This window comes from Hesperophylax consimilis, chromosome 9, assembly GCF_061612785.1.
Source record: "Hesperophylax consimilis isolate HC1 chromosome 9, BYU_Hcon_1.0, whole genome shotgun sequence".
Classification (NCBI taxonomy): Eukaryota; Metazoa; Arthropoda; class Insecta; order Trichoptera; family Limnephilidae; genus Hesperophylax; species Hesperophylax consimilis.
The window spans coordinates 20,424,221-20,712,578 of NC_142844.1; the positions used below are offsets into that span (position 1 = coordinate 20,424,221).

The window sequence follows — 288,358 nt, forward strand, 5'->3', positions numbered from 1 at the left end:
GCAAAAAAACTCACAATAAATATTATGTGCCCGAAGTAAGGAAATTTTTAACTCACTTCGGGTGAAATTGATCAAACATTTTCGAATTACAAATTTCATAGGCCTGACTGGTGCGGGAGTCAACAGGTAACTTCCATCAACCATAACATAGGGACATCCCTAGAAGAAGAAAAAAAATTGTATTGCATGAAATAAATAAATAAAATTCTAAAATTAAAAAGAAACCATCGACATCAGAACATTAGGTATTTCATAAATAAATCAACTTTAATTATTGAAGACAATTTTAGCAATTCTTATGGCGAAGCTTAACGCCAAATCACTATTTTGATCTTTATAACGAATTGGCGTACATTATGAATACCTAAAAATATGCTTTAGATAAATTGAAGGTTGTCCTATCGCTTTGCTTGAGTAGAATACAAATAAAAAAAAAAATTACTCAATAAAAAATATAAATGCAAACGACAAAATTTTTTTTTCAATAGAAATGTATGAACGCATAAAGGAAACAACTTTTTAAAAATACAGTATTATAGCTAACATTATCTGTGACAGTTTCAGTTGATTAACTTTTTTGCTTTCTTATAAAATTATTTAGAAAATAAATAAAAACCAGTTTTTTGCTTGAAATCGAACGTTTCTAGACTCCGTTTGTCAAGCGATTTTAATGCCTATTACCGACAAATAAGGTTTACCAAGAATACACACATTTTTAGCTTGTAGCTTCCTCTTAAACGAAAAAAACAGAAAAAAACAGGACCCTCGCCTTGTCAAGGCGGAGATTGTTCTGATATTGTCTTCAATAATTAAATATTACAATTTGAGGTTTTACTAGTTAAGTTATTCTATAGGTAAGTAAATTCAACTCTTTGATTCAGATAATCTCTTCCTTCGTTTTTAATTCTTGAATTGAACAGCTAAGAAATCGTGACCTACCTTAGCCCAAGGCGCATTGTCAAATCTATATTTCCGGGTTATTATACTTATAAAAGCTCGTTAGACCTTTTTTCACTTCCATTGACTGGTTGGTGACTTGCCATGAATGTACCAATGTCATCATTACTTAGTTAACACATGTATCTGTGAACAATATAAAATAATACAAAAATGTATAATACAAAAGCTGTCAGAAAAGCGAATAAGGTTACCATTAAAATTATCTTTGAAAATTATTATTATTCGGATGTTACTTGGCATTATCCATAATGCGATTAAAATAGTCATTTAACAAACATAGTCTTAAACCTTATATAATAATTGATGATCTATATACAGGGTGTCCGGAAACTCGTAGTACAAGCGGGAAACTGGTGAATCTACATCACATTTGGAGTCGATTTTGTAGTATATTTTTTTTTATTTGAGCTTTCGTTATCGAGTAAATCGAGTTTGAAGTTGATTTTTTTTTTTTTTTTTTTTAATCAAATTCTTATAAATTATTACTGAAGATCAAAGTACCCAACTAATTAAAACTATTTGAAAGTAAAACAAATGAAGAAACTCGGATTTGAAGCATTATTTTGAAATCACCCTTCATTTAACCCGGTGTAATCATAAAATATTTCTGCTCTGCAGGGTTAAAACATCTGTTATTCAACCCTAAACACCAGAAAAAACTTTAACCCTAAAATAGCCGAAAAATATTTTTTTTTGTTTTTTTTTTTTTTTTGAAAATGCTCAAATCAAAAAACTTTATGTTTTTTTGGGTTCCCCATGTGGTGTAGATTCTCCAGTTTCCCGCTTGTACTACGAGTTTCCGGACACCGTGTACATATGTATGTGAAACCTCACTAAAGTGCAACTGCTCCCCACAATCTTAATCATCATTTTGAACTTAATCAGCCGAGGAATTGAACACACTACGCCTGGGTGGGACTCAAACCCGATGTCAACTCAGCCACCGCTCGGTCTTGCGGCACGTTCCAGAGAATCTTCCACAAATATATAATATATATTTTTTAAATAAGTAAATTGTGAAAAAACATACATTTTTCAAACAAAATTTTCTTTGAACCCGCGACCTCCAGCTTGCTAGTCGAGAGCCTTACTCCTCGACCCCAATATGTACATAAATAAATATAATATGCACTATTTTAAATTAAATAAATAAAATTAAAAAAAAAAAAAACATTTTATTATCACAGAAACCATTCATTTAAATAAATATTATTGCAACATGCGCCAACTTTCAATAATGTTCAAATCGAAGTAAATTGAGGTAGATATTTTCTTGTTATATGAAATGCACCGGACTTCGTTTCAAATACCACATGTGCAATTAACTTCAATCCGTGCAATTCTATACTTGCACAAATTAATGGCAAGTGAAAGGATTGCTCTCAACTTGTTAATAACTGGTTCATTTCAAATCAATTTGCTGGTACAGTAGCAAATCCATACATTAATAATAATCTGCTTAAAATGTATAATGACGACGTGTTGATAATATCCTGTAATACTCATTCAAACTTTAGAAATTTGATCAATTTAATTTGACAGGACCAATCTAATTGTCACAGCTTCCGTGTGACTTCAATCAAAGTCGTAGAAGATACTGGACAAGAGTTTCCTGTATTTCAAATGTTTTCATACATTTTGACTTAGATCATAAATATTTTTATTACTTACCCCATTTGGTGTGTTATAAATCGTTCAACATTTGAAGATAATAGCAAAAAAAAAACATTATGTGGCGTGGCTTATATGTTTTAACGATTACGGAAAAACAGTCTGACGATCTGAGAATTCTATGGATTCTGGGGAATCTGAGGATTCTGAAGATTTATAGGTTTTAGAGCATTCTGAGGATTCCTAGGTTACTGAGGATTTTGTGAATTCTGGTGATTCTGAGGATTCTAAGGATTCTGAGGATTCCGAAGTTTCTAAGAATTATGAGGATTTTAACGATTCCGAGGTTTCTGAGGATTATGTGAATCCTGGCGATCCTGAGGATTCTAACCATTCTGAGGATTCCGAGGTTTCTGAGGGTTTTGAGGATTGTGAGGATTGTGGGGAGTGTGAAGGAGTTGACAACATTATTCGAACAACGTTGTCAACTTTGATCAGTCCAGTAGGTACATCAACCGTCCTCGGCTCCTCATGACCAATTTTTTCCACAGACAAGTTTCTACAAACTTGGTTTGGCGAGCATCTCCAGCGCTCCTTGAAAATCGAAAGTTTACAAATCGCTTACTTCAAGTTTCCATCTTTTCGCATTATTTCAGCACGTTTATAATAAAAACGGAATTAATTGTCAACAGTTTTGCAATGTTTGCATTGTCTTAGTGCATCAGATGCAAGTCACAGTGAATGCAATGATAGCTTGCGCAACCCATTTCCGCATCCGTCCCATTAGCAGACTTCCGCTCAGAAACACTATAGTAATTATTTTTTAGGCAGATAGGTTAACGACCCCAAGGTATCTAAAAATGATTATTTTAAACCAGGAAAATAAGTTTTTCAGGTATAAAGAACTTACCTGATCGATTGTTCGTTAATCGTTTTCATAAAACAATCGAAATGTGAATACAGGAACTCTGAAGAAGGGAATTTTCCACCCACGACGACCGGAAGACGTCAGTTTTGTTTTCTCACGCATTTAAGGTTCTTGTTTTTTCAATGATTTTTATGAATTCATGTTTGCTAGTCTTATTATGCTGTGTTGAACCTGCAAAAATATAATTAAATAATACAGTTTGTATACTTTATGCTGAAGCATTTAAAAAAACCTTGAAACGTGTAATAAATAAGTATAATAATGCCTTGTATCTTGTATATTATATGCTTTGAGTTACTTGTTTCCATATTAATTAATCATCAGACTTATAATTTCACAACCAATAATATTTTATGTACAATTCGAATTCCAAGGTGTGATCAAAGTAATTTATGGTTTAGAGTTGCATTTTTGCTATAATATTGGGGCCATAGCAGTTACATCATAAATATAACCTATGTTTAAAACAAGTACCGTAATCTATCTCGAAATTCCCATAACCGAAGGATAATCGAGCCCTTGCCCGGAATAACGTTGTATCTTGAAATATTATTATTTTTGAGAAAAATGGTAAAAAAGTAATCAGATACGTTTCGTTACATTTTATATTTAAAATTAAATAAATATGCAATTATTAAGGCGAAGCACTACGAAGTAATCTTGTATTTTTTGTTTAAAAATTGATCGCTTGTAAATATTATAGATAATTTAATTAAATACTGCGAGTAGAATACAGTCTTGTTATAATGCCAGAAAAAAATATTAGACCTGTAAACACTTCTTCAAAATGCATAATCTCCTACTTACGAACCCCTTTTCGTTTGTGGTTTTGATGTATAACGTGGAAAATTTAGAAAAAAAATAGTAAAAAATTTAAATATTTGTGCCTGGCCTTCGCAAAATAAAATAAAACACACTTTTTGTTCATATTTTTTTCTTGCACAAGTCAAAACGACGTCATCACAAAGAACTGGTGTAGAATGGGAATTTAAACCTTATCGCCATCTACATAATGAGTGTTATTGTTAGCGTTTCGATTCCAAATATTACACGACGTAGTGCCTTATCGCCTTAAAAGTTTTAAATGAAAAATAGTGAGTAAATACAATTAAATTAGAATTCTATCAATAACTCAAAGTTTCCTTGGATACAACATTGTTCCTGGCATTGTTGTTTTTGATCAATCAATAATGTTAAAATATGAACAGAAGTCTGAATAAAAAATGTACAATAGTCAGCACTTAGTCACTACCTCGTAAGTAAAATCACCTGTTATTTTTGAGGGTTCAATCTTCAAGACCTGTTTTAACAATCAATCATTTTAGGTCAGCTTTGCTCTGGACGTTTCCTAATGCTAGGGTCCGAATGCTTATCTCATATCACGCAGTTGTTGCTTGATTTGTTATTGGTTTACTTGTATAGTGGCTGCGTTCGCCCATTGCTAGTTACTAAATCCACCTTGCGTTTTTTTTAAACTGACACAGGACGGGAAACGGCAAGACGAGCACATTAACAACATTCTTCTGTTTAAATCTTCTTACGTATTCAAGCCGAGAGGATAGAGCAAACATTGCAACTATTTCCACAAAGTACATGGGTTGGTAGTAATTTAACTTATTCTGGGCAATGAGGAGTACATAATATTATAGTAGTTAATCCCACTGCAGAAGTACTGAAAAAAATCCCGACTTCTAATAATCTGGTAATGGTGAAAACTTTTAAGTGTAACGTAAAAGTAACGGAAATGGAATGCATAATTTACAAATGTTCCTAGCCATTTTCAATGCAAGCTAGAACAATGCTTTAAATCACACACCCATGTGAGGGTTCCATAACAAAACAGAACAGTCGAAAAAACAGAACATTCGATGTTCTGTTTTTTCTGTGAAAAAAAATTAAGAAAAATAACTATTAAACTATAAACCCAGCCAAAACTAACCTAACCCAGTCTATTATTTTATCATGTTCCGTTTTGTTACTGTTCTAGTTTATCCGGTTGCCCAATATATAAAACTTCGCTACAGACGTGAAGTGAAGTAGCATTACTTATCTATTAAAAGTTTCATTCTGAAAACACGTTCTCGCAGAAAAAAGTCTTTGTCGGTGAAATGTTTATTTTTAGCCGGTTGAATTGTACATCGTACGCAATATGTAACAAGATCGAAAGTAATCGACCATAATACTATTACATTACGTTCTCATCGAAGCCAAAAAAATCTACAGATCTTTATCAAAAGATCTCCATCGAAACTCAAGTATCGGTTCGACCAAAATTGATAAAAGGTCGATTACATTATTTTCTGAAGTGCGATTGCGAATGATTAAAAAGGCTTTCATTTTTTAATTCAGGTGATCTGTGACCCATAAAAACTACGTGTGAGGACCCAAAAGCTGACAATTCTGGCGTTATGCAATTTGCACTTTTTTAATGGAAGTTTTTAGGTCAACGAAACATTTTCATCTTGCAAAGTTATATCTAAGAAGCTTTTTTAAATTTGTTTATCTAACATTTATTTTTGATTTTTCTAGAATTTTTAATAAGAAATTAGCAAAAAGTTGAATCCGGGAAGTAACTGAAAACTATATCTGCGTCATTTGTGAAGGATATTATTCTGCGTCATTTGTGAAGATAATGCTCTGGAATACTATCCGGAGATCGAGGGTTCGAATCTGATTGATTAAAAAATCGTGTTATTACACAATATTATACATAGTAATTAAAATTATATAGGATTTGGGAAGGTTTACGCTTCGTTGTTTTGACATTCGTAATGGAAAGGCAACCAAAACTAATACCTAATTTGATTGTTACAATAATATAAAACTAATATTTATAGAAAATATAGATAAGTTATGAAATTATTACTAATGTCTGTGTATTTATCTTTATTGCTGAATTCAAGAAGGAAGAAAATTTGAGGAGATGTTTTAAGGCCCCGTATTAAGCGTTCCAAACCAAAGATGGTTTGAAAGGAAGATATGTAAATACGAATGTCAGAGGTAGCGCGTTAAAATAAAAAAAACGAAAATAATTAAGCGAAAATGGTGAAAATATTTAATGAAACACGACTCGTTTGAAATAGAGCAAAATCTCTGGACAAATGCTTTAGTTGCATTTAAAGATACACTGTTATATTTTTCATGCCTATAACATGTTAAATAACTGAACAAAATGTGTTTTTAATAATTTTATGAGCTTACTTTGCGATTTTTTTCTATCGATTTAATTTCATATAATTAACGTTTTGGCATAACAAATGTACAGATATTATTTTCAAAAATCACATATATTTTTTTGAACTTAAAAAAACTAAAAAAGTTAACAAGTAATTTGTTACAAATCGATATAAATTGGGCTTAAGTTGTAAGGTTAATTCATTTTGGGTGATTTTTGGATTTCAAGATAATATTTTTCGTTTGAGAGTCGTTGATTGTCTTCAATGATGAAATATAAATTTTGATGTTTTACTCGTTGAGTAATTCCACTAGAAAAAATCACATTCATTTTCTCATTGAAGACAATATTAACGACTCTCGAACAAAAATTTGAAACATAAAAAAAAAAGATTTGGTCGCATGTAGGAATTGAACCCAGGACCTTAGCCTCGCCGGGGCTTTGCTCTACCACTGAGCTAATTCGGCCCTATTCCCTTCGTATCACACATCATTATTTCTTACTCACTTATTTCTTATAGAATTATAGAAAAAACAAAACAAATCAGATGGTTTTGTCAGTATTACAAATTTAACAAAGCTCGTTAGCGGTTGCTGAAAATGATTTTGTAAGCTGTGACTTCGTAAAACTAGTCTCGTTTTGGGATTTCATAAACTCACAGGCTCTGGTTGCTGGGTCTCAAGTTGCTGTATATAATATATATAGCTCATTGGTGACGCAAAACAATTGCATTTACTAAACAAAGTGAACGATAAACTGATACTATCGGTCAACATCGCTGTAAAGCACGATCCTCGAGCAATCTGCATTATGATTAGTATGTAACTATGGCTTTGTTGTTACATTTCAAAAACCGGTCATAAATTTAAGCGATAACAAAAAAATAGATTGTAACCGAAAGGTGATCCACAGACAGTGCCATTCAGTTGGAGTTTCTTGTCCGACATAACAACAAGAAGCATTGATATAAATATACAAGATAAACAATTAATTTCGAAGTGATAATCGATACAGAGAATCGATTTTTTTCTTAAAATGCGTTCGATTGAATTAGTCATTTGTTTTTCTAAAACATCTCTCAATGAAATTTGCCCTCTGCCATCTAAACAACAATATAATACGTTTTTTGCAGTTACATGGCGAAATTATATATGCGTGAACTTCACCTACCAGCATTCCTGCTAGAATTACACACATGCGTGATTAAATGTGGACGAAATTAAATGCGGAGAGAATTACACCTACTAGATTTACAAAAACATCCCTAAATATGAAATAGGCCCTAAAGAAAATATTTTCCTCAGAGCCAGAAAAAAGGCAATGAGCTAAATTGAAATGAACTGGTTCTTTTATTCTCATCCTTGGTGTTTTTTTTAATTATTCGAGGAACCGGTTCCAAAAGGAACTGGATAAAAAACCAGTATAACAGATCGCATAAATATATATTGCACCGCAAATCGGTTCAACTAAATATTGGAGTTCACGCCATAATCGACCTTACTGCAGTGTTAAATATAGGAAGACGCTAGTCAACTTCGTTACGACAGATTTTTTTTTTACATCGGTTAAACTAAATGGAGTTCACGCCGTAATCGACTTTATGACAATGTGAATTATAGGAAAAAACTTGTCAAATTCAAACGATTTGCATAGCGACAGATTGTTGAAATAACAGAATTAAATTTAATATACAGGGTTTTCCAATAAGAGGTGTTATTTTGATATTCAATCGTAAAAGATCAATGGTTTTGTTGCTTGTGTGGCACGTAGCGCCGTCTTGTTGAAAGTAAACGTTGTCCAGATCAATACCATCCAATTTCGGCAATGAAAAATCATTAATCATCTCTCAATAGCGCAATCCATTCTCCGTAACTGTTGCTCCAGCCTCATTTTCGAAAAAGTAAGGTCCAAAGACTCCGCCGGACCACAAACCGCACCAAACAGTCACACGTTGAGGATAGAGAGGCTTTTCAACAATAACTCTTGGGTTTTCCGAGCCCCAGATGCGACGATTTTGCTTGTTGAGGAAGCCACCGAGGTGGAAATGGGCCTCATCACTCATTTCAATGCGTTGTTGAAGCGTGTATCGTTCCATTTTTATTAATGACGTAGTTTCTACTTGTCAAATGTCAAAAAATGATAGCTTCAAAAGTAACATCTATGAGATAGCGGGCCATTCCAAATAACACCTCTTATTGGAAAACCCTGTACTTATTTCATATTATGCTGTCTCAGTAGAGGTAACGTCACAAGGAGGAAATCCATAATTTTTTATAGGTTTTATTTTGGCTATAAAATACTGTAAACTGTCGATTTTCCGAAAATTAATAAATAAATAAATATGAAGATACATTAATAAAGTTGCACTGCTGACTATTTAGGATAAATTATACGCAAATCTACAATACATATTTTAAATTTGCAATTATATGAGTATGTTCTCTTTAGCTACGATTATATTATACACAGACCAATCTAGTTTTCTTTATTGCACTGGACTTTGTTCAACTTATTGCATAAAGCCTATGTTTGAATAGTACAAGATGTTAACTACTTAATATTAATTTAGATAACAACACTGTAGAAACACAAACATGATGACGGAAATTGTTTTACTTTAAAATGGCAGATATAATAGCAGATTTTCGAATACTTTTTGTGAGAAATTATACGATTTACACATTTTCAGTTATATAATATTCACAGTAAACCAACAGTTTGGGGTTAGACATACATAATACATAATTTAATTGAATAAATAAAACCTACATACCATTGTACCTAATAATTCTTATTTTTAAAAAAATCCGGAAAACTGCAATTCATCTAAATGCACAAAGCTGACAAAAATAATCACATTAAATATTTAAGGGATAACAATAGATCAACACGTTAAATGGAGAGAGACAGGACACAAACTATTAAATATTAGGGTATCAACACGTTAAATGGAAAGGGACAGGACACAAACTGTTACATATTAGGGAATAACAATAGGTCAATGCGTTTATACATTTGGCACATTATGGGAAGTGATCGCCCAAAACGTTTTTGCAAACTTCGCATAGTGTGCCAAGAATCACTCGAGTATAATATTTAATTTAAAAAAAAAACTGCCTGAAAAAATTCGCCCTGAATCTTCACCATAGAGGGTGTATTTAAACAAGCCGAAACTACAGGGTTTTTTCAATAAGAGGTGTTATTTTGATATTTAATCGTAAAAGATCAATGGTTTCGTTGCTTGTGTGGCACGTAGCGCCGTCTGATCAATACCATTCAATTCCGGCCATAAAAAATCATTAATCATCTGTCGATAGCGCAATCCATTCACCGTAACTGTTGCTCCAGCCTCATTTTCGAAAAAGTAAGGTCCAATGACTCCGCCGGACCATAAACCGTACCAAACAGTCACACGTTGAGGATATATAGGCTTTTCAACAATAACTCTTGGGTTTTCCGAGCCCCAGATGCGACAATTTTGCTTGTTGACGAAGCCACCGAGGTGGAAATGGGCCTCATCACTCAAGATGATTTGCATTTGATTCACTCAAGTGAATTTTAATAATTTCAATGCGTTGCTGAAGCGTGTGTTGTTCCATTTTTATTAATGGCGTAGTTTCTACTTGCCGAATGTTAAAAAATGACAGCTTCAAAAGTAACATCTACCGAAATAGCGAGCTATTCAAAATAACACCTCTTATTGGAAAACCCTGTAGTTGGTTTCACTGTTTTCCTATAGTGTAGCATATTTTGATAAAACCTTGAGCGATGGAGATTAATTTTCTGGATTTAGAATCGGCAGCGTTCATTCCAGAATTCATGCATTCGAATAAAAAAATTCGTTATAAACTGCTTACTGTACTTTATAGCCAATGAATCCACATATATTTCACCGTTTATCCCATATTTTAAATTTTATAAAATGTAATATATTAATTTTAAATCATAAAAAATACCTACCTACAGCTATCCAAATTTGGGTAGCAATCGCTCGAGTGATTATAACAAAAATGAATGTAGCGTTACAATAATATTATCTCTCAATATTAATTTAATTAAAAGTTAGTTGATTTAACGATTAATCACACATAATACTTGTAATAATTATAATAATTAATGTAAACCAGTACCTACCAGGAGTAAATCAAAAGAAAACCACTAGCCAACGGTTGATTATATGGGTATAGTAAGCGAATAAAATTTTGGCGATATGAAAACGGTAACGGATATAACAAGATTAACTAGAAAAAAAAGGTTGGGTTAGGTTAGTTTTCTTTATTTGTTATTTTCATTCACCTTTATTCAATGTTCTGTTTTGTAATGGAACTTCATAAAACATTTTCCTGAAAAGTAATGTAACATATCCTATGACATTATTTCATCGCATGTTAATACACGAACCGATAAAACACTTGTATGCAACACCATACAACCCTCGGAAAGTCTCTATGAAATGTCTTCACTCCTGCTAATCTCCGGCTGTATCTTTCCAGTATCTATACCGTTTAGGCCAAGGCTGCCCAACCCCAGGCCCGCGGGCCATAATGTGGCCCGCGAACGAATTATAAGTGGCCCGCGTGAACCATTTTCAAAAAACCCGCCAATCCGCCAATTTGAAAAAGTGTCGCAGGAGTGCGGTAAAACAAACAATGCCGCTTGCGCGCGGTCACCAGTGTTGCCAACGAAGGCGATTTATCGCTATTTGGGCTACTCAGAACGAGAACCAGCGACGAAATATCTAACCTGTTGAACTTACTTTTTAAACAAAAATACACCGGTTCTGATATAGTATTTTTTGCGTCCGAAATGGAATCTTGTAGCCGCACCCCCCCCCCCCCCATGGAATTCGAAAAATTGTTGTGGGGAATCACATATGATGTTTTTGGGTGCGCGGAATTTTTTCTCAGCGAAGTTCCGTAACAACCCCCCCCCCCATGGATTTCGAATATTTGGTGGGGAGCACTCATTTCGAATTTTTTTTGTGAGGAATTATGTTTTATACAAATTCTCTAACAACCCCCCCCCCCATGGAAATAGGAACCGTCAGGTATTCAGTGGCCCGCCAGTGATTCAAAATCGTCAATTTGGCCCAACTGTTAAAAAGGTTGGGCAGCCTTGGTTTAGGCTTTAGTTTTTATTGGGGTTACTCAATACTGAATCAAAAATGCAGTAATACGTACCTACCTTGTAATCAGTGGCGATTTAGAAAAGGGAGAAAATAAAAACCCTTAAATATCCACCGGAGATGAGCACTGAGCAGCCTGCTAACAAAATGCATTTCAGCGATTCATTGTGACTAAAGAATATAATCTAATTTGATGTCGTAGGTTACAAAACATAGTTTTAAATACGAAAATCACTATTTAAGAAATAAAGTCTTATTTTTTATAAAGAATAACACCTTCAGTAATTTTCGTAATTAATTATTCATAACAACAACTTAAAACACGATACTCACAGAAAAAATCTAGAAATTTGGTGTAACAAAATCATATAGGTGCTGCGCACGAAGATAGCTTGTAGATTCCCAAGGTTTGCAGGTTTACCGCTACGGGCGCCGCTAGTATGTTTTGTATCTTGGACCTAAAAAGCCTTGGACGAAGTGATTCGGGAATAATTTGAAGCCGCGGGGTGAGGGGGAAGATGTATGAAAATGCCAATACCTACATGAATTTTTAATGACCTATCCCATCCTTTGTCTATCTACACCAAAAAATCATAAGCCACTATAACTGCGTTAACACAAAAATTAAATAATAATAATGGTTCCCTGTGGTCCAACATTGCATACAAATCTGATAAAAAATAGTCATACAAGATGACTTCCAGACAATTTCCCCCGTTTTGGCACCCTTCATTTGGCTTCAATGATTTATGTTTTGTATGAACTTAAGAAATATGATGGAAGGTTCCATAGGTGCTGATATTCAACGTACATATGGGATTTGACAAATATCATTCGGACTGGAGGAATTAAAAGTGTGGTAAAATTATAATACAATTTTGTCTTATTTTCTTATATTTTTTCACTTTATATTTTAATGCCCAATAGATGTTAGAAGTTTTGACAAAATTGGTTGAACTAAATAAAACGGTGTTACGCTACAATTCTAGTAATAAATTAATAATAGGTAATCAACTGACTGCAAGTAAATTATTGTGGAATAGTCTTTCATATTTGACTAACCGTGTATTAAATTATCTGTAAGTATTAGCATATCGCATCCATGGAAAATCACAAATTATTCACTGAAAGTGAAGACATAAATTCTACCCATGTGAAAATAAAATGTATGTTGGTACATATTTAGAGTTTAGTTGATAGATATGCATTACCAACTATACAGCGTGTTAAGTGTTCTACAGATTTATAACAAGTTCTTTGTTAACTCTTTAAGTTTTTAAATTAAAAAATAATATATTTTATTTTTTAATGAAAAAATTCACAGTGTTTCTTTAAATGCAACTAAAGTATTTGTCGAGAGATATGTGCCCTATTTCAAACGAGTCGTGTTTTATTAAATATTTGACTATTTTCGATTCATTATTATCATTTTTCAATATTAGCGCGCTCCCTCTAACATTCGTATTTACATATCTCCCTTTCGAACTGTCTTTGAACACTTACTACGAGGAATTAAGGGACGTACTTGACTTACTTTAACCAGTGATTCCTGACAGTATTTGTATATCTTGTGTGAGAGTTAAAAAAACTAATATTTCGTCGTGTTTCAAGTACCTACCCGCTAATGTACTACATGATAAAAAATCAATATCTAACTTGATTGTAGATGGAAAAGTAAAAATGAGTTCTAATAAACATAACAAAATGGCTTCATCCGAGCGTAGTGACCAGTTCTGAATAGCCAACCTTTCTCTTTCTCATATCATCCCCCACCCCACTCCCGTTAGCCTAACAGCATTTCCTGAATAAGCAATGATTATATTCCACTGGCTCCGGGCAGTCTGATCTTTTGTGTGGTAATCTCATAAAATACATTTAAAAGGCTATTATTTAAATGGTCAGCATAATATTGAGATTTCGGTCAGCTCAAACATGTTTTCTGTCGGCAAACATAGTCAGTTGAGCAGCCGCTTGTTGTCTTGAAGAAGAACAAGATTGGTCAGCAAATAATGTCAACCCTAACCTAACTTAACCACGCATTGAGCCCGATATTTTGTCACTGCCATCAAAAAAGAGTGTGAACTCGGATCATTGCAAGCCCAGTCTTTTCCCTCGCTTAAATTTAAGCGGGCTAAATTGGTCGCTCAAGCCTTGATAAGTGGCAGAATAGTTTTTTTTTAGACGCCGAGGAGCTAGCAGTCACATGACAAACTTGCCGTTTACCTACTTAAATAATTGCATACTTGAATCTCACAGAAATTTACGTAAATTGCCTAATGTTATCAGTATGCACTATTATATTCATCGAGCAATGAGAAATTTCGATGTTATTAATTGATCAAAAAAGTTTTAAAAAGTTTCAAAAGTTTTAGCATAGGTTTCAACGTCATTGGTCAGGACAGTTTGTTTTCAGTGGTTGGTTAGTTATAATTACAAGAAGAGTGCACTCGCATATAGCACCGTGCTGATTGAATTGAAGAACTTTATCAACAATCAACTTAACATCACATAATCTGCTGTCGTTAACATTTTTAAAGCTCGCGATGGCACTAGAAAGCATAGATATACCGCTCACGTAAGCAGTAGTTTGTGTTTTACAAATGAAAAATTAACACATTCCCTCTAAAAATCATAGACAATACATGTAATATAGGTGATATTTAGGCTTACGGCCTACATAGGATTATGTTCCATGCCGAGCTAAACTTGGCATTCCAACCAAGCCGAGCTTAGAATCAACTGATATACCGGGAGTATATTTACGATTTTGACGGTCTCTCTCGTTCTACACGGCAACACGGAGAAGTCCCTTAACCTACTTAACTAACCTACTTTTTACTTTTGAGTACTACATATTGTTAAATGTGAACACATTCATAGATTGCATGACATTACATATTTTAAAAGTATTTAGTACATTTACACATTTTACATGGATCTTAATAAAATTTATCAGTTAGTAAGCAGCAATTATTATAATTATTAAAGTTCCGGCCAAGGAAAATCACAAATGGGCAATCGGAAGAGCTTATTTTTTCCTGTTATTTATCTAAAGAACCTCGGTCAATGGAGTTTTTTGTTGAAGGCAACGACGTAATGTTTAAATGTGATTACATTCGAGTATTGCCAGGGTTACAGAAGTAACTACTAGGTAAATGTCAGAGCAGATGCATCAAGTTCGTGGGATGTGTCTTCACTGTGGCTAATCTTCGGAAATTATTATTTAATTGTGGTGCAGACTGCAGGTACCTACAAAGTTCAAACATGTGAAATCATTTATAGTCAGTGGCGGTTCGTAGTCCCTTTCACTGGGCGTTCAGAATATCAAGACAAGTTATTGTATTTGTATACCTACCTATTTTTTCAAATTTTATGAATTTCCCTCATGTTTAATTTTAAGCCCTTTTTCACACCAACTCGTATTATTTGTTTTATGTAAACAACACTGTGTTTCGCCATTGTACAATAGTAGGTATCACTAACAAGAATAACTGCGTCAAAATCATTAAATACAACTGCTTTATTGTCGAAAGCTGAAACCAAACTAGAGAAAATGCAACACAATATTGCATTACTAGCTACTTTAGAAAATTAAGACAAACTCTATTTTACTAGTAGATTTACAAATGCCATTAAAAGCAAACGGTTGGAGAAACGCAGGAACAAGAAAAATAAAAAAAAATGTACAAAATTTATTATAATCTTATAAAGAAAAACAACATTTCACTTGCATTTATGTAGTGCAAAGTTCAGCTGATCGAGCGTGGCACCAAACATTGTCCATCGCGGCGCACAACGATCGTCTTGTTTTGGCGTGCGTTATAAAATTTCTCCGCCAGTGGGATTATGTTGTTTTGGTATTTTTGTATGAAGTACTTTGTGCTTATTCTATAACGCACAGCATGGGAATATCGGGTTGCTGTTTAGAAAAGAAACGCACTTTAGAGAAAGCCGCCACTGTTTATAGTAGTAATATAATAAACTTTAAATTGCCCGTAAATATTATAATGTAAGTATAATAATGTTTATGAGGAATATGAATGGAAAGATTTTGCTTTCAGTAAAGGGATGCACTTATCGATCGCTCGTTTTGAACTCATGGAAAATTAATTTCCCTCGTTCAAAATTCCATATTTCAAAGCTCTCCAGCTCGTGATGAAAATAGTTGCCTTGATCTAATAATTTCAGAAAGAAACAGCTGTAAAAATTTGATGACGCTAGAATTAACCGATCAAGTTGCTTCTTACTAGGACTTTCTGTTATACAGTTAAAATGCTATTTTCTGCGTCAACCCTAATATATGATAATAATAAACATACAGCAGAAACACGTGTGAAAACGTTAAACAAAACTTAAGGTAAACGTTTGTTACTTTAACGTTAAAAAAAATGCACAGCGTTATTGTCTGGATTCTTTACTCATAACTAGGGTTGCCATATTCGGCCAGGGTCTCGTCGGGACGTTTCAGGATGGAACAAATAAAAATTTTGTAATACTTAAACAATTTCTTTATTTTATAATAAGTAAGTAAATATGTTTGTTTTATATGTTACTTTAATTGGTACTAGCAGAAGTACTTGGCTGGCCATACTTTTCAGAAGATTTCGCTTTTCTCAACAATTCTGGGTACCTTTTAACATAATTGTAGAACTCTGTACAAGTCATGTTATAATTGACTTGACACTGTAAAATCGACTCCACAGTCTCTGGGCTATGGGACGCACGGAAAATTAAAATTTGCATTGCGTAATTTCAATCGGGACATTTAAGGCTTTTGTCGGGACGTCGGGACAGATAGTTCAATAAAGGTGACAGTCCCGATATATCGGGACGGATGGCAACCCTACTCATAACGCAACTGTTTTCAGCGGTCAATGCTAATTTCAACGTGAGCTACAGAGTTTTGAAAAATCCATTTAACGATGTAACCACTGGAGTGATTTGTGTCATAATACAAGTTAATTAAATACATTTTCCATGTTATTTCATTAATACAATTCCTCAGAATATTAATATGAAAACATATAAAACTGCTTAAAGCCAATGAATCCACCTAGATTTCGCCGTCTATCTTATATTTTTAGTTTCTATAAATATGGCACAATATGACAAACGTTTTTGCAAAATATGTCAAAAAATCACTTCAGTGGTAATTTATTTATTTATTTATTAAACGCCATAAAAGGCTTTTACAATAATGTGATACATGAGATTATAAGTACACAGTGGTACATAGGCGAATATTAGTATTACATTACAATAAAATGAGATTAGTCGTATATAGCTTGATACATACAGCTTCTACCCCTTGTCCAACTCATGTCGGGAACACAACGCGTTTTGGGTTTGTAAATCCCGCACCTCTATCAAACGCAATGAACTTTATTGATTTTTGAGTGGGATTAAACTGTAATGACAACATTTCATAATTTTTTTTATTGATATCAATTATCTTCGATACCATTCTATTATAAAAAAGACATTGAAAAGTTAACGTAGTAAGTCACTTAAGAGAACTTTTCGTATCAATCATCTTAGGTACTAGTAATATTACAAAAACGGAACTGGAAAGGTAACTTATTAAGTATTTTAAGAAGATTTTGAAAAAGAAAATCTAATAAGAAAGTTTGGTGAAAATTAATCCAGTGAGGAATATTTTAGTGGGTTGTTTGAGATTCCATTAGAAAAAAGAAAACATAATTTGAAAAAGAAAGTTTTAGCATTTTTCGGTAGATGAAAATCAAAATAAATTATTAAAAAGAATCGATGCAAACATAACAACGTAGTTTTTGTGGGAAATATGTCTACCTCCTACACACATAATTCTTAGTTTTAAAGATTTTATTTTAATTTTTAAACAATTTTGCTATAAGCACATATTGTAAATAATGTATTTTGAAAACTTTTGTATAAACAAAATACATGAAAAAATAAAAGTAAACAATTTAAACGCTATATATATTTCCCGAAATTGGCAAAAAAAAGCATATTTAATAATATTACATTAGGTACACAACCATAAGCCAGAAAAAATTCAAAGGACTAAATAAAAGTTTAAAAAAACACCCCTTCGAAAAGTTAACTAACGTAATTTTCGCGTCGGTAATAAAGCCGAATTATTCAAACTGGTAGATAAACAAAGTGCACACTTGGATCAAACGGCAGCATTTGCAACACAAAGTTGCACGATCTACATGAATAATAATTATGACACCCCTGCATTTATTTTTTGAAATCGGAGTGGATCAGGCTCCATCGAGAAGCAATGGTCGAACTATATTACTTTTTGGTATAATCTTAATTTTAGAGAGGCTTCTCTGAACAATAAGCGGAGATGGTTCGACCTCCGTCTCGGCTCTCCCGCCAAATCCCCCAGTATTGCCACTAGTATAAAAGTTCCGGCCATTTTTCTGAACAGCATCATTCGCAGTTTAGTCTTTTAACTACGAACATGAAGGTAAATATACTTTCAAAAAATTATGTTCAGATTAAAATTTATATTTATCAGTTTGTTTCTTTTCTTCTATTAAAAGTTATCATAACAATTTCAAAATACGTTGTGAAAAAGTGTTGCTAATCAAAAAAATAAATTTATTCTCAAAATACAAATCATGAACAAAAAATTGGTTAAATTCGGTTTCCTTAAACAATTTGTTAAAACTTAAAAAAAATTTATATTAATATTTAAATTTACCGAAAATAATATTACTTAAATTGCTTAATATTTTTCATAATATCGTTTTCGTTCTCGCTTTGCAGTTTCCAATAATTACAGTTTTGTGATTTTTTTTTGAAAAATAGTGTTTCTAACAAGGATTTTTCTTTTGTAATGCTTATAAGGGTTTAAAGATTTTCTCTCAAATTTTTAGAAATTGTTTCAAAATTAAATCTTCAAATATGTTTAAAACTATTATAAAGTTGTCCTTGCGGAAGAGGGGATAAAAAATTTAAAAATCCATTCATATCATAGCTTTCGTTTTCATATAGAACGGGGTACCCCAGTGAGGTCACATTCTTTTCAAAAATTGTAAAAAAATATTTAAAAAACATATATTTATATAAATAAAAATCGTTGTTAGATTTTGTAAAAATCCGTATTGGTACACATGTCAATCTGTGAAAGAATAGAATGCTATATTATTTCGTTATTGATAATTAATTAAATGTGAATTACAACTAACCACTTACATTTTTTGTTATTGTGTTATTCAACTTCAATGATTTTATTACACACATTATTGTTTCAAGTTCCCACTCCCATTCATCATAGTTTTTATAGGAATCGCATCGCGGTGATTTGTAACTTTTCTTTTATTCGTGAACCATTACGTTTTCATCTCGGAATAAATCTATATAACCTTTCTCCCACAATTCGGTAAAAAGCTTTTATTGCTGCATAACAGATAGTGCCATAATAATGATATATTCGCATACTACATTCATTCTACAGAATACATTTATGCTTCAACTTCATTTTGTTGTATCAAATTAAAGATTATTGGCCTTTGCTTCCCAAGTCTTCAAATTCGATAAAGAATATAATTGCTCGATTATTTCGTGTTAATATAGACTGTAAGCAAAGGTATCTACCTAGATAGGTACTTACCGTCATTGTATTGTTTTTTTTTTATCTCAGGGACACTTCATATTACGCTGTAGGTATCTTAATATTTTATGTGGTAGTGTTTCAATTTGATAAGTTGATTGTAGAATTTTATTTATTTCCTAAATACATTCCATAATAATTCTTGAATATGATTGTAGTGTCTTGGAATTAATAACAGAACTGATTAAAACATTCGTGGGATTTCCCTGTTTTGAGATAGACTGAATCTAATTGGAATCATGTTAAGCCGAGAGTACAACGTAAAATCCTTTATAAAGGGTAGGTCTCTCCCGCATATTTTCCTAAACGACGCGAGGCGTGTAGCAGATTGAAGAAAGGTTACAACGGAAGTCTCAGTGGCAGGACTCATATCTGATCAAATCACTGTCTTTTTACAGGTATTTGTGTGCTTATTGGCCCTGACGGCAGCCGCTAGTGCTGGAGGCTCCGGCTGGTCCGGCGGTAGTGGCGGCGGCGGCTACGGAAGCGGCGGCTTCGGAGGCGGTGGCTTCAAGAGCGGAGGCGGCGGCGGCGGCGGTTTCGGCGGCGGAGGCCATGGGGGCAGCAGCTTCGGCGGCTTCAGCGGGGGCGGCCTCGGAGGGCACGGGGGCGGCGGTGGCGGATACGGAGGCGGCGGGTACGGAGGCGGCGGACACGGAGGCGGCGGATTCGGAGGAGGCAGCCTCGGAGGATTCAGCGGCGGACACGGAGGTGGCAGCCTCGGAGGCGGAAGCTTCGGAGGATTAAGCAGCCTGGGAGGAGGACACGGCGGCGGCGGCGGCGGATACGGAGGTGGCGGTTTCGGAGGCAGCGGCGGCGGCTTTAAGAGCGGCGGAGGATTCGGAGGCGGCAGCCTCGGAGGACACGGAGGCGGCGGATTCGGAGGGTTCAGCAGCGGAGGTGGCCTTGGAGGACACGGAGGAGGCGGATTCGGAGGAAGCGGTGGCGGATTCAAGAGCGGCGGAGGGTTCGGAGGCGGCAGTCTGGGAGGACACGGAGGCGGTGGATTCGGAGGTGGCAGCCTCGGAGGATTCAGCGGCGGACACGGAGGTGGCGGATATGGCGGCGGTGGCGGCGGATATGGCGGTGGCGGCAGCGGTGGATTCGGAGGAGGTTTGTTCATTATTGATTGCATTTTATACTTTGAATCGACACATTTTTAGAAAAAAAGGCATTTTTATAATTGCTTCCAGATCTCTATGTTAATCTGTGATATGATTTCAGGTAAGATCCTGAGGATCGGAGGTGGAGGTGGCGGATGGCAAAAGGGAGGAGGATGGTAAAGACTCCAAAGGTAAGAAATAATACACTACATATTTTCCGCAATAATCACAATATTTTAATTTTAATCCAAACCAACGCCTATTCAATTCATTATACGCCTTAAATGAAAACAACTTTTTTGCCAGCATTCCAAAAAAACGAATTCGCTAGAAAAACTTTTTTTTTGTAAAGTTCAGTTTGAAAAGCCATTGTTCGTGACATTACGCTATCCTCGGTGGCTGTGCTAATGTTCAGGATGTGCCACCATTGTCTAAGATTTGGACGTGTCTAAAGATCTACAGAACTTCCGCCAAATTCAATTTCATCTCGATTACTTCATAGCTAAACCTTACCGTGGCTAACTTAATCATTGTATTAATCTTACGCGATAATTACACCAAAAAATCATAGCTGTGGATAATTACCACGAAATAAACAAACCATGTAAAGAATGCTTTGTTTGCTTACATGTGTTTTATTTTTTAAGAGAGCTTAAGTTTGCTTACACTAGTATTATTTGAGAGCTTACACTCGTATTATTTTTAATTGGATTGAATCACCGATGCAATACGGACAAAACAATTACTATTCATATTTCGTTCGTACATGCGCAAACAAACGATTCATAATTTGCAAAAAGTACTTTTTTCCCCAAAAAATTAAATTAGCGCCCTCTGTGAATTCACAGTTTATGAATAATCTCAAGTCATTAAGAAAAATCTAAAATGAAAAAAAATCATTTTAAACCCATTTTATATTAATAATAGTGATTTTGCTAATTTTTTTTTATTTTCTTTCAGGATGATTTCATCATCTTCAGAACCTTACTTCCACAAAACGACTTGCAGTGCGACCAAAAAAATATCACCATTTATAAAAAATTACAAAGACTAATTCTGTAAATATATCAACTATTGTAATAAAGTGAATGTTTTTGTATATTATTATCTTTCATTTATTTTTTACTATAAACAAGAAACCCTCTATTGTATGCAACATTCAGAGTACAATGGTACCTTTCAGTACTTTGGACTTTCAGCACTTAGTGAGAGATCATTCCAAAAAATATCAAACTTGAAATAGCAGTCGTTAATGGTTTGATCTGATTATAACAAATAAAAATCCTTTCCTCCTACTCTTTTCATATCATTTCAACGACAAAACTTCTATCAGACCCAATTTCTACCGATTTATAACAAGTTTCTCGTTAACTCTTTAAGTTTTAAGTTCCAAAAAAAATGTTATTTTTGAAGATAATAACCATACATTTGTTATGAGAAACTTTAATTATATGAAATTCCCTCGATAGAAAAAAATTGCAAAATAAGCTCTGAAAATTATTAAAAACAAGTTTTGTTCGGCTATTATGTTATAAGGCATGAATAATTCACAGCGTATCTTTAAATCCAACTATAGTATTTGTCGAGAGATTTTTGCTCTATTTCAAACGAGTCATGTTTTATTGAATATTTTCACAATTTTCGCTGAATTATTATCGTTTTTTTAAATTAACACCCTACCTCTGACATTCGTATTTACATATCTCCCTTTCAAACTATCTTTGAACGCTTACCACATGGCCTTAAAACATCTCCTCAAATTTTCTTTCCTTTTTGAATTCAGCAATAAACAAAAATACACAGACATTATTAGTAATTTCATAACTTACCTATATTTTCTATAAATATCAGTTTTGTTTTAAGTGTGTTTGTTCCAAAAATCTTACTCAATCATGTGGCTGCAATACAATAATTGCATCACGTAACAATATCTTCAAAAGTGTACTCCTTCATAACCAAACTAGGGTAATAATCATGGAGGAATAATATGCATTTCCTTCAAGGATATAATATATTCAATGAAAGAAGAAGTGATTAAATAAATAATTTATTGAAATATTACCTTGCCAACATTTTTGTAAGTAGCGGCTATTTAATAGTGTAATAATATAATTGTATGCAGATAACAATGCAGAGGGTATATAGGTATATAATTCAATTTGATTACTAATTACTAAGTATTTATAATATGGCGATTACATTATTAGGTGTATCAAATAATTTATTATCCTACATGCATTATTTGTGGATCAATAAAAGTGGATAAAAATGTATCTAAGCATTGTTCAAATGTTTTTATCCCACATTTGGACGACATATCAATATTATTCAAATACCGACATATAACAGTACTTTGTAATAATTTTTTAATGTTCGAATTTAAATTTAAACTGGTAAACTTTTGCTGACATTTGCTTTTAAAGTTGAAAAATTCAGCAAACATTGGAAATTTCCGTTGCCTATTCAAGCAAAAAATCAAAATATATAATAATTATAGATATGCCTAACAATATTATCACAATTTACCATACATTATGAGTGAAAGCAAAAACTATGTGAGAAGGCAATTTTTTCAGTCTAATAATAAGCATTTTTACAATGAGACATTGATTTTTAAGTTGTGACTATAAATAAAATATAAAAACAACTATCTATTTTGTTCAGGGCCGGCCCTGGGCTAAATGGCGTCTGGCACAAGTAAAAACCTAAAGGGTGCTGTGTTATGTTATCAGCGCCTTGGCTCCTTAACGCCTTGGTAAGTCGGCGCCCGGAGCGGACTGCTCCAATTGCGCTCGCACTGAACCGGCCCTGATTTTGTTACAATGGAATGACTCTTAGTAAATTTGTTTCCACAAATGCAACCATTAACACAATAATTTATAAAGTAAATTAATTATTTTTAGTGGCAATTTTTTCATGGTGTTAATTGCGACTTCTTACTACCTATTATAAAATTTGGGCGACCTTCAAATAATATAATACTTAATAATATTAATTAATTATTACAAAAAAATACATGATGTTGCATTCTTAAGACCTTTGGTTTAACCTATCACTGATTTAAACAAATAATTATTGAAAAATTATAAAAAGATAATCGGCAATTTTAATGTGGTTTATTTATAAAATGATTGAATTTTGAAAATCACATCTCACTTCACAGTAATATAGAGATTATCAACAATAAGAGATTACAAAATATATAAAACATAAGATTCCCATTGACTTTTTTAAGAAAAATTAAATTGGAAAATTAAAACTAACAAGTCCAAATAAATCATATTAGTTTATAAAGGATGGAATTTAACAAGGCGTCCAAAGTTTACATGAAATTTTCTATCATAAATCTTTGCTGAAGTTTCACTTGCATTATTAGTATTATTATTATTTTTATAAATATACAAAAATTAAATGTGTGTAAATTACTGGTTAACTGGTAACACAGGTAATCATGATGAATTTATATTATCAGAAAAAATATTTAATTAAATATCATAGCGCTCCTTAATCGCAACATAAACAAAATAAAAAACTATAAATAAAATATTGGAAAAAAACTTCTTTTTTTTCTGAGAAATAGAATACATGGATTAATAATATTTAACCTCCTGGGCGTTAAGATTATTTAATTGTTCAACCATCATTATTAATGACTATAAAACCACATTATCGGCTTTTAAAGATTTAGTTCTTTTTACAGATTACTTATTATTTATTACTAGCAAGCTCATTATCCGTATAGGTATTCCAATTATTAATAACTTTGTCAATATTCTTGGGGGTTATTATATCACCACCCTCTTGATTGCTTATCCATAGGAAAACGTGTGTTAATAAATAAACAAATAAATATTCGCAATATGTAGAAAACAAGGCTAACTATAACCACTATTTGGTTCGAGTACAGAATAGTAGACTCGCACTTTATAATTAAATACATCGTAAATATACATGCAGGGATCACATGAGGACAGTACAATACTGTCTTGTCCCAGCTCACTAATCATTGCTCAGTTGTTTGGAGGACAGGACAATGAACCAAGACATTGTCGTCCCAGAGATAGACAGGCAAGCCATCTCCGCAGGATTGTGTCTTACCCTTACCACCACGCCCGGCCACGTTTTCCGCATGTAAACGCGTTTTGACAAGACAGTAGGACAATAGCCAGTCGATCCGCACGTACGTATCTCAGCTCTTAGGGTACTCGGCGCTCAAGTCTCTTATTTCAGCATAAAAATATTGCGTAAATGGAACACTACTATACATCTTGGTATAAAAGATCTAATTCACCATTTTCACAGCGTTCCGCGTTTGTCTACAGTAGAATTGTTATATTGTCTCATCGTCCTACCCTGCGCGGTCGAGGCCTTTCACAGATCAGGGACAGGACAATCTTGTATTGTCCTCATGTAATCCCGGCATATGCTATCAAGAGGATGGTGAAATACCCCTTTAATGTAATTTTAATTAACAGATATTTATTTTCAATGTGAAAAACACATTCACATGTTACAATGATGTGATCCCATGAAATGAACTATGAAACCAAAAGGTTACAATAAAAAATACCGGTTGAACAAATTTTTACATGTCTTATAAAATGATTAGAAAGTATAATTAAGTCAACACATTTTCTTATCATTTATATATAAGACAAATAAAGTAAAAACATAATTTAATATAATAGGTACACAGTATATCACAAAACATATATTAGAATTAATATCATACATTCACACTACAGACTAAACAATAGGAGATATAGCTTGTTAATATTATTGATACATTAAGTAGGTGTCTACATAAAAAGTACTAAGTGCTGACTATAAAAAAAAGATACTTTCACTGGTAAAAACAGGAAGAAACAAGATGTATGGCAATAAAAACCGTATTATTTTTTTAAAGATAAATTAATGTTTATAAGGCAAGGTTTTTTTATGCGTGGCACAAATGATAACAAATTATTATAAGCAATAAATGCTATTAATTACTAGCAATAATTATCAAAGGAAAATTCAGCACTAACAAAGCCTCTCCTACAAAAATAAAGTTGGTTGTTTACGGGTGAAAAAAATATAATAAGCAATAATTGTTGATTTAAATACTAGTACATATTGAATCATTTGGCGGTTTGGGAATAAGCTCACGTAGCTTAGTGGTTCAGAGCTCCTGACCGGCAATCAGAAGGTGCGGGTTCAATTCCCATCGGCGGCATTTATTTTTACTCGGGAGATATTTTCAATTTGTATGGATATTTCAGGCGAGTAATTATTGCTTATAATAATTTGTTAATAAAAACCGTGTTGAACTACTAATACATTTTAGATATAGCTTTGTTTCTATTATTTTTTAAAGCAGTTTAAAATCAGGAATGCTTTAAAATTACTTACTTGTCCAACTTAATTTTTTTAAATTTTATTTACGAAACAAACAGTCATTTAACATACAAACATACATTTAGCGTAAACAGTAATTATTCATATGTTCTAGACCAATAAAGTTCCATTAAGTTTAGTTGTTAATTTAGTATTTGTACCTAGAAAATATATTTGAAAATGACAAAGAAATAAATAAACATTATAAGGAATTACAAAATGTTATAAGACAGTTAGTAGTAATACAGTTTTCCCATGATTATACTAAAAACAATAAAATAAACTAAGATGATAGAATTATTTCACAAAAGTTATCAGTTTAGTAAGCTGCATTTTATATGTTTTCAAGTAAGAGTTGAAAATGTGTACATCTCTAGAGGCATTGTGAGTTTTACAGATACAAGAGTTTTGCGCATATTTGGATATCCAGTGTGGTGTTCTAAATGAGTCGTTCGATCTGGTGATGTGTTCAGGGCAACAAAATGCTATCTTTTCTAGCAGATATGATGAATCAACAAGATTGTTCACGATTTTGTATAAGAATAGGGCATCAGAAATTTTTCCGCGTTTACATAAAGCGGTAGGGTCAAATCGATAATCACTAAAGCGATACAATAGGTGTAAATAAATTTGATTGGATATTTTCAAAGCGATCAATTTAGGTTTGATATTGAGGATTCCAAATGACTGAGACAAACTCGAGTTGTGAACTTACATATGACATATATAGCAGAATTAGTGTGTGTGCTACAATGAAAGGCTTTGTAAAGCGTATAATAAAGCCCAATTGTTTTAAAGCCTTTTATATATAAAATATTTTCAATACAGTCCTTAAATAACATTTTAGAATCTAGCAGTATTCCAAGATGTTTGATTGATTCTGCTTGTTGTAGGGGTACATGGTTTAATTTGTAAGTATAATTAATCGGCTTTTTTATGTGTAAAGGTAATAAATAATATTAGACTTGTCTGTATTTAGATAAAGTTGATCGTTATTGCAATATTGCTTAATTTTGCTAATGTCTTCTTGTAACAGGTTGCAGTCATCTGTGGAGTCAATATTTTTTTATAATTTCATGTTATGTTCGTAAAATAGGAAAGAAGAATGACTAATAACACGTTTTATGTCATATATGTATAAAATAAACAAGAGAGGCCCTAAATGGGAGCCTTGAGGTACCCCTGAACCTTTTAAGGTAACATCTTGACTTCTATTTTTAAAATAAGAAGAGAACCATCTCAGAAGATTTCCACATACACCGATTTTCAAGAGCTTGTTTAATAGTATGTCGTGATTTACTTTGTCAAATGCCTTTAAAAAATCTGAGTAAATGGAATCAACCTGTTTCCCACTATCCATAGAGTTGAGAACAAATTCAAAACTGTCCTAGGTTCGATTCAACAGATCTGACTTGAAAAAAACCATGGTGGTGGGGGCTAATAATAGTATTTTTGCATAAGTTAAAAAGTTGGTCTTATTTCTTATATTATGTCATACAAAGAAAAGCGTAGGCAACTAAATAAAAATATTTACTTTTCTAGCTACCTTGAGATACAGTGGAATAGATATGTATAATAAAAAAAAACTTATTGTAAAAATGCGGTATCATTAAATACAAGGAGTCCAGAAAAAGCATTGGTGTGGACTGTGGAGTAAAAAGTTCAAATTTGGAATTGCGGTTTAAAATACAAAGAGTGGGACTTATCTGACCCCTTTGGAAAAGATGCATATTTTCACTGTTCCTGACTTATATAGCTAACTTCACCCCAACCCACAAAACTTTCAAGTTCACTGTTATTCAAAAACAATCAGTATTTGATACTGGAAATATTTTAAAAAGAATTAATTGCAATAAATTGTAAATAAGTACAAAGTGACGAAGATTAAATCAAAATTAAGATATGCAAGTATAGGTAAATCATCTTAAATAGTGCACACTTGAATGTATTTGTGTACACTATTGGTTCAATATAGTTTGGAAACCAGCCACTGCCCCTATCATCTAGCGCAGTTACAATACAATTATACCACTACACAAGCAAGAATCTCATTAAAATGATTCTACTCTACATACATAATATATCGATGGCCCAGTATTGAACGGAAACAAGTCTGAAAAACCATAAATTACGATATGGACATCAAAATATTCACCAAAAGGAGTTCTTTCTTGTTATAAACAGCAACAAAAGCAAAAAATGTTTGATTACAAATATCCAAATATTTAGATGAACATATCCAGTTTTATACAAATCTATTTCAAATATTTTCCATTTAAAACTGACGATTGTGTCCGTCCATTTCATTAAAATGTAGAAATATCAATGAAAACTGTTGAAATTTGATATGTTTTCATATATATTTAGACATGTGCAAAAATAAAATATTGATTATCTCAAAACAACAGATTTAGACTTGTTGCAGTTTAATACTGGGTTGTGTATTGTTAATTTTGTAAAGTAGCAAATTCATGATATTCTGTAGTGAGAAATTCCATAACATGAGATTGAAATTATTTTAACAAAGATATTTTTTTAACATGTCATAAACAAATTGACCACTTTACAGACTATTCAAAGCTTCTGTCAAAGATTTCTCTATTAGTCATAAATCATCATCTAGAAATATGTCTTTCAGTTGACGAGTTAAATAAAACTTGTCATCAGAGTTAGCGGAACAGCGGCCGGAATAATCATCGCTATTTAGGGAGTATATCATGACACCTCCAAACATGGAATCTTTCACATACTTTGCTTTGCCCACAATACTCTCCTTGTTTTCATAAGATACCCACTCGTGATCCTTCTGTAAATACGGGGAGAAGGTCTGATTGTCGTACACCACATTCACATTGGTGTTGTTTTTGAGGAATTCACAGATTTCAGGATAGTCCACGAAACCAAAATTGCCAAGTTTTCCAAACCCACTTGCCGGACTGCCGATTAAGCCATTGTGTTTGTTCACCAGGGTGAATGAGTGCCCGTATGTTGGTAGGCCAACTATAATTTTATTCCTGTCCATTCCCTTGCTGAGCCACATATTGGCTGAATAGTTCATATTCAGGGTTGCTAAGTAGAGAATCTCATCTTTTTGGCTATACAGGGGAGCATTTATGCCAGTGAACGCTGTCAGCTTCGTGTAGAAGTGATAATCATAAGACATTAGATTAACAAAGTCAACATACAGGTTCAACTGGTCCACATCATAGGCCAGGTTGACGATGTGTTCCGGGGCAGCCACGGCCACGGTGAGCAAGTAGTCTCTCTTCTCTCTGATGTATTCCGATCTTATTTCTCTTAGCAACTGACTGAAGTGTTGGCGCTGCCTACCATTGACAGTTTCCTCTCCCATATCAGAATGATTGTTGTACGCTGCGTGAAACACAGGGAATTCCCAGTCCAGATCTACTCCGTCGAGTTGGTACTGCCTGAGCACTGCTTTGAGAGATCTGATGAAGACCTTCCTGGAGGCGTGTGTGAGCACCATTTCCGGAAACCCTTCGTCGTTGGAAGCACCACCCAAAGATAGCAAAATTTTTAATCGAGGATTACAACTCTTCAACTTAACTATTTGCGTAGTGACATTTATCATAAGTTCACTGAGAACGATTGTACAATTACGAATAGTAGCAAAACCAAGATTGATATGTGTACATAAGTTGCAATCAATATTACCTGGCAATAGAGCGTTAGGGTCACTTTCGGAAGAAGGGAAATTATAGTAACATACGATTTTAGACGGTTCATTCGTGTTACTTTCGTAAATCACATTTGGATGAGAATTACATAATTTACAAGGCGTTTGCTTGTTCAAGTATTCATCGAGTGAGTATAATTCTGCTCGATTCGTGAATGCCTCCCGATCATCTGCCTCAAATATATAAATTGCGTAGAAACAATACGTAAATAGCAGGATCAACGGAATCATCAAAATCAAAACCAAAACAATGGATAAACATGTTGACTTTTGAAACCTTTTGTTTTCTGTTGATAAATCTTCAAGCAAATTATACTTCGCGCTTGGGACTGGAATAGTCATTTTCAAGTAGAATAAATGCTATTTTATACGAATTTGTTCGTGGAAACCCATATAATATACAAATAATGCACAACTCACGAAACAAAAACGAAATGTCAAGTAGAAACGTCAAATTAATGTCAAATAGGACAAAGCAGCTCGATATAATATTGGTTGAATTGTTTGATAAACACAGATACGGCAAAATATACTCTATTAAAACGAATAAAAGATAACTTTTGCCGTACGTAAATTAAGAGAGGTGTCGTAAATTATCTGTAAAGTGCCTGCCCACGTAAATATTAAAGAGTGTCTATGGCTTCTATGATATGAAATGGAAACAACACTGGTTGTTTATGATGTAATAATCTGGCTGTCATTATCAAATGTCATGTTACTGTAAATACTGCTTTTATGTTTTTTTATGATTATTTGGTACGTACCTTGGTCATATTGTGCTGTAATATTCATAAAAGTAACATTTTATTAACTTTGTACTTTAATTTGTTTTTAGATTAATGATGGAAATCGATAATACGATGGATCAATATGAGAAACAATTGTATACATTATTTGCTAGTTATGATGCTGCTCACAACGGAAGCCTTAGTCGTGAAGCTCTCGAAGAACTCTGCAATACACTCCAATTAGAAAACCGAGGTCACCAACTTATCGAGTTATTGTTGAATGGCTCCGAAGAATTGTGTGTTACCTTTCCAAAATTTCGTGATGGCCTTTTAACAGTTTTAGGTAGTGAACATAGTGAAACATCAGTGAAAATACTGGATAGAAGTGAATTAAACAGTGGCGAAGATTCTTCTGGAAGAGAAGTGTCTCCGAGGTTCATATTTGGATCTAAAAAGTATGGTCGTCGCTCCAAACCTTCTCGGAGCAGTGATTCTAATGACTACGTGCCGGGGACTATTCACGAAGCTGACGATTCTTCCATAGAAGCCTTCGATTCTGAAGTCAGCTATCCTTCTTTAACATCCCAGGATAAGAACGTAGGGAGTAAGAAACGTAAAGCTAATAATAAACTTAAGAAAAGTCTTTCATTTTCTGGACACAAAAATAGCGACAATGCTGATAACAAATCTGATTTCGTCTTATCTAAGGCGAAAAAGCAATTAACTTTATCTAAAACTGAATATCTTGATTGTATCTCTATAAACGCATCTTTGCCGCGTGAAATCACTATCAGAGAATCTAATAACTCTGAAAATTCATTGAATATATTAGATTGTAATAGTAATAGCCAAATTGATATTTCTCAGCCTGTTTGCTTCGAAGACATTATCAAGAATACAGGTTTAGCTAGCTGTCTGCAATCTATAGCTAACAATGAATTGTTGAGTATACAATCTCAAAGTGAGCACGAGGAATCAGTGAGCTTGGAGACCATTATGGAAGTGTGGGGAGCCGCGGGAATATCTCAGCCGCACCAGCTTCTGAGCCACTTAGGCTTCTCCCAGGGGGAAGCCGTCCTCTCTGATTTGATATTTGTAATGGAAGAAGAAATCCAGGGTGTTATTAACAACCTGCAGGAGAGTTACTCGGCAAGTTCTCTGATTACCTTATTTCAGGCAGTGTTATGCCTTTATCAATATGAAAAGAAGTCGCTCAAGTTATCTCTCAATCAAACTTACGCTGAGCGAGATAAGCTCAGAAGTGACCTGTCTGATGCCAATCACAGAGCGGTTCTTCTAGCTCATGAAGTAGATGATAATCACGCTAAAATGGAAAGTGCAGCCAAGATTACTTTTAAGCAAATAGAACAGAAACATTCCGAAATAATCAAACAACTGTCTGAACAATTAATCTTGGATAAAGAACAATTCGCTTCATCTTTATCTAATTTAGAAAGCAAAATTTCTGCATTGGAAAGCGAAGAATCAAAGTTAAAGTCTCAAATGTCAGAATTAAATTATGAAAATACTAGAATGGATAAGGAACTTAACAGTGCCCAAGAGCAGATATATGAGCTAGTGGAGATAAAGAAGCAGCTTTCTAAAGAAATTAAATCAATAAGCAGAGAAATAAATACCAATATTCAGGATAGCATGGAGAAAGTAAATGACGTTGCTTTGCTTGAAAGTCAAATTAGTAAACTGCAAAATGAGAATATCGTTTTGAAAGATAAGAATGATGAGCTCTGCGCGGAGATGGAGATTATAAAATTGTCCCAACCAACAGACAAGTTGAAATTCAACCGGGAACTTGCCGCTGAAGATAGCTTCTCTGCTGACGCTGATGATGACAGCCCCACACAATCCGATACCCTGATCACTATCGCTTACTGCGGGGTTAACGGAACTAGTCACGGAAGCTCTCCGCACCAAGTGTCTGATGAAGACGAGAGTCCCATCAAAAGTAAAATAGAAATTGAAAGTAAAAATCATTTGACTCCCTCTGAAAAAAATATTCTCAAAAGTGACGATTCGGAAAATAACAGTTTTGATTTCAGTTTTGAATATGATAATAATCAAACCCATGATATGTTAATATGTATAAAACATTTGACACCAGAAAATGTTGAGGAGTTGATCACCATCTTCAAGGTATTTACGCATTGTAATTATATTAGTAATCCACTTTATCTTTAATTCTTGTCAAATTGTACTTATTTTATCATTTTCACAGCACATTACCCTAACCTTCAACTAATCTTTAACACCACACTGTTCCCGTCTCACATTCCTTCTGAACTGAGCTCTATTTCTCTCCCACGAATTATACACTTGACAAAATAAACTTTTTAGTGTTGTTTTGTACAATTTAAAAATAGAACACATTCAGATGCGAAGGAAATATCACTAGAAAATACCAACTGTGTTATGATCAGTCTTTATAATAATTGATTTTTGTTGTTTTTACAAATAATATCTAAGATACTGTCAAACCAAATCTTCTTGGCAGTTGTCCTAATAATAACATTGGCCTACATTATTTTTGACTTATTTTTACAGGCAAATACCAACATTCTGTCTGAGTTCTTTGTTGGAACACAAGTGAAGCATTTCTACTTGGGATTGCATTTACTGCTGAAAAAAGTGATGGAGGATATGAAGAAAATGATTGCCGAGAATAAGAATATTGTACCTAACTCCTTAAAATCAAATATCATAAGTTTACTTCAAAATATAGTGAGTGAATCGTGCAACCTCAACATTGAAGGCCACCAATTATTGCTTTCTTTGAATAGTATTGAAAATCAAAATTTGCATTCCTTGCCAGATAAAATTAATAATGAACATAACAAAAACTGTGATGATAAGTCAACTAAAAATCTTCAGAGTAATTCGGAATTGATGGTCCAACTAACCGATCTTGAACTGAAAGTGAAGCAATTGAACCATCTATTAGAAATGGAACGCCTCGAAGCAAAAGAGCAAAGAATGAAAGATTCAGACAAGTACACCGAGCTTGAATCTAATATGGAGTGCTTAAAAAACGAATATGATAAATGTGAAGATTACTGGGCGTCTAAACTGAACGAAGAAAGGGATATTTTCGATCAAGAACAACGAATTACTGATGATAAATTTGCAGAACTACTCAGTAAACTTTCAGAGTATGAAGAGCAATTTGCCTCGCAAGACGTGAAAAATGATAGATTTGACGGACCCTTGTCTACTATTGAAGAAAAGTACAACTTAGAAAAACAGTTCACTGATCTTGAGGATGAATTCGAAGAGTATAAAGTTAAGGCTGAACAAGAACTGGACATTAAAACTTCGGAAATCAATCAGTTGAAAGAGCAACTCGAACAATTAGAAAAAAATAAGATCACTCCAACCCCCATTGAGAACGGGCATGCGGAAGCTTTAAACGTGATGGTCACAGATGAACTACTTTCTACTTCCAGCTCATGTGAAAAAGAACTTAGTAATGGAACTGCAAATATCTCAAAAGTTTTATTTCCAAATGCTGAACAGCCGGAAGAATCTTTTGTCAGAGAAAGTCTTGAAAAAATCAGTTCGCCAATAGATTACCTGTGGAATCAGAGCGCTATTCCGTCGCCAATATCCAATGTTAGAAACAGCAGCGACATCGCCAGAGATTACCACAATCCTGCTTTTTTCAAAGACCAATTTTCCGAGCAAAATGGTAATTTTTCAATGGATTTGCCTCCAATGAATGTGGCAAGTTCAATAATGCCCATTCAAAAACCCATTTCGTCTATGATAAAGACATCTCAAGTTGCACCTAAGAGTCAGGGAAAGAACTTAAGTGAAAAGAAGATGTTGTTTTGTTCGGAGCTCGAAGCGGAGCTACAGGCAAGAAGGCGGGAAGTTCAGCACTTGGAAGCTACCCGAACTCGACTCGATGCCGAAATACGAAATCTCACTCTCCAACGAGGTAGTCCTCAACAACAAGTGGTAATTATTTACACCGATATCCTTTCAAATGATTTACTGCACTTAGTAAATGGCATGCTTTACGTACGTACTAACATTTTTTTCAATTAAGAATTCAATTTAACATCTAGATTTTAATGCAATCAATTTTTTATCAGGGTGCTGCTAACATGAAAGCTGTGGCTTTAGAGAACTACTGTCGGCAACTTCAAAATGCTCTCAGACAGCAACACGCTTATGCAGAGGCATTAATGCAACGTAAGTTCTTTAATTCATTTTGTTTTTATCATTTATCTTCTGTTCCTCTTGTATATTTTCACATATTCGTATGTGGTATTTTTTTTACAGAATCCATAATATATCATTATTTGAATACATAATGGATGATAATTATTATTGTCGTAATTTGCATCGATATCTCAATAACGTACTATGTTATCAGTTTATAAATCTGATTATAATGCCTTTGAAGTGCATTTGTCACATTAATATGTACCTACTGATAAGAAACGATTGCCGCACATATTTGAACATTGAGTCATCATTTTTAAACGTAAATTAGGTAGGTAGGTGGGCTATTGCAGCGGTTCGCAATTTTTTTTCAGCTATGGAACCTTAAATGATTGACCTTCTTTTCCGACTTCAAATTAATTAGCAATTGTGAACATACAAACCAAATTTATTAGATTTATACCTTATTATTCAACTAATTGATTACCCAGGTGTCGTGTTTGACTTGAAAAGAAAGACTAATTATTTTGAAAATTATGATATTTTTATTTTATAAATTTTAAAAGATTACAATTTTGGTGATTTTCTCATGCCCTCATTATGGTAGTCGTACATGATTTATGTAAGAACAGCAAAATAATATTTTGTAGAACAAATAATAAAACATAAGTTATTGTAAAGCAAAAATTATAAAAAATAGATATTATTATAGAAACCATATTAGTAATAAAAATAAAGTCTAAACTAATTCTTAAAAAGATATTTAAAAGAAAATAGAAATAAAAATATTAAAATACATGCAAAATTATACCAATTATTATTTTTTTCTTAAACACAGGTTAATGGTGGTACGTACTTATCTATAACCTACTTACCCATTTACGGTCACATTGTCACATTTGAAATTGGCGATATAAAAAAAATATATGTGTATTTTATTAACTGCGAAGAATACATTTTCTTACTGTTTTATTAATTTTCTTAAAATTATATTTAATATCTGCAGTTGAATTCACTACTGCGTGTTGCGTGTCGGCGCCGATTACTTGCGCCGCTGGTTGGTACCGATAAGCACCGGTAATCGGCGTCGGCTTTCTGGTTCCTGAACATGCCCAATCCCTAACTTTCAAAACCCCAGTCACCCTTCCATGGAACACCTTTTAGGAACCGCTGGTCTATTAAATGATTGTAATGTTATACAGCTTTGCAGTTATGCTACTTGAATTCAATAAACAAAATATATTGGAGTTCTAAAAAATAAACACGAAAATAACAAATAGATTTCATCATAAATTCTTGCAGTATTTATAGTATTTACACGTAGAGTCATAATAGATATCAAATATTGATCCATTACATAAATTTTTCAAGTCAATTCTTGTTTCTCTTTTTCATGTAATAATCGCACCAGAATGAGGTTGGAATAATGGAATCTTAGGAAATGTTGTGAAGTTGGTAAATGAGAAGGGGAATAGGAAGGTTAAGAAGTACCTGATCACTAAAGATAGCTAAAGCCTTTTCAAGCAATTTTACTTTTACTCTCTTGTCATCTCGTTTATACACTATTGTCAAGTATGTACATAACTGCAATGTTTGCAAGCAGACTGCTATTTGCTGTGAAATTCTTTTATAACCGGCTTAGCCAGCTGTGGAATTGAACACATTACGCCTGGGTGCGACCCTAGCACGATATCAACTCAGCCACCGACCGGTCTATTAAGATATAATATTTCCTTGCCAAGCGAAGAAAATATTTTACAACAAGGGAGTACGTTTTTACATTCAACGGATAAAATTTTGCACTGCCGACAGGCAATTGCAGCACACAAGCGGTTAATGGTTCTTATCATTATAAATATCACATCAATATGCATTCATTTTTCAGAGAACATTGCGGCGCACAGGGGAGAGGTGGGAGCCCTTCGTCAGAGACTGGCTGCTGCAGATCTGCTAGTACGAGATTTATTTGTGGAGAATTGTCAATTAGCCCGGAGCCTAACCACTTCAGTCACCAAATAATACCAAGTAAACCTTACTCACTCCAATCTGAAACATTTTGGAATACCAAATATAGCGTAAACTTTTTATTATTATAATTTATGTAACCTTGCTATTCTAACATATTATTTTTCTAGGGTGAAATGTTAACACAATTAGTTTTAGGAGACATAGTCGTTTTTTTGTTTTTGTAAATCAAACCTTTTGTAAATATGTATTTATTTATTTTTGTGTAAAAAAGATAATATTTTTTTAACGGAATTATATTTTCCATATTTAATGTAATTTTTGTTGTCGTTGTAAGTACACATAACAAGGAATAATGTAACATAAGTGGTTGGATCTGACCATTATAATAATATTTGAATTAAATATTAGTTATGTTTGAAATATGAGGAGACAATCTTGAAGAAATTATTGACGCAAATTTGTAACTACCAGTGGCCTGTATTGTTACCTCCGTATTTTCATGCATTCTTTACTTATCTGTCGACGGCCATCAATTTTATTATGAATCAATTGTGTGGCATTATAAATTTTATTTCATTTTTTTGGATTTTGTTTAGTCATTGTGTTATATGTCTAATATTTATCTTTTGATCTATTTCATTATTATATTTATACCTCAGAAGTCAAAGTTCGGTCGTACACTTTTCTAAGGAAGCTAGGCCATTATTGGACAAGTATAAATACGATTGTCCTAAAAGGAAATTAGGTCATCTATATAAATAAAAATGTAAATGTTCAAAATTTTGACACAACATTGCACTCGAATACGCATATGTTTATGTATACCTATATTATATATATGTATAGATGTCAACTGTGACAGGTAAAAACATGCTTTTTCGAAAAACAGCGTAATCTGTTGGACGTAAAAGCAAAATGCGCTATTGTTTTTCTATCTGCACAGACAGACTGAACCACAGCAACGCGTGGCGGAGTACAGCTAGTCTTACATAAAAAGTCAAATGTCCCCAAACTGTTAAGAAGCCAAATCTGTCGGTTTTCCAGATTCAACCTTTACCTTATAGCAGTGGTTCCCAATTAATGGTTTGCATGCCCCCCCAGGGGTACGTGAGTTTGCTTGAAGGGGTATGCACGTGCAAATATTCAAATCGCCGAAATATATTTTTAGTCAATCAATCTGCGTATGACACTCGCAAAATCTGTCGATAGAATTACGCCACTATTTCAAAGAAATATCCTCGCAATAGAACTGGGTAAACAACCTTTTTCCCAACCATTCAACCGACCATTTCCTCGTCTCTGATCAAGAGGAAGTAATAGACGTCTCATTCACCAGTAGGGTCAGGAGTAGTTTTGCAAAGGAATCACCGTGTAATTTTTGGGCTGACCTATGTAAAATGACCGTAAGGATATTTATCACATTAGCAAAGCAGCATTAAAATTTTTACTACGATTTTGCATGACGAACCTAGGCGAGAGTGAATTTTCGGTCATTGTCACCAACTATCACTCGTAGATGACTTTCGACTGAAGCTCACTAAAAAGTAACTTGATTTTTCAGAGATGTGCAAATTTTTTCCTTTTAACTTAAATACCAATATGTGATTTTCATTATTATTAGAATTATTATGCCATTAATTTGGCTGCCTTTACACTCGTAAGTAAAATTTATGACTTTTTGATAAGTTACTCACAGGAGCTTTATTACATATGCAACCGACTTATGGTAATTAATGCTCACGGAAGTTCAACTTATGTAAGTGCTCATATCGACCGTTACATCTGTAAGTTATTTGTGGTAAGATGACTTCCCGTCAACAATGATTTGGTTCTGTCAAATTTACGCGATTCAATAAAGACGAAATGGCCCAATAAAGATACAATTCTCCACGCGCTTTTGTTCCGTTAACGGCGGATTTACACGAGGAATGGAGTTGTTTATCTGATTGACAGCAAAAGCTTACGCATCTTTTTAAAAGTCTCAAGTGCTCCCGACCGTCTGAAGCCCAATTGGGGTATGTTGTGAAGCTGAAGGTAGTGGGGAGGGGAAAGAGGAAGGTGGAGTAGTACCTGGCCTGGAGGTGTGTTCACCAGCTGCGTGGCGTGCCAGATCGGGAGAGGCTGGTTTGGGAAGACCATTTGACCTCTCCAACTGGTCTCCCAACCCGTCGCCTTGTGCCACAGTGGGAGGGATATATTCATATGTCCGTCACTCCTGGACACACTGATCCCTAGATTCCTACCCAACGCTCATACTTTTAACCTTCTCAGAACTTCCTCTCCTTCCTTTCCTTAAGAAAACCTTCCACACAGCATCCCGAATGATGACATAGGACCTGATGGGAATTATTTTCCCTCTGTGTGGGGTTAATTTTAAACAAAAAAGGGATGATTTTTCATCTCAGACTTTTAATATCTCCCTTTTTTGATTCATCCCTTCTTTCTTTGGCTGCCAGAATTCAATTAAATGAGACAATTATTTTTAAATTTCCTGTCTTCTGAACATTTACAAAATATGACTTCTGAGGTATCTGGGTATCTATTCTCCAGTCTCCGCCGAAAGTACATACACTAGTAGAGTTTGTTATTCTTGAGTCTCACCGAAAGTACATACTACACGCCATACGTCAAAATTCATTCGACTTAAACAACGAGTGGGTCGAAGCAGTAGAGATCGGCAAAACTGTCAAAATCTCATTGCATCCTGGTGAATTGCCTTACACAAAACAAAAAAAAATCGTTTCCCACGCGCTTTTCGAAGTTGGTATCGGATTCGTTTAGTTCTGCAAAGTTGTTTTAACCATTTTTCTGGCATTTCGATATGTATCCACCACCGCCATTCATTTCAGAAAAAGTGCGGTAGCAAATAAAAACGTTGACAGAATGACGCGGCAACGGTTTGTTTTTGACATTTCAAATTAACTCCATAGAATTCTCAAACACATGAGAAACATAGACAATATTCACAGGGTTGCCAACACAGTCATCTCTTCAACCGTGCGACACTCAAGAATGTATAAATATAGAACTTATGACAAAAGTCGTAGAGATTTTCGTTCGTAGATGGCGCATAGCGAGTAATTCGTGGTAGAGACTCTGGAATAGATACCCAGATATAAAATATATATGTTATATTAGTGATATTATGTATTAAAGGCAATCTCACTGTTATTTTTAATGGTGTCATCTCTACAAATATTATATACATCATCTATTATGTTTGTTTCCTTTGCTCACAGAAAAAAAAAAGTCATTTTTGTTTTACATATTAATTTTTAAAGTTTAAAATTTTTTCTTTTTGTTTAATCCATTTTTCAGCTGAACTGCAAGACGAATTTGATCATTGTAATTTTTACTTCATCATGGCTTTAAAAATTGTACCTGACCTGCGTCATGTTGCTTATGATACCAATCATAATATGGTTTCAAGTGATCTTTTTTAACGTTTTTTCCTGTAAAAACTCTTCTAATGGACCCTGACACACATTTCGTACTTATAAATTAGAAAAATAAACCTTTTACATTTGTTTTCATTTACTTAATCAAATCACTATTATAATATAATTATTATTTTTCTCAATTTTTTCACAAATCTTTTGCTCATTCTCAATATAATAAGTGCTTACATATTTTCAATAGTGATATAAAATAATAATTATAGAATTTTCTAGGTAAATATAATCTGTGCTCAGCAATTACATTCTTAACCTGTTGACTGTGGTGACATCCGTGACCTCGAGAAAAAATAACACGCCGAAAAAGCAATATATAGCGCAAGCGATTCTGAACTCATTCTTCATACAGTTCTTCTGTACATAACGGTTAGTCGCTTAAAAAAATTTCATCAATTTTTGTATGGAGGAAACCTGTGTCCCATCCGCAGTCAACAGGTTAATGCACTCTCCATCCAAACCTTACAAACATTTAAATTAATTAGTTAATAATATTAATGACATGTTTCTAAATAAATTAATCTATCTATCTTTAATCTCAAATCAAATACAGGTATTTCTTAGAGGTAATATAAATATACATATTTAACTTCCTAAATATCACTTTTTATAACAAATTAATTCAATTTGTGACAAAATTGTGTGTAGGTAATTGAATATAGCCGAAAAAAAATTTAAAAAATGCCTTAAAGAAATAGTTTTAGTGTACCAACTTGTTCAATCTTACAATTCCATAAAATATGCAGTAACAATGTTATTTTTATAAAATATTTTTTGTTGAATCTTTTTCCAAGTCTAAGGTTGGGGTGTATCAAACACTATAACATTTGATAACTGTCAAATCTATGATCAGCGACATTTTGAATTTTTCACATTTGAACGTCACCCGTTAAATGTCGATTCTTTAGTTTCAAATTGTGATCAGCCGACAAGCTGATTATGGCATTGATGATCGATGTGATGGTCTTCAAGTGTGATGAGATGATGACAACCTAAATATTCTGATTTCATAACGAGGACTTAGGATCACAGGGGCCTAGCTACAAAAACTAATGTTTTGAGTTAAGCTTGGTTTCGGTAATGCCATAATCATATTTATTATTGACACAAAGCTGTATCTTGTACATACAGCCGTTTAAGAGATACAGTTGGGCATATGAGCATTCTAATCTTTACTTTCGTTTATCTCAAAATTATGTTTTTGTAGATAGGCCCCTGTGATCACAAACCCTCGATATTAAGTCAATAATTAACATTATAAATCGTACTGCTTTCACAAATATAATTTATGCAAGCTATAAACAGAATTAACTGATTTGTTGTATTGTCAAATAAAAAAACATACTTTGATTGGATTATACAAAATGGTGTATGTTCTGTTGTAATGTGGCTGGAAATTGAAAAGAGCACACGGTAAGTTTACTCCGAGTCAATGTTTAAGCGAGGAATAAAAAAATTGTAAATAATGTTTTTCGTCAAGAAACTGTCTCTTTGTTTTTAAAGAGATTGTGCCTTTGAATAATTAGGACTGATTTGTGTAAATAATACATTTCTTGTGTAAAATGGAGTATAATAATAACCACAAAGCTATGTGTCAATATTTATTTCCATTTGTTTTGTAGCTTTTGAACAATGGTGTTTTAATTATGGTACAAAACTTTAAGCGAATAATCTGTTTTATGGATACATGTAATATATACTACAGTGTTGTGGTGGTTAATGCACTTGTGTAGTAAATTATGTGTTTGCTTTTTGTGAGACACGGCAGTTGTAGGAGTTCATTTTATTTTTTCAAATTATATTGATTTAATTCATAATTCCATATTAGTTTTCTTGTAGTATAAGATTATTTGATTAGAGAACATTGTAAAATCATCATGAAACATAAAAATATTATAAATTACATCATTCCTATTATTTCTATAAGGATTTACATATTTCTTTTAAGGATTTTTGTAAAGTTTTCACCTTTTACACATATCGTTTTAGTATTCTATGCAAAATGAATCCATATGTGTATGTATAAGCATCTTAATTTAATTGAAAATGCCCTCAGTATGGTTTCTATGCAAAATTTCATAAGGCCGTGAATAAAAATTAAATTAGTTAGCTAAATAATAATTTCTCTACATTAAAACAAAATTGGCATTTATTTATTTTTAGGGAGTCCCTCATTATTATCCCAGCAAAACTTTTGTATTCATTTTATCCTTTGTTAACCTCTTGAACGCCGGCGTATTCTTAAGGAAACATTAAAAAAATCATTTCTCTGAATATGGTAGATTATATACCAGTTTTTTATTTGGTATAATTCACAAAACACATCTTTCGAAAAACAAGTAAGTTATTGCGAAAATAGAATCAGCTGGCGAAAATTTAGCATCGGCCAACAAGAAGTTAATAATTTGTTATAGATTATTTAATTAGTTAAAATTTTAATATTCTCTTACAAACGTTTCATTGTGCGGTTTCTAGAGTAAGTTTAACATTTATAACGCTTGCGGTTTCAACGCAATCTAAACTAAAATATAAGTTTTAGTCATGGATCACATATGTGACATCCGCTAACGGAGCCGATATGGGATATTAGCCGCATATGGGATATTAGCCGTATATGGGATAGCCACGTAGATAAGGTTAACAAAGTAGATCATTTTGTCAAACGTTTACGATTTTGTTAATAAGTTAACTTAACTAGCTAAAACACAATATCAATAAAAACATGCTTTCATGTTATAAGGAATTCATATTTTTGACTCAATGGATCCACAATGTACTCGCTCACGTAAACGTGTGTCTATATTAACCAATAAAAATATTTTTATACATGCTTTAACTTCCTTACAGGAAGATATCCTGTAATGAAATTTATAATTTTGAACATTTCAAATAATATTTTTTTCTTTGTCATTTCAAAAAATTACAATATTATCACTTGTTTTAGCTCCATCTGTGAATTTGGTGTTGAAATTTTCAATACATTAAGTTTCCTTGAATGTAAAACATTTCTTTAAAAAAAACACATACCTTTTCACCGCATTCCTGGAGCATATCGGATAACAGCTGTGTGCAGCACTTTTCATGACATTCATTCACGTATGCGTGTAGTTCTGGGGACACTTATTGGCGTGCAGGTTTATTCACGCATACATTTATGAGGGCAGCGGTGTACAGGTTAATGAACAACTTTAGTTAATGTAACATACAAAGTATGGAATAATTTATTTTGATATAAAATCCCTGATCTTTAACTTTGTCAAACCAAAGTGGTGTTTCCTTGTTCAATGAATATAATTTTACTCTCAATGTAGGTGATTTAATTTTTTGAAAATAAGTTAACTTAATTTTTTGTTCCAAATTTATTATTATGTTCTCAATTTCAATGAAATCCTTGAAAACTACATATTTTTTTCTATTACTCATTTTTACATTCCAAATATCAATATTTTTGCTTGTCTGCGGTAGCTAAATCCTATTTCAATTATGTATTAGCAGTTTCATATAAAAGATAAGGGACTCCCTGTATTAAATTATATTCCCGTGGTTTTATATTTCACCTTGTAATAGATTGATATCACTTTGCACACAACACGCTAACATTACAGTCTAATTGGGTTGATTTTAACTGAATTGTTGAATTTTGGGCCCAATAGTATGGTTTCAGTTTAAAGAGATAATCTGGTTCTTTTTATTGATTTTTTAATGGTTTGCAGCATTGGTGAGATCATAATCAGTGCAGATGTTGATGATTTGTTATCATGAAAGACTTCCCCACCCTCCTCTTCCCCTCCCCAATCCTACAGCCTCACAACACACCCCAATTAAGGAGCTGAGTGCAATAAAATCTTAAACATGCGCAAGCTAATTTTGCTCCCATCGTTTTTTTGGTATCTCCAATCCCTTCTTTATCTGCTATGTAAATATTACTTCTGTAGGTTTTACACATTCGTACCCTGGTTAAAGGTTACAAGTAAATATTATGCATACCAAAAAACTTTTTTTTTAAACAAAACTACAATTTTCATCAGAAGTTGTTATTGCATCCAGCTCCTCAATATTGTGGATGCCATAGTCTCTCTGTTAGAGAGCAGTTGGGACTCTTATGCGCTATTCACATAAAAAATTTAAAAGATTCAAATCTTTCTGAAGCCTTGACTAAAGAAAGACGATACCCAGCGCGACATAACCATATGAGAAGTTAAAAAGCTACCTGATAATGTATTTAAATTTCTATTTGCACCACCCAACTACAAATTGACGTTTTAAAAAAATCCCTCTCTTTGATGCATGAACAATGATTGTAAAATTTAAAAAAAAACTCAAATTAATTATTATTTATATTAAAAAAAAAAACATACAACGACTAGAAAGTGTTTGTCACAAAGTCAAAATATTTATTTGAAATTGATTGTATTATTAACACATTTTGATGATTTAAGGCTTTGTGTATTTTTATAATAAATACCTACTTGAACTCAATACTTTTTACATGGTGCTTTATGATTACAAACAATATTCTATTATATTGACTGCACGATTTTAAATGTAAAAATCATGATTCTTAATAGCCATTAAAAGACATTAAAAATATTTGTACTGTTATTGTTATTGGTATTTTGTAAGTCCACTCAAATATTAATAAAAATATTAATCATATGTTTTTGTTTTATGTTTTCTGAGGAATTTTAATGCCCCCTTAATTATTATTTTTTCTATGGATTTTTTTGTTCACCTTAATCCTTAGGGCCGACAAGAAATTACACTATGTAAAAAGATTTTTTTGTTAAAGCCAACATGTAGACCAGGGGTTCCCAACCGTGAACGATTCGTATGTGCCCGCCACTATTCGACAGTGAAATAATTTTTTCATAAACATTAATTAAAAATGTGAATTATTTTTATTTATTTGTTAGAGTTTTCATTTTTTTTAGTGCCTAGGTTTATTAAATACGTTCGTATGTTTGTGATATTGTATGTATGAGTGATTCCTTTGCTGACAGTACTTGTTGCAACTTGTCTAGCGGCGAGCTAGACTGCACTCTTAACGCTAGCCTGAAACGGGGAGTTCTATTTGCACATCAATCCTTCCTTGTACACGCAGAAAACCCGAAGTGAACGAACGCCAGGAACCGAGCCAATGAACGCCAAGGGCGCCAAAACACATGGCACATGACTGCCAGCTCTGTCTGTCAGTGAAAGCAATAAGCATGGCCCCGACAGCCAAACTGACAGTAGTCACGTGCTCGTACCGTCCCGATCGGTTCGGTGATCATCGGCTCACTTCGAGTTTTCGGCGTGTACAAGGAGTAATGTGCAAATAGCATTCCCCTCCTGGAACCGTGATGTTGTCATTTTGATTGCGATTGCTGCCCCGAGTTTGTCGATTAAAAATAGGTGGTGCCCACCACCCTACTGATATTTTAGAATGTGCTCTAGAGTACAAAAAGGTTGGGAACCCCTGATGTAGACAATACCATGTTTGATAAAGTAATATTTTTGTCTTAAACTAACCTAGTAGAGGTAATATCCTAAGGCAAAATGAATGTGTAAGGACGACACTGCAATTGCAGTGCTTTGTACCGCGCATGGGCACGATTCTTCAACACTGCAAATGCAGTGCTCCGTCCCCTAGGGGTTAAAGTGTTAATTCATAATCAAGATAATTAATATTAATTATATTAATTGCCTATTACGAAACAATTGTATTGCTCTTCATTAGACCTGCCGGGCAAGGTTTTGGCCATCAGTATTGCCGGGTCCCATGAAGATTTCCGTAATGTATAAGACAAATTCACAACACAAAAAAAAGATCTGCAATAATTAATGATAATTTTGAAATTAAGACACGACAATATTGCTCGAAAAAACGCAAATCTTGACGGCAATACCTTGCCATAAAAACTGGCTCATTTGCCAAAGCCTTATTTCTATCTGTATTTATAGGAACTCTGGACGTGTTAATGGGATTTAAGATTTTTCTATGACAAGTCTACTCGTGTCAATGGCGCTCATATGCCTTTTCAGTTTGTGTTTTATTAAGTCTGACTCATACTTGTTATACTGTTTAATTTTTAGCCTAACATCCATTGGCAGCCTGTAAAAACATTACTCAATAAGAAACTCAAGTAACATAAAAAATATATATTTTACTTTAATAATACCAGTATTTATTTTGCAAATATTGATTTCATAGTTAAAATAATTTTCAAAGCTTACATTTTTCAAAGCCCGACCCGTGAGGTAGCATGTAAGTTCTGTCAGAACCCGCCGACCAATCACAGGGCGTTTACATACATTTATTTAAAAGTATATTGGGACTGTGTTAAACATGGGTTTTGGTTCATTGACATTTTTAAATACATCTATTTGGATTTTCAATTTTGTTTTCGTGAATGCAAATCTTGGAAGTGGAAATTAACCCACTTCCCGACATCCATCGAGCTGTAACTCGGCAGATAGACTCGTTGTCAATGACAATGCATTCTATCAACTTTTGGTTGCAACCACGCACACATGTACGGATTTCTCTGAAATTCAATTACATTACAGCAGTCAATATACGAAATAAATGTCGGTCCTACCCAATCGCGATTTAGCTCAGTTGTTAGCACGGTTGACTCCATACCCTGGAGAGGAAGGTTAAATCCTCAGTCAAACCAAAAAAAAAAAAAAACGTTTAAATACACCTACTAATAAAAATAGATGTATGTATTATAGTAAAAACATTGTTTTTACATTATTTTTTTTTGAATGACCTAGAGATAGTACATATTTATTATTTCAAATTAAAAGGGTCGGTTGTAATATTTTAACCATTTATTTATAAAAATCAACAACACTTTCTTTAGTTTTTGTAACACAAATATTTTTTTAATAAAATTCCTCATATTTCCTTTTACAACAAATGCAATACCTACATATTTTAAATAGGGTGTTTTTATTATAATATGAACAAATAATTAGGCCTGAAACAAAACATATTAACAGTAACTCAAGCATTTCTTACACACTGATTACATGCAAAAAGTATGAAGTTAAATAGTGTGAATTATAAGTATACTTTATATAATTACACGCCTAAGACATTTTGATTTCCTAATAATCAAATAGGACTTGCCTCCATCACTCTCGAAAAAATTCACAATACTGGTACGTTTTTTAATACAAACTCTAATTTTTTAATTTCATCGCAAGGTACAGTTGATAAATTATCATGGAAGTCCAGTTCCTGTGAGACACGTTTTGGTAAAATTTGAAATATTGTAATATGTATGTTAAGTAATTTATAATTATAAGTACTTGCAAACATAACCCCGCCAAACGTCAGGCGAGAAATTGCAACACTGAGGGAATACAAGAAGGGGCTGCAAAAAAGCGCAATACCTCTACACGAAGATGTCGTCTCCCACCCGGCATGCCGCTTGAAGTCCCGAAAGCCCTTCTGGGCGGAAGGAGAGAGGCTCCCTCTCACCCCAGAAGATAGGTGGAAACTTGAGTGGCAAACGGCCAACGTGGGAAATGCCCATCTCATACAGGACCCCACCGAGAGACAGCCTGGGTTCTCACTGCCTCGCAAAACCTGGTCCGCCATCAATAGGTTAAGGTGCTCCCATAGCCACTGTGCCCACATGATGCACAGGTGGGGCCTTAAAGAGTCGGCGATGTGTGAATGTGGTGCGGTGCAGACTACCGAACATGTGGTCAACGAATGCCCGCTCCATTCATTCCCCGGCGGGATTGATGAGGTTCACATGGGGACGCCTGAGGCCCTAAAATGGCTCGCAGATCTAGATGTCCCCCTCTGACCCCCCACCATACGAAACAAGATTATAAGTATTACACAACTTGTTTGCTAACATTATTTAACTACAGAACTGTCTAAATGGCTTCAGGGGGCCTACTTTGTATTTTTCGGGTTAACAAACCAGTAAGTTCGTGGTTTAACCTTTCCTTGCCTGTGCTATCAACTGATTGAACATCGTCTCTAATCAATAAAATATCTCTGTAAATATACTAAACACAGGGTTTAAATTTGTTGGTATTCCTACGCAATATTTTCAAGTATTGCATTAAGTAATTGCAATATGTAAATATTTACCGAGTGTATATCACCGGAGGATGTGGAATTTTTTTACACCGTAAGGGAACGGTTAATACGGGTTTGTGACGTGGCTAAACCAGCAGCAAGAAAGTTTCGAAATATACAGAGTAGGCCCCCAGTTCTCTGATAGGCAAATTAAACACAATATATAACGCCGATAAAAATGATATTATGCACACTCCTATTTTAACCTGATTCTTTTAGAATTATTTCAGTACCTACTCAATATTATAGCATTTTTATATTATCATTGGATTTTGGTCTATGTGTCTATGAATGTTAGAAATATTAACACAGCTTTCTGTAAATTCACTTTGGCAGCCCGCAGAACAGAGACTTTAGATGCGGCAACAGTTGCGGGCACAAAAATCCATTACAGTATATGAAGGTGCGCATGTGAATAACGCGGTACTAGGAAGACTTTTTTTGAATTTATAAAAATTTTGGAATAGATTCCGACTGTCGCCGCAGCTAAAGTCTCTCGTCTGTGTGTGGCCTTGGTTAAACCTATAGAGGTATGCGTACACACAACATGAAAACTGTTATATATAGATAATAGTTGCGGGCATAAAAATGAATTACGTTATATGGAGGTGACAGGAGCGACTCAACATTAGGGAGACTTTTTTGAATTTATATTAATTTTGAAATATTTTCCAAATGTCACCGCAACTAAAGTTTCTCGTCTGCAGGCGCCTTTAATCAAACCTATAAAGGTATGCATGCACACAACATCAAAACTGTTTCACAGTAGAAATGCCTTCCATGATGATTTGAATGGAAACAAATATCGTCACTGACTAATACTGTCTTCACAAGGCGTTTTTGACATTGTATGTATGCAGACCTTCAAGAATTTATATTTTTAAACCACATCCCTACCATTGCCATTGTTGGTTATGGTTTCTATATATTTTATAAATATTTTAAGGATATGATAATGTCATTTTAAAAATGTCTGTTCTCTTTACTTCAATAAAACGTATTAAGAATTTTGTATTCTAGAACACAACATATCTTGCACGCTTCAGTCTCATATACACGCTGTATTTCAGTGTGAAAATAATATCATCGGATTGGTGCAGGCTGCAATCATTTGAAAATCCATGAAAATTCTTACTAAGTTATTACTCTCCGATAAGCTAGTTCTGAAATTTGATATCATATTTAATCTATTTTGAATAACTGCTTATATTCAGAAAGTTTACGAGTAACTGTTTGGATTCTGACAGCTGACAAATAACTTCTTTCAACAGCTTATGAAAAATCTTTGTAAATTCTGACAGTTGACAAATAACTTTATTTAACAGCTTATGAACAACTACTTTATTTAACAACTGCTTAGTTTCTGACACGTTTTGAACAACTGCTAAGATTCTGAAATCTTTTGAACTACTTACAGAATATAAAACCGCAACCAAAAGCTTGCAGGTTTGAAACACAGATGTCAGCATACATTTTATTTTGTAACACTTGATTAAAATAATAAAATGTAGTTCGTTATTTCCTGCAATCTCTCAGTGGATGGACTATAGATGTTTTCACTTTATACACAGTACTGTGGCTTATATTCTCACAGAAGCATTATTATCAGTCTGACCAATTATTCTGTTGATACTTTTAATGACCTTCTGTTAGATTAAATAAAATGAACATGAGGCATACAAAATTATAAGTACATTCCATTGACTAGATAATCCGCATCGTGTGCGAAGGGAGACTTTCCTGATCGCCGCATCCGTCTTCTTGCCATTTTTAGGCGGCAGCCTAGAAGGACCACCATTATGCTCGCCATACAAACCCCTGTAATGAGAGGAAGATTCTTTTTAATTAGTCCTCATTTTTAATGTAAGTGTCATTTTATCATTTTCAATATCTGTTGTTCTGGATGTTATGAGGTGTAGGTAACGCAGTGAGAGTTGACTGCAGTAGGTACGCTTCTAACGGTGAGGAACAACCCTAAGCCCTTTGTCTTGTTTACACTAACTTACTGTCACTAGCGGAAGAGGGACAGCAAGTGTATACGATGCATGTAAAAGAATATTGTTAGGAAGCTTACAGCATGTCCTATTCATATCGGTTCCAGTTCGATCGGGTGCACAATATCGCTAGTGAAATAATCTCGGTTTTCATTATCTTAAGTTTGCATTGTTATTGATAGATTTATTTGTAACATTTTTCTGCTACAATTTAGTTATTTTACTGTTCATATAATTTATTAATTGGACTATGTATACTACAAAAAAATATAGGATATGGACAATGGCTGATGTTGATAATAGATATAGATAAGTCTATCAGTTTCGCATTTAAATTAGTATAACCTTCAGTATTTTAATAACAATGAAATAAATCAATATTCAGCATGTCAAAATACATTCTACACATATAACTGACTTCAACATGCTGTATTTAAGTTATGCATCTGTAAATACTATCATGAAGTCAACTAAGGTTCATAGACCTATGCATACATATAAAGCATGACGCTGTTAGCTCTGTAATAACCTCCCTCTTTCTCATAAATGACGCAAGTAATAGAAATAAATGTTAACAGATCTCTCAGAGGAAACAAAAAAGCCCGCTAATCATTTCGCAGACACAGTTGAGCATCAGAACGAGCGGTAAAAACAACTGAAATAACAATGTAAAACAAGCATTTGGAGAGTCTCCTTGCCGTCAAGTTCATTTGAGAACTTTCTATTGAAATATCAAAACAAGAAACACGGTATTCCCACCTAATGTCTATGTTCTAATGTCCAACAAACCCATTAAGATAGGGGAAACTATGAAACACAGTCAAGAATTCTTAACATGCAAATATACTAACCTAATGTGAGTAGTAAGATTGCTCCCGGAGGTCTTTCTGCTGCCCCGTCATGAACGTCATCTTCAAATTGTTTTCCCATTATCATTTGTTCGTGCAGTGCCGCTTTCTTTGCTTTTTCGCTTTCACTTTCTTCTGTTTCAGGTTTCAAATGTTTCTTTTTGGTATTATTAGAGTGTTTCTTTTTGCTTTCTTTCTGTTTTTCTTTAGGGGTGTCGTTGTTTGCTTTGTCATTCTGTTCTTCTTCATTATTTTCTTCAGAGTCATCTTCAGAATCGTCGTTTGCTTCTGGAGCAGGTTCTTTCTTAGGTTTTTCGACAACACGTTCAATAGGCTGACTCTCAGTTTGCTCAATTTTGGGATTAACTACTTCTGGTGGACTTATGATTTTTGGATGAGCAAAAATTTGTTGGTTATCCACCTAAAAAAATAAGTAGGTAGTTATTATAAATAACTTGTGCATATGAAATTTTTATTGAACAATTGAAAAATATGGAACAAACAAAATGGCATCTGTTGTTTGTTGTTTTAGACATTTTATAGATAGCTCTGTAATGGAAACATCTCTGAGAGCTAAAAACACTTAAATATTATATTTATGACAACAGCACAAAAGCTAGCTGCTCGTAGCCAGTGAGATCTGCGAGATGGCATCCTCAATCTTGGGTGTGTTGTGTTGCTGAAGGAAGGATATCAGAAAGAGGAAGGTTTACCTGAACATTTTGCATTTGTGGTACGGCCCACATCTTGTCCCTGTCCTGGAAGATGTTGGGAATGCCCTGCATGGCCATTTTGTCTGTCTGCTGGATCCTCTGGGGAGGAACTTGGTTATTGGGATTCTGCATCCTATGCTGCAGCTGGACGTTCTGCATGGGGACTTGCTGTTTCCAACCGTTCTGGTTATCCATGTCCATGTGGTATATTGGCGAGCCATCATTCACACTTATTTGTTCTGTAAAATGTTTTTTGATTAATATTAATAGACATTTTATTTATTACTTTATATTGAGAGATTGACTTCAAATATCAGTCCGCATTCGCAGCCCGTCAGCGTTTGATCAAAATTTAGTTTGGGTAATTTGACCAGCTGACAAACATATACAAATTTGAACATAAAATCTAAGGTTAAGGATGACTGTTATTTGAAATGAATAATGTAAAAAAAATCAAAATGGCCATTTTTTTAAAATTCTTTATTGCTCTTCGAAGTATTATCCGATTGAACTACAATTAAGCAGTTTTTCAACAGGATGTACGTGTTCAATTACAATGTAAATACAGGGTTTTCCAATAAGAGGTGTTTTTTTGAATAGCTTGCTATTTCGGTAGATGTTACTTTTGAACAGAGATGTGCTTTATTTCAAATAAATCCATTTCAAATGGAAATGCAAAATGCAAAATAGGTATTTTCCATTTTGCATTTTAAATGCTTTTCTAAAAACCATTTTGCATTTTAAATGCTTTTCTCAATGCATTTTCCATTTTAAATGCTTTTTTGCAACATTCTTCCTACTATCTCCACTCATCTTTTTTTCATAAGCCCCAAATATCAGTCGGTCCTCAACCTTGCAATGTGAGATAATTTACATTTGTCAAGTTGCTCCCTGGTAGAAGCCCTGGCAATTGAGTGATACCATTACAAAAAATACTAATTATTATTTTTTTGGTAAACTAATGTTTACGACAAGATTTTTTATGCATAGCACAAAGGGTAACAATTATTTTATAAGCAATAATTATTAGCCTGAAACACTCATCCACATTGAAAAATCTCCTGATAAAAGATACATGACGCCAACCATAATAAAGCCAAACCAAAATAAAGTTGGTTGTTTCAGGTGAAAAAATGTAACAAGCAGTAATTGTTGAATGAAACACTAGTATATATTGAATTATTTCGCGGATAAGAGATAAGCCGCCATAGCTCAGTGGTCAGAGCTGTCGACCGGAAATCGAAAGGACATGGGTTCATGTCCCGTTGGCGTCATGTATCTTTTATCAGGAGATTTTTCAATGTGGATGAGTGTTTCAGGCTAATAATTATTGCTTATAAAATAATTGTTACAAAAAATACTGATTCAAATACTGAACATGGGGCCATGACGCTGTAATATTAAATGTTAGCTAAATAGTAGCTTGTAAATTAAATGTTAAATAGCAGTTTCTATGTTTTTACGTTGGCAACATTAGTCCCGCGCAAATTTTTTGTGGTTTCATAATCCGTATTCGTGGTGTTTTTGGATTTACCATCATGTAATATGTTTGTTCTACATTGATGTCCATTATTAAATGACAAAATTGTTTAAAAATTCTATAATTATTTTGATTGTTTGACCTGAGAAACCATTTTGCATTTTGAAAATAGGTATTTTGCATTTTGCATTTGAAATGCTTTTCTAAAAACCATTTTGAATTTTGCATTTTCAAATGGAAAAATTTTTACCCATTTCCATTTTGCATTTCAAATGGTTTTGGGTACCCATTTTGCACATATCTGCTTTTGAAGTTGTCATTTTTAGACATTTGACAAGTAGAAACTACGCCAGTAATAAAAATGGAACGATACACGCTTCAACAACGCATTGAAATTATTAAAATTCACTTGAGTGAATCAAATGCAAATCATCTTGAGTGATGAGGCCCATTTCCACCTCGGTGGCTTCGTCAGCAAGCAAAATTGTCGCATCTGGGGCTCGGAAAACCCAAGATTTATTGTTGAAAAGTCTCTCTATCCCCAACGTGTGACTGTTTGGTGCGGTTTATGGTCCGGCGGAGTCATTGGACCTTACTTTTTCGAAAATGAGGCTGGAGCAACGGTTACGGTGAATGGATTGCGCTAAAGAGAGATTTTTATTTTATTTTTATTTTTTATTATTTTAATATAGATCATAATTACATTAATACATACATATTTTGCAATATATCATATTTAGGTACATAGTTGGTCATGTATACCTTATCAGAAAAGAGGAGCTCTTGTGCCTGATAAGGGAGCCACGATTCTTACTTAGATTTAATGTTATGTGTAAAATATAAATATAATATATATATATATATATATATACATTTTTTTTTTTAATATAAGTTTTTTTGGAAAAAAAGTTTGATTTTATTTATTTGTTCTTGTTGGTTCGTAATATAGCGCAATTCGGAAGGGAGATTATTGTAGTTTTTTATGGCTTGGTAAATATAATGGTTTTGCATTTGAGTTGTTTTAAAGATTGGCGTAATAAATTGATTTCCATTTCTCATCAGTTTGTAAAATTCTTGATATTCTGTGTTATTTTTTTCTTTACACATTTTTATAATTGAAGTTTGCTTAAATATATCATCAATATTTGGTACTGGAAACAATTTAAAAAGCAATTTTGTTGGGAAAGTAGAGTTTTTTTTAAGTATTACCTTTATAATAATTTTTTGTGAGACTTTTACTTAGTGTAGGTTGTTTTTATAAGATCCTCCCCAACCTATGATGATTAATGATTTTTTATGGCCGGAATTGGATGGTATTGATCTGGACAACGTTTACTTTGAACAAGACGGCGCTACGTGCCACACAAGCAACGAAACCATTGATCTTTTACGATTGAATATCAAAATAACACCTCTTATTGGAAAACCCTGTATATAATATTACCTGTATACAGTATTTAATATTATATTATACATAATATTATAACATTTTAGAACATGCAGATTTTTATTATTGACACAAAAAATCTAAATTCTAATGAATAACAACTATTGGTTGATAGTTATGACTAGTGTAAAGTATCTATACTTAGAAGCCATGTTTTCAGCATATATCTGAATCTAAATCGAAATTCGAAATTTTTTATATGTTTTGGTAACATGTTCAACATTTTGGGCACATTGTAATCTATGGTTCACTGTTCGTATTTATTATTATGCTTTGGAACAAGCATACCTTCATTCTAGCCTAGTGTTATGCCCATGTTCCCCTTTCCTCTCATATTCAGAGTCACATATATGCCGAATCAATATTTTGTCCCATAGTAAGGCCTGCATGGCACAGGCAAACTATTTAATTTTCGATATAACAATGAAATGTTTCGTCTCTGTGAAAAAATATTTTTTGAACTAGTAATTTGAGCGTTAAAGGCCGATTTCATGATAATGTGAAATCTGAAGGGTGTTCAAACAAGGCATAATCCATTATAATTATAATGTTTGTTTTAATTTGTCTTACCTTGTTGAGGCTGTGGCCATTGTCTATGTTGCCAGTTGTTATTTTCTTGGAGAGTGTCGTAAGGAAGACCTTTGTAATCGTATGGGCCTGCGGCAACACTGTAAGAAGATTTTATTTTTAGCAAACTACTAATGACATTACGGATTTATCAGGTACTTCTCAATCATCCCCTTCTTCACCTCACAGTTTTCTCCATTTGGGAGTGCAATAGTCTCAGACAGACAGTGAAACATTTAGAAAAGGTTAGGTATTAATCATAAGTACTTGCCTGTCAGTTTCAGTAACTTGCAATCCACCTTTATGATTGAATATATGGGAACCTCCGGCATTATCTATAACATAATTAATTCAACAAATTTTAATTCACATTAAATATAATGGAATAACAAATATCAAGTAGCTACCTATTGTCTTTTTTCACAGTATTAGTATTTCAAACCTCCATATATTATGATAGAATTTAGTACTGAAAATATTTTTACCCACAATAATACTTGAATGGGTATTTATGTCGTCAATATTTGAATATATTTACCATTATATTGCTTAATTCTTGGCATTTGAATGTTTTGTATGGAGTGATCTAGGTGAATTGGCCACGGTGGTCCTTCTACTGGTCCAACAGGTCTCATGAAGGCCTGCTGGTGCTGATTCTGACTATCCTGAAAATAAAATCTTGTCGTAATATGGCAATAACTTCATGGTGTTATAGTTTTGACTGTTATATTTTTAAATTATTAATCTCTACCTAAAGCCGCGTATACATCTGCAAGCTGTAAAACTGTAACCTGTTACCGCTGTAGACACAGCAACCAGGCTCTCGTGTGTACGCATTGTTCTGTAACTGTAACCGTAATGGCGGGTTCAGACATTTAAATTTTAGTTGATCAACTCTCTATCGAATGACACTTATGAAAGCATATTGACAAGTCTGAACTCTTTTTTTCGAAGTAAGCAAATACTTTGTGGTGTGACATTGTATATTACCTAAATGAAAAAACACACTTTAGGGCTTATCATTAACGGATAATAATAAGACAAACAGTTAATTATTAGCCCTGAAGAAGCTTGGGAAAAACGAAACCCGGTTGGCGATCTTTTGATTCAAAAATAAAAGTGGTGTACTACAAATTGTGTTTTTTTTTTCATTTAATATAGTCTGAACTCTCTTTCAACAAAGTTGAACAACTTTTTCAAACAATTTTTGTCGTTCAGTAAAAATTGATCAACTATAATTGAAACGTCTGAAACCACTTACACCGAGTTAAGGTTTTTAAATTGTAAGTTGATAAAATTTTATTGAATGACAATACAAGATTTCTAACAACAAACTTGATAAACTCTGTTGAAAGAAGGTTCACACTTGTCAATATGCTTTCAAGTGTCGAGTTGATCAACTAAAATCGAAACGTCCGAACCCGCTATATTATGCACTGAAAGAAATGTTTAGGTACGATTTACCAAATTTTCAGTAATTATCTACTAAACAGTTCAGTTGCTGTGGTGACTGCCGAACTTTTAGCTACTGTTTGCTAAACAGCAGTTTATTTATGACAGCTTAACGATTCAGATATTCTAGCTAAACTAATCGGTTGAGACAGCTTTCTGTGTTTAGTTGTGTTACCTAAACTGTATTTATGACAGCTTAACGATTAAGATATTCTAGCTAAACTAATCGGTTGAGACAGCTTTGTGTTTAGTTGTGTTACCTAAACTGTATTTATGACAGCTTAACGATTCAGATATTCTAGCTAAACTAATCGGTTGAGACAGCTTTGTGTTTAGTTGTGTTACCTAAACTGTATTTATGACAGCTTAACGATTCAGGTATTCTAGCTAAACTAATCGGCTGAGACAGCTTTGTGTTTAGTTGTGTTACCTAAACTAAAAATTATATACCTAAACCATTTTGTAGTGTTCGGTTAGAAAAACTGAACTGTTTAGATGTAGTAACCTTATTATTAAGTTAATATTACAAAATGGTTAGGTTGATTAACTAAACTTCGGTTGGAATAGCCCTACCGATATAGGTGTTTTAGCTCTCTAATGCTAGCTAGCTTTAGGTACTGTAGCTTAGCTTTTTGGTTAGATTATCTAAATTAAATAGGAAGTGCAGCTTTGCAGTTTAGCTGAAAACAATACAGGGTGTAAATGTAACCACCATCAACTCGAAGGATTATACCCATAATTCAGAATCATGGGTTAAATACTTTGAGTTGCAGGTAGTTTATTACAACTCTTTTGAGAGATGAAACCTAAATAAATAAATATTATGTTTTGTAAGACTAGAAAGTACTTATTAAAAACCTCATTCATATAAAAGTTATTTTGTTAAGAATCGTCTCTCAAAATATTGTTTCCAGCTACCAGCAAAGCCTCAAAAAAGAAAACACGTTTGATCATACACACATTTATATTATCATTTTTTATTATAATTTTTTTTTAAATATAGTAAAAGATGTTTGTGTCCTGATTTGGCAAATTCTTTTCGGCGCTGCCTGTATGTGTCTAGTAATTTACCTTTAGCAGCAATTTTTTGGGTAGGCCCAAAACACACATATGGGGTGAAATATACAGCTGCGCTTTCTTTATTAAAGACTTTGGTGATTTGAAAAGCAAATTCATAAAATCTCTTGCTTGTAATGGATCTATCTGGATTACCCTGCAATTCCTTACTTATAATAGTACTGCACAGTCTGGCAGAATTGTCCAACAGACCCTTTGACTCAAACTGCATTAAAAGTGCTTGCCGTTCATTGATTGATAGGAGATGATTGCGTAAGTCCTGGAAAACCAAATTAAATGCATATTGATTACATAACTAATAACCACTTCTATAATCATCATAATATCAGTCACAGGATGGCTATTCTACGCTGCCACTACTAAAATACATATATCGGAATGTATAAAACAATTAACCTAAGTTACTTAGGTATCTGAAACTTACTAAAATTATTTAACTTACATTCGAAATTTGCTCTTCAAAAGCTTCTTGCGTTATTCTTTGTGATTTGTTTTTATTTTCCAACAAGGAAATTTCATTTACAAGGAAGTCATCGTGTTGATAATATATGGGCGTTGTTTGTTTGGAAGTTGAAGGTATATCTTCAATCTGAAACAAAAAGCGGGTATGTACACAAAGGGGAAAGAAAGGGTGAAGGGGTCAAGCTTTGTTTTTATCCCTTTGGAATTGCTTGACCCCCCCGGCAGTCGATTTATTCATTAATTACAGGAATTATTATTTTAAATACTATTATTTTTGTATCAAAATCGCGTCCGGTACAACTATTTCCAAATGGTTAGCCAAAAAAGGCCTAGGTAAACAATATGTCATCATTACTGCTTTTAAAAACTTACACTTATGACAGGTGGATTAATAACATCCTTGAGCGCATTAATGTGTGCTGTAGGCAGTGCCCGGTGCCCTACAGTCGGAATCAATTCTTTAATATCATCTTGAGATATTATCAGGAGTATTTTAGAGTCTATGGCTTGAGTCTGAAATAAAGAAAAAAAACGACGAGATAATACAAAAAATTTTCAAAACAAGAAAATAAAAATTTATTTTTCAAAGGAATGAAAATTATTCATTAAAAAAATGTATATTTATACAACAGCAGATACCGAACACCCTGTATCATGAATCAAGCGGAGATAAAATAGTTTTAATAATGAAATTATTTCATTTATATGAAAATTTCAAATGTAAACATTAACAATGGGTGGTCACCCTGTATTTAAAAAATAATATCCCTCCCAAAAAAAACAACAGAATTCAATGTTCAAAATGTTATGTCCGAATTAATAATTTGCAATACACATTTATTAAAATATAATATATACGATTTCAAAGCTAGTTTGGTTGGTTCTAGTTTCTGGCTAGGGTAAAATTGTAACTTAGAAAATACTACAGTTTCAAACAACATTCGTTCAATACAAAATAATACTGGCGGAAACAAACAAAGAAATAAAGGCGCCCTTGAGGTGATTTTGCACAAAAACGGCGCTATACAAGTGATCCAATTATTATTTTTTTATATACCACTCTCTGTAACTTGTGTCATGACTCCTGACACAATCTTGGTTGTAGCGTCAACACGCACTCTTCAAACTAGGTACATAATAAATACAAATCTTCTAAATCTATTGCGTAGGTACTTGAGTCATGGAATAATGAAGGTGCCAGTTTCTAAATCAAATAGAATGGATATTATCATAATATATAATATCATAGTTCCATGATCTAAATTCTAAATCAATAAAAAAATGAAAAAAGAAAACTCACCTTTAAATGTTTCTATGTAAGCCTCCAGATTCCAAGAAATTAAATAATCCTCCACGGTTTTGTCTGCCATTATCACTAGGAACTAGGAACAGCGGTTAACATAAATTCAATTCAATTCAAAAATAAAATCGCAACGCGCGCAACAAACGTCAATTCACGTATGGTGCGAACTGTGGCGATCTGATAACTGCGTCGTAAATGAACACCTGCGCGATAAACAGATCTACCAAAGTTCGGGAGATTTTAACTAAAGTTTTGTTGCACTTTGCCTAAGTTTGTGCAAAGCAACTAATTGTTATGTAAAAATACCAAATTTAGATATTCCAACCTCAGTTTTGCTATATGAACAAAACATTTAACCAAACTAGATGTTTAGTTAAATTTAGCTAATACTTTGGGAAGTAACACATAAACTTAAGTTACTAAAGTGAAATAGGTTTAGTAAATTACTTTAGCTTGATTAACCAAACCGATTATTTTGTTTAGGTAAGTATGCTTTTAGTGTGCTATTATTAAAGTTTAGTTGTAATAGCTCAAGCACATTTTACTAAACAACGACGGTATCTGCACATAAAGTATTTTAGGTAAAGTAGCTGAACTTTAGGCGATGGTTACACAACTTCAATTAGCTTAACACTTTAGCTAACTCATTTTTTTCAGTGTGGCGGCGAGCCGGACGTAGAGCGCCCTTTGATTTGCGGCAAAAACTTGCTTTGCGTGGTTCGCGAACCACGCACACAATATGATGGCTCGCAGATGAGTACGCGACTTAACATCGAAAAATAACAGCAACGGTCCAAATTTCATCAATTTATTTTATTATATATTAAACAATAAATCTATTTAAGAAAACACTTGAAAAATTATTTCGTTTCTTAAGCTCCTGTGCATAGGCAAAATGCATAGCAAACACAGAATGTCTGTGACCAATCCATATATTTTTTAAATATTGTTAAAGGCAACATTATGACTATGATCATCTTTCTTCCAATTAAATTGCATGCTATGCAGTTTATTTAATCGTTGTTTTGAAGAAAGATAAAGGGGTTGAAGGCTGAATGAGATTATTAACCCGCCATAAGATGTGAACCCTAATTAATTAGTACAGGGTTTTCCAATAAGAGGTGTTATTGGTGAATGGATTGCGCTATCGAGAGATGATTAATGATTTTTTATGGCCGGAATTGGATGGTATTGATCTGGACAACGTTTACTTTCAACAAGGCGGCGCTACGTGCCACACAAACAACGAAAATATTGATCTTTTACGGGAAAAGTTTCCGGACCGTGTTATCTCTCGAAGAGGTGATCACAGTTGGCCACCGCGAACTTGTGATTTAACACCTTGCGACTTCTTCCTTTGGGGCCACGTGAAAGAAAAGGTCTACGTCAACAGTTTAGCGTCGATTTAAGACCTCAAAAATGGAATTCGTGAGGCTATCGAGGACATAAGGCAGCCACTTTGTGATTTGGTTATGGAAAATTTCATGAAAAGGGTATGGTCCTGTAGGCGTGGTCGTGGTGGTCATTTGACTGATGTTATTTTTCACTATTAACGGCATACCTTTTTCTTTATAATGAAATAAACATTTGATCATTTATATTAAAAAATGACATTTTTCTTTGAATATCAAAATAACACCTCTTCAATAAGAGGTGTTATTTTGATTTTCAATGAAATTTCCAATGAAAACTCATAATTAACATTAGTGTGCAGCGCATGTCAAAATAATGCTGCAATTATTAATATAACGTGAGTGAGTGAGTCAACGGTACGTATTAATAGGACAACATTTCCGCGAGCCGAACTACGAATTACGGGTATTTGCGGTTGCTTCGTTCCTTTCCCATAATTCGCGGCTCGGCTAGCAGAAATTTTGTCTTGCAACAAAGGCCGCATTATTTACACTGCCATTAACAACAATTTTAATTACTCGCATGAATTTGCAACAACTTCAAATTTTGATAATCTTTTTGTTTGACGTCTGATCAAATAATCCATCATAAATACACGTTCTTGCCGATACAAATAAACTGACTTTCCTGGTGGTAGTTAGGCAGTTGAATATGTGTGCATTCTAACCAAACATTTTCTCCCTTTCTTATAAACGCGGTGTAAATATTACGCAGTGCGTAATGTGGGAATAGTAAAAAACTTGAATTATTACCAAGGTGTAGGCATAGTTAAGCCGGACTGGCTGTCTTAACTATTCCAATTTGAACGAAGTATCTAATAAACACGATGAAGTTATTATTTTAAATAAATCACATACATTACGTTTCATTACCGCCATCTTTTTGACTTTAAACAAACCTTTTTTAATTAAATCCAAATACTCGTAGAAAAAATATTGCTTTGGATATCAACAACAGAGCTTTTTTCCGGGGAAACAAATTACTTTCTAGGGATCTACTTTGAGGCTGAATATTTTACTAGGTTTTCTATCCGGCTGTGCTCGAGTTTCAACGTGCTTGTCAATTATTGAATAACAAAGAAAATAAGCAAAATACAAATAATATTCTTTCATCTTAATTGTTTACAGACAAGTTCCATAGATCGAGATGGACGTTGCTAGTTGCGTTAACACAGGTTCTTCTGCTAGCACTCCATCATTCTACAAGCAAAATTTCCACTTTTAATGATAAATATAGTTTTTTTTTTAAAGTGGAATAACTTAATGAGTAAAACCTCAAAATGTAATATTTAATAATTGAAGACAATATAAACGACTCTCAAACGAAAGATGTGAAACAGAAAATATTCAGTTGCATCTAGGAGTTGAACCCAGGACCTCTTCCTTGCCGGGGAAGTGCTCTATCCACTGAGCTATTTATCCATATAAACTTGCGTCATTTAAACTGTATCATACTTCAACTGACAGCTACAAACGTTATCTTTATTTTCGCATATTTTATTTTAGATAGCAGCCAAAATTAAGCCTTTACAAAATGAAGATAATGTCGGTAGCTACCAGTCTTCATTGATTAGATAAATATTATCTTTGTGTGCGTACCTTCGGTATGGCTTCCGAGCCCATGTAACCCTGCACCTGCTGCGGCATGGGCGGCAGGAGCTCCCTGGGCGGCAGGTGCGGCTGGTGGGGCTGGCGGGGCGGGGGCGGGGGCGGCAGAGTGGTGGTGGCGGGACAGCCCAGCTCGGCCGCCTCGTCGCTGCCGTCTGCGCACTGAGGGATGCCGTCGCACGCGTTGTATATGGCGATGCACTCTGAGGACGAGTGGCACTCGAACTGGAAGCGACTGCAGCGGCGAGCTGGAAAATATGCAAACACAGAATATTGAAGAAAGAAAGAAAATTGAAGAAGATTGAGGAAATTTTAAGAAAAAGAACAATCACACAACCTAACCTAACCTAACTTAACTTAACCTAACCTAACCTAAATTAATCTTTTACCATCTTCGGTTTTTATGCGGTTGTGTCTTTCCTACATTTCTATATAATAACCGAATAAATAAATTGAAAGGTGTTTCGCGAAAAACATATTTCGCGATTTTCGGGGGAGTAACGCGAATTTTCGTATTTTTCATGACGTAAACGCCGTATAAAAATTATTTATTATTTTTATTACAAAACATTGATATTTTTTATTTTGTTGCTGAAAATAACCAAACAGAGAACGAAGGTAACACAAATTTCGTTTCACAAAACAAACAAGAAATTCGTAAAAAAAATAACGCGAATTTCGCCAAAAATAAAACCAGTTTTTCCAAAAATGACGAGACGGGGACAATGATACTAAGAGGGTATTTTCAATTTTATTTTATTCTCGAAAACATTATGAATGATATGAAGTGATTTTTATTTTTTTATGTTGACACAAAAATTTGATATAAAATTCTATATTTAAAATGTACAATTTTCGATTTGCCGCCAAAACGACACGTTTGTTTTTAGTCTAGAATATGGCGGCGTTGACTTCACCCCTAGTAACGTGGGTGACATCCGTCTTACCAGCCAGTGGTGTTTTCTACGTCATAATTACGTTGTCCTTAGTTGGAACAATGTAATAATGTACGGTTTTTGATCGTTTTTGAAATCAATATGAATGAACGACAATCATAATCGGATAAATAAACTTTAAGTCTTCATCGGATTTTAACGGTATCAGATCACCATTCAGAATAGAAGGTTTAATTGCTTGAAACGAATTTTGAAATTTCTCAGAAATCACGAACTTCTTATTCGGGTAACGATAAGGTTGAAATTGGCCGTCACTGCCTTCTAAAAGCAAATATTAAAATTTTGTCAGTTTGCTCTGACCAAATCTTCAATTGTTTACCGATTAGAATCAGTAGAACAGATTTTTCATACTATACAATAAAACCAAGCAGAAATGCTTTTAGCAAGTAGAAAATCTGACGCTAGATCTGATTAATTTGAGTGTATGAATATATATATGAATAAATTGCTTAGCCAAAATTTAAACCAAGTCTTACTCGTGGTATTTTATTAAAGAATTTATAATTATTCTAGATATTTTGTGATGACTTTCGTGAATCATTTTCATCTCCTAATACTTTGATTTTTTGACTAAACAAAGCTTGTTAATGTACAGACGTTCTTTAATACTGGTAATCTGCCTGAACTCAACAAAAGGGTAATCGATTTGTATGATCTACTGTAAGACCTGCACATGCATTCCTACATACATTTTGTTGAGGTGTGGCAGTTTACTAGAGATCACTCTCTTCAAAATGTAAATGTTGATATGTTATATTACTGAAATTAAACTTTCATTTTGAAGTTTTGCTGGTTTTCAGTGCATGTTTTAAGCATTTTATTGCGTAGCATACCACATCCGATGTCTATTAACAATTGTATGTACAAAGTGTGTTATTACATTTACCTTTCGGTGGGACCACCGTTTCTACCGAAGCCATGATAGGATGCGATGTAACGCTAATAGGCTTTGGTGTATTCTGCTCTCTAGGACCATCCTGTATCTGCTTCCTGAAAAAATAAAACACTAATTTCAATTAATTCGATTCGATTACACTAATGTTATTAAAATTTGTCAGTTTCTCTTCGATCCTAAGGTTTTGCCTTGATACTCGATTTTGTCGTTGCTGTCTTTGCTATCGTGCTTGATGGATTATGTTTGTTGCTGTTTTTGTTATTGTGATTAGGTATTCGTTTTTGTTCATGCTGTCTTTGTTGTTGTGGTTGTTTGATTTCGTTATTGTTGCTGTCATTGTTGTTGTAGTTGTTTGATTTTGTTGTTTTCGCTGCTATATTTATGTGGTTGTTTGATTTATTATTGTTTTGCTTAATAGCATTGCTTGTATCTTGACAGCTGTTTTGGCCATCGAAATCATTATCAGTAAGCCACATGGTAGAACTTAGCAATGGAGATTTACCAAAAAAATTGATTAATTATTAATTTATTAAAAATATTTGTGGATTTCTTAGTAAGGACTACCTTAGACTTTGTAGGTCCTGTTCGTGTTTCGTCAGTTTAATTTGGTCCTCCAACTCGGCCAAGTGCCTGTTGACAGCCAGAACTGCACTTGAGAAGTTGGTGTGCCTGGTGAACTTGCACTTGAAGTCTTCAGGCGGGCCGCAGTGGAACAGGTAGCAGGAACCGGGGCTCTGCAATACAATGGGAGTTCAGAACTTAAACAAACGCTAAAGGACTAATCTTTCAGAAATATTTGATGATATTTTACTACAGATTGTAAAAGGGCAAAACACATGCTTTTTAGAGTCTGTAGCTCTGAGATAGACCCAACAGAGCAAAATATACGGCAGAGCTTACGGGGTATTTTGTTGTGTCATTGATGTGAGGTTTAGTGCAGATATTGGTAATTATATTTGCTTATGGAAAATGACATATTTTGTGTTTTGTTGATCTTAAATGTGTGGAGGTTTGTGTCTAGCCAATACTTTACTTTTATTAGGCCATGTTATTATTACAATCATGTTGTGCGTCATTTATAGAATAATAGTTCCCGTAACCTAAATAAAAACATATGTTGCCAAAAAAAATGGTCACCTTTACTAGGTCGTTACAAAAAGAATACACCAACAACAGTTTTACTAATAGCTACTGCGGTGAAATTCTTGGCTATCGTAAACCACCACAACACATTTTCAAAGATAATAAACTCAAGGTAAACATCGTTACTTTTTCTTGTACGTTAATTAAGTCTTTGGAAAAGTTTGCGAAAATCCTATATATATTTAGAATCCTATAGATAATTGTATTATTATTAATGCATTATATTTGAATGTGGGTTTTTACCTTTTCCTCAAACACAAACACGTCGCAGGATTCCGTCTCACAACAGAGACGAAGGCACTCATCCCGCGATCCCAGGTCCATCTCATTCAAGTATTTGGCTCCCATTTCCCGGGAATCTTCAGTCCTAATTATCTTATCTCGATGGATGTCAAAATTATCGACGCAGGTCTGAGGGTCCAAGTCCCGTCGCTTCGTCATTCTATGAACGTCTGATTCCTGATCAGCCATGTTTATCATATTATTATTTCTAGGTAAAATAACATTTCCAGCGTTAACTTTAGGGACACTACTAACAAATGCTAACATCAAAACTCCGAAAACAATATTGAACGACATAAAAAAGCGTACGGACATTGCTAGGCTTTTAAAATTACGACGCTGTTAGAAGAAAAGCGTTTGTTTTGCGGGGAACTGAAAAGGGTTTCTTTAAAAGGTCGGAGCTATCGGAGCATCGCAGATAAGATAGGACGGATCGATAGTGTCGCGCATGCGGCCTTTGCCCGGGCGGGTGGCGAGCAGTGGCTGCGCCCTTTCGGGGAAATGCACACATTGGTTCCGGCCCGCGGCGCCCTGGCGACAGCTGGCGTGCTGGTGTGAGTGGCATGTCTACAGGCTACGGGCCACTACTACTAGTACCTACTCACACAATGCTGACACTAGCGACTAGCGACTAGCGACTAGCATGCGCACTGCGAACCCGCACACCTCTCGACTCATCTGCTGTGCCGTGCCCGGAGCTGGCTGTGCCGTGTTTCGTGAGCCCGCGTACTGTATACTAAATACCAACCAAAGTTCGCTAACGTAAATAGACTGTGATTTTTCAATTTAATAACTCCAACATATTAAATAACCGATCACAATTTTAACAGATATCCAGTTCACACGTGTGTTTTAAATCTTGTTCTGTTAAATTGTCGGGAAAACGATCAGATTTTAACGAGAAAGGCGTGTTTCAGTATCTGAAAGAATCCCGAGGGATTGGGATAGTTCTGGAATAATCGCCTTTCTTTGTGGAATAAAAACGCTTTGACATAAAATGCCCCAAGTGTTGTTCTCCAGTTTTAACTCATAAAAGTTTAGTATAATATGTGCACTTGAAGATCTTCGTCTGCGTGAGACATAAATTTTATTACAACAAAGAATCAAGTGAAAAGTGAAATGTCATTGTTTTTTAAATTTAGAAGCGTAAGTTTTTTATTCTTCTTTCACTTTTAATTCATCATTTCCATATTTAATGTAACCTTAGTTCATAATATAAGAAAAACACTTTGCACAATAGTCGTGATTTTCTTCACATAACAATTTCATATAATATATTCCACAAACTTTTCTTCATTTTCTTTTAATCACATCAAAACATCATTAGTATTTAACACATTTGCATGTTCGTTGCATGGTATCATACAGTATTTAAGATAAATAATATACAAAAATACGCACAATATAAAAATTTCCACGAAATCCAGCGAGGTGTTGAAGTATTGATCAACGATTGAATAATTACTTGCGTACACCTGTATTTTATTTCTAATTTAGAAGGTTCTTGGTCACTGTTAAGAAAAATGCGTTTCCCCGATAAATCAAATCGTGTAAAAACAAAAAAATATGCGTAGCATTGACCTCAGGTAGGTATGAAGCCTCCATAACAATTGGGTTATTTGGTAGGAACAATCCTGGGTCCCAGGTCCCGGATCTAACAATCAAATACATTCAAAAAGGAATCCCAGATTTCATTTAAGAAAGTATTTTTTTCTAAACGAACACTTTCTTGTAGGTTTATTATTATTCAATAAGATTTATCACAAACTGAACGATTTAAACTTTTCATTTTGAATTATGTCTGTAATAATTACTACCTAAGTGTTTTTCTTTTCGATTGCAATTTAGAGAATTTGTAATTCACAGAAGCAATTTGTACGGAAGGTTGTTAAAATTAGACAAATTTATAACTTTGGATTGGTAATAATTAATTTTATTTGGTGCTTTGTTCCCACGTTGTTTTATTCTATTACAGTCGTGCGATTTCATTTCCAAATGTCGTAACGAAACTAATTAATTTCTCTGAGAAAAATACTTCAAGCTGTAAGCCAAGGGGAACGTTTTGGGCAATAGAAACCTTTAATCATTTTTTTATATTTTATACAAAAATTAAAAACAATGACTTGATCGTGCCTGAGAACTGAAAACCGAGGCTTAATTTACTGATAATACGATAACAAGGCGTAAAAATCTTTGAATATTGTACCTTGGAGGCATCAGATAATATTATATAAATATTATAAAATAATAAAGTCTCTATCCGCGTCTGTCTGTTTGTGCGCTTAGTTCTTTTAAACAACTCAATGGATTTTGATAGGGTTTTCACTATCTTTTAGAGAATTTCTTCCAGAGGGTTTATAAATATAAAATATATTTATAGAAAGTAGAGAAAATTTGAGCAACACCGGGTACGCGTCAGCTAGTTCTATACTATAAAAAGTGCTTAAAGTTCAAACTGCTAGTGGAACTATGACATTCTAAGGCTGAAGGAAATGTGGAGACGAAGAAGACAGGAAAGCGAAAGGTCGAAAATTACCCTTGTCTTCCGATCTGGTCGCTCAACACGACTAAAGCCATTTCAAACAACGCTTTGATTCTAAATGATGGTCATCGCTAGTGCGATACTAAGAGTATCTACCACTCTGTATGCATATTATAATCTGAAAATACAGAATTAATTTATAAACATCTTCTTTTCCGTCTATCCAATATTGTCGCCAATTAAATATAATAGCAGAAGTATGAATGTACATTTAAAAACTTAATAATAATATTTGACAAGTCAAAAATATTTCACCAACAAGTATAATATGTTTCGACGCCATCTAGTGGAAAATTTAGAATTTATCGGCCTTCGAGGTCGAGAGATAAGGATCTCGACTAGCAAGCCGGAGGCCGCAGGTTCCAGAGAAGTTCCAGAGTGGAAGATAATGTCAGTATCGTCCTGATGTGAGAGACCACCATTCAGAATTGAAACGTCGTTAAAATGGCTTAGGCCGTGTTTTTTGACCAGATCTGAATAGCCAGGTACTTCTCCACCTTCCTCTTCCTCGTATCCTTCCCCTCCCCAGTACCTTCAGTCTCACAAAATACCCCACATGGGGATGCCATTGTTTCATTGGCGGTCGGAGGCAGTTGAGAATACGAAAAATTGAAAATACGTTTTCCAATTATATGTAATTGTATTTTAGTTAGTTTAGTATAAAAGTATGTTATATATTTTCACCGCGTTTCTGTGACAGATACTCTCAGTAACGCCCTGTTAAGAGATCACCATAAAAATAACATCTGTCCATTACTCTTATTTCGTTCATTCGGCTAGCAGCCAAAAATAATAATATTAATTTTCGAGGAGAATCTCATAAGCATTCAGACTGAAATCCAATTATTATTCCATTATAATATTATGTTACACAAATTGCTGTAATTTTCAATTTCCAAAAACACGGTATCTGCTGTATCTAGAGTCTAGTGGCTTGAATGTATATAAATCATAACGTGTTATATACATTCAGTGTTGTACGTACCTGCTAGTAATTACCTGCCTACTGCGTTTGAAAGGTTTCTCTGCTATTTCAATAACACAAGTGCTGAACAAACTATATTTCGTTTAAAATAAAACATTTGCCGACCTTTGCGACAATGCGCAACCTCTTGAGTTTATATATTACGAGTTAGAAAACTAGCGGGCTTATAAAATATAGGTTAACAAATAATTACATGCAATGATTATTAATATTATGTATAAAACCTTGTCTTATAAACATTAGTTTATCATTAAAAAATAATAATATTTGACAGAGACAAAAATATTTCACTAATAAATGAAGATATTTTATTTCTCGACGCCATCTAGTGAGAAATTTAGCACTAACAAAGCCTTTCCTACAAAAATAAAGTTGGTTGTTTACAGGTTGAAAAAATATAATAAGCAGTAATTGTTGATTGAGGTACTAGTACATATTGAATCATTTGGCGGGTTGGAAATAAGCCGACATAGCTCAGTGCTTTCAGAGCACCTGACCGGACATCAGAAGGCACGGGTTCAATTCCCGTTGGCGGCATTTATTTTTCCTCGGGAGATATTTTCAATTTGTATTGATATTCTTTATGCTATGCATAAAACCTTGTCTTATGAACATCAGTTTATCATTAAAAAATATAGGTGTTTAATGATATGTATAGAACATTTCACATACCGTATATATATATCATTTTTACCACAATGGATTCATTTATTTTTTAATGACTAGTTCATTAATTATTATTAACCTCCCAAAGAGATCAAACGATCTTAAACGACTAGATCAAAACTGCGTATGTTTGAATATAGCTTCATAATTCCAGTGTCGAATATACTCTCAGAATCGTACTGGTGTGTGAGAAAGAGGGGTAAGGATCTAGAATATGAATCCTGGGGTTATGAGGCGTGCGCAAGTAAATTTTATTTAATTGATATGTGTTGTTTCACAGTTAATTAATTGATGATAATGCATAGTAAATTTACGTAAGATATTCCCAGTATTGAAATGTTGCTTGAAATGACTTTAACCATGTTTGGTGACGAGATCTGAATACACTTCTCCCACCTTGCTCTCCTCCAATGGATACATTTGAATCTTTTTCTTCCTTCTTTCTTTCCAAAATTTCATCAGCTTCACAATAACAGCTGAAAAAATAGGAAAGCCATAGACTCACTGGCACCGGGCATTTGGGATTCTTGCGCGGCATCACAAAAGAATCTGTATTCAGTGACCATGTATGCGTAAACCGGTACAATCTAACCTTTACCTTCTCTACCGTTCTTTCTCAATTCCTTCAGCCTTACAACTTTGTATAAATATGAAAATGACATAGTTCCCTGGCATATTTCCAAACAGTAGTAAGATATCACATGAAATCAAAATATTTTCGTTAATTGATTTAACAATTCGAGGTCTTTCAATTGGTAAACCCACGCGACGTGCTGTTAATTGTTCTTATTACCATTACCCCGTAAAAACGAGTCACGCGTTGCGTTTGGAAAATTAGAATTTTAGTTGCTCGCCCAAGCAGAAAGCGTAAAGCCCCTTTCATAGGCCATTTCAAATACCATTTGCCTAAATATCATACTGCGTGATTCCAACATTAAAACTCTACTGAAATAAAGACCTATAAAAAGGTACATATCCTCTGTGCCTACGCATAGAGAGATGATTACGCCGTAATGATCTGTGATATCTCTAAATAGTACAAAATAAAGTCGCTATCCGCGTCTGTCTGTTTGTGCGCTTAGTTCTTCTAAACTTCGCACTGGATTTTTATGAGGTTTTCACTATCATTTAGAAAATTTCTTCTGGAAGGTTTAGATATATAATTCGTACATAGAAAACAAGAAAGTTGAGAAAAATCGATTTTTTATAAAAAATATATTTTCAGGCACTATATTGCTAAAGTTGTCTAAACCTTATGAGATACATCAACATGATGTACTACGGAATTGTATATGTTAAAAAGGCCTACAGAAAAGTTTATGATGGTATGTGTCTATCTCCAAAGGATAACCCCTTAGGTAAGCTTTTGTTCTATTCTTTTCTGTTGACACTTTTCAGACATATTTTCTATAACCAGATTTGATTTGATTAAATAGAGCAGAAATATGTTTTTTCAATTGAATTTTAAGTTTATTGTTAATGACAATAAAAAATAATACCATTTATACTGCTAATGTCAAATATAATTTAAGAAAATGAATTGATTCATGAAAATATGGATGATTTATATCGATGCCTTACTGAAGCCCTTGTATTGCTAATTGGGATTCACATTACAACTGTAAAATGGAACTGTGGCTTTTATATTTTATTTTTTACAATGATATTTATGTCGAATTACAATTATTATTACTACGCGTGGCAGCTGTTTCGCCTTCTCAAGGCATTATCAAACTATGTTGTGGTATAATATTATGCCATAATGTCAAGCGCTAAACAAGTTTTTAAACTATTTTTTAATGATAAACTAATGGTTAAAAGACAAGTTTTTTAAGCATAGCACAAAGGATAACAAATATTCATACAAATTGAAAATATCTCCCGAGTAAAAATAAAATGCCACCGACGGGCATTGAATCCGCACCTTCTGATGTCCGGTCAGGTGCACTGGACCACTGAGTTACGTCTGCTTATTACCAACCCGCCAAATAATTCAATATGTACCAGTACTTCAATCAACAATTACTGCTTATTATATTTTTTTCACCTGTAAACAACCAACTTTATTTTTGTAGGAAAGACTTTGTTGGTGCTAAATTTCTCACTAGATGGCGTCGAGAAATAAAATATCTTCATTTATTAGTGAAATATTTTTGTCTCTGTCAAATATTATTATTTTTTAATGATAAACTAATGTTTATAAGACAAGGTTTTATACATAATATTAATAATCATTGCATGTAATTATTTGTTAACCTATATTTTATAAGCCCGCTAGTTTTCTAACTCGTAATATATAAACTCAAGAGGTTGCGCATTGTCGCAAAGGTCGGCAAATGTTTTATTTTAAACGAAATATAGTTTGTTCAGCACTTGTGTTATTGAAATAGCAGAGAAACCTTTCAAACGCAGTAGGCAGGTAATTACTAGCAGGTACGTACAACACTGAATGTATATAACACGTTATGATTTATATACATTCAAGCCACTAGACTCTAGATACAGCAGATACCGTGTTTTTGGAAATTGAAAATTACAGCAATTTGTGTAACATAATATTATAATGGAATAATAATTGGATTTCAGTCTGAATGCTTATGAGATTCTCCTCGAAAATTAATATTATTATTTTTGGCTGCTAGCCGAATGAACGAAATAAGAGTAATGGACAGATGTTATTTTTATGGTGATCTCTTAACAGGGCGTTACTGAGAGTATCTGTCACAGAAACGCGGTGAAAATATATAACATACTTTTATACTAAACTAACTAAAATACAATTACATATAATTGGAAAACGTATTTTCAATTTTTCGTATTCTCAACTGCCTCCGACCGCCAATGAAACAATGGCATCCCCATGTGGGGTATTTTGTGAGACTGAAGGTACTGGGGAGGGGAAGGATACGAGGAAGAGGAAGGTGGAGAAGTACCTGGCTATTCAGATCTGGTCAAAAAACACGGCCTAAGCCATTTTAACGACGTTTCAATTCTGAATGGTGGTCTCTCACATCAGGACGATACTGACATTATCTTCCACTCTGGAACTTCTCTGGAACCTGCGGCCTCCGGCTTGCTAGTCGAGATCCTTATCTCTCGACCTCGAAGGCCGATAATGGAAATTCGTCCGTTTCTGTTGTCAATATTCTAATTTAATTTAAAGTTATTAATAAAAAAAGTAATTGCCATCTGTATTTTTAATTAATTACGCATTAACAAAATATGAATTTAAACACAGAACATTGATAATCTCTTAATACCTACTGGAATTATCGTAACTTTTTTATTGGTTTTCGAAAACCCGTTAATCCCATAATCTTCATAATAATGCTTAATACTTCAAATTCCATAGTTTTTTTATCGTTTGTATCACTGTATTAAAAAAAAAAAAAATTGGTGGATTTGACAGCCGATAACAAAAAAACATGGCATCTTTAATTCTTCTTCTGGAAGCCTGTTGTTTAGGCTACGTATAGTAAACGTTTAAAAAGAAGAAGAAGAAGTAGATTTGAAATGGAGTTATGTAAATACGATTGTTAGAGTGAACGTCATAAAAAGATTATAATAAATTCTCGACCGATTAGTAGCATTTAAAGAACTATATATGTTTTAAATAATTTTCGGAAAATAGTTTGTGATTTTTTTCTATCAATGGGATTTTCATATGATTTTTTTTTTGTTCGCCAAATGTGTAGAGATTATCTTAAAAAATAACTTTTTTATTTTGGTGCAAAAAACTAAATTTGTTCAAGGGAAATATGTTTTAATTCATTCATTCAGTAGAAATTCGGAATGCGGGGTTTTAACAATGTTAATAAAACAACATTGTAAATTTTAATTGAAGTCTTAACTAAAGTTGGGTAACCGGATAAATCAAAACAGAACATCATCAGCTGTAGTCAGACTGATGGAACCTAAGCGCAACCCAAATACTAAGTTTGGTGATCGCGCTTTTTGAGCATCTGGGCCGAAGGCTTGGAATAAACTTCCCCCAGAACTAAGATCCATAACAAGTCCAACAGAATTCAGGTCTAAAGTAAAAACTTACCGTTTTAAGCTGTCATACCCTTAAATTAAACATACCATTCCTGAGAGAAAGTCCAATTATATACAATTATTTCCTAAATCCTGTATCCAAATTTCGCGAATAAACAATTAGTTAATGAATTAAGTGTTAATCTTAAGTGACATATGTAGTTAGTTATAACATAGATCATTGTAGAAATGTATTATATATTTGAGGTGATTTTGCACAAAAGCGGCGCTATACAAAGCATCCAAATATTATTATTATTATAAAAGGATAGGTTATGTTAGTTTAGGGTAGGTTAGATTAGATTAAGTTAATTTTTTTCCTCCACTTTCTTCAGAGTTATGTTTTGTAATGGAACCGCAAAGTTATAATGCATAATGTGAGAATCTAAATTATGAGACAACGAGATTCCTTTAGGTAGTTGAGGCCCCGTAGTAAGCGTTCAAAGATACGAATGTTAGAGGGAGCGCGCTAATATTAAAAAAAACGATAATAATTAAGCGAAAATGGTGAAAATATTTAATAAAACACGACTCGTTTAAAATAGAGCAAAAATCTCTCGACAAATGCTTTAGGTGCATTTAAAGATACGCTGTAACATATTAAATAATAGAACAAAACGTTTTTTAAATAATTTTCTGAGCTTACTTTGCGATGTTTTTCTATCGAGGGAATTTCATATAATTAACATTTTGGCATAAAACATGTAAACATATTATCTTTAAAAATATCATTTTTTATTTAGAACTTAAAACTTAAAGAGTTAATGATAAACTTGATATAAATCGGTAGAAATTTGGTATGCGGGGGCTTGGTTTTGCTTGACCGACGGAGTGAAGTGAAAAGACAGCTGGTGGCTGGTTCACACATTACGACTATTATTGTTTTGAAAGTGAATGCGACGTTCAAACGGATGTTGAACTTAAAATAAACAAAACTAAAAGAACAATGAAAATCGTCTGCTTATCTATTCTAAATTCTACAGAGAAACACGGTAGAATAAACAAAGTGCAAGGGAAACAACATGAATTTTAATTAGCACCAAAAATACACTAGCGCAAGCCCGTGAAATTTACTTGTTAATCTGACCATTGATCACAATTCCAATTTTAAATGACAGTAAAAATAATTTTATTGTCATTAACTTATTATATTGTAGGTAAGTACTTTATCGCTTGTTTGAATTCTTCACACAATCAGTTCCAGTTTTGAAAATAACGCTTAAATTCAAAGCAAATTCGAGTTCATTGAACCAGAGTTATAATCGCAAACAACCAACCAAAACTAGTATTTTTGATGGTACGATAATATTCCTGTATGATTTTTATAGCAGTAACCGTAAAAGGCGAAACCTAAAAAGAGGTTTTTTTTTCTAAAATTCATGAAAATTTTGTGAAAAAATTTGTTATCCTCTATAAAGTCGTGCCGTTGAGAGCTCCGTCGTAGCCACTTTTTCTATGACTCATTCATTATTTATGAAAAAGATGAAGAGATTACAGCTGATCCATGATCAACCTGTCTTTTTATCTGAAGCAGAAAAATGTATCAAACGCTGAGCTCTGGCGTTGTAAAATTTGCACTTTTTTTCTGGAGTTTGTAAATCAGCACAACTCTTTCAAAAAATGAAAAATGCTCTCGGTTTCGTCCTGGTGAGAGATCACCATTCAGAATTGAAACGTTGCTTGAAATGACTTCAGATCTGAATAGACGGGTACTTCCCCACCATCTATCCCATCTCCTTCCCCTCCCCACAATCTTCAATCTCACAACGTACCCTAATTGGGGATCCATAGACTCACTGGCTCCAAACGGTTGAAAGCAGTTGGGACTCATGTGCAATACTCTATATTGTAAAAATAAATGTTAAATGTGTAAAATAAAAATACTTGTGTTATACACCAAATACCATACCCAATGAGATAGAAATCAAATTAGGATTTTTTCATTTCTGAAAAATGATAATTCTTATTTGTTAAGCTTCTAGGATGTGATACAAAATTTTGTGAAAAATATTGCAGAAAGTATTCTAAATTTAAAAAAAAAACAGTTTCTACATATTTTAAGCTGTGAAATCTATTTTTTTGTATTTTCTCACCCCAATAGGTGTTTAATGAAATAATCTTAAGACGAGACCCCGTAAACAACGTAAGTGAAGCAGCCGTGTACAAAAATTAACGGCGTGCGGCCCTAGCGTACTGGACAGACTTACGGTTGAATTTGGCTCATCAAATCTCTAAAATAAAGTGGGAATCCTAACGACATAAGTAATGCAGTTGTGTAAAAACAACATTCGGCGCACAGCCCGGCTTAATGGACGGACCTACGGTCGTCTTTGCCCTAGCAGGCCGAGAAAATCGATCTTACCGTGGGGTTTATTTGAATTATTTCTGACGAAGGTATTATTAAATCTCAAATGTTTCTAGAAGGATCCCTCGAGATGTTACTAATTCATCGTCTAGAAAAATAAAATCTGGTGCTTACAGCTAATTTTATAGTAGAAAAACGTTTTATAAGATTTTCAAACCGTTTTACATGAAATATTTTAATGGTAAGGCTTTGTTTTTATTAATCTCAAATATAAATATCTTACATCCTTAGGGATCCCTCTAGAGCAGATGTTCCCAAAGTGGTCTATATGGACCCCCAGGGGTCGATATCGGCTTGCTGGAGGTCTATGTCAGCGAGAAAAAAATTTGGGGGTCCACAAGATTCAAATGGGGGTACATACGAGCGGACCCCCATTTACCTCGAGTCAACATTTAGGAGTTCTGTAAATGACACAATGGACCTAACACAAATATAATAGACTGAGAAATTACTTATTTGATATTTGCATTTTTATATTTCGTAAAGTTGTTAATTGAGGTATATAAATAGAGTCTACATTCGTTTTCTCGTCAGAATTAATACATTCAATCAAAACATTGCACATTGGAAGCCGCGAATTTTCCTAGTTCCCCAACTTGTTTTTGAAAAACGTCTAGGATAATAATGACGTTCAACGTTTAAATGTACTTTACTATCTGAATGGAATGTTGAAGTAACGGAAAACATGTGACAAGAAGAAATGACCGGAATAAGCACTGACAAAGGACTTAAGGGGCAGTTCCTGTAGGGCCAGCTACAGAAAGAAATTCCCGTTGCTTATCCTGCTTCATTTTCATTTGGTGTAATACCTCACAAGGGTGTCCCTGTCTGCACAATTTAAATACAGAGCAACTATACCACCACCCGGTTGTTGGGCAGGCAAGGGAAGGGAATCTTTCTACTAAAAAAATAAATGATTATCACATGGGACGTCAATAGTTTTAGGAAAATTCAATATTTGGCAGGCAGGGGGTCTACGGAAAAAAAATATTTGAAAGTGGTCTACGGGGCAAAAAAGTTTGGAAACCTCTGCTCTAGAGACATTTTAGATTTTAGTAATACGTTCATCAAAAATAATTAAAATGTGAGCGTTGAGCAAGCCCCCATTATTAGGGTTTTATGTCGCCTTAATCACAAATTCTATTGTAATCGCTTCGTGATAATGTTTTTAATATGTCGGTAAAATCGTAAATAAAAGAATAAAAAGTGTTCTCCAAATTTAATGATAATCGTAAAATGACCGTTTTCGCCCACACTATTCAAAATAACATCACACTTATTTTCTTCTCGATTAACATTTTAATTAAATATTTAGGAAAACCTTCTCTCATGACTATTGGAATAGAGTTAGCATGTTTATTATATTATGGGTGAGAAGTAAATAAATCTTCCTACATATTTCATAACTGGTCAATCTATTTTGAAAATATTAATTGAGTTAGTTTATTATTATGGTGCGTATAAACGCACGATAAAGAAGTAAATAATTAAATGATCATATTATTTTCTGACTTGCCAATCTATGTTTAACATATTATTTGAGTTAGTACATTATGGTGCGTTTATAGAAGTAAATAAATAAATGATCATATTATTTCCTGACTTGCAAATCTATTTTTAACATACTATTTGAGTGGATTATGGTGAGATTATGGAAGTAAATAAATTCATTTTAATTTTATCTGATTTCATGCCCAGGTGGACTTATACATAAATTGATAAGAACAAAATATAATGAGCTATCGGAAATTATACAAAAAGTTTTTAAAGCATGTAGTGATGTAAAACTGATAAAATAAATACGAAAAAACATTATTAAAACATAAAATAAAATGTAAACTAATACAATAATGTAAAAAAAACCACACTACATAATCCTACCCATCTTTTAACTCGCCGATCTATCTTGAAAATGGTAATTGAGTTAGTATATTGATTATGGGTTTATAGAACAAAACACCTTCATATGGACTCACCTTTTTTAACGCGACAATCTGTAACAACAATTAAACCGATTTTGAATATTTATTTAAGACTACCAGAAGTTCCCGGCGTTGCCCTCGCTTTACGCAGAGATTTTCGAAATCAGATGTAGAGAATAATTTTTCAGAGAGTCAGGTGTGCAAAATTTCACCAAGAAGTGTCAAAACTCTACTGAGGAAGCTACAAGCCAAAAATGTGTATATTCTTGGTATACCTTATACTGTAGGTTAATAGGCATTAAAATCGCTTGACAAACGGGGTCTAGAAACGTTCGAATTCAAACACAAAACTGGTTTTTATTTATTTTGTAAATAATTTTATAAGAAAGCAAAAAAGTTAATCAAGTGAAACTGTCACAAATAATCTTAGCTAGAATACTGTATTTTTTAAAAGTTGTTTCCCTTACACGGCCATACATTTCTATTGAAAAAATATTTTTTTTAGTAGTTTACATTTATATTTTTACCGAGTAATTTTTTAATTTTATTTGTATTCTACTCAAGCGAAACGATAGGAAAACCTTCAATTTATCTAAAACATATTTTTCATATTCATAACGTAGGTACACCAATTTGTTATAAAGATTAATCAAAATACTGATTTAGCATTAAGCTTCGTCTTAAGGGATGGGAAATGGGGATGGGGTGGTTTTACAAATTCTCATTTAAACAGTGATCTTCCTCTTGTTTCGAATATATTTTTTTTTATAAAAATCAAATCCACGCCACCCGCCAAGTGACACTATTCCATAAATATATAAAATAAAATAATATCAATTTAACTATTAAAATTATCAGTAAATTATATAATGCACTATCGTATTATATAATATAAGAAATCTATTCTGGTTTCACAGATAAATAAATATGATCCTACCTACTTCTAACTCGCCAATCTATAATGATAACAGTAATTGAGTTAGTATCTATACAATGGAAGTGAATTAATATTATCTTAGCTATTCTATTATGAAAATTGTAATTAATGTAGCTAGTAGTTTTATTATGGATTTATAGAAGTAAATAATGATGACGCCTCTCTTCCAACTCGGCAATCTATCCGCAAATTATTAGAGGGCCCAGTTAATAAAAGGCGGTCTGGGATAAACATTTGATATACAACGGTGTAAATATTGGCCCCCCGTTTATGGCCCGAGCCGCACGAATCAATTTATATTCCAATCTAACTGACCGGTACGGAGACGAAAGGGGAAATTGCTTTGCGGGCTGCTAAATGAACAAAGGCCGATTGATAGGGAATTTTACTGAGTGGTTTGGCCAGACGGGCCGGTTATAGAATGTGCAATTTATCGCCGGTCGCGGTGCAACGTCCCGACCATCCCACACGCTTCGGTGGACAGACGGCGTTTCTCAAACATTTCAAACAAACTGCCAGACACCGAATATTGATATTAATAACATCAAATACTCTAGAATAGAGACAATACCTTCAACTTCTGACATTTCCCATGCATTCAGATGGCAGTCTGCTACACTAGTGCCTCGGGTTGGTTGTCTTTCATACATTTTAATATATTTCATATGAAGCTCTTTCTTCATTTTACGTTGTTAGAATATATTTTATTTTAAATTACAATTTTTATTGTACAAATCTAAAAATTTTATAATAACTATTTTGTAACCAACCTACGACCTCACTGCATTTTGCATATTTGAATATAGTGTTTTACCAATATTGATCAAAATACAAATTAGAAAGCGCAAAACACCGCCGCAGAGTTATATAAATTCAAATGTTTGCCGCCATTATCTGGAAGGAATGTCAACTTACACGAGCGCCTCTAGCGGTAAATATTACCAATATTTTACTGGAGTTAAGGGTATTGTTATTATTCTATGGTATTTTAGAATAGACGCCTATATTTCCCTGCCGCTAAAAGCACCGTTGTAACCTCTTTTGTGTTATTTATGAGATACAGGGAGATATTAAAATATGAGCCTTCGGCGGTCTGCCTTTATCATAAAACATTTTTTTTTCTTATTTTCGAGTATCTTAATTCTGGGGTGTCTTATAAAATGACGTCTTAGAATCAATTACAATTTTACCAATCACTGACACCCGTAAGTTCAAAGACGGTGATACATATTTTATTAGAAAACGCAGAGATCAACGACTGCCAGTCAAAATGTAATTTAAAAAATCTTAATCCTTGAACAAACCAAGACTACCACTGCCTTTTGTCATATTTGTCAAATTACTTTCACCTTCGTAATAAAGTTTTTTGTGCTTATTAATAAAGGTTTTTCATTTAAATAATAACTGTATCACTGCATGTATCTTATTATCTTTGAATATGAAATGTTAATTATCGGTGTCCTTGATGTTTTATCTATCCTTGATGTCATTCTTAAAATTCACCATTTAAAATACCAGTCCTGTGAGGAATGTTGTTATCATCTCAATATTATCAACCCGGATTAATAAGGTACGCACATATTCGTTGTTTATCCTTTTTATCTTGAATCTTATGTCAACTAACCTGATCGATTGCTAATTTTTTAGTAACATGTTTAATGTCAATTTATTATGATGAAGTGCAAATCTTTCGTTGTATTTTTCTTTGCCATCTTTAAACGACGTCGAAACACAGTTGGAAAAGCTACGCCGCTTTTTTTATTCAAGTTCACAAAGCTCAGTCCGCACCGCGCGAAGTACCTAGATAAAACGGCATGATGATAATTACTTACGAGCAGAACGGGAGGGCTTACCGAGTACATTGTCTGACCACATCGTTTTAGAGTAGAGAGCCTTTTTGAATTTACCTTCGCTGAAAAGCGACCTGTTTTTAAACGCCAACGTCAGAACGAGACAGACAGAAGGACCGTGATTTGAAAAAAGCGTGTTCAACAGAGATAGGAACATTCTAAGAGTCAGTCTTTGCAGCAAGCTGTCACATTTCTCCGACGCCCGGAGCGACCGTATCGTCTGCAATGGTTTTAGTAATTTTAGTTCGTGAGTTTTCCTCTGCCAACAGAAACGGATTCGTAGTTGGTTGTCCACGTTTTTCGTAAATACACCGTTTCGTTTACCTCGCGTCAGTGACCACTTTCCACGACACTAAAGTTAATATTTCAGCAAAACTCTATTGTGGTTTATCTGTGCAAACCGAAAAAGACTTTTGATTTGATGTGCATCGTGTTTCTTGTAAAGTGATTTGTGACCCATCTTCAACAGTCACTCCAATTGCAATCTTAAAGGCTCTCCACATCAAAACAAAAGTAATAACACAAGCAATTTCTTTGCTAACAGCTAACACTTTTTGTATTTTCATTTTACAAAACTAATAACATGGTACCTATGTATATGCACCTACCTATTATTTTGAAAGTTTCTAAATGCAGCTGAAACCTGCTTGAAAAGTTTTAACACAGCAATAATGCAAATAGTAATACCCCCTTTGTTACCGTTAAAAATGATTGTTCACTCCGATTACACGGTAATTATTATTGCTCGTCGAATAATTTCATTTGCACATCGTGTGTGCCAGTTATAGTTAGGCATTTTGAAATCGCCATTATTTCAAATGGTCATTTCTCAAAGTATGTGCTGACCTAGTATTCTGGCTTCCTGTACAATATTTTTTTTCATAACAAATACCAATGAGTCCTTACATAATGCCAGCATATATTGTAAACCGGTAAACTGCGATCCTATGCGTAGTTAGTGCATGATAATATACCAAACCTGTTTTTGCCAATATTTATAATACATATTTTGGATTAGCAAATTTGATACTTTATTTATAAGTTACAGTTATTTTACGACCATCTTTCTATCATAATACATTTATAATTTATTTTCCCACAGGCTTTATGTGTTTTGATACCGTCTTTATTACACTAAATATCTTTAATGTTATTTATAAAAACATAAATGTTGAATTGTGCTAACGGTATATGATCATCATAACATCATAGTAACACGTTACTCTCCAGTTAATCGATATTAAAATGTCCCGTTTGTGAGTTTTAATTGATTGACAGATGTTGGCAGAGTATCCCAAGTCCTGAGTAGCAGATGGCAGATTGGTGTCATTCAGAAAACAACTTGTATTAATGATACAATGACTTGTATTAATCTGTCGGCTTCTTCAATGGGAATCAGTGCCTTTACTGCCTTCAAACGCATTATTACTATTTATAGCTAATATACAGATGTTACAACAATAAATAAGATTATAAAATACCTGTAATAAGAATCTTGTGTATGTAGATGTAGCATGTAACAGGAGTAAATCATTTTCAATATTTTACTAGAACAAAATAATCAGTTGATGGTTTACTCTTTTTATTTTATAAATCTGGAGCAGTCACAACACGTCCTTGTCCTCCAGTAATATTTTTTTAAATTCCTGACATTTATTTCGAGATTGTGTTGTTTCTCGGCGTTATTTTTACGAAAATGCGCGGTCTTGGGTTATTTTTCGATGATAATTTTTTGTTTATGTTATTTTTTTCTTGACCTTCTCGGTTGCGGCTTTCATTGGGGATATTAGATCATCGGCGCATTTAGCCGACGGCTATTCCAGGAAGGAATATCAACCTAATAACGGGGCTACATCCCAGAGTAGGATTTTGCCTCCTCCAATCACTTACCAATCGTCTCCAATCATCAAGCCTCCCCATCCTTCTGCTCCAATCTTCTTAAAGCATCAGTCTACCTCTGACGTAGTTTGCTACTGCGTTGTTTCCACTGAGGTAGTTACCAAATTTGCCATGATTTCCATTGTCCTGTCACATGTTTTCTTTCCACATGGCCAGCCCATTGCAGTTTTTGGGACAGTTAGACTTTTCTTCATACTTCACGGTTCATTTTATCTCTATGGGCTTCATTTTGTAGCGAGAGTCCAAAGTACCCATACTACTGCTATGTTAGTTTCTTTGTAAAAGAAGAAAATCAAAAGCAATAAATTAATATTTTAACATTTTGTTAATCCGTCTTCGTGCGTTTAGAGTAGAAGAAATACATTTCAGATCTCTCACCATCGATTGGCATGCTCTGACTTGCAATAACCTGTAATCTTCCTGTTCAAACCTTGCCCATTCACAATAACACCATAGAAAGATATTTGTACATTCGTGCAAGCTTCAATCACGCTAAAAGCGCACGTGTAAGGTGTACAAATGAGGATTGATTGCCTCGGTGGAGGATCTGAGAGTGTGGGGTGTAGCGTGTAGTAGATGTAGACTGTAGTTTATAGAATAGAGTGTTGTGGATACGATGGGTTGGGTTGTTGCCATCTTAGTACGAGTATTTTATATCTCTTCGCTCGTCTGTTGGAAGTTGTAATATAGACGTTCCGGTCCGCGGGCCGCGCGCGCGAGCTCCCTCCAGCCCCGCCGCAGTACACACTTACTAGCTATTCCATCTCTTTCTATTTATCTGTCCTTATCAACCAGATTTTCGTCGCCTTGCATTATTTTTTGGTATGTATTCATATCGCCATTATCTATCTGTTTAAAATAGTTTTATCGTCACTCTAAAGCATACATTTTTGGTTCGCTTATCCATTATCCTGAGAGCAGTTGATTCGTTCGGTATGTATACATTCGCGAGCCTAACTGAGAAAGGAACGAAGCTTGCAGTTGCTTAATTCCCGTAATTCGTGGCTCGACTCGCGTTCGATGTGATTGATGAAATTTTGCTCACTTATCCTTCAAAACAAGAGAAAGGTCAATGTCGGAACTAAGCTGTTGGCGTGAATCAAATACAAGCCGCCCGCCACAGACACTCTTCTTTATATAAATAGATTTAACATGAAATATAATCTTACTGAAATAAAACTTACTATGATTAATTTGTGTCAAAATGTGTTCACTTTATTTTTACGTGCGATGCCACTTCAGAATCTTCTATTTTCTTCAGTAGATCCATGGTTTTGAAGTTACATATATTTCCAAGACTTCCAAGATTGAAAGCTCATGATGTAATCATTAATATTTGGCATGAAAAAACATTTTTCCTGCAAATTTGAGAATCTGGGCATCGTCCTAACATAGCACACAAAATTATAACTCTCAGAAAAAATCTGTTGTTACAAACAATCAGCGTAAAAATGTGTTTATTTTCATTCGTCTCTCTCTTTAGACATAGTCTCTAATAAATAATAACATATTTCACAAGAAAGCTAAAACTAAATCAAAATCCTAGTTGAAATTTTCAATTCATGAAGTCATTATGTTGTGCAGTTTTGTATTCTCAAACGCTGTCATTTCTGTCAAATTTCCCACATTAGCTTGAGACGGATGTTATTATTTCTTTTCTTTCAACATCTGGCATTCAGACCCGGATGGCGAATGAATGCTGTAAGTGTTCGTTTTCATTTGCCATGACTTACATACCAATTTATTTAACACATGAGTGAATGAGCCTTATGGCTCGTGTTCTTTACGTGCTTTGAATATGTCGGCCTATACTGGTCACCTTAATGCTGATGCATATATTTGGTTCCTAAATATTTAATATAATACCTACATATACACGTTGTTAAGAGACGTAACTGACTAATGATTTACTTTAACTAGTGACTCTTGAGGTTATTTGGAGTAAAAAATACACAAGACATTTTGGTCTCCGGTGACAACTAAAAACATAAATAATCAATAGGTATTGGATAGTTAGGGATGGGCGGTAATTCGGCTGAGTGACCTGTGATAGAGGTGAGGCGTATTTATCGTACCCAGTAAAAGTACCGGGTATTTCCATGCGATACTTTGTACTTGTGACCAGTGGCGGCCAGCTAATATGTGCTCCCGAGCGCCGAACAACCAACAAGATTTCCGACATGGCTAATCACAATAGGAAATTCGGTTCGGTTATAATATCTCATACAAAAGGTACCTACTTATTAAGCGCGCTTAACGTGCAGACCGACTTTGACTTGTGCCTATGTTCGTAGCAGTTCGTTTTCGATTGCGATCCAAAATTTAACTGCTTTGTCGCATATTCTGTGGAACAGTCGAAAGCGTGGGTACATACCAGTTCATACTATTCTTTGCAAATAATACCATATCAAGGACGGCGTTCGGGGTTTTTTATTTTTTTTTTTTATTTATTTGTTTGTTCACGCCTTGACGGCTTTTACATGCAAGGTAAATTATACAGGAGCATTATAACAAGTATATAGCATCATAAGAAGTATAACATAGTATTTATGATAATAAGCTGAGCATGAAAGACAAGTTGGCACAACACAGGTAAGTATTAGTATACGATAAGTAAATTGTATATTGTATAGAGGAGTTCAACCAGCAAATACTTATTTGGGCTCAGGCTACAGTACATTCAGCAATTATAATTGTCACAATATTACACAAAACATAATTACAAACAAACTCGAAACATACCTGTTGGCAGTGGTGCAAAACATTTTCTAGCGATTTATAAATTAAGTAATATTCTTGTAATTTAAAATATATATTTATATATATATATATATATATATATATATATATATATTTTTTTTTTTGCTATTATAAATAAACGTAAGTTTTTTATTATTATGACAAAAATAAAAGGTACACAACAATTACATACAAAAAGAAGTAGGTATTATGAAAGTAGTTACAGAGTATTAAGTTTATTATTATTAACAATCAACAGGATTTTTGCTTAATATCTGCATACATATACGCTTTTTAAAGGAGGCGATGTTTTTATTAAAAAATATATCAACAGAGCATGTTTCATTCCCCACACGATGCAATCTCTGAAGACAAGAGTTGATCATAAAATTAGTGCGAGAAGCAACTATATTGAATGGAGCATGAAGTCTAGTGTTGTACTTATTGGGAACTTGATAATTTATCATATTCACTAGTTCGGGGCTGTCCAAATGACCGTTGATAATTTTAAATAATAATAAAGCATCACAGATTTTTCTTCGCTGTGATAATTCAGGTAGTTTAAGCAAGTGCATTAAATAATTATAATTTAAATTTTCTAATGGAATATGTAATTTGTAATTTATATGCCTTAAAAATTTGTGTTGTATTCTTTCAATTTTGTGTGAGTGTACATTGTATAGAGGCGACCAGAGAGAGGAATTATACTCAAGAATGCTTCTGACAAGTGTAATGTACAATGTTTTGAGTGTATCAGTATACATTAGATCTTTGGACGTTCTTAATACAAATCCGAGACATTTAAGTGCTTTATTCGTGATTGCATCGATGTGGGGGACGAATGTCATCTTGTTATCAAAAACGACACCCAGATCTTTTATTAATGTTACTGTAGAAAGATTTACATTGTTAATATGATATTGAAAGAGTATTGGATTTTTATTTCGAGAAAAACTTATAGAATGACATTTATTAATGTTTAAAAATAAATCATTTATGTTACACCAGTTATATAATCGATCCAAGTTTTTTTGCAATACAAGACAGTCCATTAAATTTATTATAATAGTGTAAATTTTCAGGTCATCAGCAAACAATAGGAAATGGATACCTTCAAATATTGTAACAATGTCATTGATAAATAACAAAAAAAGAATCGGACCTAGATGAGAACCTTGAGGCACCCCACTTGAAGCTTCAATTTCATGTGAAATATGGTTAGATAGTTTAACGTACAGTTTTCTAGATGTCAAATAATGTTTTACCACCACATCAGAAGGAACGGTTTATTCAGTAGAAAGTTAAACTAAAACGCGTATGTTTGATATTATTGTCAATATCGTGGTTTCAATTTACCATCTGCTATTTTTCAGCGAATGTTCCGCTTCTTCGATACAAGCATACAGGATAAAACATGTCATTAAGAGATGAGTGATGGTCAGATTACTTATTATCAGTTTAGTCAGTACTCGCCGTTACCGGGCAATGGGCATTGTCGGTTGAATTTAAAACTTTTCTTACTCGGCGAAAGTTTTAAAGTTTAATTGCAGGTTATATCGATCTTGTATATCAATTATTAATAAGGCATATCAATTGCAGGTTATACTAATTTATGATTACTTTTGTGATTGTTCAACGTATAAATTAAGAATGAGTTTGAATGTGAAAAATATTAAAAACAATAGGTCGAGTTTTGAAAACAAAGTGATAATAAAAAATGCCGGTCCACCTAAACCTGAACTGATAATAAAACAAGAGTGCAAATCTGAATCGAAGAAGTTTACTCGATCATTTAACAAAACAATGTATAACAAAGGTTCGTAGCTCTGTGCATGTGATCAATTGAATAGTTTATTTTGTTTTATGTGTTTAATTTACGATATTGATTCAGTTTGGACAATCAGCGGTGTTACTGATGTAACTCACCTTTCTGAAAAAATCAAAAAACATAATTCTTGTCATTTACACTTACAAAAAGTTTTGAGCTTAAAGGTTTTAGGAAAAGTTGACATCAGAATGCAATTGGATTCAGGCTACCGTGCCTAAGTTAAACACCATAATGAGCTTTTTTGTTGTTTGTTTTTGGGGTGTTATGCCGTGTTGCGCTAACTCCTTCTTTAGCCGACGTTTCGGATAGCGTTGCAGTGTCCATCATCAGGTGATGGTGATGATGGACACTGCAACGCTGTCCGAAACGTCGGCTAAAGAAGGAGTTAGCGCAACACGGCATAACACCCCAAAAACAAACAACAAAAATGCTTTTGGCCGTGAGAATCTAAAAACTTACCATAATGAGCTATTTAATAAAAATCGATAAAGGTCAAATTTCCCAGAACATGATTACAATGTGACGCTTAAAACGTATGACTTCCTAAATAAAGTTCAGTAAAAGATGAACTCTGTGCAATTTACGCTCGCGACAAAAGCTAACGGCGCTTTATCAATTTTACAACTTTTTTATAGTACTTGTTTATTAGAAGACTTTCGCGAGACTGTGAAATTACTAAAAATTTTATGCGCCATTCATGACGTTTGGAATGACCTCAGATGAAAGCTAAAGATGTTTCTCAACGTTAAAAAGAATAAAATCTTTTTTAAACACGTTGATCCAGGACAGACTGAACGCACTATCAGTGTTAAGCATTGATAGAGGTCTTCGCTAAACAAAAGGAGCAGAGAATAGAACTTCTTTATAAATAGGTATCTACCTTTATTTAATTTATTTTATGACTTAATGTTGTAATCCAGTGAACCCCCACATATTTTGACCACCGGCCGCCACTGCTTGTGACAGATCTCCAAAATAGAGTGTTTTTAATGGGTATTTTTAGTAGGTATTTTTGATAGGTATTTTTGATGGGTATTTTTGATGGGTGTTTTCGATGGGTATTTGTGACTGGTATTTCTTGATATTTTGATGTGACCGGTATCTGTGAAGAATCACATATCAGTTTTTTGTTGCGGGAAAACTTTTTTGAAGCGAAGTTCTGTAACAAACCCCCCCCCCCATGGATTTCAAAAATGTAGTATTTTGTCACCGGTATTTTTACCAGGTATTTCTTTGTACCTGTACTCATTGTACCCAGTAACGAAAAGTACTCATAGGACCCACCTCTAACCTGTGACGAAACGAAGATTTTTTGTTTGCTTTGAAAAAACATGTTTCCAGTGACCAAAATTTAATTTACATTTTTTATTTCAAATAAGTAGGGTACATCTCTTAAAATCCTGGGCATTATATTAATATTTTGACGGAATTTTACGGTTATTTTTAGAACCAAATTGAATACCATCGAATATTCATTTAAGGTCGTCTATAGATATATTACGTCATGCATCCCTTTAAAAATTACGTCACTGTAACAATGGTGCTGTGACAGTACCATAGTCCCGACGCGTATTCTAGTATTTTTTTCTGATCCCAATAGTCCGAAGACGGTGGGACAATGGCACCCCTAATCGGGGTATGTTATACGTTTATATTATGAACGTTGGTCTTTCACCAGGGCGATAGTGGCTGCATATACCACTCTGGATGACGTATTTTACTGACGGCGTATACATTAAAACAATATTATGATTCTATTAATCTGTAAACTTAGATTCGTACATATTAAATAGCTCTATTACCTAACTATAAATGATGACCAAAGCAATAGTGACTTAATAAACGGACTCGTTTGACCACAAAACGTTCGGGCCACAAATCGTAGACTGAAAATAAAAAGCCTTCTTCCATTTAATGAATTTCTCGTGTTGGAATGGCCTCACGTCATCAGTAGGACGAAGCCTTAAAAGGCGTACCTTAATGCGTTCTAATTTTTTTTTAGACTTCATCCCACCGTATAATATTATAATCTCTATAATGATAATCCCATATTCGTGAGAAACCTCGCAGTTTCCGAAATAAGCTTTTTTAAATCGGGCTATTCATTGAATTGTACATAATGAATATTCATTAATGATTTTAAAACCATCACGATGGAAGTGGGTTTTGGGTGTATCCGTGTGCCCAAATTATACTAAATTTTTCTTAAAATTGATCTAACATTTTCAAAGATTCTTGTATTTTACTATTTTTTTAACGTGAATACCACACAAAAAAAAGCAATTGCTCTCAACCATCTTGAGCCAGTGAGATTGTGGCATCCCAAATGGGATATTTTCACAGTATTTTTCTTGAAAAAAATTACGAATATGAAGTATGATTGTTTATTTATTTTATATTTATGTTTACGAATAAAATTTCTAAAACGATTAAAACTGTGTCATTTTAGATTTGCCGCCAAACCGACATCTTCGTTTTTATTCGTAATTTCGGTGGCGTTGACGTCACGGCGGGCGACGTTGGTGACAGCCGTCTTACCAGACATTGACGTTTTCCAAGTCATAATGACGTTGTAGCCAATTGGAACCATTCGAAATCGTTTTTCAAATGAATGAAAATACAAAATTACATATGTTTAGTACGATAATCACAATCAGAAAAATCAATTTTAACTCCTCCAAACATTTTTAACGGTATTGATAGATTGTGAAAATAGACCTTTGGAGTATGTTTTGAGTCTGAATTTAGTGGGGAGGGGATGAAAATAGGTAAGAGGAAGGTGGGGAAGTACCTGGCTATTCAGATCAGGTCACCGCTATTTCAATCAACGTTCCGACTGAAAGTATCTGCTCTGGAATTATAATTTACTTATACTGGGTTTATATCTACTCTAGGTATATACGTTGATTTTCATACATCTGAATAAAGTTCAAAATATAAATGTGCAGGAAATATGTTACCTTTTAAGAAATAGAACACGACGGGATTTGAACTCGCGAGTTCTAAATTCGTAATAGTAACGGCGGCAGTGTAAATTAGCGACTACTGTATCCTTTGAAATCAGAATAGACCGCATTTCTAGGAATTGCACTCTGTTCAAATGTGACTTGGAGTACCTACCGGTCTAAAGAAAATTAAAAAGAAATAATTGTTATTGACGTTGTTTTGGAAAAATTATTAATTCGAAATAAAACAAAATGTTACGTTTAATATATGGTTTATGATTAGTAAGTATGTACTTAAGTACCTATTTAAATATCTAATGATTTCAGAGGAAATTTTGGTTTTGATTTATTAAATAAGAGAAAATTAGAAACATGCTTTTTTGGCGGGAAGTCTACTTTTCACAGAACTACTGGTTCATTTCTATTCCAAATTTAAGTGTGACGATTTTGTTTTTGAAAAACATATATTCTTGAAGGAAGGTTATGTTATTTACGGTTTCATACAAGCTAATAAAGTTATTGTGGGAATCAAACAATTTTACCAAGAAACTCTTGATTTTTGGCAAGCGACCAGTGAAGCGATTTCAACAAAATTATATATTATTGATGATCAAAAATATCAAGACGTAACAGCCTGAAACGTCGCGTTGATGGTATAAAAAAAGTTTATTTCTGTCGATGGAATTTCATTGGTAAATGATTTGCATTATATTATGTCTACTGCAAACGAACATTACGATAACATAAATTCCAGGAAGACTTCCACGAACGAACGAGCTCATATCGTATCTAAATATTATCATAATCAGGGCTGGCCTAACGCTGGTGTAATTGGAGCAGTCCGCTCCGGGCGCCGAATTGTAAAGGCGCCAAGACCTTGAGATTATTTTTCACAAAAACGGCGCTACATAAAAATACAAATCATCCGAATATTATTGAATACAGTGATCGGGCGTCAGTCGTTTGGATCAAGGCGAAACCTGGGCATAATAACAATACATTGTTTCCAGCATGTTATAATAATATGTTCTATGCAAATATGCAAAAACGTCGCCATGTTGAAAGAATGAAGAAGCGTAGCGATGTTCTGTTTTAATCGAGAATTTTTCATTTATTTTTTTGAAAATTTGTTTGTTACGTTTCGGTTCCGGTTGAATATGGTGGTCATTTTAATGGTTCAATAATGTTAAGTTTTCAAATGTGATCGATCGTCGAATCGTCGTCTTTATTAATTTACTAAGTAGGTATTTAGTACCTACTTTCAAATCTTATGATTTAAGGGAAAATTACAAACATACTTCTTTGGACGCATAACTTTCGTGCAAACGCTTTCATTCCTTGGTATTATTTGGCTCTTTCATCGGATGATGCTAGAACATTAGATCCCGTTCTCGAGAGGGTGAAGACACAACGTTGAAGCGCTTTAATAATGCGGTAACTCAAATAATATTATTTTCCCATTTTTTAATGCACTCGTAATATGCTGAAGGTAGCCAAACTATACCTAGTTCATTGTTCATACAGACAAATCGAAATAAATAAATAGAAAATAAATTCGATATTTAATTGGTTTGGAATTCTGCATATAAAAATTAATACCAAATTCTGCGCTTATCTACGTTGAATTTTCTAGAACATTAAAACATTAATTTTAGTACATATCAACATGACAAAATTATCAACTGATAAATTGACATTTGTGTTGTTGACGATAATATGAAATTCCCACTAATCGTAAATATTAAGCGGATAAAACATAATTTTTGTGCGTGGGAAATGTAGGTTTTTTATCACTGTGATAAAACAATGATTATCAAAACTAATGGCACAGGGTTTATATTTACTGATTGCTCGTAAATGTATTAGATTGAGTTTTCATTAACTTGTGTTGTGATAATATTATATCGGATCCACAAAAAACAAATCAATTACAAAATAGTATCTAACTGGTATGTGAGATTTTCGATAAAAGGGGGGCAGAAAGGTAGGTAGGGGGTGGTCTCCTTAGCGTCACATTATGTAATCTATTTTTAACTGTGGAACTTATCCCCCTTGTAAAAAAAGTTAAGGACCGCTTATTTCGAAGAATTCGAGTATTTTATCAAATTATAAGTTTATTTTCAAGTGCTGTGAAGGTTCTATTCAAGTTCTGCCATTATTACAGTTTTTTCAAACAACTGGCCAATCAGGTCAATAATGATACAATAACAGAACTTGAACAGATCCTCCACAGAACTTGAAAATCAGCTTTGATATTTGACGAATTGTTCAAATTCTGTGACAAAACCAGTCCTTAGGATGGGTTGTTTCAGAGAATTTGAACAAATCTTCAAATTTCCAAGTTATGTGAAAGTTCTGTTATTATTTCAGTACTGTCAAGTAACTGACCTATACTGATATAATAACAGAACTTGAATAGGACATTCACAGAACTCGCAAATGAACGTTGATTAGAGTACGTATTATAGGTTTTGTATTTGGAAAAAGTTTAAATTTAAGTTCGTTTGTCACAATTTGAACACACTAGAGTCAAAGTTCTTGCGGCTCTGCAACTAAATTCGTCAATGTGTGGGTTTAAACAGAGCATTTTTTATGAATTGATATAACCTATTACATCATACCTGTTTTTATGCATAATTTATGAATCTTAACACAAAATAGGCAATAAGGAAAACCCCAATGTATCATAATTTATCTTAGTTTTTTTTCACTGGAAGCCAAAAATAAAAAGGTTTTTCTTCTTCAGGTGGGTAGGAAGGTAAGAACAAAGACATGATAATAGACGGTAGTTCCTCCATACACGTCGTCTGAACCATAAAGCAACCTATTATTGTATATCGTATATCAAAAGAAGCCGACGCCTCGCTTAATTATTACGTATCAGTTTCCTTTCAAATTGTCTTCAAAGAAGCCATTATACACAAAGCTGAGTTTTTGTGGAGTAATATTATTCAATAAAAATATGTTTTAAAAAATCAGAACCCAGAGGTTAAAATTTTACAAACCAGTTTAAATTGTATTTCAAAGGGAATTGACACTTATTTTTAAAATTCACCTGCGCTTAAAATGTAATTATTATTACCGTTCAGTATATTATCTATACAGGGTGTATCGGCACGTACCCGACAAACTTTAACCAGCTATTCCTTGGCATATTTGGAGTAAAAAATCTTATGTGCACTTTGCTGTCCGGTAAAGTTTTTTTTTAATAAAAAATTTATTATTCATATTTTCACCACATGTCACCACTGTTTTATCCTTTGTCAAAGTTTGAAAACCCATCTGGCAATATTTTATTCGAATTCCGTTGAATAATGTACTTGTGTACCTATATTGGCGCGCTTTTACAATCACAACGAAATGGCACGGCACCATTCGTCTCATTTTTAACTATTATTATTTAGTGTGTGCGAAAGAGCGAAGACGCTTTTCGACATACTTGCTTATAACAGATGTTGAACAATGAATGAATGAAGCAATGCCAATGACAGTGATGGAGTGTGGAAATTTTTAATTTTTTTGTTTTGAATTGAAAAAAAAATGCTACCGGACAGCAAAGTGTCCATAACATTTTTTACTCCAAATGTGCTAAGGAATAGCTGGTTAAAGTTTGTCGGGTTAGTGCCGATACACCCTGTATATCTACTACTGCTCTCAACCGTTTTGAGCTAGTGGGACTATGGCATCTCCATATTGGGTGTGTTGTGAGGCAAAAGGGAGGCTATGTAAATGTGGTCGCCAGTCACAGCTGAAGTCCTTTTTAAAAAACCGCACAAGAGTCCCAACAGCTCCCAACCGTGTGGAGCCAGTGAGACAATGTCGTCCCTGATTTAGGTATGTTGTGAGGCTGAAGGTAGTGGGGAGGGGAAGGAGATGGAAAGAGGAAGTTCGGGAAGTACTTGACTAATCAGCTATCATTTCAAGGAACGCTTCAATTCAGAATGGTAATCCTTCATAAGGGTAATACTGAGAGTACATAGTTCTCCGGGAAACACGTTTCAAGCTTCAAATGAGAAAAATCTTGTCAAAAATAATGTTTTTATTTTTATTTTTAAATTAATAAAATCCCGTTTCTGCTTAAGGATTTGTTCATGATTTTATAATTACAATTAACTATGATTCAACTATACCTACATGAACTCGTCTTGTAATAACACCACACGGAGTAAAATTACTATTCCTAATAAAATTATTTGTTATCCGGTTATAAACGGGATTGTAGGCCAATTATTGACTAAAAAGATTATTGTATTATCACGACGTCGGAACAAGTGTTCATAAAAATCATTATATTTTTACATCAATGCAAATGCAAATTCATGAACACGTGTTTCGATATAATATGAAGAATTTACTAAAAGTTTATAAGGAAACGGTCTGCAACACCGTCTTTAACCGGATTACGAGTAACAAGATTTTTAATAATCCAGCAATACTCATTTTTCTACGTGTACCATCAAAGATTTTTTTGTGTTTTTTTTTTTATTTCTACATTATATTCAAGGGTTTTCATTAGATTATCATATGACCAAATACCAAGTTTCTTGTGGTAGGTATTGTGTTCATTCATGTCACAAAATACCTTTTTAAATGTGAACCTTCTGGATAGTACAGGGTTTTCCAATAAGAAGTGTTATTTTGATATTCAATCCCAAAAGATCAATGGTTTCGTTGCTTGTGTGGCACGTAGCGCCGTCTTGTTGAAAGTAAACGTTGTCCAGATCAATACCATCCAATTCCGACCATAAAAAATCATTAATCATCTCTCAATAGCGCAATCCATTCACCGTAACTGTTGCTCCATCCTCATTTTAGAAAAAGTAAGGTCCAATGACTCCGCCGGACCATAAACTGCACCAAAAAGTCACGCGTTGAAGATAGAGAGGCTTTTCAACAATAACTCTTGGGTTTTCCGAGCCCCAGATGCGACAATTTTGCTTGTTGACGAAGCCACCGAGGTGGAAATGGGCCTCATAACTCAAGATGATTTGCATTTGATTCACTCAAGTTAATTTTAATAATTTCAATGCGTTGTTGAAGCGTGTATCGTTCCATTTTTATTAATGGCGTAGTTTCTACTTGTCAAATGTTAAAAAATGACAGCTTCAAAAGTAACATCTACCGAAATAGCGGGCTATTCAAAATAACACCTCTTATTGGAAAACCCTGTACAAACATATTATCACATTTTCACATAATGTATTACATCAATTAAATAAATAACCGGGAATGATATACAACTACGCAGTATAAACCTAATTGCTTAAATTTTGCATTCATTTCGTCGGCTTCCTCACAAAACAATATTATTTAATGATTATTGCATATTATGCCTACAATTTTACCAAGGTTTTTAATAATTAATGATTACGATCAAGGTGGACTCGAAGGTAGTTAAAGTTAATGATTATAAAACATAGGTTATGTGGGATGTAGTCAAATGCAAATATCCATGTTTTATGTCATAAATCATTAGAATTACTGACGAATACCATTTTATAAAAAGATAATCAAAGAAGGTAATATTAATACATCTCAACGAAACATGAAACAGAAAATAAAATGGTATCGTTCGCAAACTGGGAATCAAACCAAAACCTCCTAGATCACAAGGCCGGGACACTCATTCAAATCAGCCTCCTAACTTGTATGGTATTTTTCAAAAAAATTAGTTTTAATTTTATTTTTAAATTTATTCTTATTTATTAAATTATCTTAAAAGTTTTAGATAATTTCAAAAAATAAATTAAAATACATTTTTTGGAGGTTCCCATACAAGTAAGGAGGCTGATTTGATTCAGAGTCCCGGCCTTGTGATCTAGGAGGTTTTGATAAAACCCAGGCACGAGCTCTGTCTCACTGGGACAATCCTTTTTTTATGTGACTCGTTTCGTTTAAATTTATTAATATGTACATGTTATCATTATTTATTAACAGGTATATGTTACATTGATATGTATACCCTTCAAAAGTTATTCATATCATTGATTTAACCAAAAACATTTTCGTTGGCCATTTGTAACTTAATCCACTATTAGACGTGTTATTAATTTAATGTTGTGAAATAACGTTCTTGGACATTGAAATCCTCAATAATTAGGGTATGTTGTGATGCTAGATGGGGGGATAGGGAAGAGGAAGTTTGAGAGCTCTGTTGTGATCTCTAATAATTATTATTTGGTCATTTGCAAGGGCGTTTTGCGTGAGCTTAATAACTCAGCTTCCCAATATTCCTCTCACCTATTTCCTTCCCCCCAGCCTCACAACATGCCCCAATCAGGGATTTCATAGATCTACTGACTCCGGGAAGTTGAAATTACTCTTTATTCCATTTTTAAAATTTCACCTTTCAAAACACTAAATAAGTAAGTAGGTACCTCTACCTACTCCATTTATTTATTAAAAATTAAAATAAGCATTTCCTTCCGGTACTTACTTGCGGCTAAATGCCGTTGGGTTACCTGTGATTGATGACCATTTGCAAAATTTAAAATACATTTTTTTTAAAACGGGAACGAGGACATTCCGTTTTATACTCAAATACCTACGATAATAATATTTGGTTCGTAGCTTTTTCCGTGCCAACATTTTTTGCCATGTTCTTTTAACCTGCTTAGTCACGAACATTGTAAACAAACGCACTTCGTTCTTGAAAAACAATTAAGCTAACGGACTTCTACAAATACACACACATTGTTTTCAAACATGGCCATTTAAACACAAGAAACGTCGTTAGTTTCCGTGTAAATTATTATTAGTAACTTCTCCGGATAACTGTAACTAAATATGGACGTGAGAAGTAGCCTGTTCCATGTAGTTAACGCGACGTCCCTTGTAGAAGAAAACTTCTACTTGTTTACATACTACCTATAACTACAACCTGCAACATTGATGCACAACCTTTTTAGCCGGAGTGCCAATTTATCAATTTTAATGTACCTTCAGGTTGACGTGGTTAGCTTTGCAGTGCAAATGTGAATACCGTAAACACGTACAAACTGACAGCAACCAGTAGGTTAACATGTTAATAACAAAATTAAAATTACAAGATGTCATAGAATATATCTGACGTATACCTGGCGTTGCTCGGGGTCTTATAAATGGTTTGGGGCAAAGTTTTGAGGTTATGAGACCTTTTTAAGATATAAAATTCCTTTGTACATTATTTTGATGTATTTCATAGGTTTTGGCCAGCGTTAGCATTATAAGGGCGAACATTTTTACGACTTGATTACAAAACATGGACTTTTCTGTAATTTCTATTTATTTATTTATACTGGGTTTTTACAGCCGATCTCACTTACGTGAGAACAATCCAGTTATAAAAACTCAGTTAATATCCAAATAGGTACAACAATTACCAAAATCTACTCAGCCATAGGACACATTTATTTATTTATTTATAGAATACATGATAATACAATAATACATTTTCTTACATGTGATACATTAAATCACCACACTAGGCGACTGCCTGTCTCGTGGCGACCAATGGTATATAGTTAGTATGTGAGGTCTAGTGTTAACATATGAATTAAATATTTATACATGTTTAAAGTATGAAAGATTATATTAGAATGAATTATAATGGAAATAGAAAATATAAAAATGTTAAATGTTATTTAATTAATGTTATTAACATTAATTTTCATATACCTAAATAAAGTTTAAAATATAAAACAAATAAAAAAATAATTGTAAATTAAAAATATGTATGAAACATAAATATTACAGAAAAGTAAGAGACGCAAGTAATACATAATAATATAATCAGAGCAACATATTTTTTAACAATAGCAATAGAATTTTTTTCTGAATCCATATAAATTATCGACGAAAATATCTACTTGAGAACACTAAGGACGGGTTGTTTCGGAGAATTTGAACAATTCATCAAATTTCAGCGTTCATTTTCGGGTTCTGTGAAAGACTTATTCAAGTTCTGTTTTTATATCGTTGTAGGCTAGTTGCTTGACAAAACTGAAATAAAAACAGAACTTGAAAAAATCTTTCACAGAACTTGAAAATGAACGTTGAAATTTGATGAATTGTTCAGATTCTCCGAAACAACCCGTCCTAAATCTTATTATTCAGTCGACACATTTGGGTCAGATATTAATTTTGAAAATATTCAAGTGAAAATTGCTATGGTGTCTTAAACAATGGGAATTAGGGATATTATTTCAATATTGCTAAGACATAATGAGGTATCAAGATGGCCGTGGATAATTTTATGCAAACATATTAGGTCAGTAAATCGCCTTCTTATTTTAAGTGTATTAATCTTAAAGTATTCACGACGTGCGTCGTATGATCTAAGATGGTCATGTAGTCCACATTTGAAAGATAATACTTTAAGCTTTTTTTTACAATATGTACGTATTATATTTATATAAACCTTGGGAAAGAAATTCTCTAAATGATAGTGAAAACGATATAAAAAAGGGAATGTATTAACGCGACGTCTGAACACGTGTTCATAAAAAAATATTATATTTTCGTATTTCGTCATTATATATTAACAGGGCAAACGCAGGTGCATTAACACGTGTTCCTATATATTCGGAAAGTACTATAATTTTATTAAGCCGTTTGCTGTCCCATTTTTAACAGCGTTTTTGTTAATCGTCAGTACTCATTTTCTCCGTGTAGAACGTACTTAAAAAGCGTCTTTAAAAGGTCAAACAAATAAAAAATGCTGTGGATTTTTATCAATCTGAAATTTTAAAGAAAATGTTAAAAATTGCTTGTACTTTTGGGGAGGTTAATTGAAACAATTACAGACAGACATGTTTGTCGCGATACTCTTTCGTATTTTGTAACACCCACAGAACGGAAACTTCACCCGAAAATCCGAAGGATTGTCATTAAATGTGATGGCATCCGTGGTTGAGGGATAAGGTTCTTGACTAACAAGCTGGTGGTCGCGGGTCCAAATCCCGCCGTGCGCAAGTAAATTTTATTTGATTAATTTGTGTTACTACACAATTATCTAATTTAAAATATTACTTAGCATTTCCTTCCCCTCACCATTCCGTTCAGCCTCATATTCCACTGGCACCAGACGGTTGGGAGCAGTTGGGACTCTTATGAGGTTTTCAGATAAACAAAAAAATAGGAAATACCGAAACACATTACCGTTACTTTTATGTTTTGATAAAAAGACATTTGGTCGTGTACTACCCCTAAAATAAAGGAAATACCGAAACTCATTACCGTTACTTTTATGTTTTGATAAAAAGACATTTGGTCGTGTACTACCCCTATAAAATGGAACCCATTAAAAATATCGATAATAATTTAGTGCTCATAATTTTTTTCTAGACCCAAGGTCAAACCAATAAATTAGCGTTATTGATTTAAATTTGTTTTATTGTGCCGTGTTTCGCACGAGAAGGCCCGCGGGCCGCACGAAATGGGCTCGTGTACCGCACTCGGCCCGCAAGTTACCAGTTGTGCATCACTGACTACAACCAACTCTTGCTATCTCCGAGTCCATAATATTATTATTGTATCTCACAGTTCACAGGTTCGCAGCTCCACAGCGTCTGGCCTGGTCTGACGACCCTGAGGTCAAGTACCTTACCCGAGATCAAAATCTGAATCTCCTCACACACACAAGTTTCAGCACTTATACACATGTACACACATACAGGGTTTTCCAATAAGAGGTGTTATTTTGAATAGCCCGCTATTTCGGTAGATGTTACTTTTCTGTCATTTTTCGACATTTGACAAGTAGAAACTACGCCATTAATAAAAAAATGGAACGATACACGCGTCAACAAATGCATTGAAATTATTAAAATTCACCTGAGTGAATCAAATGCAAATCATCTTGAGTGATGAGGCCCATTTCCACCTCGGTGGCTTCGTCAACAAGCAAAATTGTCGCATCTGGGGCTCTGAAAACCCAAGAGTTATTGTTGAAAAGCCTCTCTATCCTCAACGTGTTACTGTTTGGTGCGGTTTATGGTCCGGTAGAGTCATTGGATCTTACTTTTTCGAAAATGAGGCTGGAGCAACAGTTACGGTGAATGGATTGCGCTATCGAGAGATGATTAATGATTTTTATGGCCGGAATTGGATGGTATTGATCTGAACAACGTTTACTTTCAACAAGACGGCGCTACGTGCCACACAAGCAACGAAACCATTGATCTTTTACGATTGAATATCAAAATAACACCTCTTATTGGAAAACCTGTATATACACTACTATATAGTGAACACCGTATGCTGAGTGAACACGCAAAACTTCGTCGTAGATTACACACAGAAAAATGAATCACGTGTAGTATGGTAATTATTTTAAAAGCCTTCATTGTAGTGACTGCTGAATATCCTAGCAATATCAAACCCGCAAAACGCCAGTGCCAGTCGAATTTTTGATGTGAAAATAAACAGTACTATTCCAATTCATTATGCAGTAGCCTATTTCAGCATATCGCTCGTCATACACTACCAATGGGAATGTATGGCGAGCGATATGTTGAAATAGGCCAAGCCACGAAAATATAGCGCGCTTCAGCCGTGACTTTTAAATGGCTCAATCACATTAGGTAGGTACCTTCTTGATACGGATAATGAAATTAGTTTGAAACATACAAACAAATTTGAATGTACGCATCAATAATATCTCACGGAGCGGAAAAAATGGCAACTATTGTGGTGTAGGTAATTTGTTAAAATGTTAATTACCCGTTCAATTACAATGGGAAAAGTTATGTATATAATATACCCACACAGGTGCCGTGAGTTCAAAACCTCGAGTGGCTAATTACGACACAAGTAAACATGTTGTGGTAGTAGGAGATTTTCATATTAGTCATTACACCCTTAAGGTGATTTTGCACAAAAACGGCGCTATACAAATCATCCACGTAATATTATTATTTTTTAAATGTCACAAGTACAATCAAAGGCACCAGTGTTAAAAAGAAATTAGTTTGGTAGACGTGAATTCTTTCTTGCCTTGGAAAATATAAATTTTTAAAGAAAATAACTCTTTTTCAGTAGTCGCTTTTCAACGTGGTAGTTTTAGGCTAACTATTATTTATGTATGTACATACATACATATGTATAGATATTTTTGTTCAGACCATATATACATGGGCTGGACAAAGTTATCTATCTATTTGACAAATTATATTGACTTGTATATTCTGTAAAGTTACCTACCTGAAATGATTTTAAAATTAAAACACCGTAAGCCTTAAGACTTAGTTCCACTTAATTATTTGGCGTCGGACTAATTTTACTACGTCCCAGAAATAAGGTTATGAAAGCTTGTTTACCATCATATTTAACAGAATCACAAATAGAAACATTTAATCCTTAGATGTTAGAAATGAGAAGACCTCTAGAGTTAATTTATGCAATTATAATACTTATCGATGTATTTTCTAATCGTAATCTTGGATAATCGCTAGAAAATTATTAAAAAAAACCTTCGTTCTAACCTAAATCTTCCGGCGGCGTATAAGGGAAAACCGGTAGAGATGTTCTGCGTTCATTCAAGACACGCTGCACGCTACTCTTTGCAAATCCACGGACAACTTATGAAAAAAAGGTGCTTAAAGACGTAGAGCTCAAGTACCTACTTACTAGCATGGAATGTGTCGCAAGTCAGCGTGAGAGTGTGGTTTGTCCATTAGTTCGGTGTTTTTTTTTCTTGTCACGCTTTATGATGTCGTCACGTGAGGCAACACTGAAAGATTCTGCTCACAATTAGTCATAAACCATATACCTCACATCCGCATTTGTACATGGTAGGTACTTGCCGGCAACTGACAACACTGCGTACATTAAACTTTAATTTGATTGCAAGGATGTAGTTCTTGGCTGAATTTCCCTCGCAATATTTTAATAAATTCTGTTTCAAATGTTTGCTACATGAATAAAGCCGAAGCAGTGAGGTGTGAAGGAAGGCCGTGGTCATTAAGTTATTAATTAATTCATAAAATACCCGAATGCTCAAACAACATGGTATTTATTGTTCAGTAAACCTTCACAATTTAAAACATTTACGAGTACCTACCCAAAATTATGGCGCAACAAAATTACTTATGGTATTTTTTTATTCTTAGAAAATTAATGTAATATTATAATACGCCAACGCAAAGAGTAAAGATTAATATTCTTCATTAAGCCTTCAAAATCAGACGTTTGGTGCAATGTAATTATAAATTTGTGATATTTTTGAATTGTAAATAATTTTTTAGTTCGCCAACACTTAAAAAACATTATAATATATTAGTATTATGCCTTATATATGCATATACAACTTGTAGGTAGGTACTCAAAAGTATAATAATTTACTGTTGTTTTTTTTTATTCATATATAATTTTTTAATATTTGCAATTGCTTGAAAAATACAGATTAGTATCAAAATATAAAACTGAAATCAAAGTATTTTGCAATAAAATTATAATTTCTTTAATTGTACGCTATTTTAATATGGATATTCTTCAATAATCCTTCAAAATATTAAACCCAACCTCATGAGTATTCTGCAAAATATTTAGTGGTAGTGTTTTTTTCCTCTCTTAGATAACCTTCGTAATGTAGTTCAACATGGATAAAAATGCCTACTCCACATAACATAAAACAATTCTTAAGTTCCGCTTTGTGAATCTTAACTTTCTCTCCAAAGTGTACTTACATAAAGTAAATCGCAATACTTTGTATACGTAGGTGCAATTATCTTCGAATATGGTATCTCCTTTGATTTAATATGACATCCCTACCAACTTTGCAATAGTTTGAATACGGAGGTACAATTATTTTCGAATTATCTCCTTTGGTTTTGTGCCATCCCTATTGACTCATTAGCGTTTCTATTCCAGGATAATTCGTGTGAGTGACCTGTCGCTCATAATGAACAAAACCGAGTTTCTTTGTTCGGTGTCTTCCAAACTGGAGTCGGTGTCCATCAAGCTATCTGAAAATGATGTACATTTTACTTTTATTAGTTCGTACTCATTCTTGTTTAACGTTTGTGAACGTATTATTAAATTATTCTTGAGTCTTGATTCTTGATTCTAAGGAATCTAAAGCCCACTTCATTATTCTGGAAACTAGTAACTTTGTCATACATTTTTAGATGAAACATTTAATTCTAAGCTTTTGTGTACACCATTTTAATTTATAACGTTAAGCCAACTGTTTTCGACACAACAGTGCTTTCCTGAAAGAAGATATAAGAATTGCTTCTTCAAATTTTGCAAATTCACTTTGTGGCACCATTTTATTAATGAAATAAATTAAAACACTTTGTTTTTAACCAGGTTAATCTTTATTTTTTTTTAAATCGACATGTTTCGAGAGCGTTTAATATCAGACCTTTAATATCCGTTGTGCCGAAATCGGTTGGCGTTTTGTTAGAAATAAAGTAGCATACACAAAGTTGTAATTTTTCATTAAAACATAGTTAATATTTGCAAAAAATTGAGAGTGTTGTTGATACCATAATTACCATAATTAGTTGATATCAACAACACTCTCAATTTTTTGCAAATATTAACTATGTTTTAATGAAAAATTACAACTTTGTGTATGCTACTTTATTTCTAACAAAACGCCAACCGATTTCAGCACAACTGATATTAAAGGTCTGATATTAAACGCTCTCGAAACATGTCGATTTAAAAAAAATAAAGATTAACCTGGTTAAAAACAAAGTGTTTTAATTTATTTCATTAATAAAATGGTGCCACAAAGTGAATTTGCAAAATTTGAAGAAGCAATTCTTATATCTTCTTTCAGGAAAGCACTGTTGTGTCATAATGTACCATAATTTGGTCTAACCACTGAGAGCTTATTTGTAACTCCTCATTCTGCTACATGCACGTCGTTTATAAAAAAGGGGTAAAAGTTACAACGGATCTCTCAGCAGTGTAACTTTTAGGTACAGCATCGCTGCATAAAAATACACCACAAAAAAGCATAACATCCAACAACAATTATGAAATCATGAATTTAATATTTTGTCGGCTCCTACGTCTAGGCAAAAAACTTTACATATGTTTTTGAAGATTCTGAGAATGAGGTAAGTAACTGATTTAACATTATGGTATTATCGTAAGCCAATATAAACCTATCCTCTAGTTATTATTTTTTTTTAAGCTTGTTTTTGAAGCATCACACTTTTAATACTATTTTTCCGTTGACTTTATTTCTTTAATCTGAATAAACTTTAATAAGAAAAACAAGCAAAACTTTTATTTTTAATACGATTTTAATGTGATCTTAGAAGTTACATTTAGTTGTAAAATGTCAATTGCCGTTGACAAACTTACAAAAAACGTACAAACAGATTAAATCTCTGGTGAATAAAAACCAAAAATTAATTATGCTTATACTTATACTTTAATAATAAATAATTCGTTACGAGGTTTTTTGTTGCATTTCGTTTTCCTACTAATTCCGACTACAAACATACTACGCCTTTATCATTATTTATAATCATACATCTGTATATTGACTATAGAGACCGCACTTACTCAAAGGATTGGAAGAGTTAATCAACTATTAGTAGGAACCACGATACAAACAAAATTTGTAGGAATACAATTGATAGATTATTTATAGCCTGTACCGCTTTCTCATAAAAAATATATATATAACAGAAAGAAAGGTTATAAACGAGCTTTAAGCCCCCGTATTCCCAATTTCTACCTATTTATAACATGTTTCTCTTTCTCTTTAAGTTTTTTAAGTTCCATGTTATTTTTTAAGATAATATTCCATACATTTGTAATGCCGAAACGTTAATTATATGTATGAAATTCATTCAATAGAAAAAAATCGCAAAGTAATCTCTGAAAATTAATATATTTTTTTACAGTGGAAATACATTTAATTCTCGAATAGAGTTCATATACATTTAGTTGTATTAATGAAATTTCGAATACAGTGGAAATACATTTAATTATCGAATACAGTGGAAATACATGTAATTATCGAATACAGTTCATATACGTTTAATTATCCGAATGAAATTTCGAATACAGTGGAAATACATTTAATTATCGAATACAGTTCATATACGTTTAATTATCCGAATGAAATTTCGAATACAGTGGCAATACATGTCATTATCGAATACAGTTCATATACGTTTAATTATCCGAATGAAATTTCGAGTACAGTGGAAATACATTTAATTATCGAATACAGTTCATATACCTACATTTAATTATCCGAATGAAATTTCGAATACAGTGGAAATACATGTAATTATCGAATTCAGTTCATATACGTTTAATTATCCGAATGAAATTTCGAATACAGTGGAAATACATGTAATTATCGAATTCAGTTCATATACGTTTGATTATCCGAGTGAAATTTCGAATACAGTGGAAATACATGTAATTATCGAATACAGTTCATATACGTTTAATTATCCGAATGAAATTTCGAATACAGTGGAAATACATTTAATTATCGAATACAGTTCATATACGTTTAATTATCCGAATGAAAATTCGAATACAGTGGAAATACATTTAATTATCGAATGAAATTTCGAAACAGTGGAAATATATTTTACTATAGAATGAAATTTCGAATTCAGTGGAAATACATTAAAAAATTGTTTTGTTCTGTTACTTAAAATGTTATAGGTATTCAAAAATTCACAGTGCATCTTTAAATGCAACTAAAGCATTTATTTAAAAACATTTTCTCTAGTTCAAACGAGTCGTGTTTTATTAAATATTTTCACCATTTTCGCTTAATTATTATCGTCTTTTTAATATTAGCGCGCTCCCTCTAACATTCGTATTTACAAATCTCCTTTCCAAACCATCTTTGAACGTTTACTACGGAACCTTAATGGCATTACCTTATTGCTTTTATCTGGAATAATTTATTGGTTTATGATTTTTAATTTGTATTTTTAAAGTTAAATAATAATTCACAGTGCTTTCAGACCGCACAGAGAAAACGAGTATTGTAAATCATTGGTAATCCGGTTAAAAACGAGATTGCAGGCCGTTTCCTAAACTTAATTTTTATTAAATTCTTAATATATCGGAACACGTGGTCATCCACTGCATTTGCCTCGATAATATACAATGACGAACTGCGGAAATATTTATATTTCTAAATAGGATTTTTATGAACACGTGTTCCGATATCGTGATAACACATTCATAGTTTACTAATAGTTTATTCGGGAACCTATCAATTCATTTTATTATTTTATATTATTTATTATTTTCTATCTTTTTCACAATGTCATTTAATGTAGTGAAATATTTAATGTATCAAAAAATATGTAAACATTTTTAATGTATCAAATACGTCTGTCTCGACACAGGTTTATCCTAGTGAGACAGACATCGAAAAAAAAACCTGTAAAAGAAACTTTATATTGATAATAAAAAAAAAAAAAATAAATAAAAAAAAAAAAAATAAAAATTCGTTAAGAGCCGGCAATTCCGTTTTTGTAAAGATTACGAATAATTTGAAGAGATTCTTAGTAAGTTAACAATATTCAATATTATCACTTTTCTCCGTTTGCCCTTGTTAGATAGATACCCTTGTTATAGTACCTATGTCTATAAGTTATTGTTTTAAATTTTTACACTGAATATCAGTAATTTGCTTTGGGGGTTTATAAGTAGATGTTTTAAATTACTTCTAGGTAACGATTAAAGTGTTTGATGAACACTGCGGCTTGCTTCAAAATACAGACTGTCTGCATAAATTGCGAAATGATATGCATGTGTTTGCCCGCTCCCTCGGGTTACAAGTTACAAGAGTTGTTGAACCTTTTGTAGAGTCCTGCTGCGGCCGGGAATACATGTTTTGCAGCAAGCATGTCTCATGTGTTCTGGGATGTAATAACAATGGAAAGATACAGCTTTAAAAAATGCAAACTTTAATCTTCCATTTTGTTTAATATTCCAGTTGTGCATTTTGCTACGCTTCGTATTTATTCAAGTGTTAGGAGAACTGTGAAGACAGAATCATAAATGTTGTGATTGTTTTTACAATTATTAGGAGATATTTGTAAACGTTGTGATAGTTTTTACGGCTATCGGTAGATATTCGTAAATGTTGCGATAGTTTTTACAGTTATTATGAGATGTTTTTAAATGTTGTTATAGATTTTACAGTTATAAGAAGATATTCGTAAACGTTCTGATAGTCTTTACGGCTCTCGGGATATATTCGTAATATTTGTGATAGATTAAACGGCTGTCGGAAGATATTCGTAAACGTTGCGATAGTTTTTACAGTTATTGGGAGATATACGTAAACATTGTGATAGTTTAAACGGCTGTCAGGAGATATTCGTAAATGTTGTGATAGTTTTTTACAGTTATTGGAAGATATTCGTAAATGTTGTGATAGGTTTTACAGCTATTAGGAGGTGTTCGTAAACGTTGTGATAGTTTTTATAGGTATCATTCGTAATTATGATAGTATTTATAGCTATCCAAAGATATAAGCATAATTGTTGTGATAGTTTTTACAGCTTCATTCAAAAATGTAGTGAACCCTTTGAAAGACAAATCTTTAAAATTGAACACCCTAACATCCAAGTATTTATTTATTGGACAATTTGTATAGCGCTGCTTTTGTGAGATATCACCTCAGGGGCGCTTCATGATATTCTACTAGCAACTACTAAATTAGATCTTCATTCAATATCTTCATATCAATTATCTCTCTCAGTATGTAATGTCAAAACCTTGGAATTTGTTTTGGTTATATATATTCATATTTCCTCTATATTCTACATACTCTTGTCGCGGTAGTTACTATAAATAGTATATTTACGCTACGTTCCAGAGTGAAAAATACCAGCAGTATCGCCCTGGTGTATTCAGAATTGAAACTTTGCTTGAAATGGCTTTAGCCGTGTTTGGTGACCAGATCTAAATAGCCAGATACTTCACCATTCTTATCTTACCTAACTTCTCCACTACCTTCAGTCTCATAACAGTGGGGATGTCATTGTATCACTGGCTTCAGACGGCTAAGAGCTGTTGGGACTCGTGTACGTTTTCCAGATTAAAAAAAAGATTTATATTATTTAGACAGAATAGTAGGTACTTACCTATTTTTACGAGCTCTTTGAAATACCTCATTGCTTTGCCTAAATTTTTGATTTTTAAAGAGAACGAAAGTTTAATAAAATGATTTATTGCTGTCTGCAAACTTGAAATCTAAGCAGTCTGGTGTTTTGTCGACTGTCGACCCCTTTGTCTGTGTCTGAGGGCTGTCATAGTGGGTGGGAGATGGGGTGGAATACGCTGTTAGGGTGGAGACTGCAGGGGTATCAGGGTGTGAGCCACCCCACCCAGCGCCCACCTTAATGCGGCGCCCGAGGCAGCCTTCCGATGAAAGGGAAGTTGTGAATATTTAACGTCAACATTTACGCCAACAATACCGACAGCGATTCACTATGTTCATGATACCACCATACTAGATAGAGGCTTCCTATCATATTGACATTCAAGCCTTCTACTAAAGATAAAGCTTGTCATGTATTTATATTTATAGACCTGTCATTGCCGCTTTTGCAGTTGTCTATTGTACGAAAACATGCAGATATACCTTACAGTGATAAAATTACACGTAGGTACCTACTCTTACACGCAACTGACGTGCCTCTATTACGGTGAGCAAATATATATTTTTCTCAATATCTGGATAAATATATAGATAATAATATCTGTTTTTTAGCGTAGTCACGTAGTTAGTAGGCAGGGTCGTATTTAAATCGATTGGACCGATTGGTTTTTTTTTGCGAATGGCATTAAAAAGACGAATAGAAGAATGGAAAAAATCAGGCATTTTAAAATTCTGTGATAATTTCATCTTTAGATAGATAAAAACAGTTAACAGTCTGTCAGCATACCCAATATTATTATAACCCAAGGGTTCAAGCTCCTCCCGCCCCATCGGCCACAGTATTGGGTAGGAAAAAAGAGAATATTATTTGCTCCATCTCGTTTATCAATGTTATGTATAGTTTTGGTATGTTCATTTTTCAACCCTCCTCCCCATTCTACTAACCCATCCTCCCAGGGGAATGCTATGGCTACGCTATTGTTAAAAACTAATTTAATACCAAAAAAACTTGTGTTGGCCATTCACATCGAGTCTAAATAATTCATGGATAGCTCAGTCGTTTAGAGCAATCGCCTGGTTAGTGGTTAAGGTCACAAAGTTCAAACCCAGGTCACGGTAACATCGCTATCCTCATATTATAAATACAATCTTAGATAATTTGACAATATTGCAATATGCAAGTATGTTTTACAGCTTTACGGTGTCCGTTGTCCTCTGTTGTGACTTCTGGGGTAAAAGCTCGCGAATACCTGTGTAAGTGAACAAGACGGGTGACGCAGAAACAAAGAATGTGGGAAGCGAAAAAACAGGATGTACCATCGCGTCTTCACAATGGGAACTGCATTATCCAATCGCCGAGGAATGCGATACTTTTTCCTCGTCCGATTGGTCAAGTGAGCGAGACAGCGACACAATCGAGATTGCTTTATTGCACCTTCCTTTGTGTTCAGGACTTGTGGGCATTCCAAATTCAAAGTTTGTAATTTTCCATGATATTATTTGTGTCCTTATGATAAATTGGTGTTCGAAAATTAAAGTTTGTAGTGTTCCGTGGCCTTCTCAATGATAATATCACTTACGAAATGTTCCAATGATATTTCTTATATTGACGACAGCAGATGTTTATTGTGATTCCTAAATTCAAAGTTCGAAATTTTGCACAATTGTGTTTCTTTTGTTTATGACTTTTTGTCATTCCAAATTCAAAGTTTTTTTTTACATTAGCTCCACACAGAAGGCCCTGAGGAAAATAATTTGCTCAGGGCCTAAGCGATCAGGGTCATTTTACGAAAGGAAAGAGAAGAAGTTGTGTTAATTAAAGGAGATGTGTATGAGGGGTGGGTGAGAATCTGGGGGTTTGTATATTAAAAATCATATACTTGTTTGTATATGATTTTTGGCATTCTAAATTCAAATTTGGTAAGTTTCTATAGTCTTCATAATTTGTGTTTATGACTTGTTGTCATTCCAAATTCAAAGTTTGAAATTTTCCATGTGTTTATGATTTGTTAGTTTTCCGATGATATTTCTTGTATTTCTTGACTTCTGGCATTACAAATTTAAAGTTAATCATTTTCCATTGTGTTCATAAAAATATAAAATAATGTTTATGGCTTGTTGACATTCCATGTTCAAAGTTCGTAATTTTCCACTGAGTTCATAATGACATACCTAACTCGCATGTTTCACATATCACACGGCTTACAGTATCTTACGGAGCTTACAATTTACGTAGTAATTATTTATTAATACACATGATTTTATAATAAGTAGATAATCTGTAAACGACTCGGAGCTTCTATGCGATATTTTTATAATGCCTACCAGTAGGTACCTACATCGAAACAACGATGTGAGATATGGACAAGTTATTCAATAGTTATTAATTTATTGGAATAACTTGTAAGTATGAAGCTAGAAGTGAGTTAAACTAACATATTGGTGTTAAACTAACCCAACACAATCCTTCGCAAATTTGTTATTTCACATTATAATATGGAAAATGATAAAGATTCAAATAAAATAAATAATATTATTTTATGTAAAAACAAAGTGTTTTAATTATTTTATTAAAGTTTGCTAGTTGAAAACTTTAATAAAATAATTAAAACACTTTGTTTTTACCACGATAATCTTTATTTTTTATATAAAGTCAACATGTTTCGAGAACGATGTTCTCTTCATCAGGACAATTAATGTACTAAAAATTGTCCTGCTGAAGAGAACATCGTTCTCGAAACATGTTGACTTTATATAAAAAATAAAGATTATCGTGGTAAAAACAAAGTGTTTTAATTATTTTATTAATAAAATGGTGCCACAAAGTGAAATTGCAAAATTTGAAGAAGTAATATTACTTTCTTTGAACCACTATACTTTGTTTGAAACACCGTTCCTTCCTCAAGGAAAATTTATAATAACTGGAAATTACAAAACAGTGGGTGAATTTGTTACTGTGTGTTGAAGTGGCGGTGGAGGCTAGGCATTAGTGAAGAGTGGGGGGTAGATATAGAATGGACGGTGAAAGGGAACCATATATAAAAATAATAATGAAACATAAATGGATAAATTCAATAAATGCAAACATAAAAACATGAAGTTAAAATTGTTAAATGCACATAAATATCGGTGTTTTTTTTTAAATACGTCTATTTGAATTTCACTTGTTTTCGGTTATGATTGAATGCAAATCTTGGAAGTGGAAATCAACCTATTTCCCGACATCCGATCAAGCTAAAACTCAGCAGACAGACTCGTTGTCGATGACAATGCTTTCTATCAATCACGCATATACACGTGAACACATACGCATTTCTCTGTAATTGGATGACATTACGGCAGTTAATATATGAAATAAATGTCGGTCCTACCCAATCGGGATTTGGCTCAGTTAGAAGCGCGGTTGACTCTAGTCAAATATATGTTGTGTTATACAAATAATGTCTTATTCCTGTCCACACCTCCTTCAGCCTCAGAATGCCATAGTTCCACTGGCTCCGGGCAGTTGGAAATTTTGTACAGTGTGCGATAACATACACTAATACTTTTTATAATATGGAACTAGATGACTTGTACCTGACGTTGCTTGACTTTTCTCTGCATTGTATAAATATGATATGCATATATATTATACACATAAACCTTCCGGAATAAATTCTCTAAATGATAGTGAAAACCTTATCGCAATTCGTTGCGTAGTTTAGAAGAACTAAGCGCACAAACATACAGACGCGGATAGCGACTTTATATTACACTACTTAGATATTTATATTTGTGTTTTATAGATAATATATTGTGTTTTAAATCATCAAAATGATAATTGATCACATCTTTAAAAAGTTATATAAAGTCATGGAAAGTGATGAAACAAAAACTTTATTAATTGGGTTAAGTAGGTTAGGTTAGGTTAAGTTAGGTTAGGTTTAAATTTTATTTTTTTTCATCGTTTTTAATGACTTTATATCACTTTTTAAAGGTGTGTTGAATAGTCACTGTGTTGAGTTATCATGGAATCGTTTTTTACAGGGTTGATCTTTTTTCTAGTAAATTTTCGAGATTATCATTTGGCTGAAGTGATTTTTTCTAAAGTTCAAGAAATTATCAAAGATTTGGGCTTACATAATAAATAATGTTGTACTTTTAATTAATTGGTTGTACTTGTAAGTTGTAATGCAATATCCTAGTTAGGGCGGATATCCGGGTAAAATAAACACTGGTTTAAACCGTTTAAACATAGCCAGGATTAGCTTTGTGATGCACGATCTACGATCTATTGGATTAAAATTTGGAGTTACAAACAATGTAGGTGTAGGTAGGTACTAAGTACATTTTGATTTTATTTGTAACGACCGACGCACTCAATAATTTGAGAAGTCATTGTAAATTACATCAGGAAACAAAAAATAAATAAAATTAACACATAGATGTGTTTTAGACCACTTTATTTTCACACACCGAAGTTTATTAAGGAAGTGCACTTTTGAATGAGTACAGCAATGTGTTAAAATCGTATAAAGTTTCTTTTTTAACATTAACTCCACACAGGACATCCTGAGAAAAATATTTTCTCTCATGGCCTGTCATCTTTGAATATGCTGTGTGGAGGGTCTTTTTAAGGAAATAAAGGAGAGGAAATTCTGAGAAGGAAACAGGTTTGAGTGGTGGATAGGAGTCTGGGGGTCAGTATATCCAGGAGTAAAGGAAAAAATAAATAAATCAATCAATAAATCCGTTTCTCCAACTGCAGTGCAAGGCGATGGGTCAACAGAGTCCTGTTGGAGAGGTCAAAGGGTCTCCCTGAACCATTGTTTCAACCAGCCTCACGGTATTCACATAAAAATAAAATAAAGCTTGCACTTGGAATCGACTATAGTTATAAATATATTATTTAAAGTCATTATATTGTATTTCAATGGAAATCCTCGTTTTCATTAATTAGTTGGTCAATTTTCTCTGTTTACAAATAAACTAAATAAAATGAAACGAATTACGGGACCGTAAGCTCGTTAACAAGAACAAATAATGTTGCTAATTTGGTCATTAACACGAATAAATTATTGCCACACTCGCGAACTGCGAATTTTAAGTCTGAATTAGTGTATCATACGTAAACACGATTTCGTCAATTGGATAAGGAGTGAGGAACTTCAAATATTGCCAAATATGACCAAATCTTTGGAATTCCTCAAGGTTTTTAATCAATATTGTAGTATTTAGGTGGGTATTATTTGATTTTATCGCATGTGTACTGATTATAATTAATATTAATCCGTTATGTTCGATAAACAAAATCTAAATCTTGATAACCAAAGGCAACATTTTAATAAATAACGTCATTTTATGTAGCTCTATGCGAATAAAATAAAATAATTTAAATGTTTTATTTTACTATCGCACAAACACAACTATGTATTTAAATAGTAAAACTCATATTTTATTGAATGTTCAGTGGTGAGTTTGTTAGGGTTGCCATCCTGTTATTGAGACCTCTGTCCTGACAAAACCTAAAATGTCCCGACAAAACCCAATGTTGCTGTCCGTCATTATCTATCTGTATTGCGTATCCTTTATCCTTCTTTCACATTCGGATCCTCGTACCGTGTTCTGAAAAAAAAGAGAATTTCAATGTTATAACACACGCTCGTTGATAGCTGTTGTGCCTGTTTTGCCTCTGTACAGCCTTAAAACGCAAGTACCCCAACTGGAGATGCCGAGGAACCAATGTCTCTGGATATTTCGGAGCAGTCGGGACTCTTGTTCGTGTGCGGAAAAATCTTACTGTTAATTTATTAAAAATCTGGTCAAATTATATTTTTTCCTGTTTAAAACGGGACTGGAGGTCTATAACGAATAAATTGACAAATTTCCTAATAAAATAACAGTACGTAGAAGTCGGAACATATGTTCTTAAAAAATAATAATATTTTTGCATCTCGTCCATTATGTTTATTCGGAAAAGGTCATCTGCGTGAACACGTGTTCAGATATATTCAGAATGACTAATATTTTATTACGAAATGGTCATGCAGTCACATTTTTAACATAAACAAAAAAACAATATAGCTCTCAACGGCAGGACCATAACGAGGTGAAGAAGCTAACTGAAAAAAAAACAGTTTCCGAGGTAAGATTTCACGGTAATATCTACCCAGAATGAATTAAAAAATTTTAAGGATTTGTCTTATCCGTTATGCAATAATGTGAATTTAAACTCTCCGAGACTTGTTCCTGACCTCGATTTATTTCTCAATATCGAATCCGATGACCCGTTACCGCGTCAGTTTGAACTTGAAAACTGTCAAGACACGATTATTATTCTTCCGTTTATCAGAACAGGTTTTGTGCCGGTAGGTACGACAGTGTTTTATACCTGAACACGTGTTGCCATATCCATTCACAGACGAGGTCTATTATCGATTCATCGTCAGAATCTCCTGATATATCACTTCAGTGCCATATAAATTCTGTTCTACGTAATGTTACCTTTAGATTATCGACGTAATAACACTTAATAGGTTTATAGGTAAAATCAGGGGCGCCTTAAGCTAATACACTGTGCGAGTGGCAAACTCGGGCGGCCAATCCAAGGAGCGGCCATTTAAATTTGTTTTGCATACTGTTTCAGTCCTATCTCATTCTATATCAAATATCAATAATTTCAGATAAATTCTTAGATACAAGAATTCATAGAAAAGTGTGTGTGGTTTTATCATATACCTAATATGTTATTTCGTTTTATAGAATTGATTTCCTCTTAGGCATGGGTAATAGAAATATAGAACCATGGCGTTTGGTTTAAATATGAAGAGATCTGAAATTAATGCAATAATAAACTAATGAAGGGTTTTTACACAGAATTTTTACAGCTCATAAAATTTCAAAGTAGATTTTCAAGTATTATGAAATTTCTAATCTATTCTATTTAATTTTTTAAAATCTGTTATTATTCAATTATGGGCCAGTAGTTTTAAAGAACTGAAATAATAACAGAACTTGAATAGAACTTTCACAGTTCTGTGAAACAACTGGCCCGAAGAAATAATTAATACACGCTAAGGCGGCTTTGAGAACTTGTCGTTCACGTTTGAAACGAATCAATGAAAAGAAGGTCAATGCAGATTTATTTCACAATGTTGGTACAGCCTTAGATTGATTTTCATATACAATGCTATATTCCGACTTTGCAGGCTACCAAAATATACTTAAATTCTAAGATTTTGTGTATCTTAAATATCAGCGATGCTCGGAATGCAAAGATGTCTTGAAAGTTTGCGACCACTGTCTCACTAATGGATATAAAGATAATTAAAAAATATAAAGGTAGTCCGAACCATATCATTTTATAATATTTCTTATAGTTTATTTCTATTAGTTTTATTTTTTGTTTTTGATCATATTTTTTTGTATCTCTATATACGGAATGTGTGGGATTGCACTAACCTCCCCACATACCGGAATAAACATTTTTTTTTTTGACTTCCGATTTTATGTCCGGGTTATATCTTCCCCATAGGAAAAACTAAATCCTTCCACACACTTTTCCACAAATGATCATCTAGTCAATGAACATTATGCAAGTGCAAATACAAAACAATACAAGAATAACACGTCAACTCACCAGAGATCAAATGGGAAAATAATTCACCGACTCCAGATATTTTCCTATCAGAGGGTTCGGCTCGGTAGAACTCCTAACAGGGCCTATAAATCATACTGATCCCTCAACATAAATATTTAAAAAATCTTTCGTTATCCTACATGTATTTAAAAAGACTGATTTTTGCATTTTTATATATAAATTTTTTGATAGATCTAATACGACTAATTTTTTAATGAGAGAGCTAGGTATAATGCCAGTAGCCGAAATAACAAATGGTAATATTTTTATAGTCTGAGAATGCCAAATTCTTTTTTTATCTCATTTCCTAAATCTGTGTATTTTCTTATTTTTTCATTAACAGATTTTTGAATATTACAGGAATTTTGAATAGCGATATCAATGATAGGTATAAGTTATTTATTATATTATACAATAATAATTTACAGTTTTACCGCCGAGAGCCTTAATAAAACCAATCTTTTCCGGCATATTCTTCGTGTATTAGAAAAACATTACATGTTTAAATTAAAACTACCATTGATATGCTTATAGTTCATAGACTTTTCTAACTGAGGGAAGAATATTTAACAAAGCCCGACGATTCTGCCTTTAGATTACCTACATAATAACACCTGAATACTAAATACGTAATATAATATACCGTAATGTTATTACCAAAACTTGATTCCGTATCGTATCAGCTAAAAATCCCAGATATCAGTAAGCCGCTGATAAAAGCGACAGTGCTACATGGAACCACATTAGCGTAGGGGAGACTGGTGGATATTATAAATAGCATATATTATAAGGATGCTCCGGAAATTTCCGATGACAATTTAATATTATTTAAGTGGGAAGATGACGTCATCATTACTGAAATAGACACCTATTCGGGGTATTTTTTATTACGTCAGGCAACACCGTTGACGGATTTCATTACGATTTTACAATGCCAAATGAAATCACTACTCACCGGCAATTTTGTTTATTTATTCAAGACACAATCGATTGTAAATTTGGCAGTTGATTCACTTTACGTCTTACCCCCTTTTCCATTGTGTTTGAGCATTATTTGACCTCGCTAATGAATAGATATACCCTTTCACAATTAATGGAAAAAGCGATATGGTGATGCAGATGAAAAACGATTTCATTACACCCTTTATCACGTATTTTAATCTCGATGGGTTCGTTTCATTGTTTAAGGGGAATTGATCCCAAATAACAAGATACTCTATAAATTGATATATTGTAGATAAATTCAATGTGGAGAAAACTCTCAGTATCGCCCTGCTTTGATACCAACATTAATAAATGCAATATTACTTTGATGGGCTTAAGCTAGCTCAGCAAATAGGCAAAATCAATAAGACGTAACAAGAAATTGTAATAAAATAATAAATAAACTCTTCAACTCCCAATGATCACATCTGAACAGCCCGGTACTTGATTCTATTCACTTATACGACCTTACTCTATGCAAAAATGGACGGTTCGTGTGATAAAATTGCTGAAACGGATTGCAATCTTTATATAATACTAAATACTGTCCCTGTTCTACCCGTATTTGAATGGAAGGTGATCCAGGGAACTAACTTTATTGATCCCTTCGGCACCGGTGCATAATCGAGAATCATTTGACATTTGTCATATGGAAACTGGTCGTTTCTACAACTTGTTATTAAGTTCAATAGATCGGCTGTAGAATAATTTTTCGGCTTCTGTGTTTCCTCCGTCCTAAAACATACATCTCTTCATGACCCAAGTTCTCTCCTTCTTCTCCTCAAAAAGACCCTCCCCGCGCTATCCCAAAAAAAAACCACCGTCCTCTTTCACTTTTCCATCCTCACAAATGGAGAATCATAGTTCCCAGTGAAACATAAATAAAAAAGGAGATCATTATAAAACATTTATCATTTAGTGGGCATAACAATCATTTACAGATACTCACCATATTTCCCAATATAGTGGTTTATATATAAAATTTAAAAAATTGCATATTTTTTTATCTAAAATACAATCATGTAAAAATACATCTTATTACATTGCGTTGGAGATTCAAAAGTAATAACCTAAACAAATAAAACGAATTCATTTAATTTAAAAAATTCGGTATAATTTGCTCATTTGTGTGTGAGTATGTTTTTTTTATTCTTCTCGGTAAATAAAACAAACATACCGCATAATGTCCTCGTAATCATATTTTGTTTATATAAATCTAAAATATTAATTTTCGCATCAATTGACCTTATAATCTTTAATATTGTTTATTATGAGAGTAGCGAGATACTAACAAAGATTAAATCATTTATTTAAAGAAAAGATAACAATTTTTACAAAAAATTTGATGATGAACATACCTATTATAAAAATACGGGAGTTTCCAATGACACAATTATTCCAATATTTTATTTTAGGATGGTATTCCAAAATCTCTTTTAAACTCTTCAAATCTTATCATCTCCTCGAATAAATAGCATGTAATAGTTCAAACTAGTTCAACTGATCTGGAATTATGCCAGTTTTATAATTTACTTGAATGAACTCAATGAAACCCCAGTGAATCTTTATTCCATAAATAGTTTTAGATAGGTATTGAATTACCCCATTCATAAATTAGTTTTATTTTATTACATTATCAAAGTATTTAAATTTGTGTAGTATTAACAGGACCGTACTAAGATTAAAAAGCGCCAAAGTTATAATAATTATACGGGCCTAGAAATTTACTATGAAAACTTTGGGTCTACAGTGGGGTTTCGGGGGAGTGGTAGTCCCTCGGTAGGTATCCTACCTAATTTTGTTCTATATTTAGCAGATACAACAAAACTTGTAAGGATTAAGTGCCGCCATGTTATAAATATCTTCTCAATAGGCAGGGCCATGACTTCCTGAGCTATATTAATCTATCACTGTTTTCTAAAATATGTAATAAAGAAAAATAAATATATCGGTTATTTTTAAAGGTTTGTTTACAGGCAAGGGTAAATAATTATAAATTATATTATACTTTTTAATTGGTCCACCTGGGTGTGATTGAAAAAATATAGGATATGATAATATTACTAAAAGTAATTGTTTAAATTTTTATCAAGAACATTCATACATTTTTTTTTAATATTTTTTTTTAACATTTATATTCTTAAAGTCGAACAATTTGGATCTTTCAACAAAATGGCTTCGTTCTTATGGATAGTCTGATTCTTCTCATTACTGGATACCTATATATTATTTAATGTTTTTAATTAAGCAAGAAAATAAGGTCGCAACTTGCTTGCAACAATGACGTTCTGTTTTTGCTGGTGGAGTCGAATGTTTTTTTCCAGAACTAAACAGCAATACTTATGCTATTGCGGCTATTGGTTATTTAATTGCGTAAACGGCTCTTTTTATGCTGATTGAGTGATTAGCTAGAAATTTTCGCATCAGATGGCTAAATTAATAAATATGGTGGCTACTGGTAATGTAGTAATAAGTAGGTGCATTTTTGAAAATACCTGACGAGGCACTTTTTTTGTAATTAAATATTCTTTTTTAAATCAAACAGGTAGGTAGTATGTACCTTAACAGTTGCCATGTTTCAAGAAAGATCTAGTTAAACTCAAGTCAAAGTTTTTTTTCCTCATGTTGTGTTTCCGTACTGATGAAATATTATTTAGTGGAAATTAGTACCAATGCTTAAATTACCGTATCGAATCTACTACTAACTACAGGCTGGCGAGTCGATTTCTCTGTCTCTATGGGAATCTCATCGGACACATTAAGCTTTCAAACACCCACGTTTCGGAGCGAGCGTTCCGCGTGCCGCTCCAGCCCCTGCGAAGAAAAGTAAAATCCACTAAAGTCAAGTTGTAAACGAGCAAGATAATTTACCTTTTGTTGCCTATTACCGAACAATTGTCTTGGCCGTTGATAGTCTTGCAGGGCAAGGCGTTGAACGCACAAATAAAATATATATTGCAATAATTAAAATGTATGAATATGACATAATCGTGTTCAAAATTATTACAGGTTTGGTAGCGGGCAAGTGGCGAACAGAGTACACATATGTAACAGAACGAGAAGGAAATCGTTTTGGCCCGGTAATATTGTCGTAATATCGATAGCCGAGTGAACTCACCTCAAGACAGTCGACAAGAATAGGCAATACACGACAAGCTTAACCGACAATACTGAAATGTTCTGTTACTATTAAATATGATTTAAGGTTTTCACGGCCAAAAGTATTTTTGTTATTTGTTTTTGGGGTGTTATGCCGTGTTGCGCTAACTCCTTCTTTACCCAACATTTCGGACAGCATTGCAGTGTCCATCATCAGGGCAGATGTGTTATTTGTTCTGTTACTTACTAAATTTGTTAACTGAGTTGTTTTTCTTACTTTTCAATAGCATATTATTGTTATTATGTTGTCTTATTAGAGGTATATTCTCAATAATTATAAATATTATTAAATACATAATTAGTTTTATTTTGGCTATACTGCACATGTATAAACTGATAAAATATAAACTGACGATTTTCCGGAAAAAAATACCTTGCCGGCAAGAAATTGTCATGAAAATTCGTTCGTTTACCACAGCTTTTATTTAGGTAACGGTTTGCAATGTTTGCAGCACAGTCCATTGTGGGACTTTTCTGCTTAGGGGCTGGAGCGGCGCGCGGAACGCTCGCTCCGAAACGTGCCTGTAAAGCCCGTTAATATCAAAATGTGTAAAGGCCAAATTAGACTCCGTACCTACGTACTACGGTAATTCGTAGATGAGTTGTGAAACTTCAAGATTACATCCTTATCATACCTACTGAGTGCGAATTGAATAGATGTAACATCATTTTTAAGGTCTGTTAAACTTGACAACTAACATCATAAGCTCCAGACTGGCGGGAAACTAAAGGCTTACCTGGCCATTCGTTCAAGTTCTGAAGCGTGAATCCTCCGTGGATAGTCCATGCTTTATTTGTTTCCGAACCGTATGCGGTACAAATGCATCACCTGCTAGGAGAGGTCAGTCTTTCTCAGTATCTAAACTAAAATTAGCCGCCTTCACTGACAGTCCTGAGTCCTGATTAAAAAAGTGCAAATCTCGGTCTCCACGGGTAAATTTTATTCAATTGATTTTTGTTGTTTCACAATTTGAATTCATTTATGCTCTAAGTATTATTTTCTTCTCAGTATTATTTATACTCTCGATGAAAATGGCTTTCGCCGCTGGATCACTTTATGTTCAAAGATGGGCGCCAGAGGGTTCTTGAAGAAAAATACGGCTACTCCCCAAAATAAAATAACTAGCCGTGTAACCATCCTGCCATTTCCCTTATCATACATACTCCTTTTTTCCTTCTTCCTTCGCATTTGTACATCGTAAAATACTTAGATACATTTTTGCCTTCGGTTATATCGACTCTTAACTCTGGACAAGAATTTTCTTCATTTCGAGATAAAATATTATTGTACCTATCTACATAAGAACATATTGTAGTGTAAATTTCGTAACGACATGTTTCGAATAAAAAATAGGAGAGTGTATATTTGAATAAGAATTTTTTTTTAAATCTTTCATATTCCTAATTCTATAACAATAATAACATATTAAAGTATAAATTTCGTAACGACATGTTTCGAATAAAAAAAAGTGGGTGTGTCAAGCCTACGCAAGACAGAAGTGAAACTTCTAGTTTCAGCTGATGCTTGGCGTGGCGCAGTTCGCTGGTGTCTGAGAGAGAGGAAAGAAGAGAAGAGAGAGAACGTTCGTGAGCGGCTCCCCCACCTCAACAAGGTTTCACTTCAAAAATGCCACAGCCGAGAATCGAACCTCGCTTAACTGATTGAAAGCCAACCACGCTGAGCACCAACTGTAAGCAAAGCCGCATAAATTGATTATATTATGTAGGTTCTGAAAATATGAGAGCTTGTTATGTTTTATAATGTTACCTACATCACACCCAAAATATAATATATTTTTAAAAATAATGTACAATGTACAGAAATAGAATCCCACACAAGATCGCGTAGTGCGCTCTAGCGAACGGATATTTTATCAGAGGGAGATAGTTTTAATTTTTTTTTCTGTAAATTATTACATATTATCAAAATAAATAAATTAATTAAATAAATGTAATACAATTATCATAATATACGGATTAGATAATAATTTTAATCCAACACAATAACGCAAAGCGCGCTCTAGCGGAGTAATGTTTTATCACAGTGAGATAAGTGTTTTTATTATTTTGCAATATTATTTTCTTTTAAAAAATGTTCTGACCTACTAAAAAATAAGATATTGAATGAAAAAGGCGTTAAAAACAAAAAAATAATGTGCGATGGCCGAGAATCGAACTCGGATCAACTGCTTGGATGGCAACTATGCTGACCATTACACCACCAACGCCAGTTGTCGGGATGAGCTAAGAAGCATTTATATGTTACTTCAAAACTTTGACTAGATCAAATGAACTTTAATCGGTGGTGGGGGTACCCGCATTTTCGTTTCGGTCATGAGTCGGTTTTACTCCGGTCCTCGAAATTGCATGACGCGCGTAAAGAAGTTTCACTTCAAAAATTATGAGAGTGTATATTTGAATTAGAATTCTTTTTTTAAATCTTTCATATCTCTAATTCTATAACAATGTATTTTTCTCCAACGAACTTGATGAAAAAACTAAAGCGCTACTCAGCTAGCAGTGGGGCGCGAAGGGTGACCCTGCTAAGATGTACCTGCTTATATTAGGTTGACCTACTAAAGTATTCGAGCACGCAAACTTAAGTACAAAAAAATGTTTTTTATAGGAACAAACTCAGTAGGTACCTACTAAGTATGATGGTAGTTGACAAGGTTCGTAGAAAAGTATTTAACATACATTTTCTATGAACCTTAAGTTGGTGGTATGCGTAAGTACCTACCTACACTTTTTTTTTCATCACTAAAATATTTTTATAATGAGAATGGAATATTAAAAAAAATGCTTGGTGGGTAGATACTCATTTCAGATTCTAATTAGATTTTTCGAATTTATTTACAGCTTGGCAATTACACTTTTGCAGACGGCCAGTCTAGGAACTATTACTGTTTTTTTTATGCATTTTCAATAAATTGTTTTTTCAACCATTTTTGTTTTCGTGGGATAGAGAATATAAATCGATATAAATGTGAAAACCTATGACAAGTGGTGAACGAATTGATGTATTTTATGATTTTGAACTTACAAAAGGTCCCCAGCATTCCAGCGTTGGCTGTTGCCAGCTTTCGCCATCACCACTGCAAATTTAAGCGTGTCAAGCTGAATTATCCGGATTTTTTTTAAATTTCTCCCCCCCACCCCTAACCACGTAATCTTCACCTAACTTTTCTATTTTCGGAATAATTTTGAAAATTAACCTAAACTTTTACAAATGATTCCCGAAAATTAATAAAAATTTTATCCAGGTAAATTTGGTTGAAATTTGTCTTTATAAAATGGGGCCATTTCTTGTTATCTTGTAATTTCATCACGTAGGTAGGCTTTTCGGTTCAATATTTTCAACCTTTTATATTTATAGCCTCTTTGAAATATAGGTTCTACCCACACTACTGAATAACGACTGCGAAAATTCATAAAAAAATATGTAATGGTAAAAACAGAAAATGGATACGGCGCAGTTAGGAAATTAAACTCATACCTACATATAAACGATACCAAATGTTTCTCTTTAAATACTAATACCTCCACTCAGAGCCGTATTTACAATACAATACTACAGCATGGGCCCGCACCACCAAAATTCTTAATTATTTTAGGAAAAAACCCTTTTTGCAAGACTCTCAATTCCACTTCCAATTCCATCAGTAATTATATTTTTCTGACCACTTATATATTTGTATTTTTATTTATTTGTACTGGGTTCCTACTGATGTTTACACATACGAGAGAACAATCCAGTTATAAAAACTCGATGCGATGCTTTTATATTCTACGTGTTCATAGATGGCGTTAGTTAATAAATATTATTGAAATACGCTCTTGTAAGGTATTGCTTTACAATATCAAGACAAATTATTAGTTTGCACAGCAATATGAATATGAATAAATAGTTTTATTCGTTTAAAAACTCAATTCTTTCGAGAAAGTCGAACAAATACAATATTGTACCGATGATTCAATCCAATATTGTATTTGTATAGCTTTCTCGATAGAATTGAGTTTTTTTGAGACAAAACTATTTATTCATATTCATATTGCGTAGGTAGGTACTATAATATTATTTTTTTTTTTTTTTTAAAAGAAAGACAAACATTCCCGGGTTACGAGTAACCTGACAATATTTGAAAATCTCCTACTACCACCACAGAAAGCTGAAAATGTTGCTTGTGTTGTGATGGAGGACTTAGCCGGCCGAGGAATTGAACACACTACGCCTGAGTGGGACCCAACCGCGATGTCAACTTGGCCACCGACCGGTCAATTATAAAGCAATACCTTGCAAAAAGCGTATCTAAATAAAAATAAAATGAATTACCCCATCTATTAACACATAGAATACAACGAGTGTCGCGTTTAACCCTAATATACAAATAGGTACATAAAATTTTAAAAACCTACCCAGTCAAAGGATACATAATATCTACATAAAATTGCAAAATTATATGAAAACTCACTCAAATGACAAATAATAAATATAAATAAAGGCAAGACACCCAAAGACACAAGTCATACATCATATAATTAGGTCAACAATTATTGTACATATTTTGAAGCAATATCAGGGCGTTTGTTCTGAATCTGTATAAATTGTCAAGGAAAATGTCTACTTCAGCACACTTTATATTACACATTTGGGTCAAAGTGTTAAAATAGGCGATATTATTTTTTTAATTTATTCACTTAAAACATTTTATGTCAAATTAATATTCAATTTCTGTAAAAGCCCTATTATTTGATCATTTCTATATCGCCATTTATGTGCAAAATCACCTCAAGGGCACTGTACAAATATCTAATACATTTCTATAATGATCTAGGTATATTATTACAAACTCTAGACTAGTAAACTATTATCAATTTATGGCCAACAAATTGCATTCACCGGTTCGTCGATCACATATATTTTTTTTCTTTTTAATGCTTCCGATTTTGTTGTCCGGGTTAAATCTTCCCCATAGGAAAAACTAAACCCTTCCACACACTTTTCCACAAATGATTATCTAGTCAATCAACATTATGCAAGTGCATTATATAAGCAAAATAAATACAAAACAATACAAGAACAACAACACGTCAACTCACCAGAGATCAAATGGGAAAAAAATTCACCGACTCCAGATATTTTCATATCAGAGGGTTCGGCTCGGTAGAACTCCTAACAGGGCCTATAAATCCTACTGATCCCTCAACATAAATATTTAAAAAATCTTTCGTTATCCTACATGTATTCAAAATGACCGACTTTTGCATCTTTATATATAAATATTTTGATAGATCTAATACGCCTAAATTTTTAATGAGAGAGCTAGGTATAACGCCAGTAGCCGAAATAACGAACGGTAATGTTTTAATAAATATTTAATAAATATTTTGATAGATCTAATACGCCTAAATTTTTAATGAGAGAGCTAGGTATAACGCCAGTAGCCGAAATAACGAACGGTAATGTTTTTATAGTCTGAGAATGCCAAATTCTTTTAATCTCATTTCCTAAATCTGTGTATTTTCTTATTTTTTCATTAACAGATTTTTGAATATTACAGGAATTTGGAATAGCGACATCAATGATATAAGTTATTTTTTTAATTTTGTCATGTAAAACTATATCGGGTCTACTATGTCTAATCGTTCGGTCTGTTAGTATAGTTTTATCATAATATATTTTATAAAATTTGTTTTCTAAAAATGAATTTGGTTCGTATTCATAATATGGTATTATATTACTGCAGTCAATCAAGTTATGTTTAATTACCAAACTTTGGTGAATTATTTTTAAAACTTGATTGTGCCTAAATATATACTCGGACGGTGCTTATATAGAACATCCCGATATAATATGTTCTATAGTTTCCGGAAAAGCCAAACATTTTCTACATAAATCATCAATTTGATTTGTATCTTTGATTATATGCTTCCTATAATTTTTAGTATTAATGACTCTATCCTGAATGGCAAGCATAAATCCTTCTATTTCTGCGCTCAACTCTCCAATACTCAACCATTTGTTTGACGAAAATTTGTCAACATACGTTTGGTTGAGATAATTGAAGTGTTTTGCGTGTAAAATTTTATTTGACCAGGAATCTAATAATTCCTGGTTGGGATTTATAAAAATGTTAGCATTCTCATCTTATAAATTTAAAGGTGTAATATTTCTATCTGCCTTGCAAATTATTTTGTGCATTTCTGAGCTATGAGCTTTCCTATGGAAAAAAGTTCTTAGCATTTCTACCTGATTATGTTTCAAAGAAGTTATTTTGACTATACCTCTACCTCCTAAATTTCTAGGTAAATTAATTCGTTCTATAGCTGAATTTGGATGATGGCAATTAAACTTTGTTAGCGTAGTTCTAATTAATCTTTCTAAGTTATCTAAATCTGTATTGGACCATTTAATTATGCCAAATGAGTACGTTAATAGAGGTATTGCCCAAGTATTTATTGCTTTTACTAAATTTTTAGCATATGGATTGCATTTTAAAATTTTCCTGATCCTAGTTTGAAATTTAATCCTAATATCATTTTTAATACTAGTATGGTCTAATCTATTTGATTGTGGGTATCCTAAATACTTATAAACCTCATCCCTTTTCATACAAGTAATTTGGAAATTTCTAAATATACTCTCGTCCCCATCTACAATTTTGCCTTTCTCTATATGGATCGTTCTACATTTATCTAAACCAAAAGTCATTTTGATATCATCTGAAAACTTTTTAACTACCTCGATCATTTTCTCTAAATTTTGTTCAGAATTCGAAAATAATTTTATATCATCCATAAATAATAAATGCGAAATTGTACTACTCTCCCTTGTATTACCCTTAACTTTTATTCCAAACTTGCTTTTAATTAACATTTTAGATAGAGGATTCAATGCTAAGCAAAACCAAAGAGGACTCAATGAGTCTCTTGTTATTATTATTATTATAAAGCTAAAAATATTATTATAAAGCTATTATGTACAATGCATTTGATTGATGAACGTGATGCTAGAATGTACATATATTATTATTTATATATTTTGTACAGGCAGATGATATACAGTACCATACTTAACTGGCAGGTCACTTGAGATTAACACTGTTTATTGTTCATTAGAGATATTTAGATAAGGTTTGCACGCACATGACATAATTGGATTTTCCGGTATTAATTCAAGTACTGCGAAACAACCGTCCCGTGATGAAATAATAACAGAACTAGAATAGAACCTTTACAGAACTTTTAAATTTGAACAATTTAATGGTGTGTTTTCACAAACTGCGAAAATGTGTAACTTTAATATTTTCTTTGATGATTAATGATTTTATAAAAATGTTCTAAAACAACACATATCTATTGACTCAAGACTGCTGTCTAAAAATAAAAAAAGAATGAAGACTGAAATGTGTGTAATGGCTAATACTAATCTGGTGCCTATTTATGTGCGTTGTTACAGAACCGGCCGGCGGCCCAGTGTGCCATGGAGTGTGGAGTGGCGGCGGCCAGCTACCCTGCGCCCCCCGCCGGTCCTGCGCCCGCCTCCATCATGTCCCCCACGGAGCGCTCGCCCGCCAAGACCGGCCTGCACGTCAACTTCACCGAGAAGGGCGAGGTCAAGGAGCGCCGTGAGAAGTTCCTCACCGCCAAGTATGGCAGCCACCAGATGGCGCTCATCAGGAAGCGCCTGGCTGTTGAGATGTGGCTCTACGACGAGCTGCAGAAACTCTACGAGATTCCTGTAACCATACTGCTTCTACTAATTACAAAAGACAAATTTTGATCACATTTGTTTCTTCAAAATTATTTATAATTATATTATTGATTCGTTCAAATCATCCCTCTCAATATACCCTCCATTAGACTCAGAAATAATGAACAGCTTTTCCTCAATCAACACTCAACTAATTATTTTCTTATGTTTATCTCTGTCTTTTGTCTTTGTTTTCGTATACCATCCTTTACTCTTGTAAGTTACATTTTTATTACATTTTCTTGTAACGAATTTGTAAATTGAACATATATCCGTTAGTTAATAATAAATAAACTAAATATATATAAAGAACACAATTTTAAACTTTTTTCCACTTGTTTTTATTTGACCGTGACCGGTTTCAGCCTGTTAGGGCCATCTTCAGACTGGTACAATTTTGTCTTAAACTAAGGTTTTAACAGGCTGAAACCGGTCACGGTCAAATAAAAACAAGTGGAAAAAAGTTTAAAATTGTGTTATTTATATATATTTATAATGGAATTCCACCACGAAATAACAGTTTCAAATATTAAAATATTAATAAATAAACTAAGCGGGAGTTATGGAACATACCCAAGAGACTGCTCAACTGCTCCCAACCATCTGGAGCCAGTGGGACAAGCATCCCTAATTGTAATATATTAGGAGTCTGTAGGGAAAGAGATGGAGAAGATGAAGGTTGGATAATACCTGGCAATTCTCATCTAGTCACCAGAATGACTATAGCAATTTCAAGCAACTTTTCGATTTTGAATTGTGGTCTTTCACCAAGTCGAATTGCTTTCCTGTGACAATGTAATATGCTAAATATATGATATACCCGGTGTCCGGAAACTAGTAGTGTAAGCGAGAAACTATTGAATTAATATCACATTTGTAGTTGATTTTGTAGTATAACTTTTTTTGATTCGTGCTTTCGTTTTCGGGTAAATCGAATCCGAAGTTCTCTATGTGATGTTGATTCACCTGTCTTCCACTTGTACTAAGAGTTTCCAGACATTGTGTATAAGTGATTAATCTACATTTTATTGGAGTGCCAACTGTTACTTACCACAGTAATTGCAATTCTTTTACTTTCAATAAGTTACTCCAAATTCAACCTAGCAAACACAGATAAAATACTAAGTGGGCACTAAATTATATTGCATCTTATAATGTTACAGTATATTTATTCAGATATTTTATTTTCAGAAGGACAATGTGAAAACTCATGAAGTGGAGGTGGACATAGATGAACTTCTTGACATGGACAGCGATGATCATCGGCGGAGTCATCTCAATGTAAGACAGAGTTAATTAAACAAAATCAGTACTTGCCTACTTTTAAATTAAAATTCGTGACTTGAATGGAGTGATAAACCTGTATTCACTGTGTTTTTAGGGGCATCAAACACATCCTATTTAAAAGCTCCTGCTCAAACACACGCTCATATAAAGCCGTTTGTAAAGGGCTTTACTATATACATATATAGATTTAACTATTATCAAAATCTCATGTACAGGGCGTTATAAACAAGGCTTTGTACCTAAAAGCAATCAGTATGAGTCCAATGGCCATGAAAACATTTAAGTTGCTACTTATTTAATGATTATACATTTTTTTGTTTCAGATGATTTTAGCAGACGCCAAAAAACCTCCAAAAGATGTAAATGTAAGTACTAGACAGGTCACTAAGAAAATAACACATTATTATTTAAACATCTGTATTCACATAAATTACCTATTAAAGATTGGCCATTATTCTATGTGTAGTTCTTTTCTTAACAGGAACTATTAGCGTAAATCTTGAAAAATAATTACACGTACCTATCGCAATCAAAATTGAATTGAACACGGTTGTCATACGAACATTGCTTGCATGCGTCATGTTTCAAACATGTAAAGCTGCCCGCAGACGAGACGCTTAAGTTGTGGGCATAAAATCCATTATGATATATGGAGGTGCGCACACGAGCAACGCGACAATAGGGACACTTTTTTCATTAAAAAATGTATATGAATTTTGAAATAGTTTCCAACTGTCGACGCAACTAAAGTCTCTAGTCTGCGGGCGGCTTTACTTATTCGACTTCAAATAATAAATTTCCTTTGAAAACTTTTTTGTATAATAAAAAAAACACACACACACATATTCAATGATTGTTTACACTTTTTGTCCCTTTCTTTCTAATAACAGTAATTAGGATTAAGCATGATAAAAGACAGCCAGAAATTAATGCATGTGCGCCAATACACATAATCCCAAGTACATATTGTTTCCAAATTACTATATTAAATTAATTTATTGAGTAAATACCAAGAAATACAGTAAATAAATATTTATGCAATTTTTTATCAATTTATTTATAATATAATATTTTTAATGTGTTTTTTTTTCTTTCCAGAAATTCATTAACGAACTGCTAGACAAGGCCAAAACACTATGAATGAGTGAATCGTTGACACCCATCATAACCAAAATGTAACTTGTATCTGACATTTATAAGTTTAAAAATAAATTAGCCATAGACATGTTTTGATAAACTAGCCCAATAGGTCCTACTTATGAATGTTTTCACAGAGCTCTAGAAAATAATAATTAATGTAATATTCAATATCTCCAACGCATTGCGAAACATTTTGTTGTAATTATGATACTGTTGTAATTGTAATGTTTCCCTTATTCCTTGCATACTACTATTAGTGATGTACTTGTGTTTTTAAATCTACATATTAGTGTAGGACTTACCTATTTATAATATTAATTAATCAAAATAATATTTACAAATGTAAATTCCCAACGAATTGTCTATTTGTTTATCAGAATCTAAAAGCATACCCACCAACACTTACACCCAGCAAATCCCATCCGTACCCATAAATAATATTATATAAATGATAATTCATTCTACAAATAATATCTGTTGTTGCTGTTAGATTAGTATTTGTGTGAATTTACACGCATAATTATGCATTGATGGATGTTGTTGTGTAAAATTAAATTTAAACAGACAAACTGAAGAAGAAACCATCGTCCCCGGTTTACAATAGGTACTTACTTAGTTTGTTTTAAAAAATGTCAGTACCTACCCTCAATAAGAAGATTTTATTTATATTTTCTATTTTGTTTACACAAAACTAAATGTGTTGTGAAAAATTTAAACTACATTGCAATATCTGTAATGTGTTTAGGAATCAATGTATTTCTTAAGTTCATTAAAATATTGAGGCAAATAAATATCATGTAATTTTTAATTTCAATTCATTTCAAATTCAAATTCTAATTCAGCAATGAAATTAAATTGAAAACAGCCAGGATCTTTTATTGAGAGATAATAATTTAATTTTTAAAAACTTTAAATCTCCGCCACAATATAATATCTAGATGTTATTGTCTACAGTAAAGGTTAAGCATCATTGTAAATATAGAATACATATCAAAATGTAACATGTGTTGATGATCATCATAGCGGGAAAGTAATACGGAGTAATATTGGATGCCATTTAACAAAAATATTTATTTTTGCATTAGTCTATAATATGTAGTAAAATCCATTGAATGATACCACAAACATAGTGAATGTACGTTAGTATATTTATGAAGTACGGGATAAAGACTTAAATATGCCTATTGAACCTTTTTGTAACCCGATACTTACCTTTGTCTATAGCTAGATGGTAACGGGAGGCAATTTAGAAATTGATGTTAAATAAAACACCATCTATAAATTTTAAAATCATTGTTTTCAATCAGGTAGTCAATTCTTCCAATACCACTTGTAATAATAAATAATGACTTATTATTAGAATGAAGAAAACCTTCTGAAAATATCTATTTGCCGAGTAGTTTCAAATCTACGTGCACACATGTTCATGGCCCCAAGTAATGTTGTCCCATACACAAGCATATTTTAAATTTAATCCTTCACAATATATAACACAATGAGATAACTACCTACATTCAGTGCCGGATTAGCCATACAGCAAAAGTAGCAAATGCTAGGGGGCCCTGTTATCTGGAGCCCCAGGTAGAATAAAAATCAGAATGAAATTGGCTCAACGAGCAAATTTGGTTTGACCAAGGACAAAAATTTCGAATTTTTGACTACGGTACATTTTCAGTGCATTCATAAATGTTATAACTTTTATTTAATATTTCAGGGTGATAATAACATTTGGCTTAATCCGGCACTGCCTACATTGTATAATTTTTCGCTTTTTATTGTGTGGTATTTAGATATCCCCATATTGAATGTAACGTTGCAATGGTTAGGGCTACATGCACACTTAGTAATATTAATGTTGTAGCTAAATGAAAATTAATAAGATCTTATGAAAATACGGAACTGGTTGAACTGCTTAAATTATAATATTAATATTACAAAGCAAATTCAAATAAGTTTTATTTTAAATACAACATAGAAATTATTTTTACTCCACCGCTGTAATCTTGGATTATTTTTATCGTGTTCATTATATAAAATTGTTATGTACAATTGGTTTACTTTTTATTGAATGCAGATATTTGTTAGAAATAAAATACTGACTTTTAAAAACTTCTAAACCGAATCTCTAAACATGATCACACGTGTGCACTTCTGTCCCTAAATGAATCATTTGTACTGCTTATGATTGAATGATAATCAAGTCTTTAGTGTGGTTTTGGGATTCGGGCCATAATCTGGTATCCATCCTACAAGTGTACAACCCTTTGACATTCTTCAAATAAATATACGTTGGAGAAAAATCTGTAATATCACCATCAAAATAAACAATTATTACTGTTTTATTGTACTTCACAGGCAAATATAATTTAAGTGAACTTTAAATTAGGCCCTACTTATAAAATGATGTAATGCTGGATTACATTATAATAATTATTAATGCAACCATTGCGGATAAGTTTTGTTTTACGCTAGAGATTGCTTCGAAAATTATTTGCAATGAATTAAATCAAAAGAAAAATTATTTGCAATCTTACATTCATTGTAAATTGTATTTGACAGACTAGATACTATTCCAAAATTATTTACTTATCTGATGAAGAAATATATCTAGGCTGTATGCAAAATATTAAACCCGAGCATTCGTAGACGTATTTACGATCAACAAGAGTTCTATTGTAGATACTTTTTTTTCAATTTAACAACAATGATTAATACATATAATCAACTAATCTTTTGGACATGATTCTTTCGTAAGTTTCTTTCTGTGAGTTTCTGTTACTTAAGTACTCATGTGAGTTGAACGAATAACAATTTATTGCATAGTATATTCCAATTCATTCATCTAGTAACATTTTCCTTTCTAAAACTTGCCCCAGAATGCTCAATGTAATAGATTTTTAATGACACTTAAGATTTCATATATTTATAATTAATCGATTAGTTACTATGTACTATGTATGTATTATAAATTGTACACAATTTTAGATAAAATGTTTTTTTTAATGTTTGTTTTTTTTTTCTTCCACTGAACCTATACTTCACGCTAATCCTGTGAAATCCCATTTTAGTTTTTTTTTTTTTTAAACATAAATATTTTTAACCAACCTATGGTATTTTCCATTATGATTATCATTGAATTCATAACAGAGAATCTATTTTAACCTCCTTCATCCACCCCCGCCTTCACAATTCCCGTCTGTGATTTTTTTATAATTTTAATGAGTTCTTCATCATTTTTGCAAGTTTCGAAATAGTTAGGACCAATGAACTATTTTGTTCACATTTTTGTCACACAAGTACATTTTTGGCCAAAATTCTTAATTAATCTTAATAAATCAAATCACAAGAAATAGAACCCGCTCCTCCACACTCCCTCTCCTCCCTATCCAAATTGGCCAGGATTCAAGCGATTTCTTCATCAGTGATGTACCTACAGTCGATCCCTGAACAAGAATGAAGAACCCATCATTCTTGTTCAGGGATTACCAACTACAAAATATTGTAATGATTTTTGTAAAAAAAAATCATTTAAAAACGTTTCACTACAAGGGACAGATAGAAAATCTGATAAGAAATGCAGAGAAAAGGTCCTATACAACAATATATAGAATTGTTCGATAATGAGTTGTGAAAAAAGAATCTCATTTCTGATAAGACGGTGAATTGGTCATCTTAGATCATCAACCCATTGGGTCGGTAAGAGTAAAGAATCGACGTACACAGTAGCGAAATTTAATATTCTGCTCACGTTCTTCTGTTTATGTTGATTCTTTACGGTCACTGACCCAATAAGACAATGGGCTTACTGACCCCACCATCGACCAAGATGGATATTATATATCGATGGATCCCTCCTTTTTTGTTGCTATACGCTGTACTTGGCTGGTTGGGACGGTGACCGGATAAATCATCACAATGATAATTCATCACATCTTTAAAAAGTTATATAAAGTCAAGGAAAGTGATGAAACAAAAACTTTATTAACTGGATTAAGTAGGTTAGGTTAGGTTAAAAAAAAAATTTCTAATGACTTTATTTCACTTTTTAAAAGTGTGTTGAATTGTAACTGTGTTGAGTTATCATTGAACCGGTTGGGACAGCTGTAACGAGAGAATATGCATCCCCCTCCAAGAGAATATGCATGGAGAAATCCTCAAATTGCGAGGAATTTCTAAGAATTTGTCGATTGGGTATTTTGTTGGGCATATGCGAGGATTCTACAATATAAGAACTGATCTGGAGCATTTCTTGATTATCCAACTATATTTAAAAATAATATTTATAAAAAGGAACTCCATTGAAAAATATTATGTGCGGGGAGGGGGGGTTGGCGGCACATAAACATTTTGGTAGGTAAGTACATCATAGCAATAAATGGACAAAACCAATGTTTTCATACTGGCAATGTTTCACAACAAACTAAACTTAGATTATTAATACAGCGCCCTCAAGGTGCTTTTTCGCAAAAACAACGCAACAAAAATAATCCATTTATTATTATTAATAACAATAATAACATTCCCTTATTATTATATGTCAGAATGCCATTTTTCGGACCGGATTTTACCGCATTTACCCAATACCTCCTAGAACAACTAGTTCTAGGAGGTATTGATTTACCAAGGCGGTATCACCTCTCAGTGTGACTCATAAATGAACCTACACCTGTGACCTGTGACTGTATGAATAAAATTATTCTCAACACTGTTCTTGTCATATTCTTTCCATAATAGTTTGCTAAAAGAGACTTTAGATTTGAAAAAAATTATGTCAACAAAGGCAATATTACAAGGGGCTAATAAACTCGATCCCACATCATTAATTTGGAGGTGAAAATATTCTTGGGATTTTTCGCTTTGATTCCTAACACTAGTTTTAATAAATAATAATTTGTGTAATTACACAGAAATAGAAATAAATCATTTGCAAATACATTCTCACCGCCACTTATTGCGGTAAATTCAAATATCCCGGCAGAAAATGGACTTCAAGTTACGTCAGAGTTTCTGACCAATCACCGCTCTGCAGGGCGGTAACCTTATTGTATTTAACTATGTAACTAACTAACTAACCATTAACTAACTAACCATCACGCCGTTTCACAGAGAAGACGGACAGCCAAACAAGTCTTGGAACACACTTCTTGCCTCATTCACATTCATACATCGTCTCATACTTACTCTTCTATTATTTTAGGGCATGTGCCTAGCATGGTGGTCGAAAAATCCTCAATGCATGTAACAAACAATTCAATGAATAAAGAAACTTTTAAAAAAAAATGCTAACTCTTGACATGGCCTGACTCGAGTATCTGATTCACTTGATCGTGCCATGTCTTCCTCGGGCGTCCTCGACTTCTGCTACCATTCGCATTTGCATCATATATCCTCCTTACATTCCTATCTTCGCTCATTCGCTCTACATGCCCAAACCATCTAAGCGTCCCTTTCTTAATCTTACTCATTACACTTACATCAGCCTTTCACTCTTTGCGGATCTCCACATTCCTCACGCGATCAAACATGGTTTTACCACACATACGCCTCAGGGATCTCAATTCAACAGAATTCAATCTACTTTCATCCTTTCTTTGCCAGTTCCATGCCTCACTTCCATACATCAAGGTAGGTACCAGCACTCCGTTGTGGACTGCTAACTTCGCTTCTTTGGACAATTTTTTGTTAGAGCCAACTGCGTTCAGTCCTCCATTAACGGAATTACCTGCATTTACCCTTCTTTCAATAACTCTGTCAGCCTTCCCATCTCTCGTAAACATACTTCCTAAATACACAAACTCATCCACTTGCTCCAAGTATTCCTCATTCACAACTATTTTGCACTTATTTTCTTTATTATTATTATATATTTATTTTCTAAAAAACCATGTACTGGCCCTATGTAATAAATACATTTATTATTGACTAAAAACAAAATATACATAAAATAAATACCCTTCTAATTTACTGTCACTTACAATTTTTGATTATAAGGCATAATACAAACAATTATTCTTATGTTATTCAAAATTATTTCATTCTAGATCATAATTTAGGTACTCGCATCAATTCGAATCTTGACTATACTTTTGTTATCATCACCATCTTCACCGCCTTCCATTGCCACCAACATATTTTTTTATTTATTTGTACATTTTCTTATTTATATGAATAAAATACCCTGAAGAAGATAGCACAAAAACAAAGAAAGTGTCTGAAAATTTTTAGCTTAGCTAAACTCAAGAGTGTTTATATAATAAAATTTATCTTTTTCGAACATTTTTTGCCTTGAGAGCCGTAGCTGTAGTAAGAGTACACGAAAAAATATTCTCTCTTTGTCTATCAATATTTGTTTCTATGGGCTTAATATTTAAAAAGAAGAAGAAGACATTTAGTCCTAAAAAATAAGTTTGTGTCGGATTTCGGGTTTGATAATTTTTTGATAAAATTAAAGGGAGTGTTTGCTTGATTTAAATGAATGAACGTGTAAATATTTAACTTATGTTCATAAATATGGCTACAGGAAGTACTGGAAGCTCGTTCCCTAAATGGCAATTGGCAATTTTGCTAGGAGCACCGATTGCGATCGGTTTAGGTTATCTTTATCTCAAAAACCGACACGAAGACCCGGAGAAAAAACGTTTGGCCGAAGTAGCAGCTAAAAAGACAATTTCTTTGGATGAAGAACAAAATAAAAGTGAAACCGCCCTCGAACGAGCGACAAAATTGAAGGCTGCTGGTAATAGGTCATTCCATGCAGGGAAGTATGATGATGCTATACTTCGGTACAACGAAGCTATAGAAGCCTGTCCCCCTGACCACCCTACGGATCTTGCAACCTATTACCAAAACCGCTCTGCCTGCTATGAGAAACGGGAAATGTGGGATAATGTTAAAGAGGATTGTACTAAAGCTCTTTCATTGAACGAGAAATACGTCAGAGCATTCTTAAGAAGGTCCCGAGCTGCTGAGAAAAGTCAAGACTTGGTCCTCGCTTTGGAAGATGTAACTGCTGCTTGTATTCTAGAGGGTTTCCAGGTTCACGGATCCCTCGTGATGGCAGATCGTATTTTGAAAGCTCTCGGCAAACAGCATGCCAAAGAGGCCATGGCTGATAAAGCCACAATGATGCCATCCAAGCATTTCATTAAAACCTATTTCTCTTCATTCTCTCAAGATCCCATAATGAACAGCCTGGGATCGGTGAAGGAAGGTGCAACATCGGGATTCGCTAAGGCTAAGCTGGATGTCAAAAACCAAGATTACGACAGTATCATTGGTCATTGTACTGAAGAAATCGATAGTTCCAAATCTGATTACAAATTCGAGGCCATGTTGATGAGGGGAACATTTTATTTACTTCTCGGTCAATTTGACGAAGCCCTGGCAGATTTTACCAGCGTTATCGATAATGTTGATGTATCCGTAAAGCTAAGGGTTAATGCTCTGATCAAGAGGTCCTCCATGCACATGCAGCTGGAAGAAGTAGACCGCTGTCAAGAAGACTGCGAACTGGCAGCCACCCTGGACCCAGACAACTCCGATGTGCACCACCACCGCGGCCAGGCTTACCTGATCACTGGGAAGGTCTATGAGGCCAGCGAGGAATTCGCCAAGGCCGTGCAACTCAATCCAGACTTTGCTGTTGCCTGCATCCAGAAGTGCTACGCCCAGTACACTGTCCTGAAGTTCATAAACAATACGGAAGACTTGTCCAGTGTGTTTAAATGCTTCGAGGAGGCCATCTCCAAGTTCCCCAAATGTTCCGAGGCTTACATATTGTACGCTGAAGTGCTTTCGGATCAAAACGATTTCAGCAGGGCGGAGGCTCTGTTCGACAAGGCTATAGAAATAGACCCCCAGAATGCCAGCGTGCTGGTCAACAGGGGCATCATGGTGCTGAAGCAGACTAGGGATGTGGAGAAGGCTGTGAAGCTGATCACTAAAGCAATTGACACTGATAGCAAATGCTTATTTGCTTATGAAACATTAGGCACAATCGAGGTTCAAAGGTGAATATTTTAAATTTTATTAAGATATTACAAAATAATCACTTATATTACATAGAATAAAATAATAGTGTGGTTAGAGTGGGAGTTGAATTCTAAATTTTGTTATAAAGTGTGTTCTGGTACAGTGACCTTGAAACATCAAAGTGATATTTGTGCTTGCTAGTCGCAGTCTAAACATACGTTATGGTACACCCCTCGAAAATGGCTACAGAATATTCGGCTCACTTCTCTCTTTTTATATAATATGATTTAAACACCTTCAATGTATATGTTACGCAACAATCAATTATCAGATCTGTTTAGGCATTCTGACCCTTTATCTAACAGATGTGATAAAGGGTTATCTCACAGATGTGATGTGATATGGTACACTTTTTTAGGCTGTAATAATAGCTGCAATAAGACCCACTCTATAATATTCTCTAATCAATATTCCTTCTAACATAACCATTGCCCACGAACTATTGATTTTTTAAAGTTATGCAATCTTCTTAGATTTGACTTTTTCTCATGCAAACATTATTTTTTCAGGCAAAATTTGCAGAAAGCCATCACCTTATTTGAAAAGGCCATAGAGCTGGCCAGAACGGAGCCTGAGATGACGCACCTGTTTGCTCTGAAAGACGCCGCCGCCACTCAACTCAAAGTGTCGGAAAGATGGGGATTGAACCTTTCCACCTACACTCCTACATAAACATGTCCAACTGAACAACCAGTAGATAGTTGTGGTCCCTTCCATGGATTTAGTTTCCCGGAAGAAACAGAACTCCATTCATTTAGGTCACATGTTTGTGTTTGAAGGTCCTAGATTGACTGTAAAACATGTAATTCCCTGGGAAAACTGCTTATCCAACGGAAAGCAGTTTCAATTCGATTCTTATGTGTATTTTGTTGACTTTTTCTGTAATTAGATTATAATTTACCATCATTCAATTATTGTTCAAATTCATTTCTGTGCTAGCTTGAATCATAATAATGTAAGCTAAGTTCATTAGCTAATCAAACATTTTAAATGCATTACTTATATTTTTAATGTTCTTGACATGTTACTATTGTTGACTAGTTTGTGGGTTACCATCGCACACCATTCCCATTTTTATAGCTTGGAAGCCAGCTGAATTCTATTTGAATATATTCAAAATAATAACTATTTTACTTTTGGTTGGGTAAACCACGAATTGTAAACACATTGTTCACTTATGAATGATCGCAGGAAATCACATGTATGTAATTCTCTCAACAAGAAGTATAAGGATTATTCCATCCGATGTGAATACATAGTTTTTCACTTGTGCAGAGGAGTACCTATATTGCGTAATCGCGGATTTCCTTGTAGGTAGTAACATATGTTTTATAGATGCTGTATATTATATAGTGTCCAATAAGCTAGTTAATGTCCTCCCAGGAACATGGTACTTGACATCTCAAATCTGCAGTATGTACCTGGATTGGATTTTCCCTATCGGAAAATAAGGGTGGGGAGTTTTTTTAGTGACGTACAGTACAAAGTTTTATAAGTAATAATATTTAACACAAAATTATTAACCAAATCACTGTTCGAACTTGAAACATTAAATATTGTAATTAATAATTATAAATTTTTGAATCAATGTTTAGTCAGTTTTAGGTTAGGCTGCCTCGAAGGTTGTCCATTATTTAGTATGATGCAAAATATAACTTTTTCACAAAAATTCCCTCTTTACACATATACTAATAATTACACCACAATTGTAATCACTGTAAAAATATTGTAAATAATTTTCATAATCCTTGCATAGTTATCTTAATAAAATGCCATCTTTTTTTGCATTACTTGATTTGTTCCTTTATTTCGATAAAATGCTTAGAAAGTAACATATTACGAGAGTGATGTACCGAATTCTTAACTATATGCTCTTCAGATTTGATGAAACTCCATTTTCATTATCTGAAACAATCTGAATGTCTTTATGTTGATAATTTACCCATAAATGTGTACTTTTGAACTTATAAATGAATACTTTTCATATCAGATACCAAGTGCATTCCAAGTTAACGTTTTTAAATTTAATCCACTTTGCGCACTTTATTTACCTGAATGGAAGTACCTGCTCTGAAATGTACATTTAAATGATATTATTGTTATTCATTATTATATTTATGCAGTATTTTGTGCATTTATAAATAACAATCATTTGTGAGTGTCTGTAACAATGTTACACAAAACTGAGAGTTTTTTTTATCGGACAATTTTGGTCCGTCTATCCCAAATGAACACGGTACGGTTTCGAAAAATAGCTGTGGCTTTTCGAAGACTGGATCTCTTTCTGCCACATGCTGAACAACTTTACATCGTTTTACAGCTTTGTCCTTCAGGCGTTCCCCCTGAAGCAATGTTTTCTTAATAAAAATATATTTTATCAATAATGTGCAAGTTATAAGTGACAAAGTGCCCAACCGGGAGTCTTGTCACGTATTGTTTTGTTCCAAATGTGAGATGTCCAATTTCTTAAATAAATTGTCCTCATCCCAGAAACCAGCTTACCTACTGCCTTGCTTTTATTTCACCAAATGTGAATTCCTTTATCCAATCGCATTTCATAAGTAAATTGTATTAATCACTGATTGACCAATGTCTCTAGATTTGGATATTAAAATGATTTTAGCTTGGGAGAGTCCACAAAAAATTTGTTGTTATTCCTATCTTTCGCACAGCGGTACAATATTAGGGATTATCGGTAGCATTTCATTCCTTCTTAAGTTAAGTGCTTTTCTCATAACAATTCATCGACAGCTTACGGATTATGTAATTGGAATTATTAAACATTGAAATTTTAGCATATTTACGATCATGTCAGTCATTTTGAATAGATTTTGTTTTAGAATAAAACAGTTATTGCATTTTATTAATTAGAAAATTGTTTTATTTTAGTATCCTTTTCATTAAAAAAAATACCTGCTCCTGATGTACCTACTGGAAACAACGCTAATAAGACCTTGACCAAAGAAAACAAAAATCTAAAACTGGTGTACTAGAGTTTGGCAAACAAGAGAATGTGCATGCGCCTGATGGTTGATGCATAAAATGTAAATTTGGTAGGAGGAAAACACCATCCTGAATTCCCGAATAACTTCCACAAAGCTGCGCAGTACGCCCAGGGCAAAGCACATTCTTTAGTTTGCAAACCTCCAAAGAGAAGTAAAAAAAATCACATTGTATTGTAATAGGCTAGTTTAGTTTATTTAACATGAATTATATCTCTCCATACAGGTGATGACAGTTTGAAGCATATATGGAAATCGGTATTAATAAATATGATAACTGGATCTATTTAGACCTTGTAACCAATGAGGTTTCGTTTGCCGATACATTCTCCAACGTAGAACCACATGAGGACTTCAACGCCCACGAGGGTGTTGAGCCAGGCCTCCTTGACGGTAAGCTCCTTCCATTTGCCGCCCTTGATGCTCTTGACGAGGTTGCCCAGCTCGGTTTTGATCTGCGGGATCTCTCCGGGAGTGGGGGGAGTAAGTTCCACTTTAGCGTACTTCAAGAAAACAGCCAACTTTGGCTTTGCAGCGGCCACAACACCTGCAAATAAGAATGAATTAAGTCAATGTTAAATCAAACAAATGAAGAGATAATGTGATGAAAGTTCCTTATTTGCTCCAAGCTCAATTTTCTAGTCTTGGGTAGGATACAATTACAGAATGAGTTTGTTCCACCTCAAATGAGGATAGGTGTGAAAGAGTCGAAGACTGACGATTGAACCTTCCTCCCCGGAGACTGACTAAAATGAGTAAACTGCGCTATCACTTAAGCCAAATCCTAATTGGATGGTACCAAGATTTATTTAGTATGTAGTGGTACGCAACTACTTTATTCGAATGTTATTCTAGAAGTTTCGGCGAACGAAATGGTCAGTTCATTACCAGCAACCGTGACATCGAGATCGAATTGTTTTCTCGAACCTTCCTTTCGCAAATCATTCTGTTGTATTTTCTGTTTTTTTTTTTTTTTTTTTCGGATATGTTATAATCAGAGATGTGCAAAATGGGTACCCAAAACCATTTGAAATGCAAAATGGAAATGGGTCAAAACTTTTCCATTTGAAAATGCAAAATGGTTTTTAGAACAGCATTTCAAATGCAAAATGCAAAATACCTATTTTCAAAATGCATTGAAAATGCAAAATGGTTTCTCATTCAAACAATTAAAATAATTATAGAATTTTTAAACAATTTCGTTATTTAACTCTTAAACCCTACCACTCTGGGAATGTAATTATTCCTACCACGGGGTACTGAAGTACCCCGGGCAGAAAAAAATTGACAAAATAAAAGTTTATGATATTTTTAAAAATATTATTTGTATTATGGCAAAGTAATAAGAAAAGACAATAAAATTTATTAATTAAAACTAATAGATATTTTTGTCGTCACATGAAGGACAGATTTTGTATTGATGGTCAACACAAATATGGCGGCGACAAGTGTTACAGACAGATCGAGATTTTCTGTCCTTTGTGGGCGGACAAAAACAGCAGCGACCAGGTTTGAGATTATCAGGGACCGGCCTATAATCTTCACTATGAATATTCAAGACTGCACATATAGTTTCTCTGATATCCCGGGGTAAACTTGGCCATTGAAATTTTGCTCTCACATGAGAATATATGAGTGCCATTGACAAACTCTTAAGAAATTTACGCCGCTTAGTTATTTTCCCTTTATCAATGTTAGTTGACAGCTTGAATAAGACCCAAGAGTTGACAACAACGGCATTTAGCAACCCGTAGAAGAGACACATGGGCCACCTTTTGGTCTTCCTGGACGTAGAGTACTTCTCACAAAGTTGGTCGAACACATCCACCCCGCATTTGGTTTTACTATAGAAATGTATTATTTCTGGAAGGTACACTTCATTATCCTTGTCAGGGCTGTCATGCATGGTGGACAGCATGATTACAGCTTTCTTCTTAGCTGACTTCAGAGGACAATACGACAAAAGTGTGAGAGATCCGTCGTAGGTAAACATTGAGGTGTATCTTTCTCAATTTTTAGTGTCCAAGTATACACGAGGAATTTCTCGTTTATTCTTCTTTACAGTTCCAACTAATGTTATCCCTTTTTCCAGTAACTTCTTGGCCGTGAGTATAGACGTAAACCAATTGTTACATGTCAGGTTTCTGTTAAGACCTTGTACAAGAGCAGTCAGTTCCATAACATTATTATGACATTTTCTGTACAGAACTAATGGAGAATCTAGCACACGAACCAAGCGCCTATCTTCTTCATTTATACCAGCCCCATCATTGTCAGGCACTAAATACTCTTCATCTCCTTCCACTTGATCACCGTCTTCATGAGATGGGACTTCAGAATGGTCCCAGAAATCCTCGATAACACCGTCGGGCTCATCTTCTGAATCTTCTCCTAGGTTTAGCTCTTCGTCGTCAGAAACCAACAAAGCAGCTGCAATTTTACCCCCCCAAGATTTCGAGTCTGGGATTCCATATCTGAAAACAATACAACACCTCATTCCACTGCATACACAGTCATTACATTCATAAAACATTATTAGTCCATGAATGTCTCGTTACTGGGCGCAGGCCCTCTCTATCAACACTGTACTCTAGCCATTATCACAAAGTAAAGTAAATCATAAATAATGTGTAAACTTACCAGAGAGGTGTCGAAAAACAACTTCAGTAATTCAAGTATAACTGGAAGGAAGAACTAACACTATTCCTACCACGGGGTACTGGGGTACCCCGGAACACCCGTGGACGCGACTGCACTTGCCGGGAGGTCACGGCTTACCGACGTACTTACGCGCCATTTATCGAGAGTAGATTAGCTAGAGGGATTTTTGCAACAGTGCAATATTGTCAAAATTGTTGATATTTTAAACACCAGGGGGGTACTCCAGTACCCCAGGTAGGGTTTAAGAGTTAATAATGGACATCAATGTAGAACAAACATATTACATGATGGTAAATCCAAAAACACCACGACTACAGATTATGAAACCACAAAAAATTTGCGCGGGAATAATGTTGCCAACGTAAAAACATAGAAACTGCTATCTAACATTTAATATTACAGCGTCATGGCCCCATGTTCAGTATTTGAATCAGTATTTTTTGTAATGGTATCACTCAATTGCCAGGGCTTCTACCAGGGAGCAACTTGACAAATGTAAATTATCTCTCATAGCGAGGTTGAGGACCGACTGATATTTGGGGCTTATGAAAAAAAGATGAGTAGAAATAATAGGAAGAATGTTGCAAAAAAGCATTTAAAATGGAAAATGCATTGAGAAAAGCATTTAAAATGCAAAATGGAAAATACCCATTTTGCATTTCCATTTTAAATGGATTTATTTGAAATAAAGCACATCTCTGGTTATAATAAACTGCTTAAACCAAATCAGTAGTTATTTATTAACATCTAGAATACCGAATTTTTTTTTTTTTTTTACTTATTTATACGACCATTGGGCTTTTACATACATAGTTCATAAAAAAAAATATACTGAAGATTGTAAGTTCACAATAGTAACAGTAATAATACATATAACCATATCCATTTGACATATTATAACAGCAATTATATAGTAAATGCATACAATAATTATTTGTAGGTATTATAACCTGTTGTACAAAAATAAGAATATGTATTGTTAAGGCGATGCACCACGTCGTTTAATATTTTAAATTGAGCCGCTATCAATAACAACCCCTACGTAGATGACGATAAGGTTTAAATTCCCGCTTAACACCATCCGTCTGTTTTGATTTATGCAAGAAAAAAACTTTGCCAAAAAGTGCCTTTTATTTTATTTTGTGGATGTTCAGGAATAAATATTTAATTTTTTTCGATCATTTCATAAACAACTTAATTTGCCACATTATACAATAAAATCATAACCGAAAATGGGTTCGTAAGTAGGAGATTTTGAACTTTAAAGCAGTTTTCATAGGCCTATACATTATTTTTTTCTGGGCTTATAAAAAGATTTATACAATAAATACTCGATTATTTCAAAGGTCAAGATGTATTCTACTCGCAGTATTTAATTAAAGCATCTGAAACATTTCTAGGCGACTAAATTTTCAAACCAAAAACACATGATTTCGCATTACTACGTATGGCATCGCCTTAACAAAATATAGAGCGTTTGTATAACTACAAGTATATTAACCGCTGTAAATTTTTATAATGTCATCAATTTCAGAGAAATGCGTGTGTGCGTGAGTGTCACCAAAAGTTAATAAAATTGGATTGTCATCGACAACCAGTCTATCTGCGAGTGTTGGGAAGTATTCATTTAAAAAAAAAAAAAAATCAAATAAATGTATTTTAAAATGAGGTAAAATCTTGTACGGCCAAGGAATATTTTCGTATCCTGGGGGGCGGGGGACGGTGGCTAGAGAATTTCAGAGAGTAAATTTCCCCATAATATATTCATATCCTGGGATATGGCCCTAAAAAAAATGTTTTAATGTAGTGCCAATACACCATCACCTCAAAACATTTGTAGCAATACAAAATATCTGTATTAATACAAAACCTATTGAAGTAATACAAAGAAAAAAGGGTAGGGACAAATATATTTTATTTTTTCGGAATAACTTTATTGAGTAAAACCTCAAATTGTAATATTTAATTATTGAAGACAATATTAGCGATTTCTGAACGAAAATCTGAAACAGAAAAATCAGAAAAGGATATGGTCACATCTAGGACACGAACCCAGGACCCTTGTCTTTCCGGGACACCGCTCTACCAACTGAGCTAATGAGACCCTATCCCCCTCGGTCACTTTTAACTGTATCATAATTCGAATAAGAACTACCAACATTGTCTTCATTTTTTCACCGCACATTTTTATTGGCAACTATCTTTATGTATGATCGCAAGATTCAACCCGAACTAAATGCAATCTAGACAGCGTCTTTTTAGATAAACCTATCTTATTTTTTTTATTTTTAATGTGCGACATCTATTGACTTTTCTGCAAGTCTAGAATGAATATTTTATTTTTTCGGAATAACTTTATTGAGTAAAACCTCAAATTGTAATATTTAATTATTGAAGACAATATTATCCTTTACCGTATCCTTTTCTGATTTTTCTGTTTCAGATTTTCGTTTAGAAATCGCTAATATTGTCTTCAATAACAAATATATTTTGTGACGTGGCGGGACATTTTGCATTCTTGTATAGGACATTTGTAGTGCATCTCTTGTATGAGCTCCAATACTATAATTTTTTCCTTACTTCAGGTGAAATTGATAAAACGTATCGAAATTTTTCTTGAATAGATAATCAATTTCACTAACCAGTCTGGGGCATGGGAGTCGAAAGGTCTTAGAAAAATGTTAACATCGGTTTACTTTTAAATCCGAATACATCATAGTCATACACATTCATCAATCCATTATTTGTAGCAATTTTAGTTATAGGCTAAATACCCTGGACCTTTCACAATGTACTAATTGCTGACTAACTAAATTACATGAAAGGATCTATACACTATTTACTTATATTGTCAGACCCAAGTGCAATTGCCAGACAATTGGAGCAGTCTGCTCCAGGCGCCGTTTAGCTCAGAGCTAGCCCTGTATACTGTTTTCCTACTATGAATGATGTTTTAAACTTACGAGCAGGAATATTGTTTCCTTATTTTAGAACAACGATCTGCATTAACAAAACTTTAAAACCTCACTGCATAGATAGTATCAGTTATAGACAGGCAAACGGTTCATTAGATGTGTATTACAACTAATATTGTGTACACAGGACGTTTTTGAAGTTGCGTTTGTAGATCTTTATGGTTTTTACTGCTGGCTATAGCCGCCCACATTCGGCATGTCTCTGTTCACCCTCATAGAGACTCATCATCTTGCTCAATGCACAATATAATTCCTATTCAATGAAGATTGTGTTAGTTAACTTATTAAAAACCAGGAGACAAGCCAAAATTCTAAGAGGACGGAAAATTCATGATATGTAGTGTATGTATTCTATGTTTGTCAAAGGCACTTTGCCGAGCACTAAATATAACAAGATAAAGTATGTACAAAAAGAATACCACCCTTGTCACAGGAAATTACATGCAAGGTTTCCAGATAGATTTTTTTTCACTACTTTCAGAACTGTCAGTTCATGTTTCAGACATCCATCTATCTAAAATATTATATTATTTTTATACATCGTTCATAAATCTCCGATCTAGTTATTCATTAGATGCTTACTGAAAAGATAATTAAGATTCCTAGACAATATTATAATCATACTTTTTATAAAGCAAAATGTATGTTACATAATAAAAGCCAGTTCATTTTTTATGAAAAAAAAACTACTTACTGTTTAAAAAGCCGGGAAGCTTTGCAACGAGAGCCATTTTTTGGTTTTAGATTACACAAGGTAATTAAATTTTTTAAATGACTGGGATCGCCAAGGAGCGATATCAAAAAGTAGCTAAAGAGGAAATTTTATAACCTAGCAGTCCATCGATTGTGGATGTTCCGTAGTCCACACAAGAATAGGCAGACGTCAGACTTAACTTCTACATGAGCAAAAAAGCTTATTCACGCAATGAGTCATGTGATACTGAAACTTGTAGATGAGACGTACTTTTGGTGAGGTTGTTTTATTTTAGCCGAATGAAAAATGTGTACATCAATTTCATTTATCTTCAGCAGAACCATAGATTTCCGTTAGAAACAAGGACAACATAGAAGATTATTTCAATAAACTAATTTTACAGCGCCATTTTCATGAAATAATATACTTTTTGTTATGTGAAATGAGGTGAATTCTTTCGATAGGAAAAATGCGAAATGCTAAAATAATAATGTTATTGTGTATAGTGAATAGTTTAATATTTTATAAGTAATCATTCGAATATATTATTATATACACGTAAAATTTTAAAGCAAACAACTATGGTACATTAATTTATCAATCTGTTTTCATTTCAAAAATAGGCAAAACATTCGTTACACTACATTTTTCTTCCAAGAGTTAATAAACTTATTTTAGGAATGAAATTTTCATAGCAGTAAAAGCATTTTCACGATAAATTTTTTCGAGCAAATTATAATCGATTACTTATATACTTGGAGAAACAACATCATTTGAAAATATTATAATCTCGAATACGCTTATCCATTCCTATTTCCTATTAAGGCATTCAATCGCACCAGTAACTTGAAATAAACCATTTATTTCCTATAATTTTTATAAAATTTTAATGCATTTCGACTTCAAATAAATATTTTCGAAATTAAAAAAAAAAAACGAAATCTGCTGATTATATTTATATTATCATCACTAGTACAGTCTAACATTAATCTTCTATGCCTTATTTTCCATGGACATCCGAGTCCATAAATGAACCTACACCTCCGAGTCCCAGAGATTTTACCGGTTTCGGTTTTGACAACATATTTTGATGTGTCAAAATACATGCAAAATACAATCAAAATAAGATTCACCTCAAATTAATTCTCTATTGTAATTACACAATTTCTCATAATTCACAATGAAAGAAGAAGCTATGGATTATCATGCTTCTAAACAGAGTCCTCTCAATCTGTTATCCTATGTTGATAAATTCGTATCGATAGACACGAAATTCAAATCTTCGATTAATGGTTATATCGAAGCTATCGATCCCGTTTCAGAAAGGTACATTATAAATTAAAATTAGGATGTCGAGAATGAAAAGATGTTTTACTTGATACATGATTTATGTTAGTTCTTGTGTTTAAAGCATTATAGTATTTAAATCTAATCGCGCCTTTTCATTCCAGTGTAATTTTAACAAAATATTTAAATAATAAATATGAAACAGTCATACTGATGGGACATGCTATAAGCGCCATACAAATCAAGCAGCCCCCCGAAGGATGGAAGAAGAGAATTGTACCGGAGCTAACTCAGGATAGTTTGGAAGACATAAATGAAAAGAAACAGGCCATACAAAACTGGCTCACCAAGAATCTCCTACCCGTAGTCGACATGGATGGCATACTTCAAGTTCACAGTGGACAACTAAGCATCACACCTCCTTATGGGGCAGAAGACTGCGTCAGTAACAATTCTATTATTCTCGGCAGAATACAACACTTGCTTAGCAATATGCCTAAAGAAGATGAACCATGCTAAAATATTTATTTTTTGTGTCAAACCAATTTTTTTTCTATAAAAACCTGAAAGATTTTATTTTGTTTTTTCCTATGCACGTAAAAGCTTCAGAATTTGCAATACCATACTCACACCATCTTCAGCAGCCCAGCTGTTGAATGTAATATATATGTAATATGTTTTTGAGGGTTCTATGATAACTCTTCAAAATGACAATTCTGAGTAGTAATCAATGAAACAAAAACTAGGTTAAATAGGTTACACATGTAACTATTTAACCTAGTTTTTTTTGTTATCACTTTTCATAACTTTATAGCACTTTTTATAGGTGTGTTGAATTGTCATTTTGATGAGTTATCCGGTCACCGTTTTTGAGAGGTGCTTAAATCTGTTCGCTTCCATTCACAACTAACTAACTAACAATAATAATAATTGGATAATTTGTAGAGCGCCGTTTTTGTGAAAAATCACCTCAAGGGCGCTGTACAATTTATTTTCTAGGATCTACATTTGTTATTTAGACCAACTGTGCCAGCACGAGGTTCGTCATCCGTTCAGGCATGTGTCTGCCGCCAATATAGCGCTGACATGTGTCTGCTGCCAATAAAGATCGCTGACACAACATCCTCACATAGACAACAAACCTTGGCAGCACCGCTGTGACGCTCGACGAAGACAGAAGATGGAGACTCTGCTGCAAGAGTCCTAGGTAGCGAAGGAACTGTACCAGCTGCTGCAGGGAGAGAGACTACCTCGTCCACCAACTGTGCCAGCACGAGGCTCGTCATCCGTTCAGGCATGTGTCCGCCGCTAATATAGCGCTGACATGTGTCTGCTGCCAATAAAGAGCGCCGACACAACATCCTCACATAGATAACAGACCTTGGCAGCACCGCTGTGCAAAATCACCTCATCCTAGTCTACCTTGTCTCTCCAGTCACCTCCCAGCCTTTCATGCTACCTAGTGCATCCTCTCGACCCTTTCAGACTCCTTCCTGGCTCCAATACCTAAATAAAATCCAGCAAAAAAAAAAAAAAAATTCTTTCTATTGTCGTGATCCGACGATTTCACACCTCTGTCTCAGACCCTTAGGGCTCGCTTATCGCAGGCTATCATAAGCAAAATCTTGAACCAAAGTCAAAGTGAAGTTTATGTGTGTCATCTGTAACAAAATACATAAACAAAAACAGAAAATAAAAACAAAAACAAAAACTTTAAACAAAATATGGCTTATCTGTCCTCCAGGCAGACATCCTCGGTTGAAAAGGTCCCGTAAATTCCGACACCACTTGACACTTGAGTCAGGTATAAAATCTTCGACTGCATTGAGAATCTCTGTTCTAGCTTCACTTTCAAAATTTAATCGGTTTAAAATGCTATAATAATTGCAAATTCCGGCTAAACGGTAGAAGTTACGCGCATTTCGTGAAATAAGAAGGTAAGCACTATATAAAACACGGATGCTGAACATTTTTCAGCGATCTCTTAACAAGGGAAACCTTCTGAAAGGATTAAACAAACCGGAGCGGTTAAAACACGTCCGCTCTCGTAAAGTTGTAACTCATTCACAAGTAATTAAAAATCACTTATTATTTCAATAAGTATAATTATTCACATTGTTTTTTGCTACCCGAAAATGGTAAATGTCGAATAAAATAAAGTGAGACAGCGAACTCACAAACACAAACAGTGTATGAAAGACAACCTAGTGACAGTATGTCATATTCTACGACTCTGCTTGCGCTTTTTTAAAAGGGGCTTAAAGCGGCTCATTGACTGACAAGCATGTCCGCAGCGAGCAGTACGCAAATGACGTCATGCAATTTATCCGGCAGACATGCATAAAAAAATGCTTGTCACTCATCTACGACGTCATGCTCGTCCGTCTGTGGGTACCTCAAGCTTTAGCATGTGTCGAGATGCACGCATGCAAAAACGGGCAGCGTTTATAATAATATTGCTGCTTCACCCGTACTCATTCTTTGAATGGCTATTGTTTGCTTTGCATCTAGAAACAGGAATGTGCTATATTTTTTGTTTGATTTTATGGCGTTTTTGTATTTATATCAATGTAAGAAAGGTCACTATCTCAATGACAATCCTTTTTCAAACTTTCTTCAGGCAGGTAGGTACAACAAGATTTGAGTTGGAAAAAGAATCTTAAACCATTAAAATGCAAAGCAGTCGAGCTAAAATAGGACTTTGCTGCACATTTTTTTTATTTTTAATTTTCATCCAGTTACATATAATACAAAGCCATAAAGTGCAGCATCTTCCTCTGCTTGAAAGGGTGTAGAATGCTTGAGATTTTCAAGGTTGAGGTTTGATTCAGTTAGAAATGCCCGAGGCTAGTATTTCAAGCCAGGACAGCAATCTAATATGCCGTCGTCCTATCCTGGCTTACTCTTCCGGCTTGACAGAAGCTAGAGCGGTTTACACAATGCTAGGAAATTTTAAGCCATTATCATTGCAGTGGCTAAAGTAACATGTCCTTAGGTAAAACTACACTACACTAGCTTCGCCGGACACACAACTACATAGTAACTTCGGTAGTGATGGGCGCTACTAGCTCGAATAATAGAATCCCATCCTATAAAACTAACCTGGCTTCTGATGCTAGTCTACTGGCCCCCTCGGTTACCAGGTTAAAAACAAAGCTAGTTCTGATTGCATGTGATTAGAGACTAAACTCGAAATACTATCCTCATTTATCTCAGGCATTAAGAACAGAAATAATTTACTAAATCCGACCTAGTGGCAATGTAAATCACTGTGTCAATCTGCATATCTTTTAATTTTTCTCAGAGATAAAAATCATTATAAAGTTTGAAAATAAAAAAGGGAACACTATAAATATGAAAATACTGTTTATTTTATAAAAGTAACATGGTATAAATATAATGATACATAGTACAAACAAAATAATGTTATTCCTATTTTTAAAACAACAATGGAGAATTTAAGAACCTTTGTTCCTTATCATCCATACTTTATACAATGTAAAAAGAAAAGAAAAAACAGCCCATTGCTTTTGGTGGATAAAGAGGCACTTAAAAACATAAAAATATATAAAATGTTAAAAATAAAACAGATCCTTATTATAATATCAGATTTCACATCTCGACTTCAATTTAAAATATTACTTAATTTAAATTTAGAAATAACTGGTACAATAATCTGCTTCAGCAAACAATCAATCACATAAAAATTACAAAGTTAATAATATGGCGGGGTAATTACTACAACTCCGAAATCCGCTTTGAGTTACGCACAAATCTACACCTTTTTTTCCTTGGTCGTTTACGCTACAAACATAAAATAAATGTTTTGTAGCGTACTCGCAAGGGCGAGGGAATAAAGATATGGTTTTGTGTGCAACTCGAATAAGCTGATTTCACAGTTACCTCACGATATAGAAGTCAAAAGTCAACTTTTGATAATAAGATCTTTGAAGGCGTTTTTGATCAGAACGAATCTTCTCTTGAACTCTAATCCACAGCCTTTGGAGAGGCGGAAATCTACCAGCAGTTTGTGGTTCATGTCTATGAAGTTCGCTTTAAACACCAACTGCATCTTCCTGTTGTCTATTGTTGTAATTGTAACCTGGAAATAATACAAATATATGTAATTAGTACAAACTAAACAACTGATTTATTGCTAATTAAAAAATAATAAATTGACTAACACAGGTATAAATTCAATAAGATTTTAGTACAGTTAGCGGGTGGTGATTCGTATAACTTAACAGAAGGTGAATATGGGTTTGTTTGTTGATAATATTCTCATCAAGTCCCATAATAGCAGTGGTATCCATTGTTCTATGATCAAAGGTAGGCATTGTGTGTAGTTTGGGTACAAGTTGTGCATTGAATTTTAAATGGCCATTTTATTATAAACTTATGCTGATTGTTGTAGCCAATTAGCGTACAAGATCCTTACCAAATTCATGAAAAAAAATATTTTGATCAGAAATAGTCAAATTTTAAAATATTTTTTATGCTTCATTTTTCTTAGGGTGGGAGGCACAGCTTTATGGACTGCACGCCACTGCATTTTATGAATGCATGGAAAAGTGCATGTCAATTACATTTACATACATAAACTGTCAATTTACTCTGTAAAAACCCGATAGGGCGTTAATAAAAAAAATAAAAATATTATTTGGGGGCGAGGCCATGCATTATAAAAGGTGTTTGGAAAGTGCACTAATTTCAGGAACAGATTCTACACGTTTTCAAGTAATTAAAAAAAACGTAAATGACTTTTTGGTAATTCTAACATTTTAAGGTAGTTTTCCAGTTAAAATGTTGAAATACTTTATGCTTTAATGGAAAATATTTTTGTATAGAAAAAAAATGGAATTTCTAAAAAAGTTTGTTACTTTCTACCTTCATGTAGGTAGAAAGTAACAAACTTTTTTAGAAATTCCATTTTTTTTCTATACAAAAATATTTTCCATTAAAGCATAAAGTATTTCAACATTTTAACTGGAAAACTACCTTAAAATGTTAGAATTACCAAAAAGTCATATCTATCATAATCACCTCCCCAAGATAGTGCATTTTACCCCGGACACCCTTTATTAGTTGTAACTGATATTTTGGCCTTATCCAACAGAACCCATAAATTAAAAAATTTAAATAAAATTAAAATACTCAAAAGGGAAGTATTATGGAAAGTATTGGTGATAGCTCAATTAGTAGACACTTGCCCGGCAAGACTAGAGGTTCTGAGTTCAAGTCTTAGTCGCGACCGTACTTTTATATTTTCTGTGTCTTCGTCTGTTTCATATTTTCACTGTGAGTTGTCGATATTATTTCTAATAATTAAAATATTACCTCTTTTTCTTGTTGTGCTTTCCACTGGCACTGCATGGTCTGCAAGATATTCTTAAGTCTTTCAGTTGCCTCTCCGCACTCGCAGCTGACAGAGAATCTGGTCATACGTCGCACAAACCTCTGCATCATACCCTGAAAAAGAAAACAAAAATGAAACAATGTTCCTTTAATCACTTGACAATGCGCTAGGTTATGTGCGGCTCGTGAAAAAATCCATTTGCACTATGAACGGCATTTGTCACATATGTGTAACCTTGATTATGCTATGACACTGTCACTGGCGGACTACATTGAGCGTGGGATATAGTTTTGTGATAAGTCAGTGTAAGAAAAGCATATCTACTTAATTTTGTTGCATTGAAAAAAATACAAATAACCCAGTATTGAATTAAGATCACAAATATGAACTTACATTCCTAAAAGAACTGAGCTCTTAATTTAGCCCAATTGAAAGATATAAAAGACAGCACCAATGTTGAAATCCATAATGTCATTAAAACGAGCCAACTCTTTTTGCAATCTCGACTTTGGTGCATTCTCGAAATTCAGCATCAGCATTAGGTCACAGAATTGATTGCATAGATTTATACAAAGATTGAACAAATATTGCTGCACAGGAGATTCCAGTGAGGACATTGTTATAAAAAGAAGATAATAAATAGCACAAATAAAAAAATTTAAAAGATGGAGTAAGGTGTGACAAACCTGAGAGCACTGCGTAGCATTGATCTGCGAGGCCAGGAGCAGGTCATCGCTGACTGCAGGTTGGGAGAAGCACAGCAGCTCGGGGGCCCGCTCCACCAGTGAGGAGGCGCAGGGCCCTGTGGGCAGCGGCAGGGGCTGCGAAAGGCACACCTCCACATTGCGGGACCCACTCACTGTGACCACTGGAAAGAAACAAACATTCCCAATAAGAACTCATTCCTTTTTATAGGCATTTTGCTAAAGGATCCATTGTAAACTCTGCCTATTTTTCATAAATGGCAAATGTGACGAAAGATAGATCACAAGTCACAAGAGAGATCTCAATGCCACAACCATAATCGCAATAAAACTACTGCCAAAAATCGATTGAGGTGGAGATTTACAAAATTATCTAAGCAGCCAAAAAATGAAATAACAAAGAACAAGTTAGTCAAAAACAGAACAAACTAAAATTTCTTGCACTGGTGGCCATAATATCAACATAACGGAAAACCTCAGTTGCTGCAGAGATAAGTTTGTTAACCTTTTGAGAGATATAATATAAGTGACTGCTATTAGGTTGGGTTGTCTCATATTTTAGATATGGTTTATCCAAAACTTGTATATACCTTATTTTAACCACCATTCTAACATTGAAGTTTTGGACAAAACGAGGCTAAAAGATCAAAGATGGAATTTTGGACAAACCGAGGCTAAAAGATCAAAGATGAAGTTTTGGACAAACCGAGGCTAAAAGATCAAATGACCCGACATTAGCTACTCTATTCTTGATGAAAAATTAAAATGCCCCTTAGATGATTTAATAAAGCATAACTTACTCCCTCGGCAACTTGTAGATAGGCGTCAGCAGCTGTGCTTTGGTAATCTAGCTTTATGATCTATGTAAATCAGTCACATAGCTAAATCGCCAAAGCACAGTCACAGACAGAGTGCAGGGGGGGGGGGGGGGGGCGCCGTGGGTGGGGACAACCACCGGGTGGTGGACGATGGTCGCCGCTACACCAGACACAGGGTGACTCTGAAAACTGTGTCGCTCAGAGTCACCTAGTACCTGATGCAGAGAAAACTGCCGACGACTGCAACAACCTCTGCATAAATTCACAAACGTCTAAATTATGTACAAATAAACTGATTAGGCATGACATGTTTCAAACTTTCATCGTATTTGAAGATCATTAAATGAACAATTTTTGGCATTTAAACGGTGCCCTCAATTCTCGACACGTTTCAGCTGTTGATGTTCATAAAATGTGGCGGGAGTTTGAAACAATTCAACCTAAGACAGTGATATCAGATTGCAACAAATAAAATAGTTTTGAAAGTAATATTTCTGCCGTATCCATTAGTTGCACATATCATTAAATTCAGCATAATAAATAAATAATTAATACAAATGATATTGGGTTACACTAGTAAACAGAATGATGAGAAATATTTATTCGCAATGCTGACTAGTATTAGTAAAAATCAGTTTTCTATTAAATATCAGTCAATTAAAAAGTTGGTGCAGTTATTGTACATAACATACATATTTCAAAATCTGGCAAATCTTGAAGTATATTCAGCAGACTTACCGTTCTGATCACTCAGCCAGGGGTGCTCCCGGACGGCCTGCAGTGTGGGGCGCTTGAGGGGCTGCGGGTGCAGAAGACGCCGCAGCAGACTGAGCAGCACGGGACCCATGGAGCGCCAGGGCCCAGCCCCCGCTACGGATCCCTCGCACCAGGACACATACTCGGCGCACAGGGCCGACGGCTGGTCCCAAGGGAGCTCTGCAATTATAATCAAGCTCGAGTAAAGATAGTTTTTGGCTGTATCAAAAGCTTAGACTGGCTAAAAAATAATGACCAATGATATTTTGGTAGAACAATGCTTTTTCAAAGCTAATATAAATATATATTTTTAATTTTATAAATTTAACATGGCACTTGAATCAACTAAAATTAAATTTTTGTGATTTATTTGTTGTTTCTTCATATTTAAAATTTATTACATACTAGCTGTACCCTGCCATGCATTGCTGTGGTTTTGTGCAGATAGAGAAAAATAGCGCGTGTTGCTTTCACGTCCAAGAGATGGCACTGTTAAAAAAAAATATGTTTTTACCTATCACACAGTGATGTTTATATAATATAGGTATATAAAAACACATGCATATTCGATTGCAATGTTGTGTCAACATTTCAAACCAATCGGTGAAGATCTTTCCGGGATTAAATAACAAGCGAACAACATTTTTTATTTATATAGATTTTCCAATCCAATTATTAACCTCACTGGAACTAAGCTCATATCGAGGATAACAACAGGTTGTGTGTCCTTTATCAACTCACTACTGGACTCAAATCCTTATAATTCAAAGTTTTCTACAGACAAAGAAACGAAGCAAAGAGCAGTTTTTCAAAAATTTTGACTTGTTGTGTCTGCCAAACTGAGATTATAAAACTGTCATTTTTAATGGTAATTATTTACAAACAACGATTGAGAAAAGAATAAAGCTAAGTGAAAATCGAAGATATAGCATTTAAATATTATATAAGAATCACATTTAAAATGCAAAAAAAACATACTACAAAAAACAAAAAAATAATACTCACCACTCAAAACACAAAAGTGCAAAACAAAAGGAAAATAAAAGGTGTGCTTAACGAGGCAGTTTGTGACTTCGGTACCATAACTTTAGGACCTGTTAGATATCCTACAGCTAGGATACCAAAGACACAACCAACCTGCTTTGTGAGTCCGTGCAGCATCACGCAAGATCACTTGGTAGCTCCCACTCCTCTGCTTCTTTGACTGCACATTGTTCTAGCACAAGCTACATTACGTACAACAACAAATTGTGCAATCAATACAAAGGAAACTCTCCTATAAGGTTTTTGAAAGGAATATGTGAGGTTCAAAATTAGGTTATGTCTTTCAGTTCGGTAAAGTTCAAACTTGTGGTCATACGGTTAAAATTGCCCCATCAAGCCGGTTGCCCGTCTCAAATTATTCTGCCAAAAAATATATATCCAAAGAGGGTGTTTTACTTAATGAAATTGGATATTTTATGAATATGCAATAATGCAGCCTGCTAATTGAACCGTTACGCTAATCTGGGTAAAAAAAAGTCACCGGTAACCGGCACGCACATGATCATGATCACCGGTACATGATCGGAGTAAAATGTGGTGTGTTGCATTGTATGTTTCAAAAGTTTTGAACGCAGATTGTATACAGTGAATTCCCGATCGATATTTCCCTGAATAATCGTTTTCCCACATTTCTTTTAGTCCCAAATTAATTACATACAAAACCCACAAAAATAGATTGCATCGTTCCTCTATGTATCGTTTTTCAGCATTCACCGTTTAAAGCACGCAGTTTTTGTACTAAATATTTTACTAGATCGACCATTTTTCAAAATGTGAACGTAAAAAACCATATTTCCTAGCTCAACCAAATGACACCACATAATTTTGGCAGAATTTGTGCACACCGCAATCAGACTGGAGTGCGGGGTTCAATTCCCCCCTTCGAGATATATCTAAGCAAGTTTCAGGAGCTATTAGTCTGAAGTGCGGGGTTCAATTCCCCCCTTCGGGATATATCTAAGCAAGTTTCAGGAGCTATTAGTCTGAAGTGCGGGGTTCAATTCCCCCCCTCAGGATATATCTTAGCAAGTTTCAGGAGCTATTAGACTGGAGTGCGAGGTTTAATTCCCCCCCTCAGGATATATCTTAGCAAGTTTCAGGAGCTATTAGACTGGAGTGCGGGGTTCAATTCCCCCCCTCAGGATATATCTTAGCAAGTTTCAGGAGCTATTAGACTGGAGTGCGGGGTTCAATTCCCCCCCTCAGGATATATCTTAGCAAGTTTCAGGAGCTATTAGACTGGAGTGCGGGGTTCAATTCCCCCCCTCAGGATATATCTTAGCAAGTTTCAGGAGCTATTAGACTGGAGTGCGGGGTTCAATTCCCCCCCTCAGGATATATCTTAGCAAGTTTCAGGAGCTATTAGACTGGAGTGTGGGGTTCAATTCCCCCCCTTGGGATATATCTTAGCAAGTTTCAGGAACTATTTAAGCAAGCTAGCTTCTTTGTGCAAAAAAGATTTACAGTAAAAACATTGTAAATAATAGTTATCATCAGCAAAACAAAAATGACATCACATTGAAAATAATTTACATGAATGATGCAGAAATTAAAACATGCATAAATTTTTACACATCAAGCATGCTATTTTGTAAGTAATTAGGACAATTATAATTCAACAATCAGGTAAATTAACAATAATCATTAGCGTCTATTCATAATGCTACACACAACTTTACTGTAGATTCGCACAATTTATCAAAATAAATATTTTTCATTTTGCAACTCAAAATGATTTTCAATTTAAATTCTTTGTCTTAAGTTCTCACAATGAAAAAAAGGGATATAATTTTTTATATACTTTTAGATAAGCAATGTCCAATTTGTTTGCAGTACAATATTTCTTTAGCTTTAAAATACCAACTGAAAACTGTTTTTTTTTGTAAAATTGGTAGATAAGTCACAACATGCCACAGAGCTACGATTTTTGATTTACAAATAGATGTCTAAGAAGTGGATAAAACTAGCATAATTTTTTTTAACATAATTTTATAGCAAAAAAAAATATTTTTACACTTATGATGAAAAAAAAACAGAAATGGTTAAATAATGAAATTTAAATACCTCCAACCAGCATCGCAACAAGGATAATCCCACACGACCAGAGATCAGCAGGGGCGGCATTGTATGGGGCTGCTAGGACTTCAGGGGCAACATAGGGCAGAGTCCCACATCTTCTTTCCAGTAGGCGTTCTACTCCCTTCAGTCTAAACACCAAAACCAGAATTATTGTTAAATTGTAGAAACATATATTTAAATTAAATTGATAATACAACAAATAATTTGAATTATGGTAAACATAAGGTGTTTTTGTGATAACACGTATGCCTAAAGCTTGTTACACACGCAAGGAATATAATATTAATATGCAAGTGGTGGTCGTCAGATGGGTAATATAATCTATCTGTGATGACCGAATAGGAGTGATAGCGAGAGATAGGCCACGCCCACATATTATAAACCTCGTGTGTAACAAGCTTAATGATGGACCAACTTTATAATATTGTAAGAGTAAGGAAGAAAGAAAACTCAAACGTAAGCGTTGACACTCCCTATAATTGGTATAGAGAAAGCCCAATTTAGGAAGACCAGTATACTCTTCAGAAACAAAGCAGTTTGACAATTAGGAAATGATTTCTGATCTCATTCAACAAATTCTTGTATTCAGCACAACATTAATGGCAAGAATCTATTCAATAAAGAAAACTAAGATAATTCTATAATATTTATGTATTATTCAGTATAATTTATAAAGAATTAGATACGGTCAGTGGTGGCTCTTCTACGGGAGTCTCTTGGTCAGTGACCTCCCAAAATGTGCTGCAATAGTATTAATATATAAAAAATTATTTAACAAACTACCCGATTGTTAATTTAGTTTTAATATTCGTGCATTTTCGTACGGTAATAGCAGGTTCCAGTGCCATCTAGCGTCCGAATGAGAAACTACTGAATGTACCTAACGTGGGTCACTTCAAGTTTTGTCACCAAGCTATCTCCTTTCTTTCTCTTCTTCCATATAAAGACGAAGGAGGTAAACACTATTATGTCTGACGTACGCTTAGTATCATATGAAATTTATTTTAAGGGGATTTTCGGACATGACCACGGTGAGATAGAGATATCTACGACCTAAGATTATTAAGGTTTTAGATGTGAATAAATGTCAGTCGAAAGTTTTTTTGTGTGATAAATGATAGCCATCTTAAACTTGAATATTAGTTTGCGAAATTATGTTCGTCATTGTTGACGTAATTTGCATGGAATAATTTAAAACGTCAGATTGTGTGGATATCGTATAGAAAGAAATCGCAATCAATTCATTAAATCATGACAAACGTATTCATAAACATATTAAAGTGACAATTAGTTTATATTACAAGAGAGAAAAATAAAGAAGTTCAAAACAAAAGTTATAATTTTTATCAGTGCATTTGCGGGTGCAATAAAATGAGCGTATAGGTACTTTTGGTTTCATTGTTTACTTTTTGAGTCAACTGACAAACAATGTATTGGGTTTGGAGTTAGTGATTAAAAAACTTTTAGTAGGAAAAGATTTATTTTATGATTTTTACCGGAAAAAAAAAAAAAAAAAAACCAAATTAATAATTAGATAAATTGTACTACCGGCTTCAGAATAAGTGGCTACGGGCAAATTAATTACATACATTGGCATTTTTATAATATTCACTACGCATTAGCAATATTCATGTTTTTTTTCGATTGATCTTCCACTTCTGGACCCCTAGAGCCGCTTCTGGGTATGGTTGAAAATAATTTCAGTTTATTTTTGGAACGAGGCAGATAATTATAAGGAGGTTTGAACAAAAACAAGAGTATCTGTAAAATAACAATGTTTAGTAACCACAACATTGAACCTAATCTAAACTTTTCAAAAAGATTCCAGATTATACGTAAATAGCTAACATTTCTTTAAAAACTTTTTACACAACATTCCAGAATTTGTAAGTATCGAAATTTCTTCACATGCTCAGAATCATTTCATTAGAAACTTCGTGCAGTATAGCGGGACCAATCAAATTGGGCATTAAAGTATTCTTGTATCGCAGAAGTCATAAAAAAATAAGTACCTAAACATTGTCGCCATTCCAAAGTCAGATATTTTAATATTATCATGTTCGTCTAACAGCACATTTTCCGGCTTCAAATCTCGATGAGTCACCCCCCGCGAATGCAGGTACTCCACCCCTGACAATATCTGCAGGAAATAGCGTCTTGCATCACCCACTGGCATACCAACATCAGGCTCTGCTCAAAACAAGACAAACAACCATTATCCTAACTGTCCACTTTCATTTTCACTCTTTTATAGAACTCAAACAGGGAGCAGGAGTGTTCAAAGTACAAACAGTCAATTCAGCTTCCCCAACTAACAATGTCGGACGTGCAAATTGAGAACTTTTTGTTTGAGCCATTTTAAAGTTTTGCGTTTACATTATGGGTGTCAGAATTCAGAATAGTTCCAATATTTTGCATAAACCCTATTTTGTTGGTAAAATACAGCAAGGCATATAAACGACTCCAACGCAAAATTACCAATTTGCACACCTGGCATTGTTTGTAAGGGAGTCTGGGAGAGATTCTAGAGTCTATAGTGGAAAGAGTCCCAGAGTATAGAGATTGAGATTCATTGTCACGTAAGAAGAAACCTGAAATGTTGAGTACTGTGTATGGCTTTTTATATAAAGACTATCATTACAGTTTATGTAGACTGGGGTAATTACTACAATGGGTAACCCCGAAATCAGCTTTTTCAAGTTACACACAAAACAATGCCTTTATTTCCTCGCTCTTGTTTGCTACAAACAGATATTATACGTGTTGTGGCATTCATGAGCGATGAAATAAAGGTTTTGTTTTGTAGTTACCTAGTTGTAGTAATTACCATAGGAAATATACTTTTTTTTTACGGTAAAAAAAACTTATTTAAAGTTTTTTTTCTTCTCTTAGTTACAGAGTCGATAGTTTGTTTCAATTTAATGGTAGGTTACCATCAGTACAAATCGGAGCATCCCTGCACTAGGATTAAAAGCTTTCTATAAAGTTGGTCCTACATTTGAGTTACTCTGTCAAAACATAAAATAAAACCTACAGCGCCCTTGAGGTGTTTTTGCACAAAAACGGCGCTATAAAAGTCATCCAGGTATTATTATTATTTTTCATTAGCTTCATCCAGACACTCCACCCAGTGCAAGCGAGTGTTTCCAACCAGCAAATAAATAATTAAGCAGTCAAAAGGGCAAAATAAAGTGTATGAAATCAATTGTCTGTAATAATAGATTCAGGCCTTTCCATTAAAGTTCAAGTATTAATTTACTCGCTAGTTGACAACAGCTCACGTGTGTTGTGAAGCTAATGAAAGTGTACACACGACTTGTCTTAAACTGTATTTTCAAAAAGGTACAATTATAAGTTATGCAAATGCAAAATACAATCAACAATAAAACTGAAAGTTTTGTATGTCTGTATTGTGAACGCCCCTCTTAACCTAACCAAGTTGTTTTTTTTTTTACTGCTCCCATTTTGGGCATCTCGCTTATCATATCTGTTAGGTTGGGTTAGATTAGACCCTAAGGCTAATTTGTTCGCTTTTGGGAACTCACATGGACACATAGAAATCATTGTCTACTGTGACGGTGAGAAATATGATCTAAACGGTGTTAGAAAGAGTAAACACCATGCCTTATATTCCAATCTAGAAGCTAACCACAGAAAAATTAACATTTCTACGAAATCAAAGGTTCCGACTGCAATTTGAAAAAATTAATGAAATTTTTTTTACAAATTATTTTTATATGAAAAGACACTAAGTTTGTAATACATTTGTCTAATAAAAGGTGTTTTTTTTCATTATCAGTAATTTTAGTTACAAAAAAAATAAGGCGAGACATTATTAATTTTTTTTAATGTTTGCTCAAAATTTTACTATTTCAAAAATCATGTTTATTTCTAATAATAAAATTTGAAAGTCTATTTCATAACAGTTTTTAGTTTTCGGATACGTTCAGAAACATTCTATTATTTGGATTTTATTGCAAAGCAGAAATACTGCAACAGAATATGCCAGAGGCCTGAAGGATTAAGGGGAACATGAACAATGTGATTACAAGCATACTGATACAGGCATGCTTAACTTGCACTTTTATTTTTGATTGTATGTGAGTTTGAATAAGATTTAACCAAATAAAATTAAATAATAGTAAAAAAAATTCAACTCATGCACTTTATTCATTTTTTTTTTTTTTTTTAATTTTTTTTTTAAAAGAAAGACAAACATTCCCAGGTTACGAATAACCCAACAATGTTTGAAAATCTCCTACTACCACCACAGAAAGCCGAAAATGTTGCTTGTGTTGTGATGGAGGACTTAGCCAGCCGAGGAATCGAACACGCGACGCTCGGGTGAGACCCAAGCGCTATGCCCACTCAACCACTGACCGGTCAAATATTTATATTTATATAAATAAAGTACATGAGTTGATACCCACAATGGCTCACCTATTCTATCAAACAGCTCTCCCCCGGAGCAATACTCCAGGAAAATGTACTCATAATGGCCGTGCGACCTCTTCCCATAGTACTGTAACAGGTTGGGGTGTCGGAGGGACCTCTGAATTGCAGTTTCCTTCCTGACCAGCAGAGCCGCTCCGCTGTGCTTCCTCAGATCTATTATCTTCATGGCCACCGCTTCATCAGTGGTACTGTTCACCACCAACTTTACTCTGCAAATTACACTCCCTTAATATTTTGAAAAATTTTACCATTGTCGCTCCACCCTACTTATCAGATTTAGAACAAAAAATCACTAGCGGTCACGATTTCCATTGCACAATGTCTTTTACATCTTAATTAATTCAATAATATCACACCCATATTTTTGAAATATTCAATAATATTTACTATTTCTGGAATTTTATTGTGAGCAAAAACCATAATAACTGAGTTGTTTCATATTTTTGTATTAGTTAAAGCTAATTGATAAAAGTTTTATTCATGGAAAAATAAACAAAGAAAAAGATATGGTACATACATTTTGAAAACACTAAAATGTTTGCAAAACAAAGATAAATTAAAAATATGTAATATTTGTGATGAATTTATATTGATTTCAACCTTTACTCAATGGAGTTTTTCTTCTTTATGAAAACAAAAAATGCATTCAGAAATTATAAAAATTTCCAGAAGATTAGAATAATAAGAATTTATTGCAGAGTCAAACGCCTTCAAGGGTTAGCACCAGCCAAGGCTAAGGCTGCAATAGTAACATTGTGCAAAAAAATACCAATGATTATAAATCCTGGTTTTTGAAAGATCAAATTTGAATGAAATGTTTCACTGTTCATGCATTGAATCAAATCCCTCCTGGTAATAAGAGAAACGAATGAAAATACGATATGTAATATTGGTAAAAAGTAATACTAGACAGTTAACAATGGTGAAACCGGCGGAATGCTTACTCTCCATAAGCTCCCTCTCCCAATGTCTGGCCGAGAAGCCAGCCCTCCACAAACTCGCTGCCAGCCATTGTTGCCGGCGCACAAAGATCACTACCTCATGAAGCAAGAAAGGGTCATCGCAACATCCTGGAACCAAGTGGTGGGTGTAAATATCGCGGGCCAAGGACAAACATGCATCTCAATGACGCCGATTTTTTTGGAATCGCCATTTTTTCGGGACAAAAGTCTACTTAATCGGAATCGAGTAACAATTTAACACACGAACACGGGAACCATAAAATACAGTATTTAATGTTCTCGTATGAATTTAAAGGCGGTTACATTTTTTCAAGAAACACGTGGATGTTATTGAACAAAAGCAACAGAGGCTTGATGCAAAGCGCGTTACCTTTATCGAACGGTCGTCTGTCGTACGACAAGTACATACTTCAACCACAAAAGAACGTAATTAACAATAAAAGAGATCATGAAAATACTAGCAGGTACTACAAAAAGCGTCTACTGAATAATAATTTCAATGCGTATCTAAAATGCAAACGATTAATCATACCGAGAACTGAGTGCAGAAAACGAGGCTCCGCTGCTACCGCTGCCGCGCGCTGCCGCTAATCCGCCCAATGGCGCCGCACCGCGCTGATGGCGCCACCGTGCTCAAATTGCGATCAATACCATAGACTACGACACTTGTGCAACATATTTTTAAGTGAAATATCCAAAATCAGAAAAATACAACAAAGATATGTAACATTTGTATTTTATTCCAGTTTGTATCAGCATGAAAGGTTTTTATTACCCAAGAAAAACGAAAACGATCTTACCATTAAACTTATCATAAACGCCTTGTTGTTGACAAGATTAAATCTTGTTGTCGGGGTAAATAGGGATAATCGGAATCAAAGTATTTAAAATAAGAATAATTTCAAAAGGGTCCTCCTTAGGAAAAACCGCATTTTAATGCCCTGAGGGTTTTTATATTCATCCATGCTAAACTTTTACTTATGATATCATTCAATGCGCATATTTTTTGAAACAATATGACAAAAAAAGGTGCATGCAAAATATGCAAAATAGTGCTATTTTATTTAATAATTAAATTATAAATATACCATGTCCAGGGGCGTTGCCAGCTTCTAAGCTAGGGGAGGTGGAAGCTTATTTTTTATAGATAATACAGGATAGGCCCAAGGAAGTAGCCAGAATAAATTTGAAATACATACAAGCTGTCGTATATCCGGCGTTGCTCTGGTTTATGAACAGGGCCGTATTAAACCGTGAATAAAACGAACTTGCTTTACAAGGTTATTTGTTATTTTACAGGCACTACATACGAGATTTCAACGAAGAAATTTTGTGACATTCTTCCAAGTCAAAAAATTTCTTCATTTAAATCCAGTTTACCCATTTTGCCGAAGTCAAAAAGGCTTCAGGAAATGTATACGTGTTGTTATTTTAAATATATTTCAACTTGGCTTATAAAAGCTCAATGTATGTGAAAAAGAGATGATAAGCAGAGGTGGGCTTAAGTGTATGTTTTTCTGTTAACTTGGAATCACTGTGGGTACATGACCAATAATGCGCAGAAATTAATATATTTTTAAGAAATTTATATAAAAGGTAATTATATTACAAGTATTGTAAAAAAAATCAAGATAAAAAATAAATAATTTGAAAAACATAAATAAATATACGAGGCGTATCCAGAAAGTAAGTGTACTGAATTTTTGTAGGTTACAAATCTCTTTGTTGAAACAAAAAAATTACATGATTACCGTAGTACATATGTAAGCTATTTTTAGACATAGTCGCCATTCCTCTCAATGCAGGTTGTGAAGCGGGGTATCAATTTTTGATGCCTTCCTCGAAGAAGTTTCCCGCCAACCCCTTCGTCCACTTCTCCACCTCCTCCTTTACCTCCTCGTCGGTTGAAAACCTTTTTCCACCCATGTACAGCTTCAGGGAGGTAAAGAGATAATAATCTGAAGGTGCTAGGTTAAGGGAATGCGCGGGGTGGTTCAGGATATCCCATTTAAACGAAGCAAGCAGTTCCTTCGTGGCGTTGGCCGTGTGTGGTCTGGCATTGTCGTGCAGCAGGCTGACTCCCTTTGTCAGCATGCCTCTCCTCTTGTTATGAATCGCCTTCCGCAATTTTTTTAGGGTCTCACAGCATCTTGCAGAGTTGATGGTCTCCACTTGAGGCAGATATTCAATCAAAATTATGCCTTGACAGTCCCAAAACACGGATGCCACGATTTTCTTGGCGGAAATTGTGGTTTTGAACTTTTTGGTGGAGGGTGAAGAGGTGAGAACCGGTTTTAAACTCGCGATACCACTTGTACACACTCGTACAATTCATAGCTTTATCATCATATGCAGTTTTAACCTCATTATAAACCTCAAACGGAGGTTTTTCCTTCCAAACGAGATAACGGATGACGCCGCGTATTTCGCATTTGGCGGGAGATTGGATTGACATTTTTCACAAAACGTGTTGTCGCGTTGACACTTCTCAACGTACTGACCTTGAACAGGTCTCGTTGCGGAGGGGAAGAGTCAGGCTACACGTAAGTGTAGCCAACATATCGAAAATAAAACTCATTCGGTCGTGAGAGCCTCAGTACACTTACTTTCTGGATATGCCTCGTATATCGTTTGTCAAAAGTTTTCTTCATATAAAAGTTAAATACACCCCGAAGGTGGGTTACAATTACAAGTACTTGATCGATGAGTCATGCGGCCAGTCCACGTTGGCCCAACGTGTACAGGACGACTTGGCCATTGATGCGTTGGCCGCCAACATTGGCCGGTCAACCCGTTTAAGCCTGTTTAAGCTATTGGGAATGTATGGCGATTAACATGATGAAATAGGCCAAGCCATGATGGGTACAGCGTTTAATCTGTCAGCCCCATTATCGTCGGTTTTCGTGCACACATCAAAGGATCTTGGCACCAATCTGTTAACAGTGTTCACACGTTTGACCCGTCTCCAGTTTGCAATACGCGTTCAGCGGAGGCAGTTGTGTTGATTATCGCATGAGTGATTATTTAAGTTTATGAATTACGATGATTATTAATTTAACATGATTTACAAATAAATTTTAGCAGCTGCGATTTCCACATCCATTTAAATGTGACGGCCTCCGTGGTGGAGGGGTGAGGCTCTCGACTAGCAATCCAAAGGTCTCGGGCTCAAATTCTCGGTAAATTTTATGTGATGAAACTTTGTTATTTCACAATTTATTCATTTAAAAATAATGTATAGTATACTTGCGAGAGTGGAAGATATTCTCAGTATTGCCCTGGCGTAAGACCAACATGCAGACACATTGCTTGAATTGGATTGAGCGGTATTTAGTGACCAGATCTGAATAGCCAGATACTACCCCCACCTTCCTCTTCTCCATCTGCTTCCCCTCCCCACTACATTCAGCCTAACAACATACCCCAATTAGGGATGCCGTAGTCTCACTGGCTCCAGACAAGTGGGACTGATTGGTTTATTTATGGGTGGGACATAATTGGGATCACATTAAAAAAGATGATCAAATGGATGATGCAGAATAGGTTTTTATTCTCGATTGAAATGAGGAAAACATTACTATAATGAAAGCATATTTAGTTTATTTTTATGTAAATGAATACATTTTCTATAACTTTTTAAATGTGCCATTTTCGATTTGCCGCCTAAACGACATGACCGTTTTTAAACGGCCATCGTTGGCGACGGCGTTCACATTTTAGCGAGTTGGCTATAACCAGCTGAACCAGCTATAACGTTGGCCCTATGGATTGGGCCAACATGTACTAGGCCCAAATGGTAGTTTGTTATGACAGTTGGCTGAATAAAATAATAAACTAAGAACATCGTCCTCAAATTTGCTCTCTGAATCGCGACACATGTCAAACACATAAACATAATCTTTAAAATAAACGTCAAATCTACTGACGCGCCTGCGCGCCGCGTACTTAAGAACTAGATACCACTTATGACGTGGCCCTACGCGTTGCGTGCCAAGACCTGAGAACGTAGTGATGCGTGTATCGCGTACGTCGGCCCAGTGTGTTTCTACCTTTACACTAGTGAGGCAGAGATAGGACCCGCCTCCGAGAGCCACTGATTTCATATAGGCAGTGGGGAAGTCACGCGTGATCGAAATGAATGGTAGCCGATACAGTTACGCGTTTGAAACATTTATTAGAACGCCTAAAAAAAACCGCTTTTTTAGATTAACTCTAGCACTCTAGTGACCTAATTTTGTCTTATTTCATGATTATTTGTGATAGCACGTGGCAGTACCTGCCTACGGAGTACGGTTATTTGCAGTTGTACATTTGGCGGTCTATCTTGTGTTTGTGTGTCCAGACTTTCTAGTAATGAACTTGATCATGTTTGCACATTATTACTTATTATTATTATTATTGTGGTTTGACGTGTGTAATATGGCATTAATTTTACTTTTTCTTGGTGTTTCTAGTTTTCAATCGCGCAAACCGCCACTGATCTATACAAAGAAGAGTGTCGTGGTGTGGCTTTGTTTTTTTGTTCAAAACTGAAGTTTTATTTGAAGTTGAGTTTTTTTTTATTTGGAAATTTCGCACAATTGACCTTGAAAACAAGAGGAATGCCACTGTCTATATGAGATTTAAAAAAAAACACCCTCATCCCCCTTTCCCCCCTTATAGCAGAATTTTGAAACTTCTGAAAGAAGTAAAGGAAATTATTGTCTCCACCTGATTTCGAAAATCCCGCATAAAGTCCGGGCATATGAAACTTTCTTGGACAGGTCTGGGTGCCAAAAGTGCGCCTTCAAAGCTGTACACCCAAAGCTAAAACGCACAAACTTAAAGCTCGACGACCGAAGATCAAAGCTAAAAGTATAAAGGCCAAAGCTCAAAGCTCAAATATAGCTTAAAACTTCAAAGCACAAATTCGCTTGCTAGCTTGGGGTCTCCTAATTCTTAATGTTCTTAATTTATCAATATCCCAAATAATGATGTTTTAAAAGATTTTTTAAATCACTATGTGAAATTTATCTAGCCAAATGACTGTGGTTTAACAGTTTCATAAATTATACATTACTGCACATAAATAAACCACTCATGTAATGCATTTCGTATGGCAGGACAAGAGACTTGAGCTGCGGCAACAGTTACGAGACAACAGTTTATACCCGTTTTACACGATACCTTTTTTCATCCAGAATGTGTAACAGGAATGAAAAAGGGACGTGTTCTATTTTGGTGAGTGACGTGTGTTGGTATTACCGATTTTCATACAGTTTAAGTGGCGGACATTATTTGACATCTGCAATCTCTCATTGATTAGAGTAACTATATTACGTGAAAATGTTTTTATTCACTTGCATTTAAAATATTAGCTATAAGTATTAACTACTATATGTATTTATTACTGATTGTGAATGTGTATTGCTGTTAGGTATTATAAATTTCGCGTGTGTATTTGATGATTTGACATTTTATTTTGAGTAAATAAAAGACGAGAACTGTACATACATACTGTTGACTCAAGAATAAAGAGTATCTATGTATGTTAACTTCATACTGTAACATACTTTTTAATTAATGAATAGACACAGAGTCGTGAGACCTATTGATTTGGCATCTGCAATGCTGTGTTTTGGTAGTTCATGATCAAGATACGACGATCAGGTAGGCAATTTTGCCAAGATATAGGTACCTTTAAAAATCATTGTGATAAAGGTTCAAAGACGAACGGGTAAACAAAAACCTCGATTGGTTAATGACCAAGCACGTGACAAAGCTGGCAAATGACAGTGACAGATGCTTTCATGATTGTGATCTATGGTTATGTTATGTTGTCAATTTTGACTATTTAGTACCGTCTCAAAATATTTTTTCCTTACTAATGATCGTGCAAAGCGAAAATTTTTCGTATGTCTCTCGATATGGGGATCGGTATGAAAAAAATCGTATATCAAAATCCATTGTACCCCAATTAGACATGGCTATTTTAGTTGATCAACTCTCTGTCGAATGACATTTGAAAGCTACTCGACAAGTGTGAACACCCTTTCAACAGAGTTGATCAAGTTTTTAGTTGAGTGACTAAAGTTGAAAGCTCGTCTAATTTTTCTATTCAAGCGTGAATCATCGTTCGTATTTTACACCGGATCGACAGGACACAGGTTCTACTCGCTTGCGATTTTTAGTTCCTTGCGTCTTGAGTGGTTTATTTATGCTGGCGTCCTCTAGCGAAAGGAGACGTTTATATTTAGGAACATAGCATCTTCGTCATAGATCGGATGACTTAATGTTTATAAGGTTTATCGATCTCTACCAAAGCGATGACTGACTTTGGGATCAAAAACAAGAAATATTAAAAATATTTAAATTCTAATAGTTATTTTCGAAAGTAATAGATACCTACTTGATAACGACAGTAAATATTTGAAATAAGGTATTCCCCAAATAAATAATAATAATTTATAAATTTATTGAATAGGTTTTTTTATTGAACCTTTATATAGAGTCCATTAAAATATAATTTCATTTGGAAATCAAGACACAACAATGAAGATAGGAAATAAAAATAATTTGAATGAACCCATTGTATGACACCCCTGTTACCCCCTCCCCCAAATGTTATGTATTATATAAGCCATAATAGGTTAAGAAATATTTGTACCAGTCTGAAGATGTGAGATGAAGATGAAGATGTTAGAACAGACAGAAACTGGTTACGGTCAAAAATAAAATATAGTGGAACCAAACAAATAACCTATTTTGTACATCTATTTCCATCTTCCCTGACTTCAGTTGTTGTTTTCAGCAGTAATTAAGTTGAAATCAAATAATTCTATTTATATAAAATGCTTAGTGTGCGTGCAGCGGAATTCGGCAACTTTACCAAATTGTTAATTCGAATTTTGTAAATGATTTTGATACCTTTCAGTTTCTTCTAATATTGTAGTCTCTTAAATTAGTATTACATGCACCTAATTCAATTCTTCTTAGAATCCATTTTCTAACCCAAATGTGATGTTTTTGTGCTTTTTCAATGACATGTTGTCAAGTTCTTTCCGCAAAATGTCAGAAATTTTAGAGACGCTCATAATCATAATTTCAGTTGACGCCATTTTGATTTTCAATATCGATTCGAGTTAAATTGAAACTTCTCAACGAAATCTTGTTCAATTTTTGTCGTTCAACTAAAACCGCACCGTCTGAACACGTCAATTACGGCGTATTATGGAGATGTGCATACGAGAGAATTTTTACTTGCGCTTGCCGGCAACCACAACTTTCTCCGCGTCTGACCCATTATATATAATATCAATATCTAATAGCGCCCAATGCATTGGGCCAACGTGTACATGCGCCACCTTGCCAAAGTGTGAACGCCGTCGCCGGTTAAAATGGTAATGTTGTTTAGATGGCAAATCGAAAATAGCACATTATAAATCGTTACAGAAAATTTGTTCGTCAACATAAAAATAAATTAAATATCTACACCTTCATTATCGTATTTTTTATTGAGAACAAAAAAAAACAATGAAAATACCCTATTCTGCGTTGGCCATTTGATCAAATTCTTAATATGAATATCGCATAAGAGTTCCTACTGCTCCCAACCGTCTGGAGCAAGTGAGACTGAGGTATCCCGAATTGGGGTATGTTGTGAGACTGAAGGTAGTGGAGAGGGGAAGGAGATGGGAAAGTACCCGCCTATTCAGATATGGTCACCAAACACGTATAAAGTAATTTCAAGAAGCGTTTCTGCAAGCTGAACTTACACCAGAGTGATACTGAGAGAAACTTCCACTCTGGAACGTACCGCAAGTATACTACATATTATTTTTAAATTAATAAATTGTGAGTCAACATAATTTCATCAAATAAAATTTACTTGCGCACGCCGGGATTTGAACCCGCAACATTCGGATTGCTAGCCGAGAGCCTTACCCTTCCACCACGGAGGAAAGCGCGTTAAATTATTAATCATCGTAATTCGAAAACGTAAATAATCAACATGCAATAATCATATCGACTGCCTCTGCTAAACGCGTACCGCGAACTGAATACGGGGCAAACGTGTGAACGCTGTTAGCGGATTTGCGCCAAGATCTTTTGATGTGTGTACGAAAACCGACAATACGGGTTTTTTCAATTTAATTTTTTTCACATTAGTTTCACGCAAGAAGCACAGTGGAGAATATTTCACCTCAGGGCCTATGTCATATTTGGAGATGCTGTTTGGAGGGTTTTTTAAGTAAAGGAAGGAGAGGAAGATCTGGGAAGGGAAAAGGAATGAGGAGGGTGTAGGAATCTGGGGTCCGTGTGTCCAATAGTGACGGACGTTTGTATTCATCCCTCCCACCGCGGTGCAAGGGTTCCATGATATCAAAATGAAAATTCAACAAACCTTTAAAAAGTGATATAGAGTCATTAAAAGTGATGAAACAAAAATTATTCATTATATTTTGTTTCATTACTTTTCATGACTTTATATCACTTTTTGGAGGTGTGTTGAATTGTCATTTTGATGACATACCCGGTCACCAATTTGTTCATATGAAAAGGGTATTACATTATAAAAATATGTATAGTTTATTTATAAGTCAGTTGATTATTTTTTATTTACATAATTTTGATTCGAGGTTTGTTTGCTATTTTTACTATCCATTATTATTATTTATACATTTCGTACCTAATCGAAACAAAAATTAAATTTGCGTGTCTTGCGCAAAAATCGTCTAATGCGCCAGCAATAAGTGATTGTAAATGCTCCGGCGAAGTGGTAAGAGGTGGCGCTACAGATGTCGGGTGCTTTATTGCGAATTTTTGATGTGTGACAATGTTTACATTCTTTATCCATTGCACTGTTGTCAATGAATGCGCTGAATAATCGATGTATGGTGCATATTCGAACGCTCAAACGTTGTTTATGTTTCCTTATCCGTTAAACACTTCAGAAAAATCTGCACTGAAAATTAAATGATGTTGAGTTTTTTGAATGCACATTTTACTAAATTAATAAAATCGAAATAAAAAAGATTTAAAAAATCCAAATTCTCACGTTCTTTATGTTCGTAAATCCGTGGAACAGAACAATTAAAGCATCAGGGAAACGTATCAGCACGGGAAATGAAACGATGTTCAAACACTCAAGTGCATCTCAAGTGTGGTATTCTCTCTATAGGCGTAATGCAAATGTCGAAAGATTTGTTCACACCGACATCTATTGAAAGCTTACACAACTTAAAAATGAATTACGATCCTTTTTTCTTATTAAAATTCTTGAAATCGTATTAAAAAATATATAGGTCCCCCCATCATTTAAGACACAGGACAGAAAATAATACATCATATTTTCCATATGGTCCCAATCTCAGAGAAGGCCCCCCGGCTAGGTGCCGAAAGGATACACGTTGAGGACAAAGAACTGAGAAAAAATTATTTCAAGTTTTTATGTAAGCGGAAAATGTTGCTTATTCTATGATGGAGGACTTAACTAGCAGTGGTTTGAACTTGCCTCGCAATTTGTCTATAATTTATTTATTTAAATAAATTTAAAACAAAATAAAATAGATTTAAAAAAATAATATGGCATAAAATACAGCAATTATAACACTTTTAACCCTTCAGGTTTTTAAACATTTTTACCAAGAAGTCACAACGACATGACATGGTGAATTTTCTTGGAATTTTGGAATACTCCCGAGGTATCTAAAATGTGCTACATATTACTTATTTTTTAAGTTGTCGATAAAAGAAATACTATTTTAAAATCTAGATAAAATTATCTTTGAAATATATACATTTGAAAAAAACATTGATCTTTCTAAACAATATTTTTTTAATATCAAACATGAAAATGTTCAAAAAACTTACCAGGACATTTTGACTCGGAACGTACATAATTTTGAAAGAATTCGATATTTTTAAAACATATTCATTTTGTGTAGGTAATTTGTAATAAAACTGTTACTTCACTTTTTATGCCGTTTATAAAATAAAAAAAATATATAAATAATTTTTTGACTTTCAACTGTCAATGAAAAAATACCGCCAATTCGTAATCATGAACTTTGACAATTTTTATTCATGTGATAATGTATAAATATTTGATAAAAACTGTGAAAAATAATATTTATCTTTCCAACGACGAACATTTCACATTTGTAGGCATTATAGAAAAAAATATAAAAATACTTTTATAATGTGTTGACGCCCCGGTCAGATCTGTCCTTCGTAGGCTATAATGGAATAATATATGTTTATGGCTAGTAATGTCCTTCTGAGGCCTGAAAGGTTAAAAAAATCATTGAAACTTACGTACGCGTAATAAAAATAAAAATAAATTGAAAAAGATATTGTGAATAATAATATATTAAGCATATTATGCCTACATTATGATTACCTACTCGTTATTTACATTATTAAAAAGTGCTGAATTAATTTGGATTTGTATGTGTCTAGATGTAAAACGAAAATATCACAGCGACATCCATAAACTCATTGCCCAGCCTATGTACCCTCTCCATAACAGAATTGAATGCGAAGTTATTGATGTAAAATAAAATATTCCATGCAGTATGTTTGGAACTTAGGGAGGTACATGTAGTGACAAAAAACTTGTAATGTCAGGGCAGTCAAACATTGAAATAATAATTTTATACAATAAAAAGGAGATCAAATATTTTTCGCCTTTCTGAAAATTTAGATAAATTGAGTTTACTTCGTAACTTTACAAAATTGATTTCATTTACAGGAATACCAAACTTGAAATTAAATAAAGAGTAAAAAAATATTTTGAATTTTTTTCGATTTGTTAGCAATGAGAGTTAACCCATCGGCATACTAATTTGTGACATCTGTGCATACTTGAGAAGGATTATTACTGTGCAGTATTGCACCCAAAGATATTAGAAGAACGAGATATGCTATGTTGGCCGCCGGACCGTAGGTGGAGTACTACCTAATTAGGGTACTTTGAATACTATCGGGACGTGTACGCACAGAAATCTGTTCTATGTATTAGTGCGGATACCTTAGCGTAAGCGAAGGTGTGCAGTAGTATTGGTGAACAAAACCGGCGACACTCGGCAAAACAATTCCACACAGTATGAACTACTCATAGCACATCTCGTTCTTCTAATATCTTTGATTGCACCCCATATATCCCAAAATGAAACACTTTTTATGCTTTTATATAGATTATAATTTTATTGTGAACTATCTAAGTATGTGGGAAAAGTTTTAGTCGCCCCAATGGGGCGGGCAATATGCCGATGCGAAAAAAGTACAGCCCCCTAATAATGGCGGCAGGTATGCTGATGAGTTAAAGTGAGGGGACTAAATGAATAAATTATATTCCACTCGATGTCTAACCAGAAATGCGTACAATCATTTTATGATTTTAGGTTATTATGTATGGAAGTGAGGCATGGAACTGGCAGAAAAAGGATGAACGTACACTTAATACTGTAGAAATGAGATCCCTGAGACGTATGTTTGGTAAAACATGTATGATCATGTGAGAAATGTAGAGTTGCAGAATAATAGAAGAGAATGTATTAGACAATTAGACGATGTATGAATGTGAATGAGGCAATGAGTTGTTTGGCGGTCCGCCCCCTCTGCCTACCCCTGCGGAGAAACGACGTGATGGTTAGTTAGTTTATTAATCTTTAGCAATACTGAGAATAAATCCAAGCATTTGGGTCTCAAACAACAAGTGGACAGTATATACACTGACTTTAGTAAAGCTTTTGATAAGGTTCGACATCACATACTTATATATAAACTTCGATTGTTGGGCATCAAAGGTAAATCATTGAGTTGGATTGTTAGTTATCGTTATAGTTTGTTATTGCCAGTGTAAAGATTAATTCTGTATAATCTTATATATTCGAGGCCACAAGTGGGGTTCCTCAAGGGTCCCACCTCTTGTATATTGTAGAAGTTCTGCTATTTGCTGACGATTTAAAAATATATAAAAGAATACGAAATGTATACGATTGTCAAATTTTACAGACTAACATATTTATAACAGCTTCATAATGGTGTGAACAAAATGCTTTATTTTTGAACATTCAGAAATGTCAAATAATACGATTTTCCAAAACTCGTTATAATATCTTACATGAATAGGTATACATTAAATAATATTAAATTAATACCAGTGTCACAAATTCGTGACTTGGGTGTAATATTCGATGAAAACTTGTCATTCATTGCACACATCAACTATATAACTAATAAGGCTAGATGCTTGGCTTCTTGCAGAAATTTAACTGATTTTAAGTCTTGTTAGAACCCTCTATATTGGATTAGTCGGAAGCATAGACATATGAATATTAGTAGACCTGCCCTAAGTGATTAAAAGCGTATTATCCCCACTCCACATACCGGTTCCATTGGAGCCGGCTGGGCTCGCGTATGGCCTCAAGTGAAATTTGAAAACGTGACGTCATCATTCTTGTGCGAACTATGGTCGAGGCATCATCGGTTCATTTTACGAAATAACACAGCAAAATGTTGACTTGTACTATGAAAACTTGTAAAAATAGATGTGAAAAAGAGAATAAACCCAATTGTCGTATTACATTCCATATATAAGCATTATTTTACTTTATTTTAAGCATATTCACATCGTATAATATGAATCAGTTGTTACTATCACATCGAGAAACGTCTGGACGCGAAACACAAAGCTGGTTGGTTGCTGGGAAGTAAATTATGAACATTTATAAAAGTGTCTTAACTAAATACTCTGAAACTACCTACGACTCTGAATATAGAAGCTGCCTTACTTTGCCGAATTTGGACTTCGCAAATTTGTTCATAACGTGGCGAGTAATTTGCGCTCCCATGTAAAAATGTCTATTCATTCAAAGCAGATTTTACTTTTAAGAAGTAAATGGTGATATTATAATGCGAGATGCCTATTTACTGTCAGATTGATTTATTGACGAATCACAGTCATCTTCACTCCCTTCGTTCTTCAACAGTTGATTTTACCCCTCGCCTTTATCTTCTCGTCTATTAATTCCTATGTCTGTGGCCGGAAGTCAATTGGAGTATAATAAAATTCACCTATTTGGTCCCCTTTATATAAAGTTCACTCTAATAATATAGAAAGAGTTCAGCACAAATTTCTTAAGTACGTAATTTTTAAGCTCAGAATTCCTATTGATTACACTAATTATGTCAGTTTGATGAATCAATTGCATCTAATAACACTGTCTGACAGGAGAATTATTTCAGACCTGGTTGTTTTACACATAGTCATTAACAACTTAATTGATAGTCCTGCCATCCTTGCCACTATTAAACTCCATGTGCCGACTAGGAATACAAGACAAAATATAACATTCTTCTGCAATAAATACACGACCAACTATCAGACACACTCACTGACCGATAGGATGCATGATCTGGGCAACAAGTATGGGGGTGCTATTGATTTATTTATTGACTCCATTTATAGAATTAAGCATAATCTATACCAACACTTTGTCAAATCCTACAAATCAGAGTAGCGTTGGTAAATTAGTTTTAATGATTTGTCTTATATGTAGTGTTGTTGTAATTTGTTTTTTACTTTATGTTACTCTTACGTTTTACTAATATTGCTTCATATTTAGTTTTTTTTTGTCTTTATTTAGTTTTTCTTTTAATTATTTCTTAATATTTTCTCATTATACTTGTAATCACAATTTTACAATTGTGTATTTTGTGCCTTCTTTACAATGGATTACATCTATTTACTGTCAGTATCTCCTGTATAATACAGATATTCTCCTATGTACACTGCATCATGTATCACTTCTATGTATATAAATCCTTTACTAGTAATGGTTGTAATATGATTCAAGAAGTGTCATTTGGAGTAAAAAATAATGCCAAGGTCGTTGAATTATAGTCATTTAAGTTTAGTATTATTAATTGAGTAGACAAATAATAGGGGGGGTTTTGATCTCTCGAAACTGATCGTTTGGCATTTGTCTACGTTTAGATTTAATTTATTTACGAGACACCATTTATAAAATTTATTATAGTTCATTTGCAGATTCAAACACCAGAAGAATTTTTTATCGATTTAAATATCTTCAGATCATCGGCGAATAGAAGAAATTGAATATTCTCGAAAATTAAAGAAATATTATTAATAATAGAAATATTATTGGTCCTAGGTGGGAACCTTGCGGCACTCCACCTAAGGTAAAAAAGTGTAAGATGATTGGATGTAATTTTTACAGATGGTTTCCTATTTGATAAATAACTTCTAAGCCATTCGAGAAAGTTACCGCTTATTCCCAAACGTTACGTCCATTACGTCCCAAACAGTATCAAAGGCTTGACAAAGCATGTCGTAGATCTACCTGGCATAAAATCATGTTGATACGACGTTATAAGTGGTTTAATTTTGTGAATGATTTTACTTAATATAATCTTTTATTTATTTATTAATTTTTGGGAAATCGACAGTTTACATTTATTTCTGTTTGTGCATAAGTATTATATAGCTAAAATAAAAGCAATTATGGAATTAAACTTATTAATTAAACTTTTCCAAACGTTTAGGTAGTGATGAAATAATACATTTTGTTTTCTAATTTTTTTTCCGAAAGTAGTTAACCTTCCAGCGGGCACGCTGTCGTAAAATTTACGACAGACGCGCCTTATCGCTTCCCCCTCTCTTACCACTTAGTCGTCAGCATCGAGCTTCGAGCTATGCTAGAGTCAAATCAAATGTCAAACATTTACCGCAAGATATAAATGTTTTTCTCAAAGTGAATTACGGTCGGGCAGTTGAACCGATAACAGAAGAAGAAAACAGAAGCTTTCCAAAACACGGTGTTTGTCGGTTATGTGCACTGGATAAGAAAAGATCCTCAGCATCAATGAAGTGTTGCCGTTGCCAGTCCTTTACATGCAAGAACCATTCTTCAGTTGAGGTGGTTTGTAACAATTGTAAGGATGAGAATATTGATTCTGACTAAATAGGTCGATAAAATATTTTGTTTTGAAATATTAACATGTTCAGAGTGTTGCTTCGTTTTTTTTTAAGAAAGTCAAATATTACTGCCTATTATCATTTTTCATATCCTTAAAAAAATTCCCTAACATTTGTGTAATAAAACACCACTTACATGGGGAAAACTCGAAGACGTAAAATTTACGACAAGCGCCCGCTGAAGGGAAATTTCTCAACGCGCCCGCTGGAAGGTTAATTCGAAGTTCATTAGTTTGAAATATGTATGTGTAATTCCCAAATTCATTAATATTAATTTGTTAAACTAGAATTTTCACCATTGCTGGAGTATTTCTTTCGATTTCCTAGTATAATCATTACGCAAATTGTAGAATACGATATAATCATCCAACGTTCTATTTATTTTATAGCGTTTATGGGCAATTTAAGTTAGACTTAATTAGTTCAATATAGAACCATTTAGGGAATTTAGAATAGAAATATTTTTTGTATGGTACAAAGCTTGATAAATTATATTGTAAAAGTATTCGATGGTCTCTTTCATAAATAAACCACCCACGCCTCAATTAAACTTGTGATTTTACAAGTGAGATCATGAGCCTAATTATTAGTGGATAAAAATTCTCTAATATTTGGTAATCTGCTTTTTCAAAATTACGCTTAACAATTGTGGGGTCAATTACCTCAACATAAGTATAGTGTTAATCGATTATTAAGGGGGGGGGGGTAGTATTTATCGATTGGATGAATCATTTCATCAGAGGCATATACATTAACTCTGGAAGAATTTGAAAAAACAAAATCAAGAAGACGCGAATTGATGTTGTACAAATATTTTTTCTGTGGCAGACTAAAAAGTAAGACATTTCAATAATCTAATGGGAGCCCTGATTAATGTTGTCCGGGCTCGAAGTTGTTATATCATCGACGTCCCATAGAACATTTGGAAGGTTATACTCACCCGTCAGAATAAATGCAGCATCAGGAAATTTTCTTCGCGCAGTTTCAACTTTAGGGTTACAGGTGTTTGCAGGCCTGTGGTATATATATGTGTAACCGATTTAAAGGAAGTTTTTATATTTTTAAGGAATCCATAACAAATACTTGTTCAAGATTTTTGTGAAGATAATTCAGTATTCTCAAGCTCAGTTTAGTTGATACTGCCAAAAATAAATTAAAATATCCAAAATCCCCAATTCCTGATCATTTATTAGCGTTTTGCCACGTTTCCGCTAGGGCATACATTTCGTAATCCATCGTTGGTATTGTAGATTTGAGGTCATGAAGTTTCGTTCTTAATCCTCTTACGTTTTGATAATAAATTTTATGTTTATGGGTCAGTTTTTATGAGTTAAATTTGACGATTGTTGACATATTTAATTGTAATATCATGCTCACCTGATGATTTTCTGTTTTCAGTTCTTAAATCATTTAACCGAATCCTTTGCGCACATGATAAATCAGGGTACATGTTGTTATTTAATGTGTTTTTTTCTGAGTAAGATTTAGGCCATTTTGATTCAGGAAACTCAAATTTTATTGTCCTCGGTTTATCTATATCTGAGATGACTCCACACCCCAATTGGGGTTACCATGTAAAAAAATCGCTTGCGGCGCTTTTCCGTGCCTTTGTTTTAGTTATAACCAATTTTATTCTGTCCGTGCAACCCGCACACTTCCAATGTTCTAAATTACCCAAAGATATTAGAAGAACGAGATATGCTATGAGCAGTTCATACTGTGTGGAATTGTTTTGCCGAGTGTCGCCGGTTTTGTTCACCAATACTACTGCACACCTTCGCTTAAGCTAAGGTATCCGCACTAATACATAGAACAGATTTCTGTGCGTACACGTCCCGATACCGTTCAAAGTACCCTAATTAGGTAGTACTCCGCCTACGGTCCGACGGCCAACATAGCATATCTCGTTCTTTTAATATCTTTGAAATTACCCAATACAGTTGCAATGCATATTGCAGAATTAGTGACGTTTCAAGTCCACTAGGTAATTAACATACCTATTGATTTTAAAAAAATGTTCTGTTCAAAGGTTTTGTTAGGTATTTTGACCTAAAATCCAAAAGTAAGTTTTGTAGGAAAAAGGCCACGTTGCTGTTCTTCTCCCCGCCCAAGGAGCCCTTGGATACGTTTGCTGACTGTTTTTTTTGATCGGCCCCTGAATACATGCCAGCCTGACCCAGTCTCATGAAGGTTATGCTATCTCATTTTGTATTATGGTGAGAAATAGTGTTAGAAAGAGAACACCGCGCTTAGAGTTTACATAAAAAAAATTACACATATTACGTTTATACGCTATAAGGTTTGCAAATTTTTAAATAAATATATTTTTTCATAATAAACCATAAATTTTATAATAGCTTTGTCTAATTAAATACGTTTTGAGTTTCTTGTAAAGTAGTAACAGTACAGTTTACTGGATTAAACAACCAATAAGCCACTTTAAAAACTTTATCTTTGTTTGCATTCAAAATTTTAATGTTTTTAATTGCATATGTCGATTTATAATAGTAAAATCTGAAAGGGTCTTTCATCTGCTTTCAGGAACAGTATTTTTTTTTTTATACATTCAGAAACAACAAATTTATCTGGAATCGAATGTAATGTGAAAATATTTTCTGCAGATTCTTATAATTTTCCTAAGAGCAGTATAAAATGTCAAAGGCTTTAGGGGTTAACAGATAATTTATTTTTTTATAATACTGTGTCATTATATGATAATTTGTGTTTTCTAATACAAAATTTATTATTGTGCATTATTTTATACTTTCTGTCATGATTTATGATCAAATGAGACAGTAAATTGTTATTTTTGTTTAAATTATTACTAGCATTTGATTATGCTTGTTTTCAGTGACACGTAATTATTGTGTATGGTATATTTATACCGTTGAAATTAAAAAATAAAATAAATACAAATACCGAGTACAAGTGATTTGCCTTTTCATAAGCATTAAAATGAAATATCTTTAGGGTAGCAATTTTTAGATTACAAAACTGTGAAGTAGTCATGTGTCAGTCAGGAATTAATTGGGATAATAAAACCGTATATGATGATTACACAATTTATTTCATATATGTATGTAAATCTACAGGGTATTTCCTTTAGTATTCATTGAATTTATACATAGTGTAACACCACATACACAAAGGATTTTACCAGCGATTCCTCAGCATATTTTAAGTCATTATTTTGCTGCGCTACATGTTATATATTATTAATTAAAAACAACAAAAATTATAATTCAATCACACCCCGCGATGGATCATGTGATCGCTTCAGCAGCACGGTAACAGACAAGGCAGAGCGAATATCACATGAACCGCTAGGCTGTATCCAGTGGCGAGATGTGATGGAATTTTTTTTTAATAGAACATAAATACCAGACAGCAAAATGACATCTATTATTTTAACTCCAAATGTGCTCAGCAATCGCGGATTAAAATCATTCAGGTATGTAATGATACACCCTGTATATTTGTCAAAAATAATACATTAATTACAAATTCTTCAGTATTACGGAAATAAACACAGATTAAAATATTACATTTATGAAGAGTAATTTATTAATGTCATGTTTCAAACACTGCAATATTGTACACAATATAAAGAAGAAAAAAAAAATAGTAAAGAAGTGCATGAAAAACCTTGTTGGAACATTATATGTAATCAATATAATGCATTACTTAAAATTTTTAGACAGATCTCAAATTTCACAACAGAAAAATATTAAAGACAACAATTATTATTCTTGGTAAGATGACAAACACAGAATAATTGACACCACAAGCAACATTAAATTCAGAACAGTGAATAATGAAATCAGTAGTTATTAATATTCAGAGATGTTCAATGTATGTAATCAAATAAACAAAATACATATTATATTATATTATTAAATAATTAAAACTAAAAATAGATATTACATTCGCCTCAACAAATAGTATTTTGGCCTGTCTTTTTTAAAGTACCAAGTATTTTTCCTAAATAAGTTAATACAGGGTGGAACACAAAGAACCTGTTACAGTGAAACTCGAGAAGTTCTCAAATGAGAAGTTTGAATACCTAAGAAAAAAAAAATTCAGTCAGATTCAGTTAGAAAACCTTATTTGTACCATAGTTTCACTGTATTACATATTAGAGCAAATACAGTCTATGATTAAAGGTGTCAAAATATTAGAAAAATCTTCGATTTTATTGAGTGGAAATTATTTCTTATATTCAGTTTTAATGTTTAAGTAACAGTTATAACAAATAATCGGGGTAGCGGAAGACTTATCAATAAAAAGTTTTGTCAACGCACAAACTATTCAGATTTCGATTAAATTTGAAAATTTTAATATCTTGGTCCAATTTAGATATTCGGTAGTAGTATAAAAATTATTAATGAATAATTTTCTACCCAAAAGAATGTGGTATAAAATGGCTTACAGCTAAGATACGTTTATATTTAGGCTAACAGCTAGACATATAATGTTGCACTCTTATAAAAATAAGTCGTAATCACACACAAACACTAATTTTATGAAGTCCATCACTTCCTTCCACTGAGGCGAACCACTGACAGTGACCGAGATATGCCGTTTCTCCTGAGCGTAAACAAATCAACGGTCTATGTTCACTTTCTTGTTTGAAACTTTGACCATCGTCAATTTTTGGCATGTCCAACTGTTTCACCGCGTTTCCGATGTAGAAAAAACAACAGGTCATTAAAATTTAAAAGAACATGGAAATAAATGCGTGCACCGCTAGACATAAATAATCCGCACATCATGCGATGTAGTTATTGGTGAATAGGTTAGAAATAAATTTAAAGAATTGACAAATTTATCATGAGAAATTGTTCAAATAGCAGACGCATCACTGGGAATTACACAAAGTTTTGATTCAGTTGATCATTTGAATTAATTTGGTCTTTAAAACTTTTCAGCGAGCTTAGAACAGGTCATACAATAAATATACATATGTTTTAATTTATCTTAACTTGACAACAGGTTCTTAGCATACGCCTCAACTGTCCCAATGAACAGCGTCGGATGTGCAGTTGCAAAGTTGGCAAAGTATACGTTAAATAAATAGGAGTTTATCATAGACATTCAAATTAATAGACTTGCTCTAACATGAAATCTAGGTATCATTTCGACTAGCTGGAGGCAAACCACCAGGAGGGTTCGAGAATGCTTTGAATAAATTATACCATCAGTCGTACATTAACCACCGAAGAGCGCAGATTGAAATAACCAGACCATGTGCAGAAAAGTTCGCTAAAGTAAGGCAAAGGTTTGCAGAGCTGTCCATTGTGGGACTTTTCTGCGCAGGATCTGAATCTTCGTTCTCAAACAAATCGCCTGGCATAGCGACGCTAAAATTGATTAAGGTGGGTAAATTATAACACATCTGTAAAAGTGTCTCAAAAAGTGTAACCAAATATTAAATTTTGGAAACAAGTACGAACTTTTGTTTACCCAATTTGGGATACGTAGTTAAGTTTTTTAAGCAGCCAGCAATTTGCACACCATTGTAAAAAGGACTAGAAATTCGTAAGCAGATTTAATTTTCAAAGACTGAATGGTGATATTACAATGCGAGTTTCCTGTATACTGTCAGATTCATTTATTGACAAATTACTGAAAGTGGGACAGTCACTCCGCCCTTTCCCTGATTGGCTCGTCTATCAATTAGAATGTTTATGGAGCATATGAAAAATATCAAAACAATATAAATGTAGACACTAAACTTTTAACAGTTCTAATGCAAGGCAATCAATTTGCACATTCGACATTATTCATTGAAAGAGCTGATATATTCCAAAGAAATCTCTTGTTCAAATAACAAAACTCAATTCCTAGAATGCATAATTTTATTTGTATTGTTCCAGCTGCGTAGCAAAATTGTTTGTCCAGTTATGCAGACGGGAGATTCAAGAAAACTGAATATTTATGTGGCAAGTTGTGACACCATGTATTTGTTGAAGTGAAACATCATGGATCATAATACAACACCATGATGAATCACATAAATAATAACCGCGTGAATAAGATTAGTAAGTCCCATTAAAATGAGGTGAGGTTGGGTTGGGTGAAATCCAGTTCATCATGACATGCCAATCATCAAGTAGGTCCAAATGGAAACAAGAAAGCGCACACCGTCCGGGATGAGCCGGCCCGGAGAATATCTCTCTTTCAATTCAGTGTCAGACGCCGATAAGGTTCGCCAACGCTTTATTAGACTCTCAATATCTCCGTGTGCTTATTGTAGCAGATGGCGATCCAGTCGGGCTGCGTGGCACCCCACTGTATTTGGTTGACCTCGCCCTCGGCGGCGGTGTAGGCCAGGATTGGGTCCTCGATTGCGCGCGGCATCTGCTGGATGTCCCAAATCAGCGCCTGGTGGTCGTCGCCTGCCGTGCAGATGTGGCACGAGCTACAGAAAATGAGAGCTTACAAAGTTATATATGGACCAGTGGCTGTTCTAGACTTGATGTTGTAGCGAAAAATATAAACAAGTAAATTTTTTTTTTTTTAACAAAAGTCATTTCGCTCTTTTAAAAATGCAGTGAACTTTTGGATGGTGTACGCTTAATATGGTGCATTTGATTAATTATTGCAAAACCATTATTACTACATAATAATAATTAAACATACTAATTTCGGCTGTCGGTGCACGAAAGAGCGATTTGAAATTATTATATTCCTGTATAGAATTATATAGAATATATAATATATTATATAGAATTATTCAAGTTCAATGAACTTTAAATTTAAAAATCGGAACTGATAAGTATAAATCATATCTAAATAGATACCAAAATTATTTAATTAATTAATAATTGTTTATTTTAAATGTTTGCCAGATGTTTAGATGAATTAACCTTTCCGGGAGTGAGTTCCGTAATGCTGGCCGTGCTCTGGGGAGTGAGTTTTTTTTACATAAATAAAAAAAAATATTTTTTGATTAAATTTTATGATATGTAGTATGCAAAATAAATAACAGCCGATATCTCTGTCAATAATGATGTAAAATGTTTAAAATGTGTAAAGTTACAGGAATATGCCCATAGATGGCAATACGATGCATATTTACAGAATATGCATCGAATATGAATATGCGACCCCTGTCGTCCATAGCCGTCCATACTCTTTTGGCGAAAGTGTGTACCGTCGTTCATTAGCGTCCATACTCCCGGAAAGGTTAATAGAGCTAAGATATGTCGCTGAACAAAGTGCGTGGTTTCACTAAACTAGGTCTAATGGAAACACCTTGGCGGGCCGTTCATATAGCTATTTCATTCGTACACCAGTATTCTTTGAATGGCTATCCTTATAACGTGTCTTGTACTTTTGTCTAGTATAAATGCGTTCTTAAAATAAATAAAAAACATTGATTATGTTGAACTTATAAGTAATAGTCAAATCATTCAAACACTAATTCTGTAGACACAAGCACAGTAAAATACCACATAAAAGTTATATATTTTGGGTGCCTTGAAAACCCTTACAAGACTATGTCAAAATGTTTGCTACCTGTGCGGCGCCCAAGCGATGCCATTAACGCAAGCCCTGTGGTTGTTGAGGCGCGCCACCGGGGTGCAGGGGACCCTCACGTCCAGGATGATGACCTCACAGGCGTCCATAGCCACTGTAGCCAGGTAGTTGGGGTCCTGTTTGTTCCAAGCCAGTCGCAGGAGGGGGGTGTGGGCGGGGTCCTGGAATAAATTCATTTATATGCGGTCATCTATGTCTATTTTAATGTCTGCCGTACACGCTCTTCATTTCCCGTGAGGTGCAGCTAAGGTCTGTTGTACACACGCTCTACGTGCTAGCTACAAACAGAAGTGTTGCCACCAGAGATGTGCTATATTTTAAATAAATCCATTTCAAATGGAAATGCAAAATGGGTATCTTCCATTTTGCATTTTAAATGCTTTTCTAAAAACCATTTTAAATGCTTTTCTCATTGCATTTTCCATTTTAAATGCTTTTTTGCAACATACTTCCTACTATCTCCACTCATCTTTTTTTCATAAGCCCCAAATATCAGTCGGTCCTCAACCTCGCTAAGAGAGATAATTTCCATTTGTCAAGTTGCTCCCTGGTAGGAGCCCTGGCAATTGAGTGATACCATTACAAAAAATACTGATTCAAATACTGAACATGGGGCCATGACGCTTTAATATTAAATGTTAGATAGCAATTTCTATGTTTTTACATTGGCAACATTAGTCCCGCGCAAATTTTTGGTGGTTTCATAATCTGTAGTCGTGGTGTTTTTGGATTTACCATCATGTAATATGTTTGTTCTACATTGATGTCCATTATTAAATGACAAAATTGTTTAAAAATTCTATAATTATTTTAATTGTTCGACCTGAGAAACCATTTTGCATTTTCAATGCATTTTGAAAATAGGTATTTTGCATTTTGCATTTTCAAATGGAAAAGTTTTGATCCTTTTCTATTTTGCATTTCAAATGGTTTTGGGTACCCATTTTGCACATCTCTGATTGCCACCATAATTTTCAAAGAGACGTGAAACTCAGCAATTAGTTTTGGTGTCTTTACGAGTCTGTAATTGACACTGCAGCTATTTTCATAATGTAATATAATTTCCATGGTAGGCTAATAGGTAGAGTAAGTAGTGTGAAATATGTATATTACCTCATAGATGATGGTAGAATGCTCGAGATGACGAAGATCAAACATTCTTACAGAGCCGTCGGCTCCCACCGAAGCAAACATGTCCCGGCCACCTCCGGCTCTTGAGAATGCAATGTCATACACTTCCTACAACAGAAAAAATATTATTTATAGGTGTATAATCCGCACATAAATCTTTTTTACAGACTTTCTTTGATATTAAGTTTTTTAAAAGAAAGTATTGCAAATTACTTTTTTGTCAAAGGAATGTAGAAATTTTTTTCAGTATCCATATATATATAAATATACTAGTGAGGCATGGAACTGGCCTAGAAAGGATGAAAGTAGACTGAATGCTGTAGAAATGAGATCCCTGAGGCGTATGTGTGGTAAAACCATGTATGATTGTGTGAGAAATGTGGAGATCCGCAATGAGTGCAAGGCTGATGTAAGCGTAATGAGTAAGATCAAGAAAAGGACGCTTAGACAGTTTGGGCATGTAGAGCGAATGAGCGAAGAAAGGAGTGTAAGGAGAATATACGATGCAAATGTGAATTGTAGCAGAAGTCGGGAACGCCCGAGGAAGACATGGCACGACCAAGTGAATCAGATACTTGAGTCGGGCCATATCAAGAGTCAGAATAATAGAAGAGTATGAGACGGTGTATGAATGTGAATGAGGCAAGGAGTGTGTGCCAAGACCGAGTTGTTTTGCGGTCCGTCCTCTCTGCCTACCCCTGCGGGATACGGCGTGAAGGTTAGTTAGTAACTAGTGGATCCCCCGCAATGCTTCTCTATCGCTAATGTCTTTCTCAGGCACCTGCGACTTCTTCCACAATTCACTACTGTATACCACTGTTATATACTATGTTTCTGTTAAAAAAAACTACATTACATCGACTTTAATTCGATTCTGTATCTCATTACGGTGCAGATTTTGCGTAAAGTATTCCTAGAGCGTCCCCGACTTCTTCTTCCACTTAAATATCTCTAAATACTCCTGACACTAAATACTCCTGACACTAAATACTCCTGACACTAAATACTCCTGACACTAATAACAACAAACTTTGAAATTTTCAGCAATATCGGTCGACAACTTGTTGAGTTTTGCGAGCACAAACAAACGCAGGCTGAATTTTTATATATTAAGATTAGAAACCAGCACAGACATAGGAATTAATAGACGAGAAGATAATGGCGAGGGGTAAAATAAACTGTTGAAGAACGAAGGGAGTAAGGCTGACTGTGATTCGTCAATAAATCAATCTGACAGTAAATAGGCATCTCGCATTATAATATCACCATTTACTTCTTAAAAGTAAAACCTGCTTTTGAATGAATAGACATTTTTACATGGGAGCTCAAATTACTCGCCACGTTATGAACAAATTTGCGAAGTCCAAATTCGGCAAAAAAATTCGGTTGTATTTTCAGAGTCAAATATTTCGTTTAAGTATTTAGTTAAGACACTTTTATAAATGTTCATAATTTACTTCCCAGCAACCAACCAGCTTTGTGTTTCGCGTCCAGACGTTTCTCGATGTGATAGTATATGTTTCTAAAACTGATCTATATTATACGATATGAATATGCTTAAAATAAAGTAAAATAATGCTTATATATGGAATGTAATACGACAATTGGGTTTATTCTCTTTTTCACATCTATTTTTACAAGTTTTCATAGTACAAGTCAACATTTTGCCGTGTTATTTCGTAAAATGAACCGATGATGCCTCGACCATAGTTCGCACAAGAATGATGACGTCACGTTTTCAAATTTCACTTGAGGCCATACGCGAGCACAGCCGGCTCCAATGGAACCGGTATGGGGAGTGGGGATAATACGCTTTTAATCACTTAGGGCAGGTCTACTAATATTCATATGTCTATGGAAACCAGTTAATTTAACTCAAACATTTGGAATGCATTTTATAATATAAGACGTCGTCCTGCCACAGACCGCCTTCTATGTAGGGAAGTTAAAATTTATGCTTGAATGTATTTTTGGATGAGAAATCTGAAGAAAAAAAAGGTCTCGACAACAGCCAATCGGGTCCAAAACTATTCTATATTTCAAGCTGGAACCAACCATACACATTCACAAAATGTCATTGAAATCGGTTGGGCGATTTTGGAGATTAACGTGTTCAAACACAGTGACACATGATTTTTATGATTCAGTGACCTATTAAGCTGCAAAATGTTGTTGCATTTATTTAATTCTAAGGCCAGTGTCGTAAAACTTCTTCGGTGGAAAATCAGCTAAAAAAGATTGCTGCCATTTTCTGGGGCGAATTGCCAAAGTTATAAAAAATATGTATGTATTTGTATAAATAATGTATTTTACCTTATCGTGAGCAATCAGTTGTGTTTTAACGTGTCCAGTTACGAGATTCACTCTTCCGAGAAGCTGTAAAGCAAGAAACAAATAGACTCTAAGAATAGAAACAGGTATTTATTATGATAAGGTTTAGCATATAAAATAGTAAAATGTTATATTATTATTAGCAGTAGGGTATTTTTACCTGTCCAGTTTCCAGCCCCCAAATGGTGCAAGTCGTGTCAATACTGGAAGTGCCGATCAGGTTGGGGTCCACCTCGTTCCAATCGAAGGAAGTGAGCGGGGCGCAGAAGTCGGAGTTCTTGTTGTTGTTGAGGACGCACTCCAACCTCGTGTCGGGCTCCCCGGCTCTCCAAACTCTTAAATAATCCCCTGTTACAAACAACCAACAGCTTTATTAATTATTATACATTTACGAGCGTAAAAGAACAAGAAATATTTTAAAATTCGTTGATATTAGTTTACTAAATTGTCATCACGTCGCCCGTGACAATTTTTGAATGTAATAACAATAGAATCTTGACAAATCGTTGATTGAATATGTAATAAATTTCATAATGCTACTTTTAATCAAATGCCTTTCGTCCACCCATCACCCATCTCCGGGGCGTCAACTCTACCACGAAACTCATGTATTATTTTGTCCATGTAATCGCCGCTCTTTTCAGGGGATTAGGCATTAGTGCCAAAAACGATTATTTTTTCAATGGAAATTATTAATTTTTCATCACAAATTATTTTTTAAAGTGTATGTTTTCAGTTATTAAATACTACTTTGTGAATCGATAGTTTTTTTATCTTTTGAAAACTGAACAAGCATACTTACATATAATAACAGACAAATTGATAATTATACACTGAGTATTTTTATTAATAAAAATATGTGTATAAAAAAAGTGTGTTTGGAAACTAGAGGTAAGATACAAGCGGTAAACTGGTTACTATGCATCACAGTTGGAGTTGATTTTGTGGCAGGTATTTTGATGCGAGCTTTCGATTTCGAGTAAATCGAGTTCGAAAATGACATTTTTTATTGGCTGTCTCCAAACACTTTTGAACCCTCTAAGTGATGATAAAAAGGAAAAAAAAGCGAACGAAAGATGCATTTTCTGTGTGATATTTTTTATACACGGTGTCCGGAAACTCGTAGTACAAGCGGGAAACTGGAGAATCTACACCACATGGGGAACCCAAAAAAACATAAAGTTTTTTAATTTGAGCATTTTCAAAAAAAAAAAAAAACCAAAAAAAATTTTTTTCGGCTATTTTAGGGTTAAAGTTTTTTCTGGTGTTTAGGGTTGAATAACAGATGTTTTAACCCTGCAGAGCAGAAATATTTTATGATTACACCGGGTTAAATGAAGGGTGATTTCAAAATAATGCTTCAAATCCGAGTTTCTTCATTTGTTTTACTTTCAAATAGTTTAAATTAGTTGGGTACTTTGATCTTCAGTAATAATTTATAAGAATTTGATTAAAAAAAAAAAATAAAAATCAACTTCAAACTCGATTTACTCGATAACGAAAGCTCAAATAAAAAAAAAATATACTACAAAATCGACTCCAAATGTGATGTAGATTCACCAGTTTCCCGCTTGTACTACGAGTTTCCGGACACCCTGTATATATTTTTATAAAAATTGGGCACATTTAAACTGACATTTGTCACATAAGAATGGGTTGTTTTTATGAATTTACATAGTTTTTAAAAATAATGTTACATCGTTAGTAGAATATATTTTTAAAAATATATAAATAGGGTAGTGTGGGTTGAAATGTGTTATATTACAAAATATTTTTTTTCTTTTTGTGTATGACCACAGATGAAAAACATTGAGTTAAGACCACAGATGGTAGTTTTACAATTTTTTCGTCAACGTAAATTTGTTCAGTTTGCAGTACACTGCCGTGCATTAAGAAGCCATTTTTGAGGTTAATGTTATTACAATATGTAATATATGTTTGTTTATATTTTTTTTATTTGCACCTATCTCTTTTTCTTATTTATATGTACCTATAATCAGTACATAATTATATCTCTAAGTTTAAAAAAACATTCTCATATGTATAAAAAAGCTCAACAATAATAAATTATTTTATCTCACCTTAACCCTTTCGGGATGTTAAATATTCTACATGTTTTGTTAGTTTGATCTTAATATATTTCCCACAACCTAAAACCTTAAAATGTGGCAATTATTACACATTAAGAGTGGGTTATAGGGCATAATGGTGATTTGCTGGAAAACGGCTCCCTAAAACGGCTTAATACTACCTTTCGTATGTCATTCTCAGACTTCATATTTTTTTATACCAATTAATGGACTATTATTTTTCAGTCTGCCTATTTTTTTTTTGTAGTTGTTGTAGGCATTCGACTATAAAAAATAAAAACATTGATACACCATACAACCCACTTTTAAAAGTTCGATCCATGATTATCGCATTAAAAACGGTTTTACACAATATTTAAAATTTAAAATATGTATATAATACACACATCTGTAGAAGTACGGCCTCTTATTATCGTTATGATATCTGTGGATATTAACAATTAAATAAATACTTCATCTTGCACCAAATTTTCAACACATTTACACTGTTTTACTTATTACGGGTGAGAAGCCCCCGAGAACGGTGGTGAAACTATCGCTCCCTGTTTCACGGCATATATATTTCTAAAATGCCATCAAAATGTTTCATTTCTGGGTCTAAAAGTAGAATACCGACTCACTTGAAGCATTGCAATAATTTTAGGAAGCTACAAAAACGCTAAGTACTCACAAATACTCTTTTTTCACGTAAATTTGTCGCATTGTATTTTTTGAACTGTCATATTCTTTGAAACGAATAAAATACAATATTCAATGTGCGTTGTGCGTTCCTTTTCCTAACGGTTAGCACGAACGTCACGATGTTGATTTGCGTGCCATTTATGTAAGTGTGTGTGAGAATTCATTGTCGCTCTGACTCAGTTGTGAGCGCGTTTGGTAATCAAACCAAAAATTACCATCTCACGCCAAATCATTTTTAGTTTGGTAAAATCGGCAATTTTAAGTGATAACAAGTCAAGTTTTTCACTATTCCGACCTTACATGGTAAGGCGTATTCATATAAGGAGTAAACAAGTTTATTACCGTTTTTTTATCTTTAGATTAAACAGACAAAAACAACTTTTTAAGTCAATTTACGATTATATCACCTTTCTGTGTATACACACGTAACCATTCACACTTTGTCAAATCAAAGATATTCTATCTATGTATTGTGTTGTAAAGTTCCAAATAATAAGGGTTTTTTAGGAAACAATTTTTTCCCTACCGAGAAAACACAAGGCCTCTAAGTCTATAATAGCCAGGTAACATTTTAAACACCCAAATGAGGCAAAAATTGTGAGGCGCATATGTCGCCGTTCTATTTGTATAAAGAACAGTAACTTTAAATTCAGTAAATTTAAATGATTCACCATTTCATATATTTATTACGCGTCAATACATCTTAAACAATAGGTCGAATCGTGGATTCGTTGAATAATATTTGTATTTAGGTATTATATTTCAACCCATTGACGTAATTTTTTTCAATAGCTTTGGTCGTTAAATGAATATAACTATTATTTCCAACGGCTAGTTATATTTTGATACAGTACTAGTATGCCTTGCACGATAGCTACTGCCATGGTTAAAACAGATTATTGTTTAGTTAACACTGAATAATTTAACAAATATATAAATTTTAAAAAAACTTTCTTTTATTTTTCGAGGTCAATATTATTAATATGTATAGATATTCTATCAAATATAAAATTTTTAAATCTACCAATTAAATCCGCCTTCGATTTTCTCGAAAACGAAAGCTCAAATAAAAAAAAATCATAACCCAAAATTGACTTTAAATGAAAGGTAGATTCATTCACAAGTTATACCGTTTATACCACGAGTTTCCGAATACCGTGCAAAACAACCTTTCTTTGTATTGGAAATGTTTCTGAAATGCGATTCGTAAAGCCAAAAGCCGTTCAAATCTAATTAGATTTAACAACAGCAAGTGAATGATAAACATTTATAAAAAATGTCAAAGTAAATGCTTTACCAAAATAGTAGGTTCTGCAAATAAGTCATACCTTTTTACTAAGCTGTTTGTTTTACTTAATATTTCCGATTTCCGATTGCATACGTGATGATGCGCGACATGATCATAACGCACATTTGACGTTGTATTTTGACAAGTTCATTAATGTACAACTACCGCCCTCTAGCGACAAAAAAATGAAGAGATTTTGACAGTTTGAGAAAATCCGCTGGCATATAACAAGCGCTTAACGCATTTTCTGTTGTATCTTTTTGCTCACCATGTAGGTCACTAAGCTTTTGGGGTGACCACATTATAATTTTTTTAAATTAAATGGAAGGCTCACGTACAACGAGCGAAGTAACAAACAAGGTGTCCAGGGATAAAATGCACTAACTTCAGGAGGTGATTTATTCTATGTGAAAAAAAGTAAAAAAATTGAAATTCCTCACAGACTTAACCCTTTAAATGCCAGTAGATAGAAGGGTCGCTGTGCACAGCAGGCTGTGAATTTTTAATCAAAATAAATCATTTTTACATCTTATTCTTATAAATTAAAAACATTACACCTTGAAAGAATATTTAAATGACTTACCAAATTTATTCGTGTGCGACGTATTTGCCTCCCTTTACTTAGATAAAAAACTTGTCACAGAGATATGGGAACTTGCATTAGATTGATTGTTTTTTAATTGTAAACTGAATTATTTTTATTTTTATTGTTAAAAAAAAAAACTAAATTAATTATTATTTGTTTCGCACAATGTATCAAAAAGTATATATTTACGTAAAACAAAAACTAAATTTCAAACAACACAGAAAACAATGACGCTTGACAGAGATCGACAAAAGAGGCGTGAAAGTTGACAGCCCTATTCTAGTGACACTGTTGTCTGTCAAACGAAGCTCCTGGGTAGATCTCTGTAAAATCGATAATATCAGAAAACTGTAATTTAGTTTATTTGGTGAAGATTTTTCAATAGATGTCTCTGTGTGTTCCATATTTTAAATAAAACAAAAAATGTGACATGTATGCTACAGAGGTTCAAAGAAGAGCGCGAATATGCGCTATTTTTCTATGGCCGGCCTGCTGAGCTCGGCCAAGAATGCGCGAATACGCGCTCTTGGCACAGAAGCGGTTAAATATCTCACTGATTCAATTAAGTTTAGGTGTTTTTTTCTTCTGTAGCAAACTCGTTTCCATACTTCACGATTTGAATAATTACTAAGAGGTGACAATCTACTTTTTTCCCTTGTTGATTTTTGCTGTCACTGAAGTAAATAATCATTAGATTCCGATTTCTTCTTACTTCAAAATCACTACAATCAGATTGATCACTGTCAAGTAATTGAAAATTATCATCACTGTCACTGTCCCCATAATATTTGGCTAATTTATATAGCGCCGTTTCCGTGAGAAATCACCTCAAGGGTGCTGCGTATATTCTAAAGATCAAGAGAATCGTGGCATTATTTTTATTCAAAAATCGAAAAAATACTAATATACATAAGACAAACTTATATAGCACTGAGATTTATGATAACAATGTGATGATATAACAATATCACAAATTTTTAATTAAAGAATAAAGCTCGCGCAGCTAGACAAAATAGTAGGTCGATCGCAAGGTGCAGACTGGTTATTAACTCTACTCACCTAGGAGTGAGCAATAAACAAAATATGAGATCGAAATAATTTTGGATAAATGTATTTTAGAATAAATGTGTAGTTAAAATTGGATAATTTGCATTTCCGGGGATTTTGCACACCAGGTATAATGATAATTGAGGGAGAATTTACTCTCGATTTCTCAGAAAATGTATTCCAACAGGCTGGAAACTGTCCTGCATGGAAATGCAACCATTCTGACTAAATATGTTTGTTGCACACTTGCTGAAAGGGTTAAACTTTGCTAATTTGGGACAAAATGTTTGATCCCGGTGTGTTCCAATTAAGCGGAATCGACTGTACTTTCACCGACACACTACATCTCTAAGGACTTTTACAGAATTTAAACAATTCATCAAATTTCAGTGTTGATTTTCAAGTTCTGTTAAGGTTCTGAAACTGAAATAATAAGAGAACTTGATTAGAACCTTCACTTGAAAATTAACTTTGTAATTTGATGAATTGTTTAAATTCTGTGAAACAACTCGTCCTTAGTGATCTACTTCGAATTTTGATTGTAGAAGCAAGTTCAGGCTTCTGAAGCACTTAATATGGAGTTGCTTGTCTAGCTTGCTGATCGCCCCTGGTTTCTACACACGCTCCACTCCCAATCAAGTTATAACCCCCCTCTCTTTCCTTTCTCACTAACAACACATCTAACATAAAGAGGGGTTATAAAGTAGCTCTGAGCAACAGGACCATAGAAAGGAACTAACCAATTAAAGGAAGTTTAATTTAAAATGCTCATAAACCATTCCTATTTATAGCCATACTTAGCCGATGGATATGACCATTTTTGGTTAGTGCCAAGGCGTAAATCATCAACACGTTAGATATTAAAGATAAATTTTAGTGTACTTACCACTGGTGGCAAGAAGATCAGGCATGATCCCCTTGCTGTCAGGAATCCACATGATCTTGGTTGTGGGGTAAGGATGGTCAAAAGTGCTCTTGGCACTAAATTCACTAGTGTCTTCATCTAAAGACACTATTTGAACCTACAGAAAACAATGGTAGGTAACAGTCAATAACACAATATAAATAAACATGTTAATATCCTATATTGGATACTAATGCGAAAAATATACAAATAACATGTTTTGGATATCTTGTTTGGATATAAATGTATTATAATGTCTTTTATATTACCTTATTGTTGTATTCTTCGACAAAGCTTCCGAGAGCCAATCGGAAGCGTTTGTCTGGCCGTACGGACCAATTCATGGAGTATAGGGGCCATGGCGCCAAGTATCTGGAAGTAAAGAAGTATTTGACGATATGGGAACATACATGTTATGATTTACAAATCAAATTAAGGCTTCCCAAGAAAACCTACAAAACGAAATTATAACTGTCATATTATTATCACGTACCACTTTCAACATTTTCACATAAGAGGTTCAGCTTTGAAACGTTTTCTCATCTCATACGATTTACCATTTTATAGTTTTCCTTCGGAAAGGAATAATATTTATAACTTACTTGTAGATCTCTTTCCGTTTCCCACTGCTGCTCGAGCTACCAGAACCACCGTGAGAAACAGACATCGCTGAGTATCGAAAAATGTTGAAGCTTTATTGAAAATTGTTTGAAATCATACGGGATTCACACATTTTAAACTCCTGATTATTCACATAAAATTCCGATGAAATTAAGTTCGGTAAGTCTATCTTCAGACTTTTAAATAAAGGGCATGCTTTTAGCGGCCGGTGATATGGAATAGCTCATAAGATGAACAAAACTACTCAAAAATATTAATATTTCACTTATAAGCAGTGACAACACAAATAAATGCCGATTGTCAAAAAGCAACAACATGAAATCGATTGAGCGAATGTTCCAAAATAGTACCTAATATGCGTACTTCCGCATTCTATACCGTCAAGTACCTATTTAAAAAAAAGTTTACACTAGTTCTTACTCGCCGGACACTTAAAATCATTTTAGAAGAAGAAGAAGTCAACAAATAATCCAAAATAATCTAACTGTCAACGTGGTGGGGCAAATGACATTTGACGTTTTTTTCCCCATTTGCTGTTTATGTCGGTGATTTTAAATCCAACTTGCGACTTTTGTACTTAGAATTCGCCGATAAAGATGCTATTATCTCGTGCGGGATAGTGCTATTTAAAATTTTAACAGTATGATGGTTGAACGCTAGCTCGCCGTGTTAAAACGTTTTACAGTTTGTAATAATAATAAAGTTGCAACTCGGCCGATTTAAGGTATTGATTGTTTTTAATAATAATTGGATAATTTGTAGAGCCCCGTTTTTTATGAAAAATCACCCCAAGGGCGCTGTACAACTGATGAGTTTTTAGGATCTATCTAATTTACTATGGTTATTTAGAATAATAAATCATGTATCGTATATGACAATTAAAATTGACTTAATCGGTTGACTTAAATTATAGTAGGTATAACTTGTAATTATTAGTACCTAGTACTTACTTCATAGTTATAATTTTTTTAGCAGATTGAGAATTTCAGAATAATTCTCTCCGTATGTAGAAATTAAATGTGTAAATATATAGAGTGTGTTTGGACAGTCCAAACTCCTATAATGTTATGCTCACAGTAATTGATAATAATATCTTGGTCAACTATAATTTATTACTAGTGTCCCTAGTATAATTATTATTACCTACTAATAAACTACATATTTAGATTATTAAATATTAATAAATGTCAATATATACTTAATGACCTAAACGCGCCTCTAATTTATTGTATGTTTATAAACTAGATATTATACCCCAATCTATCTATCTGTGACAGGTAAAAACATAGTTTTTTTTAAAAAAACAGCGCCATCTGTTGGACAAACATACTTTAAAAAAAAAAAAACACTTTTGCAGAAAATAGATTTCTCTTTATGACTGTACATGTTTAAGACGCCACATTCCAAATTTCTACAGAAATGTAATATACTTCCCAAACACTTCAAGTTTTTAAGTTCTTAAAAAAATATGAAATACATTATTTTTAAGATAATCTTTATGCATTTGCCGAGTTGAAAAGTAACTAACTAACTAACCACCACGCCGTTTTACGCATGTGTAGGCAGAGAGTATGTACTGCCAAACAGCTCGGTCTTGGCATACACTTCTTGCCTCATTCATACATCGTCTCATACATACTCTTCTATTATTCTGACTCTTGACATGGCCCGACTCAACCATCTGATTAAGTTGATCACGCCATGTCTTCATCGGGCGTTCCTGACTTCTTCTATCATTCACATTTGCATCATGTATTCTCCTTACACTCTTTTCTTTTTCTTTCATTCGCTCTACATGCCTAAACCATCTGTGCGTCCCTTTCTTAATCTTACTCATTAATTCGCATTTCTCCCACAATTACCACACATACATATCGGGGATCTCATTAGGATATCATTGATAAAGAAATTGCACGAAATTTGCTCAATAGAAAAAAATCACAAAGTATGCTCCAAAAATTAAACACATTTGATTATGTTATAAATTTAACACATTATAGGTACGAAAATATTTTGTTTCTTTAAACGCCACTTAAGACATTTGTCGACAGATTTTCGCTCTATTTTTAATAAGTTATCATTTATTAAATATTTTCATTTACTCCTATTAATTATAATCATTTTCAATATTAGTCCTCTCCCTCTAACTTTCGTATTTACATATCTCCCTTTCAAACCATCTTCTTCTTCTTCTACGGAGCCTTAATGTTCTCTTCTTTGTTATATCTTGTCAACAAAATATTCACAGTCAAAAGGTTATCGCAAAGTTGATTAAATATTTACTCATCTAAATTTAAGTAAGAGTCATTTTGTGGAATAGTATTTACAATAATAATCTTGTGGCAGCATTAGTGTACTTGGCCTGGTCTCATGGTAACCATTTTTCTCAACTCTTATTAATTTACAAAATTATTCTGAATTATAAATATCTTTCTCGGACGCCTCTGACTTCTTTCACCATTCACTACTGTATACCACAATGTTACTGTTAACAAAACTAGATTACCTCGACTTTAATTCGACTCTGTAACTAATTACGGTGCAGAACTATTCCTCGGGCGTCCCCGACTTCTTCTATCATTTAAACATCTCTAAACACTCCTGGCACTAATAACAACAAACGTTGAAATTTTCAGCGATATCTGTTGACTGCTTTTTGAGTTTTGCGAGCACAAACCTACGCAGGTTAAATTTTTATATATTTAGATTATAATAAGCCAGTTAGAATTTAACTTAACCATTTGGAATGCATTTTATAAAACTAAGTTATTAATAAATTTTTAAACTGTGGGGGGCCTATGGGAAAATGGGGGCCTCAGCATGGGTAAAGCACCCAGTGAGGCCCACATTATCAAATAATGTATTAAAATATAAATAGAAACTGTAATTTTTGGATGAGAAATATTTAAAAAAAAAATTGTGAAAAAATAATTTCTTTTTTTTATATCTTGACAACAGCGCCATCTATCTGGTACAAAACTATCCTATATTTCAAGCTGGAACCAACTATACACATACAAAATTTCATTGAAATCGGTCGGGCGGTTTCGGAAATTAGCGTGTTCGAACTGTAAAAATCTGGCAAGTGAAAAGTGGCAAGCAAAAAGCATGTCAATTGTAGTACTTTCGATTTCGTAGTTTTAGTACTAAACTGTCAATCGTCGCTTAAGTTTGTGTGCTACCTCCGAGTAAATTGCCTTTTAAAAGTGCCAAAATACCCTTGTGTGTATGAGAAAGTGTTTTAATTACTCTGCAAACATTAGTTAAAGCCAAGGAATAACATTGCATTTGTAAATACACACAAATTATTTACTTTTTCGATTATTATAAATAATACAGTTGTTTCCCGCCCAAAGATTTTATGCATCATAGGGTAAACGTAAGGCCGACTAGAGTAGAGGTCTGGCACAACAGCCAAATTATGAAGTCAGTGCTGTCGTCAACTAAACTTCGCTGTTCAAAATAGTCTAATCACTCTGTTTCTTTGTATGCTTGCGGTAAAATAATATAAAAATCAGCAGTAACAATGAGTATCAACAAAAATCGCCACGATTTAAAAAACTGTCGTTGCTCTGTTATGGCACGGCACTGACTTAATCACTTGACACCTCAAAACCGTCAGGCACCCAGTCTCTAGTCGGCCTTGAGGTACTATTCCACCGCAGACGTCGCCCGATCCTATAATTTATTCTGTTCATACACATAAGTTTGAATTAAGAATTTACTGGAAACATAAGAGCATTTCGTACTTGCCACATTTTATCTTAATTTTCTTGATACAATAACAACTTTAGATAATATATTGTAACGTCGTTGGACAAAATGCCATGTTTCAAGCATCTGCAAATTATTAACGTTTGATTTTCTTAATTGGTGTTCTTTTTTTTGCAATGGCCATACTCGTTATTATAAACTGTGCCATTATATTTATATTTACCTTAATGTTTTGTGTATTTTTTTCAACGTTCTGTTTTCATGCTTTTTTGCGTTTTTTGATAGAAAACTTCTTCTAAAACTTTTCTAGTGATGTTCTAAAGTAAATATATATTTTTTGTGTTTTTTATAGAAAACAATTTTTTTATAATACAATTGATTTATGTATTTACAATGGTGCTACAATTTTTGAATTATTGTTAGTAATTATTTATCATATTTCAGATTGCAGGATGGATCTGATCAAGAATGGTTGGTTTAGCGAAGTGTCGGAACTGTGGCCCGGGCAGGCAATGTCTCTCGAAGTTGAGAAAGTCCTTCACACGGAGAAATCTCAGTTCCAAGATATCCTCGTAGTGGACACAAAAAGCTATGGAAGAGTTCTCATTCTTGACGGCATTATTCAATGCTCCCAGAAGGATGAGTTTGCTTATCAGGTAACATAGGATTATAAGATTTTAATTAAACATGTATATTTATGCAAAACTTCCTGGTATTTTGGTTTTATAAAACATTAGTATCTTTTAGAAGTAGTTTGAAAGTATACAAGGCCAAAATGCACCCAGAGTGTACTAGTGCCGTATGGTTTCAGAAGTATAAAGAAATAAATTCTTTAGAAAGTATGCACGAGTTTTGCGATCTCTCTAATCACATATACTTCCTATCCTCAATTAGTGCGCGCCACAGACATATGAACATATAGACTAGAAATTAAAGGTGAGGGGTAAAATAAAATTGTTAAATGCTCTACCAAATGAAACCAAAAAAATAAACGAAATGAGTATATTTAAAACAAAAGTCAAAACATGGCTTAGAGATCAAAGTAATAATCAACTTACAAACATTATGAAGACAATGTAAAGACAATTCAAAACTAAATACAAAAATTTAAGAAAAACTACAGGCCGCCTCAGAACAGGAAACCCTAGTGAGGAGGACTGTGAAAAAAATTAAAAAAATATACTTATATTATACTTTAAACCTACATAATGTACAAATTTTGCTATTGATATTAATAAAAAAAAAAAAAAAAAAAAAAAAAAAAAATCAACTGTTGAAGAACGAAGGGGGTAAAGCTGACTGTGATTCGTCAATAAATCAATCTGACAGTATATAGGCATCTCGCATTATAATATCATCATTTAGTTCTTAAAAGTAAAATCTGCTTTTGAATGAATAGACATTTTTACATGGGAGCGCAAATTACTCGCCACGTTATGAACAAATCCAAAGTCCAAATTCGGCAAAAAAAAAATTCTTCTATTTTCAGAGTCGAATATTTTGTTTACGTATTTAGTTACGACACTTTTATAAGTGTTCATAATTTACTTCCCAGTAACAACGATGCGCACACTTGAGAATCGCTACATTCGACCAATGTTGGCTCGATGTGATAGTATATGTTTCTACAACTGATTCATATTATACGACGTGAATAAGCTTAAAATGATGCTTACATATGGAATGTAATACGACAATTGGGTTTATTCTCTTTTTCACATCTATTTTTACAAGTTTTCATATCACAAGCCACTATTTTGCCGTGTTATTTCATAAAATGCCTCGACCATAGCTCGACGCTAGTTCGAACAAGAATGATGACGTCACATTCTCAAGATTCACGGGAAGCCATACGCGAGCCCAGCCGGCTCCAATGGAACCGGTATGGGGAGTGGGGAAGAATACGCTTTTAATCACTTAGGGCAGGTCTACTAATATTCATATGTCTATGGTGCGCGCATATTTTGAATGTATGTAAGACCAAAATTCTCTATGGTTTCAAATAGTTTAAAAAATATGTATACCCAGTTTTTATTTAATTCAAAATTGGTTCTTAGTTTGGGTTCATTTAAAAAACAAATAATCTATTATTTAATAATTTTTGGTTTATTTTGGTTGTGTGATACATTAAATGCTAAATCATGTTTCCTTTAGTGTGAACTATACTAACTCTTTCTATATCAAAACAATAAAGAATACTGACCGAAACAATGGAACATGCTGAGTGATGTTGCAATGTTGGAAAATACTAGATGATTGCTTACCGATTATAAGAAAAGCCTAGAATATTTCAAATTAGAAACATCAAAGGGGGGACCCTAGAGGAAGCTAGAACTATTTATGGAGCGCCATAATTACGCGGCTGTCATCTGTCAAAGTGACAGATCCCATACAAAGTAATGATATTCCGCGGCAGTCTCCCGATTAATCTGAAACCCTCTCCTAAGGAAGATTATAACATAGTGTGTCATCCCTACAAATAATACGTATATGCCACGCCCAAATTACGCTTGCACAATACACCGTAATGTGTCTAAGGCTTAAATGAATGTTGTGACAAAAATTACACCAAATTTCAGTTATTACAATCAGTTATTTTCACGCATTATTTTAATCATTATTTACTATTAATATAGGTAAGTATTATACATTAAAAAAATACTGATTATTATCTAGATTCAGGGAAGTGTGATTTCATCACACTAATTAATTCCTATTAAAATATTCACATTCACAAAAAAATGTGTGTTTATATTAGACCACATGAAGTACAACTATTTTCAGCTTAATAAATAAAATAAAATTAGTAAAACAATAAATTTTTATTTTTAAAATTTAATCTTAGACCTTAGCTATACAACGCAAAAATCTTAAATGCAGCTGTGCTGCCATTTATATTTTGTCACACACAGTATTAGTTCAATTTCTTAAATAATCATCTACAGTTGTATCGTAAGAGTTACTGTATTTTTTTCTGTAAAAAATTAAAACCTATGCAATCTTATTTATTTTTCTTCTTAGTTTATTTTATTATATTTAATAAAAGCCTAAATATTTTCATTTACTACATTACTACTTCGAAGACAACCAAACAAGGGGGCTCTCGTAAGATGTTACATTAAACTAAATATTAGTGATTCAATCATGAAGGTGTCGCTAGCATGACAAAATGAGATCTTTTTAGTGAAGGTCTCGCTATCGTTGACAAGAAATGCATGGAATGCACGGTATATATTTGCAACAACTGCTTACAAAACATTGTCGAAATCAAATTTATAAGGTTAATGTGTGTACAGTTACAATATTTTTTAAATTGAATAAAACCAATTTGATTTTAAATTCTTATCTCAGTTGTCAAAGTCATTGTTAAAACATTTTGAATGCAGAAATTCTTATCTCGAAGAGAATTCTTCAAGGTTATGTTTAGGTTTATGGTTAGATTATAGTTTATGTTTATGAAACTTGACTTTATTGAATATTATTATCAAAGCTGAGATGTGTTTAATGCCAATATTTTTCTTATAAGTAGATAGGATAGCAGGGGCATATGACCAGTTCGCTCCGGGCGCCAAATTGCCCAGGCGCCAATGTGCTGGTAATATCTAAAACCCAACAGCCCTAACACATCCCCCTTGAAATTATTTTTCTTAAAAACGGCGCTACTCAAAATACAAATCACCCGAATATTATTGATTACAGTGATCACCTATCTAGGTGTCTACAGGTTTTGACAAGGGACGCCAAAACTTTACTCGTTCCTGACAAATTTTGAACAACACAAGTAATTCACAACAAAAAACAGTAAAAATTATTTGAGTGATCGCGGCGCAAAATGATTATAAAGGTATCTTGTTTAGCGTGTTAAAATTCGTACAAACAGACATAAGCATTGCGTAGTTCGATTTGATATGGTTTTATTCTATTTATTTATATGAACCATATCTTCTAAATATGTGTAGAAGGAGTTTTAAAAAGTATTTTTAATTTTTTTTTAAATGATCTGCCAACGATGTCTTCACAAACATATTACGTTTATACCATCGATATATAATAAAAATAGATTAGCCCTTGATACCTAATTTCAATCCAAGAATAACACCACCTAAGAGTAATTTCATAATACATCACCCATCGAATTCTGCTGCCTCGCTTCGAAAGCCTAGATAATATAAATGCATATTCCCTATAATATAAAGCAGAGCACAAATTTATCGCTTAAATCCCGTGATGTAGTTTGTTATCGACCAATGGGAATCTTGTACAGCATCACGTCATAAGATACGGAGATGAACTTGACAATCCAACATAATGTAAACTTGTTGCAAAAGCTTCTAAAGTCGTATGCGAAACCAGCGAAGAGTGTTCATTTTGTGAGTGTTGTCGTAATTTGAATACAAATCCGTTACCAAACCAATACTCGGTGAGTAGATTGACGTCAGAAATTTTGCTTGCAATATATATACAAATATATTTGTTATTTATTTATTACACGCCCTAGTGGGCTTTTCTTAAAAAAAAAATACAAGCATTTTGTATCAGAGTAAACACTTAAAAATTAATACAATAAAGAAGAATGTAAACATAATGGCATAAATGAATCCTCAAGCATATAATTGAATTTAAAAGATTCAACAAAACAAAATAGTAGAAGCGGAGAAGTTATATGGGTACATAGGTCTATTTGTGTCTAGAAGAATAAAAGTGATAGAATATACAACATTTATACTGATTAGTTTTCAAATGAAATATATCACCCAGATCAGAATATTTGTTTCCGAGATTGTGAAGTCTCGGAATCGGAGAATTTTGGTAAGATATTATATATTATAGAGAGGAGACGGTTTACGTATAGTTTCCGGGAGCACTTTGGCCACAAGCCCATTGTGCTATCTCCTTTTTACCTTATTATTCAACATTAACCCGGTCCCTTTTATAAAGTTCACCAGAGTTGTCATTGGAAATCAGGCCATGTCTTCTGGTTCCACAATGTGTCTTCCCAGGTCTCATCTCTCCTCTCCACTCCTTGATTCCTCGAAGGCCTCACGATGGATGAGTCCACTCTCCCTTGGTTCCCTGAAGGCCCCACAAGGGAAGAGTTCACGGAGGTGTCCTCAGCTCTCCTCTCTATTCCTCCTTGGTTCTCTGAAAGGAAGAGGGCCTCATATCTCCTCTCCACTCCTATTTGGTTCCCTGAACGCCCCAAGAGGAAAGAGGGCCTCATCTCTCCCCTCCACTCATCTTTGATTCCCTGAAGACCCCACGGGGGAAAAGGGCCTCATCTCTCTTCTCCACTCCCTGGTTCCCTGAAGATCTCAAGATGGAAAAGACCACTCCCCTTTGTTCCCTGAAGTCCCCACAATGGAAGAGTTCACTCCCTCTTGGTTCCTTGAAGGTCCCACAAGGGAAGAGTTCATGGAGGTGGTCTCAGCCCTCCTCTCCAAGGTTCCTGCTCTTGGTCCCTTCTTGCAGGCCCCACGAAGGAAGAGTCCACAGAAGTGGCCTCAGCTCTTCAAAGTTCCCCAAAGGCCCCTATTTTTTGAATGGTCAAATTTTTCATCCCATGAGTATCTATCTTTTTTCATAAATGAGCATGTGAACCAAATTGAAATTTTTTTGAGAGTCAATTTTTAGGCCGATACGCCGATACGTCTATTCTTTATTTGGTCGATGGTCAATATGTTTAATTAAGTAATTTCTTAAATTATTACGATTGCAGGAAATGATTGCATTTCTCCCCCTGTGCTGCCACAAGAACCCCAAGAAGGTGCTCATCGTGGGAGGAGGGGACGGAGGAGTGGCCAGAGAAGTTGTGAAGCATCCCAATGTGGAGGAAGTTCATCAGGTAATTAATTATTTTTAAATTCAGTTTTTTTGTCTACCCTCCCCATGTAATTAATGTATTGATTTTAAATTACGTATTCATTTACAGGTTGAAATTGATGATCGAGTCATTGAAGTTTCAAAGAAATATCTACCGTTTATGGCGGAAGGATTTAAAAGTGAAAAGATGACACTGCACGTTGGAGACGGCTTCGAATTTATGAAAAATCACAGTAAAGAATTTGACGTCATCATTACAGACAGCAGTGATCCCGTGGGACCTGCAGTCAGCTTGTTCCAGGAAGATTACTTCTCTTTAATGAAGCAAGCTCTGAAGGATGACGGAATTGTGTGTTCCCAAGGCAGCACGGTTTGGACGGATTTGGCCCACGTGAAAAACACCTTGAATCATTGCAGAAAGCAGTTTGCAGCGGCTACGTACGCCGTTGCCTCCGTACCAACATACCCCACCGGACAAATTGGTTTTGTGATTGGATCTCTTGACAAAGACCAGAGCTTCCAGCAACCAAACATCTCATTTGACGATGAAACTTTAGATAAGATGAAGCTGAGGTACTACAGCGAAGATGTCCACAAGGCAGCTTTTGCTCTGCCCCGATTCGCAAAGATCCAACTTCAGTAAACTTTCAAATACATATTTATATATTTTTTCTACAAGAAGTGTTCAATCTTATTAAAATATTTATATTTTTATAAAATACCTTTACAATATTTTTAGCCGTGGGGTGCCTCTTGTGTTAATGTTACATTATATTTATTTGATGTTGTTACTGTTACATACATCATAATAATTATACTCAAACTGCATTGGTTTAAATTAGAGACTCATGTTATTTTCCTCAAGCTATGTCTAATGCAGAGTTCACAGGAGGACAACAAAGAAGACAGGACAATACTGTCCTGTACCAGCTCTGTGAACATCCTTGATCGCACAGGAAAGGACAGTTGGACAATATAAAAATTCAACCGTAGTTCCAACGCGTGCAGTGGTGGGGGTAAGCCCCTGTCCTGCGGAGATAGCCCGCCTTTCTACTCTAATAATAATAATAACATAACATATTTATTGTTATTAAGTTTAATTTGTAGAACTCCATTTTATTTTTTTATTTTTTATATATACAATAATATTATTATTGGGTTTATAAAAACAGTTTATTTTTAAACAAGTTCTGCTGTGTAATTATTATTACGCGTGACAGCTGTTTCGCCCTCTGAAGGCATTATCAAACTGTGGGTAGCCCACTTACAGACGATAAATTTATATTATTTCTAGGTAGGTATTTTAATTTCATTTACTGATTTCTTAATTGATTTCTAAGTAAAATATCAAAAATTATTAATGGTTATTACCCCAGCAAAGTTTCCCCAATTAGTGTAATGTTTAAATTTGACTGAATGTCTTTATGTTAGTTATTCCCAAACGATGACTCATAGGGTTATTTTAATAGCATAATTAAGTACTTCATAGTGCACTCATATTTGCATTAGGTTTGAAGATATCTAGTAGGGGTGAACGAATTATATTTGTTTGTTCATTAATTAGAATAGCTTTTGGATTATTAGAGTTTTTGTTAATTTCTAACTGCTCTAAAAGATTCAGTTTACGGCCTTTATTTTGTATGTGTAACGGAGTTGGTTTATTATTATCATTAAGTGAGTGATTTTCATCTAGGAGATGTTTGGCAAATTGAGATTGTATTTTATTATTATTTTTAAAAGATCTTATATGTTCTTTAAACCTAGTGTTAAAGGACCGGCCCGTTTGTCCAACATAAACAGCGTTGCATTCGTCACACTGGAGTTTATAAATGCCACTATTTTGTAATTTGAGTACCTTACTTTTTGAGTTTTTAAGAGATGATCCTAAGTTGTTATTTGTGCGGAAGGCAATATCTAAACCACACTTTTTGAGGACTTTGGCAATTTTATTAGATGTCTGTCCGATGAATTCTAAACACCCGAATTTATTATTCGTCTTATTATTAGTCGTTGGGTAAATTAATTTAAGGTTATTTTTGTGTTTGTTATTATTAATTATTTTTTCAATGTCTCTACCCTTGAAGCCATTATTTTTAGCAATAGTTAGGATTGTATTTTTTTCCTTCTCGTATGCTTTCTTGTCAAGTGGGGTATTAGTAAGCCTATGTACCATTGAGTGGTAGGCAGATAATTTATGTGACCACTAATTTGCTTTCTTGTCAATACAATCTCAATTTGCCAAACATCTCCTAGATGAAAATCACTCACTTAATGATAATAATAAACCAACTCCGTTACACATACAAAATAAAGGCCGTAAACTGAATCTTTTAGAGCAGTTAGAAATTAACAAAAACTCTAATAATCCAAAAGCTATTCTAATTAATGAACAAACAAATATAATTCGTTCACCCCTACTAGATATCTTCAAACCTAATGCAAATATGAGTGCACTATGAAGTACTTAATTATGCTATTAAAATAACCCTATGAGTCATCGTTTGGGAATAACTAACATAAAGACATTCAGTCAAATTTAAACATTACACTAATTGGGGAAACTTTGCTGGGGTAATAACCATTAATAATTTTTGATATTTTACTTAGAAATCAATTAAGAAATCAGTAAATGAAATTAAAATACCTACCTAGAAATAATATAAATCTATCGTCTGTAAGTGGGCTACCCACAGTTTGATAATGCCTTCAGAGGGCGAAACAGCTGTCACGCGTAATAATAATTACACAGCAGAACTTGTTTAAAAATAAACTGTTTTTATAAACCCAATAATAATATTATTGTATATATAAAAAAAAAAAAAAAAAAAAAAAAAAAAAAAAAAAAAAAATAACATAACAGTTATATAGCGCAGTTTTGTGCTATTTCACTTCAAGTACTCTAGGACAATGGACCAAAACATTGTTCTAGAACTTAACCCAAACTTCTGTTCACGTTAGGACAATAGTTCCTGAGCTGGGACCAGACAGTATTGTCTTGTCCTTGTGTGAACTACGCATAATGCAAAATTGCGGATATAATATGAATGTATTTTTAGATTGAGAATTTTCTTTTATAAATTCAGTGTTCATTATTTGTTTCCACTAACTACATCTCATCGAGGCTTTTCAATGGTCTCCATGGTGTATACCGAAACTTCTATGAACCATTTTGATGTTTTTATTTTATTTTCTCTGTATATTGTTAGTCTTACTACCCCCAATTTGACTTTGTTATCATTAAAAAGGAGGAAGAAGAAAAACCAAATTTTAATCTTTTTCAGCGTTATGAATTCTGCCGCTGTAACTAAAAATAGTGTCTACCCTAAGACTCTCAAGGAAGACACTGTGTTTTTTTTTGTTACCGCGGCAGAAAAGTCCGAGATAGGTTTTAATATTTTGTGTCAATCTCATTTTTTCACTTGTTTTTCTTAAAATAAGATACATATTAACAAAATATATTTAAGGAAACTACACAATCAGAGATTTCTATGGTGTGATGTGATACATGATAATTATAATTTTTGCCTCTTAACATTTTTCAGATGCGACAATAAACTTTATTTATATTCTTTAGATATTAATCAAGTGCTTAAATAGGAAAATTTGTGTTTATAACAGACATTCCAGATATAGTTATAAAAGCTTTTCTTTGAAAAGCTAGTTTACATACCATATTTATATTAAAATAATAATATTATTTTTCTAATTTGAGGATCAGTTATTTTTTTTATGAAAAAAGTTTATAAAAATGATCTGTTTTTTTTGTGATATTATCTTTGATTGGTGTAAAACATAATGAAGTGTTTATATATTGAAATTTATATTTATTATAAAATTACACATTCGCTTAGATTTTCCAATTAAAAAAGTGTATGCAGTTACTCTTCAGTGTTTTGGTGATAACATCAACTTGGCTGAACAAAAATGGCTGTCTTGAGCTCCATCATCTGTAAAGCACGTGTTCACCATATACATAATGAGAATATGATGATATAGAGAAGAGTAATTTATATTTTTCAACAAATGTACACTTTAATTCTGAGATTGATGAAATTTTACACACTAGACCTTGAAGACAGGAGGAAGGTAACTGTTTACATGAGATTTCCACCACTGAAAGCAGAATTTTGCATACTTGATGTTCATAAAAAGAGGAAAGTTACTGTCTATGTCTGATTTCGAATAACTTCACCTAGTACTCTATTACAAAGCAAAACAAATTGATTTATCATCATGATTATTATATTATGTATAAACAAACTATGCTAACTGATATTTTTATTTGTATTGATATATATATATTCGTTTTTGGCTGTTATAAAATGATGTAAGTTGCTTTCTACTATTTTGCTGACATGTTGAACATAGCTTATGGCAGAAGTTAATAATATAATATGCTTGCTGATGTTGGTTGGCCTGTTTCCCATATCATATGTTGTATTCTAATGTTGACTCACAATTATAAATGTACTTGCATAATAAAAATATATGTATGTATTTTTGTAATAGTTTTTTAAAGTCAAAATTCAGAAGAGTGCGCCGCCCTTTATAAGATATATTAATCAAGCATTGAGACAGCATATCGGTATACCCAGTTAAATAATATCTAATATTTAAAAAAGATTATTTTATCATGTACTCTAATATATTTTGAAGACATTGTTCTACATACTACATATTTTGGTAACTAAAATAAAACTTTCAAAATTTATATTTGATTGTATTATGTATTTATTTGTTAAATAATTTGACTAGAACATTAACCCCTATTGTGCGTCTGGCTACATTTGCAGTCCAGCGAAATAATGACTACCTTGAAGTGCACTGCAGCGTGCAGTGTGTAGATATATTCGAAAGCAAAACAGTAGACATCGTAGAAGTGCGTCTTATTATTTCAAATATCTCTAAATAGTATAAAACAAAGTCACTATCCGCGTCTATCTGTTTGTGCGCTTAGTTCTTCTAAACTACGCAACGGATTTTGATAGGGTTTTCACAATCATTTAGAAAAAAAAATTCCGGAAGGTTTATATATATAATACATGCATATTATATTTATAGAGAGTAGAGAAAAGTCGATGTTTTGTAATAAAGTCATAAAAAATATATTTTCAGGCACTTAAATTGCTAACACTGGCTAAACCTTATTAGATATATCAAAATAATGTACTATGGAATTGTATATCTTAAAAAGGCCTACAGAAAAGTTCATAATGGTATATGTCTATCTCTTTATTTATTTATTAATGGACATCGTCCAAATTACAAAATAATAACACAAATAAAGTAAAATGAAAAATACAGGAGTAGACAAAGGTACATGAAAGCAAAGACATATGGTAGATATAATATAAGAAAATAAAGCGACAAGTCGAATCAAGTGAAGAATACGACGTGGGTCAGGACCACAGGACACTTAATATTCCATCACTTGTTTAGCGACTGGCAAAAATCATTCAGACTTATCCCAAAGAAGTTAAGGTTTTGACTTGAGTTGACCAGTCTACACATTCTGGACAATGGTGAATAATATCCATAATTTGTCGAATGATGGTTGAGGAAGAGCAGTTCATTATTTCTGAGTCTTTGCGAGGGGATATTGAAGGGAATGAGTTGCAGTAGAGTAGGTGAATCAATAATACCATTTATAATTTTGAAGAAGCAAATGAGGTCATTTCTTTCCCAACGGACTTCCAAAGGAGAGAGGTTTAGAGTTAGTTCAATTTCATCATATGAGTATTTGCCTTTTTCTAATCCTAGCCTCCTAGCAATCCCTCTTAAGAACCGATGTTGAACAGATTCAATGCGTCGAATGTGGACAGCATAAAAAGGAGACCAAATAACACAAGCATATTCAAGATTAAGATCTCTTAAGGATAACCCCCAGCAACGCCGGGTAAACGTCGGCTAGTAATTTTATATTTGGATTTGCAATATCGGGGTTCAAAGGTAAGCTTGTTACAAGTTACATTATTTACAATTTTCAATAGACTAATCAAAATAGGACCAAGAAATTTGGTTAGCAATAATTAAGAAGAGACGAATTGAACTGTAAAATTGACTTACTCTTTAGTAATCACAAATTGGAGGGTTGCGTTTTTGTGAAAGAAAACCTCGCACATGTTAGATGTTGGCGGATAACTGATTTGGTATGCTAATCATAAATCCTTTCATTTGATTTAGATATTGTACACAAGCACTTGTAGTATTTATTTTCATTTTAAATTCAATTATAAGTTGGACGTAGCGGTCTGATATCAAATATATTGTTGATGTAACTTGCAAAAGGAGCAAAGAATGGGGCTATTGTCCCCAATGGTATACAGTAATATGAGCTGCATAATTTTATGATTTCGGATGTGATTGGTATGCGAGCTGGAAACTAAAGTGGCGCCATCCCGATTAGATTGACTGAAATTTTGGGAGTGCGTTGCTCCAATGCTCCTTAGAGCTAGCCGCCACTGGTTGCGAGCGGCCAAACCCCGTACGCGGACATCACAACAGTTGGCTTGCAAACACGTATCAATAAAAAAGTGCCGCATACAGGGTCACCTAGAATTGAAAGGACACGCGTTTAAAGAGTTAAGTAGGTACACCTACTTATAAGTTTTTGATGTAGAGTATCATAGGGCCCATTGAGAAAGTTTGCCTGATCGCCACTGTTTTGGGCCCCAAAAAGCTCAGTAATTGAGTGCGTATCTGATATCTAGTTCTAGATTTACCACAGGTCCGATAGCTGAAAGGAATCTAATGATGGGATTATTGGCTTGGCCGTGGTTGTCGGATATATTTAATATTTCAGCAGTTTTACAGGGATGAAGAGTGAAGAAAGGCCTCAGCAAGACGGGATGATCTTGTTGAGTCAAAGCGGAATATAGCTGTTCTGGATCTTCAGACCTGAAAAAATTTTTTTTAAAAAAGCAGCACAAGACTAAAAATTTGTATATTTTTGAAAGCAACTAAATCTGAGAGTTAAAATGATGTCTTGTAAGTGAGAGAGTAAAAACCTTTTCAGGGGAGAAACAGAGTGCTTCTACTATCGGTGATAGATATAAACAAAACACAACTTAATAAAATTAAAAAAAGGGTGGCCAAAATAAATTGCTTATAATGTTAGCTACATAGCTAGCGGCACAGAAAATTATATAATATAATTAACACAAGTCATCATTAAATGAATTTTTTTCTAAATATTTACTGACCCACTGTACTTTTAATAGGCACAGATTATGGAAATTACACTTCGCTTTAGCTTAATTACTCTAAAAAACCAACTATTTTTATGAGAAGGGAGATGGTAAGATAGCATTAAAATTCAAAATTTAATCTAAATACAAACAAATTATTTAAAAAAACTCAAACTAGTAACCTAGGTTGTGTCTAAGATGAATTAAAAAATTTCATTGTTTTGTGATGTCTCTCTGATGAAAATAGTTGTTTCTTTAAGTAATTAAGTCGAAGCGAAGGTGTAATTTCCGTAATCTATGCTTAATGGAAGTGCAGCGGTTCAGTAAATAATTACCGAATTTCAAAGAATCATTGCTAATCAAAATCTTTAGGAGTGAGAAAATATACAGTAGCTATCAAATTAATTACGTTAGTTGGCAATGCTTCCAAACTTCTTCTAGTCTCAGCAAGCTGCCACTCTTATTCCATACGTTGAAACATAGTACAGGAACGTTATAGCTTAAACTGTAATAAACGTGATATTCCCATCGTAATATTGAACACGTAAAATTACATAGTTGATCTTTCATTGTGTCACCATCATCTTGTATAGCATCATAACATATCTTTCTGGTTGTTTGTTTTGTGACTATTTTCTTCAGATATTTTGCTCCAACTTCATTAGATTCCACTTCCAGACACCAAGAATCACCTAATTTGTCTGATATGTTGACTAATTTTGTAGCAAATTCAAGGAACATGTCCCATGATAAGAGAGACATATTATACACTTTTCAATAAATCACATGTGAGTTATGAGTAAATCACGTACAAAAGTACAGATAACAAATAAACGAACGTTTCGATATTTTTGAGGTAGTTATCGGAGGTATTTTCTTTTTGAGGAAGCAAAAATACTGATTTGTTTTGTGACAATTTTTTATTACATTTATTCGCATTGTTTTTACACATTTGTCAGTTTTCAAATTTGACATTTCTTTAAGGGTGGGTTTTTTCATTTACCTTTACTTTTAGCAGTGCAGTTTACAGTTACTTTCGCAATACATTTGACATTTAAGGAAAAATGAGTTTTTTCACGACGCCAACTGCTAAAGTAAAGGTAAATAGGGATGACAGCATGATAACTAATCTAATTCCCAAACTTTTGTTTTGGGAGCTGTTCATATATTTTTTTCATGTGGCAACTCACACATTAAATGTCAAACATTCTATGAATTCTATGCGTATTGCGTTGTTTATGATTGTATCTTCTGGTGTAAATATTGTTATTTAAATAATAATAATGAGTTTTATCGTCGAAAAGTAAGTAAAAATTCAATTAAATTAATATTAATAGTTATTTTTCAATATATAACCAATGTATACATGTTTGCAGCGAACGTGGAAACAATTTTTCGGCGAGGGAAATCGACATCTTAAAAGATTTGCTACAAAAATATGGAGCCATAATTATGTGCAAGAGATCTGATGCATTGGGCTCACGTGACAGGGAAAAAGCCTGGAGCTCTTTGACAAGTGAGTTCAATGCATCGACAAATGTGCTCCGGACAACGAAGCAGCTAAAATATAAGTGGGAATATATAAAGCGTGTTGCTAGAAAAGTATTACAATCACTACTCATTTGATGTTATCTCTCATCTATTCGTGATAATTTCACTTGTTTATAATTGAAAAAAATGTGTGTTTTGTATATTTTAGGAAGCTGGAAAGCAAAAACAGTCACAGCAAAAAACAGGTGGTGGGCCTCCCATTCCGCCAATGTCGGAAACTTCTGAGTGGATTTCGGGCATTATAAAGGAATCCATTGTGGGGATTTCCTCAACATACGATGGAGATTGTAAGTTCTCATAGACACGTCATATTCCTAAGGAAATAAATGTATATCATGTGATGTGGTGTGTAGATGCAGTAATGTGGATTATCTCTTGCCGCGGGGTGTGGTGATGAATACTGTTGTCTCATTATTTCATCATATTTTTCATGCAGTTTACAGTTATTTTTATATAATAACAAGTTAAACTTTTAACAAAGGTGATGTCTAAAAAAAAAACAAGCCGGTTTGGTATTAATATAAATATAATTCATCTTTTCAACTACATCAAACACAAACAGTTCTAAATTAAGCGCTGACAAACTACAAATTGTACAGCAGCTCATGGGTTCAGGTAAGAAATTCTCTAATTTTATAATGTTGTATAGATGCTTGAGATCCTTGCGGCCAGGCAGATAAACATGTAATTTACAAACTTCAATCTCAACCTGCAAAGCAACCGCCCGTTAAAGACTTGCTCCCAACAACTGTCATCATTTCTTTAAGCAGAAGTTTAAGTACATAGCTATTTTTTGATTTCAGAAGAAAATCCTGGAATGGATATACTTCCATGTCAGCAGTCATCAGTGGTAGATGTTGACCTTATAAATATTGAAAACCAGAATAATTTCCCAGCAGAAACTCCCTTGAGAAGTAAGTGGAAACATTTTTATCAGTAAAAATTTGTGTATAAATTAATTTATGAATCCAATAAATAAAAAAGTGTGTTTATTATCTTTTTCCAGACATTCGCAAAAGGTTTCATACAAAAAATTCCCCAAAACAGACAAATCTTTCTGTCAGCACTACTAATTTAATAGAATTGAAGGGAGAGAAATTACAAATGGAAATAAATATGATGAAGCGGGATAATGAAAGAAAAGAAGAAAAACATGCTGTTGAGATGGAAAACTTTGAACTACAAAAAAAGTTTAGAAATACTTATATTACAAAAACAATTAAGTGAATTTAATTGTTAATTAAATAATAAATAATACATAAATCATATTTTTAAAAGAGTGCATCATTTCAATTCCTCGTTTTCTTATTTCTTATTCCATATAATGTGCACAGTACACACTGCACGTGAGTTACAAGTGCGAGGTACAATGGTTTTCACATTGCGTCTCTGACAGCCAACCAAAAAAAAAAAAAAAAATTAATATATGTATATAAACCTCCTCTGCTTCCGCCACATTCATACTTCTATGTATTGAGTTGGATCCTTCTAATTTCTAATGAATTTATGTCAATGAAAACCTGCAAAGGGTCACTTAATGGAGTACTGTAAGAAAGTGGTTATCTATGTTCATAAATATGAAGGATACAAGGAATAAATACTTAGTGGTCAAAATAGGAATGAATGAGTGCTTCCCTAGCATTGCTTCCAGAGGTGGTCGGCGCACCGCTGCCACCGCCTTCATTGTTATCCATTCGGATCATATCTGTCGAGCTCAACATACATTTCCGGATCTACCTCAGGAATGTTCTTTTTTAAACAAATATTGTGTAAAACTGCGGTGGCAAGTATGACACTTTCGATTCTGTTTTGATTTAATCTTAATTTGGTCGCAATGCAGGGAAAACGTCTCTTCCAGACACCATACGAACGCTCTACTGGATTTCTGGTGCGAATATGGCATCTATTGTATAGTTCCTGCCCTGGTGTAATTGGATTCCTAAGAGGTGTTAAAAGGTAGCGCTGCACGCCATAACCCCCATCTCCCAAAATTACGTTGCTTCCAAAATCTCCATTCTCCAACCTGCCTTTAATGTTGCTACCATTAAAAATGGTGCTGTCATGGCTAGCTCCTGGCCATCTACATACAATATCCAAAATTAGTAGATCAGCATTACAAATTGTTTGGACATTGTATGAGAAATAACCTTTACGGTTTCTGTATAACTCCGCAGTATTTCCACCTGAAATTATAAAATATTGTAGTATATTCCAATTGCATAAATATATGCGAAAACCAAATATTACTGTTTTGTCTCATTTACATTCATACATACTCATCTATTTTTCTGACTCCTGACATGGCCCGACTTAAGTATCTGATTCACTTGATCGTGCCACGTCTTCCTCGGGCATTCCAGACTTCTTTCACCATTCACATTTGCGTCATATGTTCTCCTTTCCTTTCTTTTCCTTCTTTCTTCATTCATTCGCTCTGCATGCCCAAACCATCTGAGGGCCCTTTCTTAATCTTACTTATTACAGTTAAATAAAAACACGAAAAGCTTATTTACCTGGAGATGTTATTGGTACATGGGTACAATCGATGGCTCCTATAACATTTGGGAATTTGGCCAATCTATGAAACTTTTTGTTATTCTCTAACATTTCAGCGTCACTTCTGGGCATTGATATAAAGTTTTTATTGAGTGACGCTATCGCCTTTGACACATTGAAAATTATTTTACATACTGTACTTTTGTGTACATTTGCAATGTCCCCAAGTACTCTTTGCATTGAACCAGTTGCATAAAACCGCAAAGCCAGTAACAGCTGTTCAGATGGTTTGACAGCATTATTCCTAAGGAGAGAAAGAAAGTCATTATCATTCTATTTACGTGATGTAATTTGAATAAATTGTTGTAAAAATGTTTGTAATTTCATTTTATTAACCATTACTTACATATCGGTGGGAGTACATATCATATCTGCGATTAATGTAGTTAAAAGTCGAGCAGTTTCCTTATTGACACGAAATCGGCAAATAAAATCATGATCTTCCATTAGATACATGTTCCGACGTATATTATGTCGCTTAACACGTCGCGTCATATTCATTACAACTTCATCATCAGAACTTGAAGAACTGTCACTTGTTGCAAACATTTTGTTAAGTAATATTGGTAATATATAATAGCAAATACCGCCAAATAGCTACAACAAAAAATAACCTCTAAACTCTTGAACTGTCACTTCGGCAATGGCAGCCATTTTTTACTTTACAATTAGCATTTACAGCACGGTTGCCTAGCTGTAAGATTGTAGGTAAAAGTAAACGGTAAATGTCAAATGAAAAAACTCATTTCTATGACTTTTACTGTTTACTTTTACAATTAGCATTGCATTTAGCATTCTCGGTAAATGAAAAAACCCACCCTAAATGTTGCCACCAGCAAAAAATTATTAATAATCGACAATCTAAGAAAGTCACTCAAGATGGCTACCTAATGATTTTTTGTGTAGAGGAAAGTTACTAAAGTAGGCACTGCGGCCTTAAATAATATTGTTATTCTTTATTTGAACGCTTTTTTGCTCTGAAGTTGAAATTTCTGTATAAAACCGATAACTGAACACAGCAAATCCTACACAGTTTATTCGGCCTGATTTTATTTGTGTACCTACATATTTGTATACTGATATGAATCCTATAATTTCTATACCCGCTATATCCGATTTTTTGACAAAATGATCTGAGTATGACATCTTGTTCACATTTTTGCGAGCAACAAAAGGAGCCTAAAATTGAGTTTCAAAACCCTCCTTATCACGACCAAAAACCATGTTAAAACTGCGAGTGAGAAACCAAATCCGCTATATCATACAGAAAGTTACTATCAAAACCCGCTATATCGGATTCAACGAATCACAAGCAGTTATTTTGCCAAAATACAATATGGCCGCCGCTCTGACGCCACGTTCGTGTGTCAAAATGATCTACGCGTGAGTTTCTAAACCCGCCATGTCGGCTCAGTTAACTTTCAAAATCACGAGGTGAGTATCAAAATCCGCTATATCCATTTTATTTATCGAAATTACTTAATTATTGCTAGACATATATAGAAAAATAAATGCTTTTCGAAATTTTATTACCCAATTCATTATATAAAAAATTGTAATGCATTTACTTATGTACGCTAGAGATGTGACAGTTTTTTGCGGTTTTCTCCAAATCAATGAAAGTTGATATAGCGGGTATAGAAATTACACGACTCATATATAAGACCAGTAAGTAGCTGATTTGGCATTGCATCTCGTTCCAACCCGGGCGTCGTGTTAAGTCCTCTATCATGACATAATCAACATTTTCCACTCACTATGATGTCAGTAGGAGATTTTAAATCATCAGGGTTTTCGTAAAACGGGAAAATTTGTCTTTTCTTTTAAAAAAAAAAAATATATATATTCAAAACCTATAAAGCGATGCGTATAAACGGGATATATTTATTTGCAGATGGTCATAAAAACTAAATATTTGGATTCAAATGAATGCATTACGTGGCCTATTCACTTCCAAAGTGTCGACAGTGGACTTGACCGTTATCACAGATTAGCGAGCTAGTAACCAGTAATATGGATAATGACACTACAGACTGGCAGCTGGCTATATCAAAACATATACGCCAATATCCGCCATCGCATCGGCTTCGTTTACATTGGTTGCAACACTTCTGTATCAATATAGTACATGGTTGCATTTGTATCAACTTTGAAAAGTTCCTGCCCAAATACCTTTTCCTCTCTATTTTAACCCTTTAGGTGCAATATATGTATGCTAATATATCGACAAGACACTTTATGTCCCTTGAATGCGACATGCCAATATACAGACTAGGCAATAAAAAACGTCCTACCTTATCTACAGGTGCGAAACTTGATCACCACATGGGTTACAAGTGTCCCTGTCACTTGATCATTTGACATAGGAAATATTGACAATTATCACTTTTTTTGTATTCACATATACAAAAAACCATTGTATTTAACATATTCACTTGTTTAATTAATTAAACTATTAATTGATTAATCTAATTATTAAGATATTTGTTGTGTCTAAAAGAAAAACATTCATACCAATGTGTTTTGCGAGCAATCAATCAATTCATTAAAAATATCACTCAGTTTAAAATATATATATTATTCCAACGTTTAAGCTGCTCATTACAAGCTCAGTACGGGCTTGACATACTTTTATCTCTGCAGGCAAAAGAGAAACTAACAAATGAAATAGTTTACAAACTTAGCTGCTAGGGTACATATTATTATGTAATAATATTTTTAAAACACATTCACATATTATGAGTAAAAAAACAGCGTTTACATGAATAACAGAAAGTTTATTCAATCCCTTAAACTACATACATATTTACATACACAAGTTTATTTCTCAATCAGGTGAGAAGTGCTTTTGGAATAAGGTTTGTTTCTGATAATCAATATTATTATTTGTAATACTATTTTATACAGTCATCTTTAAACTTAATCTAATACAAGGAAGGAGTACAATTACTATGGATACCGACGAAGGGGTTTCAACATAGTTACGTTCTTAAAAATAATAAATATAAGGGTAACCTCAATACTTATTCCAGTCATAAGTGATAACTTATATACATGTATATCAAGTGACATCTTCACATGCCAAATGAAAGTTACAGTAAAGTTGCTCACAGTTTAGCTAGATTCTGCCAAAGGGATTAAAATATAACAATATTAAATGTGATGCTAATTAAAATTGTTTTTCTGAATTTTAATAACACGCAATTACAACATTGAACATTTAAGCAAAATTCCCTAACAAAATTAGAATGAAATTCTGAATTTACACACACACAAATAATTATCAATTCTTGTAAGTAACATAAAATAAGTAGGGTTATAAACTCATTGATGATACTCCAAATGACATGATTGAAAGGTATACGCACTCAACGATCTCGACGGCTGATTGCATAGATTAGTTAGTAATTTTGTTCTAAATGATAAACATTTTAGTATAAAATAAATTATTGTCGGAGAGGAATTCAGAGTGAAGTAACTGCGGTAATATTCATCACTCATGGCCGTTCCTCGTTTGGCGGGATCGCTTTGAATCCGGCATTTATTAATTCTTCCGTCAACCCGGTGCAGAAGGTACTCGGTTAAAGGCACTTTGAGATATCACACTCATGCAACGTTGATCTCTCCACTTCGAAGATTACTGTTGAAGAAATTCGAGCTTCCGTACTGGATCTGCAAAGAAGACAAAATATAACATTAAAGATCTGTTTCAATTTCCTTTAACAATGTCCAAAAATGCTGAAAAAAATGACAATTTTGGAGTGCAGAATGAAGACCTCAAAACATTAATTTGGGTATTAGCATTATTTTTAGTACAAGTTCTAGCAACCAATCGTGATAATTGGTATATGCAAATTGTATATATTATACACGTCATTCTTTAGAGGTTAAATAAAAATAAAACTTATAATAATAAGTGTCCAGATAAAAGTAATGGGTGACATTATGACCCAGGATTATATTTATTTCTGAAATATCTGCATTTATTGCAATAACTTTTGTCAGCCTCATAAGTGATATTTAATATATTTTTAACATGATTTAGCAAAAATGTTAAATGGTTGGTATAATTTTAGAACCCTTGGCATGCAGATAGCGCAATAACATAACATGACAAACCCAATTGAGCACTAGACTAATCTAATAGAGAAACTCTACTACTACTAGTTCAGCTGAATCCAAATTCCGTTATGTATTTAATATGAAAAAAACTATGCAATTATGAATGTATTTAAAATGACACCTAATTAACTACATTAAACTAATGTTAGGAATAACTGGTTTTGTAATAAAAACTTGGTAAAAGATAAAAATTATTATGTAAATTTAAAGCAATTGGAAGGGTTTTTTGTAGCACTGCAATAATTCAGTATGACCAGAATTTGTTTTCAGTTTTTCATGAGGATGAATACATCCACAGAAAAATCTCATTAACCTGGCACTTTCGAGGTCCAGCACCTAAGGACTAATACTTTGGTAAGCAATAGAAAGTTTATCCTAATTTGGATACAAAATTGTGGTAAGCCGATAAAACAGAACAGTGACAAAACAAAACACAATATATACAATAGGTTATGTTAGTTTAGGTGAGGTGTTTTTTTAAATTTAATTTTTCTTTACTTTTCGTATATTATGTTGTATTTTGTTCCTGTTCTACCCAATATTGTAGAAAAAACAAGTAGTATTAACCTGATCAAAATCTTCATCATCGCTGTCCTCCTCGCTGTCATCATAATAGTCCAGTTGTTCATCATCATCCTGCGGTCCGGCGGTGTATCCGGCGGCCAGCAGCTGTTCGCGGCCGAGCTGGAGAGCCGTGTGGCCGGCGTAGGTGCGCGCGCTCAGCATCACAAGCGGGCACTCCGATACCAGGTACCTCAGCAGGGCCACGTTGCCGCTGGACAGGGCCAGGTGAAGCGCCGTGCAGCCGCTCTTGTTCTCCTGGAGGACAAAATAAATTCATTAGCCAATTCGAATTGTAAACAATATTGAATTCTTTTTGTTCAAATTACAATGGTATCTCAGTTATCCACTACTATCAAGTCAAGGTTTAAGTGTGAGAAAATTATCGTCAATAAGGGATTATTTAGGTATACAATTGAAAAACATTGTGTTTTGGGAATACACTTAAACTTGACTGACCATTAGTAAATTATTTCAGTGACAAATATATATAAAGATAAATTCAAATGATAGTGGAATTTAATCCAGCCATTAAAGGTGATAAACCTAACCTAACCTAATTTTTTCATCACTTTTCATGACTTTATATCACTTTTCAAATGTGTGTTGAATTGCCACTGTCCTGAGTTGCCCGGTTACCGTTTTGCTATAATCCTTAAACTCGACTGATTTGTAGGTTACACATCATATTATCCTAAAATATAAGCACAAATACTGGTTGTATTTTCATTTTTATGTTGTACAGTTTTCAAAATATTCCCTTATTCTGGGAATTTCGATAATCCGGCACTATCAGGATTAGTGAGATTCTACTCAAAAAGCTTTACTTAATAACCAAGATAACTACATATCTAAAAACAATAACATGCACTAAGTAGATAAAGTTTATTTATAGTTGGATTAATCCATATTTTTGTGAACCATCAAATTTGAATGTGAATATTCAAGAGTTGTAGGTATGTAAAGTTACAAATATGGTAATAAAATTATTGTAATGATAAACTGTTGTAATCATTGTGTTTTATAATCATAAGGAATTACAGAATCATAAAAAAGAGATTTAAGTTTTTAATTATGTATTAATAAAAATATTTCAAAATATAGAAACTAATCGAAATTTGAAAATGTAAATGACTACTTACTGTGGCATTTATATTTGCTCCAAACCAAACGAGATGCCTCAAGACATCAATGTGACCCCCCATGGCCGCCAGGTGAACACAGGTTTCTCCTGAAACAACAGACAAACAGACATATTTAATACACAGTTGAAAAGTTGCACATTTCAAAACAAAAAAAATACAAAGTGGCCTTTTTAATTGCGAAACGAATAAATATAAAATTCCATAAAATAGTGTTTTTTCTGAAAATGTCATGAGCAACTTTTTACCTATACCTAAACTACACATTTTTATACCTATACTACACATGTACAAACTGGTGAAATATAAACAATCGATTTCCCGAAAATTAATAAATAAAAATATTGATAAAAAAAACTTCTTTAAATGAAATTTATGGTCCACACGTATCGTTATAAAATTTTCCCCGTCTTATTTTTAATTGCTTGGAAAAATCAATAATAAATAATGACTGGCTAAAGCCAAGTAAGATGATATGATTTACAGGAAATCCATTAGTGTTTACAGAATGTCGATCTTCTCTGAAGGAAAGCATGTTTCGAGGTAATAATAGTCATGGGTGATTCCGAAATAATGATTCAGGGATTCGGGTCGATTTGGGCAGATGGTTAGCGGAGGAACCCATCTACTCATCACTATATAGAACTCAACGGCCATTCAAAATCATACACATTTTTACCAGGAATTTCGTTAAATTTTATATGTTTTTTTTACCCCTTTAAAACGAGAACACGCCATGGTCAATTTGAAATGAATGTTAAAAAATGCCCGAGGGCGTAACATGAATGAACGGATTAGTACCTACCCAGTGAAAAGGTTAATATTATCGAGGAATACAAAGTTTAAATGTATATTACACAGATAGCTCCATACTTATTACATTTTCTACGCCTACTATGAAGCTAGCCGAGAATCCTTGAAAAATGAATTTTACTATAAAATAAGTAGGTACTATTTTAAAACACATATTCAGTGAGAAATAAAATCGCCGACATCTCAAATAAGAATATTACACGGGAAGTTGGATGTATTCGAGCCATTTATCATGTCAACGGCGGCAAGGTATGGCGGCCATAAGGCATTTTCAAATAATTATTACCGTTTAAAATATTCCATAATGGAAGTCAATTTGAGAACCGGTTTGCGAAACACTATAAACGTAATAGTCAGATATGATTTGAGATTTTCATGGTCAAAGTATTATAGTGATTTATTTTTGAGGTATTATGCCGTGTTACCTCCTTTAGCCAACGTTTCGTAAGTAATACAGTCAGTTTTAATTTCGTACATTTCCCGGTGCCTGCGGCTGTTTTGGTATATTATGAATTATATTGTGGTTTTAATTAGTGTTTTAAATAAATAACACTTCATTACACCGAATTTCATGTATCATAAAAATAATTATGTAGGTGTATCAATCACAACTGGTGGAAAAAAAACACATTGCCATTATTCTACAGTGGTGCATTTACGAAGAAGTCAGTGCCGTCAGTGGGTACATGGGTTCGAAGATGAAAATAAACTTGAAGTAATGTCAATAGATTGTATTTATATAAGTAGTTAATGTCCAAGTACCTACTATTTCAGTCTGGTAAATGAAAGTTTATAATACGAAAGGGTAAACATTCTACCCAGCAGATGAGGCGAAGCGGTCTGCTGAGCTATAGAAATATATACAGATACTCTTCAATTCCGTCGTACACCTCTTGGTCCCGAAAACACTTCGAGAAAGAAGGTGAGATACTCTTACTCCAGAAGACAGGTGGAAACTCGAATGGAAATTAGCTGACGTATGAAATGACCATCTCGTTTCTGACACCATTGAGAGACAGCCTGGGTTCTCAATGGAAGACTCGGTAAAGTTGATTTATCGCTAGAGACAGAACTACCTGGATAAAATGAGGATAACCAGGAATAGAAAAGGGGAAAAATATTGACAAAATGAATTGGTTGCCAAGAACATCCCACAGGAGTAAGAAGTTGAATGAGAAAGCATCTTCAGATAAAAAGCATTGAGAGAAAAAATAACGCCAGGAGCATAAAATATAACAATTACTAATAAAATGAATATAGACCATAGTCACAGGAAGGAGAGAGCTAATTAACCGAGTGCCAGGAGCGTCCAGGAAGTCCACAAAAGGCGTCAAAGTTGGGTCCGAGGCCCCCTTGGCTGCCCCTCCGCCACCCCCACCCCGGAGCATCACGCGCCCGTGAGTCAGGAGTCCGGATCGGGAGCAGGCTATTTCGGAGCGCGGATTCCTCGGCATTCCCTGCACTATTCCTGGACGGGGGCGGCGCTTGGCAACGCGACTACCGACTGCCAGGGTTTCCCACGGCGCGTCACACCAGCAGATAGCTCGCACCACAAAACACATCACACCACCACACGGCTCGCGGCTGCCGGCACAGAGCGCACAGCATCACGCTGACGGAGCCGTATTTTTAGATGAAAAAACAAACAGCCGTCCGGAATAGACCACGGAGCAAAACAATCCATACATTATAAAGACAAAGTAATTTTAGAATACGTGCGATTCTTTGTGCCGGGTTCAAATGTATATGGCAAATGGGCACAATTTGCTAAATCTGGCTAGATGCGAGATGAAAACATCCTCACTGCTTTAGTATGGAATCTGACAGTTGTGTATATACCTCATAAATAATCCGATTCTAATTGGATTAATTGTATAGCAACCATAGAATAATAGAGAATCTCTCCTTTTTACTCTGCGGAATCCCGGTCAGAACGCTTTTTCAACAAAGGCGAATAAAAGTCAGGAATTTCTCGGAGATATTGGTCTTGCCACTGAGGGCTCTGTTGTAACTTCTCATTCAGTTACATGCGTTGTTTTTGAGAAAGAGGGAGAGGTTACGACGGAGCGATACGTCTTTATGCATAAATGAATTTAAATCTCAAGGTTCAAAGTGATTACTTTATTGCTGTGTATCCCCAGAGTTCGTCATGATACATGTTCTTTATTATTGATAAGCGTGCGTACAAAATAATGATAGAATATACTGCAAAATAAACAAAAAAATAAGGGATTAAAGACACATCGGTTGTTTATCATCAGATCTAAAGATCATTGCATACAAACCATTTGATATTTACAATACGACCTTGGAGTCTAGGAAATGTAGAGATGAATGACTGTGATTGCTTCAACACTAATAGCTACGTAACGAGTAATGACGATCATTAGAGGCCTTATCGTGCTCTGATAGGGTCCGGCTGAGGTCAGAGAGCGAAAGCCGACAGCGTAACCTTTCGACCAAAAGATCACCAGTCAATCAAATGCAGTTTCTTTCAAAACTGTTTTCTGTTACTGGACTGTTATACAGACGCAAAATACAAACTAAAACAAAACATTTACATCGAAATGCTTGCGATCGCATCGTTCATGCGCTCGTCTTAACCTAACCCACCATAAGACATTTAAGGGATCCAATAGTGAAGCGAAACGATGTTGGGTTAGGTTAAGAGTGGCTTGCTCAATGCGATCATGACCATAACGATACAGCCACACAAAAAACTTGGACAAAAAAGTACTACGTATAAACAGGACAAAATTTCTGAGAGCCGATCCGCGAATTATAGGAAATGAACGAAGTAACCGTAAAGGGCACCAAATCCCGTAGCGGTTGCTTTGTTCTCTTTCCGTAAATCGTGACTCGGCTCGCGGAGATTTTGTCCTGTTTATACGCATCCTTAGAAAACAGAATCTGTCTACAATCAAATCACTCTAAAGAACGCATGAATTAAACTTGGTTCTAAATAGTTTGGAACACCCGCCAGCAGTCCCCCTTTACCCCGCGGTAATCCTGCGATACAGTAAACCACCACACAAGCAAGAATCTGTTGAAAATGATTCTAGGTACTGTATTGGGTGTAAGAAGCGTTGGACATTGAAAAATTTGAGCAGACGTTGCTCAGAGACTGCGGGCCCCCAAGAACAAAACAGGGTTGTCCCATATTTTAAAATGTCTATTTTGGGGCATCGTCGAAAAAATATGTTTGTAAGGATAATGCAGTAATCATTTTAGTGATACTTTTTTTAAAGTCTTACATGTTGACTGTATTGACTGTTGACGCACTTCAGCTGACGTAAATATGTGCACTAATCCTATCTGATTGATGGTTTGTTTTATCATCCATCATAAATTGTGATCTCCACCTTCTCAGGTCGTTTTTCACGCGTCAAATGTAAAACAAAAAGTTTTTAATAATCAATTAAACAATTTAAGGGCTAAAACCGCTGAAAGCACCGTTTTGACCGCTCATGCGTGCTCGTAATAGACGCACGTAACAGGAGAGAGGTTACAACGGATCTCTCATCTATTATAGGACTATAATAGTACATTAGGACAAGCGTGTTCTACGTTCCGAGCGATAGTAAAGAGGTCTGAAGTTGAAATAAGTATACCTACGTTTAGTCCAAGGCTCTTGCGCTCGGGTGTAAGTGTACGCAGACCCGGCAGAGCGGAAGTGATATGCGAACACTGTAATAATATGAGAACATAATATGTATTGCAAACCCTGGCAGCAAGTCTATTTGCGGTGTCCGTGTTGAAGCGGAATGCGCAGCGAGGCGGCCGCGACTGGGCGGTGGGGTTTTCCCAAATAATAATATAACGCCGCGGGCGAGGGGGAGGCAGGAGGGGGGGGAGACCACTGGCTGAGGAAGGGGGCGGGGGGAGGAAAATCTCAAGCGCGCCGCCGGACAAATGTAGCGGAAAATTCTACGTGCCAATGGGGGATAGTTTTGGAAAGGTTAACAGGACGAATACAATACAAGAGTCAAACAAAAAGTTTTATGATGATTTTTGTAAAGATGTCTGTTTTTTATACTCTTACTTAAAATCGTGGTGGATCAATTAAGCGGCGCCTAAGGTCGAAATAGTGAAAAAATTAGTACCACGCACGCGGCAAAGGTATATCATAAGACAGTCGGAGTAATTTATCTTCATCTACCTCCTTCTTGAGATTTTTTACCATCTGTCCTGTAGATGGACATGGGCACTGTAAGGCCTCTTTAAGGCGATGCCATACGTAGTAATGCAAAATCATGTGTTTTTGGTTTCAAAATTTGGTCGCCTAGAAATGTTTCAGATGCTTTAATTAAATACTGCGAGTAGAATACATCTTGGCCTTTGAAATAATCGAGTATTTTTTAGATAAGTTTTTTTATAAGCTCAGAAAAAATAATGTACAAGGCCTATGAAAACTGCTTTAAAGTTCAAAATCTCCTACTTACGAACCCATTTTTGGTTATGATTTTATTGTATAATGTGGCAAATTAAGTTATTTAAAAAATGATCGGAAAAAAATTAAACATTTATGCCTGAACATCCACAAAATAAAATAAAAGGCACTTTTTGGCCATGTTTTTTTTTTGCATAAATCAAAACAGGCGGATGGTGTTAAGCGGGAATTTAAACCTTATCGCCATCTACGTAAGGGTTGTTATTGATAGCGGCTCAATTTAAAATATTACACGACGTAGTGCATCGCCTTAAGCAAAACAAAGCTCAAAAGCCAAACTAAATAAAAGTCGTATACTATATTCGAAGAGGAAAAATTTACCCTAGTAATAAATCGATATACAAAATTTCATCAGAGAAAAATGATATGTCACATTATAAAGCGATTTTCACTGACTCTTATCTGACTAGAGAGTAAAATATTATCTTCGTTGCTTAGATGGGAAAAAATATTGGAAATACCAATGATAAAATAAGCTTTGATCATAAAGAACGTTAATCAGAATATTATAATTAATTATGTACTTAGTTGCATTATTAATGGATGAAACAGCGTAGATATTTTTAAGTTGGTATTTGTTTTGCAAGAGTATTGGTAGTTGGTACATTCAACCGACAAAGCGATTACTCGAGATCCAAATATAACGCTGGGAAGTCAGTGGGAATATATTTAGCCGCCCTCTTCTTGTTGCATTCTAAATGGGCAGACAAATAATAGCCCAAAGAAATACCAAATGGTAGAGAAGAAAGATCAAAACTTAAAGGTTCACCGGTCCATGAAACCAAGCAGGGAAAGAATTGGCTTTGATCAGGCAATGTATTCCGAGATTCATTTTCATAAATGCTCATTAGGGGAAAAAACAGCACATTTATTGTTGAAGGAATATTGGGTAGGTAAGTACGAGAAAACTGGGAAATACAAATTAATGATCGAAGCGGAGGTAAAATGGTTAGACAAATCAGTTTTCTAGGAAAAGATCACATTGACAACCGCAAGAGAAAGGGAAAAATCATTTGGAACTTTGAGAAATCGAGGAAACATCGATATATCTATTAATAACGTAATTATATTATTGTAATTAATATCTATAATATTTGGTTGTTTCAAAGTACGGACGTCAAGTATAAAGTTAGCTTAAGGCCCCGTAGTAAGCGTTCAAAGATGGTTTGAAAGGGAGATATGTAAATACGAATGTTAGAGGGAGCGCGCTAATATTAAAAAAACGATAATAATTGAGCGAAAATATTTAATAAAATACGACTCATTTGAAATAGAGCAAAAATCTCTCCACAGGTGTTTTAATTTCATTTTGAGATACACTGTGATTTTTTTCATGCCTATAACATATTAAATAACCGAAAAAAAGGTGTTTTTTTTAATTTTTTCGGAGTTTACTTTGCTATTTTTTTGAGGGAATTTCATATAATAAACGTTTCGGCATAAAAAATGTATCGATATTACCTTAAAAAAACTTTTGAAGTTCCTTCATTCCGTATTTATACAATTTCCAATTTGAAAGTCGATTCCAAAGAACTAAGTTCAAAGGAAGCCGAAAGAAATTTTCCGAGATTCTTGTGTTTGTGTCAAATAATACCAAATAGAAATACGTATTATTAAAATGCAAAAAGCATTTTCATGATTAATTATGAGTTCTTATCAATTTCCTCGCAAAACCGCCATTAGTGAATTCGTGGGGGATTAAGTAGAAATAATAATTATGGTGAATAATAATATATTAATTCGTTGTGTATCGAGTGTTTGATTCAAACTTCAAGTATAATATAATTTAATACACATTAAAGGGAATTAGATTTTTGAATATAATAATGATTTTTGATTGCCTTCTATAAAACTGTTTGCATACCGCATACCAACTAGCAAACAAACTAAGCACATAAATTAATGTCACCACATTTAAAACACATATAAGACATATTTGATTTTAATACTTGAAATGTAATAATATCACAGACATAGGAATTAATAGACGAGAAGATAATGGCGAGGGGTAAAATCAACTGTTGAAGAACGAAGGGAGTGAAGCTGACTGTGATTCGTCAATAAATCAATCTGACAGTAAATAGGCATCTCGCATTATAATATCACCATTTACTTCTTAAAAGTAAAATCTGCTTTTGAATGAATAGACATTTTTACATGGGAGCGCAAATTACTCGCCACGTTATGAACAAATTTGCGAAGTCCAAATTCGGCAAAAAAATTCGGTTCTCTTTTCAGAGTCGAATATTTCGTTTAAGTATTTAGTTAAGACACTTTTATAAATGTTCATAATTTACTTCCCAGCAACCAACCAGCTTTGTGTTTCGCGTCCAGACGTTTCTCGATGTGATAGTAACAACTGATTCATATTATACGATGTGAATATGCTTAAAATAAAGTAAAATAATGCTTTTATATGGAATGTAATACGACAATTGGGTTTATTCTCTTTTTCACATCTATTTTTACAAGTTTTCATAGTATAAGTCAACATTTTGCCGTGTTATTTCGTAAAATGAACCGATGATGCCTCGACCATAGTTCGCACAAGAATGATGACGTCACGTTTTCAAATTTCACTTGAGGCCATACGCGAGCACAGCCGGCTCCAATGGAACCGGTGTGGGGAGTGGGGATAATACGCTTTTAATCACTTAGGGCAGGTCTACTAATATTCATATGTCTATGAATAATATAAATAAAATATATTAAGTAGGTACTCGGGGAACAATTGGCGGATTTCCCCATGATAACGAACTAACAAGCCAATGGCATTGATTTGGAAATAAAGGTATTTTCCGAGGTTTTTGTAAATTACGAAGGTCTCTAAGGCATGCTTTAACGATAGTATCGCCACAAATCATATCAGTACACTTTGAAATAATTAATCGGGAAAAACCTACAGATAAGGGTTCTTGTTGTTGATGTATATTATTATTTTATGAATAGGCACATTATTGTGTAAATCATTGGAATCAGACTTTAGTTGGTCGATGGTGTAAATACCTACATGTTGAATTTAGTTACGATTGGTGACTTTTTCCTACTAGAAGGCAACAAGTGTGTTTTTCTGTCACAATTATTTTCATTTTTTCAATCTTGGCCCTCTGGAACAAAGCGATTTGTTAACCGCTACTGTTTACAATATAATTAAATTGCAAGTTTATAAAATACAAGTTATCCAATAAGATAATGTTATCAAATTGGGACTTATCAGCAGAACTAATTAGTTTTGTGCATACGGGCTCGCCCGGTATAAATACAATGGCACTTGCAATAATATTTCCATCATTCTCACAGCTCACATCTCAAGATTGATAACCTGATTAATTAAAACACTAGAATTTGTTGATTCGATAAGTGATTGACCCATCAGTAGCTACCTGATTTTTAATTACGACTTAAATTTATCGACGCCCTAATCTTAAAGTGGGTGATGCCCCCATCCTCCTTTGGGAGTGGGCGGGCGTTATGGGGCAATAGAAGCTGAGGACAATGTTGACACCTCATCATTCCACTTATTCATAACATTTGTATTATTGTAAACTGTCTTCATACAAAATTACGGTAATCTGTCTTCATACAAAAGATGCGTTAAACTAAATTTGTTTGCTAGTACCACGTAAATACATCATGTAAACATAATATGCCTACCAGTACTTCTAAAACTATTAATGCACTTGAAATCATAAGTATCTACTTGTAAAATTTATCATATCGGTTAACATAATCCAGGATTTATTACTTTTTATATTTAAATCATTGTCGGTACCTTGAGATAGGTATCTTATTGGTACATTTTATTGTTTTATTTCAATCTTTAAATTTTTATTTTTATTTTTACTTTTTCCTAATAAATTATGGTTTGTACTTTAATACTTTATATTTTAAACTATTCACTTTACAATTTACTTTTATACATTATAGTTTTTATACACTACTTATTACCTTACTTTTTACCTATTTTCTTAAATTTTACTAACATTTATACTGTTATTCTTCATGTTGTTGTACTATTATAAGTATGTCAATTATGTTAATGGCACGTGTTGTGCCGTATATGTGTAAATAAATAAAAATAAACAATTATTATCCTGACGTGCGACGGGCGCCTTCGACATCCGTGGCACACTTTTTTTTTTTTTTTTTTTTACAGTAATACCACACAAGAGTCCCAACTGCTCCCGTCTGGAGCCAGTGAGACTATGGCATCCCCAATTGGGGTATGTTGTGAGGCTGAGGGTATTGGGGAGGGGAGGGAGATGGGGAAGAGGAAGGTGGGGAAGTACCTGGCTATTCAGATCTGGTCACCAAACACGGCTAAAGCCATTTCAAGCAACGTTTCAATTCTGAATGGTGGTCTTACACCAGGGCGATACTGAGAGTATCTTCCACTCTGGAACGTGACGCAAATATACTATATATTATTTTAAATTAATTAATTGTGAAATAACACAAATTAATCATAATCAAATAAAATTTATTTGCGCACGCCGGGTTCGAACCCGCGACCTTCGGATCTGTAGTCAAAAGCGTATACCACTAGACCACGCCGGCCTGGCCGCGCCGGCCACTGGTTAGATTATACGTCTGTCAATTCTGGTTTTAATTAATAACATAATATGTCAATTTACACGACTGGTCTGATAACAACACTGGTTTTAAACGAAGTCGTAACTAAGCAATTATAAAAGATACAAAGAAAAACGGAAGAGGCTAAAAAACAAAGAGAAATTTGTAAATTACTGAGTACAAAAAAATACATAATCATTATTAGTAGATGATGTTGATCTTGACATCTACTAAAAATATTCTACATAATGATATCATTGGTTTGAATTAATATGCATTTATTATGACTGTTTAATCGGATAGATAGATAGTCTTCACTGCGAAGTGAATCGAATAATCGCCTTGAAAATAACAAGATTCAAGTCTTGCTTAAAAACAATTATTAGTTTAATTAGGGTCAATTTTTAGATTAATCAATATTGATTTGATAGCGAGAATGGACATCACTTCCTAAATTTATCAATATTTTTAACCTCTTCAAGAGAAATTCGAATGATGATCCCGCAATCAGCGCATGAGATAAACATCATTGGTTATGATTATGAGTAATTCTTCAGAATGGTACCTATTTGCTGGTCAGTGATGTATAATTGCCTAATAACACAATAAATTATTGATAATGACTGCACTTGTAAATATAAACCATGGGAACAAATTAATTTCCATTAGGAATTCACGTTTCAATTATTTAAAAAATAAAATGTGCAGACGTGTGATATGTAGTAGTAGCTATAAATAATAGCCTTTGATTTTAGATTGCTAATTAATATGATATTAGTGATAGTGACAAATGGCGCCCGCGGTCACTATCAATACATTTCACAGAAATTTCCATGTTATCTTTAAGTTTTAATTATTAATAATAATTTGTCAGATTATTCCCTCTCCCAACTTTTAATTATAAATATACTTTGTCCGCAAAACCGTTTTTCAGTGGTTTTTTTACATTAAATATTATATTGTGATTTTTAATTTATTTTTATTACATAATTTCAAGACAATACATTCATTTTGTCTGGAATAGCATAAGTAATAATTAAAACAAGAAGGAAGAAAGCTTGTCGAACACTGCGTGACGAAGAGTGAGGAGATGCAGAGAAGTGTTGAGAAATTATGGAATAAATAATAATATGGTCATTGGCTATGTAAAAAAAAATAAATGTATTTTTATACTAATGAAGAATATAATACATTTGTTTTGTATGTTAGTAAAGAAACATAAACAGTTTTCAAGTGGAGTAAATTACAGTACAGGATAAGGATTCCTAATCTTATTTGGATTAAACTGTTATTTATTTTTTAATATTTTCAAATTTAAAGAAAAAATCTTTCACATGTCATCGCTGGCCGATCAGCCTAATCACCTTCGCCCTATCTATCCAATACCTACTGATTTATTAAAAAAAATATAGGCGTAAGAAACACGTCAGCGGCCATCTACATATTTAACTACAAATAGGCTCAAAACCACTTATAAAATTGAGTCAGTTACTTATCTGGTCTCTTAAGGCCCCGTAGTAAGCGTTCAAAGATGGTTTGAAAGGGAGATATATGTAAATACGGATGTTAGAGGTTAGAGCGCTAATATTAAAAAAACGACTAAGCGAAAATGGTGAAAATATTTAATAAAACACGAATCGTCTGAAATAGAGCAAAAATCTCTTGACAAATGCTTTAATTGCATTTAAAGATTTACTGAGATATTTTCATGCCTATAACATATTAAATAACAGAACAAAACGTGTTTTAAAAAAGATTCGGAGCGTACTTGGCCATTTTTTTATCAAGGGAATTTTATATAATTAGCGTTTCGTCATAACAAATGTGTAGGTATTATGTTAACGAATAACTTCTTTTTTTGGAACAGAATTAACGAGAAACTTGTTATAAATCGATAGAAATTGGGAATGCGGTCTCTTAATACCTAGTATTTATTATAGTGTCTAGTGCAATATAGTAAGTGCAGTAGAGTAACTGAAGTGCAATTAACAGCCAGTTATTGACTCTGGGATGCTTCCGGTGCGGAGTAGGCCAATCTTGTTTTTGAGAAGATAATAACTTTTCCAAGAAGAAGAGATGCGTACGCATTATAGTTTTCAGTCACCAGGTCATCAAAATTAATTGATATAATGACTCGTTTTGGGGGAATTTCCACGAGCAACAAATATTCTGTGTAACAAGTTCATTGATACCCGAGTATTAATAATTCGTCCAATTGGAGAGGAACGAAGGTGGCAGATCGTTTTCGGAGGCCCGAAAAAGCAAGGTGAAACCGAGCGTCCGGATAACCCACCTGTAGTAGTCGGACCGGCTTATATGGTGACATCATTATAAAAATATTTACTTCCAAAACCAGATATTGCGAACGGATGTCCTTAGAATCGAATTCGCAATAAATGCCTGCTTCAGATTTGCCAAAATGGTTCGATATTATGGTGTTAGCTATAATAAAACTGATTTTTTTCCCGATTGGTCCATATCGAAAGGAACATGTATTTTGTATTGCAAGGCATTCTAGTGGTAAATAGAGAAAACCTGAATCCACAACTGCAGCAAGATAAGGTTACTTTTCCGCAGTTGGGAATATAAAAACCGACCACTACATACAAGTAGGTACTGACAATCTGAAATAATTGCGTGCACGATCGCGTGATTGTAGTGTTAAAAGATCCTCAAGTAGGTACCTGTAATTAAACAAATTTGCTCTTTACAGCCATACCAAAATAATTAAATAGATAGCGCACCAATCAGGTTAACTACGTATCGTGGTCTTTTTCAATTGGGTGCCGTCGATAGAATTTCGCTTATTTATGGTTTTGCGGTTCATAAACTAAACACAAGGCAGGTAGGTACTTTGCTCAGAAACGCCTTCAACCATATCACGGGAAGTAAATATTGACGTGTTTCAATCATTTTACCGGTTGACATAAATTCTATTATCGTACGACTGGGTTAAATTACACTTTTTTCTGTCGTTTTGAACTTTTTGTTTGTAATGTTTTATATATAAAAAAATAATAATAATACAGAAATAAACCTGCATCATTAAAATATTTTTTAGACTTCAGTAAAATAATTTAAAAATAATGATAATAAAAGTGGCGTAAAGTGGTGTTCCTTTACTTCACCTACTTCGTTGGGGAATTTTAATTAGTTTTGTGCGAACTGCGTAGTTTAAATCAACAGAATAAATATTAAACCATTATACAAAAATTCAAGAAATAAAATATGATTTTTAATAAAAACATGCATTGTTATATTTTTTAGGTTGCAAGATGTTGCAATTGGTCAGATCCGAAAGGATTATAGGGTACAACTTTTTACAACACAACCTGACAACTCACTTCAAAACGAGCTATTTCTCTCAAATCACACACAAACCAATTTAAGCCTATATGGTCAATTCGCTATAAGCTAACAGAGATTTAATGTTGATATTCTTTATTCATTGACTAACAGATGGCGTTCTATAATGGCGTAAAGTAACCCCGTCCTACGGTAAATGCAAATTTTAGAGAAACAATGTTTGAATATCATAACATTATTACTATTAAAAACGCTTTTCAAATTTAATGTTGACAAGAGATAATTTTTAATTGAACGTACCCATCAGTGTGCATGGATACAAAAAACCCGCGCGGCCACAGGGTATGTAGGAAAACATGTTATCATCAGGAAAATAAATAATAAGCAGTGTGACTAATTGGAGGGCTGGTTTTCCCGGGCGATATGGCGCAGTTAGCAATGCATCGATCAGTACAATACTTTCATTTGCACGTCGTATGGCAAAAAAACAGTGCGTTCGTGGATACCGCGCTTATTCAAAATAATACTTTATTTCAAATGTACAGGTGGCCTTAGGCTTAGGGGAGTATAGGAAAATAAGACAAGACATTCCGTCTGTGGGTTTGATTTTTTTACTAAGCTACAGCTTTATTGAATGATGAAATTTTGCATACTTGACCTTCAAAAGAAGAGGAATGTCACTGTCTATACTAGAGTTCATTAAAGCACCCCATCGCCTTTTTCCATCCCTTAAAGTAAAATGTTGATCTTTCTTGATGAAATTTTGCAGACTTGACGATCAAAGAGGAAAATTACTGTCAACCTTACTGATTTCGAAAAAATACCCCTAATCCTCCTAAATGAAGACTCTTCAATATGCGTAAAGCCAGGGTAACGCCTGGTACTTCAGCCAGTAATCAATAAAAGTAGACAATGCTCTGTGCGTGCATTTACAATACACATGTAACATAAAGTACCTGCATATTCATAAGAAACACAAAGGACTCTCTCGCTGCAGCATCTGGTCCAGTTTCTTCACCACCTAGGATTCTTGCTGCAGAGTCTCCATCTTCTATCTTCGTCGAACGTCACGGCGGTGATGCCAAGGTCTGGTATCTATGTGAGATATTGTGTCAGCGCTTTATTAGCAGCAGACACATACCTGGACGGATGACGAACCTCGTGCTGGCACTGTTGGTGGAATCTCTCGCTGCAGCAACTGGTCCAGTTTCTTTACCACCTAGGATTCTTGATGCAGAGTCACCTGTTCCTGTCCTTCATTTTACTTAACTTAACTTCACTTTATTTTTGTAATATTTATATTTTTTGTAATACATGCATCAACTGTAAAGCGAGGTGATATCTCAAAAAAGCGGCGCTATACAAATTGTCCAATATTATTATTACATATTATAATGGGCAATGAATAGTATTTAAATGCCCCCCTGCATCCTTCGAGGCCACTGTGAAAAATGTCAACAATCTTAGACATATTATTTATCTCAATAATCATAGTAAAAAATAATTCAATGTAATAATTACATGAAATTTCACTAAATGTATGAATAGCGTGATCTTTCTTTCTAACGTCCATATTGCATGGAATTGGATACGCGTCAGGACACGTAATCCTTAGCTAATATAGTAGGTAATAGCAAAGAGTATGCATAATAATAACTGTACTTTGATCCTTTAATCAGTATAGCAACACTGAATCAGATCATCCGTCAAATGCGTACGCAATTCTAAAATCCTAGCGATAATGAATCAAATAGGAAATCCCCAACAGTAAAGAATTTATTATTTTCGAAGCGATAGCAGATCGGTATATCGCTTTATAGGTGACAAACAAAAACGAAAAATAGTAAATTTGATGCGTTCATTTTCTTGGACAGCGTGGGTATTAAAATAGCATGGCAAGAATTGAGCAATTGGGAATAAGTCATTTTCATCCAGCAGTTAATACAGATTACTGAATTTATTTTGACATAACAGAATAGATTATTAAGCTGATAAAAACGAGCAAAAACGCGGACGTGAGAAAAAGTTGCCATGCCAGGCATTAGTGGAGTTTAACTGAAACATTAAAATGAATGGCCACGTAAAATGATAATTATAAAACCGTTTTATCCCACATATTTGAGGATAAATAAATAATGTTGTATCGTTTCTCAGAAATTGACAGTTCCCTCGAACGAACAAAATACCCAAAAATGTGCAATAATGAATAAAGGAGAATTATGATGGGGAAATTATTTGCGGTCTCGTTAAAAACAAAGAATAAAACAACATTTATTTATTAGAATGCGAAGAAATCCAACCTTATGATTAAAACACGCAGGTAAATCTACTTTGCAATTTGAACAAAAGTTAAAATAAGCATGAAATACGTGGCATCATTTTGAAAAATATTAGTTTAGATTTTACATAACCGTCATGAGACCTTCCAAGGCATACGTCAGAAATTATTGTGAACACAATAATTATCAAGACAGGCTTTTTTAATCAAGTGATAACACTCACAATTACGGTATTTTGGGATTTTCCAGGACAAGTTCAGCGTTTTCTAAACAGCGTAAACATTATTATAGACAGTCGCAATATAATAGCGATATTACGCAGATAAGTACAGAAAATAAAGTGTCAAGTTGTTTGCTGACAGACTCGTATCATAATATCAATTAATAATTATTTTACACACGACTCTATACACTTATATTATTGAAGGAATCATATATTCGGATTTAATAAATTACAAAGAAGTGTACATTGTATCCTCCACGCAAAAATCTGTGAAGACATTTTGTAATTCTATATTGTGTTCACCAAATTCTCAATGAAACTAAAATGTAATTCACACGTAGGCTTTTAATAATTTTAATTCATATATTATTCATTACAATCGAGAGTTATAAACCAAACACACTAACATATTAATTAAAATAATATTAATTGAATCGCAAAGTTTGGTGATGTGTGGTTTATATAAGTAGAATCACGTATCTTTATTGATTGTGCAAAGTAAAATTTCTATTTGTGTATTGGCAGAGAGAAACTGCCAAAGTCAGGAAATTCCCAGCGTCGTCGTAACCGTTTAAAACACTACATGGTTATAATACGTCGTGGTTAATTAAACAAGACTTTGGCTTTTTGAGAAACGGTAAAAATTATACAATTGGATTAGAAATCGAAGAAAATACTATCCCAACATTATATTTTAATTGTTTAGTTTCTAATGAATGGGTGATTCTAGGTGTGGAGGGGCTATTCCGATTGGCTGAAAATAGAGAAGTTTAACAGGATGGTCGCCAACAATAAAAACAACCCCGAAGATGAAAGGTGCCTATTTAGTAGCGTTGTTGGAATATATGGAGTTAGAATAGAGCTTTTTACTATGCGTTTGTGCAACTTACACCACTTCCCAGTGCGACAAAATGTCACTGTGCATAACAACATAATAATCACAATGATTACGTACCTATGTCGTTGCGATTTTTACATCTATATATACGAAAGTATAAACCGGTGTAGAATGACGATATTAATTTAATTTTATGAATTTAATGTCATGTAAAAAGTAAGTCCTACAATGATATCAATTTATTGTCCTAAAACGGAAAACCTTCCCAGTTATAAATGCATTATGCTGTAATTGTATTTTTTAGTATCTAATAAATATATTATAATTATCAACTTTAGTGAAATAACTGCTAACGCACATTAAACACTTATCTGTTAAACCTACACTGCAAACATCAAAAGGTGTGAATCAAGATACATTCTCGTACTACTTACACAGAATAATGAATATGGTCAATTAATTCCTTTATTTTCTTGGAAACAATTTGCTTGACTGCAGCGAAACCGAGTGAATCAGATGTACATAAAATCTTGATCTCTGAGAACATCCTGAATCGAAGTATTGAGCTAGGATTAATTGTTGTTTACTAATAGCAGTGATTAAGTATTACTCATAATCACTTCAGTTCCTACGTCTTTACAATACCTCTCTATTCTGAACCTTCGAGATCAACAAATCGATAACAAAATATGAATACCCGCTTTTCCACAAAACGTCATCTCTCATAATTAGTGTAAACAATTCACACCCTCAAGTCGCATAATTAATACAATACACGCATTCATACAAGTCTGTAAGAATCCACATATTCGTTTGACCGTTAAAACTTTCACGGTTTTCCCGATTATTTTTTAAGGTCCGCGTGAGATTTATAACATAAAAGAGACATAATCCAGTTGCCGGTTCCGAGAAACCGCAGACCCTGACAGTGACATGGTCTAACCTTTCATCGACCATTTGTTATGACACAGAGAAACGGGATACGACGTCATTGAGGTGATGGTGATGCAGACCAGAAGAAATGTTCATACATGGAAGCGAAAAAAAATGGTATCAGTTTCAAGGTAAATGTGTTATTGAGTGTTTAACGGTCGATTGCGAAATGAGTACGAGATCAGATCAACACGAAAACAGAACAAAAAGTATTTATTTAGATGTTATACGGAAAACGTAACTGGCATCAAGTATTGTGAAACTTGAGGAAATGTGGTTGTGATTGTTTCAAAGGAAAGTAGTGTTGTACGTATTTGAATAAAAAGCATTTATTTAGATGTTATACCGAAAACGTAACTGGTATCAAGCGTTGTGAAAGTATTGAGGAAATGTGGTTATGATTGTTTCAAAGGAAAGTAGTGTTGTAAGCATTTGAATATATCGGGTTTGTCAAGAGTAATCTTATAAATCTTCTCTTCGGAAGTTTTGCCGTAGTCACGAAGTTATTTTCGCAGCTGATTGCAGATCTTTAGAATGTGGCAGTTATTGAAGTATCGGTAAGCTACTGATGATGTCATGATGCTGAAGATTTGACTGGATTCGAGCTCACCCGTTTGTGACTCGCGAACTAAAAAAGCTGTCTCGTTATAAGAATAAAACAAATAATAAGAGGTGCCTTGGATATATTATAGCATACAATTATTTACACTGACGTTATATAGTAAATGCGCCAATTACTTTTCAAATTTTCTAGGTTAATACAATCGAACGATGGTATAATTAATATAGAGAAGCCTCGTTGGGATGCAAAATAGTGAGGGTGAGCATATGTGGTCGTTTACGATGTAGGTAAAGAGAACGCGGAGAAATATATAGCTTCCTTTATTTAATATAGGAAAAAAGAAGTTGAAAATTTGTGGCTACCCTTGTTTATAACACATTCAAACAAATTATTTGAAATTTAATAAGCGTTTCTTTTTTTAAATAGATTAGGGCCACGTGATGTGTGACTGACGAAACCTTGTAAATTGAAATGTAGTAATACTATAGCGTGCGGTTTAGGTAATAGATTACTAACTCATGTAGGAATTAAACATTATGTTCGAAAACTTACTTTTATACCAACAGGATTTTTATACAATATTTCTTGATTAATCATTGAATGAATATTATTTAAAGAAATTATTATTTTCAAAGCTATTATATGTATATATATTTATTTATTATATCACATATATTTTCAAATTATTTGCTCGTAAATTGATCATCGCATATTATAACATAATCTGTGATTTAAAAAACCATTGCCAGGAAAAACATGTCAGGGAAATCGATATAATTTATGTATATAATATTCCAATAACATGTCTTGTAGGTATATTGAAAATTTTCTTACACATATCATTTTTTTATTATACTGGTGACCACAACAATGATTGTTATTGTAGTAGCGATGAAAAACATTGACACTACGAAGACATTTTACAAAGAAAATATGAGGGGGGTAAATAGTAGAAGAATTAATTTGAATTACTACAAAATAATGTATTTAACTCCTCGGGCTAATTTTTTCGGCTTTTGCGAACAAACAGCTATTACCCATAGAGTCTATTGGTTCGCTTTTCGGAACAGTTCATATAAGCTCATATAAATAGTTGTCTCCCTTACTGTCATGGTTAGACATATGATATAAACAGTGTTAGAAAGAGAACACCACGCTTTGTTTTAAAATCTAGAAGTTAACCACAGAAGAATTAAAATGTACACCTCTATGAAACATAAGGTTCCGACCGTACTTGAAAATATTGACTTTATTTTTATATGAAACGATAAAAAAAGTGAGGTGGCCTTAATGTTGATAGTACATTTGCCTAGTAAAATATATGTTTTATTTTTATTTATCAGTAATTCCAGTTAGTGTTTAGACGAAAAAACGCAAAGTAAAACTTTTTTATGTTTGATTTTAAAATTTTATATTTTGTTTATTTCTATAATAATAAAATTTGAAAACGTCACATTTCAAAAGGAGTTTTTAGTTTTCGTATACGTTTAGAAATTCCCATTTGCTTGGATTTCATTGAGAAGCGTATAGAAGGCTATATCAATGTCGGTTAAAAGTAAGAATTTACTGTTAAAATGTCATTATGGAGTTCCGTTTCCGATTATTACGCATTATGGAGATTTAAAAAAAAAAAAAAAAAACAAGGCGGAGATGTCGGTGCCAACCGGCCTTAACGTTTTCCAAAGTGACTCCTCAGAAAGACTGGCAGCCGAAAACCCCAGTGAAGGAATAATGAGCACCTTCGAGGAAAACCGGCTAATCAAGCGGCGACCTCACAGAATTCCCGGTTGTTCGACCGACATTCCAATCGGCACAATAGAAGCCGATCGGAGAGTGACCACAACCCTATACTTTTCAGTGAAGTGTTCTCAGAGAGATTGCCCGGAATGCAGCTGAATGAAGTCCGGGATTTCAGATGATCAATCATGTGAATTGAACGGAATGTTGCCAGTATATTCAAATACTTCATAAGTAACTTATTATATTTATATGTAAGTACCTACTTTGATGACAATTTTTAAGGATCATTAAACATAGTAATTAATCACTAAATCAAAAAGAGACTTGCCTTAAGCTATTATTTACACGCATACCTACTCGTATCGAAAAACATGTCCTGCTTGGTAGTTATATTGTTTGTTTTTGTTTTTAATGATTTTTGCAACCAAAATCTAGATTTAATTTCTAGGGATAGCCCATTGCTTTGGATAATTGAAAATTTACTATCCATCCGCAGTTAAACATTTTTTTTTCAGGAAAGAAAGTACTACGATTACTATTACGATTCGTTATATTACGATTAAACATACAATTAGCAACAAGCGAATGTTTAATAATCACACCATTTTAGCTTTTGAATGGTCGATGCCAGACATAGAAACCATAAAACGTTTAAAGATTTTAGATAATGTATATCATATAATTTATGTTTTCCTTGGAAACAGGGAAAACCTGGCGGGATTTAGTACATTTTAAAATACATTTTTTTTAACGAATTTTCATAAATGCACAAAATAATATCAATAAAACAATGCAGAAAAAAGCTATTTGAAAAATGACAGAATACAGAAAAACAGGTCATTTGTAGAATGATATGATAGTGTAGTTACAAGTAATATCAGAGGAAGCAGAGAAAGAGAGAGAGGCTCGGTAGCTTTCCATTCGATAAACTTTTCTCGATTAAGAGCCACTATCCATACTATCGCCAAGCCAGTTATAATCAACAGACCATGTATTATTAAAACTCAGTAAACACCTAAATATTAATAAAACATAAGAGAAATGATGCAACCATAAGAAAATGACGCAAGTATGAAGGACGTTCAAGTACTTTGATATTATTGATGATGTCATTTACGTCCATCGGGTTCAATCTACGTCACCATTGCACGTTTTGTTCACACGGAATACAGCTTGTTAACTAAAAAATCACTATAAGATTACGTTATTCAGATGTGATTTAAAATGTATTTAAACATAGAATACAGCAACCCTTCGCTTTCAATTTACATTTTCATAATATGAACAGACCTTCCATTGAATTGAATATAGAGAAAGAGCGGAGATAAAATGATATAACTATCTACCATTATCAAAATCTATGGGGTGTGGTACGGCTACTCTTTATCCATCGTTCTTACCCATAGAAGGCATGGAAGTAAGAACCTATTCTTACCCGACCGACCGACCAACGTCACGTTGTTTGAATTTTCATTGAATTTTCCCACACCGTGTTTTCTGGATACGTAACGACAATGCATGTGTTTATACACACGCACACGTCATAAGATCAACACGCGTACAATGTTGATTACTACTAGTTTTGAATTACGCGCTATGAATTTGAATGAAGTAAGTACGCCATAAAGAGAGATTTATGTGAATCAGAAATTCATAAAATCGAGCAGGAGCAGTGATACGAAGGCAGTCGCTATTCTCCAGGATAAAATTTAGTAAAAATTTAAAAGAATTTTGAAAACATTCCGTACCTAAAAATGGACGATATCGAACCACTTACAAAATACATGTCTTCAAATCACGACAAAATATAGTTTGAAATAAGAATTAATTTGAAAGTACAAAATGTTATTTAATGTCACGTTTTTATTTAAACAAAAACAATATATTTGTTTAAAATATGGAAATACTCGTAAGATTAATAATTGGCATTGTAACGTCATTTGCAATTCATTGTTTTTAATTCAGTAAACATATAATTTTATCAACCTCGTTTATATTTGCAAAAGAGATAACGTATTAGCGAAGGGGTCATCTACGCCAAGAGTTTATTGCAAAATAAGAGGTCAAAAGCGAGTCTTTGAATACAATTTGATGCTGTAGATTTCCAGTGTAAAAAACTCTTTGTAAATTCTCGATAGTGAATTTTCCACGCAACTGCAAAACAAGAATGGTCAACTATAGGGTCGTCTTGTTTGATTTGCTGGTCGACCGCTGTTTTTGTTAGGTGACTAAAAATAATAATTAATCTTACATTAATTTTATTTTCATCACGTACAATATAACTTTGGTTTTGATACTTTGATGGTATGAAAGATATTATTTTTGACACAACCACACACTCTCAACCGAAATTTTCAACGTAAATTCAATGTGCAAGCGTTGAGAACAGAATACTAATCTAAAAACAGATGGCAATTCTCTAATTTAGCGGACATTTTCACACGTACATATTTGATTAGCATTTAGTAAAACAGAAATGGAGATAAACTAGATTTATCCAGATACGAGGTCGTTCTAGGTTATTCAATGGTGGGTGATGAATAGGGACCAGTTCCTGAATAGAAGCGAAATCAAATCGTGATTTCACTAACTTGATATCAGTGGAGGGTGCTCACGCTGCCCACCACCTGCTCGAACCTTTTTAAGGACCAGGGTATCGATTCTCCAATCCAGGCCGCTCCCAATTGTCGTCTACAATACATAAATTGGTCGACATTCTTATTCTTGAATGAACAACGAATGGTTTGACCCACTCGTTGTTCGAGTGGAATGACTTCGTCGAAAATCGAGGCCCAGATGGGACCCTATTCGGCTCTCAAGTCAATACCACTTAAAAACCAATCTAATGTTAAATGAAAGATTCTAAAATCTGCCGACTGTCTCTAAACGGCATAATACAAATTTATACGTACCAAAAACGTTTACGTGTTCTTGATAACAGATAACCAGTGACGAATGAACCTTTTCGTACCAAGTAGATGCCTAATGAATACTTTGCACTCGACGTGACTTGCAAAAGAGATACTACACAACCAAGAACAATCCAAGCAACAACTGCGCGATATTAGTGAAAAGAGTAACACTCGGGCCTTCGTCTTGGGTACCCAAGTCTCACCGAATGTCGAGTGAGAGTGTAGAGCAAGCACAAGATATTATATTTTGTTGGTTTTCAATTTGATTTTCAATGCGAAGTTATGCAGCCTTCATTGCCTACTCAACACTTCAGTATCGATAAAAAATACAGGTAGAAATAACAAAAAGCAGGTAATTTACATGATACATTCATAAGGCTCTCAGCCCATTCTTTATAAGTATGGTGAAAACATTGTTACTTATACAACCTAAAAATATACGTGACCGAAGCGAGTAATGTGACCTTTAGCATTCATTCTGGCAAAAGTTCGCTTGATAACGCCATCTTGTATGCTAATCAATTATTGTTTGAACTCCGATTTTCGGAAAAACCCGACCGAGATACAGACTACCGACTAACACGTTCAGAATGGCCTGCAGGCTGGAGTTACAAATAATGGACAACTATTTATTTTTATTTGAAATTTCCGCTAGTATCTAATACTTCATTTACAAAAACAAGAAAATGTTAATGATAAAATAGAAAAATACAACGTAGTGAAATTGAAAAAATAAAATAAATTAACTATTCATCCATAAAATTATATAAGTAGATAAGGCTAAATAAAACTATGTAAGTGTACAGAACTAATATCTACATTAAAAAACAGTGTAAAGAAAGAGATGTAAAATGTAAATGTAAACAAAATAAAATAATAAAACAACACAACAAGAATGAAACTGAGAAAAACAACTAGAATATATAATTAATGCTGCGTATAAACAGGACAAGGAGTATGTGAAAGGAACGAAGCAACCGCAATTCGTGGATCGGCTCATACCCTAATACACTGCAGGGTGGGTAGTTAATAATTATTATTGCTAACCTCGTGATTTAATATTTTATAGTATGTATTTAGTAAATTGGGCTGATGAAAAATGGAAGATATCACAATCTGAAAAGATGTTATATTTTTTGCATTTTCGTCTGAAAAGAAAATGTGTGTGAAGAATTTTTGAGTGTAGGATGTGCAATAGATGAATTGGGTATGTTTTTTACCTTCTCCAAAGCAACGAACAAAAGTTCTGACAATCCAGACTAAACCCTGACCAAAAACATTTTTGTCACCAAAGGAAATTATATATGGCACCCATCATATATCCACCATTTGAAGACCATCCTTCGGAGACAAACGTCATCAAATGATTGATAGGTACCTAATGAATTTTAATTTAGTTCACGAACCAGATAAGATAATATCAGAAATTGCAGCGTAGATGACTCTACAGAGATAATAATTATACATCTTTCACACCGTTAATCAAGGCATTTGCTGTATATCCACATATTCAATTCATTCAAATGAATTAGTCACATAAGATAACAACAATGTATTTAAAAAATGTGGGTGGGTCGTCCGGACATAAGACAATAAAAAAAACATCTCTTTTCTGAACATTTCTTGGAGGTTGGGCGCCAAAACAGGTAAATAAATTGAGTGTGTGTTAAAGGGGGGGGGAGGTTGGGTGTTTGTCACGGTACCAAGACCAAGGAAGTCATTCAGCGACTTTGCGAAGGTCATCGCCGCCTTGTGGCACGTTAAAAAGCATTGTTTATTTGCTCGAAGGAAAATAACACGGCAGCAATAATGAATGCCAAACAGACCGCGAGACATCTGGGCGCAAAAAGCACGCGGATGGAATTTTACAATGGATTTACATTTCACGTTATGAATTCTATGATTGAAGGATTCGAAGGTCATGAGGTAAACTTTTCCTGATAACAAAAATAAATACGCGAGTGCTGACTTATTCTAAAAAGATTATTCTTTACAAAATTTCAGTTTCGATGACATTGAAACCGCACATTGGCTAATAGCGATAAAACACGTAAAACTACTCGTGCATAATAATTTTGGACTTCTGCTTGTAAACAAATAATAAATAAATTAATAAGCATGCGTTGGCACTGTTGGCAGCTGCTTTGCATAAATCGACCAAAAGAATTACAGTTAAATCTACAAAAAAAATACTTTGGCGCTTCTTTGGATGTGCAGTACTGAACAGAAAACAGCCCAAATACGCAACATTATCAATACAATCGGAGCAATATCATCACAAAACTGTAGCCTGATGTTTAGTCACCTACATACCCTATCAAAGGCTTTCCCAATTCCAAAAACCTTCCTAGTATTTAATAAAGACGGGTATCTGAAATAGATACCTGCCGAAACTACGCTCGGAGATTTGTAAATATATATAAAGAGCAAATATACCAAAGAGCTAGAATTTATTTATGTATTGATAATACATCATAGAATAATATTTATAATATATTATTCACAGTGAGTTTAAAACTAATTTCGGGAATAATGTCGTAACTGAACGTGATGCACGGTCTAATGGCAGTTGCAGTTATATAAATGGTTCAGATATTCACATGCTTTATCCCTGAGTGGCTCAAACCGCAACACCAGACAATAACTCAACAAGAACTGCAACACCACGTGCACTGGCAATTCGTCATAACATGCTGCCGAGATTGACTACTTCTGAATAATCAACGTCCGATTAACGATGCGAGTCGGCCACGATCTCGTACGAACTCTGGGAGATCGATGCATCTCAAATTGCCGACACACAATGGTGAAGGATGAATCAGAATAAAAAACGGAATTAACCGTATTTGTTGTGGTATTTCGAAGAAGTTTCGGGCTGGGAGTTGGGACAATCCCAGACTAAAAGTGAAATCTTTCCGCAGTACACTCTTTACACTTTATGGAACTGCGAGAGCAGAACGAATAGTCACACAAAGCTAAATTTGATAAAGTCATCAATTTGCACAGTTAAAAAAGTGAAGAGTTTTATCCAATTCAATACGGCACGTATATTATATCAGATACCATTGTTTACATATTTCATTAGCTAGAAACTGGTAACGGCATCCTTACCTGTACTTGCAATTCCTCTCTGGGAACCATTAGTGGTTCATTGTACGTCGAAGTGCATAACATTAAAGTTATGAATGCAAAGGCTGCAGATACCTATGCGATTACGGCATCCATTGCTAATGGTTTCGGGAAAACCGGTGATGGTTTTGATAACTCAACTGACTACAAAGGAACAAAACAGCTCACCGGTTGCCCTGGAACTCAACGAAGGAGAAAAATATAACTCTTGGCTCAGCGTTAAACATGAGGCGCACTTCTCATTTGCCCTGCAGACGCAACTTCATTCGCAGAGTAAATTACGAGGTCCGAAACGGGAAGGTGCCATTAGCTTCAACGCGGAACATTTTGCTGAGAACGTTGCCATAATAAATTTAGCGGGGTTTTCCAAATAACAAGTATTGTAAATTGGAAAGTTTTTATCACGTTTGTTGAATAGTTTTTAAAATATAATATAGTACGTAAAAAATAGCGAGGTTGACAAGACACGTAAAAAATGAGGAAACAAACATACGATCATTTTGATTAGGTTTATTGATAATCTTACGATCATGGTCAGGATGTTGTAAAAACGTACAAAAAATATAACATAGCAAATTTAGTGATTAATTTATTCCAGTTTGAGGTTGTTCTTACTTCGAGGAAAAGAGTTCAACAAATACACAGGAAACCCGGCTAGTTCAGCCGATAATTGACGGTTTTGACATTCCAACCTATTAGGCACCTATCCAATTGCGTTCTTCTGTCGAAGGTAACGGCAATTGGTCTGTAAAATAACTACTTGGTATTACCCGTAATAAAACAATGGAAATAATATTACGAACAGTAGTAAGGTCAGTGCGGCGGTTATTCCGTAAAAAAAACTTTGTTGTATATTTTATACAAGTCGGGGCCACATATATCAACTATTACCGTGGTACGGGCGCAGTTTTAAAATTAAGTTCAACATTTAGCAATAATTAGAATCACACATATGCTTTTGTGTAATAATTACCACGTTAAATATTAACAAGCACTGCATGCATGTATCAAACGCTGGCTTGAAAGCTAAATGAGATTAAAGTCTGATTAGGACGTCAAAAATAAACCAGTTTTGAAATAGAGATTAATTGTGGCGTGGATTAAACGGGTACCTAACCATTGTGTCACGTATAAATAATGTAACGATCTATTGAGACCTCTTTCACCGTGACATTACGTGGCGAGTGGCTGAACTTGAAACAGAACGGAAGTGAGAACTTAAGTTAGCGAACCCGGACCCCGTTTTAATCGCGGAAAATCCCAACATAAATTTGTAAGGGGCCCGTACAGACTCGCGGGCATTTATGATCCAGAAAATATATTATACAGATAATGATGTATTATAATGGCAGAGACAGCTGCAAGATTACGGAGAGCATTGGACCAACTACATGTATTCGATAAAAAAAACTATAATTACATAACTTCATAAGCTCCCATTATAGCCTTCGGTAGGCAAGAAAATAAGCTCACATTGAGAGATATTAACATTTCAGATGATAGATCTTTTATCGGATTTTTCAATGTGGGATTTTATTAATTTATTTTCAGTCTCGTCACGGTACTTCATATAAAGTCGTCACCACATGTTCAAGATACCACACGGCAGAACAGATGTTCAAGCGCATCATAGCAATGCAAGAGAAATGGTGCAATTTAATGAAATTTCTAAAACAGTATATATTATTATATTTAATTACTCCTTAAGGGGGATCACCTTGAGATAATCGATTTTTTTGGCTGAATAATTTTTTTATACTTTTAAGAATATTATAAAAATTTAACCATTTCAAAATTCAAATTATTTCCAAAATTAAAGCAATGAGGTGTACAATATATCTCAAAATTCACAACACACATACTTTATAATATTATCTAACGTTACGTATACATACGCGAGCCGAACTGCCGAACTGAACCTCAACTAATGGAAAAGGAACGAAGCAAGCGCAAATGGCGCGAAACGCTGCTTGCAGTTGCTTCATTCCTTTCCCGTAATTCGTGGCTCGGTTCGCGTTTAAGTTCGCAAAAGTATAAGTACAATAAGAGTACGATTTTTTTGATTGTAAGTTCATAGGTTACACATTTTTAACTCAAAATTAAAAAAAATCAGAACTTTTTTTGCAACAGCTGTCATTTCTACTATTTTTTTTTTTTAAATTTTCTTGGGCAAAATCTTAAGTATTACCTTTTTTCAAACGATGCCTAACAGAGTAAATAAGTACACCCATCAGCAAAGGATGTTCAAGAGAAACATGATGGCTCATATCTCCATTATTTTTTATCATAAAACTACTATGTATACGTGTAAAATAAAACTTATTTTAAAGCTACTCGAGCGATTGGTGTCATGTATATACATTTACCATATTATTTAAATAAAACCATTCTTCAAAACATTAAGGCGATGCACTACGTCGTGTAATATTTTAAATCGAGCCGCTATCAATAACAACCCTTACGTAAATGGCGATAAGGTTTAAATTCCCGCTTAACACCATCCGCATGTGTTTTGATTTATGCAAGAAAAAAACTTTGCCAAAAAGTGCCTTTTATTTTATTTTGTGGATGTTCAGGCATAAATATTTAATTTTTATTCGATCATTTTATAAATAACTTAATTTTCCACATCATACAATAAAATCCTAAACGAACATGGGTTCGTAAGTAGGAGATTTTGAACTTTAAAGCAGTTTTCATAGGCCTTTACCATTATTTTTTTCTGGGCTTATAAAATGACTTATCTAAAAAAAACTCGATTATTTCAAAGGCCAAGATGTATTCTACTCGCAGTATTTAATTAAAGCATCCGAAACATTTTTAGGTGACCAAATTTTCAAACCAAAAACACGTGATTTTGCATTACTACGTATGGCATCGCCTTAATATGGAAACACATAAAACTGCTTTCTGAGGTTTAAAGCCAGTGAATCTACCTAAATTTCAACGTTTATTCCATAATTTTAGGTCCTATAAATTTGGCATATTGTGAGAAGCGATCGCTCAAAACTATTTTGCAAACTTGGCATCATATGCCAAAAATCGCTCGAGTGGATTTAACAGCCGCGTCAAAATTTATTTTTATTTTCATACCTATTTTTCTGAGCGCCAAGGTGGTGTAACCCCTTAACTAACCTTATTTTTTGTTGAATTTTAAAATAAGACATAAAATATGTCTACTAGAAACTGGAAGATTAACGACGAGACCATGGCGTACGTGCAATTCAACACAGACGAAATGGAGGATCTTGTAGTACGTACATTTTATATTCTACCATATATACAATAACTGGTTCGCCTGCCCATACAACGGATTCAATACTGGATAGAAAAAACCACATTTTGGAATTCCCTAAAATTAAAGAACGAATATAAAATAGTGCTGTTCACGGTTTAATTGGATCAATTTGCTACCCGAATCCAAGCAGTAAAAAATAGACATATAATATTTGTATTTAATAATAAAACCAAGTGTTAGATTAGCTCGGTCGAACATTTCATGATGGTAGTAACTAATTATTACTAGCTGTACCCCGCCACGCGTTGCTGTGACTTCTATAGGTCACTGCATCGCGTTCTATCAGGTGATATCTATAAAATATAGGTATATAAAAACACAAGCGTATTCAAGTGCAACGTTGTGTCAAAATTTCAAAGCAATCGTTGAAGATCTTTCGGACATTAAAGATTTTGGACAAACGAACATTTTTATTTATATTGATAGATTTGGTTATTTTTATTATCAACAACAGCTAATCTTCTTGAATATTGATTCGAGTTATTTCTGTTGAATAGCGCATCGAATCACAGCCCAACAGAAAAAAAAATCGAGTTACTCAAAGACAAAAAACAGTCAATGATAACATCATAACCTCTATCTGAGCTGCCTACTTCACACCTATGCCAAAACACAAGGCAGACAAAACAAAATAAAATAAATTTAAAAAAAACTACAATCGACATTCACAAGATTTTACATCATCAGTGACGACGAAAATTTGTTTAGTGGGAATTGGTTCCGTTGATAAAATTAATATTTCCAAGCGGATTCGGCACCGATTGTAGCTTCGAGCGGAGAAAGTATTCGGCAACAGAGGCACGACGTGTACCCTTGTGTACCATGGCTCAGTTGGTAACCCGCTGCTCATCTTTCTTATCCACGGTCAGTTATCTCGAATCTCGTCAGATTATTGGCTCATTGAAGCGAGGATCGTCATAATAATTAATTAAAAGCCAATGTCAATGGTTTTGTGAACGGCAGTTTCTTCACCGGTTTGGTGACAGACCGGAATCCGTATAGAAAGCTGTATCGAAACAAAACTCAAAAATACCGCGGCGTCTTAGTGATTTTCGTTTCCCAATTTGGGTAAAATTTTCATATAATTGTTATACAGGGTTTTCCAATAAGAGGTATTATTTTGATATTCAATCGTAAAAGATCAATGGTTTAGTTGCTTGTGTGGCACGTAGCGCCGTCTTGTTGAAAGTAAACGTTGTCCAGATCAATACCATACAATTCCGGCCATAAAAAATCATTAATCATCTCTCGATAGCGCAATCCATGCACCGTAACTGTTGCTCCAGCCTCATTTTCAAAAAAGTAAGGTCCAATGACTCCGCCGGACCATAAACCGTACCAAACAGTCACACGTTGAGGATAGAGGGGCTTTTCAACAATAACTCTTGGGTTTTCCGAGCCCCAGATGCGACAATTTTGCTTGTTGACGAAGCCACCGAGGTGGAAATGGGCCTCATCACTCAAGATGATTTGCATTTGATTCACTCAAGTGAACAAAATGACAGCTTCAAAAGTAACATCTACCGAAATAGCGGGCTATTCAAAATAACACCTCTTATTGGAAAACCCTGTATTTGTATTATACTTGTAGTAACAATATGTCCAAATGGCTGAAAATTAACAAACTTAAACAATGTACATGATCAATGATGGTGGAAGCTTGAAAAAGGTTAATAAGATAAAGTAGGTCTTTGAGAATAATTCTAGACTCAAAGATACCTCTCGAAGAAAATGCCGATTTTATTGCAAAAGATGGCTAAGAAGGGGGTCATTCCTTGGAAGAGTTGTTTATTAATTTACAAAATAATTGTTGCACCACACAAACTACTGTTCTAGTATTCCTTATCTTAGTAACGTAGATTATCCTCAAAAACAACAACAATTATAAAAAGTGTAATAAATACAGAAAATGCTTAAAGAATTATCTAAACAAATAATTTTCAATAACGTTTTAATTTTTATCTACAATTTTTTTTTAATAATTTACTATCAACTTACTTTAGAGACAAGCTACATTATAGTAAAGCCTTCCACACACACCATACAAAACAGAAAAAAACATCAGACTAAAAAATGACTAAAACAAAACACATAAAATTGTTCATTATACAGGGTGGGGCAAAAGTAATCACCCTATTGGAAAACGCTATAACTCGGTTTTGACATTTGTGAAGTAAACAAACGCAGAATACAAATCGACAAGACATGAATTGGTTTATAAACAATTGTACCAATTTCACAAGCAGTACCAAAGTTTATCATAAAAAAAATTACAGCAAAAGAACATCGGGTGATTACTTTTGCCCCGTCCTGTATAAAGGAATCAAAATGGATAGCTTAGTTCCTAGTGAAATTAAAAATGAACCTAGATTGAATTCAAAGAAAAATGTTCACAGTAGACCACACGAAGCGAATCTATTTTAAGTGAAATAAATAAAGGGCGTTAGAGCCAAAATGTATTGTAATGTATTGTATTGATAATTGCTATGTTTGGGTGACCTTACAAGAATGGTTCTTCTTCAGTTTTCGTAATTGATAGATAAATGAATCAGGTATAGGTATTGCAAGCGTTAGGAAAATCTAGGATATCTTTAGCAAGAACTAGGAAAAATACAAATAAATTCGATGTTTTTTTTTACTCATCTTTAGTCAGCTAAGTCAATTTTCCTTGCGACCTCAAAGCGGTAGGTTGTGTATGGATATCATAATATCGTGACGGACATTGCACCGCGATGGGGACAGAACAAATCATTGAGGAGATTGAGGACGAACGGTGTTTGTCAAGTTGGGGGAAATACGCTGAACAAAAACATCACATACGCTTGTTTTCAGAGCGCGGGGAAATACGGTTAACTAGGCCATCAGACGGTTTACCCAATGCTATAAGTATCCATTACACCTGCCATATGTTGCACATTTTGTGGAACGGGGCCTTCGATATTCTAAACCTAAGTGATGTAAAATATAATTTATTCCTACAATAGATAGGAAAACACACGTGCAATTTTAATATCCAATTAAATTCTTAACTTTCAGCAAACAAAAGTTTTAGAGCTATTTTGTAACCCCGCCGTTGGTAATATAATTCTTAAGTATAATAATATTACGAATTTACTTTTACGATTGATGATGTTAAAAAAAACTGATAAATTACATACAATTTTGTACTTATGCTGACATAATTATATCACAGCAGAAATTTCAACAAGCAAATTTGAAGGAAAATCCCCATATCGTTGCAAGTACGGCGCGTGTAAGCACTTAAGAATTAGTAGCGATAAATGGCATTGTCTCTATGATTTGACACCTTTCTCTTTGGGGAATTCTGCAATGCAATATGAATACACAAAGCACTTCATCAAAGGAGTATTTCATCATGCAAAAACCCAACATGCTCATAAAATGATGTCAACCTATTTGAATACAATGTACATACTTAATTTTGTGGATTTTCGGTCTAGGTTTCGTAAAGATGGCATCATAACTTTACTGTTAATTGTACAAAGGAAAGGAGAATCCGAAAGAAAATAAGAAATATTATAAAAGGACACACCAATATTGATTATCAATTTCACATTGGCCCCAGACATCTCTGGGGATACTGTTCTGAGAGTCTTTTTAAGGAGAGCGAAAGGATTTGAGGTTCTGGGAAGGAGAAAAGTGTGAAGGGTGGGTAGGAATCTGGGGGTCAGTGAGTCCTGGAGTGACAGACGAAGATCGGCTGGAGACGTCAAAGGGTCTCTCTCAACCGACGTCTCCCGATCCGGTCCTGATCAAGTCCTGAACAAACATCACCCCATGAATCCGGGCACCCCTGCTAAATCACCAAACGTAGCGAATAATTTGGGGTGACCTGTGGCAGATGTGTTTGTTATCCAATAAATGGTTGCCTTGGCGGTGGTACCCATACTTGCCTCCCGAAAAGAATAATTCACTAATTTAGTTGCGTCACTATAAATTCAAAGAATCTGGGAACCTACACTACCTACCCTATTAATTCCAAATCGATCATAAAAGGAGATTAAACACGTCTGATTTTACGTCATTAAATTGTTGTTTTGAAGTAAACGGATTTTCCAAAATGTCGGTTTTCCTCAATGAAACCAAAGAATGTGGATTTATCCAAGGTAAACACACGCAATATCACGTGAAACTAATACGTAAGATAGACGACAGACGTTTTGCTTTTATTGGTAATTATTCTAGGATTCCCTATAACTATATACATATTGGGAAATCAGATGACACTAAGAAGAATAAATTTTGTTTCCTTCATAGAAATAAATTCGATTTATGTAGTACGAAGTATCAATGGAACCATTTTTTTCAAATGACCTATCACTGCTTAGGTACTAGATTCAAGAACCTAAAATGGCAAATTCAAAATTTGTTCCATTTCCATAGACGTTTAAATATCCAACGCGATATTCGAAGCCACGGATAAAGTTAGTAGAGTAGATATGGTTAGGGATGTATTTGTATAGATCGACTTACCATCATAGTTTTTCTGGTCAAGGGCGTGCGGCAAGGATCGGGACCCCGGTTGGGGTGCAAGGGGGGTGGTGAGAGCGCGCAGGGAGGCGATATCCCCCGCGGCGGAGGCCAGGTGAAGGGCGGTGTTGCCATCAGCGTCACGTGTGTTGACCTGACCAAGGAAGTAGGGTCTTAATTCATTTAAAAAAAAGAATAACACCACAAAACTTTAAGGTAATCGCTTGGGTGGGTACCCACTCACTAAATATGTAATAAATAAAATACAATCTCTGTTATCTTTTTTATTTATTAAACGCTTTATGGTTACGTTATTCAGAAGCACGGGGAATGATCAATGCCTTATAAAAGTAGTCTATGCAATTAGGAGACGAATCGAAAAATGAAATAACAATTGATTAAATTAAAATCAAAGCAGTTAGTTGATGCATACACGGAGAAAAAATATTTATTATGGATCTGTTCAAATTACTGGTAACTCCAGTTTCAAAAACGGGATTGCAGGCCTTACGAATGAATTAACAGGATTCCTGATAACTTTTAGTAAAATACGAATATATTATCACGATTTCGGAACATGTGTACATGAAAGTCAGAGTATTTTCGCATGTCGTAATGATATATTATCAAGGCAAAGTAAAATACGAATATATTATCACGATTTCGGAACACGTGTACATGAAAGTCAAAATATTTTCGCATGGGGATCGAACCTTCCTCCCGTGGACTGGAGTCAACCGCGCTAACACGGCTGACCGAGATTTATTTCGTATATTAACTACTGCAAATTCATCCAATTTCACAGAAATGCGTACATGTGTGTATGCGTGATTGCCACCAACTATTATCGGTTAAAGTGGGTTAAATTCCACTTTCAAAATTTGCATTAATTCATAATTCATAACAAATTATTATTAACCGTTTGAGTGCCAAAAAAAATCATACAGTTGCTTGTAAAATGCCACCAAAAAAACATTATTTTTTTATGAAACTATATATTTTTTTAAAACCCCATAAATTCTTTGAATTTTCAAGGATTTCGATGATTTTTTCGGTGTTTTATTAAAGGATATTGGTTTAGAATCACGCGGAGGAGGATCCCGAAGTCCAGGCGTTTCAAAAAAATGAGAATTTTACGTACAGACGTACGCGCGAATCAGAACACGACTGACGCAATCGACGGAAATCGACGATCGGCAATCTTCGTTAAAACACGGTTAACGGTTAACGTTTAACGAACTAATATTTTTTTTTAATTTGTGAACACGACAAAGTAAACTGCCGAAATTAAACAGAAAATATAAAAATTCCCATTACAATATTCCTAGTAAAACTTATAACCGACTAGGTTAGAAGTTTTAGGGAGGCATAAACAAAGAAATACATTTTACAGGTACTAATTCCGGATGAATTTCTCATGTTCCAGAGTTTTAGCATGAAGGTGTGTGTACAAACATAGAATAAAGAAGTTTATTATATGCGTACAAAGGAATTCGCTAAAGCAAGATGTCGTTATTGTATTATCATTTTCCGAGAATTGTTTTAATATTTTAGAATAAAATCAGAACACGTACCGGGCCTAGTAAGGGATAGACTGGTTCACAAAATCAAAAAATTTCCCTAACTTTAGTGTTAAACCTTCCTAGAAAGGTTCAATGTGAGGTTACCTATTATTAATGGGATTATTAGACCAGGAATTCACGGAAAGCAATCATTCGTCTATACAAAAGGGGTTGGTCCAAATATTATACTTAGTAGCTTAATGGTTAGAACAGCTAACCGGCAGTCAGAAGATTACGGGTTCAATTCCCGTTGGCGGGATTTATTCTTTCAATTCGTATGGGTATTACTATAAGAATTTGTTATCATTTGTGCTATGCATAAAACCTTTTCTTATAAACATTAAAAAATAATAAATTTCTCTCTCGAAATTATTTGAAAAAAAGTCTCAAACTAATTCACGAGTTTCGTACAAAATCCTTTAACTTTTTTTAATAATGACAATTTTTTTAATGTGAAAACGCACAAGAGTCCCAACTGCTCCCAACCGTCTGGAGCTAGTAAGACTATGGCATCCCCAATTAGGGTATATTGTGAGGCTGAAGGTAGCGGGAATGGGAAGAAGATAGGGGAGAGGAAGGTGGGAAAGTACCTGGCTATTCAGATCTGGTCATCAAACATGAACAAAGCCCTTTCAAGCAACCTTTCAATTCTGAATGGTGATCTTACACCAGGGCGATACTGAAAGTATCTTCCAATCTGGCCGCATAAAAAAATATTTACATCAAGATCGTATCATCGTTACATCAAGATTTAGGACGGGTTATTTCACAGATTTTGAACAATTCATCAATTTTCAAGTTCAACAAAGATTCTGTTCAAGTTCTTTCATAATTTCAGTTTTGTGAAACAACTGGCCAATAATGATATAATAAAAGAACTTGAGTAGAACCTTCACAGAACTTGAAAATAAACTAGAAATTTGATAAATTGTTCAAATTCTGCGAAACAACCCATCCTAGTCAGTCATTAAACCGTGCTAAAAAGGCATAACCAATTAAAAATAATTAAGTTTCCATTGTACCCGACCTATCGTCGTGTCTTGATGGGGCATTGCCCGTAAAAATCCCCCTTGCAAATAATGAGTTACGTACATAGTTTCCATTTACGACTAAGAAGCCCGTGGCCAATTACCTGAAAGATTTTTTTCATGGTATTTAATTTATTCGACCACATAATGGTAATATTTAGACTCTAACGTAGAGAAAACCCAGCAATTGGGTCTCCCCCGATGCGAAGCCAAACACAATAATGTCTCGATTTTATTGCATAGGTTATGTCTAATGCATTATTCTAACGATATTATTTGACCAGTTAAGAGTAATCTCAGTTCGCGCCACGTAGGTACGCTCTGATAAACTCAAATATAGGCATTTAACTAAAATAATTTGTTAACAAATAAAGAAACAAGTAGAAATTTAATAATACTAATAATAATATAGTATGGTTTTAATAAAGTTGTTGATTGACTAACACCGCTCTAGTGAGATGAAGCAAAAACCAATAATGGATTATATTGCGAGAACTAATTATGATTTTCGCTGATGCTTTTAAAATCAAGTGGAGATAAACCAATCGAAAAAAATGCACCGATTTTGAATTAATATGTTTATGTTAACTAACTAACTAACCATCACGCCGTTTCCCCGCAGGGGTAGGCAGAGAGGACGGACCGCCAAACAACTCGGTCTTGGCACACACTCCTTGCCTCATTCACATTCATACATCGTCTCATACATACTCTTCTATTATTCTGACTCTTGACATGGCCCGACTCGAGTATCTGATTCACTTGATCGTGCCATGTCTTCCTCGGGCGTCCCCGACTTCTGCTACCATTCACATTTGCATCATATATCCTCCTTACACTCCTATCTTCGCTCATTCGCTCTACATGCCCAAACCATCTAAGCATACCTTTCTTAATCTTACTCATTACGCTTACATCAGCCTTGCACTCTTTGCGGATCTCCACATTCCTCACACGATCAAACATGGTTTTACCACACATACGCCTCAGGGATCTCATTTCAACAGCATTTAATCTACTTTCATCCTTTCTTTGCCAGTTCCATGCCTCACTTCCATACATCAAGGTAGGTACCAGCACTCCGTTGTGGACTGCTAACTTCGCTTCTTTGGACAATTTTTTGTTAGCGCCTACGGCGTTTAGTCCTCCATTAACGGAATTACCTGCATTTACCCTTCTTTCGATATCTCTGTCAGCCTTCCCATCTCTCGTAAACATACTTCCTAAATACACAAACTCATCCACCTGCTCCAAGTATTCCCCATTCACAATTATATTGCACACTGTTTTCGTACTCTCTCTTTCAAACACCATTACTTTAGACTTACTTACATTCATCATTAACTCATTCTTCATGCATACTTCGTTCATCCTAGACACGAGAGACTGTAGATCATCTATACTATTAGCAATCAGCACCGCATCATCAGCATACAACAGGCAACATACTTTCAAATTATTCAAATTCGCGCCCAATCCCACCTCTTTCAATTCTTGCATACAATTATCCATGTATAGATTGAATAACCACGGTGACATTACGCAGCCTTGTTTAACACCTTTTGTGATATCAAACCACCCCGTAAAACCACCGTTTACCCTAACACATGCAACGCTTCCCTCATACAGAGACGCAATTGCCTGAGTCAGATTCGTATTCACTCCATACTTGGACAACACCTTCCATAGCTTTTTCCTGTCGACTCGGTCGTATGCTTTTTGTAAATCTACAAAGGCACAGAAAAGTTTCTGGTTTTTTTGCCAGAAACTTCTCAGTGAGCATACGCAATGAGAAGATCTGGTCCATGCACCCCCTTCCACTCATAAAAGCACCTTGCACATCCCATATTTTATCCTTTGTTTCCTTTCTTACTCTTTCAATCAAAATTCTACCATACAGCTTGCCAACTGAACTAAGCAGGCTAATAGCCCTATGATTCCCACATTCCATACGTGACCCTTTACCTTTGTATAATGGCATGATCACAGCCCTTCTCCAATCTAAAGGCGTGTAACCTTCCTTTAAACATTGGTTAAAAAGATTGCACAACCATGCGAGAATTACACGGCTACCTCCTTTAAAATATTCAGCAGCAATATTGTCAAACCCAACAGCCTTACCATTCTTCATACATTTAATCGAGCTTTCTATCTCATCCATGCTAATTTCGGTAACACTCCATCGTCATTCATATCTGATTCGCCGCTGGAATCACTGTCACTCACTTCGCTTTCGAAGACTTCCTCGAAATAATTCATCCATCTCTCTTTTATTTTTTCCTCATTCGTCAACATTTTTCCATCTTTTGATTTTATCACTTTCATGCTTCCGTTTTCTGGGCCACTCCGGGACCTTTTGACTTCTTTCCAAAACAACTTAATGTTTTCTTGGAAATGGTTTGTCATTTTCATTCCTTCTTCCTCTTCCAGGCGTTTCTTTCGTTCTTTCACTCCAATTCTTACTTTTTTCTTACATTCCTTATATACTTCTTTCGCTCGATACTTGTCTTCGCTGGAAGCACTGCCAGCCGCAATCAGACACAACCATGCTTTCTTCTTTTCTAAAAACTCGGAAAACAAGGAATTGTACAAGTTCTGTTCGAAGTTCAAATAAATATCCTAGTAGGTATGTAGTAGATATTTTTCAGAAACGGTTTTACTTGATTTGAAGAAGTTGTTTTCGAATTTCAAAACAATGCTCCGGTAGGTACTTATTCGAAGGCAGGTGATTACTCGCGGTGTACTGTAGTTTATCAATCTTACCTTGGCTCCCGCTATCAGGAGTCTTCTGGCTATGTGCGGTTGCTGTGTGAGCACGGCGAGGTGGATGGGCGCCCTACCGGAGTCGTTGCGCACGTCCAACAGAGCGGGGTGAGGGCACATGTGCAGCAGGGCTAGTACGGCTTCAGTCATTCCGTGGAAGATGGCGATGTGCAACTGGCTGTGGACAAACAAAAAAACTACATTAATCATAAGAAAATAAAATATAAGAAATTTTTCCACGTTTATCAAGTGGATCTAAGCATTACCCTTTCTATAATATTTTTTGTTAAATGATCTACCTACCATAATGTAAGAAATTATGTTTGAACAAGATCGACGGCCATCTTGCTTTATAATATGTAGGCTTCTATAAAGGAGGCACAGGTTTATTGGGCTCCTAATTTAGAAACGGCTTAATTTAGAAATTTTTTTTTTTTTTTTTTTTTTTTTTTTTTTTTTTTTTTTTTTTTTTTTTTTTTTTTTTTTTTTTTTTTTTTTAAAAGAAAGACAAACATTCCCGGGTTACGAATAACCCAACAATGTTTGAAAATCTCCTACTACCACCACAGAAAGCCGAAAATGTTGCTTGTGTTGTGATGGAGGACTTAGCCAGCCGAGGAATCGAACACGCGACGCTCGGGTGAGACCCAAGCGCTATGCCCACTCAACCACTGACCGGATAATTAACATTGATTTATTAAATGTAGTGAAAAGAAAATGGTAATCGAGCCCTTTGTGCGAAATGTTCAACAGATTTTAATCTACAATATAACTAATGGTGAACCGAAGTGGTAGGTAGTTAGAATTCAGAAAGGATATAATTGCACGGAGAAAAAATGAGTATTGCGGATTCATTTAAAATCCGGATAAAAACAGGATTGCAGGGCGTTTCCTATTAAACTTTTAGTACATTCCTAATATACCGAAACGCGTGTTCATGCACTTGCATTTGTCCTGATAATATACAATGACGAAATGCGAAAATATTATAATTTTTATGAACACGTTTTCCAACATCGCGATAACACGTTAGTGTTTTACTGAAACTTTATTAGAAAACCTATCAATTCATTCGTTAAAGGTCTGCAGTAATCCCGTTATTAATCGGATTACGAATAATTTGAAGAGATTCTTAATAAATTAGCAATATTTTATATCCGTGTGATTGGAGCTCCCCAAAAACATATTGGTTACATAAATCATTGTTTTGGAAAATATGTATTTTAATTAGTAACAGTGATTTTAAAGCAAAAATAAACGTTTGTTTGTAATTACATATTTTAATTGCGAATATACTGACCCGCAGCAGAAAATACATAAGGTGTAAATAAAGGTACGTAGGTACTTACTGAGAGAACATGTCCGATCGTGAAAAATTGTAGCAATGTATAAAACGAGCAATGAAAAATCACAAGTTCTACGCAAAAATAAAGTGGGAATTTCGAGCAAATATGATATTATAACTCCGATAAAATTTTCCGATAAGTACGAAATTTCCCAAAAAAAACCCCGTTGATCACTTTGTCAATTTATGTTTGACGGTGCTTATCACGTATCAGGTATGTCGCAATGATAATGCGAAAAGTTGTACAATTTGGTTCAACAATAACAGCCGCAGGGTATTGCCTCGAAAGCCCGGGGAATTGATCGGGTGGCAGTTTAGTACGTGCACTTGCATTCTCCCCCGATGATGGAGCGTAAAACCCGTTCGGGAAAACCCGAGAAATCTTCAGGGGCCAGGGGTCATTGCACCGCACTCATCCAGAAAGGTTGCAGCACAATGACGAGAGCATTGCCACGAAATGCGGCCTGAAAAATTCACACCACTTCCGAAAAAACCCACTCGAATATAAAAGAAAGAAGGGCAAGCAAAAACTTTCATCTCGCTGCAAGTTTCCCACTGACGAAACAATGGAGAGATGAAATTAATAATAAATAATAACGATTGTGTGAGTGTGCCCATCTTTGGTGGGATCGGAATAATTTAATTCGTAAGTAGGTACCAAGGTATTTACTTTGCAGCTTTGTACAGGTCATTCAAATGTTATTAGCATCGTACCCGTGAAAAATCACATGTCTCAGTCAAGGTACCACAGTTGACTGTTCACATTATTTATCTTCACAAAGATTAGAAATTTGAATTGAATAAAAAATATAAGATTTCTTCGATTTTTTAACAGCGTTTTGCCGTTTTGTCACGTACATACAAGGAAAATATAAGGTGCACTTATTCACATCAGGAGTGAAAAAGCGTTCTGCGTATTTCAAAATTTCTATGACAACATGTTTTTGTATGGTCAGCTGACTCCCAATATGACAATAATATTGTGATAGTTATATTAATCGATCAAATTTTAATATATTACGCACAGGAAAAGTTTTTCAGACTTCTGAAATGGCAAACATAGCAAGATGCTGCTTGGTATCGCAATAATTATGACAAAACGACACTAATATAAATTATACTAATAGACTTACTAAATCAGACAAAAAAATCCTACCGCATATTGAAAATACCAATAGTGAAACTATTATTTTTGGGAATGTATAAATAAAGCTAATTAATTGTGTACCTCCTAATACTTTGTACAGGTTGCAAACTAATAATCAAATAACAGTCCGTATTTTCAATTTACTTTTTGAGCAAAATTGAAATGAATCCGATACATTGCACTGAAGTGTTCTTACCTTTTGGTATAAGCAGACCCATAAATAAACCACTCACGGCAGATCATAAACCCCTCTTATAGAAGGGCTAACAAAACTGGAGTATCTGTCATAAAATTAATTAGGTACTTACCTACCACAATTTATTTGTGTGCCTTTAATAAAATATAGCTAGATATCATTTGTTTAAAATAGGTCGATAGACAATCAAAATTCTAAGATTGGGGTTTGATACATAACAGAATGTGTTTTACTCAGTGGGAAATTTACGAATCACGCTTCTTTTGAAAATAGTTATGATGCTGTTCGCAATTCAATTCAGCATCATCGATACCAACAAAAAGATGGAATAATAATAATAATAATTGGATGACTTGAATAGCGCCATTTTTGTGCAAAATCACCTCAAGGGGGAACCTTTCAGACGACGTGAAACCCAGGAAAATGCAAATCAGAATGTTTAATGAAAAAAATTATCCTTGGTCCATGTCAAGTATAATAGTAATAGGATAATTTGTATAGCGCCGTTCAGATACAGAAAACATTCTTACCTGGCAGGTTACTTCAGATAAACACACTTAGAAAGTTTAAGCTTGGGGAAGATAGCAGACAAGCAGTTGACACTAAATTAAAAACTCTGGACATTACATGATTATAAATTTGCTATTTTAACTTCTGTTACTTTTGATTTATTTATTGGAAGATTGGTGGTAAAATTTAGGACTCTTCGGAGATTAATTATGAAATTACCATAAGCTTAAAAATTCTTAGTTATTTACATTTTTTATACATTTAATTATTTACAGTGCCGCGGACTCTGAACGTGAAGGGTTTCTAACAGTTTCTGTCTTCAGGGATATGTTCATGATATGTCTGAAAGAGACAAAATCAAACATACGGTTTGTTCAAAATTCGAACTGAACCAAGAAAATAATATATATGATAAGAAAAAGAGAGTACGTAGGTACCTACCTCGTACGTATATTAATATCTTGTGTATTATTAATTAACCGTTTTGTATAAATCTGAATATGTTTTAATGTGCAAGCGAAATATAAATCATCAACTTTCAGTTTTCAAGTTTCTTTTTCACGAATAAGCCTCAAAGATAGGTTACACAGACATGAGAAACATTTTATTTTTATGTACCGTGTTTCAACAGTTTCCAGCTACCCGGAGCCAGTCAGACTATAACACCCCAAATTTGGATATGTTGTAAGGCTGAAGGGAATGGGGAGAGAAAACATATGAGGTAGAGAAAGGTGTGGAAGTACCTGGCTATTAAAATCTAGTCACTAAACTCGGCTAAAGCCTTATCGAGCAACGTTTCGATTCTCATGTTGGTATATACCACTCATGTTTACAACATTTTCTACCGATACCTCCGATCCGTCTCAGTTAATTAACCGACTCCGACTAATTGGATTCTACGCAAACGACAACAATATTTAAAAATGGAATCGGAAAAACCATTGCCGAAATTAATTTACAAATCTATAAGTCGGTACCCAACCGAGAGAGAAAGTATGCATTTCATAATATCAGTGTTTTGGAAATTTTTGGCCGCAGAATAAAATATCCCAACTTTCTTATTAATATTCACAAGTGCGTGTAAAAACGCTGCATCTGGGAAAACGAACGTGCATCGCAATAGGTAGGCGACACAATGTGGTACGTATACATTTTCGAACCAAAACGCGAGCTGAGACACGAAATACTGAATAGGAACGATGCAACTGCAGCGGCGTTTGGTGCAATTTGAGGTTGGTTCCTTTCCCATAAGTTGAGGTTCAGCTCGACCGTTCGGTTCACGTATGTATACGTAGCATTACGCTGTACGCATCATAGCCTATTTCAGCATATCGCTCGCCATACATTCCCATTGGTAGTTAGTATATGGCGAGCGATATGCTGAAATAGGCACGAGAATATAGTGTGGTCTGTCACAGGCATTAATGCATTATTATTCTTGCATTGGATTAACATTGTTATCAATATTGCTATTATAGGTATAGGTATTACATATTATTGCAGATGTACAAGGATGTAGAGCTGATTGTATTTATATTTGTAAATAGTATTTCTATTGTTTAAACAATAAACGTAACTATTGGTGTAAAAAAACCGATCCGGAAAATGTAATCAATATTTTTTTTATGTATTGGGAAAGCAGGTAGGTACCTATTTGCCGGCAAAATCATTTTTCCTGAGATAATAATACATTATTTATTGGGTGTGTTGTGCATTTATTTATAAAATGAATTCACTCTTTTCAGTTAGGAAGGTACCTACTCACTAGGGCTTCTTTGAATAATTTATTACCAAGAAGATTTTTTTTATACTATCGCCACACAGGAGGCTCCGAGGGAAATAATATCCCATGCCTATATTCATCTTAGGGGATGCTGTGTGGATGGTATTTGGCAAAGATCAGTGAACTAATTATTATTCTTATTATATGTTAAAAATAAAGTAAATACCAATGTGAATGGGCCCTAATGACGTTATGTTACTTTTGGGGAAAATGTTTTGGCCATTTTTATGTGGGAAAAGAAATGTAAGTAAAGAAATAATGTAAAGATTGTAAATTTGTAAGGAAACGTTTGATAGGAGATGAGTAGGTTTTGTTTCTACGTCATTTATAATTACTGCACAAGAGTCCCAACTTTCCGGAGCCAGCGGGACTTTGGCATTTCCAATATGGGGTATGTTGTATGTGGGGAGGGGAAGAGATGGGAAATATGAAAATTGGAATGGATCAATTATCTGCACGGAGAAAAATGAGTATTGCTAATTTATTAACGAATGAATTGATAGGTTTCTTGATAAACTTTTGGTAAAATACGAATGTATCATCACGATTTCGGAACATGTGTACATAAAAATCATATTATTTTCGCATTTCGTTATTATATATTATCATCAAGGCAAATGCAGGCGTATGAACAAGTGTTTATCAGGAAACGGCCTGCAATCCCGTTTTTAACCGGATTACCAATATTTTATTTTATTTTTTATTTGGTACAATATTTTTTTACATTTCAAAGTTTTCCAGTAATGTTGGCCTCACTGGGTGGCTTGCAGGTGCTGATGCCTTCATTTTATAATATGAAAATATAATCTAAATACAATCTACAATATAAGATAAAATAATACATTTAATATATAATCTTGTGTGTATGTGCGTGATGTGTGTTTATATTGGTTTTGTGTGTTACGTGTAGGTTTTATTTTTATTTTATGCTATGACATTTTGGTAATATTGTCTTTTTTGTTCTTTAATCCATTTTGTAATTTTGTGTGTGAATTTATTTTTATTTTCCTCAATTTTAATTTCAATTTTTACACTGTTGAAAGCTTTTATAGCATGGTATTGGTAGTGTCTTTGTTCTTTGTACGCTTGTCTAACTGGTCTGTTAGTGTTATTTTGTGTATGTTGAATTTTTTTTTTTCAAAAATGTAGTTTAGTAGTGTTTTAACGTATAATTGGCGTATATCTAGTACGTCACAGCTGTTGAATATTTGGTCTGTATCAGTCAGTCTATGTTTTTTTAGTATTACCTTTAAGATCGTTTTCTGTGCGGTTTCTATGTAATTGATAGCCGAGTTTGTTGCTCCTCCCCAAGCAATAATTCCATATTCTATTATTGATTGCAAATAATACATTTTAATAATAAATTATTGGTAATCCGGTTAAAAGGGGGAAAAAACTTATATTATATACGTAATACTCATTCTCCGCGTGTATACAACAATATTGTACAAAAAATCAATATTATAAACACAAATACGTTTGTGTTAACTAAATTATGTTTGTAAAAGTTTACCTAAAATGTTTACAATTTCAGAAATATATGCACTGTGGTAGGTAAGTAGGTGCCTCAATGAAAATAAGTTGTGATTTTGTGTTTGGCGGGAATATAATTATATTTAAAGATGCACAAATCACGAGATGTGTGTGTGCAACATTCTAAAATTCAAAAATACGTCATTATTCTTATATTTTTGGTACACAAAAAAAATTATGCCGCAGTTCTAATAATTGTTGGTGTAATAAAATGACCAGAATAGTTGTCTTCCAAGCAGTTAATCAAGATTCGATTCTGGGCCGTGGCCACTTATTTTATTTTATTACGCATTTAATAGGTAGGTACAAATACTTTTATTTCTTTTTATACCTCTTTTAAATTTGTACATCCCGTGTTTTTTCACGGTTCAGCGCTAGTTTGCAATAATTTAGTATGTTTTGTGATTTAGGGTTGGGCGGGAAAATGTATGAAAATTAAAATCATAGAATAGAATTCGAAAAAATGCGAAATAAAAATATTTTATTATTACCAGATACAAAAAAGGTTTATAATATTTTATCCAAGGTTTTATACATATATCAGTACATAGGCATTGTGGGACATGACCTTTTTATTATTATTTATTACGGTAAGGTTAGTTAAAGCTCTCATACAATATTATGCAGGTAGGCGATAATAGGAAGGCAAGCAATAAACTAGGATAATCCTACAAATAAATTAGTTTTAAGTAGAATTAAACGGCTTCTTGAAAACGTATTACTTATCTTAATCCCATTAGCAAAAACAGTACCTAGTGGGTAGATAACTACAGGTAATATACGGAGAGGTTTGCAGAAAAAATAGAAGACAAATCATAAACAATGGAAGATAAATGTATACAGAACGATTGTTATGGTAGAATAAACATATTTACAGTACCTATACAATATATTAAAAACATTAATATCTATAATGCTGTACTCGTACATAGTGACATCGTGAACTAACGAAGTAAAGTACGTATTTGAAGTTTGGACAAAGTTATGTAAAGAAGGTTAGGTCATGTTTGTAAATGTCACTTACGTATCTCCCTCATCGTCTTGTTGGTAGTAAATCTGCCACGGTTCGGGCTCTGGCCTCTTCTCAAGTTCTGGTTCGATGATGTTGAATGTTGGGACTTCCTTGGTGAGGTCAGTGAGTCCAGAATTCAAGTCATTTCTCTTTTCATGGCGTAAGTTGAGGCTAGAAAACGACTCTGTGAGGCCCACATCCACTCCGCTGTCTAATCGCATGTAAGAGTCCCTGTCGTCGATGGCGATGGCTTCCTTATCAATCTCGTCAGCGATCAGACCAGAATCCTGGGGAAGCTCTATTTCCCCGCTCAGAAACTGTTCACCACTGAATAGCTGACCCGAAATGATTCCCGAATCTATGTTACAATCGTCATCGATGTTGCTGTTCCCATCATCCAGTGACGTTTTTTTGGGGTTTGTATTAACGTTGGCACTGAATCTCGGTTTATCACTCATTTTATACTACTGTAGAATTCGACCAAAATAATAATTTACACCACGGTTACGTGATTCGCTATTTCAGATACTATACAAACATTCAAGTGTCTTATGCTGCCTAATATAGGCAAAAACAAAACTGATTTGCAGTTAAAACTGATTAAAAAAACAACTGCAATTCTTATTAAAACACGGTGTTATCACATTTACATATTCGTTTTCAAAAAAATGACACTCGAAATCAAAATATTAGCAGCTGTTTCGAAAAATTCGTTCGATTCTCGACGGCGGACCACACTCTCCACAACTACAACTCGTTTTACAATGATCCATAAATATACCACTCTCTAGATCGATATCTTCCGGCTTTTTGTATCCAACAGAATTATACAGTACTTAACCACAGATATACAAGCAGTACCTACCGTGCGGAGCAGAGCAGTAGACAAGGTAGAGGAAACTCAAGGCCATTTAAAAAAAGATGCGACCATAGACAACATAATTGCTCTCAGCCTACTCTATTCATTCACTAGCCCAAAAAAACTATTATAAAAATAAAAATGTCCTTGAAACAGAAAAATGTCGAAATGTTTTCCAAGGGCAAGGTTCATCTGACTAAGAAAATAAACTTTTACAGTGCATTTCCTTAAGATGAAACTTGTTAATCTGAGAAGAAGAAACCCAAAATGACAAGAAATTTGCAAAAACACTGAAGAAAATTTCCAAAACATTTGTCCGACAGTACGACGAAAAATTCCGACATTTTTCAGCCTCATGAACTCATGGTTACATATGTTTAAAAATCTTTAATTTCACCAAAACAATAAGATAATACAGGATAACACTAATCAATAACATGAATAAGTTTATCGATATAATAAATAACATTTATACGTTGTGGAGGAAGACATATGTCAAGTATGAAGCATTGTTCAAAAAACCGAACGAATAACCTAAAACTGTTAATTCACTTTAAACTTGAACTTACGTAGGTAGGTGGAATATAATATGTTTGTAACTCGCTAACACTATACTGGCTTATATTGTATTTTTATCACGAACAACTTTAACACGCAATATTTTCGACGGAAATGATAGTATTTCGGCAGAAAATGACAACCCGCGTGTATAAATAAACCACTCTCATTTTGTTTGAATGATTTGAAACTGTCAAACGGGAAAATTCCGTCATCTCTTTCTGTTACACGAGTCATTATGGTAGAGAGCGAGAGATCGAACCAATCCTTCTGTTCTCACCAATGAGATCTGAGCTTTTAGCCATATTATTCGTTTTCTATAAGAATTTTGAGGTGGGCGTGGCGGTTTCAAATGAGTTTCGAGGCCAAAGCTTAGTTAAATGCCCCTGCAATGATCGCAAAATCACACAAACGTCGCACAAATACAGCTCGGCAAGATAACGTCATATTTCTATCTCCCTCCCTCGTAGTTAAGGATGGGGTCTGGCGCTAAATCGCCACATATTTTCGCTTAATCGATATATTTACGAATGATTCATTTTGTTGTAATTATTTTTGACTTTTAGCATCGTCCCGTGGGTCGGTAAGGAATTGACGAAAGCTGTAAGACCCTGTGCAGAAATGTCTCTCAATGAAATGTGCTGCAGAACTTCATCTTAATTTAGCGAACCTTACCTTTCTGCGCAGGGTCTTAGGCATAAATGTCTTAGGCTACGTATAAACAATACACTATTTGCGCGAGCCGAATCAGGAATCATGGGAAGAAACGACGCATCCGCAAACGGCATGAGACGCAATTTTCGATTGATTCGTCACTTTCCCATAATTCGTGGTTCGGCTCATACAACTTTTGTCAAGTTTATGTCTATTCCTTACCGAATCATGAGACGACAGCCTTACACTAAATCAACAAATCTAGAAATTTAATAAAATGGAACCAAAAATATGTAATATTTAGGTAACGTTTGAATTTCGATCCTGACGTTTTCGATTCCAATTTTTTCATTTTTGGCAATAAATTATACGTTTACTTCCTAGTGACGGTATCACGCGCCGCTCTAGGCCGCCACGCATAAGAGTCCCACAGTGGATTACGCTTATAAATTGTGCTGTAAACTTTTTTAATAACATACCCCATTCCTTGTTTCATCCAATACCCAAAATCGTGTAATTGTATTACACGAAAATTAAAAAGAAATAAAAATAGTTATTATGCACCACTTTGCATACAAACCGTTTTAAAAGTTTGTCATACAAGATAGCTGGTAGGCAATTTTCCCTCACCCTAGATTTGGATACGAAATCGCACTAATGCTTGGCTTTTTAGGAGGTACTACATGTCTGAAATCAATGGATGGGCACTGCCATAAATAAACTATTTAGCACTGCGGTTCCACTTACTGGAGACCGATGTGGAACCGGTTCTCTATCCAGCAACTTTGGAACCGGTTCCCCAAAAAAAGTAGCTATGAGGGGGGGGGGGAGTTTTTGATGATATAAATAAAATATTCCAAAAGGAACTAGCTCCTAAAATAGCCTGTTCCTCAGGGAAATAATGTCGATGGTTCCAGTGACACTAAAGGAACCGGCTCCTTGTGACTAGGACAGGAATGGTTTATTTATGAACATGTTTATCGACCATCTCAAGAAATTCCGGGGAAAATTTGAATATTATGGTGAAATTTTGAAACATCCAAAATTATCTGCGGAAATTTTTATCTGCGCAACGCATTAGAGGTCATAATTATTATTTTTCTTATATTCTCTAGCCACCTCTCACCCGCGGATTTTGAAAAATTATTCTGGGAAATCGAACTTCGTAATTCTATTTGGAAATTTCTTTGGGGATTTATTCTTCTCAGAAATTCTCTAGCACCCTCCCCCCATCATAAATAAACCACTCTCGATGACTCTCGAGTTCGCAAACCGTGCAATGCGTGTTCTCGCCGCTAGGTGGCCGACTCATGCTTCCCGCCATCAGTGTTGCCAACGAAGTAGGCTACTCAGAACGAGAATCGGCGACGAAAAAATCTAAAAGGCGACTGGTCGCCGATTAGGCTACCTCAGAGACAAGTTATTTAAATCAGCCAAATTACAAACAATAAATAATTGAATTGAACTAAATGTTTGAAAAACGGTGACATTAGGCCAAGATCCGTTGGCAACACTGATCTAAGGTTAAAACATGGTTATGGTTAAAACTTGACCATAAATGAACTACTCACAACTTGACCAAACCAAACGTACGGAAAGAGGGCGGAGCAAGCCACTGACCACACTTGACCAGGGGCATTTAACTAAGCTTTGGCCTTGAAACTCATTTGTAACCGCCACGCCCACCTCAAAATTCTTATAGAAAACGAATAATATGGCTAAAAGCTCAGATCTCATTGGTGAGAAAAGAAGGATTGGTTTGATATCTCGCTCTCTACCATAATGACTCGTGTAACAGAAAGAGATGACGGAATTTTGCCTTTGACAGTTTCAAATCATTCAAACAAAATGAGTGTGGTTTATTTATACACGCGGGTTGTCATTTGTTGCCGAAATACTATCATTTCCGTCGAAAATATTGCGTGTTAAAGTTGTTCGTGATAAAAATAAAATATAAGCCAGTATAGTGTTAGCGAGTTACAAACATATATTCAACACCTACGTAAGTTCAAGTTTAAAGTGAATTGACAGTTATTCGTTCGGATTTTTGAACAATGCTTCATACTTGGCATATGTCTTCCTCCACAACGTATAAATGTTATTTATTATATCGATAAACTTATTCATGTTATTGATTAGTGTTATCCTGTATTATCTTATTGTTTTGGTGAAATTAAAGATTTTTAAACATATGTAACCATGAGTTCATGAGGCTGAAAAATGTCGGAATTCTTCGTCATACTGTCGGACAATCATGTTTTGGAAATTTTCTTCAGTGTTTTTGCAAATTTCTTGTCATTTTGGGTTTCTTCTTCTCAGATTAACAAGTTTCATCTCAAGGAAATGCACTGTAAAAGTTTATTTTCTTAGTCAGATGAACCTTGCCCTTGGAAAACATTTCGACATTTTTCTGCTTCAAGGACATTTTTATTTTTAAAATATTTTTTTGGGCTAGTGAATGAATGGAGTAGGCCGAGAGCAATTATATTGTCTATGGTTGCATCTTACTTTTAGATGACCTTGAGTTTTTTCTATCTTGTCTACTGCTCTTTTCCGCACGGTAGGTACTGCTTGTATATCTGTGGTTAAGTACTGTATAATTCTGTTGTATACAAAAAGCCCGAAGATATCGATCTAGAGAGTGGTATATTTATGCACTTGACATTAAATTTTGGCAAAATCGCCAAATTTTGGCGATCTCAGAGTGGTTCATTTATGGGCGATCTAACTGATTGCTTTATTTATGGATCTAACAATTCTGGCATATTTATGTCTGGTAGTCTGACGTCTGACGTTTGTTCTTTGTTCAGTGCAGTTCGATCCATAAATCAACTCTTTAACGGTTCGATCCATGTGGAGCATGATGGGTTCAGGTGCATGTTCACTGCTCAGTTAGTATAATTGGATTTGTTTTATACGGTGACCGGATGTCATTAAAATGACAATTCAACACACCTCCAAAAAGTGATATAAAGTCATGAAAAGTGATGAAACCAAAACCAGGTTATATAGGTTACATAGGTAACTACATATTAAACCTAGTTTTTGTTTCATCACTTTTGATGACTATATCACTTTTTAAAGGTGTGTTGAATTTTCATTTTGATGAAATATCATGGAACCGTTTTATATATTCCTTGAACTGCCGACTAGCTTCAATTTTATTTCATTTGTGTTTCAGCATGTGCCTTCTCAAAGTTCCCTTTTGTTGGCATGAATAGTTGCTGTCGGAACATGAAAAAATATTTTCTCCACTAGATGCGCAAGTGCCGTAACTATCGCTGACTCACGAAAGCTGGAGTACCTGGTTACAATGGGAACAAGATAATCGTTTTTTCCCGGGATGCGCCTTCAGGTCTGTCAATAAGTCTGAAAGAGTTTACGGATATAGCTAAGTGTAAGTATAGTTAATTCATTATTATTTTTTTTGGTAAACTAATGTTTTAAGACAAGATTTTTTATCCATAGCACAAAGGGTAACAATTATTTTACAAGCAATAATTATTGGCCTGAAACACTCATCCACATTGAAAAATCTCCTGATAAAAGATACATGACGCCAACGGGACTCGAACCCGTGTCCCTTCGATTTCCAGTCGATAGCTCTGACCACTGAGCTATGGCGGCTTATCTCTTATCCGCGAAATAATTCAATATATACTATTGTTTCATTCAACAATTACTGCTTGTTACGTTTTTCTTTTTCACCTGAAAACAACCAACTTTATTTTATATGAGAAAGGCATTGTAAGTGCTAACTCTCTCACTAGATGGCGTCGAGACAAATTGTCTACATTTGTAGGTGAAATACTAGAACTTGTCAAATATTAATTTTTTTTTTTTGGTAAATTGATGTTTTAAGAAAAGATTTTTTATGCATAGCACAAAGGGTAACAATTATTTTACAACCAATAATTATTCGCCTGAAACACTCATCCACATTGAAAAATCTCCTGATAAAAGATACATGACAAGACAAACAATAACACTGTAGAAATGTATTATAAGTTTTTACAGCGCCCTTGAGGTGTTTTTGCACAAAAACGGCGCTATAAAAGTCATCCAGGTATTATTATTATTATTATTATGACGCCAACGGGACTCAAAAAATGAAAAAAACGAAAAAAAAAATGTAACAAGCAGTAATTGTTGAATGAAACACTAGTATATATTGAATTATTTCGCGGATAAGAGATAAGCCGCCATAGCTCAGTGTTCAGAGCTGTCGACCGGAAATCGAAGGGACACGGGTTCGAGTCACGTTGGCGTCATGTATCTTTTATCAGGAGATTTTTCAATGTAGATGAGTATTTCAGGCGAATAATTATTGCTTGTAAAATAATTATAGTTAATTCATAAAAATTTACAAGTTCTCGAATATGTTGTGAACTTTAAGGAAAAAAATAGTTTTTACCTGTTGCCTGGGTAATTGGGTGAAATTTTAGAATTCCGCTTCACGCTTTAAACGCAAAAAATATTGAAATAACACTTTGTTTCAACTTAATTATTACAAGAAAACTATTTAGGTACCTACATCGGGGGGGGATAAAATATGTAATTTTTGCGTATTTAGATTGAAACGGAACCTTCCGGCAAGCGTCACATCTAAAACGCCAAAAGATGGGAAATTTTGAACAGTGAAAAAATAAACTTTTGTATCTTTTCACCGACACGACACCTTCTGTCATAGTTATAAGTATCTAAGTGCTGTATTTACAATTGTTATATTTGAGAAAAAAAATGAATGATTTTATACTAAGAAACTTGCTTTTATTTTTTGCACATCAGATTAATTTTCCCAATTGCATATTATTGTTTTTTTCACTTCAGCTTGGTACATACTTAGGACGGGTTGTTTCACCGAATTTGAACAATTTAATTTCTGTGAAGGTTCTATTCATTCATTGTCATTATTTCATTTTTGTGATACAACTGGCTAATAAAGATAAAACAGAACTTGAATTGAACCTTCGCAGAACTTGGTAATCAAATTCTGTGAAACAACTCATCCTTAGTAAAATATTATCTCTTGAAATTACCGACTGTTGTGTTTTGTAAGAAATGACATTATTTTTAATTCGCTCTCGTCGTCCTTTAGCAGCGACCATCTTGGTTCAGTGTCCCGGCCTGCAAGTACCATGGGTACTTACTTGAAAGTGGGTATCCGTGTTTGTGGAAGACAGACAAGAATAATGAATTGAAGGAAGAAGCATGGAGGGAAGTAATCAGGGTGTGATTTGCCAGATGGTATGTATCGTTTATTTGGTAAACTTTTAGAATCGTTGGCCCCGCTAAGTACGAATACGTCAAACAAACACATCCGAACTGTCGAAACATGTGAAATTTTGAAACTACAAAAAATTGAACTTTTAAATCAGTATTTTCCATTCCCCGGATGTAAATAGTTGTATTATACAAGGTGTCCGGAAAATCGTAGTAAAAGCGGGAAACTGGGGAATCTACATCACATTTGGAGTCGATTTTGTGGTATAACTTTTTTTGATTTGAGCTTTCGTTTTCGAGTAAATCGAGTCAGAAGTTGATTTTTTTTTTGGTCAAATTCTTGTGAATTATTAGTGACGATCAAAGTACCTAACTAATTAAAACTATTTAAAAGAAAAACAAACAAAGAATTGAGGATTTAAAGCATTATTTTGAAATCGCCCATCATTTAATTCTTTGTAATAATAAAATATTCAGTCGCTTCACGGTTAAAAACATTTCGACAGCTGTTAGGGGGCCGACAGACGTAGCTATAAAAGATCAAAAGTTATTTGGCTTGGCGTATTTCGGCATATCGCTCGCCATACATTTCAATTGGAAATGTACGGCGAGCGATATGCCGAAATACGCCAAGCCAAATATCTTTTGATCTTTTATAGCTACGTCTGTCGGCCCCAGACAAATGGTACAAATGATATCGTCAAAATATGGCAAAATTATAGCTGTCTCTATTTGCTCGGTTCAAGAAACACGTGAAAGAGAGACGAACTATAGTTTCCATAAAATAACACGAAGCAGATCGCACATCAGTATCAAATTTCACATTATTTCGACGAAAGTCAGTAGGGCTGTGTAAACAAATCGCACACTATTTATTTCTTATGACAAAGTTTCGATTTATTTTCATAACTTATTTTTGTATTAAATGTCAATCTTTGATCACTAATTTGAACCATTTCACAACCCGCACCGTGTGTTATGTTACTCAATCACATCGACATTTGTTTTTTTTTTGCATTACGTAATTTTTTTTTTATGTGAATACCGCACAAGAGTCTGCTCCTGTCTGGAGACAGTAAGACTATGGCATCCCTAATTGAGGTATGTTGTGAGGCTGAAGGAAGTGGGGAGGGGAAAGAGATGGGGAGGAGGAAGGCGGGGAAGTACCTGGCTATTCAGATCTGGTCACCAAATACCGCTAAAGCCATTTCAAGCAACATTTCAATTCTGAATGGTGGTCTTACATGTGGGTTATACTGAGGGTATCTTCCACTCTGGAACGTGTCGCAAATATACTATTATTATTTTAATTAATTAATTGTGAAATTAGACAATTAATTTAAATAAAATTTATTCCCGCACGCCAGACTCGAACCACGACCTTCGGATTGGGAGTCAAGAGACTGTTCCCCTCGTCCACTCCGGCCGTCAATTCAAACTATTTGTATTGTTTCACTCACTTTATTTGACTCATTATGTCTTCCTCGGCATTTTCATCCATTGCCTTCATGTAACCAGGTTTTTACTATTAACCCATTGGCCTCCGAATTGTTTTGTACCGAAGTTTTAAATCTGCAGTGGTGTACTAAATCTTACATAACTTTTAAACTAAACATACAAACGAAACAATTTTTTTAAATTTACTCGTTCATTGAATTAAGGTATGCAAAAAATATATGCAGTTTTTTAAAAAATAGTAATAATATGATTAAACGAGGATATAAAAATATTTTTTTTCATAAAACCCATTTTTTTTTCTTTTTTTTTATAATTGGATTAAGAAAAGTTTTACACTAATCATACTTATGACCATAATATATTTTATTTCAATTTGGGCTGATGTTAGCCGCCCACCACGCATTTTACGAACAAGCTTGTCAATTCCCGAACCACACGCTATTTAAAAAAAAATTCAATGACGCTGAAATATAACAAAATTTCAATCGTAAATATCAGGAAAAAACTGTACCAACGGAGTCCTGCCAATTACTACGAAATGAATGCTTAATTATCTACAGAGCGATTGGCATTTAAAATTTTAAACACAGATGTCAATAATGTATCCCTTTTTCGTTTTTAAGCCGACGACACCAGACCCGCCAGGATGGCGTCGTTTGAGGCCAATGGGTTAAAAGACATTTATATGCAGTACCTATACCAGAATAATTACCACGCTATATCGACAAGATTCTAGACTGGAATCAGATACATTTATTTATTTATTTATACGCCTAAAAAAGCTTTTTTCCCCTTCATTTTATAAAACTTTTTTTCTATATCTGCTTACTGTAAAAATCTCAACTTATAAATAAACAAACGTATTTTTGAACGGTGTTTTAAATTTCTATGTTGTGACAGCCCTTCATCGTGAATGACCACCCACACTTAACACGAGACTGTATTTCCGCGGTCAGCAAAAAGTGTAGTGTGGCCCCCTGACTGACTAACACATTCTGTACCCGAGAAGCATACGGATGCAAGTCCAAAAAGATAAATGTTCAGGAGAGCCAAACTTCAAGTCGTTTTTTGTTTTGTTAAAATTTTTATTTTTTTTTATTTTTAGTGATCGCATCGATTACCTTTCGCAAGACATTTTTCGTAACAATCACCACTTTTCGTAACGCATTCACCAGCTTACCCCCTAAGTGTCGAGCGTGCGTAAAGAAGTTTTACTTCAAAAAAGAATCATCGAAATCGGTTGGCGTAATATTGAGTTATTCGTCCATTTGTCGCGCACATGCTATTGCAAATTTAAGACATAATATGGTTTTCTCATGGATCTCATTGTCAGATCTGTACCTAATTAAAATAATAAAGATATGATAAACATGATAATTTACGGTAATTTTTAGAGATCGCTGTCAATGGTTAATACGCACTTTTTTATTAAAAAATCTTTTGATTCACCTTAATTACATTAAAAGACAACTATTTGAATTGGGGGAAGTGGAAAATATTTCATTCTAAATTTCAATTACGTAAAGTTAAAATTAGCTTTCGTCTTGTGAGATTGTACGCCATCAGCTCATTCGCTGTCACTTTGGTATGTTGGTATTCCTGATACACTTGAATGTATAACGAACGGCTAGAAGATTTTGAAGATACTACGAAGTCTGGAAAATTAGGTAAGTACTAAATGATCAAGTTTTGGAAATAAAATGACGTAAAAAAACATGTTTTTAATTTCGGTATTATTTTTTAATACATTCACTTTTGTATCAAAAACCATGTCACACAAACCTAGCGTAGCCGTTAAACTACTTGAAAACTGGGATGTTTTTCTTGCCTTGACGCGAGTAGGCGTTATAAAGGGGCACTTTCTTTTGTATCACAAACCGTGTTACACAAACCTAGCGTAGCCGCTAAACTACTTGAAAACTGGGATGTTTTTCTTGCCTTGACGCGAGCAGGCGGTATAAAGGGGACCCTTTCTTTTTAATCACAAACCATGTTAACATAAACCACGTTACACCAACCATGTTATACAAACCTAGTGTAGCCGCTAAACTACTTGAAAACTGGGATGTTTTTCTTGCCTTGACGCGAGCAGGCGGTATAAAGGGGGCACTTTCTTTTGTATCATAAATCATGTCACACAAACTTAGCGTAGCCGCTCAACATCGCAGAAATATTTCACTTATAAAAATAAAATTTTAATGTAAAAAAAAATTCAAGCTTATAAATTTTAATCAACGCACGCAATGCATGCTTGTTAGGTAAATACTAATTAGGCGGAATTTTAGTTTTTTAACATTAAAAAATACGCCCGCGCGATTAGAGATTTTAATGTAAAAAAAATCAAGCTATTAAATTTCAATCACAATGCATTCTTATTAGGTAAATGCTAATTAGGCTGAATTTTAGTTTTTTAACATTGAAAAAAAAACACCCGCGCGATTTTGTCTCTAGGCGTTCGTTTCTTCGTAAAGTAACAAGAATACCAACATAACATAAAATGTATAATATACCTCATATGCATATATGTCAGCGACATGTCATTGGTACCAATTATTGTATTAACTTTTATAATTTTGTAACTATTGTCATCTATGTAATTATGTACTGTTTGTTTCTGCAATAAACAAAAATAAATAACAAAATGACATTTGAAAATAATGTTTGAAAATGGACAGTCTCGTTTCACAGAACGAAAGCTAATTTTAAGTTTACGTAATCGAAATTTAGAATGAAATATTCCACTGCCCCCAATGCAAATAGTTATTATTTTAATGTAATTAAGGTGTATCAAAAGATTTTTTAATAAAAAAGTGCGTATTAACCATTGACAGCGACATCTAAAATTTACCTAATTTATTTCAAGTTTCAAGTCTGCATCAAAAACTAATTTCTTCAAATTTTGGACTTGTACCCGTATTACTGATGGGCTAGTACATTAAAAATGGCTGACGTCCGGTGTCGGACCACCCACGTTGGTACATATTCGCGACAAGATTTTATTTGTCAGTTCAGGAGTTCAGTTTGGTGATAACGCTATTGTGTAGTGGTCGTATAAGTATTAATTTGAACGGCGTACAACACTTTTACGTGTCAACAAGCTATAATTAACCCTTTTTTTGTTTTCAGATTATTAACAAACATTAAATCAAAGTGTGTGTTATTTTATTATGTTAAAAAAAGTGTGAGTTACTCGTTTGTTGAAAATTTTAATTATTATTGTGGTTTAAAATGGAATACAGTAACGCCGAATATTACGATATGCTCATGTGTCTAGGTCGAGCAAACGGAAACTCGACCAGAGCTGCCATCAATACATGGAGAGATTCCCACATAGGAGACGCCCAGATCGAAGGGTTATTGATGGTTTGGCGCGAAGACTACACCTTACGGGAAATATGCGGGCGAATATGGCTGATACTGGACGTCCAGCGTTACGTAATCCACGTATGGAAGAAAACATATTAAGAAGTTTTAATCAACAGCCAGGACGAAGCGTTCGATCCGTTGGGAGAGAATTAAATATTCGACACCAGGTAGTCTGGAATACCCTCAAGAATGATGGACAACATCCGTATCATTACCGTTGCGTCCAGGCGCTATTGCCAATAGATAATATCCATAGGAGAGAATTTTGTGAATGGATTATTGAGATGGAGAGACATAATGTGGCATTTATCGAACATATTCTGTGGACAGACGAGTCAACCTTCAGTCGAGATGGCATATTCAACTCTCGAAATGAACACCAGTGGACACATGTCAATCCTCATGCAAAGCGGCCAAGACATTTCCAACACCGGTGGTCTTTAAACGTGTGGGGTGGGTTGATAGGCGATAGGGTGCTGGGGCCGTGTTTTCTTCCAGCAAGAATGAGTTCAGAACTTTATTTGCGTTTTTTACAGACCGAACTGCAGGAACTTCTTGAAGATATTCCTTTAATAACCATAAGGAATTTGTGGTTCCAGCAAGATGGTGCTCCACCACATTTTGGGCTTCAAGTTCGAAGATATCTAAATGAAGAGTTCGGAGGTCGGTGGATAGGACGTGCTGGACCTGTCGCATGGCCAGCAAGGTCACCGGATCTGACACCAGTAAGTAGTAATTAAGTTCAATCAATGTGTTATTTATAAAAAAATATTTGTATTAAGTGTGGCCAGCGAACCTAAAAGATTAAAAAAATATTATTTTTACAGTAACCTACGCTGAATGCAAGTCGATATACAGGGTTTTCCAATAAGAGGTGTTATTTTGAATAGCCCGCTATTTCGGTAGATGTTACTTTTGAAGCTGTCATTTTTTGACATTTGACAAGTAGAAACTACACCATTAATAAAAGTGGAACAATGCACGCTTCAACAACGCATTGAAATTATTAAAATTTACTTGAGTGAATCAAATGCAAATCATCTTGAGTGATGAGGCCCATTTTCACCTCGGTGGCTTCGTCAACAAGCAAAATGTCGCATCCGGGGCTCAGAAAACCCAAGAGTTATTGTTGAAAAACCTCTCTATCCTCAATGTGTGACTGTTTGGAGCGGTTTATGGTCCGGCGGAGTCATTGGACCTTACTTTTTCGAAAATGAGGCTGGATCAACAGTTACGGTGAATGGATTGCGCTATCGAGAGATGATTAATGATTTTTTATGGCCGGAATTGTATGGTATTGATCTGGACAACGTTTACTTTCAACAAGACGGCGCTACGTGCCACACAAGCAACGAAACCATTGATCTTTTACGATTGAATATCAAAATAACACCTCTTATTGGAAAACCCTGTATTTTTATTAGGTACAATTATAAAAATAAGGTTTACACATTATTTTTATAATATGCCTGTCTCACTGGGGATTTCCTGTGTGAGGCTAGTTTACAAATTTTATTTTAAAAAATAATGTTTATCATCGATGGCTCCAACACAATGATCAAATTGATATGTTTCTTTAAAATCTGCAGCAATTCTCCTCCCTTCATCTTGAGTTGGTTCTCCTGATACCCTAGATCAAGTCTCAGGTGTGCCGCAAAGGAAGAAGCCTCAAAACTGTTCATTTTAAATATTTAAAATTTCTTCATAGTTTAAATCGTCGTATCGTTGCAAAATTGATTTTTTAGTGCTCGTGTTGTTCTCACTATGATTGTGCTTCGTAGTGCTTGTGGAAATGAAATCCAAAAAACGAGAGCGGTTACAAATGGTAAAATAGGAGCTACATGTTCGTTTATCTAATTTAGAGTTTTATTTAGAGAATTCTTTCTAAAAATCAATTGCATCCTTCTCACTTATAAAATTATTACCGTCTAGGTTACATATAAATGTAGATAAAATATTTTTAAAATGTTGTTACCTTCAATTTGATTTCCTTTATTCATATTAATATTTACTTTACCGTGAAGTAAAATAGTTTGGCAGACACTGGTCTAGATTGAAAGTGCTTCCAAAGAGCACCACATACTTCTATGATTTCCAAAACATTTCTGCTCAGAAACAGAAATCCACCAATTCTATAATTGTTGGCTATAGTCCGGAAGTTACCGCCTGTTGCCAAGTGTTTGTAAATCAAAATAATTTTTGTTTCAGTGAAAAATGCCAAGAACCTATGGAAAAAACTTAGAGATGGGCACCAACAAGTCGCAAGCTGTAGGAAACAAAACAAAAATTGATCAAGCAGCAAAATTCTAATGTAAAATGAAAATACAAGCAGCTAATGGGGTTTCTTCTTTCTTGAATGATTAATAGAGATAGGTAAACAAATATTACTAACACACCCCCATGAAAGTGATAACGACGATATAGCTGTTTCACCTCGTTCCAAGATGAGAGAAAATAGAATTGTGACACTCTGTGCTGTGCGTATTCATATTCAGGCGACGAGATCTCACATCTATCACTTCTCCTGCAAACCAGACACAAGATGTTCGTGAAGTTGGGAACGATTGCGCTCATACATGTCAACTTTAACGATTCGCAAAATGAATAATAAATTAGTGTGGCACTGTGCCATTTTATTATTTTGATCCTGTGTCTGGATTACAACTGAATTTTCTTCTTAAGCCTCCATAACTACAAATTATTATTTAATATTTTTCACTGAATTCTGATCCGAAGAAATGTAGTTGGTGCGCAGCGTACAATTAAAAATTAAAAATGTATATCATAATGTTTCATTATTGTTTTTCTGCATAGTTAATACATAACACAATCACTTTTATTTTTATATTACATATGTCAAATAGTTTCACAGGACTAGTGTGGAGTACCTCATAAAAGATGCACTTGGATCGTCTTAAACCATATAGAACTAAGTCAAAAAACTTACATTTGAGAAAACGATGGTTTTGCGTTTGGTAATGCTGTGTAAATACCACCATCACTATGGAACTAAATTGTGACCTAAATTTAAGATAAAGGCTTAGATTGAGTTTTGAACATATATTTATTATTCCAGCATATTTAACATATCAATTAAAAATCATTTAAAAAAGTTAGTTCACTCTGGTTGAATACTTCGGTAAGTTAGTTCAAAGTTAGTGCACTCTGGCTGGTTATATTATGTGACTAATCTCTTCCATTGCATACATTAAGTGAACTAAGTTCATTCTTCGAAAAACTCGTCGTCTGAAGCAAGTTCTAGGCCATCAACATCTTCATCACTTGCATTTCCTGATTCTTCTTTTGTACGCAATGCTTCAAAAAATGGGTGATGAATCGGTGGAACATACTTTAATAGTGACATTATGTCATTCTTCTTTGCTTGTGCGATTCGATTTCCTGCAGGGTACAGTTGGGTTAAAACTACCTTGCTAACATTGAATGGTTTTCCCCGGAGTCGCTTATTGAGGTTCACTTCATAGAATTCAACTGCATCGTTGAGAGTGTACTTGAACTTCAAAATGCCTGGTCTTGATTTCACAACACATATTAAACGCATTTTTAACCATTCTACTTTCATTTTTTTGTTAGCGACAGTGGTTTTTTTCCTGTTTGTGAGAAATGATAAAATCGGTTTGGTAGAGACAAAATTTTCAGGGATCATCGTCGAGACTTCAAAGGATTGCTTTCGTGGTCGACATTCACGAATAATAGCGTTGTAATCTTCCACGGAATACACATTTTTGTGATACTTTAGATGTTTTTCAATGTCCCCAAAATCGCTGTCGTTAGGAAGGAAGCTATGTCCTGGCACTGGAAATTTGTGTTCTATAATGTCGATTGGGTTGTCATCTCTCTGAACAATGTACATTATTGCTGCTGCCATCTTGATGTTCCGGTTTTGTCCACCGCAAGAGTCGGACCAGAGCACAAGGTGGTTGGAATTAATTTCGTTAGATGCTAAGTATTTTAGAAGACATGATGCAATTTCGTTTGGCCCACGAGAAGCAAGTCCTTCGTGCCAAACATGCATAGTAGCCTTATCATTCTTGCATTCATGCATTCCTAGGTTATAAACTGAGAGCTGACGCTTATAATATGCTTCACCTGTAGATATCTTGGGTATTGGCAAAGTTTTCTGTAGGTCGAAAGTCAGCATTTCAATTTCTCCTTTTTTTGCAAGCACTATATCATTTTTTTTGGAAGTCTGCGTAGCTTCAACACGGGCGTGGTGAAGAGCAAGGTCTGCTTTCAACTTGTTCATTTTGTCTTTGTCTTGTTCTGACAAAGGTTTTCCTTCTTCTGCCCTTATTTGCACATTAAGGCTATCACAAGTCTTGCATGTATCCTTCTGTGGTGTCTTGAACTTGAGATTAAAAGATCTACGAAAAACTCTCTCGTATGATGATTGACTTACTGGCTTATTGTTTTTGAATTTGCAATCATCGCAATACAACCTGTACATCATGCATAGGTTTAACCCTGGCTGCAGATACTTGCAATTGGGGTTTTTGATACGCGTGTAGTGACTGATGTAGCGAGGAAAGCTTTTAATGTGGTCGTGAACGAGTTTTTCAGTGGCAGCATCAAGTTTATTTCCTGGCACATGGCGCCCCCTGTTATCGGTTAACTTTCCGGATCTACCTTTTACAAGAGCTCGATGCACACGAGCACTGTCAATCCGTAAGGTATTCAAAAACATCAGTTTGCACACCTGAATGTCCTTTTGGTCCCCCTTTAAATAATACGC

At 34.1% G+C, this 288,358-nt stretch overlaps 13 protein-coding genes across 19 annotated transcripts; 6 read left to right on the plus strand and 7 right to left on the minus strand.

Moving 5' to 3' along the window:
- Positions 1-18,229: 18,229 nt before the first annotated feature.
- On the plus strand, positions 18,230-21,603 carry LOC149421039 (uncharacterized). Its single transcript, XM_089635348.1, has 4 exons — positions 18,230-18,256; positions 19,804-20,518; positions 20,630-20,699; positions 21,469-21,603. Exons 1-3 carry the CDS (start codon positions 18,251-18,253, stop codon positions 20,686-20,688), a joined length of 780 nt encoding a protein of 259 aa, XP_089491474.1. The 5' UTR covers positions 18,230-18,250; the 3' UTR covers positions 20,689-20,699; positions 21,469-21,603.
- Positions 21,604-22,575: 972 nt separating this feature from the next.
- Cht11 (chitinase-3-like protein) lies at positions 22,576-30,218 on the minus strand. The gene has a single exon (XM_089635755.1). The coding sequence runs from the start codon at positions 29,921-29,923 to the stop codon at positions 28,490-28,492; it is 1,434 nt and encodes a 477-aa protein (XP_089491881.1). The 5' UTR covers positions 29,924-30,218; the 3' UTR covers positions 22,576-28,489.
- Positions 30,219-30,263: 45 nt separating this feature from the next.
- Nin (blastoderm-specific gene 25D) lies at positions 30,264-37,251 on the plus strand. Its single transcript, XM_089635349.1, has 5 exons — positions 30,264-30,337; positions 30,417-32,460; positions 32,869-34,281; positions 34,419-34,518; positions 36,377-37,251. Exons 2-5 carry the CDS (start codon positions 30,421-30,423, stop codon positions 36,508-36,510), a joined length of 3,687 nt encoding a protein of 1,228 aa, XP_089491475.1. The 5' UTR covers positions 30,264-30,337; positions 30,417-30,420; the 3' UTR covers positions 36,511-37,251.
- A 9,715-nt stretch (positions 37,252-46,966) lies between these two features.
- LOC149421042 (uncharacterized) lies at positions 46,967-66,003 on the minus strand. The gene is made up of 10 exons (XM_089635351.1): positions 65,598-66,003; positions 64,776-64,945; positions 64,203-64,306; positions 62,352-62,608; positions 55,585-55,711; positions 55,318-55,381; positions 55,050-55,147; positions 51,553-51,791; positions 50,843-51,260; positions 46,967-49,815 (listed from the first exon to the last, which is right to left on the minus strand). Exons 1-10 carry the CDS (start codon positions 65,949-65,951, stop codon positions 49,682-49,684), a joined length of 1,965 nt encoding a protein of 654 aa, XP_089491477.1. The 5' UTR covers positions 65,952-66,003; the 3' UTR covers positions 46,967-49,681.
- Positions 66,004-66,306: 303 nt separating this feature from the next.
- On the plus strand, positions 66,307-133,355 carry LOC149421043 (protein phosphatase 1 regulatory subunit 14B). 2 transcript variants are annotated; one of them, XM_089635757.1, is made up of 5 exons: positions 66,307-66,782; positions 127,664-127,945; positions 129,149-129,238; positions 129,568-129,609; positions 130,343-133,355. In XM_089635757.1, exons 1-5 carry the CDS (start codon positions 66,756-66,758, stop codon positions 130,382-130,384), a joined length of 483 nt encoding a protein of 160 aa, XP_089491883.1. In that variant the 5' UTR covers positions 66,307-66,755; the 3' UTR covers positions 130,385-133,355. The 2 variants fall into 2 exon arrangements, with proteins under 2 accessions (XP_089491883.1, XP_089491886.1); XM_089635760.1 differs by lacking the exon at positions 66,307-66,782 and adding an exon at positions 81,160-81,451.
- Positions 133,356-136,771: 3,416 nt separating this feature from the next.
- Positions 136,772-141,434, plus strand: Tom70 (translocase of outer membrane 70). Its single transcript, XM_089635756.1, has 2 exons — positions 136,772-138,393; positions 138,925-141,434. Exons 1-2 carry the CDS (start codon positions 136,883-136,885, stop codon positions 139,085-139,087), a joined length of 1,674 nt encoding a protein of 557 aa, XP_089491882.1. The 5' UTR covers positions 136,772-136,882; the 3' UTR covers positions 139,088-141,434.
- A 152-nt stretch (positions 141,435-141,586) lies between these two features.
- On the minus strand, positions 141,587-147,939 carry ATPsynG (ATP synthase, subunit G). The gene is made up of 2 exons (XM_089635761.1): positions 147,748-147,939; positions 141,587-141,964 (listed from the first exon to the last, which is right to left on the minus strand). The coding sequence occupies exons 1-2, from the start codon at positions 147,782-147,784 to the stop codon at positions 141,705-141,707; spliced, it is 297 nt and encodes a 98-aa protein (XP_089491887.1). The 5' UTR covers positions 147,785-147,939; the 3' UTR covers positions 141,587-141,704.
- An 856-nt stretch (positions 147,940-148,795) lies between these two features.
- On the plus strand, positions 148,796-150,395 carry LOC149421046 (gem-associated protein 6-like). Of its 3 annotated transcripts, none has more exons than XM_089635352.1 (3): positions 148,796-149,073; positions 149,199-149,475; positions 150,034-150,395. In XM_089635352.1, exons 1-3 carry the CDS (start codon positions 148,928-148,930, stop codon positions 150,193-150,195), a joined length of 585 nt encoding a protein of 194 aa, XP_089491478.1. In that variant the 5' UTR covers positions 148,796-148,927; the 3' UTR covers positions 150,196-150,395. The 3 variants fall into 3 exon arrangements, with proteins under 3 accessions (XP_089491478.1, XP_089491480.1, XP_089491479.1); XM_089635354.1 differs by having other exon boundaries at positions 150,054-150,395; XM_089635353.1 differs by lacking the exon at positions 150,034-150,395 and having other exon boundaries at positions 149,199-149,660.
- A 2,046-nt stretch (positions 150,396-152,441) lies between these two features.
- Positions 152,442-165,844, minus strand: grp (serine/threonine-protein kinase grp). Its single transcript, XM_089635355.1, has 9 exons — positions 165,741-165,844; positions 165,191-165,316; positions 164,232-164,455; positions 161,804-161,981; positions 159,777-159,919; positions 156,651-156,848; positions 155,077-155,258; positions 154,372-154,503; positions 152,442-153,136 (listed from the first exon to the last, which is right to left on the minus strand). Exons 2-9 carry the CDS (start codon positions 165,256-165,258, stop codon positions 152,960-152,962), a joined length of 1,302 nt encoding a protein of 433 aa, XP_089491481.1. The 5' UTR covers positions 165,259-165,316; positions 165,741-165,844; the 3' UTR covers positions 152,442-152,959.
- Positions 165,845-184,122: 18,278 nt separating this feature from the next.
- Positions 184,123-198,764, minus strand: wap (DDB1 and CUL4 associated factor wap). The gene is made up of 8 exons (XM_089635356.1): positions 198,394-198,764; positions 198,061-198,163; positions 197,774-197,909; positions 191,356-191,543; positions 191,178-191,240; positions 188,847-188,972; positions 187,713-187,894; positions 184,123-186,612 (listed from the first exon to the last, which is right to left on the minus strand). Exons 1-8 carry the CDS (start codon positions 198,456-198,458, stop codon positions 186,414-186,416), a joined length of 1,062 nt encoding a protein of 353 aa, XP_089491482.1. The 5' UTR covers positions 198,459-198,764; the 3' UTR covers positions 184,123-186,413.
- A 133-nt stretch (positions 198,765-198,897) lies between these two features.
- On the plus strand, positions 198,898-209,025 carry SpdS (Spermidine Synthase). Of its 4 annotated transcripts, none has more exons than XM_089635357.1 (4): positions 198,898-199,136; positions 202,571-202,782; positions 207,843-207,968; positions 208,056-209,025. In XM_089635357.1, exons 2-4 carry the CDS (start codon positions 202,579-202,581, stop codon positions 208,587-208,589), a joined length of 864 nt encoding a protein of 287 aa, XP_089491483.1. In that variant the 5' UTR covers positions 198,898-199,136; positions 202,571-202,578; the 3' UTR covers positions 208,590-209,025. The 4 variants fall into 4 exon arrangements, with proteins under 4 accessions (XP_089491483.1, XP_089491484.1, XP_089491486.1 ...); XM_089635358.1 differs by lacking the exon at positions 198,898-199,136 and adding an exon at positions 200,730-200,785; XM_089635360.1 differs by lacking the exon at positions 198,898-199,136 and adding an exon at positions 202,064-202,157.
- Positions 209,026-210,790: 1,765 nt separating this feature from the next.
- On the minus strand, positions 210,791-216,082 carry Atg10 (Autophagy-related 10). The gene is made up of 2 exons (XM_089635361.1): positions 215,543-216,082; positions 210,791-214,843 (listed from the first exon to the last, which is right to left on the minus strand). The coding sequence occupies exons 1-2, from the start codon at positions 215,893-215,895 to the stop codon at positions 214,627-214,629; spliced, it is 570 nt and encodes a 189-aa protein (XP_089491487.1). The 5' UTR covers positions 215,896-216,082; the 3' UTR covers positions 210,791-214,626.
- A 5,914-nt stretch (positions 216,083-221,996) lies between these two features.
- Positions 221,997-272,261, minus strand: cact (NF-kappa-B inhibitor cactus). The gene is made up of 6 exons (XM_089635762.1): positions 271,503-272,261; positions 263,965-264,142; positions 258,615-258,765; positions 225,066-225,154; positions 223,930-224,181; positions 221,997-222,912 (listed from the first exon to the last, which is right to left on the minus strand). The coding sequence occupies exons 1-6, from the start codon at positions 271,946-271,948 to the stop codon at positions 222,847-222,849; spliced, it is 1,182 nt and encodes a 393-aa protein (XP_089491888.1). The 5' UTR covers positions 271,949-272,261; the 3' UTR covers positions 221,997-222,846.
- Between the last annotated feature and the right edge of the window lie 16,097 nt (positions 272,262-288,358).

Excerpts from the sequence above, each read along its gene's own strand:
- Cht11 (XM_089635755.1), bottom strand. The coding sequence starts at position 29,923 with ATGACTATTCCAGTCCCAAGCGCGAAGTATAATTTGCTTGAAGATTTA.
- LOC149421042 (XM_089635351.1), bottom strand. The coding sequence starts at position 65,951 with ATGTCCGTACGCTTTTTTATGTCGTTCAATATTGTTTTCGGAGTTTTG. Across the intron at positions 62,609-64,202 it reads AACGGTGGTCCCACCGAAAG|CTCGCCGCTGCAGTCGCTTC; the intron begins GTAAATGTAATA and ends CATATTTTCCAG. Across the intron at positions 51,792-55,049 it reads ATGGCCACAGCCTCAACAAG|AACAAATAAGTGTGAATGAT; the intron begins GTAAGACAAATT and ends AACATTTTACAG.
- LOC149421043 (XM_089635757.1), top strand. The coding sequence starts at position 66,756 with ATGTCATTGTTTTTTAAATTTAGAAGC. Across the intron at positions 66,783-127,663 it reads TGTTTTTTAAATTTAGAAGC|AACCGGCCGGCGGCCCAGTG; the intron begins GTAAGTTTTTTA and ends GCGTTGTTACAG. Across the intron at positions 129,610-130,342 it reads AACCTCCAAAAGATGTAAAT|AAATTCATTAACGAACTGCT; the intron begins GTAAGTACTAGA and ends TTTTCTTTCCAG.
- LOC149421039 (XM_089635348.1), top strand. Across the intron at positions 20,519-20,629 it reads CAGCGGTGGATTCGGAGGAG|GTAAGATCCTGAGGATCGGA; the intron begins GTTTGTTCATTA and ends ATATGATTTCAG.
- Atg10 (XM_089635361.1), bottom strand. The coding sequence starts at position 215,895 with ATGTCTCTCTTATCATGGGACATGTTCCTTGAATTTGCTACAAAATTA. Across the intron at positions 214,844-215,542 it reads TGGAAGCATTGCCAACTAAC|GTCTGAAGATCCAGAACAGC; the intron begins GTAATTAATTTG and ends AAATTTTTTCAG.
- SpdS (XM_089635357.1), top strand. The coding sequence starts at position 202,579 with ATGGATCTGATCAAGAATGGTTGGTTTAGCGAAGTGTCGGAACTGTGG. Across the intron at positions 202,783-207,842 it reads AGGATGAGTTTGCTTATCAG|GAAATGATTGCATTTCTCCC; the intron begins GTAACATAGGAT and ends TTACGATTGCAG. Across the intron at positions 207,969-208,055 it reads ATGTGGAGGAAGTTCATCAG|GTTGAAATTGATGATCGAGT; the intron begins GTAATTAATTAT and ends ATTCATTTACAG.
- wap (XM_089635356.1), bottom strand. The coding sequence starts at position 198,458 with ATGTCTGTTTCTCACGGTGGTTCTGGTAGCTCGAGCAGCAGTGGGAAA. Across the intron at positions 191,241-191,355 it reads GGGGGCTGGAAACTGGACAG|CTTCTCGGAAGAGTGAATCT; the intron begins GTAAAAATACCC and ends CTTGCTTTACAG. Across the intron at positions 186,613-187,712 it reads ATCGCTTGGGCGCCGCACAG|CTCGTGCCACATCTGCACGG; the intron begins GTAGCAAACATT and ends CATTTTCTGTAG.
- LOC149421046 (XM_089635352.1), top strand. The coding sequence starts at position 148,928 with ATGAAAGAAGAAGCTATGGATTATCATGCTTCTAAACAGAGTCCTCTC. Across the intron at positions 149,074-149,198 it reads ATCGATCCCGTTTCAGAAAG|TGTAATTTTAACAAAATATT; the intron begins GTACATTATAAA and ends TTTTCATTCCAG. Across the intron at positions 149,476-150,033 it reads CTTATGGGGCAGAAGACTGC|GATCTACATTTGTTATTTAG; the intron begins GTCAGTAACAAT and ends TTTATTTTCTAG.
- ATPsynG (XM_089635761.1), bottom strand. The coding sequence starts at position 147,784 with ATGGCTCTCGTTGCAAAGCTTCCCGGCTTTTTAAACA. Across the intron at positions 141,965-147,747 it reads GCTTCCCGGCTTTTTAAACA|GTGTTGTGGCCGCTGCAAAG; the intron begins GTAAGTAGTTTT and ends TCTTATTTGCAG.
- Tom70 (XM_089635756.1), top strand. The coding sequence starts at position 136,883 with ATGTTCATAAATATGGCTACAGGAAGTACTGGAAGCTCGTTCCCTAAA. Across the intron at positions 138,394-138,924 it reads GGCACAATCGAGGTTCAAAG|GCAAAATTTGCAGAAAGCCA; the intron begins GTGAATATTTTA and ends TTATTTTTTCAG.
- grp (XM_089635355.1), bottom strand. The coding sequence starts at position 165,258 with ATGGCTGGCAGCGAGTTTGTGGAGGGCTGGCTTCTCGGCCAGACATTG. Across the intron at positions 164,456-165,190 it reads GGAGAGGGAGCTTATGGAGA|AGTAAAGTTGGTGGTGAACA; the intron begins GTAAGCATTCCG and ends TGTAATTTGCAG. Across the intron at positions 153,137-154,371 it reads AAGCACAACAAGAAAAAGAG|GTTACAATTACAACAATAGA; the intron begins GTAATATTTTAA and ends TATTATTTCCAG.
- cact (XM_089635762.1), bottom strand. The coding sequence starts at position 271,948 with ATGAGTGATAAACCGAGATTCAGTGCCAACGTTAATACAAACCCCAAA. Across the intron at positions 264,143-271,502 it reads CAAGACGATGAGGGAGATAC|CCAGTTGCACATCGCCATCT; the intron begins GTAAGTGACATT and ends GTTTGTCCACAG. Across the intron at positions 258,766-263,964 it reads TCCTGATAGCGGGAGCCAAG|GTCAACACACGTGACGCTGA; the intron begins GTAAGATTGATA and ends TTCCTTGGTCAG.
- Nin (XM_089635349.1), top strand. The coding sequence starts at position 30,421 with ATGATGGAAATCGATAATACGATGGATCAATATGAGAAACAATTGTAT. Across the intron at positions 32,461-32,868 it reads AGTTGATCACCATCTTCAAG|GCAAATACCAACATTCTGTC; the intron begins GTATTTACGCAT and ends TTATTTTTACAG. Across the intron at positions 34,519-36,376 it reads TGCAGAGGCATTAATGCAAC|AGAACATTGCGGCGCACAGG; the intron begins GTAAGTTCTTTA and ends TTCATTTTTCAG.